The sequence below is a fragment of the Pelobates fuscus genome, chromosome 13 (genome assembly GCF_036172605.1).
Source record: "Pelobates fuscus isolate aPelFus1 chromosome 13, aPelFus1.pri, whole genome shotgun sequence".
In the NCBI taxonomy this organism is placed as follows: Eukaryota; Metazoa; Chordata; class Amphibia; order Anura; family Pelobatidae; genus Pelobates; species Pelobates fuscus.
This window is the reverse complement of record NC_086329.1, coordinates 106711062-106999419: the sequence shown is the minus strand read 5'-3', so window position 1 is coordinate 106999419 and position 288358 is coordinate 106711062. Positions and strand designations below refer to the sequence as shown.

At 42.8% G+C, this 288358-nt stretch overlaps 6 protein-coding genes and 1 pseudogene across 14 annotated transcripts in view; 1 reads left to right on the top strand and 6 right to left on the bottom strand.

Annotated features, from left to right (window-relative positions):
* Window positions 1–355, bottom strand: part of LOC134582685 (putative olfactory receptor 13C6) — a 2128-nt gene extending 1773 nt beyond the window's left edge. The window contains exon 1 of the mRNA XM_063439334.1: window positions 1–355. This exon is cut by the window's left edge and continues 174 nt beyond it. Coding sequence (XP_063295404.1) covers window positions 1–355 — 355 coding nt within the window.
* A 22870-nt stretch (window positions 356–23225) lies between these two features.
* LOC134583368 (olfactory receptor 5V1-like) lies at window positions 23226–25548 on the bottom strand. The gene is made up of 2 exons (XM_063440262.1): window positions 24669–25548; window positions 23226–23251 (listed from the first exon to the last, which is right to left on the bottom strand). The coding sequence occupies exons 1-2, from the start codon at window positions 25546–25548 to the stop codon at window positions 23226–23228; spliced, it is 906 nt and encodes a 301-aa protein (XP_063296332.1).
* Window positions 25549–33568: 8020 nt separating this feature from the next.
* On the bottom strand, window positions 33569–34498 carry LOC134582684 (olfactory receptor 2G6-like). Its single transcript, XM_063439333.1, has one exon. It carries the CDS (start codon window positions 34496–34498, stop codon window positions 33569–33571), a length of 930 nt encoding a protein of 309 aa, XP_063295403.1.
* Window positions 34499–45844: 11346 nt separating this feature from the next.
* On the bottom strand, window positions 45845–46771 carry LOC134583303 (olfactory receptor 5G3-like). Its single transcript, XM_063440182.1, has one exon. It carries the CDS (start codon window positions 46769–46771, stop codon window positions 45845–45847), a length of 927 nt encoding a protein of 308 aa, XP_063296252.1.
* A 14839-nt stretch (window positions 46772–61610) lies between these two features.
* ARHGEF11 (Rho guanine nucleotide exchange factor 11) lies at window positions 61611–204941 on the bottom strand. Of its 9 annotated transcripts, none has more exons than XM_063439680.1 (43): window positions 203643–204941; window positions 137508–137540; window positions 135926–135940; window positions 126363–126454; window positions 125854–125952; window positions 124022–124071; window positions 123240–123297; window positions 120235–120413; window positions 119723–119794; window positions 115928–116047; window positions 115301–115355; window positions 114122–114198; window positions 113390–113527; window positions 112721–112792; window positions 110794–110895; window positions 110000–110098; window positions 109012–109054; window positions 108117–108213; window positions 106601–106723; window positions 106114–106137; window positions 105375–105519; window positions 104642–104744; window positions 97902–97931; window positions 96862–96988; window positions 93050–93229; window positions 92789–92836; window positions 91571–91758; window positions 91189–91335; window positions 90962–91041; window positions 90649–90774; window positions 90182–90299; window positions 89327–89505; window positions 88575–88650; window positions 87864–88031; window positions 87211–87298; window positions 86571–86678; window positions 85459–85541; window positions 84666–84896; window positions 84120–84536; window positions 81546–81641; window positions 78249–78541; window positions 76942–77150; window positions 61611–62377 (listed from the first exon to the last, which is right to left on the bottom strand). In XM_063439680.1, the coding sequence occupies exons 1-42, from the start codon at window positions 203675–203677 to the stop codon at window positions 76944–76946; spliced, it is 4821 nt and encodes a 1606-aa protein (XP_063295750.1). In that variant the 5' UTR covers window positions 203678–204941; the 3' UTR covers window positions 61611–62377; window positions 76942–76943. The 9 variants fall into 9 exon arrangements, with proteins under 9 accessions (XP_063295750.1, XP_063295745.1, XP_063295746.1 ...); XM_063439675.1 differs by having other exon boundaries at window positions 76964–77150; XM_063439676.1 differs by having other exon boundaries at window positions 76964–77150; window positions 84666–84893.
* On the top strand, window positions 101008–101153 carry LOC134584226 (small Cajal body-specific RNA 11; annotated as a pseudogene).
* A 50295-nt stretch (window positions 204942–255236) lies between the features above and the next one.
* Window positions 255237–265721, bottom strand: LOC134582683 (ETS translocation variant 3-like protein). Its single transcript, XM_063439332.1, has 6 exons — window positions 265674–265721; window positions 262488–262536; window positions 260780–261017; window positions 259435–259618; window positions 256506–256626; window positions 255237–255829 (listed from the first exon to the last, which is right to left on the bottom strand). The coding sequence occupies exons 2-6, from the start codon at window positions 262525–262527 to the stop codon at window positions 255237–255239; spliced, it is 1176 nt and encodes a 391-aa protein (XP_063295402.1). The 5' UTR covers window positions 262528–262536; window positions 265674–265721.
* Window positions 265722–288358: the final 22637 nt, after the last annotated feature.

Genomic DNA, 288358 nt, shown 5'->3' with positions numbered 1-288358 from the left:
CAAACGCCATCACAGTCAATAAAAAACATTCTGTTGCTCCAAGACACAATGAGAAGTACATCTGAGCTGCACATCCCAGGAAGGAGATACTTTTATCTTGAGACAAAGTATTTATCAGGATTTTGGGAACTATGGTGGAGGAGAAGCAGATGTCAATGAACGAGAGGTTACTGAGAAAGAAGTACATCGGGGTCTGTAGCCGTAAATTGATTCTCACCACTACGATCAATATAATGTTTCCTGACAGTGTTATTGCATACATCACCAGGAACACGAAGAAGCAGAGAGGCTGCAAATAAGTGACATTGGTGAGCCCCACAAGAATAAATCCACTTGTAGTAGTTTGATTTTCCATAATAATCTCGTGTGTATCTGAGAGTAAATAACAAAAGTTTATTGTTTTTAACCCCTTAAGGACAGAGCTTCAGAAGCTTGTCTTTCACTTAATGACAACAGCATTTTTTGCATTTTTTGCTGTTTGTTTTCATTTTACTAATTTATTGCACCGACGCATAATATATACCGTTTTTTTTAAAGGACAGAAAGGGCTTTAATTTGATGTAACATATATTTACATCAATGCTTATTTATTATTAAAAAATACAGAAAAATGAAAAAAAATGAAAAATGAAAACAAAAATGAAAAATTTTGATTTTGTTTTACAGTTTTTGCAATAATAATGTGTGCACAATTAGTGCAGGTTAAGGAAAGTAATTAAAAATAAATTCATTTAGTTGTTCTGATTTACAGAATATATAATGTGTCTGGGATTTTCAGTTTTTTTTGGTAGTTACAGGTCACAAAGCACAAGGAGTAAAATAAACTTTTAAAGTGGAGCGATTTTAGAATTTGGTATGTTTGTCTTGTAAGCCTAATAGCCATAAAAGAAAACAAAATTGCCACACAAAAGTATATATTTATATAAAGTAGACACCACAGGCTATTTACCTAAGGTTGTTTTGACACTTTCTACGTAGCCATTTTACCGCCAACCTCTGCTAAATATTGGAGTCAAATTTTGTTTTTTGGGGGTTTTCGCACACAAACTTATAACAAAGAACTTCTCATGTGTATTTTGTAAGGTTGGTGTGTGCTATTCCTGTACAAAGTTTTATTATGTGTTCAGTTACTTCTGCTGAGTACAACGGTACTCCCATTGTATGTCTTTGGCACTATTTTGTGAAGCTACAGTGCCATATAGGAGACCTGTCCTTTTCAGTATTCACAGTAGAATTTTGAGAAACGGATTTAATGAGCCTATGCTTCCATTTGGGGTATTATAACAGTTTGACTGTTCAAAAAACCCCCACAAAGGCCTACCATTTGTAAAAGTAGACACTCCAGGGTATATCATAAGGTGCATATTGTGCCTTAGCATGCCCCCATTTTTTCACCAATATATGCCAAAGTATGTGGTAAAAAATAATTTGGGGCATTTTTTTTACATACGGATTGCATTTTTGCTGGGCATTTTGTATATTTAATATGTGCCGCTAAGTTCAAAACCTCCAAATTATGCTCAGCTAAGTCTTCTGAGTAAAAAGACATCCCCAATGAATGTCTTTGGCACTATTTTGTGAAGCTACAGTGCCATATTGGAGACCAAGCCATATCAGTTTTTACAGAACTTTGAATTTTGACGCTGGGCCTATGTGCAATTTCCAAGCATCTTCGCAGGTTTTAAATTTAAACTACCCCACAAAGGCCTACCATTTCTTAAAGTAGACACCCCAGGGTATTTTAAAAGGCATATTTTGAACCTTAGCGTGGGATAATTTTTCCGCTAGCGTGTACCAGGTGTAGTGGTTATAAGCGTTTTTTTCTGCCTTTTTGACACACAAAGTGAGTTTGCACAGTATATTTTGCAAACCATATGTGTACTACCACTGTATAATACTTCATATTTTGCTCAGCTATGTCTGCTGAGTACAAAAATACCCCCGTATGTACCTTTGCCAGGTATATGTGGACATCTGAGGGGCACATTTGGGACACAGCCATTCCATTTTTTTTCAAATTTTGAATTTTTACGCTGTGCCCATGTCCCATTTTAGAGTATTTTACCAGGCTATATAATCCAAATACCCCATAAAGCCATACCATTTCTTAAAGAAGACATCCCAGGGTATTTCAAACGGCATATTTTGAACCTTAGCGTGGGATCATTTTTCCGCTAGCTTGTACCAGGTGTAGTGGTAATAAGCGTTTTTTCAGCCTTTTTGACACACAAAGTGAGTTTGCACAGTATATTTTGCAAACCTCATGTGTACTACCACTGTATAATACTTCATATGTTGCTCAGCTATGTCTGCTGAGTACAAAAATACCCCCGTATGTACCTTTGCCAGGTATATGTGGACATCGGAGGGGCACATTTGGGACACAGCCATTCCATTTTTTTCAAACTTTAAATTTTTACGCTGTGCCCATGTCCCATTTTAGAGTATTTTACCAGGCTATATAATCCAAATACCCCATAAAGCCATACCATTTCTTAAAGAAGACATCCCAGGGTATTTCAAAAGGCATATTTTGAACCTTAGCGTGGGATCATTTTTCCGCTAGCTTGTTCCAGGTGTAGTGGTAATGAGCGTTATTAAATGTATTTTTTAACTTTTTCAAACTTTTTACTTTTTAAAACTATTTTTTAAACTTTTGTTTTGCTTATTAATTTTTTTAAAGTTTCCTAAACTTTCGTAAAACTTTTTTTTACAGATTTAACATTTTTCTAAGCTTTTTTTTTTACCGTTAACCCCTAACTAGCAGTAAGCACAGCAGCACTAACAGTAAATTCCCCATTTTCCCATAACTCCCACCCACCCCAGCTAGCAAAATATTTAATTATACAATATTTAAATTAGATAATTAAATAAATTTAACCCCTGAGGGTTAAAAAATCAATAAAAGTTAATCGTCAGGGGTTAAAAAAAAATTAGATCACAGTATAATACTGTGATCTGTATTTTGATCACTGTAGGCAGTGATCGACTGGCAGGGAAGGGGTTAATTTTTATTTGGACTGGGTAAAGGGTTTATTTTTTTTTATTTTTTACTTAAACGTTATTAAAACGTTTTTTAACTTAATATTTTAACTTTTTAAAGCTTATTTTAAAACGTTTTTTAACGTTAACCCCTAGTTAGCCTAACACTAAATCTCCCAATTCCCCACTAACTTCCACCCTCCCCAGCTAGCTAAATTTATAATTTTAAAATATTTTAATTAATTAATAAAATAAATTTAACCCCTGAGGGTTAAAAAAAAAAAGAATTAAAAAAATCAGATCATATTAAAATGTAATCCCTGCCAATTGATCACTGTAGTCAGTGATCAATTGGCAGGGAAGGGGTTAATTTTTTATTAAAATGGGTAAAGGGGGGGTGGGATTTTAATTTTACTTTATTTTTTTTACACTAGGGGGCAGGATCAGCACTGATCCGTCTCCCTGCACTTCACACTGAACCCGGAAGTGCAGGGAGGCGGAAGGTAAGTATACAGAGCACATGTGCTCGCTCTGACATGCTGTCAGAGCGGGCACATGTGCTGGGGCAGCACTATCGGGTTCTCCCGGTCTGCCTCTAATACAGAGGCAGACCGGAGCACCATTAACCCCACGATCGCCGCGATTGCGGCGATCTGGGGTTAATTTTACCGCGTGACGGACGAGGTCCGTCGCCCGTCGTTAAGGGTATCCCCAGGATGACGGACCTCGTCCGTCACCCGTCCTGAAGGGGTTAAGGAGGAGAAGTAAACAATCTTAATGTATGATATGGTATGTAATGGATAAAACACACTCTGTAAAGGTCTTCCATAACCCTATGCACTCAGTGGCCCCCATGGCCCTCCATCCACTGTAGACTACTTGCGAACAAATAAGAAGAGGGGGTAGCGCTTTTAAATTTTTTGAGATAGTTGTGTTTCCAGAAGTATAAATTATATAAACAAGTGGTGTGAGTACTCCTATTATAAACACACAATATATATATATGAATATAGTAGTAAATATAACTTTAATGTATAAAAACACGAACTCGACACAATTAAACTCCTAAAAGACGATGTATTACTGTATTAATTAAATACAGATCCACATAAAGCCTATAATGCCGTGAATAACAACTAAAGTCACAATGTAACTAATGTAGAGAAATAACAAAAAGGGAAGAGATTTCTTCTAAACACAAATAGCAAACACAGATACAAGCTCCACACTATATTAACGGGATACTGTACAAAGCTGTATTCCTGGCACTACCGATCCCTCGGCTTCCCCCCTCCACCCCCCTCCACCTGTCCCTTGTGGCACCCTCCGCAGAAAATAAAGGGATAAAAATCCTTTATTCAAGTGATCCCAGCGCTGATATCCCTCGGCGCTGGGTCGAAGCTCCGCCCCCTCCTCCGTCCCACGATGAGCAGGGTCTAATGCACATGCGCAGCAAATGAAGCACGCGCATTTGATCTCCCCATAGGAAAGCATTGAATGAAAAAAAAATCTGGGAAAAATCGAATGCAGAGCGTGAGGACATCCATCGTCAGATAACGGAACAAAAGTCTGTTTGGATTCCGGAAGCCGTCTAGTGACAACCACAAAGGGCAGACTTAGAGCAGCAATGTAAACATTGCAGCACTAGGTGCAAAAGGGAAACAGCACCCAGACCACTTCAATTAGCTAAAACTGCTTTTGGTTGAAATCCCTTAAAAAAGGTATCAATCTACTAAATAGTGCATACATGCATAAAATCACAGTAATAAAATGGGATACCAAAGATCTCAGGCTATAAAACAAACCTGTGTAAAAAATGTATATCCGGCATAGACATTGAGAGTACTCATAGTTAGGGGGCCCCCTCCACGCATAGCAGAATGTGATGCAGTCAGTCAGTGGGAATTCCTGAGGTTCAGCTGCCCAGTGAGCTCAACCCCTAATTCAGAGTGCTCATGTAAGAATGCACTCAAACAGCTAGCTTTGCTGTCTACGATACGTAGCCGGGACGGAGGAGCACATCCAGCTGGAGACACGAGGTAAGCCGCAACCCGTAACTTCAAAAAAGGCCACGGCTGCCTTAAAGGTGTAGATCAACTGTCCGGATGTGAAATAGATGGACCAGATCATCTACACATTTTGACTCTATGTGAGACTTTATCATGACTTCTGTGAGACTTTTGTTTCCAGAAGAAGTAGAATATGTGGAGACAGAAAATATAACAAAATATAGTGTATTATATCCTGTAACAATTAAAAATAAGAAAAAAAGGAATTGCACTCACAGTTTGTAGAGCTAAGGTAGCTCTATCTAGATGTGCTTGGGCGGTATAATCCCCGACTAAGGATATGTAGTGTCTTCTTATCTTAAAGGGCCGTAGTGCAAAGGACCTTCAACTGAATACAGTAGGTAAGGCCGATATCAGCCCTTGCCTTATGGGCTCACGGGTTTTGTTGGTAAGTAAGTTGTCATGCCAAAAGCACGAGTTGGTGTTTGATGTGTGTTGTTAAGAGTTGTTGTTTTTTTGTAAACATTGGGGATGACATTTATTGTGGTCTTTGATCTTGCACCAGGCCTAGACCATAAAATATCTAGATAGCCATCACTAGAGCTGGACACAAGGAATCGCATAGAGTGGGCAAAAAACTGCCAGACCAACCCCCTCTGATCCCCCCCAGGGTCTGCCCACTGATAAACAACTAGTTTAGATATATTAAAAACCAAAGAAAAGAAAGTTTCCTGCGCTCTCTCCTTAATCCCTATGTATATTTAGACAAATGGAGGTCATTTAGTTGCTCCAATGGCCAACGTCAAGGCAGACCCCCCTAAGCGGGTTCTAACTGACCCTTCAGCCTGCTTCCTTGAGCTTCTGGCAAAGATATCTCTAATGAGACAGAGAGGGGTATTTTTTATATACACCCCTATACTTATTAACCCTTAACAGGGAACACTTTTTGTATTTGTATTTACTTTGTATCACACAGCCTGGTTATAATGCTGCCACCCATCCCATGTGTTCCCTATTAAGGGGGTCTGCCTTGACGTTGGCAGGCAGGCGGGCATTCCCTCCAATGGCCATTGGAGTAACTAAATGACCTCCATTTGTCTAAATATACATAGGGATTAAGGAGAGAGCGCAGGTAGCTTTTTCTTTTCTTTGGTTTTTACTATCTATTGGGGCTGATGTGTATTGTAGTCCTTGCTGCCGGCCCATTAGTAATGGGAGTGAGCGCAGGACTTCTATTTTTGTATTTGTATTTAGTTTAGGTATATAATGAGGGTGCTGGACTGTCCAGGGAGTTCTTTATTCATTTTTCCTTTGTCAGCAACTTCTAGGAGACCTATACCATCTAAGACTCCCACAAGAATTCTATATGGGGTAAATATATGTAAGGAATTTCTTGTGTTTTCTCCTATTTTATTTTATGCCCTGTTTTGCAATTTGTTATCTGTATGTCATTTATTTCTGTATTTTGTACTCAGCACTGTGAATCTTTTTTGTCAGATTAAATGTTTACTTAATCAGCTTGTGTCTCTGTTCTCTATGAGCTTCATGCTCCAAAGGAAAGCTCAGGTAAACACGTTACCAAAAAGGGTTAATTATATGTGTTTGATCAGTAAAAGTAGAACTGTGATTCTATAATTCTCCTGTGTGTGGGGTAACCGAAGAAGCCCGGGTTTAAAGTCTTGGTGGTGGCAGTAAAGTGTGTACTAGGGGGTTAGTGTAGAAGGGATTTCAGGGGTTAATTGAGTGGTTGCTGGGACTAGCAACAGGTAACCAGGGGTCTGGTGTCATTAACCCGGTCACTTCCACACTCTCCCCACTGTCTCGGCTGGGCCTATAGCCCACGCTCGTGGCATAAGTCGTACATAAGTCGTATATGCAAATGCAGAATAAAATAAATAGTGCTCATTGATGAAAATATAGGTTTGAAAAAAAATAGGAGAGGTTCTAACAAGTATGGAGCAAGTTAGGTTATTGCTCACTACACAGGTGGCATTTTCCCAAATATGTGCTAACAGGCTCCACAAACAATCCAATAAAGTTTAATATATTATCTACTCTGTTAAATCTGCTCTGGTCTGCAGGCTTGATTCCCAGTCCTCTAAATTTGACTGGGAAAATCCTCAAACATTGTGGTGTATTTTGGAATTTTTGATCCCTAAGAACCACTTCCAGTCCCCAACTATGCAACATTTTGCCATGATTAGAATGTGTATTAGTATGATTTTGTACTTTCCTCTATTGTCTGAAGGAACCATGTCTAACCCAGTTCAGCAGAGAGTTGTATTCCAACATCTATCACCCGACTCCTCATATCTTGTATTTGGCTCCAAAATATCTGTAAGGAGGAACATCTGTTGGATGGATAATGGGACAATTAGTTTATTTACTAATTTGAACCAAAGAGGAGTTTTTTAGATGTGTATATTAAAAGACGTTGGGCCAACACAGCTTTATAGTAAAATGTAATGTCTGGAACTCCCAGACCTTCCACAGTGACCAGCAGCAATATCAATCTGTACCCTCCTACTGCTGGGATCCTTAATGCAGACTTCCATTATTGAGGGAGCAAATGTTCAGTGCATAGTGAACAGCCAGCATTTCTCTCTCCAGCTCCTCTCTCCAATTCTTGTGACCCTGGTGTGCCGCACAGAGCCTTGCCATGGTAACCCATCCGAACACTTGGAAGGCCGCCGCCTGCATTTTCAGCAATATAGGCTGATAATGATATTGCTGAAAATGATAATTATCAGCTGATCATATCAGGCAGACTGATAATCAATTGTCCCTAGTGCCCATTAGTACTACGAAACATCCCCCACGGTCTATTAGTTGCTTAAGTTGGGTGAAAGCTCAGTCTTTATGGACTAAAAGCTGTTTTGGTGCATAGATCATGCCTCTGAAGTCTCACTGCTCCATTCTCTGTCATTTAGGATTGAAATCACTTTTGTTTTTGTTTGTGCAGCCTTAGCCACACCTCCCCTGGCTGTGACTGACACAGCCTGCATGAAAACAAAATGGTTTCATTTTCAATCAGATGTAACATTACACGTTTTTCACTCCAGCTCTGTAAACCGAACTTTAATTACGTTGAGGAGCCTCCTGCAGGGTCTAGGAAGCTATTAACAGAGCAGTAGATTGGAAATTCTTAATTAAATAGAGTTTGCAATAAAATAAGTGTAAACATTAGATGACTCTTTACAGGAAGTGTTTATGGAAGGCTGTGCAAGTCACATGCAGGGAGGTGTGCCTAGGGCTGCATAAACAATGTGATTTAACTCTTAAATGGCAGAGAATTGAGCAGTGAGACTGCAGGGGCATGTTCTATATACCAAAACTGCTTCATTAAGATAAAGTTGTTTTGGTGCTTAGAGTGTCCTTTAGGCTCTTTTGCATTTAGGAATAAATCTTTAAATGTGTTGGCGTTGGTCATGTTACTTGTAAGTTGTCTGGTTTTCCTGGGTTCACGATTTCATCATTTTGTTTTCCCTCTTAGAGAGTGACTTGTTCTGGTCTGGAGAGTCATTATGATAATATATGAGCAACGTATGTGCAGGAGCCCTGTATGTATGAGGCCACAACGTAAACCTGTTGGAAATATAGTTGTCCAAATAAAAGAAAAAAACATTTGAAGTGGGTGGGGAAGGAGTAAAATCATGCTGTATATTCTGTGTTGGCCTTCTGCCTAACATTTATGTAAATTAGAAAATAGTAACACTGTTTATGGAACCGTTTATACAATTTATGGAAATGGTCAATTTATTTCCACTCCAGCTCTCTAGCCCTCTCTATACTGTCCTGTCCAGAGTCTGTCCGTGCTGCTGTCATTATAAATCTTTTTTTGAAGGACTTACCTTACTGGAAATGAAGTTTAGAAAATTGGAGAACCGGGTATTATTCTCCTCTGTCCTAGTTCAACACGTTTTAAAGGAGTTAAAACACGTTTCTTATAAGATGAGCAATCAGTCTTGATGGTTCATAATAAGTAATAGAGGGTGTGTGGAAAAAGAGAAAATGCCAACAATAGTGTAATATTGCTTCAAGATGCTGCTTCTTCCCACTCTTCAAATTGCACTGACAGAATATATGTTAATAGAAGATACTTGGCTTTTGTAAAATCTGCTACAGTTTGCTTTGACTTTTCTTTTCTCTGAATTTATAAATGTATGGCTTACAGGCGAAATGAGAGAGAATATTAACTATTAACACCATATAAAACATTTATTACAAGAAAAAAGTTACACACGGGATTCTATGTATTAACAATGAGTTCACCAGTGATGGTCCCGGACTCCTCATTCAGAACGCTTCATGCAGACTAAATGTTAGGTTCCTTGTCTTAATAGCCGGTTCCAGGATCTCTGCAGAGTTTTGGCTTTTCTTTAAGCTAAACGGAACAGATATACTGTATTCACAGCTAACGATTGTAATTGGATCCCAGGAGTGAATGACTTAAGGGAAGCTGGAACTGTTTTACCTTTGGAAGCTCCTTGATCAATTATAAGGTCCTAAACCCCATGGGAAGATCCCAAATGCCAAGGATTTACAGAGTTATTAGTCCTCTGAACGCAGAGCTTTCACTTAGTTCCACAAACTCACACTAATACTATGAGAATGCTAAAAATCGCCATCGCATGGCTACTTTCTATAAATTTCGCAACTCGTGCTCCATCCAGTCTGTATTCTCTTCTCCCTGATGGCATAGGTATATATATTGCCCACTGTCCTTGTGTCTTAATTGAAAATCTAGAACACATATATCCAGAGTGCTAAGCAGCCAAATATTGATAAGGTGTGAACTCAACACAATGGTGATATAATGGCAAAATAAGTCTATACTAATATAATTACTAATACTAAGATATAAAGAAGAAAAAAGGAAAGTAAAAACTGTGTAACTGTGTGTGTGTGTGTGTGTGTGTGTATATATATATATATATATATATATATATATATACAGTTGTGTTTAAAAGTTTGCATACCCTTGGAGAATTGGTAATATATGCACCATTTTTAAAGAAAACATGAGTGAGCAGGCAAAACACATTTTTTTTTTTATTTCTTATGGGATTCATATTCAACTGGCACAATCATAAAACAAAACATGACAACAAATTAAAATCTGAAATGACCCCTGTTCAAAAGTCTGCACACACTTAGTTCTTAATACTGTGTATTGCCCCCTTTAGCATCAATGACAGTCAGGGCCAGATTAAGAGCCCAGTGGGCAGGGCCGGCGCCACCTGTAAGGCGACCTAGGCAGCCGCCTAGGGCGCACCTTAGCAGGGGGCGCCGGATCCCTGTGCCCGGAGTCCCCACTGCGGCTCCTCATGCTGCGCCGCCTGAGCGCTTTTACAAGCATCAGGTGGTGCAGCACTGCTGTGTGGAGGGCGACCAGGTTTGAGTGACCGGCAGGAGGGAAGCACACAGCACTTCCTCCTGCCAGTCTCTCAATGTAGCGTGGCCGGCACTTCCCTTCAGTCCGCCGGTGGCCGGGTACAGGAAACAGAAGTTCCTGTCCCGCGTTCCGCGCCGCCCGGTCATGCTACATAGGCGAGAAGGAAGAGAAGGGTAAGGACCATTAGGGGAGGGGGGGTGTAAAGAACATTAGGGGAGGGGGGGGAAGAGTAAGCACCATGGGGGGGGGAGTAAGGACCATTAGGGGAGGGGAGTAAGGACCATTAGGGGAGGGGGGAGTAAGGACCACTAAGGGAGGGGGGGGGGAGTAAGGACCACTAGGGGAAGGGGGGGGAGTAAGGACCACTAGGGGAAGGGAGGGGGGAGTAAGGACCACTAGGGGAAGGGAGGGGGGAGTAAGGACCACTAGGGGAGGGGAGGGGGGAGAGTAAGGACCATTAGGGGAGGGGAGGGGGGAGTAAGGACCACTAGGGGAAGGGAGGGGGAGTAAGGACCACTAGGGGAGGGAGGAGTAGGGGGGGGAGTAAGGACCACTAGGGGAGTAAGGACCACTAAGGGGGGGAAAGGACCACCAAAGGGGGGTAAGGAGGGAGGACCACTAAGGAGAGGGAAGGAGGGTAAGGACCACTAAGGGGGGGGGGGGAGATTACCACTAAGGGGGTGGGGGAGGAGGGGAAGGTCTACTAAGGGGTTTGGGAGAGGGAGGACCACTAAGGGGAGGGATGGAGGACCACTAAGGGGGGGACGGGGGAGTGAGAAGACCACCAAGGGGGGACTGCAGAGGGACAGGGGGCCAAGGGAGAGCACTTAGAGACAGAACGGGAGAACACGGAGGGACAGGAGGGAAGCGGAAATCAATAATTGACAGGAGGGGAGAGCACTATGAAAATGTTTTAGAAAGAAATAAAGAGCTGCTCCCCTCTCAGTCCCTATCCTACCCCACAAACCCCTTCTTTTACACTACACACATACACAATGCATCCCCCCCCACACACACACAGAAACTTACAATGTATTTCTTCTCAAACACACACCCGAAACACACAATGCATCCCTTACGTTCACACAAACACTCATTCTCTTACACACAGAAACAAAATGCATCTCTTACACAATCAATGCACCCCTTACAGACACACACTGCATTCAATTACATACACAGAAACACACCTTGCACCCCTTACACACACACTCACACACAGAAACATAAAATGCATTCCTTACACGCAAACACACACTGTATCCCCTATAAACACACTACATCCCTTACAAAAATTGGTATCCCTATACACTACATTCTATAAGAACACACACATTGCATCCTCTACAATAACACATAAAACATCCCCTACACACATACACTCCACTTCCTGTGAGAGAACTCATGGGTGGGCCATGTAGGTATTGTAGGCGGGCCCTGGGGGCCCAGACCTTGAGCTGTGTAAGGGGCCCTAAAAGATGGAGCTGCTTCCTGTTCGTTAATAGTTGTGATGTCAGGGTACCTGAAGTCTCTACCTCTGAGAGAGGTAGAGACTTAGAAGTTTATCCGTCCAGAAGGGCTGTTTCCTCCGTCCCTCGCGGTCCTTCCGGTCATTTACACGCCGGCCGCGAGGGATCCACTTCCTTTTGTAACACGACGCCCAGCAGTCGACGTCATGACGCCAACCCGGACCGATCTGTCACTCTGTTGTCTGGAAACTAATCAGGACTCGTCGGAGGCGTGTCTACTCTCCTGAGCCAGGGTATTTAACAGTGCTTCTTCCATTTGCTCATTGCCCTGTCGTGGTTCTAGCCTGTCTAGTCACTCAGTGCTCTTGTATTCCAGTTATCCTTTTGGTTCCGACCCGGCTTGTTTGTATTACTCTGCTTATCTCTGTTACCCTTTGACTCGGCTTGTTCCTCGCTTACCTGTCTTCTCGTTCCCTCGACCTCGGCTTGCCTTTGACCATTCTCTCTATCTCCGTACGTTAGTCCGGCCATTCTAAGGTCCGGTATACGTACCTCTCTACTGTCTGTACTCTGCGTGTTGGATCCCTGTCCCGATCCTGACATGTGAGCACTGTTAAAAACAGTCTCCAGAGAGCCTCTTCTACACCAGACCTGTGGAGCCAGACTGAGCCCATCATCAGCTTCTTGTCCTCATCTGGTGGTAAGTAGGCAATCCAATATATTATTAGTGGCACTAATCTCACGTTAAATGGATACTATAGTCACCAGAAGCACTACAGCTTAATGTAGTGGTTCTGGTGTCTAGAGCCTGTGCCTGTGGGCTTTTTAATGTAAACACACTGTCTTTTCAGCCTTCTGGAAGACCACACTAAGACTCTATCCTGCACACCTTAATTTCTTTTTAACTTAGCCACCTTGTACATTTATTTTATTTTTATTTAATATTTCCTGTGTACATTGTATATTTTCTTGTATTTATATCTTGTCTGTTATGCTAAAGTGTAGTTTTGCTAGCCCTGTATGTAATTGTTTTTTTTTTTTCACCTATATGCATTCCTCTATTTTTTCCCCTCTGATTTGGGACTGACTTCTGACCCCTCCCTTTTCTTATTGATATGTTTGTTTTTATTTGAATATCCATCTCTTCGTCTCTGTACCTAGATACATTTCCCCCTCCCTTACCTTTATTGCAAGCTCTCTGACCCTCACATCTCTTTATTTAACAGCCTGATTCCCCAACTTTGCAAGCCCATTCCTTCAGTGAGCAAGCCTGATACCCACCCACCCCATGCTCATTATTACATTTATAGATTGTCTGTCACACTTACATTTTAGTTAGGTTAAAAAAACAAAAACAAAACCTGCCTCTAATTATTACACTCCTGCACTTTTTTAACCCATAAAACACATTTTCCTACCTTCACCTGCTCTTGATATTCCAATTATCTCCAATTTTTTTTTTCACAGTTTAGCAATGATCTGTTTTCTCCTCCTCTTTATTTCCTCAGTCTCCCTAAGTATATAAATCTCTCCTTACACCCACTTCACTCATCCCCCATCCACATTTACATATGCCCTTCTCTGCTACACTCTCCCCTTCTCTCATCTCATGCCTTGCACTCATTTTTCTACTCTATCACTCCAACCCACAATCGATCTCATCCTAGACCCCATGCATACAAAACCCATTCACACCTCCTGTCACTTTCTCTCCTCCTACTTCTAGCAGCTGGTGATGTCTCTCCCAATCCACGGCCCTTCACCTTCTATACACACACTAAGACAACCAGAAACCCCACCAACCTCATCACAATACCCTGCCCTTTACCCTCACTTACCAAAATTCATTGTGCACTCTGGAATAATTTTAAAATAAATGCTATATGAAGCACAGCAAAATAATTTAATCACTAAAAAAAAAAGTAGATTATCTACACAATCCATTCCCCATCATTCCTATATTCTACTTCTTACCTAAATTACACAAAAACCCAATAACACCACCAGGTAGACCCATTATTAGTGGGATAGATTCTATAACTGCACACCTATCAGAATTTGTGGATCAACACCTACAGAAATATGCACAGGAGGCCCCATCCTATTTACAAGATTTTTCACATATCTTAAAATTATGGAAAATGTAAAGTGGGACAAAGAGTATATCTGGGGTACAATAGACGTAACTTCCTTATATACTGTTATCAAACATGATATGGGAGTTATAGCAGTGGAAAAAATAATTAAGGAGGACACATTGATCTCCCAAGATTTAAGAAACTTTTTACTTGACAGCATAATGTTCATTCTCAATCACAACTATTTTGTTTTTGACAATATTTTTTCTCTACAACAAACAGGCACGGCGATGGGGACCAGGTTTGCACCCAGCTATGCCAACATATACATGAGAGACTGGGAAGACAGCTCCGTGTGGAGGGGGCATGACTGGGTTGCAAACCTGGTCCTATGGAGACATTTTATAGACGACATCCTCCTAATTTGGAGGGGATCGTCAAATGAACTAATTAAATCAACTTCTATCTGGACATAAACTTATTAAAATTATTATACAGCTACATATGTGAATTATCACATAATAAATTGAAAAATACATAAAATCCAGATAGAAATATATGGATACAGATATGAATGCAAATATGGAGATATATATAATATAAGAACAACAAAATGAAAAAAACAATGTATCTGCCTGATTGCAACTGTACTTGATTTTATTTACATTTTTTATGGGTATATGTACACATGAAGAAAAAATAATGCATTTGTCCAATAGCAATTTTATTTTTTAGTATCAATATACATTTTTTTTTATCATCCTTTGATATTTAATCAATTATTTCCCCCTATATCTTCCCTGCATCCTCGTTTACATCATATGATGCATGAATGTTTGAGTATCGAATCGCTATGGTAACATGAAGCTGGAACGCAAATACTTCTATTTACAAACCGGAAGTCCCATACCAACCAAATGGAACGTGTGACGAAGTGCCCTTCGCCACTTTGTCCTGGAGAAGCCTGCTTAACTGCCTCCTCCCCTGCGACTATGGCCCTGGACTGTATTGCCCTGGAAAATGTACATTTGGGCATAATGGATTTGTGTATACTGCTCCTGGCCCTTTAAATACAGTGGGGTCATTTGGTACTTGCCCTGTGTGAGCTGTGGTAACCCAGATAGCTATGCCATGGAGCCTATTCGTGTAATTAAAGACTTTGGCTCTATGGCGATTAAACTGTATTCGGTTGGTCTGAGTGCCATTCACCTAATAATGTGCACTCAGACCAGAGCTATCTGGGGATATGTGAAATGTCTGTGTGTTATGTGTAAAATGTGACTTTATGTATTTTAAAGTGTTTTATGTCGTTTTGCAACCATGTGGTTAATGGAGTCTGCCTCTAGTCCTGGATAATTGGATTACTTCTCCAATTATCTCCAGGGCAGAAGGGAGGAAACCAGGATGCATTGTGGGGATGTTTTTTCTGCCAGCCAGGGGGAACAAAAGATACTTTTACTAACTTTTGAACCCCTGGTCTGATTCATGCCATTTTTTAATATGTTGTTCCCCTGAATGGATTGATTGAGGATATGTATTTTTATGTGAATGTGATGTATGGTTTTAAAGTTACAGAGTATGTGTGGAAACTGTATTTTTACTGTATGTATAATGGGATTATGTGTCACACTAAGGGGAGGGGATGTGTGGCTTGCATCCGTGATACTATTGGTTATTTTATGCCTCCCCCTGGGTGTGGCCTGTATGTGTACTCATGTAATAAAAACCAGGCTGGGTGCCTCAATTCTGAACCTCAATACGTAGCCTTGTCTCGTTATTGGAGGGAACAGCTATATCACACTGGGGATTGCTATGCTCTGCATATTCCCCTGAACTTAATCACTTAGCTCTTTTAAGAACTTGTTCCTGTTACGCTCTCCTGGAGGAGAGGTCTTCCCCACACGGTCCTGGAGGACAGACGCCGATCCAGGGTGGAAGGAAGATGGCACGGCTCCAGTTAAGCTACGGCGGTTGTGGAGCCTGCGGTGGTTGTGGTGTTGTCTGCAGTGCTTGGAGTCCTCTGAGAGCGCTAGGAGCATCCATCAACGGAGGGTACTCGGTCGGAGTACACGGAGCTCCGTTACATTGGTGGCAGCGGTGGGATGGCGTCCTAGTGCGAGGAGAAGCAGCTCAGAGACACTGGTAACGTTTGGAGTTACAATTGAGGGCAACGCTAGCCATTGGGCAGCGCCCCTGGCTACAGCAGGATGGAATCAGCTGGTTTGCGGACAGCGTTCCATGATGATGATGAGGAGGAGGCCGCAGATTACAGGGATGCAGACAGAAAGGAACTCTGGTATGATGCCCTGGAAGAGGCCCAGTGGCGGCGAGGTGAGAGTCTCCCCAGTGATGAGCAGCGGCTACAGAAGCGTGTGGCGATGCGAATGTGTCTATTGGGAGAGCAGCCCCTGGATGAGTGGGTGACCAGGCTAGAGACCCTGGTATGGCGAGAGATCTGGCTAGACAACGCATACCAGGCCCTCTGGTGGCATACCATCCGACTTACTCCCTGGACGGCCGAGCACGACTTACCGGAGGGGGATGATTATGATGGTCCTGGTCTACTTCTGGAGGCCATGGAGGAGGAGCCTGATTTCGGCAGCACGGAGGATTTCCGATTTTGGGACATCCTTGACTACAGGATGGGTATGTACGATTGGCCCGTCGACTGCACGGTGAAACCAGACATGATGCAACTAGCAACCCGAGAGTGGGAACTGGAGCAGGACTACCAATGCCTGCTCTGCGCCATTCAGCCACAGTCTACACTGCAAGCAGAACCAGGCCTCCCTGACTGGTCCGGCGATGCCCTCCAGATGGCAGGTAGAGATGGGACCGAGGTCTCTCTACCGGCCCTACAGAGATGCTGGGCAACCAACCCAGATCTCCAGCGACAGTGTGAGTTACAGGGGGCCGAAGGTGTCGACCTTCCCCCCCAGCAGCAGTGTGTCCTACAGAGAGCAGAGACAGTTGGTCCCTCTCTACAGCAACAGGACAATGTTACGGGAGTGGAGACAGGCGGTCTCCCTCTCCAGCGGCAGCCTGTGTTTCCGGGAAAGGAGCACAGCGCCCCCTTTCCCCAGCGGCAGTGTGTACCCCAGGGGGCCGAAGGTGTCATCCTTCCCCCCCAGCAGCAGTGTGTCCTACAGAGAGCAGAGACAGTTGGTCCCTCTCTACAGCAACAGGACAATGTTACGGGAGTGGAGACAGGCGGTCTCCCTCTCCAGCGGCAGCCCGTGTTTCAGGGAGAGGAGCACAGCACCCCCTCTCCCCAGCGGCAGATTACCCTAACAAGGGGAGACACCAATCCCCCAGACGGCGCAGATGGGACCGTGGTCTCTGTGCCTGACCTACAGGGATGCTGGACAACCTGTCCAGATCCCCAACTGCCTTCACCGGGACAACAGGAGGAGGGGGTAAGTACAAATTCCCCTCCCCAGCTAACTCCTAGAGTGGCACCAGGGTTAACAGAGGCGACATTAACCCTCACTGACTCCTATGTTTCCCTGGCCACTGAGCCAGACTACGTTACCAGCACCCCAGCAGAAGAGCTGGCAGCTGGGCAGAGTGCAGTCGGCCTGTGCCCTACCTTTGTCCCTGGTCCGGAGCCTGATGTCCTGCAGGCTATCCCAGCAGAAGAGCTGGCATCAGGGCAGAGCGCCGCTGGCCTCTGCCCTTCAAGTCCCCTCAGCGTGTTGCCTCATCACCACAGCAAAATACCCAGGTGCAGTAACTGTTTGCTGTGGGTGGGCTGCTCTTGTACTTTGTTGTTGTGGGGGGGCTACTCTGGCACCTATTTATTGTGGGTTGGTGGATCGACTAACGGAGGCACTGACCGACAGAAGGTCAGGTTCCTGGTTAGTCTTTCCCCCAAAGGGGAGATGTGTGACGAAGTGCCCTTCGCCACTTTGTCCTGGAGAAGCCTGCTTGCCTGCCTCCTCCCCTGCGACTATGGCCCTGGACTGTATTGCCCTGGAAAACGTACATTTGGGCATAATGGATTTGTGTATACTGCTCCTGGCCCTTTAAATACAGTGGGATCATTTGGTACTTGCCCTGTGTGAGCTGTGGTAACCCAGATAGCTATGCCATGGAGCCTATTCGTGTGATTAAAGACTTTGGCTCTATGGCGATTAAACTGTATTCGGTTGGTCTGAGTGCCATTCACCTAATAATGTGCACTCAGACCAGAGCTATCTGGGGATATGTGAAATGTCTGTGTGTTATGTGTAAAATGTGACTTTATGTATTTTAAAGTGTTTTATGTCGTTTTGCAACCATGTGGTTAATGGAGTCTGCCTCTAGTCCTGGATAATTGGATTACTTCTCCAATTATCTCCAGGGCAGAAAGGAGGAAACCAGGATGCATTTTGGGGATGTTTTTTCTGCCAGCCAGGGGGAACAAAAGATACTTTTACTAACTTTTGAACCCCTGGTCTGATTCATGCCATTTTTTAATATGTTGTTCCCCTGAATGGATTGATTGAGGATATGTATTTTTATGTGAATGTGATGTATGGTTTTAAAGTTACAGAGTATGTGTGGAAACTGTATTTTTACTGTATGTATAATGGGATTATGTGTCACACTAAGGGGAGGGGATGTGTGGGTTGCACCCGTGATACTATTGGTTATTTTATGCCTCCCCCTGGGTGTGGCCTGTATGTGTACTCATGTAATAAAAACCAGGCTGGGTGCCTCAATTCTGAACCTCAATACGTAGCCTTGTCTCGTTATTGGAGGGAACTGCTATATCACACTGGGGATTGCTATGCTCTGCATATTCCCCTGAACTTAATCACTTAGCTCTTTTAAGAGCTTGTTCCTGTTACGCTCTCCTGGAGGAGAGGTCTTCCCCACACGGTCCTGGAGGACAGACGCCGATCCAGGGTGGAAGGAAGACGGCACGGCTCCAGTTAAACTACGGCGGTTGTGGAGCCTGCGGTGGTTGTGGTGTCGTCTGCAGTGCTTGGAGTCCTCTGAGAGCGCTAGGAGCATCCATCAATGGAGGGTACTCGGTCGGAGTACACGGAGCTCCGTTACAGAACGCAAGCATGGAACGCAAGCGTAGAACGTAAGAAAAGGTCACGAACCCAGAAATATCTATGCGACCAAACGGAGCACGAAAGACCAACTGAAAATGATCTTCAATCAAGAAGGAAGATATATAAGAATTAAAAGGGGGGGGGGTTATTCATATGTATTCTGATTTTGTAACTGCTGTATTGTCCCTGAGGAAGTCCCTAGACGGGATGAAATGCGTAGGACGTTTTTATACTTTTATGTGAGCAAATAAAGACATTTTATACTGCACATGCGAATTGCTTACTAATTGGACCTTTTTACTATTTCATTACACCACTTGGAGAAAAAAAACCTCCAATTCCTGGGCTGAATTGCATCTACATCTATTTTGAAGGCAATTATACATCTTACTTTTGTGAGTGGCCATTTGTCATATATTTTAACACTGCAAACAAATAGTTCTTCACGATGCTATCTTATTTCTTCCCTATATAGGATTCAGCCCATTTATATATATGTTGCATTGTGAAGATTAATAAGAGGAAAATCTTCTGGCCTATATCCTAAGGGAAGTGTATATTATATTTTATTTCAAAACCAAAACACTGGGTGTGAAAGTCACTGTTATATTATTTTTGCAGTAAACACTGTCTTTTCAGAGAAAATAACTCCACTGGCACCTCCTTAGATGGCTGCTAGAGGTGCTTCCTGGGGCAGTACTGCCTAGTGTGCAGCACTGCCATTCAGTGTCTCCACCCTCTGCATGAAGACACTGAACGTTCCTCATAGAGATGCATTGATTCAATTTATCTTTATGATGAGGTGCTGATTGGGCAGGGCTATGTTGGACTTGTGCTGGCTCTGCCCCTGATCTGCCTAGTTGACAGTCTCAGCAAATCCTATGGGGAAGTATTGTAATTTGCTCAGACCACCACTTCTGATGATGTCAGCAGACAGTCAATTCAGAGGCAGAGCCAGCAGCTGCAGACTTGAATACAAGTAATATTTTACTATATTTGGGGAGTCAAGAAGGGGCCAGGGTGGTTGTTTTAACATAATAGGGTCAGTATGTGAAGAGTAGTTAGGGTTGCCACCTTTCTCGGAAAAAAATATCAGCCTTAATCATTTGTATAATTAATTAGTTATGCGTGACATAACATGATGTAAATCACAAGTAGTGACATCAGAGAAAATTCTGTAAAATCACCAACTACTCACAGTTTGATTATGCTGTATAGATGGATTGCTCCCAGTGTCTTCCTGTCTCCCAGTGTCTCAGTCTCGCAAGTCACCCAGTGTTTCAGTGTCCCTATGTATTACAATGTCCGTGCCCCCATGTCCCCATGTCACCCAGTCCCATGGTCTGTGTCCCCATTTTTCCCAGTGTCCCTATGTCTCAGCGTGTCACTAGGATACTGGGGACACAGTGAGACATGGGGACACTGAGAGACCCGGGGACACTGGGAGACATAGGAAAATTAGACATTTATGGAAACTGGGAGAAATGGGGACACTGAAACATTTGGGGACACAGACACAGGGAGACATGGGGACACTGAAACATTTGGGGACACTAAGACACTAGGGACACAGAGACATGGGAACACAGACACTGGGAGACTAGGGGACACTGGGAGACTAGGGGACACTGGCTGGGAGACAGACACTTGGGGACACTGGGAGACATGGGGACAGTTTTGGACATAGACATGGGGACACTAGGACACTGGGACACACACTAGGTACACTGAGAGACATGGGACACAGACACTGGGTGACTTGGGGACACTGAGACACTATGGACACTGGCTGGGGGACATGGGGACACTGGGAGACATGGGGACATAGTGTCTCCGTATCCCAATGTCTCAGTGTCTCCCAATGTCCCTATGTCTTACAGCGTCCCCATGTGTCTCAGCATCCCCATGTGTCTCTGTCCCTAGTTTCTCAGTGTCCTCATGTTTTCCAGTGTCCCCAAGGGTTCCCAGGTCTCCCAGTGTCTGTGTCCCCATGTGTCCTAGTGTCTCAGTGTCCCCTAGTGTATGTTTCCCCATGTGTCCTCTAGTGTCTGTGTTTCCTAGTGTCTCAGTGTCTGGTGCTGGTATTGCAGAGTAATCTCCATTTATTCTGAGAAAAATACCTGCATTTGTATTGCCATTATTACTGCAATACCGGCACGGCCAGGCATCCTCAAATGCCGGCTGTGCCAGTAAAATACCAGTCAGGTGGCAAACCTAAGAGTAGTGTGTAAAAAAAAATATATATTTAGATATATATATATTATTTTTTAAATGGGCCTATTCCATAGGCCTGGGCCTGGGCCTGGAGCTGCAGCTCCATCAGCCCCTTTGTTAATCCGGCCCTGATGACAGTGTGCAGTCTTTTGTAATAGTGGTCTATGAGGCCCCTAATTCTTGCAGGTGGTATAGCTGCCCATTCGTCTTGGAAAAATGCCTCTAGGTCATGAAAAGTCTTTGGTTGTCTTGCATGAACCACATGTTAGAGATCTCCCCAGAGTGGCTAAATGTTCTGCTGTAACCACTGAAGGGTCAACTTGTCCTTGTCCTTAGGGTCATTGACATGCTGGAAAGTCCAAGAGTGTCCCATGTGCAGCCTTTGTGCAGACGAATGCAAACTGTCTGCCAGTATTTTCTGATAACATGCTGCATTCATCTTGCCATCAATTTTCCTAAGATTCCCCATGCCTTTAGAGCTCACATCCCTCCAAAACATCAGTGAGCCACCACCATGCTTCACAGTGGGGATGGTATTCTTTTCGCTATAGACCTGTCTCCAAACATAGCGCTTATGGTTGTGACCATAAAGCTCTAGCTTGGTCTTGTTACTCCACATTACAGTGTGCCAGAAGCTGTGAGGTGTGTCAAGGTGTTGTCGGGCATATTGTAGCCGGGCTTTTTTGGTGGCATTGGTGCAGTAAAGGCTTCTTTCTGGCAACTTGACCATGCAGCTCATTTTTGTTCAAGTATTGTATTGTGCTCCTTAAAACAGCCACACTGTCTTTTTCCAGAGCAGCCTGTATTTCTCCTGAGGTTACCTGTATGTTTTTCTTTGAATCCCTAAAAATTCTTCTGGCAGTTGTGGCTGAAATATTTCTTGGTCTACCTGATCTTGGCTTGGTATCAAGAAATTCCTGAATTTTCCACTTCTTAATAAGTGATTGAACAGTACTGACTGGCATTTTCAAGGCTTTGGATATCTTTTTCCATCTTTATAAAGTTTAATTACCTTGTTACGCAGGTATTTTGACAGTTCTTTTCTGCTTCCCATGGCTCCGTATCTAGCCTGCTCAGTGCATCCATGTGAGAGCTAACAAACTCATTGACTATTTATACACAGACACTAATTACAATTTAAAAAGCCACAGGTGTGGGAAATTAACCTTTAATTGCCATTTAAACCTGTGTGTGTCACCTTGTGTGTCTGCAATAAGGTCAAACATTCAAGGGCATTTGGGTGATTTCTTTTATCATTATGATTTAAAAATGAGCTAAACAACTATGTGATCATATATGGCTTCATATGATCACTATCCTTCAGTAAAAAAAAAATCTTTATTTGCATGATCAGTCATATTTTCAAAATCAATAGCAACATTTCACTATTTACACCAGGGTATGCAAATTTTTGAGCACAGCTGTGTATGCTAATATGTACTAAATAAAAACAATATGTTCACATGCAGAACAAACAGGGTTTATCCACTATACATGTAAATAAATGCAGAGTTTAAACAGTCTATTAGCATGATACAAATCAATTTAGCAAAGGTCAAATAGTATGTGAGCATGATACAAATCAATTTAGCAAAGGTCAAATAGTATGTGAGCATGATACAAATCAATTTTGGCAGAGGAACATATCTACTTCGTGGTGATATATCAGCTAAAATTAATTCCTTAAATAGTTATATTATGATGAGCATAGTGGTACAAGAGCCAAAAGGAGACAGTACGTGGCAACAAAGTGGAGCTTATGGCTTTTGCCGACTTATCTGCTGGGTGCAGATGTTAGAGCCGAGACTGGGCTCTATCACTAGTAAGTGGCTAGTGCCATCAGTTCCTCTACTCCAGAACAGTTCTATTATTGACACTGACATCAAGCAGCAGCTATGACCCTCACTGATTGTCAGTGACCATGTGTCCATCTTTCCTCATCTCTTCTACACTGCAGGGATAAATAAATATGTGAGCAAGTAGCATTTTCAGTTAAACTTGGGGACACCACTTGAAGCATTCATTGTGTTGAGCTATTTCAATAGTTTTTCTTTGATTTGTTCCATGCAAACAGCTGAAAGTCTGTACACATGATTTTCAGTGGGGGTTGAATAATTTTGATTATAACTGTATGTCTTCACTGCCTAAAATGTGGGACTTGTTGTACCAATTTCTGTTGCTTTAAAAGCTCTTACTTTGCTGTGCACAAAATAGTTTTTTTTAATCTTATGTTTACTGAGCTTTCCATCCCATTCCAGTTGAAGAATTTCCTAGGATCAAACATCTCAACTTCTAGATCAGTGTCCAAAATCTCAACTATAAGGTCCACCATAATCTGGTGAGCATACCTTGATTCTTTATTCACGTCCATGTGAAGTCTGCTATTATATTTGTCTTGTTCTTATGAAGCTACACACTTTTTATAGGTCCACGCACCTCAATAAAAGCCAACGTGAAAAGTTATTGACACACTGTTCCAAATCCATGAGCACATTTAAATAACTGGAGGTTTTTTAGTTTCTCTCCAATTGCCATTTAAGTGTAAGCACAGCTGCCACTTCAAGGCAAACCCCCTTAGGTGAGTCCTACACTAAAATCTGAGACAGAGAGATATTTTTCTAAACCCTTAATAAGGGAAGGTTAATCATTTAATAAGGCTTAATAAGTATGTAGGGGTTTAGAAAAATGCCCCTCTCTGTCTGATTAGAGATTTAACCTTTCCGGTTAAAAAAACAAGGTGAATTGATATTGTGTAGGGCTCAGTTAAAAGGTTTTGCCTTTAGGTGGCAGGAATGTGTACACTTTAATGGGCATTGGAGTGATGCTAAAAAACCTCCAGTTTTTTAAATGTGCATAGGGATTTGGAATAGTTCACTACTCAATGCGTGGATCTAACATGACATACTGAGCACCTAGATTTACTTTATCCACATGAGTGCACACTCCTAACACTTGTTTTCCTCTGCCTATTCTATACTCCTAAATCCATATATGTCAGCTTCTGCGTCTACTTTATCCTCCTTCGTTTGCACATCCCAAGTCTTCCTTAATCTGCTTAGCCCACTCATCTCAGCTTTTGAGTCCATCCTACCATCCAGAATCTATACACCCTGGCTACTGTGTCCACTCTGTTCTACTGCAACCACAAACCTCAACAGGACGATTAGTGGAACCTTGAGCCCTTTTGAGTTATCAGTGTTCTTAAATCATGACAGATATCGATAAATCTTTCTAAACTGATATAAAGACTTTTATAGTGAATTGACAATTATAGAAATAACATTTGTGGTAGAACCGATCATTATACACGAGAAACAAATCAAGCAGCAACTTTCAAAGGTACTTAATATTCTCCTCTTTATTGATCACATGTTTGATTACATGTTTGCATCCAGCAGAGCATCATCTACTAGAAAAGTATTCTTTACATCTCTTTTCAAGGTTGTCTACTTCCATTCTTATAGAATGTTTGACATCCTCGTTTCTAATGCTGTAGATAATGGGGTTCAGCATGGGAGTCACTGTCGTATAAAGAATAGATATTGTCTTGTCAGTCTCAGGAATGTAAACAGAATGAGGTCTTAGGTACATGGACATAATGGTGCCATAGAAGAGAGACACTACGGTGAGGTGGGAAGCACATGTGGAGAAAGTTTTATGCCGACCTTGAGAGGAGCTGATCTTCAGTATGGTGGAAATAATATGAATATATGAAATTACAGTGAGGAAAAAGGAGGACATTGCAATAATCCCAGTGGCAATATACATTGATAATTCATTGATCCAAGTGTCTCTGCAAGAGAGATGGAAGAAAGGTGGCATCTCACAGAAGAAGTGGTTGATGTGGTGGGATCTACAATACGGGAGCTGAAAAGTGAGAGGAATCTGGATAAATGCATTTATAAAACTCGCAGCCCATGAACCAGCAGCCAAAGAGAAGCACAGCTTCTTGTTCATGATGACATTGTAGTGCAATGGTTTACAGATGGCTGCGTATCGGTCAAAAGCCATGACGGCCAATATAAAACATTCTGTTGACCCAAGAGCTAATGAGAAGTACATCTGAGCTGCACATCCCAGGAAGGATATACTTGTGTCTTGAGACAAAGTATTTATCAGGATTTTGGGAACTATGGTGGAGGAGAAGCAGATGTCAATGAACGAGAGGTTACTGAGAAAGAAGTACATCGGGGTCTGTAGCCGTGAATTGATTCTCACCACTATGATTAACAGAAGGTTTCCAAATAGTGTGAGTACATACATCATCAGGAACACAGAGAAGCAGAAAGGCTGCAAATATGTGACATTGGTGAGCCCCACAAGAATAAATCCACTTGTAGTAGTTTGGTTTTCCATAATAATGGTATGTACATCTGAGAGGAAAGAAGTTATGGTTTTTAATAAACCTTTGATTTGAAGTGTAAAGGTCTCCCTATGCACTCAGTGACACCCATGGTGTACCCCCTACATTGACCAATGTGCCTCCTAAATTGACAGGTCATCACGTGCACACTGAAAAACACTTTGAATGTAAACATTTATGACCGCACTCACAGATCTAAATCTAAAAATAAAAGATGTTAGTAGTTGAAAACAAATGTTAAATATAATTACCAGCATTGCAGCTGCCCTGAAGCCCACAAGCTTTGGCGGCCCACTGGTTGTCCCTCACACTAAGGCCATCCAATGGGCATCTCTGAGGGGTCAGGTTGGGAGTGTGCACCTTTATGTGTGCACTGGACCTGGTCCCTATCATTTTGGAAGATGCCCTTTGTGGCCATGCAGAGCTGGTCACAGTTTCCTTCCTCTCAGAAGGAGCTGCAGTTATCTTCTTATACTGGTCCCTGATTGTCTCCCTGGCACAAACCCCGATCTTGCTGGCTTAAAGCGGTTGGCTAGTAGTTTAGCGTATAACTTGGTGTCTGCATTCAATAAAGATATAGGGCAAAAGTTGTACTTATGTAGGGAGGTTTCCCTGGTTTTGGCAAGGTTACAATGTGAGCTTCCATCATCTCATTTGGTATTTGTCCCAGGTTTTGAATGTGGCTAAATAGTGAGGTTAAATGGGTAGTGAGAGGTGTGCGTATATTGAATAATAGTAGTTTGAGAAACTGTCTGGGCTTGGAGAGATCAACTTGCCTCTATAATCGCCTCTTCTGAGAAAGGTAGTTCCAAATTCTAAGCATGTTTGTTTGTTATATGTGGGAGAGAAACGTCAGCTAGGAAATTGTTGATAGATTCGTCACAAGGTTGCAATGTTACCGGATCAATGGATAGATAAATACAGTAAAAAAGGCTGCGCACAAATATAAAATCCAATGGTTAAACAAAAAAGGAGAAAATTAGTCCAGCTATTGTGTCCTTACAAGTGTCCTTGGATGTTGAGGTCTTCTACTTGTATAGTGGTATCACTTGTTATGAAAGATAAAAAGGAACAAGGAACAACCAATGGTGTAGTACGTAAAATTCAGGTATAGGTGTGAAAAGTAATAGTATAAAACTCACATTTACCAGAGCTAATGTCCAGCTCTGGAGTGAAGTGCGTACAGCGGTTTAATCCCCGCTTATGGGATATAAGGCAGGTTCCTCTCCGTGAGTGGTTTTCAATTCTCGGGATAAAAAGAAGAAACAGCCAATAGTGCTCACTGTATGGCAATATGAATAAGAATAATAAAAAATGTACTTACAAAATAAGAGCAGACACACTGCTCTTTGATGACAGCTTGGGTGGATTGATCCCCACCTAAGGATTTCTTTGAGTACAGGAAACTTCAAGGAGTATTCAAGGTTTTTTATAAAACCAGTAAAAAATGATAAAAATAACAATAAAAAGCCAGGGTAAAATAGAAGTTATGTGTCTATAAAAAAGATAATTGGCACAAACAAATGACCAAATAATACTTTAATATATAAAACACAATATTTTAAATATCCATAACGCGTTTCGTCACTCAAGGACTTTTTCAAATGGAATAAACATGGTTTCCAGCCAATGGAATAACCATTGGCTGTTTCTTCTTTTTATCCCGAGAATTGAAAACCACTCACGGAGAGGAACCTGCCTTATATCCCATAAGCGGGGATTAAACCGCTGTACGCACTTCACTCCAGAGCTGGACATTAGCTCTGGTAAATGTGAGTTTTATACTATTACTTTTCACACCTATACCTGAATTTTACGTACTACACCATTGGTTGTTCCTTGTTCCTTTTTATCTTTCATACCAAGTGATACCACTATACAAGTAGAAGACCTCAACATCCAAGGACACTTGTAAGGACACAATAGCTGGACTAATTCTCTCCTTTTCTGTTTAACCATTGGATTTTATATTTGTGCGCAGCCTTTTTTACTGTATTTATTTATCTTATTTCAAAGGGTTTGAGGGATTCCCTTTTTTTAAGGTTGCTGCCAAAAGTTATCTAGCGCTGTCTTATTCTTTTTACCCGGATCAATGGATAGGTTGTATAGTGAATTATAAAAAGAGGACATTTCGTTAACTATATGCTTGGGGTTTAATAATTTAGCTCCTTCTTTGGATTGCGGATAAGATATTTTGATTTGTGAGTATTTATGTTTTAGTTTAGCAAATTAAAGTTTATCAGCTCTATTTTCTCTGTTCATAATAACTATGGGTTAATTTTCAGTGGTATCTGTTTCTAAATCAATCAAATTTGCCTCTATATATTCCAAATTAGAAAATAGTAACACTGTTTATGGAACCGTTTATACAATTTATGGAAATGGTCAATTTATTTCCACTCCAGCTCTCTAGCCCTCTCTATACTGTCCTGTCCAGAGTCTGTCCGTGCTGCTGTCATTAGAAATCTTTTTTTGAAGGACTTACCTTACTGGAAATGAAGTTTAGAAAATTGGAGAACCGGGTATTATTCTCCTCTGTCCTAGTTCAACACGTTTCTTATAAGATGAGCAATCAGTCTTGATGGTTCATAATAAGTAATAGAGTTTGTGTGGAAAAAGAGAAAATGCCAACAATAGTGTAATATTGCTTCAAGATGCTGCTTCTTCACACTCTTCAAATTGCACTGACAGAATATATGTTTATAGAAGATACTTAGAATTTGTAAAATCTATTTTGACTTCTCTTTTCTCTGGATTTATAAATGTATGGCTTACAGGCGAAATGAGAGAGAATATTAACTATTAACACACTATAAAACATTTATTACAAGAAAAAAGTTACACACGGGATGTATTAACAATGAGTTCACCAGTGATGGTCCCGGACTCCTCATTCAGAACGCTTCATGCAGACTAAATGTTAGGTTCCGCGTCTTAATAGCCGGTTCTAGGATCTCTGCACAGTGTTGGCTCTTTTTTAAGCTAAACCAAACCTATATATACTGCATTCAGTGTTAAACATTGTGATTAGGTCCCAGGAGTGAACAACTTGATGTGGAGGATGAAATCTATTGCTTCAGAAACTCCCAGATTGTTAATATCTTATAATGTCTGAGGAATGGTCCCAAGCCCCGAGGATTTACACGAGATTAACTCAAATCTTCTCTAAACTGAAAAATATTTCATTGTGATATAAACAAACTGACACCAAATGTAATTTTCTCATAAGATTTAATAGTTTATTCAAAGTTTAAAATGTACTTATTTTTTATTGATATTATAATATCTGCTAGATTAACGCGCGTCTCCGCAGCAGAATTATTTGACGGACTCTTTGCCTCTTTGCCTTTTATCCCATATGACACACGATCCTCCAAAATTGCACTATTTATTGACACTTGCGTCAAGCAGCACTTTTTATTATTATTATTATTGCCATTTATATAGCGCCAACAGATTCCGTAGCGCTTTACAATATCATGAGAGGGGATTTAACTATAAATAGGACAATTACAAATAAACTTACAGGAACGATAGGTTGAAGAGGACCCTGCTCAAATGAGCTTACAGTCTATAGGAGGGGGGGTGTAAAACACATTAGGACCGGACTTTCTGCCCTAACCGGTACAAGCCTCGGTTTGGCGGCAATGCACGCACATTCTGGTTATCCTGCTGACATCAGTTGATAGAATTATCACTTTTGACTATTTAAGACTTCATCTCTCAATTTAGAAGCCCATTAGCACGTTCACATCATCCTTTGTTTTTTTAATGTGGTTTAATACTCTGTTATCCAGTGTTATGTCACCATAATCCAGCTAGCTCTTTTGAATAATTTTGGTATCCCTGACCTTGACTGGGTTTTTAGTTTATCATTTCTCTGCTTCTGGAGATCCTTGTGTTTAATTCGGCCATTCTAAGGATCAGCAAAGGCCTTTTATCTTTATTGTCCTGTGCAAGGTTCGAAGGATTCCTTACATTAGGATCTACTAGTTTAGGACAGCAAATTGTCTTGTGCTAAGCTACACCGGAGTAGTGGAATGGAGCCATTTGCCCAAACCCATCAGAGGGTCTCCTGGTTGTGCATGTTCCCCAGGTTGTAGTTGCAGTATTCACTAGACTCGTGCATGCAGCTTCAAATGAATTGTGTTTGGGCAATCGACAGGCTGTCCAAATCACCAAACAATGAAAATGTGAGTAAGAGTTCATCTTGTGGCACCAAATAAAGTGATAATTGATAGTAAAAGAAAAGGGAATGGTGGATAGGGGACATACACTAAATAATCATGTTATTCACAGATCAAGTGAGAAGTGACCAGTAGAGGGGGGAAAGGGAGAAGCAGTAAATATATATATATAACTGCCTTTCATTGACTGGCAGTAAACATTAACTTTAAAAATAAGACTTTTATTTTTTACAAATTTTCAGGTTTCAGGATTAATTTTTCTGATAACATTCTAGTTGCAGGACCATCTCTAATATTGATGGAGCCATGGGCAAACATATGCACTGGCCCCCGGACTCTACCCTGCCCCCACTTCCTCCCATACAATCACGCCCTCCACCCAAATGGACCAAAGTAGAAAGGGCCTTGGTGCAAGATTTTTGGGGGGGCCCCGTTATAGCAAGAGTGGTAAAATGGAAGATCCTCCCCTCCCCCATCTATTGTGCAACTCCAACAATGCTTTAACAGCTGGGGCTCTACCATTTACCCATGCTTGCAGGGTTGTATCTAGCTTTGAGCAGTGTTTGTGTGTTTGAATGTAAGCATGTTTTTTATGGAGTATGCATGTGTGAATGTAGGGGTGTGTGTGTATGTGGTGTTTGGGTTTGAGAGCAAGCATGCATTTATGTGTAGTGTTGGTTTTCTAATGCAGTGGTGTGTTTATGTATGATTTTGGTGTTTAATACAGAGGTGTGTTTGTATGTAGTGTTGACATTTCAATGCAAGCATGTGTTTGTATGTAGTGTTAAAGTTTGAATACAGGGGTGTATTTGTGTTTAAATTTGGCGTTTCAATGCTGAGATGTATGCACGTATACACAAACACTGCTAAACACACACACACACACACACTGAAACACATGCAGCTACACAGATATACACACTAACACACACAGGACATTTACATTCACTGACACACATACAGATACACAACCTGAAGAACATGCAGATTCACAAACACTGATACACATGCAAATACACAGATATACACATTGACACACAGATACACCCACTGACATGCATAGACACCACCATCAATCAGAGCATTTAAATAAGAAAGAGCCTTACCACCCTCCCTTCCAGAAAAATAATCTTAGATTTTCAAATCTACTGCAAATCAAAATTTTCCACACACAAAAAACTAATAGGGTCCTGCCCCAAGTGCCGCGGTGGACAAGCTTTCACTGGCTACAAAGTTACTTCATTGTACTATGTCTCCTCAAGGGAAGGTATACCCCCTAACACCTGCAAATATACCCAATTTAACAATCTATATAAAAAGCCCTAATGAAAGGTTGTTGTCAGGCTCTTCTTCTCATAGATGGTTAATTTGTTTTTATTTTAAGGTTGTGAATCGAAACCAAAAATGTTACCTAACACCAATAGGATACATGAAAATCCTACTATCTTTACTACTATCCTACTATCTTTACTACACTTGATGTTAGTAATATTTGCAATCTGGACCACATTAAGCAAGGTCACAAATGGAAGGTGATCAGGTGATCTGATTTGGGCAGTACAAATATATGATTATATCACTTGGTCTTTCCAGATTTTCCTGATTGTGTACTTCGATGGTATCTTGATCAATTCACCTGTCATAATACCTCATTGTAATTATATACATCAAGCCTCAAAAACTCCTTAATAATAGTGTATACTCTATTAGAGAAATATCTGTTTGAAAAATATCAGGTATCATTTCTAGATTACACAATTTCTACCAAAAGGTTCCACAAGGACCTGCAAATGTTGTCAGCCACCCAAAATTGTCCACTGTCTGTCCAACTATGACCAACTAAAACTGCCCAACTATGAGGTCTGCCACGATCTCCTGGATACACACATCTTTACTTGTGTTTATCTCTCCCAACGCTCATTCAGTGTCTCCTTTTCTAATGATACCTCCTCCCCTTGCCCTGTCTCAGTTGGAGTTCCCCAAGGCTCCGTCCTTGGTCCCCTTCTATTTTCTCTTTATACTGCCTCTCTTGGCAAACTTATTACCTCTTTTGGATTTCACTACCACCTGTACGCTGATGACACCCAGCTATATCTCTCCTCCCCGGACCTCTCCCCTGCCGTCCTGCAACGTGTCACTGCTTGCCTTTCTTCCATCTCTGACTGGATGTCCTCCCGCTTTCTGAAACTCAATCTCTCAAAAACTGAGCTCCTTGTCTTTCCTCCTCCTAATACTGATCCTCCTCTTTCGCTCTCCCTCCAAGTTTGTGGTACCAACATCAGTCCATCCTTGCAAGCGTGCTGTCTTGGCGTCATACTTGACTCTGGTCTCACCTTTGAGCCTCACATCCAGCATGTTGCCAAATCCTGTAGATTCCATCTTAAAAACATAGCCCGCATCCGCCCCTTTCTTGCACCAGATACTACCAAGGAGCTTGTCCATGCTCTAGTAATTTCCCGCATGGATTATTGTAACCCTCTCCTGATTGGTCTCCCCAATAGCCGTACTGCACCCTTACAGTCCGTAATGAATGCTGCTGCTAGATTGATTTTCCTCTCTAGTCGTTTCTCTCACACCTCACCCCTCTGCCAGTCCTTACATTGGCTTCCTGTATGCTATAGGAGTCAATTCAAGGTACTAACTCACACCTATAAAGCACTTAACAACTTTAGCCCCTCTTATATCTCCTCACAGATCCATAGGTATGTCCCTTCTCGGTCTCTCCGTTGTGCCCGTGACCACCTCCTGTCCGTTGTCCGCACTCGTACGGCCAACTCGCGCTTGCAGGACTTCTCGCGGGCGGCTCCCTTCCTATGGAATAGCCTGCCTACCGCCATCAGACTCTCCCCTAGTCTTGCATCTTTTAAGAAGTGCCTTAAAACCCATCTCTTTAGGAAAGCTTATGGCCTCCAAGACTAACCAATACCTCACATACCTGTCTCTTGCCCTCTCCTAAAGGGCAGCCCACCTTATTTGATTGTAAATTCCTGTCCTAATGTGTTTTACACCCCACCTCCTATAGAATGTAAGCTCGTTTGAGCAGGGTCCTCTTCAACCTATTGTTCCTGTAAGTTTATTTGTAATTGTCCTATTTATAGTTAAATCCCCCTCTCATAATATTGTAAAGCGCTACGGAATCTGTTGGCGCTATATAAATGGCAATAATAAATAAATAAATAAAAATAAACTAATTCCCTTATCTATACACATAAGCTCCTTGGCCTCTCACTTCCTTGTTAACAAAAAAAAAAAAAAACATCTCCTGATCTAGTCTATATATCCTGTTTTATGGGGCCTACATACTTTTTCCAAGTAATCTATTATGTCTAGCTAGGTTTACACACACCAATGTCTGGATCTATCATGACACATGTTTACTTTATTCACACTTTATTCACACAAGTGCACAGTCATCCTGTCGAGCTCAAATATTTCCGGTCCAGACTCTTCCTACTCTTGAAGGAAGTCCACTCATCTTAGCTTTTGAGCATACACTGCCATCCAGAAACTTCACACCTTCACTCTTGAGTACACTGTTTCCTACTGCAACCACAAACCTTTAAATAATAGGAATGGTGGCAATAAGTCTATCATAATGGAACAGTTATTTTCTCAAGTCAAGGCAGATGTTGATATATCTTCCTAAACTAATATAAATACTTTTATATTGCATTGACAATTATAGAAGTAGAACTTGTGGTAGAACTGACCATTATATATTAAAAAAAGACATCAAGCAACATCCTTCAAGGGTACCTAAAATTCTCCTCTTTATCAAAAAATATGTTTGCATCCAGCAGAGAAACAACTAACAGAAACTTTTATCTTATCTCTTTTTAAGGTCTTTCATTTCCATTCTTAGAGAATGTTTGACCTCTTTGTTTCTTATGCTGTAGATAAGTGGGTTCAACATTGGAGTCACTGTCGTATAGAGAATAGATACTGTCTTGTCAGTCTCAGGAGAGTAAGCAGAACGAGGTCGAAGATACATGAACATAATAGTGCCAAAGAAGAGTGTCACCACTACGAGGTGAGAAGCACAGGTGGAAAATGTTTTTTGACGACCTTGGGAGGATTGGATCTTCAGTATAGTGGAAACAATATGAATATATGAAACTAGAGTGAGGCAAAATGAGGATATTACAATAACCACAGTTGCAATATATGTTGATACCTGATTGATCCAAGTGTCCCTGCAAGACAAATGGAATAAAGGCGGCATTTCACAGAAGAAGTGGTTGATGTGGTGGGACCTGCAATAAGGGAGCTGAAAAGTGAGAGGAATTTGGATAGTAGCATTTATAAAGCTCATAGTCCAAGAACCAGCAGCCAAAGAGCAGCACAGCTTCTTGTTCATGATGACATTGTAGTGCAATGGTTTACAGATGGCTGCGTATCGGTCAAAAGCCATCACAGTCAATAAAAAACATTCTGTTGCTCCAAGACCTAGTGAGAAGTACGTCTGAGCTGCACATCCCAGGAAAGAGATACTTTTGTCTTGAGACAAAGTATTTATCAGGATTTTGGGAACAATGGTGGAGGAGAAGCAGATGTCAATGAACGAGAGGTTACTGAGGAAGAAGTACATCGGGGTCTGTAGCCGTGAACTGATTCTCACCACTATGATCAACAAAAGGTTTCCAAATAGTGTGATTACATACATCACCAGGAATGTGGAGAAGTAGAAAGGCTTCAGATAAGGGACATCTGTGAGTCCAAGAAGGGTAAATCCACTAGTAGTAGTTTGATTCTCCATTACAAACATGTGTACATCTTAGAGAAAATAAAATAAGTTATCATTTTTAATAAGTGTTAGAGAAATAAACACATTTAATAAATGACTTGGTATTTTATGGATGAAACTCTGTAGATGTGTCCCATGGCCCTATGCACTCAGTGGCACCCATGGCCCTCCATCGGCTGTAGGCTACTTCTAGTAATTGATCTGGTTGGTTAAACTTCATAGGAAATTGTGGCTATGACAGCTAGTTTGCTCAGGGGAAAAAAAAACACCTTGGACTCTAAGGTGTTTTTTTTTTCTAAACACCTTAGACACACCCAGGTAATCCCTAAACCCTGGACTGGTAGGGGGTCCTTGAGGACAAGGTTGAGAACCCCTGGCTTAGTACAATTGCTGGGGTTTGTTGCAGTTTGTGACTCTCTCTCTATAATGCAGAGAGGTCCAGGACTTGCTGAAGAGTGCTTCAAACTGTGATACCCCCAAACAATATCTAAATTCATCTCCTACCAGGCTATCGCTGGCAAATTACGTTAAGTTAAACATCCACCAACTGAACAGCTGTGGTTTAAAGCTGCGTTTAATGAAAGTGTTGGATCACTGTAGAAACATTGGTGTAATGTGTATATTTTTCTTGTTCTGACTTCACTTTCATTGTGAAAACCAAATCCTGGAGAAATGGTTACAATATGCTGTGAATTTTGTGCTGCTCTACAAAAATGAAATCCTTCTGCCTTAAATCTGAATCATTTAAAATCAGTAAATAATTAGAACTTAAACATTTTATGGAGATAATCAATTTATTTTAACTACCGCTCCATCGGTCTCTGTATATTGACCAGTGTCTGTCTGTGCCGCCATCATCAGAATTCTCATTTTTGGAGGGCTTATTATAGAGTCACATGGAACTCCTACACGATAGGGAGTATTGAGTATTATTTATTGTCTCTTCAATTTCAGCAATGTCTTGTTCGTTAAGAGAAAAATAAAGCAGTGTAACTAGAAAAGAGAAAATAACAATAGTGTAATATTTCTTCAATACGCTACTTCTTCACACTCTGGTAATAGTATTGACAGAATATATTTTGATGGAAGGTCTTACGATTTAGTAAAACCCTCTGCAGCTTGTTTTGACTTATCTCTTCTTCTCAGTGTCCATTTCTGGCTTAGAGACGAGATGAGCGTGAAACCAAACCAACATGATACCTTAAAAACGTTTATCACAAGAAAATAAAAGACTCACACTTTGAAAAGCATTATAAAATAGTCCAGAGACTACATGTAAAAACAGTGATGGTCCTGGTCTCTTCAGTCAGAACGTTTCATAAAGACTAAATGTTTGGTTCCGTGTCTTACTAGCCGGTTCTAGGGTTTCGGCACAGTTTTGGCTCTTTTTTTACACTAAACCGAACAGTTATATTGCATGTAGTGTTAAATATTGTGATTAGATCCCAGGAGTGAATTACTTTAGGGAAAGCTGGAGCTGAAATGTTTACCTTTGGAAACTCCCTGATCAATTAATTACAAGTCATAAATCCCATGGGAAGATCCCAAACGCCAAGGATTTGCAGAGTTATTAATCCTTTGTTGGGAGAGATTTCAGTTAGTTATAGCTCACAATGAATGCAAATTTCTTATAATATTGTATCATTTATTTAAATTATAATGCAATTTGTAAAATCCCCAGTCCAGTAATAGTAAATTCATTTGGTCATAAAGTCTTGATCATCCAATGCCCCAAGCCATAGGACAGACCGGATTTTCTTTGAAATGTCCGAATTCCGTAACTCTGGCGTTCCATAGGGATGTATCGCAAATCTAATGAAACGAACAATGGACAGTCCGTTTCGGTTGTTTCGTGATACAGAGTTCGACCCATGGTGCTAAAAAAGAGATAATTAATGGGAAAATAAAGGATGGCTAGGGGATAGTCTATAAATGTTGATTTTAGTCACAGATCAAGTGAGATCAGTATCCTGTAAAATATACACATAATGCATTATGTATTGCAGCACAATGATCTGAGCCAAAGCACCACCTTGCTACATTTTGAAGCATCCAAAAAAAAATGTAAAAAACTATTTGTCTAGTAGCTAGTTACCTCCTGATGTAAGGACAGACAGATTCCAATACAGATCGTATTAAAACTACAACAGTTATAAACCTTAAAGGTATTGGAAAGACCCTGGTTCTATTTTCTCTCCCCCCTTTTGGGTGATACCTTTGTGGAAGGTGGAACATCGCCCATGTTTGTAAAGATGTACAGTACATTAATGTGCATTATTTATACTGCTTTAATTTCCTACAATTAGGAGGTCTTATTAGAGTCTTGGGAGGTCTATATTAACACATCTTGAGTTTACTAATCCACTGTTCTAAAAAGATTTTTCATCTAAACTAAGTAATTTCAGTTTTATTAGTAGCCTTTTGAATGGGACTGTATCAAATGCCTTCGAAAAACCCCAAGTAGATTCACACCTACTGGAACACTGATCTCTATATCTACTAACTTCTTCATAGAACGTAATTAAGTGAGCTTGGCATGACCTGTCTTACATAACAACATACATAACGAAAATATGCCAGCTCAAAACACATGAAATAAACACCCTAGAATATGGGTAAAACGTGAGTAAAATATACAAACCTATACTTAGTACTCCACAAAAAGTTATACTCTGGTTCAACTGAACAATAATTAATATCTAAAATAGAAAGCAACCACATAGTGTGACAATACAGGAAAAACGGGAGCAGGTTTAACGCTAATTAATCAAAATGAAGGCAGCAAACCAAAAGAAGGGGATCCCTCTAAACCCTTCAGGACATCAACAAGAAGAACAAACCAAAAATGGCTGCGCCACAAAAGCACAGGAATGACAATAACGTGCTATTTGCAATATTTTACAGTAGGTGTAAATAAAATAATCCAAAGCAATCTTACAAATAGTCCAAAATAGTCAACAAATAAGTATGAGTACCCCTTTAAAATTAATTGCAATAGGAAATCTTGGGTAGGTAGTAGATCTTTGTATCCGCGACTATGATGGGTAGAAGATTTCTTAGTGTAATCCATACATATATGCAAGACAAGAAAACGAGAAATCCAATACTGTAATATGTCAACTTAAATGAGTAATAGGTAATAAAACAACGGTAGCTTACTCACATTTGGTGGAGCTATGACCAGCTCCAATTTTGATAGTGTATAGTGGTATAATCCACACTTACAGCATGTGTTGGGAGTGTCTGTAGAAGATGTTGTAGGACCCAAAATGACAAAAATATAAAAAGCAGATAATAGTGCTCTCTATTGCAATAAAATTGGTAAAATATTAAATACTCATGAAGGTGGAGCAGGCAAACTGCTCTATGGATAAGGCGCCGGTGGTATGATCCCCACCTGGGATTTCTTTGGAGTAGACGAGAAACGAGGTAGCCAGGAGGCAAGTATATTTCTAAAAAATAAAATTATTTAAAACAAAAGGTAATTGGCACAGTACGCGGATATAGTGACCAAAAAACCTTTATTCAAATAAACAAAGGTAAATAATACAAAGTAATACTTTCCATAATGCTTTTCTCCACAATAGGGCTTTTTCAAATGGAATAATATACAGCCTGGCTACATGAGGAATATATAGGTACATACATATTTAAAAATGGTGCCAAAAGATGATACGTAGTGTGAACTGTAAAACAAGTGTGATAGGGGAACGGGGCTAAAATTCCACTCACATGACCAAGAGCTGTACCAGGCTCTATCTGAAGGGCTCAAGTGTGCCACTTATGGCTCAAGGTCCTCTTCCAAATTTATTTATTTAAAAAATATTTTACCAGAATGGATACATTGAGATTTCTCTAGTTTTCAAGTCCTGGGTCCACAAATCATTGCATTGATACATATAAATGACAGAATGCAGAACTCCATGATTTCATGGAGGAGTGGAAGAGGACTCCAGTGGCAACCTGTGAACCTCTGGTGAACTCCATGACCATGAGGGTTAAGGTAGTGCTGGCCACACAAAATATTGACACTTTGGGCCCAATTTGACATTTCCACTTAGGGGTGTACTCACTTTTGTTGCCAACGGTTTAGACATTAATGGCTGTGTGTTTGTAGCGTTACTTACCTTATCCGGGGGCCGGCCGCGGTCCTCTCTTCAAGCCGCGCGCGGCTCATCCAACTCTCTTAACAGGAAGACGGGCAGTGACCGCGAGTTGCGGTCACATGTCCCGCCTGCAGCTAAGAGCGCGCCGCGAGTCTCGGGCGCGCTCTTAAAGAGACAGTGGGAGCCTAAATTGCAAAAAGGCTCCCATTGGCTCCTGTCATGCCAATCAACCCATACACTTACCTTTTGGGGGTGTGGAAGTGACAGGAGCCAATCACATTAGTTTTAAGGCTACTTATACTTACCCTTTTCCCTTAGTTCGTTGCCCTATCGTGGTTTCTGCTACAGTTCCCTTTAGTGCTTGTTGTGTTCAGTTGTGTTTCTCCGTATTTGACCTTGGCTTTGTATTCTGACTTCGTTTTCGCTTTCTCCTTGTCTGTACTGTTTGCCGGCTTGCTGATTCCTGTGTACCAGACCCCGGCTAGTTCTCGTTTACGCTGTCTCTTTGTGCCCTTGACCTCGGATCGTTCCTGACTCTGTACTTCTCCTATTACGTCGAGTCCGGCCACTCTAAGGTCCGGTAGACGTATCTCTCCTCTGTGCTGTCTTCTGTTTGGCTGGATCCTGCGTGTAGGGGTATATACTCGTTACAGTGTTGAGTTATTTTGAGGGGACAGCAAATTTACACTGTTACACAGGCTGTACACTTACTACTTTACATTGTAACAGAATGTCATTTCTTCAATGTTGGCACATGAAAAGATATAATAAAATATTTACAAAATGTGAGGGGTGTAATTATTAATACAGACTATATTAAAAAAAAAATAAAGTCACTGGGTACTAAATAGAATGACAGTGGGAATAATAATGTGTAAAGCACTGTTCTGCAACGTGGGAACTAACTTATCTCCAATTCAGTCAGAAGGAAATGTATAGAAATTAAAGGGGTAGGTTTATCCTTAAAAATCCCCTTTTTGTTGCCCATCATGGGTATTATAGTCAAGAAAAGTGTAGTCTATTACAGGGTTTGGCATATACTTTAAAATCCCATTTTTATGGTCCCTCATTATGGGTTTTCTATCCATGTGAGGCTGTGTATTTTGGAGAAGCCTCTAACCTTGTTCATCTGGGAGATGCTCTCTAATTTCTTGGGAAAGATATGGTTATTTTAGGCTGTTTTTTTTTTTTTTTCTCCGGAACTGTTGCACTAAGGGACAGTAGTCCAAGTGCACTTGAAGCTGAGACGGTTTGACAAATGGGGTGTTTTGTGCCACGTCGCCCAGTGGGTGTGCTGATGTCAACCTATGCCGCGCAATGAAGAATATATTATGCTTTGCGTCATAGAATGGCGTCTGCACATGGATTACACCATACTTCGCGTCACAGATGTGCACATGCTCATTAAGCAGAAGGACTTAGAGTCAGCTATGGGCATGCACAGAACGCGAGTGCTTAAAAAGATAGAGTAAGGGAATTATAAAGTCGGTTGGCGTTCTTGTTGGTGAATGCTCCTTCGGTCTTCCTCTATAGAACTGTGCGCTGTCTAATATTTTCTTCTGTACTTTTAAGGTAAGAGAAAAATATTTTCTCTTTATTAGAAATTCTTGCTTTCTGCATATGCAATTGTTTTGATTATTCATTTTGATTCGTATTAGTATGGCTTCTCCCTCTGCCTCCAGACATTCGGAAACTAGAAGACAGAGCTAAGCCAATTATACTTTTATTAGGTGAAATTAAAAGGGTGCCAATGGGCCAGTAACATATATGTATTTGGCCTTACTATTTTGCAGTCCCAGCAAAACTCATGACTCCTCTCCAAGATAGCGCTTCAGACTGGGTTTATTGCCTTCTTTTCGATCAACAGCAAAAACATGCGAGAAAGGCTGAACTTGATGGTCGCGAGTCCCTTCTCAGCTATGTAACTATGTAATAGCATAAAGAAAAATCTAATAGATGTCTGAACTGCAATTTTATTGTTATGGAAAGGAAGAAATTATGCAGATCTTGTCTAGTGGTCTATTGCTGATAAGAGCAGTAGAAGAAATTCCCCTAAGTAAGATTTTTTAAAATTGTTTGCCCAGGCTGTTGCAGACATGTTCAAATCCACTACTGAAAAGTTTAATCCTTCTAATAGTTCCATACATGATACTCCAGCCTCTGAATCAGATGATAATTTGGATGTATTTGATGTGTCTGAGGAAGATGATGATGAATTAGGTCACTCTTTTAGATCACCAGATTCAAGGTCTGATTCAAGGTGACAAATTGATTCTGTTACTAAAGGTAACTTGAAGAGAAATCAGATATCAAATTTATCCCTAATCTCCAGGAAACTGCAAGTCTTTGATCTCCATTCTTAAAATAAACACATCAGCTATTCATTGATGCTATGGCCTATGTAAGGGAACCCATAGATAAACGGCTGGAGACATATTCTGGATCTGAAAATCTTAAATTACAGGTTGAAAATAAAATAATTGAAAATGGAATCTATATAAACAAAAATTACTAACATAAGAAAAAGAAATTTGATGGTCTCCATAAAACCACGCAAAGTTTTTGCACTTTTGGATTTGGAGGAAGCATTATCAGTTAATGGGTCTTTCCTTTGGGTTAAACATGTCTCCAAGGACTTTCTCTAATACCCTTATCACTTTGATGGCCTTCCTATGAACAAAGCATATTGAGATTTTCCATTAGTTAGAAAATGTTCTCATAGTGGGTTGAACTCGTCAGGAGATTTCTCTTTGTACCCAGGTGACTATAAATTGTCTTCTAGAGCATGAATGGATCATGACTCTGGAGAAGAACTTGTTGATTCCTTCCCAATGGATTGTTTTCCTGGTGCAGTTATAGACACCTCAGTATTAAATGACTCTGTCACCAGTACGAATGATCAAGATTCAAAACAAAATTTGAAAGATTCTTGTAAAAACGTGCCTTTCTGTATGAGAATTTATAACCTTTTGGGATCTCTAACCTTCACAATAGGTCTAGTAAGATGGGCCCATTGGGAAAAACACCTTATTCAGATTGAATTCTTAAGGCAATTCAATAAGATCCAATCCAACTGGGATCAGAAATTCTCCTTCTCCAGAGTACAAAGGATCAGCTGATATGGTGGACCAAAAGGAAGAATCTCTGTCATGTTTACCCAATAGAAGAACCAAAATGGCTTGTTATAACAGATGCGAGATTACAAGGATGAGTAGCCTATTATGGGAAGATATGGAAACAGGGAATTTGGTCCAACATAAAAAAGAAATTGCATTTCAAACAGGCGAAAGTGCAGTGCACACACAACAAACTTCTCCTGAGAGAATTGTTTTTTCTCTGACCTATCTCCAGGGTCTGAAAGCAGTGTATCTTCCAGGTTCACAAAATATTTTGGCAGATTATCTAAGCAGGTCAGAAGTTCTACCAGGAGAGTGGTGACTTCACCCAGATGTATTCAGGGAGATAACACAACAATGGGGCATACACAGCGGGAGGGGCTGGATCGCAATGCCAACTGGTCGCATGTCCGACTAGCTCCTGCGCCTTTTCTGAGAAAAGGCAGTTAAGTCACTCATCTGGGGCTCGAAAGCTGATAATTATGGACTAAGCAAAAAATAAATAAACAAAACTGAAAGACAAAAGTAATGGCTATCAGAAAATAAGAGGGAACAAGACAGAGTAATACGTGGAAGCTCGAAAACTGGAGTGAGTGGGGTTTCACCAAATCCCAAGGATTAACGTAGAAAAGATACAATTTATCCAGGAGATTTTACAATAAAAAGAAGAGAATGCCTTATAGTTACACAATAAAATTCTAATTTCTAAAAATGAGGAAATTCTTTTGCATTTTAAGAATTTCCTCATTTTTAGAAATTAGAATTTTATTGTGTAACTATAAGGCATTCTCTTCTTTTTATTGTAAAAGCTCCTGGATAAATTGTATCTTTTCTATGGACTAAGCAAAGACTGAAGTATATGCGGAAACTGAGTCCCAACCACTTATGGGACACCCTGTAGTAGGACACTGTCTCAAACATGGGAGTTTCATCTGGGATATGAGGTCCCTACCCTACTCGTCATTCACCACCTGTTGAGAAAAGTATGGACAGAAGAAAGAAAAGTGATAGCTATTATTCCTGTGTGGCTAAGGAGGACCTGGTTTCCTCTCCTGAGCAAGATGTGTTGGAAGCACACTGGCTGATTCCAAGGAGATAAGACCTGTTGAGCCAGGGACCTGTGGGTTATCCAAATTCAAACAGCTGATCCTGGCGTCCTGATTTTTGAAAGGGAGAGGCTCCTGCATCTAGGTTTGTCAGAGGCAGTGATAAATGCTCTCCTGAAGTAAAAAAAAAAAAAATCGACTTCGAAATGCTATCATCGTATTTGAGAGACATTCAGATCTTGGCAAATGTTATGAATGTAGACTTCTTGCATCATTTACAGTCTCCTATTCTGGAGTTCCTTTAAGCAGGATGGGATAAAGGGTTAAGTTTAAGTACTCTAAATGTACAGTCTTTGGCTTTATCTGCCCTATATAATGTCTTATGGGCCTCTGATCACTTGATTGCAAGATTTTTCAAGGCTGCACTATGAACACAATTATACCCCCCTGTAGTGGACCACGGGTAACCTGACCGGCTACCTCCACTAGTTCCCTTCTTTCAGCCAGTCAGGAACCACTTAAAATGTACAGAGACCCACTTCCTCCCACCAGTAACTGGACGAGTCAGAGTTCTGGAGGTACAACAACACTTTATTGGCCACACACGGCTTTTAAGCAAAACCCCATGTGGCGTTTAAGCAAAACCCCAGGTAGATCACACACACAATCACAGTGTCCCCTCCCCAGGTCCTCCCTCTCCCAGAGGTCTTAGCGTGACACAGGAGGTCTGGTCCCTTTGTCCCCTGTTCCTGCCACCCAAGTACAGGGTTTTTCACTTCCGGTGACAGGGTGTTTTCCTCCCAGGATCCTTCATGCCTGGGAGACAAAGGGACCAGGGGGGTCATTGTCCCTTTGTCTCTCAGGCATAGAAAGCCCGCCATCCAGGGTCTCCTTCCAGTGAGCCTCTCTACCTGGGAGTCACAGCGCAGGAAAACCTCCCGCCTCTCTGACTCCCAGCTACAGGTAGCCCGCCAAACCCCCCACCCCATTGTCCCCAAAGGATGCCCACACCAACTCCAGGGACCCACAGCAGTACTTGTCGCAACCAGTCTCCATTCGCGGGGTCCCTGTGTGAAACCAAACAAGGGAAGCGTCTCCTTTTGGGATACGAATGCTCCCCCTGGCCGGCATTTGTCTCTACAAACACCGGCCAGCCAGGGAAGCACTAATTAATTCCCTTGCGGTTTCACACTTATGTTGTGAGTTGTTCACGTTCTAATTGATTGGTGCGAACTTTCCAATGGGTGCTGGGGAGGTCCCCGTTTGGGAACTAGTTCATGAATGCTCCCTCTGGATGGCGATATAAGAACTGGCGGCCACACAGGGGGCTACATACGTCAAGGCTTCCCTTGCGGTTTTGGCATCAGGTCGAGGTGAGAACGTTCTAATAAGATTATTGGGGTGGTGCCCATTCGGGAGGCAAATGGATTCCCTTTGTGGAAGCACTCCCGAATGGGGAGCAGGAACTTTGCACAAATACACAGGGTAGTACACATAATAAAGACAGGGGGAATACATGAACAACCGGGGTTACGTCACAACACCCATGGGATCTTCCTCTGGAGATGTTGGCTGATATTCCCTTTTATCCTTTGGAAGAGATGGGCACTACTTTTGTGACATAAAAAATCACTCATCTTGGTGGCCATGACGTAAGCTAGAAGAGTGGTATTGAGACCTAACGAGGAATTTCTACCTAAAGTGGTGTCTAGCTTCCATCACCACCGAGCGACCCATAAATGATGCTGCCTTGAGAAATAGCCAAGAAAATACATTTACTGGCTAGTATGAAATTGTTAGTTTTTGTGAAAGCATCTGGAGTTCTGCACCCTGTCATTTGGAAGAGGGCAATAAGTTGCTCTTGGTCATGTGAGTGGAATTTAAGCCCCATTCCCCAATCACACTTGTAAAAGTTAACACTATGTTGCTGCTTTCTATTTTTATTTTAGGTATTAATTAATTACAATTATTATTGTTCAGTTGAACCAGTGTATTCCTTTTTGTGGAGTACGAGGTACATATTTTTATGTTTTATTCACCTTTTCATACATATTCACTAGGTGTTTATTTCATGTGTTTTAAGTATATTTTTTCGAGTTTATTTTTGTTATGTATTATTGAATCTAGAGTGTTTTGGGAGCACTTTATATACCAGTTTTTCCCTTGTGCACAGAAATGTTTCTGAAGCGCCATACACACTTGTGCTTTTCACTGTTTTATAATAATATCTTTCTTTTCAAGTTGTATAATTTCAAAGGTCTGCCCTCAGTTTTGTGTCCAAAATTCCATCTACAATGTCCACCCTGACCTGTAGAGTAACACATCTCTTAAATCTGTCCTAGATTCTGTATTTTATAATCTAAGCTTCTGGGTCACCCATGTTTTCCTGAACCCTCAAATCTTTTCTACCTGGTCAATATTGTTTCCTAAACCCACAGACCTTTTCAGATATATTAATCCCACACATTTAAATGCCTATGTTTTTTAATGACCTTTGGAGCACCTGTGTCTGCTCTGTTTCTAAACTATGTTCTCCTGAATCAATAAACTTCAACAAAAGGGTCTACTCAACCATTCTAATTCCAAACACCTTGCCTCCTGAGGATACTCTGCCTTTCAGAACCTAATTACAGTCCCTTGACCCACCCTTTCTCTTTATAAGATAATCTTTTCTCTTTATACATTCTTAGCCAAAATGTCCAAACACATCCATATTTCCCCCACTGGGTCTAACGTGTCCTAATACACCACAAACTTTAAAATAATAGGAATTGTGTTCCTGATAATATCTTTGCATCTAAAAGTTGTAATGGCACCTTTTGTTTTGTTGTTTTTTTTATAACCATTTATGTTCCCAAGTCATGGCAGATCTTTAAATGTCTTACGTACTTAAGTAATGTAAAAGATTTTTATAGTAAATTCACAATTAAAGAACCATAGTAATATAATATATCAGTGTTGTGTTAAGTAGATTTGTTCATTGTTGAAAAACTACAGAAAAAAAGTAAAGAAGAAGCATTGAATGGGTTTTATTATTTTTTTATTGTACATCACAGGGATTCAGGATTTTATAGAAAAGTTTTCTTTGCATCACTTTTTAAGGATGTCTTTATTCATTCTTAAAGAACGTTTGACATCCTCGTTTCTCATGCTGTAGATAATGGGATTTAGCATTGGAGTCACTGTCGTATAAAGAATAGATACTGTTTTGTCAATCTCAGGAATGTAAACAGAATGAGGTCTCAGATACATGAACATGATGGTACCATAGTAGAGAGCTACCACTGTGAGGTGAGAAGTACAGGTGGAGAAAGCTTTATGCCGACCTTGGGAGGATCGGATCTTCAGTATGGTAGAAATAATGTAAATATATGAAACTAGAGTGAGACAAAAAGAGCACATTGCAATGATCCCAGCGGAGATATACATTAATACCTCATTGAACCATATGTCTCTACAAGACAAATGGAATAAAGGTGGTATCTCACAGAAGAAGTGGTTGATGTGGTGGGACTTGCAATAAGGGAGTTGAAATGTGAGAAAAATATGAATACCAGAATTTGTAAAACTCATAGTCCAAGAACCAGCAGCCAAAGAGAAGCACAGCTTATTGTTCATGATAACATTGTAGTGTAATGGCTTACAAATGGCTGCGTATCGGTCAAAAGCCATGACGGCCAATATAAAACATTCTGTTGACCCAAGAGCTAATGAGAAGTACATCTGAGCTCCACATCCCAGCAAGGAGATACTTGTGTCTTGAGACAGAGTGTTTTTCAGGATTTTGGGAACTATGGTGGAGGAGAAGCAGATGTCTATGAATGAGAGGTTACTGAGGAAGAAGTACATTGGGGTCTGTAGCCGTGAATTGATTCTCACCAGTAGGATCAACAGAAGGTTTCCAGACAATGTGATTACATACATCACCAGGAACACAGAGAAGCAGAGAGGCTTCAGATAAGGGACATCGGTGAGTCCAAGAAGAACAAATCCACTTTTAGTGGTTTGGTTCTCCATTACCAATCTTCAATATGTATCTGAGTGAAAAAAACTAAATTCAAAGAAAAGCCATTGTTTACAAATTATATTTGAATTTATCACATAAGACAATGTGTAAGTAATATTATCTATACCGGTACCTTGCAATAAAGTGAGGGCACAGCATCTCTTAACCCCTTAAGGACACATGACATGTATGACATGTCATGATTCCCTTTTATTCCAGAAGTTTGGTCCTTAAGGGGTTAAGGACTACCATAAGCATGATAACACTAATGCATTAATGAATAGCTTTGGGGCCTAAAATTGTTGTGGGCAACCTAATCTTTCAGTTGGGTAAGCCAAAGGTTTACCATAGCTTCATTGTTCAGCAACCAAAATAGTATATTAAAATGTACTCCCATTTCTACTCTATCAAGACTAAGGAAGGGTACGGTGCAGTTTTTTAGACCGTTCCTGTACTTCACTACATGACCATCACATTTTTATTGATTTTATTTGAACGTAATTCGTTTTTTTTTTTGTCATTTTATCAGCAAAAATCTCCTAAAGTGTTTCAGAATATCCATATACAAACAAATTGTTGGTTCGTTGCTTCATGAATTCCTATACCTTAAAATTCAGATGAATTTGGTTTAATTATTAAGGTACATATAGTTAAACTAAATTACACTAAATTGCAAATACAAATGTGGATTTCCCCCGAACATTGCAATTTATTACATAATTTATTATATATTATTTATATTTGGACCCGTGACTAGCTGTGTGTCCTGTATTCCTCATCAGATCCATAACTTCTTCATAGTATCTCTCTGAGTAGAAAACTCGCTTAATGCTTGTCACAGCTTCTGATAAAACATTTCAGAATTGGTGGAATAAGTAAAGTATCTGCTACACGCTCCCTTCGGCCATGGGAGATCCCCTCTCTATGTCCATCACGGCCCATTGCTTCACACTTCATATGATTTATAATGCGACAAATACTTAGCAGTGAGTTTTCTGTGACCGGTATATTCCTTTTATTATGAACCAGTGCAACCTGTACAATAATAATTAATTTTAACTCACTGGTTGTTCGATAACTGGAGATTTTTCTTTTCTTGTATTTCTTTACAAGTTCTGGTTAAAAAAGAAATTAAAAAATCATTAGTTTAAAAGTTGCATTTAACATTTTAAGTGTGTGTGAAACAGGCAGATTAGACTCCAGGCTCCCACACACGTTAGCTGCACTGTGTAGGTTAGGTTACAGTTATACAGGGTGGGTTTATATTATTAAAGGGACACTCCAGGCTCCCACACACGTTAGGTACACTGTGTAGGTTAGGTTACAGTTAGTTATACTGGGTGGGTTTATATTATTAAAGGGATACTCCAGGCTCCCACACACGTTAGGTGCACTGTGTAGGTTAGGTTACAGTTAGTTATACTGGGTGGGTTTATATTATTAAAGGGACACTCCAGGCTCCCACACACGTTAGGCGCACTGTGTAGGTTAGGTTACAGTTAGTTATACAGGGTGGGTTTATATTATTAAAGGGATAATCCAGGCTCCCACACACATTATATGCGCTGTGTAGGTTAGGTTACAGTTAGTTATACTGGGTGGGTTTATATTATTAAAGGGACACTCCAGGCTCCCACACACGTTAGATGTACTGTGTAGGTTAGGTTACAGTTAGTTATACTGGGTGTGTTTATATTATTAAAGGGACACTCCAGGCTCCCACACACGTTAGATGCACTGTGTAGGTTAGGTTACAGTTAGTTATACTGGGTGGGTTTATATTATTAAAGGGGCACTCCAGGCTCCCACACACGTTAGGTACACTGTGTAGGTTAGGTTACAGTTAGTTATACTGGGTGGGTTTATATTATTAAAGGGATACTCCAGGCTCCCACACACGTTAGGTGCACTGTGTAGGTTAGGTTACAGTTAGTTATACTGGGTGTGTTTATATTATTAAAGGGACACTCCAGGCTCCCACACACGTTAGATGCACTGTGTAGGTTAGGTTACAGTTAGTTATACTGGGTGGGTTTATATTATTAAAGGGGCACTCCAGGCTCCCACACACGTTAGGTACACTGTGTAGGTTAGGTTACAGTTAGTTATACTGGGTGGGTTTATATTATTAAAGGGACACTCCAGGCTCCCACACATGTTAGATGCACTGTGTAGGTTAGGTTAGAGTTAGTTATACTGGGTGGGTTTATATTATTAAACGGACACTCCAGGCTCCCACACATGTTAGATGCACTGTGTAGGTTAGGTAACAGTTAGTTATACTGGGTGGGTTTATATTAATAAAGGGACACTCCAGGTTCCAACACACGATAGATGCACTGTGTAGGTTAGGTTAGAGTTAGTTATACTGGGTGGGTTTATATTATTAAAGGGACACTCCAGGCTCCCACACACGTTAGGTACACTGTGTAGGTTAGGTTACAGTTAGTTATACTGGGTGGGTTTATATTATTAAAGGGATACTCCAGGCTCCCACACACGTTAGGTGCACTGTGTAGGTTAGGTTACAGTTAGTTATACTGGGTGTGTTTATATTATTAAAGGGACACTCCAGGCTCCCACACACGTTAGATGCACTGTGTAGGTTAGGTTACAGTTAGTTATACTGGGTGGGTTTATATTATTAAAGGGGCACTCCAGGCTCCCACACACGTTAGGTACACTGTGTAGGTTAGGTTACAGTTAGTTATACTGGGTGGGTTTATATTATTAAAGGGACACTCCAGGCTCCCACACATGTTAGATGCACTGTGTAGGTTAGGTTAGAGTTAGTTATACTGGGTGGGTTTATATTATTAAACGGACACTCCAGGCTCCCACACATGTTAGATGTACTGTGTAGGTTAGGTAACAGTTAGTTATACTGGGTGGGTTTATATTAATAAAGGGACACTCCAGGTTCCAACACACGATAGATGCACTGTGTAGGTTAGGTTAGAGTTAGTTATACTGGGTGGGTTTATATTATTAAAGGGACACTCCAGGCTCCCACACACGTTAGGTACACTGTGTAGGATAGGTTACAGTTAGTTATACAGGGTGGGTTTATATTATTAAAGGGATAATCCAGGCTCCCACACACGTTAGATGCACTGTGTAGGTTAGGTTACAGTTATACAGGGTGGGTTTATATTATTAAAGGGACACTCCAGGATCCCACACACGTTAGATGCACTGTGTAGGTTAAGTTAGAGTTAGTTATACTGGGTGGGTTTATATTATTAAAGGGACACTCCAGGCTCCCACACACGTTAGATGCACTGTGTAGGTTAGGTTACAGTTAGTTATACTGGGTGGGTTTATATTAATAAAGGGACACTCCAGGCTCCCACACACGTTAGTTGCACTGTGTAGGTTAGGTTACAGTTAGTTATACTGGGTGGGTTTATATTATTAAAGGGACACACCAGGCTCCCACACACGTTAGATGCACTGTGTAGGTTAGGTTACAGTTAGTTATACTGGGTGGGTTTATATTAATAAAGGGACACTCCAGGTTCCAACACACTTTAGATGCACTGTGTAGGTTAGGTTAGAGTTAGTTATACTGGGTGGGTTTATATTATTAAAGGGACACTCCAGGCTCCCACACACGTTAGGTACACTGTGTAGGTTAGGTTACAGTTAGTTATACTGGGTGGGTTTATATTATTAAAGGGATACTCCAGGCTCCCACACACGTTAGGTGCACTGTGTAGGTTAGGTTACAGTTAGTTATACTGGGTGGGTTTATATTATTAAAGGGACACTCCAGGCTCCCACACACGTTAGGCGCACTGTGTAGGTTAGGTTACAGTTAGTTATACAGGGTGGGTTTATATTATTAAAGGGATAATCCAGGCTCCCACACACATTATATGCGCTGTGTAGGTTAGGTTACAGTTAGTTATACTGGGTGGGTTTATATTATTAAAGGGACACTCCAGGCTCCCCAACACGTTAGATGCACTGTGTAGGTTAGGTTACAGTTAGTTATACTGGGTGTGTTTATATTATTAAAGGGACACTCCAGGCTCCCACACACGTTAGATGCACTGTGTAGGTTAGGTTACAGTTAGTTATACTGGGTGGGTTTATATTATTAAACGGACACTCCAGGCTCCCACACATGTTAGATGCACTGTGTAGGTTAGGTAACAGTTAGTTATACTGGGCTGGTTTATATTAATAAAGGGACACTCCAGGTTCCAACACACGTTAGATGCACTGTGTAGGTTAGGTTAGAGTTAGTTATACTGGGTGGGTTTATATTATTAAAGGGATACTCCAGGCTCCCACACACGTTAGATGCACTGTGTAGGTTAGGTTACAGTTATACAGGGTGGGTTTATATTATTAAAGGGACACTCCAGGCTCCCACACACGTTAGATGCACTGTGTAGGTTAGGTTACAGTTAGTTATACTGGGTGGGTTTATATTAATAAAGGGACACTCCAGGCTCCCACACACGTTAGTTGCACTGTGTAGGTTAGGTTACAGTTAGTTATACTGGGTGTGTTTATATTATTAAAGGGACACTCCAGGCTCCCACACACGTTAGATGCACTGTGTAGGTTAGGTTACAGTTAGTTATACTGGGTGGGTTTATATTAATAAAGGGACACTCCAGGCTCCCACACACGTTAGTTGCACTGTGTAGGTTAGGTTACAGTTAGTTATGCTGGGTGGGTTTATATTATTAAAGGGACACTCCAGGCTCCCACACACGTTAGATGCACTGTGTAGGTTAGGTTACAGTTAGTTATACTGGGTGGGTTTATATTATTAAAGGGACACTCCAGGCTCCCACACACGTTAGATGCACTGTGTAGGTTAGGTTATAGTTAGTTATACTGGGTGGGTTTATATTATTAAACGGACACTCCAGGCTTCCACACACGTTAGATGCACTGTGTAGGTTAGGTTAGAGTTAGTTATACTGGGTGGGTTTATATTATTAAAGGGACACTCCAGGCTCCCACACACGTTAGGTACACTGTGTAGGTTAGGTTACAGTTAGTTATACTGGGTGGGTTTATATTATTAAAGGGATACTCCAGGCTCCCACACACGTTAGGTGCACTGGGTAGGTTAGGTTACAGTTAGTTATACTGGGTGGGTTTATATTAATAAAGGACACTCCAGGCTCCCACACACGTTAGTTGCACTGTGTAGGTTAGGTTACAGTTAGTTATACTGGGTGGGTTTATATTATTAAAGGGACACTCCAGGCTCCCACACACGTTAGATGCACTGTGTAGGTTAGGTTACAGTTAGTTATACTGGGTGGGTTTATATTATTAAAGGGACACTCCAGGCTCCCACACACGTTAGTTGCACTGTGTAGGTTAGGTTAGAGTTAGTTATACTGGGTGGGTTTATATTATTAAAGGGACACTCCAGGCTCCCACACACGTTAGTTGCACTGTGTAGGTTAGGTTACAGTTAGTTATACTGGGTGGGTTTATATTATTAAAGGGACACTCCAGGCTCCCACACACGTTAGATGCACTGTGTAGGTTAGGTTACAGTTAGTTATACTGGGTGGGTTTATATTATTAAAGGGATACTCCAGGCTCCCACACACGTTAGGTGCACTGTGTAGGTTAGGTTACAGTTAGTTATACAGGGTGGGTTTATATTATTAAAGGGATAATCCAGGCTCCCACACACGTTAGGTGCACTGTGTAGGTTAGGTTACAGTTATACTGGGTGGGTTTATATTATTAAAGGGACACTCCAGGCTCCCACATACGTTAGATGCACTGTGTAGGTTAGGTTACAGTTAGTTATACCGGGTGGGTTTATATTATTAAAAGGACACTCCAAGCTCCCACACACATTAGATGCACTGTGTAGGTTAGGTTACAGTTGGTTATACTGGGTGGGTTTATATTATTAAAGGGACACTCCAGGCTCCCACACACGTTAGGTGCACTGTGTAGGTTAGGTTACAGTTAGTTATACTGGGTGGGTTTATATTATTAAAGGGACACTCCAGGCTCCCACACACGTTAGATGCACTGTGTAGGTTAGGTTACAGTTAGTAATACTGGGTGGGTTTATATCATTAAAGGGACACTCCAGGTTCCCACACACGTTAAAGTGCTTACCTTTGGAGATATAAGGTTAGAGTATCTGGTTAAAGTGTGTATTATTTTTTTCTCTGTATGTTCAATCGCTGGGAATTTTAGCTTCATGTGAGACGATCGAGTAATAGTTGATTGTTCTTGGTGGATATTCGAAGATGTCGGCACAGTTTGGGCTCTTTGTTTTAAGCTAAAGCCAAATAGTACATTGTTTGATATTTTATATTGTCGTTAAATCCCAGCACTAAATGGCTTCAGGGAAGCTGGGGCTGAATTGTAAAGTATTGGGAACGCTCTGATTAATTATAATTATAATAAAGCTTGTGGGATGTTCCCAAACTCCAGGGCTTTACCCAAGTTATTAATACAAATCCCCCGGTACTGGTAGAGATTATAATGAGTTATATCAACATGTTGTGCGTTATGTTAAATGTAACTGTCTTATACTTCATCGTTTAAAACAATCTTTTAGAAGCGATAATATATCAACAGCCATTAAACGCTGTGTTTCAGCATTTTGTCCTAAACAAAAAATATAGATCAGCTTGTCTTTGAATTAATGTACAATATAGTATGTGTGAATGTTATTAAACCTCCTATATATCCATAACATTCATCAAAGCCATGTTATTTTTTTCCATTAACAGTTTGATATTTTTTCATTTTTTTTTTAAAGTGATTATGAAAAAGTATATAAAAAAAAAAAGAACAGTTTAAAGTATATTAGCAAAGGTGTGTGCTATATCACAGATTTTCACTGCTATGGTTCTATAAGGCACATTTGCCCCCCCTCCCCCTCCCCCCCGCCCCCCCCATACCAATGTTGCCAGGAAGTTAGTGTTTACTTGGCCCAAGAGCTTGCAATATGTTTAAATGATGTTAATCCATTATAATATATTAAAAAATAAAAATATTTTAAGGTGAGCTGTGCCTCTAAGACAAAAATTATTTTATATACAAAACCCTACGTGGGTAGATAGTTCAAAAGGCTTTTAAGTGTGTTCAAAATTCTACCAAATACTGTGAAATCTCACCCTGATCTACAACAAATGACAACAGATCCTGGGGTTCAGGCGTTTCATCAAACCGATCCCATTTATTATCTTTGTACTCTTAAAGCCATATGTTATTATGGTGAATACAATTCAGTAACAGCAGGCTTTATCTGCTCTCTGTTTGTGATTGGTTTCATTCATATAATTTCACTCTCTCTTGTGTTTTAACTATATTACACTATATATTTTTCCTTTCCTTTTTATGTACATTGAATCTCGAATACCATTCTAGAATGTTTTAAGTAAGTGTTTTACTCTGTGTCTGACACAGTGGTTCTTGCACAAAAAATTGCACTTTATACAAAGCTTCTAGCACAGAGTGAAGTGCACTTTCTCTATGAATTAAACACATCGATTTGTGCACTTTAAATATTACACTCACCTAATTACGTGGGTTTTGTATATAAAATTCAAAAAATTATTTCGCATCTTAAAATGTTTATCATCTATTTGGAGTGTTTTTGGGGGCTACGTACGCTTTAGGTGCTCCTATATTTGCACAATTGTATAAACTGTTTTAGATAAACAATCGCTGTTTAGCGCCTGCGTCACTTAAAGAATTGTATTCACCATAATAACATATTGATTTAAGAGTACAAAGATAATAAATGGGATCGGTTTGACGAAACGCCTGAACCCCAGGATCTGTTGTCATTTGTTGTAGATCAGGGTGAGATTTCACACAGTAGATTTTTGAAAACATTTAAAAGCCTTTTGAACGATCTACCAAAATCCATGTGTGTCACTGTATAGACTCTCATGTAACAAAGACTGGATGCACAACTTGGAGTGAGGAGCAAGCAGGTTCTTTTTCAAATACTTCAGAAAACGTCAATAGTGCTTGAACTGTCCACTAAGCTACCAGGAGCTCAAACTAGCAATGGCTTAGGGTTTCCAAAGATCAGCCCATTATTGTTTAGAGAACAACTAATGGAACAGTGATAAAACATTCAGCCAGCATTACATCATCAAACCGTAATTACACTTAGAAGGGTCCATTAAATACTTCAATGCCGCCACTTGGTTCTAAGTCCAATTTGAACGTGATTGGCCAATGACCACATCATCTCTGGATCATATCGGACCAACACACACAGATTTTGTAGTTGTTGTAAAGTATGTCTGTGTGTACAATAGAACATTTGGAAACTGGAATGTCCTTGGTATTAACGTGATATCAGATTGGAATGAAGCATGTTGTATATTAATTAAGAAGATTTCTTTCCAGTTCTGGTCACACATAGTTAGGTTACCTTTTAAGCACCCAGGACTGGCCTTTTCATTGAGATAACTTTTGGTCCAAGTTGAAATGAGGCAATTGGAGGTTGTTCTTGGCTGTAGGATAATTCTGACACGTTAGTCTCCATGTTTCGGTTTGTTCAAACCATAGTCATTTCATGAATAGCGAACCTGTCTCTTTTCCGGAGTACGGCTATAACATACTAACTATAGACAATGCATGAGTTATTTAAGTTATTATTCTAGTTTATAAAGTTCTGATTGTTTCTTAGCACCAAATATTAGATTCCAGATAGTTGTATGTGACGTGGAGGGACATGTTGCTGGAGAGGAATGTGACTATATTGGAAGGTAACTGCAGAGATGTTAGGGAGTGTAGGTAGACACACTGGGAGAGATTGGTGGAGATGAACTTTAGAAACAGTCGTGGGGGCATATAGATGAGGGAATATGGCTTGGGAGCTAATAAGCACATTTCACAAAGATATTCACCCAATTCAAGTCTTAATTAATGGTGGCAGGTGAATTGTGTTGGTGTGACTTCAGGAGGTGGCATTTCAGTTGGCAGGGTGGGGGCAGCACGGGATCCTTCGAACCAGGCAGCATTATAGGAGTTAGTCACTAAAGCTCAAATGCCATCCAGGGTTGCAAAACTTAGAAATAGTGAACAAATTGTTACTTTCAATTAATTTTCAATATACTGATATTATTTTTCAAAAGAATTGCAAAGCATTCCCAGCAAAGTATTGGATTTAGCCGAATCTGCAGCTAATGTAATTTTTTTACATGGTGTTTTACTTGTACAGAAATAGATCACATTACAACAAAGGAAGGGTATTCGAATTTTGTAAGCATGTATAAGTAGAACTGTGTTTTTAGATTTAAAGATCATATTGTTCATAATCAAAATCTGATATAAGCCAAGTCGTCTACAGACAGCTGTAGGTTAGATCCATTCGTCTTCGTTTAATTAGGAAATCTGCTATAATACATTAAAGAACCACTAAATTCATCTGGACCACTTCATCCCAATTCAGTGGTTATTTGTGTTTTGATTTAAACTGCAATGTATACACACCAGGTCCACTCTACTCCTCTGGTTTCTAAGTAAGTAAAAATATTAGAAATAATGTCCTTTTGTACTGCCGGTTAGTGGCTTGGTCTCTTGGATGACCGAGTGCAACCTTGTCTTAAATCTGCTGTTACTCTAAAGTTTGAACCTAAATTACCATTTATTGGTAGTATACAACTGCATCTATGTCCTTTAATCTGTTTATTAGGTTGATGTATTTTTTTTCCTTAGTAAAGAGTCCAAAGTAAATATATAAGCATTTAATGGGTTTAGGGTTCTGTGAATTTGAGTAAATCTAGTTGTGTGCCCATGCTGATGATGTAACTGAGTTTTAAGAGCTGAGCTGGATAATGAGAGAAAACAGTTCCACAAGGAATTAGTTAATGGTAATATTACTGCATGTAGATACATACATCGTAAATGACATTGTATTTCAGATGCGATTTATTATTTGTGGTAAGCAAGTTCAATGGAGTGTCTGCTTAACACAATTGTTTGAAGTAGCAAGATGTTTGGGCTTTAATTCTGTGTGAGTTAAAGAGTTACTGCAACTACCATGACCACTCTTGTTGTTTAAAGTGGTTGTGGTGGTAGGAGCTTGGATGTGGAGTGTTTCTGCTTGAAACCCAGCTCTTTCGGTTATTTTCACTTGTGTGCCAGGGACTAGTTGCAACCGCCAACACACGACAAACTGCCTAGAACTCCAGGCTGACGAACGTCAATTCTGTTTGTAAAATATGTCTGTCACCAAAAGACAAAGCCTGTAAGTGAAAAGCAATGGTTTCCCCTCCTCCCTTCCTCGGCTCAGAGTGCGCACATGCACCCTGAGCCAGTAAAATGGTCCAATGAAAGGTTTCTCTATGAAAAGCCTTTGGTTAGACCACGTTGTGGCTCCTGTGTTTTCAGACAGGGGTGCACCAGGGACTGGATTAAGTTAAATCAATTTTAAAAAGCTCTATGAGCATTTTATGTTGGGGAGATCGATGGAAAATGCATATTACTCTATCTTAAACAAAACAAAAAGGATGGAGAAACACATTAAGATGTATTCAATCAAAATAGTGGCTCACCTCTTTTTGAGACATATTGATTCAACATTTATGAAATGTATCTCTAGACTGTGAATATTGTAATTTGTATCTAAATAATTCCTCTAATAGGAGCAATAAACCGGCCCATTGTGGAGGAGGCCATGTCTTCTCAATGACACAGGGGAGGATGGAGAGGTAATTAGCACCGAGGGAACCTTGTCACTCAAAGGAAAAAAATAAAAATTATATATATAGCAAGACCGATCTAACTAGGGACAGAGACACTAAAGCGTTCGGAATACAGGTTTGTATTCCTTTAATAACAACTGTGTTATTAAAGGAATACAAACCTGGTGAGACCGAGTTAATGCAACAATATAGCTTTGACAATACCCATTTGAAGTAGTCCACCTACAAATGGTAAAATCTCTTATATTCCAAGTGAGATGATATCTGGAACAAATGATAATTAAAGGGACATTACATTCTCCAGAACAACTACAGCTTATTGCATTTGTTTTGTGGAGTACTGCAGAAAGCCTGAAAGGAATGAAAAGACAGTGTTTATATTTAGAGAAAATGCAGTGTTTACATTACAGCCTAGGGATACCTCCATTGGCCACTTCTCCAATGGCTGCTAGCGGTGCTTCCTGGGGTAGTGCTGCACCGTGTGACTGACATTCAGTGTTTCCACCCTCTCCATGCAGACACTGACGTTTTCTTATAGAGATGCATTGATTCCATTTATCTCTATGAGGGGATGCTGATTGGCCAGAGCTTTGTTTGGCTTGTGCTGGCTCTGCCCCTGATTTGCCTCCTTGACAGTCTCAGCCAATTCTATGGGGAAACATTGTGATTGGCTCACAGAATCACTTCTGATGAGGTCAGCCAAGAAGGCAGAGCCAGCAGCTGCAAACTTTAATACAATATATACAAAATATAGGTTGCGCCAATATAAAATCCAATTAGTCTACAATTGCTGGAGTCTGTTCTTAACTGGTAACCAACCAGAATTTGAGAGAGCTAAAAGACCAGCTCTGAGTTTAGCAGCATACAGTGGTACAATCCCCACTGATTGATATGTAGATCTGGGGGCTGGTCCCTCAATGTGCGGTTTGATATAAACAATAAAAAAACAGCAAACAATAGTGCTCACTGTAATCAATATAATGATGGTTGTAAAAGTAAGAATATTCTCCTCATATGTGGTGGAGCAGTAGATCCTGCTCAGATAGTAGCGCGTGGGTGGTATAATGGGTCTTTCAGTAAGGGGTTGAGGATGATTATTAGTGTTTGCTGCCTGCTATTATATCTATACTTCATTGACACTCTAGCACTTATCCTGTATATTTTGTATACTTGAATACATGTAAGATTTTTCTGTAGTTAGGCGGGGCAAGGGGGACCAAGTGCTGGTTTTAACACAGTTTGTGTTCCTGACCCTTTAGTGTTACTTAAATTCACTTACCTGATTTCAGCTCCACGTCCTAGGCCGGCTCCAACTGATGGGGGGACCTAATATGCTGCGATTGCCGTTGCCACACTTGTATTAGGCCTTCCCCGTAGGAATCAATGCTTTCCTACAGGAACACTGCACCCAGACTACTTCAATGAGATGATATGGGTGCCAATAGTGTCCCTTTAATGTTTAATACAACACAACATTTGATATTTTAGTCTTTCCCAGGAAAGGAGTTTTCTAAAAAATGTTGTAAAATACATTATAATAGTGGTTAACTCTTGTGTTTGGCGTTAGCATGGCTGAACATTTTTTAAATGTATTGTGTTTTCAGTCCCCATTTTGTTCCTCTGGAATATGATGAAATTAAACTTTTTTACATAATATGATGTCAGGAGAGGTGACCTAATTGCAGTGGTTATGGTGCCCGGAAGTCACATGTGTTAATATGATTTCTGTCAGCTCGAACTGCTGTGTTAGCACATTATTAGTGTTCACCCTGCAGCCTCCTAACACCAATGACATATCCTGGTTTTCTTTTTATAGATAATGACGGAGACCTGCAAATAAATAGTGTGTGTGTCTCCTGAGAATATCTTCTGGGCACAGGAATCACAATATCAAGAGATCAAGTGGAATTCATAGCACACTAGGTGAGCAACACATAGCAGGGATAGGTCCATTCTAAGGAGTTGTTGGCTTTAAACTCACTCATGAAACCAGATTTCCCATGACTGTCCTTTGACGAGCCCTGCAACGTCTTTATATTTAACCTCTCGCCGGCCAGAAATTGGTGAGGGGCATCGGTGAACCCTGCACTTAGGGTCCCCTTAGATAATGTAACAAAGCACAGGGAATGGGGGAGAAGCTGTAATTAAAATAACCAGCTGTACGGGCTAATTCTGTCAATGATTCAATTTGCTTTTATCATTATATAAGTGATTTGCTCATTTGTCTTTTAGACAAATTAACAAATCTTTAAAAATTCAGAGATCAATATATTTGGGATCCATTCACTGAACACCAAATCAAAAGTAAATTTAGAATTCAGTACAAAACGGCTGATTTGGAAAATTCTCAGCTCGGGTCATCACTTTGCTATTTTAGAATTAATTAACAATTTGGAATTTAGGGAAGATGATCCATTGTGTAATCATATTGTATGTGTGAGCAATTGTTTTTTGTTTGGAATAGTTTACTGGAAATCTGATAGTTTCACTAGAATTTCTCGCTGGGTCCCTTGGCATTGTCCGACACATGGTGATTTGATAAATATTTGCTATTTGGTCTGCAAATCCGTTTCTGTACATTAAATAAGTCAATGTATAACTTTACAATAAAACCTTCCTAAGAGGTTGTCTGTTAGAATTACAAGCCCCCCTCCTTTATTTTATCTAATATTTTACCCTACTACATAACGGTTGTACATTGTGGCAAGTTTAGTTCCTTAATTTCCCATGATATGCAGCTAGCTGCTAAACTGGAAGCGTCTTCAGTAAAACGTGTCCCACAATTGTCCCCATTGAAGATGTTTGAGGACAGCGAGAGAGGGTTGTGAGAAATGCGAGTGGCTAAGAAGTGCAATTGTAGACAAAATTTCTCAAAATGCTTGTGAGAGTAGTCACTGTCTCTGGGGATGGAAGACAGACACTATTTGTGGGTCCCCAGATTCCTGTTGTGTTTTGGTCACCCTGTGCCTAATATTGGTGCATGGTACGTTGAATGTATTGCTTGTCTCTGCCTCTCCCCCTCCTCCTTTTTTCTGTCACATTGTTTCCCCAGCAGTGCGTTGTACCAGGGACACTGCCAGACCAGTTTAAACTGGCTGCTTTGTCCCTCCTCAATCTCCCATCAGCCCTGGCTATTGTCTGACCCCACCCTTCCTTGTCCTATAGTGCTCTATGTAACCTATTGTATGTAAATGAGGCTGTTGGGGGCTTAATATGTGTACTATGTCTGTTAAAAATAGTTGTTGTTTTAACCTTCACTAAGTGTCGTCTGGTGTTTTGTCCAAGGTGGAAAGGCCCTCAGTGATCCTAGTCAAGCCTTGGTGACTGGGTCTGAAGTGCTCCAGGATCCCTGATAGCTACGAGGAAGCAGACTTGGCGGAGGTACTCAGAGTACTGGCGCTCCATCACATTGCTAAACCAAACTTGTGCATAAATCTCCTGTGGCTGCAACAACCAAGCAAATTCCTGTTAATCTACGGCCGAATGACCCGATCCGTCAGACTTCACAAATAAATCTCAGCCAGATGGATTCGTTTGGGTGTGCATTAGCAGTCATTGGTTTTCCTTCAATGCAGCTGCAGTGGTTTTGTGCACAAGTCTAGTCCCCACACGTTACTCAATCAGGCTCATTTCTTCCTCAGATATACCTCGGTTTAATGTTATTGTGGAGGGTACAGCGGGCGTTTTATTATGGTGTCATGTAAACCGTGAGAACTTGCCGTGGACCAGGGGTAGGCAACCTTCGGCTCTACAGATGTTGTGGACTACATCTCCCTTGATGCTTTGCCAGCAATATGGCTGTAAAAGCATTATGGGAGATGTAGTCCAAAACATCTGTAGAGCCGAAGGTTGCCTACCCCTGCCGTGGACTATGAAGATAAAACTGACTCTGAACAGTGGTCTCCCCTAAAGTCCTCATACGTGGTCCGGTAACCTTAAAATGTGCCCCTAATTTATCTAATCTAACGTTCTACCATTTTGTGTGAGATGGCCGCCATAGGTACACTGTTTAGCATACATTTATTATGGTCGGGCATCACGTCAAATGTAATTTTCAGATTGTTAGAGAGCCGAGGGTCTTCTACAGAGGTCACAACGACCGTATCTAGAGCTGGCACGAGGTCACAATCATTAGAAGAGAACACATGAGATAATTTAACGTCACACAGTGAAATACGCCTTCAATCTGCAGAACGCCAGTGGTAAAAAGCCTGTTTTATTACAAGTTGGAAGAGCGGGGAAAAGGACAAAATAACCTATTTACAAAATAAAAAAAATGCACATACATACATATTTATACAAGAATTTTTTTTATAACATGGAGAGAAACCCTCCGTGTGCAGATCTGTGGGCGTCTCTTCATTGGAAATAGTGCATTTTCTACAGAACCGACTTTCTGCCGGGCAGCAGGAACATTACAAGGTAGACCGAGCATCTCCCAAAATGTAAGACTGTCCACAGGAAGCCTCCTTTCCTCAATCCAGCTAGGGCCAAAAGGAACAGCCATAGCAACAGCATGCGTGTTTGAGAAGGGGAACACTTTCGTTTTTTTTTTTTGTTAGAAACAAATCAGCAATAATGTATGATTTTTTTTCTTTTTTAAATAGGTATATAACTATACATATATATATATATATATTTAATTTAATAAGCTAACATGCTTTTTTTTCTTCCAAAAATAATAATTCCAGTTTTTTTTGTATTTTTATTTTTTCTTTCTTTTAAAGAGTCTTCTTGTTTCTCTTAGTCAGTCTGGCCTGGGCGTATATACACACCCTTTACTGATCAAAAAGTGCCTGTGTGTCATGCGTGTAGTCATCCCTCTGCCATGTGTAATGGGTACTCTGGTTCCAAGCCGTAAGGAAATGGTAGGGACACAAAGAACGCCTCGTTATAAACCAATGGTGTAATCTGGAAAATCCTCTCGTGATTCTGCAAGACCTAAAAAGGAAAAAAGTCAAATTAGTATAAACTAATGGGGAGAATTGTCAGCATTGTCATTAAGCTGATAGAAGGTGGAGTCTGTACCCGGGTTGCCTGGTTACATTCTCTTTTGTGGTACAAAGCCAACCACTCGGTCAAGGTTCCCCCCAGTTTGTGTTCATGTGGATTTCCTTGCTCTACAGCAGCATTGGAATATTGCTCCCACTGGTCCAATGTCAGTTGCTAATGACATTAGCGGAGTAGGTGTGAAACTGCCCACAACCTACAAGGTGTCAGCTTACCTGCAAGGCATGCCGGGACACTTGAGAAGCATTTGATTGGGTAATGGAGAGGAAGACTGTGATTGAGGGCAGTGCATGAAATCCAGTGAGAGTAATTTCGTTGAATGTTAGATTCCAGGTACGTTTATACTTTATTTTAGGGAAGGTGACCTAATAATGCCAAATATGACATTCTAAACTTTAAAAAAAAAAACTTTCATTAAAAAGGGTTGGAGTAACCCTTCTAAGTATTAAAGAACTTTAGGGGACAAGATAGTCCCTTTAAAAGTTTTAGTAATACTCCAAGTACTATAACCACCAGAGCAAGCTATAGTGAATATGGTGCCAGAAGTTCCCTGCCGTCCCGCCAATGTAAGAAGTCAAATCATTTTCCAGGGGAGATGGAAGCTCTCTGCTTGAGCTAAACCTGGCAGTGCATGGCTTAGCTCATTGGCTGAGACTGATCAGCTGACGCTCTCATCCAATAACCTGGCCCCCGTACTGGAGAGGACCAACGTAGACTTCTGAGCATGAGCTTCCTGCTCTGTTGGCCATAAGGGAGGCAGACCCCAGCTGACAAGTAAAAACTCTTGGGACGACTTACAGGAGGGAGATGCCAGGGCACTTTTTGTTTTACTGTATATGGTTAGACAATGTACCTGGGTTTATCTGTACACCGGTCACATCTTCCTAGGCAAGCTTTCAAAAGTTTTATGGCAAATGGGTGGGACTTAAAAAAAGAGTAGGGAGAGGGTCACAGATTGGTATTCCCAACGCTATAGTCTTCCTTTAAATGTATACGTTTACAGATTATTATACTGGTTTTATCAGCATGTGGGATCGCCTTGAGCTGTAGATCACATAGATGTAGAGTAAATAGTGGTGAAACTACATGTCCCATGATACCCAGCTGTTATTTATATTATTCATGAACTGGAGCTCTACAAATGGGGCTCTGTGCTGGGTGCCATGTAGACACTATTGGATAATTACAGTAATATTAACATTTTAGTAATTACAGAGCCTTGAAGAACAATCTCACATTCCTTGTTCATTTCACAGTCATGCAGTGTTAAAGGAACATCTATCAGGGTTATTCACTAAACTGTGAATTCAAAGCGAATTTCAAATTAGCCAAACACAAAACATAGCTGATGTAGAGAAGTTTTCAAGGGCCAGGAACTAGACTAGATGGGCCGCATGGTTCTTATCTGACGTCACATTCTATGTTTTTATGATTCCATTCAGCTACTCTGACCTTAAATTTGAAATTCGGGGGGGGGAGGGGGGGTGGGATGGAGTGGAGCCTGATAGCCACACTGTCTGGTTGCACATCTTGTGAGCTGCTATCAGAAAAGCTCTAAAATAGCCATAATTGCAGACTAGAGTTTGGAATTCTACCAGCAGACCTAACCCAGAGACGGGAGGTATGGGCTGCAGTTGATTATTGGTTTTCTGACTGAGATCGGTGGCTCACCCCAGAGGTGGACCAATGGTCTACCTGAGGCCTACTCACAGCTAGTGCAAGGAAGGTGGCCGATCCCTCAGTTTGGCAATGCACCTACAACTTATTAACAGCAGCCGGCTTACAGTGGACAAGTGCAAACCAAGAGCAAGCAAGCTAGCCTCATGGAAAAACTGGATATTTGCCAACTTTTGGTCAATGCTTACCCATTGCTTGTAGGCATCAGACCATGCGGCAATCCATGGTTCCTAATGCTGCACTGGGGATGAAGAGGTGCAGGCTGGTGACTTGGAAAGCGCTTTAGCACTAAAGACTTGGTCCTGCTATGGACCACTATCTTTCTGGGGTGTGGCCCCCACCAGGACTGTACCCGAAGCACTGCTCACTTCCTCGGAAGGTTACTATTCATCCTGTGACGAAGCAACCTCACAGAGGGCCTGGAGACCAAGCCCTGGTTGCAACCCATGCTGGGACTTGTGGGCATAGTGATCTAGGCTGTGTTGGGTCCTGGGGATGGTGGGGTGCACTTACGTGGGACTTGAGTTCTCCTGATTACCGGGGTAGTCCCCATCAAGTACAGGGTGTATGGGCAGTAAAAAGGGAGCATGCGCTTTGGCATAGAATTAATGCGCTCTTTGTAGACATGTATGTCACTCACCTTTTTTTTCTTTATTGCGGCTTGCTTCTACAAGTCTCACAGGGACTACATTGTTATGGTAGTTATTTTAATTTAAGTCTTGATTACTTTTATTCTGCATAACGGTAGTACTAAAAGAACAAAAGAAAAGGGAAGGGCTGCGCCACCTGTAAACACTAATAGTACAACTTATTGGCACAAAAGCAGAAATAGATCTGGTACAAAATTCTCAAAGAAAGTTTTTGTAATCCAAAAAGGTCAATGCTTGATAGGATGTACTGTCCTCAATTCAGCTTGACCATAGATAATATGGAAGACAAAAGACAGGGATAGGTGATAGTGTAGCTTTTGAGTACAGTCTTTTATATAAGGAAAAGGTAACGATGGGACACTCACATTTGGAAGAGCTATAGGCAGCTCTAGCAGTTTAGGCGTACAGCGGTATAATCCCCGCTTTAAAGGATAAACGGCAGCTGTCAACCATGTTCACACCAAGATGATATAAACGACAGGAACAGGTGATAGTGCAGAACGGATAGAGCAGGCTGACTGTTCAATGAATACGGCGTTGGTGGTATTATCCCCACCTTGAGATTACTTGAAGTATAAAACTTAAAATTACCAGGGAAAGTGCATGTAACAGGAGATTGGCACACAAAGGTGACCAAAAAACCTTTAATAAGTTAAAATACACAATATTAAATGTCCATAACGCGTTTCACCTTTACAGGCTTTATCAGTTTATATAGGGATAAAAATGGCGCCAAAATTAGCATTATCCAATTAGAAATATTTAAAAAAAAATGTAAAAGTACATAAAAAGGTATTAAATTGTATTCTTGGTGTAGTACGGTTTATACAAAACTAGGGTTACATTAAGCGAAAATAGCATTGGGAAGTTGGTCACGTGACGTGGGTGTGTAATTGGTCGCAATGCTACATAGCCGATGTGGATGCCGTCGGCCATATTGTGAAGGGCAAGAGGCAAATTGTGAAGGTCAAATAGTGGCCGAAAATAGCGGCGGCCATGTTGGGGAGGTCATTTTGACAAGGTTCCTATTAAAGGGACACTCCAGGCACCCAGATCACTTCTGCCCATAGTGGTCTGGGTGCAAACTCACACTACCCTTAACCCTACAAGTTTAATTATTGCAGTTTTCATAAACTGCAATATTTACCTTGAAGGGTTAAGTCTTACTCTAGTGGCTGTCTACTAGACAGCCACTAGAGGACACTTCCGTGCTCATAGAACACGAAAAGTGTGCTATAACGTCGCTGGACGTCCTCACGCTATGTGAGGACCTCCAGCATCGCTGAAATCCCCATAGGAAAGCAGTGAAAGCATTATTCAATGCTTTCCTATGGGGAGGTCTAATGTGTGTGCGTGGCATTGCCGCGTATGCGCATTAGGTCTCACCCTGCCGCGCATCCTCAATAGGTCCCTCCCTGGTCGCCTATTTTAGATATATAGATTATCTTTTTTTATTTGGGAGGGTCCTGAAGATAATCTTATCTCTTTTATTAACAATCTAAATATTAAATGGACACTATAGTCACCTGTACAACTTCAGCTTAATGAGAAAATACAGTGTTTACATTGAAAGCTAGGAACACCTCCAGTTGCAGTCACTCAGAGTGAACCAGAGGGACTTCGGAGTTGATGGAGGCATAATATGCCTCCATCCACTCAGATCTGCTGTCAGCAGAGCACAGGGCAGCACTGTGCACAGCATCCTGTGATTCAGTATCTCCTCCCTTGGCATGCAGACACTGAACTTTCCTCATAGAGATTCATTGATTAAATTCATCTCTATGAGGAGATGCTGGGGCTGTGTTTGAATCATGCTGGTTCTGCCCCTGATCTGCCTCTTTGTCAGTCTCAGCCAATCCTATGGGGAAGCATTGTGATTGGATCAGGGTATCACATGTCAGCAGACTGCTTGTTTTCCTGAATCTAACAGCATGCAGATTTACAGCTTCAGGCTTGAATACAGTAAGATTTTTACTATATTTATGGAGGCATGAGGGGCTCAAGGTGGCTAGATGGTGGTGTTAACACTATAGGGTCAGGAATACATGTTTGTGTTCCTGACCCTATAGTCATCCTTTAATAACAGAGATATCATCTTAACTCATTAATACAGTAAAGAAACTTAACTTTTTAGATATTAATATTTTTTATTAAAGAAGGGACCCTACACAATAAAAAAAAAAAAAAAAGTCTGTGCAAACACAGCAATAGAACAATCAAGCTGCCACTATAAACCTTGGCTCGAAAGCGCACCAAAAAGTCAATTTCTACGCATACCTAGGAATTGCCCCCAATTAGATTTTAATCAACAAGCTGACTTTTTAAAGCACAAATTACCGTATATACTCGAGTATAAGCCGAGTTTTTCAGCCCATTTTTTGGGCTGAAAAACCCCAACTCGGCTTATACTCGAGTCAATAGTCTGTATTATGGCAATTTGCATTGCCATAATACAGACTGGGGGGAGAGGGGGGCTGGCAGAGCTGTACTTACCTTTCCTGCAGCTCCTGTCAGCTCTCTCCTCCTCCGCGCCGTCCGTTCAGCACCTCGGTCAGCTCCCAGTGTAAGTCTCGCGAGAGCCGCGGCTCTCGCGAGATTTACACTGGGAGCTGACAGAAGAGCAGAACGGACGGCGCAGAGGAGGAGAGAGCTGACAGGAGCTGCAGGAAAGGTAAGTACAGCTCTGCCAGCCCCCCTCTCCCCCCCACTGAACTGCCACTGGACCACCAGGGAAGGAGAGCCCCCCTCCCTGCCATATATCAAGCAGGGAGGGGGGACGAAAAAAAATATATAAATAAAATAAGAAAAAAAATAATAATAAAAAAAAAAGGGGTATAAGGACCACTATGGGAGGTGGGGGGGGGGTATAAGGACCACTATGGGAGGTGGGGGGGGGGTATAAGGACCACTATGGGAGGGGGGGGGGGGTATAAGGACCACAATGGGAGGGAGGGGGTGGGTTAAGGACCACTATGGGAGGGAGGGGGGTATAAGGACCGCTATGGGAGGGAGGGGGGGTATAAGGACCAATATGGGAGGGAGGGGGGGGGGGGGTAAGGACCACTATGGGAGGGAGGGAGGGGGGGATAAGGACCACTATGGGAGGGAGGGGGGGTATAAGGACCACTATGGGAGGGAGGGGGGTATAAGGACCACTATGGGAGGGAGGGGGGGATAAGGACCACTATGGGAGGGAGGGGGGGGGATAAGGACCACTATGGGAGGGAGGGGGGTATAAGGACCACTATGGGAGGGAGGGGGGGATAAGGACCACTATGGGAGGGAGGGGGGGATAAGGACCACTATGGGAGGGAGGGGGGGGGATAAGGACCACTATGGGAGGGAGGGGGGGTATAAGGACCACTATGGGAGGGAGGGGGGTATAAGGACCACTATGGGAGGGGGTGGGATAAGGACCACTATGGGAGGGAGGGGGGTATAAGGACCATTATGGGAGGGAGGGGGGGGGTATATGGACCACTATGGGAGGGATGGGGGGGATAAGGAACACTATGGGAGGGAGAAGGGGGATAAGGACCACTATGAGAGGGGAGGGGGAAGTAAGGACCACTAGGGGAGGGGAGGGTAAGGACCACTAGGGGAGGGGTGAGTCAGGACCACTGGGGGGGGGGGAGTGAAGGAACACGGGGGTGGGGAGGTAAGGACCACTGAGGGAGGAGGAGGGGAAGTCAGGACATATGGGGGGGGGGAGGGGGCGGCAAAAAATGTTTTGCCTACGGCGGCAAATATCCTTGCACCGGCCCTGCACACACTGCATTCACACACTGCATTCATGCACACACACACTGCACTCATACACACGCTGCACTCATACACACACACATACGCACACACATACGCACACACTGCATTCATTATACACACACTGTAAATAAATATTCAATTAATATATTTTTTTTAGGATCTAATTTTATTTAGAAATTTACCAGTAGCTGCTGCATTTCCCACCCTAGTCTTATACTCGAGTCAATAAGTTTTCCCAGTTTTTTGGGATAAAATTAGGGGCCTCGGCTTATATTCGGGTCGGCTTATACTCGAGTATATACGGTAATTGAAAAAACTACTCCTCTTCTGACTTAAACGTTAATTTCTCTTTTCTTAATGGTATCAATTGTTTTGTTTAACATACAAAACCAAATGCACTTCACCCCTTCCAGTCATTTTTAATTTCAATAATAAAAGCGGATATGTCAAAAAAAAAAGAAAAAAAATCACTGGCACCTATTAAGACAAGACGAGACCCTTATGCAAATTATACCAGAAAAAACAAACAGAATATTCAGAGGAGCTCCTAACTTCAAATCTATTTTAACCTCCAATTTCACTAGAGAAATTAAGACAAAAAATGAACTAACTTCTTTTTTACCTGTAGTGTGTAGTGAGTGCAAATAATGTGTGTATAATGGATGCAGTGTATGTAGTTTGTTTGTAGTGAGTGCAGAGTGTGTATAATGAATGCAGAGTGTGTTTGTAATGAGTGCAGAGTGTGTATAATGAATGTAGTGTGTGTAGTGAGTACAGTGTGTATCGTGACTGTAGTATGTTTGCAGTGAGTGCAATGTGTGTATAATGGATGCAGTGTGTGTAGTGAATGTAGTGTGTTTGTAATGAATGCAGAGTGTGTATAATGAATGCAGAGTGTGTATAGTGAATCTAGTGTGTGTAGTGAGTACAGTGTGTATAGTGAATGTAGTGTGTTTGTAGTGAGTGCAGAGTGTGTATAATGAATGCAGAGTGTGTTTGTAATGAGTGCAGAGTGTGTATAATGAATGTAGTGTGTGTAGTGAGTACAGTGTGTATCGTGACTGTAGTATGTTTGCAGTGAGTGCAATGTGTGTATAATGGATGCAGTGTGTGTAGTGAATGTAGTGTGTTTGTAATGAATGCAGAGTGTGTATAATGAATGCAGAGTGTGTATAGTGAATCTAGTGTGTGTAGTGAGTACAGTGTGTATAGTGAATGTAGTGTGTTTGTAGTGAGTGCAGAGTGTGTATAATGAATGCAGAGTGTGTTTGTAATGAGTGCAGAGTGTGTATAATGAATGTAGTGTGTGTAGTGAGTACAGTGTGTATCGTGACTGTAGTATGTTTGCAGTGAGTGCAATGTGTGTATAATGGATGCAGTGTGTGTAGTGAATGTAGTGTGTTTGTAATGAATGCAGAGTGTGTATAATGAATGCAGAGTGTGTATAGTGAATCTAGTGTGTGTAGTGAGTACAGTGTGTATAGTGAATGTAGTGTGTTTAATGAATGCAGAGTGTGTTTGTAATGAGTGCAGAGTGTGTATAATGAATGTAGTGTATATGTAGTAAGTGCAGATTGTGTATAATAAATGCAGTGTGTGTGTGTTTGTGTTGGATGGTTTGTGTGTGTGTTGGATTGTGTGTGTGTGTGTTTGATGATGTGTCTCAACTCTGCCAACCTCTGCAAAGCAGAATGAAAGCAATGCCAAAACACGCATGGGAATGTGTGGCATTTCTCTGCAGATGCCCAAGCAAGCATAAATGTTCATGGGGCAATCAACACAAAAGTGCTGCAGAGGTGTGTACATACTCTATTCTGTACACCCCACTGTAAAGTACTACAGTAACATTTAAAAGAACAAGAAGATATAAAAAGTACTTTCCTTTAATGAACATGTAAGCCACCACTGCAATGGAAAGCAGTATTGCGATGTTATTAACAAACAATCTACAGTAAAAAGTAATCAACCATTTAATAGATATACCCCAACACACTCATTTAATTTTTTTTCGGTGGGGGGGAGGGGGGGGGGGGGGTGTGTTAGATTCCATTTTACAGCTACTGTATGCTCTACACTTTTTATCCAACACAGACATTCCCATCTGTGCTGGACATTGTCCATATAGAGGATTCTGATTTAAAAATCCTTCGGAAAACCATGCATTCACACCTGACCAATCATACATTTCCGAATAAACTGTATTACAAGTGTATGAATGGAAGCACCAAGATCGTCTCAGACCACCACGTCCGATATAAACTATAGTCTAAAGGGAGTGGGGCAGTAAACCTCGGTCAGCTGTCTGACTGACATCTGGGATGGTGTAAAAAAAATGTGTTTTATAAAAGATTTCTCTTTACCTCAACTCTTAAAAAAAAAAAAAAAAATAGTAATAATTTTTAAATCCTCCAAATACAAGGGAAGCAAGCGAGTTGTAGTGCTTTAAGAGCTTGGAGTGTTGGCTCATTTTAGGAGGTTTCTGTAAATCATCAAGTCTGTTCTACCTGTTTATATCTAAATTGCATACTTTGTTCTAATAAGCTATATTTTTACCATGTATTATATGATTGTTAATCAAAATATTTATATAAATTACTTAGCCTACACTGCATACACACATACACTAACATACATACACACACACACACACATACACTAACAGAAATAAACACATACACACAGACATACATATATACAAATTATTAAAATTAACATTTCCCACCCACCCAGCCTCCCTACCTTTTAGGAAAGCTGGCATGGATGGGTCCCTGGGGTCCAGTGGGGCTGCAGTGAAGCGGGCGGCTCTCTCCCTGTCACACGCGGCGAGGGAGCTGTGTCCTCTCTGCTCCCTCTCGCCGCGTGGGTTGTCTACTGATGCAGGGAGCCGGAATATGACGTCATATTCCGGCTCCCTGCATCAGAAAACGGCGCCACGAGAGGGAGCAGAGAGGACACAGCTCCCTCACCGCGTGTGACAGGGAGAGAGCCGCCCGACGGGGGGGGGATCAGGTGGCCCCCCCATGACAGGGGGAACACAGGGAATTTGGGGGCGGCGTTCCTGCAGGACTCTAGCCCTGATCTATCCATTCTAATATCCTAATACTCTTTTATATTGTTTATTGTTTGTATTTATGTAAATTATTTCCTGTACTAATATATTCATTGTCTCTATCTGCACCACTCCCCCAATGGAGCTCCCTTTGCCCTCCCCAATATGGCCACCATCATGTGTGGCTACTTTATCTTCCACCTTATAGGAACCTTGTCAAAAATGACCTCCCCAACAAGGCCGCCGCTATTTTCAGCCACTATTTGACCTTCACAACATGGCCGCCACAATTTGCCTCTTGCCCTTCCCAATATGGCCGATGGCATCCACATTGGCTATGTAATCATTTACTACATATCCAATGTAGCATTGCGACCAACTTCCCAATGCTATTTTTCGCTTAATCTAACCCTCGTTTTGTATAAAATGATATTTAACCTCTGTACTACACTAAGAATACAATTTAATGCCTTTTCTGTACTTTAAAAAGGTTTTTAAATATGTTTAATTCTGGGGGCGGAGCTTGCCAGCACAGCCGAGCGGACGCCATCTACTTGGGCTCCGATAAGATAACCGATTCCCCGCGGGAAAAAAAGGACGTACCGGGGCAATCCAACCCTGTCGACACCACCATCAGCTTGGGGGATTGACCTGTTGCCCACCGATGCCCTTCTTCCAGCCGCCGAAATCGGGCAAATCTAAGCGCCGGTCCGGGGCCTACAAAGCACCGGCCTACATTAGCTGGGACACGCTTCTTGGAGGTGCAGTACTTACCCAGAGCTGACGAGATACCTCCACAACCCCCACAGAGTCCCACAGCAAACCCGGTGGACATGAGGCGCAAACAGCAAAAGCCCTCGCACGGAGATGTCCAGGACTCAAGAGACATAAGCACAATGCTGCAAAAGTCGGCACCATCCAAAATGGCGGCCAGGGAGAGCCTCAGACAGGATGGAACACAAGGGGACACAGGCCACAGTGGTGAGGGATGACACAGACACCACACATCTTGACTCCATAACCAGCAACCTAGCCACTAAACAGGACTTACAAACTCTCTTACTGAACATACAGAAACTACTGGCAGCGGACACAGCGGCAATTAAAAAGGACGTCCAGCAGGTCACAGACCGCGTCAGTGCCACAGAGAATGACATACAAGATGTCCGCACAGAGATATCAACTATGCAAAACACCCTAAGCAAACTTCAGTCCGCTAACCAGGTACTTACCTCACAAATTTCAGCGCTAGAAGACGCCACAGGCGTAATAACGTCAAGATTCGCGGGGTCCCTGACACAGTAACAGCAGAGGAACTGCCCCACTACCTGCGACGCCTAGTGGCCTCTGTGCTACCGGCCCCAGCGGTGAGAAAATTTACTATTGACGGGGCGTACCGCTTACCTGGACCCACCAAGGCACAACCAGCTGCCCCCAGGGATATTGTCCTCCGCTGCATATCATATCAGGACAAAGGACACTTGCCGACAGCCCTGAGGGACAAAACCCCATATACATTCGAAGGCTCCCAGCTCACGGTCTACCAGGACCTCACAAGGGCCACCCTACAATGGCGCAGATCTCTACAACCAATCACATCTCAACTACGCACGGCAGGGATCGCATACAGTTGGGGGACCCCACGATCCCTACTGGTATCACACGAAGGAGCCACACACAAGCTGGGAACTGTCTCCGAAGGACCAACGCTCCTGACTGCACTGGGTCTACACATGCCCACCACTATCCCATCTGGGCCGCCGAACCCTGGAGGCTGGGATCAAGCTAACATTGCGATATTTGAACCAAGAACTGGCCGCGCCCCCACCAACCCGACTATATAACATGCTACAGAAAATCGCACCAAAGCTGTTACCCATGGTGTGCCTGCGTTTCCTTTATGTTTGCTTGTTTTCTTTTTCTTTCATGTTATCTACAAATGTTCTACAGCTCTCTCACACTCTTGACCACCCTGCCAACCATGACATACATGCTGTAACGCAGCACGAGCGATATAGCCTGACACGGCCTAAAAGGGTGTCTTATATACCGCACCTACACGCGGTCACAGACTGACGATCCCCGCTGGCAAAAAATTTGTATATACCCCCCGCTACCCCCATGGTTAGGGGCACCCCACGCAGAGGAGAACCTCAACACCAGAGGTGCTCAGACCTACACTACTAGCATGGAGAAGGGCTACTGCCCCCCTCATAACACAACGGGCACCACCGGTCACAACTCCTTAATTCACCCCTCACTCTTACTCTACTCTCCCAGTTCAATATGCAAAACACAACCCTCATGCAATCTCTAGATCGAGTCCTACATCACCCCCTCAACCTGTCATTTGTAAATGTAATCTTGACTCGTGTTACCTTGTTTAACTACCATATAAAACAGCGCCGATACCCTAACAAGTGATATGATCTTGTACTATCATGTTAACTGTATTGCTGATGTTTTGAAGCGTTAATATGTCTATGCAACGCACCAACAAAATAAAGAATTTAAAAAAAAATATATGTTTAATTCTGATTGGATAATGCTAATTTTGGCAACATTTTTATCCCTATATAAACTCCTAAAGGTGAAACGCGTTATGGACATTTAATATTGTGTATTTTAACTTATTAAAGGTTTTTTGGTCACCTGTGTGTGCCAATCTCCTGTTATATGCACTTTCCCTGGTAATTTTATAGTTCAAGTAATCTCGAGGTGGGGATAATACCACCAACGCCGTATTCATTGAACAGTCAGCCTGCTCTATCCGTTCTGCACTATCACCTGTTCCTGTCGTTTATATCATCTTGGTGTGAACGTGGTTGACAGCTGCCGTTTATCCTTTAAAGCGGGGATTATACCGCTGTACGCCTATACTGCTAGAGCTGCCTATAGCTCTTCCAAATGTGAGTGTCCCATCGTTACCTTTTCCTTATATTAAAGACTGTACTCAACAAGCTACACTATCACCTATCCCTGTCTTTTGTCTTCCATATTATCTATGGTCAAGCTGAATTGAGGACAGTACATCCTATCAAGCATTGACCTTTTCATCTTTGGATTACAAAAACTTTCTTTGTGAGAATTTTGCACCAGATCTATTTCTGCTTTTGTGCCAAATAAGTTGTACTATTAGTGTTTACCTGTGGCGCAGCCCTTCCCTTTTCTTTTGTTCTTCTTGTTCTCTCCAAAGGGTTTTGAGGGATTCCCTTTGCTGGGCCCGCTGCCTACCCAATAATCCTGTGTTAATTAGCGCTGACCTTCTGTTTTGTATTTTGCATTACGGTAGTACTGCTTGGAAACCGATATTGCATCAGAGTGAACACAAGAGAATGATATCAGTGGTTCCCCCTATGGCCTGTTGGCTTGCCATCGATAGTATATATTGTGTGATATGCCCTCTGTTCACTGAGCTGGCACTCCATCCCAACCGAGCCAGTGAGCACACCCGTTCATGCACTACGTCCCAACCGAGCCAGTGAGCACACCCGTTCATGCACTACGTCCCAACCGAGCCAGTGAGCACACCCGATCATGCACTACGTCCCAACCGAGCCAGTGAGCACACCCGTTCATGCACTACGTCCCAACCGAGCCAGTGAGCACACCCGTTCATGCACTACGTCCCAACCGAGCCAGTGAGCACACCCGTTCATGCACTACGTCCCAACCGTCACTTAGCATGTTTTTTTCTTACCAAATACTCTCATGTTTTACTCGTGACAGACCGTTTGCCTTGCGTGACTTTATGGTTTTGTAATTTTAAAATGTGAAGCTGACCTGCTTAGGAGTGTAGTATATTGCACTTTGTTACTCATGATACGAGTGTCATAGCTCCTTATTCATTATCTGTATTGTATTCATCACTTGCCTCAATAGAAGAAAGATTGACCTTTTTTTTTTTAAATTACTTTGAATTTACATTGAATTCTCACTTTAGTAAATTATCGTGAATGAACTTATGGGGACTGGAGCAGTGCTCCGCTCCCCACCCAGTGTCCATCCTGTGTGCCCCCTGCGTCTTCCTTCAGCTGACATACAGCCCAGGAAAGGAGATAGGGAGAGATGATAGGCTGCGAGTTTCTAAGCAAGCCTTCCTAGTCTGTGTGGCAGTCGGAGGAAGGACAAAGCGGTCAGCACCGGTAGACCAACCTCAGGGTTACCAATTTAAAAATGGTAAACCTCTGAAAGGAAGATGGCACCCAGGTACTCCTACCACGATAACAACTTTATTGAGAGTAAGTTATGAGGTGGGAGGAGTCTTTTAAAATTCATATATAAACCATTTGAAGGTGAAAAATATATTTGTTATAAATACTGAACACCAAATAGAATTATTGGTATAAGTATTCAACCACCAAAGCCACTGCTTGGTAAAATCAGAATTATAGCTGTGCCCTAAACTATTTTTTTTCAAATTGTTAATTTATAGAGATTTTCTGAATGGGTTTTGATGGGTCCATTATAAAGACATATCAGATCTTTAAGGGTTCAGTATTATCCTGGTAGGGGAATTAAAGCCTGTGTCGTACAATTTTGCTCTAGGATTATCCAAATATCTTGAGTTTGGTGAAAAGCGTGTGGGACACACATAGCACAGGATGCAATAAGGGATCTGCTTGGCAATTTTTCTTTTTTGCTGCACATCCCGGAAAGCCAACATTGTGGGTCATCTGGGGTTCCAGTTCTTTCAGTAGACGATGTTCTCTTTGTTGCTTGTCAGGAAGACTGCCAATAGAGGTGTGTTTAACCCGGCACTTTCTACAAACACGCAAAATGTGCAGGGTTAAAATGACAGGACCACTTCACTGAGATGAAGAGGTATGGGTGCCTTAAATGGTGCTGTGGCTTGACGTATTTCTTTTTAACCTAACCTTGATTGGAGCTTCTATCGGATTTTATACTGGACCTGTTTTGATATGTCCTTGGTCTTTTGAGACATGGTTTTGTTCAGATGAAACTCTGGGGCTTATCAAAACAGGTTAGTATTTTTTGTTTGTTTTTATTTAGCTTAAATTGACACTTACATTGATCATTTATGGATTAGACTCCAATAAAATAATTGTGACTTCTGAAGGCATCAAGTTGCACAGAGATAATTTTGTGATTTCATTGAGGTAAAATGTAAAGCAGCAATCTTTAGTTCTGCTAATAACAGGATATAAATCTGTAACACTACAAAATGTGGAAGACAAGATCAAGGTTTGATTGAGATGTCTTAGGTGGGTACCAGCTGGCTTACCTAACCTACGTGCTTTGGCACTTGTTCCCAATTTCTATAAGTATTTTCTTCACTTAATCCACGGGTTATTAATCTAATACGAATCAAAGCTGTAAAACCATAAACTCACAATCACACAATAAGCTCCTTACTGTCACGGTGGATTGAGACGGATACGCTGTTCCTCACGAAGAAGAGAGAGTTGCTATTCATGGTGGGTACGTGGTGTAACTGCCTGTGCTTGTCCTCTTCTTCACTGGGCTCTGCCTGGTGGTTCAATTCTTCATTGGCAGTTCGTCCCAAAGACCTTAACAGTTCTTGGTGTGCAGACTCCACTTCCTGAATTGAATGGAAAAATGGACAGGGTTACTCACTTGCCCCATGTCATATCATGCGTCGACTCCCTCTTTCATTTCGGTTAAAAAATATGCCACAGTTAGTTAGGTCTCTCTTCCCATGACCCCGTCGCTCACTGACAGACTGTTTCCAAGCTGGCCATCTATCTGAATGCACTACTCAGCAATGTCTGACTCTCCCCACCCAAAACCATCCTCAAAACAGTCTTAACTATCATTCCATAAACCATCTCTTATACTTTCATGGTCTCCATCATCTACGCTTACCCTTCTTCTGCCAAGGTCTGTGGTATGAGCGGTCTATATACCATTATCTGTCTAGTTTGCTTCACGCTTTAAAATCCCTTTTAAACAAATATTTATTTAATGCATTCAAACCTACCGTATTGGTTAGCCATTGTGTTTGACAAAATATAATTTCCTTTTAATATAAATCGTTCAAGAGGCAGTCTCTTTTCAAATGATACACATGGGCTGCATAAAACGCTGAAGTCTTGTGACACCATTTTTTCCAAAGTTAAAATCTAAATATTTTGGCAAAACATATACATTTGTGGCATATAACCCCTCCTCCTCCTCTCCCCCATAATCTCCAATCTAAAATACTTCTTTCTTGTTGGTTACAATACAGAGTGACGAGATCACCGTTTCCGGTCTTCCCATCTCTTACAACCAGCAGTGTTTCTCTACCAACAAATCTGTTCATGTAAGCAGGAAGCACAGCAAAGCACAGCAAAGATTTCTGGGATTTGTATTTCAGATGCTAACCTTCACAGGTAGAAAAACTATAACGGGACAGCAAGGAATTTAGGAGATATTTGACAGAAGTTTGAAAAGTCCCACAGAAAAGCATTAGTACATCGCAGTTGGCTGATCACCGTTTTGTTTGGGCAATTTCCTACTTCAGTTAGGATAATTTTTTGTTGTTTTCGTATGTATTGTAATTATTATGCAATGCATTAAAAAATATAATGGGTCAACTGCAGCCACAATGCCCTTTTAAAGAGAGCAGCAGTCATGACATTCAATACCTCAACCCAGGCATATAGCAAAGGCGTATAAGCCTTAAAATGTGCTTTACCTTTAACCTTTCAAGCTTGGCCGTCAGCTGCGCTATCGTCCTAAAGATCATATCAACATCCTGAATGATCAGATTCGGTGCCGGTAAATCGGAGTGAGCTGGTTCATTAGAAGTAGGGTCTGAGCTTCTAGTTGGTGGATCTACAATTCCCGAATGTGCATGCTCTCGAAAATCAGAGAAACTAGGACTTGATGCTCGCTCAGAGTCACTTTTCAAGTTACATACTCCTCGTTGTTCCTCTTCAGGTGGGGGCAATACAGAAGAAGTGGGCATTACCACATAAAATAAGTTTCCTAATATAGGGGATGGAAAAAGGTAGTTATAATATTATTTTACAAGCTTTTGCATGTACACAAAAAAGTACAACAAGCTTTTTTGGAGAGATGTACTGTGAAAGACATTCTTGGCTTGCAAATTCAGACCAACTAATGTTGAATGAGTTAAGACAGCCATTGACTAGGTCATGCCAAAACTGGGGTAAGTGCTCAAACAACGGGTTAGCAAATTAGATCTCAGCTACTTCAGCATTCCACAATGAGTGTTAATAAGGGAGATGGTAAGGTTAGGAGGCCCTCCAAATGGACATGGATGATGAAAAGAAGAGGAACTAAACAAAAACAAAACAAAGCGTATGTGTTAGGTTAACAAGGCATCACCCTTAAAAAGTCCATCAATAAAGATGAAGGTCAAACCTCAATATCAAATTCAGGCCTTCACAGGACCCAATTGTATGAACAGTTGACACTACAAGTAATACAAATATCAAAGTATTTTTCATATAACTGGTCACCTGTTCTCAAGTATTTCCTGGGGCTAGATCACACAATTTAGATATTCTCAATTTATTAAACGTGCAATAATAGAACGTGTGACTCAGATACTGAAGTTGAAGTTCTCACCAATATCTGGTCAAGCTAAATCAAAATACACCTTGAATTTAAATAAAAAAAAACAAAAACAAACCTCAGCTGCCAGGCATCCATACAAATATTAAGATACAATATGTACAGATTCTCCAGATTTAATTCCTACCACCTTATAACGAATGCTGGCAACACATCCCATAACGGAATGTACGCACTTAAGGTATCGTTTTTAAAATATATTTTGGCTCAATGTAACAAAGGAGAGTGGAATGGTGCAATCTACTTTAGAGGAACAGTAAAGTTAACGTATTGCTTATATTAAAAGGGACACCCTAGTCACCAGAACTCTAGTTTTGGTGAGTATAAGTATGTCTCTGCAAGCTATTTACTGCAAACACTGGCTTTTAACTAGGCAGTGCCAACGTTAGTCCCTAGGAACACTTCTAGTGGCAGCCACTCAGATGGCCACTAGAGGTGCTTCCTGGGGCAGTGCTTCACAGTGTGCAGTACTTCGGGTCAGTGTCTGTATAGAGGCACTGACTTTTGCACTAAGTCAATGCATCTCTATGAGGAGATGCTGACTGGCCAGCATGTCCTTGTGTTGCACAAATGCACGATAGCGTCCCAATGCTTTCCTATGTGAAAGCATTGGATTGGGTAATATCATCAAGTCTGATTATCTCAGGCAAGGGGCGGAACATGTGCAGAATCAAACCCACGAGGCTCTGAAAAAAGTGGAGTATATCATCTTTTTAAACGGAGGTAAGTGGGGCAGTGAACCCAACAATTATTTAGACCTATAGCGTCAGGAATACATGTTTATATTACTAACACTATAGTGTTCTTTTAAGAATTCCTCAAACTCAACACCCTCTGTTCCTGTGTGTCCAACTCGTCTTGTTGCAAATACGTGTCTTAGTCCAGCTCTTGTATAGCTCGGCGGAATTTGTTGGCACTTTATAAATAACTCCCAAACAGTATTGTGGATTGGACTTCCTTTATTATGGTTTTATTGCAAAAGTGCATGTTTATGTAGGATCATGTTATTAAAAGTGATGAATATTGTACGTAATGTTTCAGAAGGCCAAGCAAATAAGCTTGGTTAAACTCTTAATTTTTTCTGATAAAATATTCATATGTTCGATAAATATTCCATAAAACCTTAATGATTTTATTTAAATAATGAATTCGGCATATTCACGGTTTAACCCCTTAAGGACCAAACTTCTGGAATAAAAGGGAATCATGACATGTCACACGTCATGTGTCCTTACGGGGTTAAAAAGAAATAGAAGAATTGTCTGTGTTTGATAAGCAATACATTATCATATTGTACCAAACATTCCAAATTAAAGCTGTATGCCTCCTAATTCCTTATTTAGGATCAAAACGTTTTTTGGTCTCCTCGAACAATGAGTAGTGAGATTAGAGTTGCACCTTGATGGCGCGTTAACACAGACTCGCTTGTTTTGAACAAGCAGCCCATGATTAACCAATGGCACAAAGTAATCATTTTTGGCAGACATGGCTCCTATAGCAATCACAATATGTATTCCCCAGGTACCATTTAATCTCTCTGAGCCTAATCTACCCTTTCTTATTTGGCAGTCTGTGGCTCCTCGGGTATTATTGTACTTATTTAAGTTGTTGTGGTTTAAGTAATCTGTAACTCATGTTATTCACTAAAGGTTGCTTTTCATTTGCACTGCCTTAGTACACGTCAGGTGTTTTTACGTTTATGGTTCTGTAACTATGAATGGAATATTTAGTTTGTTGCTTCTTTCGAACTTAATGGCACTCAGTCTATCAACCATGGAAGATTAGGCATGGTCGGGAATTAAACCTTTGAGATGTTGCAGTTAATTCAGTATCCACTGAGCTCTCTCTCTCTCATACACTCGCCACCAATACATAGGATTTATGCCTTGCTATTTTGTCAATGGTTTTACTGTGCAATATAAAGTTACGTATAATTAGATTATGTTGAACAAGGTTCAGGGTGGCTTACTGGGAGAGCATCTTGCCATAAGATCTTCCCATGGGTACAGATGCAAGTCTAATAATTGTTTCAAATAAACAACCATCGATATCTAAAACCTGTTAGACTATCAGGTTTACCATTAAACCAACCTAGATATACGGCTTAATTAGCTAAAAGATGCTGTAAAAATATTGAGAGGACGCTTTAATGTAATTAGTAAACGCACAGAGATGGTAAAAACAGGACATTAATGGAGAATGGTTTCCAGAGCTATTAGCACAAACATGTGAAATTTGGATGCTGCAACACGTAAATTTGGTTGATTAAAAGGGTGATGCCATTCAAATGTATAAGATGATGATGATAAGACAGACAGAGATGGATCAATCTTGTTGAAAAAGCCCTCCTTTCTCCTGTCCACCTCTCAACTCAAAGACAGTGCTTCATTACCATCTAAAACCGTTCCACCGCCAACTTCCTGCAACTCTTTTTCTGATTGACTGTTGTCTGGCAATGGAATGACATCAATATTTCCCACCACCTCAGCTGTGCAGAAAACACCAGAAGGGGAGGAAAAAAAAAAAGGAGAAAAATAAAGAGAAAGGAAGGGAGGGGAAAAAGTGGGGGGAAAAAAAGATAAAACAAAAAGAATTTAGAAGATAAAACAGAAATCAGCTAAAAAGATCGTTAGTGTCCAATTTTGATTGATACACTCAGAAATGTACAGCCGTGAGTAACCTAGATTAAAATTAATTAGTTAATCCTAACTGCAGAAGAAAACAGCAAGGAATTAGGAGAACAGAGGAGGTGGACAGATGTGCTCTTATTTTGAACCGATGCCCCACATGCCCACCAACAAAATTATGATGTGTTCCCGGAGTATGTACATATTGTCCATGGCCATGTATGACAAATGAGTGGTCTAGTTTACAATGGTATCAAGTAGGAGGAATAATCCACCTGAACATATAGGAGGAATACTCTATGTCCGTATTCGGTAAAGGCTGCTGGCATGTGTTATGGTGAGACCACACAGGAGAATGAAGTAAGAGACAGAATGTGTAGTGGAGGGAGATCTCGGAGGTTTTGTCCATTGTAGGGTTTAGAACATGGGTAAGCAACTGTGGTTCTCCAGATGATCTACAGCTCTGCCGATGGTTTGCCAGCATTATGGATCTAAGAGCATCACAGTCAATGTAGACTAGAACATCTGGAGGGCCAATAGTTGCCTACTCCTGGCCTATAACATGGATGGAATAATGACAGCTAAGTTATTGTACATAATATAAACATCTGTAAACTCCTTGGCTAGACCAAGTAAGATAATATAAAAGGTGCTTTAAGGAGAAAATATCAGGCTCTCATTTGATTGATGCAATCATGATAACAAGTTTTGTTGTTTCCTGCTCATTGTTTCCTGCTCATTTACAACTAATTCTGCCAAATATTTCAATACAATTCTTAGTCGGATTTTGGAAAGTATAGCCAACTGAATTTTTAGATTAGCTGAGCAGGTCATGTAAATTCAAATAAAACATACTCTATCCATTCACTAATGCTCCTGTTGTATTTATTGAGTAAAATTGGAATTAATCTCACTCATTCACGTTAAACTAAGCAGCTGTGGATTTTATATATAGATTAGGTATATTAATATCAACAATTAATTTGACATGTTGTAGCATATTCATTTTCCAGGGTTGTATCATTCATTTGATAGCAACCACATATGTGGATTCGGTTCCAACATATGGCCATCATGTATTAAGCCCACCACTACTTCACTGTACCCGAATATTGGTGGGTCCTTCACTAATAAAATATGCTTTTATATTTATTTTAAACTTATTTTAATGAAGAATTTCCTACTCTACAATCCGGAGTCTGACTCAGTCATCTTCGGAACAGGAGGAGTGGTATTACTCATATTGTAGAGCTGCAGCTGTATCCTCGTTTTGTTTGTATTCATAGCTACAGCAGAATACTGGTTAAAGGATATGCCCATCTATGACCAATCATCGGATCACTATGCACAAAGCATGGCTCACATACATAATTCTACCACGTTCACTGGGAACAAACTCAAAGGCATTAAGTACGCTTACATCACATTCCACAAAACGAAGGCTCTCTATGCCAAGTACGAGATGTAAGATACAAACCGTACCATCTTTACAAAGCACAACCTCTTGATCATCACAAGTCTTATTTTATTTATTAAGGTAGGTGGAAGACAAAACTTTATCATCTCCCGTTTGTTTGTTTTTCATGCTAAATCAGCTGTTACCTATATCATAAGTGCAAAATTAAATATAAAATAAAATTTATCTTTAGAAAAAAAAAAGAATATCTGAGGAGGCTTGTCAAACCAGTTTCTTACCCAAGGAATGTTATATTATCCACCAAATTAAACTTTCAGTCTGCCACAAAAGACAAATCTATTGGTGTGACAGGAGATAATGAACCGATAAACCCATAAACCCAAACCATGCAGGATAATCTCGTACGGAGAGAAGATGGAGTGCAGAGAGAATGTCTCCAAAACGATTCAGCTAATGTAACTCTCACACATAGTATTACACTCACTATACATTTCACTTTAGGATCAACGCTGTTCCTAAATAAAACTAGCAATTCTCAAGGATTAATTTACAAATTTCTGTTCATAAAGCCAAACCATGTCCTGTTCGGGAAGATTACCAATTTCCCTTTCATTAAACCATTTAATATAGGGATGAAATAAATAGAGGCTCCAGTCTTCCAATTGGTATGACAAATCTCCAACTGGTGGTCAAGAGGAAATCACTAAGCACATCACTGTGCTGGTGAGGTTTGTTTAGGAGTTAGCTTTGCCAAGTAGTTGCACAGATGGTCTAGATCAGCCCATGATGACAAGCTGCCTATAAGGCGGTATTTCTGTATTTGTGTTGTCATTAACCATGAGCAACTGTTCCCAGTTTGTTAATTACAATATAGCCTATGGAATGGATCGTCTGTGACCAAGATTCAAGGTTCTCTCCTTACCTTTCCGGACAACTCTGCACCCTTTGTTGGCATGGTCCTCAGAAACAGTTTCAAGCTGTTCAGACTTTTTGTGATGAAGAGAACTCTCAGGCGGATGTCTCTCAACACGACTCCAAGCATTTTCCTCTCCATCTCTGGAGAACGGCCTCTCCTGATGATCTTTCAAAGAGCTACCATTCTCTGAACTAACGAACGGTCGCGGTGTCAAGCTGTCCTTACCCTCGCTTTGGTGCCCGCTATCTAAAGTCTCTAATACTGTGTCTCCAGTCATTTCCCAGGGATGGCCAGATGCCCCAGTGATTGAAGGAGTGGGTGTTAGGTCATCTTCTGGTTCGGCCACAGGGGCCGTGGCAGAGTCAAACTCTGAAAGTCCCTGGGGAAGTAGACTCCGAAGGATCATTTGCCTCAGATTCTCAACTGGAGTAAAAGGAAGAAGAATAGGAAGGAAAGAATATTCATTGCTACACAGATAGTAAAAAGCATTCATCTTATTTTAGCTATTTTCTAAATTGATACGTACTCCAGGTTCTTCCAACTGAAACTTACCATCTTCCAGTGCGGACTCTGCCAGGCCCTCAGTCACAGGAGGCCACTGGTAGGGATGGAAGACAGAACCAGGTGACCTCTCAGAGCCACCCCCTGCATCCTCCACTTTGGATGGAAGAGGCTGCTGAGTGGGAGTCTGAGCCTCCTCTTCCGCCGAGCCTTCTATTTCGTTCTCTTCCTGTGGCTCCTCATGCTTAGCCTCATCCATTAGCGCAATATGCCTCTCATCTGCTGGGACACAGTAACAAAATTCAAGTGTCAGGTGGTTCAAAGGGCCTATTTAACTTCTATAGATTATCCAAGTGTAAGATTATGGTAATAATCTGTAAAATCAGAAAGTTGAGAAGTCATATGAGGGTTTCTTCTGCTTTCAGTTATCCCCACAGAGCTAATGGAAGTGACAAGAACTCTGGGCTACAGACAACTGAGAACTATTGTAAAAATCTGGGCTTCGGTACGCATACGCGCACAGCTCCAACTTTATTTGATCAATTTAGTCTAAACTGAGGAAAGAGGGGCTTGCAGGTGCAGCAGATAACAAATCTGCAACTTTTGCAAGCTGGGTTTTCATACACCCCCAAAGACAACATGAAGAAATAAATAAATACATGCATGTTTTCTTTGGTGGCATATTGACGAAATAGTTAAATCATTTAATGGAGGACTGTTCGGCATGAAAAGAAAAACAAAAATTGAGAAATTCCTTAAAAAGACAGAAGCATCTATATAATCATGTTACAGCACTACAAAACAAATTGTCATTGTGTTTTAGGCAATATAAAATAACACAAACCTGATGCGAGGTCCTCGCTGTTGGTTCGTAGACCGCGATCTGAGGGTAATAGGGCTGGGATGCCAGCACCCTGTAAAACCACACTGCAAGCAACAGGGATGTCACAAAATAAATACTGAAATTAGCACAGAGAAATCAACAGAAATAGGTAGAAATTTACTAATTACAAAACAGCGTCTTGGGGCGCGATGCTCAAGATCTTCATAAGAATATATTTTCCATTTCAAACTTTGGAAAACCGTCATGTTTTACCCTTCTTTTATAACAAACTATTATTTTATATTGAAGACATGTTCGTTGCATAAGTAAACTAGCATACTCAAAAGGTCTGACTTTTAACTTTGGTTATAGATTGTCAAATAATTGCATTTTTCACAGTAATTCAGTTCAGCTCTTACAATCCCATAAACACAGACCAAACCTCTCTGCATTTTCTGGAATTTTTGTGCCAACAATTGATCTGTAAGACAGTCTGGATCAGGAAGGGACACAAATGGCAAGAGGGACATTACATCAGATAAGTGATAGAATATCACCTGCTACCGATTAGTCTAAATAATACTGGTATGTGATCTAAGGGTTTATAGTACAGTACCAACTGAACGTGTTGGCAAACGTGTCGAACTGACAATTCCAAAGCGGGAACAAAAAAGTAAATCAAGAATGAACTAATGAAATGAATTGTGGACCATATTAACTAAGAAGGTATAGCCCAAACAGTATATGAATTAAAAGGGAATAGCTTGTATTGTAAATGAAGGGAACAATGATTTAAGGAGATTGCCACCAGACTGAATATGAGCCAAGATGGCAAAGCAAACCAGTTCAAGCTGGATAAGATTAGAAAGAAAGAAAAAGTATGGATCACCTATGGAAGAAAAAAATAAATAAATCAGACTTTGAATGCTTAATATCAACTGTCCGAGCAACTACTAGCTATCAGCGTATATCTTCCTGAACCATTTGCACTATATAAATGTACCATGTTGAAATATGTGACTATAGTGAGTGTCAACTTCTGGTTAAAACCGAAAACATTGTGTGGTATATTCCACGCACCGAGTTTATTTTCTAGAACCTCTCTCTCACTGACTACTGTGTGGGCGTCTCACCTGGCAGACGGAGGCCGTGGACTAGTTAGTTCCTGAGTGCTTAGTTTTGTAGCGCTAGAGGGATTCCTCATGGAACCTTTGGTTGCTTCTTCCAGAAGCTCCTTCCACCTGTGTGCAATCAGATAAAATTAGGTGTTTCAAGACATGTGTTCCTGAGGTTTGCATGCATGCTTACAGATTAACAACATTATCTAAAACATCCGTACTCCTCCTAGGGTAAAACATTTATGTATCCATATGACAAAGCCCTTCCAGGCAGTGCTTCCATGTAATACAGACCATGTGGTCTTTATTAAAGATATTTAATACAACACAATTACTAAAACAAATATACATTCTAAACTTAGGAGAATTTTAAGGATCATCTGTGCCACTATTTAAGCCCTGGCCACCTGGTGTGAAAAAATCCTCTTTATTAGGTGCAAATAGATTTTGCAAATGAAGTGTGATCCACCAAATTGGAAGTATCTTCTGGTAAGCTCTCAATCAATTATATACAACTTGTAAAACCACGTTAGGTCAGAGACAGGCAAGTTAGCCAATTCTATAAGTAAATATTTAAACGTGGCAAACCTATTGCACAACTAAATCATACTATAGTTAGAGGAGAACCAGTGTGGTTTCCTGTCACTGGCCTTACGTATTTTTCTCTGAGGATGTGAGTGCCACCAGTTCGTAGATCTGAGGTCCAAGCTCCGACGTGCAGATGATAAATAGGGCTTTCTTATCTGCAAGAGAAGAACCACCAGTTACTCTTTGTTGGTTTGCCAAGTTGCACAGCTTTCCATATGCATCGGTCTAGGCCCCTATTTTACCTTTTTCCCATCTTTATTTTATACCCGAACCTGGGTGCTGCCATCTTTGTGTTGTCAGATGAAGGCCCTATGGGACATGTAATCAGCCCACACTAGATAGCGCTATGAAATTCCCACGCATGGCCAGTTGAACACTTGGGCATTCGCTATTTGGACGGAATTTTGGCTATTCATGCGTCAGAACTCCCCCCATGCCCCCAGTCATTATACGAGGGTCAATATGACCCCCATATTAGCATAAGAGATTAAAGTCTCCAGAATGCCGCTACCCTCAGCATAACTTCTAAACAGTGAGCAGCCATTTGCTTACAATAAATCCATTAGAAAAAATGCAAATTATTGCTATTGATATAGCTTGGTGTCTAGGACTACGGCTATGTCAGTGACAAGTGTCCAAGAATCTCAATGTTACGATGGCACTGACTGGCCATAGAGGATTTAATATTTATCCCATAAAAAAAAAAAAAGCAATTCTTACCAGTTGCCACCGATCGGACTAAAATGGAGTTTAGTTTGATAATGGGGCTGAAGGTCTGTTTGGTGTCTGTGGAAACTACGTTGGTTTTACTGTGACACTTCAGCACCAGTTTCTCATCCTGTTTTTGCAGAAGAACCAAGAGATCTTCCAGAAGGAGAACATGCACGTCTGTCATCGATAAAATAAAAGGAGGACAAAGGAACAGAAAGGACATTGGAAGAAAGAATATATAATTAATGGATGATGACTTAGAAAGAGACTGCAAAAAGACCAAAAAAATGTATCACGACAAATGTCAAATAATCTGAAAAAGCAAGTGAAAGGAATTTCCTAGACAAAACCTCAACCAGTATATTAACCAATATGACCTTATTGGACCCCCAGTGAATTTCCCTAAAACCATAGATTGTTCTTTTCTAGGAGTCCATGGAGGTTCCCTTATCTCTTTGAATCACTCTAGGTCCATGTGGGATAATGATAGACACGTTTTATTTTCTATGTGATCTCTTGTGAGAAGTGTGCTTAAAATAACCGGCAGTAGGTTTCTAGCACACTAAAAATAAAACCTCCGAATGTCTTTCTGGATGAGACGTGATGGCAGATTGGGTTCCTGTAAAAACTCCACAAGGAGGGCTTTAGCTTGTTATATTGCAATCACGTGGTATATTCAGCTTGACCCTTGCACATCTGTGCACTACTGTTAGTACCCACCAATGGTTTTATCTCTTGCTATCCTCCAGGTCAGAGAGCCTTCGTGGATCATGCGCCGCACTGTTAGGTCCAAGTTCTGTGAATAGGAGGAAAGTCAGGATAATGTCAGGAGTAAGGCCGTGCAAAGGAAAGGGAAGTATAATCATGGCCATTGGCTAAATCAATAATGTAACCTTTACAGGCTTGCCAATACCAGGAGAGAATGGCCATCATTGAAACAATCCAGTACGGGAATGTAGGGAATATTCCAAAAAGGAACTTGTACCTCATGGCGTAAATGCACTGACTCGGCTAAACACAGCTGCAAGTGAGTCTGTTTAGAGACATGCTTGTGCTGAATGTTTCAGGGACATTTTTCGGCATTTTAAAAGTTTAAGTTTAGAGAAATAAAAACCTGGGGGGGGAAGCCAGGACATGGGTGTCATGGCAGGACTGTCTTGGTGGATCTGAGAAGGTTGGTAGATACGCAATAACCGAGCGAAGCTTTTATTTAAACAGTGAGCTGATCTGGGTATAGACATGAGCAAACTGCAAGTGGTAAACGTTTCTCCTTTACCATTAAGTTAGCACATTTAGCATAGAAAACTAAACTTGTTTTTGATTTCTATCCAATATGTGACTAACTTGTCAGGTGACAAAAAGCTTCCAAAGCCCAAATAACCCCAGGCATTATCACTGTACCACACAGTGAAGTCTTCATAGCTCTATTTCATCAGTTAAGAGATATGATGTTATGATAAGTTAAAAGTTACCTTAAACTCCGCAGCCAGGGGGTTATTCGACCGCTCAAACGACGTGGCATCCAGGCGTTTTTGGTATTCTGCCAATCTATGCTCGTTCTCTGCCTGCTTGACAGACTCGTTGACGTATTTTAGGATGTCACGACATCGATCCCGGCAGCGATAAAGCTTTTCATAATCTTGTGTGCCGGCTGCATGAAGAAGGAAAAAAAAAAAAAAAAAAAAAACATATAGAGAACATTGCATTAGCTGTGAAAGGAAGACTATCATAGCCGTGTCCATAAAAAAAAAAATATGTTCTGTGAATATCAGAAAATGGTTCTGTAGCCAACTAGAAAACTTGGAAAATGTACAAGCAAATGAGCTTCCCAAAATAAATAAATACATTTTAGAGTGAGCATGGGACGAGCAAACCATTTGTGGGCAAAATCTGTGAAATTCAATCTTCACACCTCAAGAAGCGGATGCCAAGAACTCTCTCCCTATGTGTCTTGGCATAGTCAGAAAGATCTGCTAATCTGCACAAAAAGCCTTGTTCATGCATTCTCAGATATAATAGTTATATTAACCCCTTAAGGACACATGACATGTGTGACATGTCATGATTCCCTTTTATTCCAGAAGTTTGGTCCTTAAGGGGTTAAAGGAACACGCTATGGTTCAAAATAAATATGTCACAATTTAGCGGTGCTTAGAGAATGTCCTTTTAGCCAATATATTATTTATGTTTTTTATATATATATATATATATATATATATATATATATATATATATATAAAATTTATGCGTCAAATTCAGTAAGACTCAGACTTGGCCATTACGATACAATGACCTGTATATTTTCTCCAAGTAGGAACCAGACTCACGCTCTGTGTGTTTGAGGACGTTCTCCAAGAGTAAGGGGTATTTGGTGAGACGCTGCATCTCCGACACAATCAGGTCCTTTAACTGGAGCCGTCGACACTGAGGGTTACTCTCTGCTTCCTACAAAACAAACAACGTACAGGAATTGTGTGAGTAGCAACACAGCAACAAGAAGCTATCCTGAAATAAATATTAAAAGTGCACGGAAACAAATATTTCACAATTTAAAGGTGATTAGGGGGCGACACAACGAGAAAGAAGACCACAGAAAAGTAGGTAAGAGGGCAAAATAGTGAGAAACTAATAGACTGCTTGTAATAGTTGACACTATTGTATCGTAAAAAAAAATGCCCAAGTCAATATATTTGTCGGGAAAAATTATTAAAAATTTTTTGTTTTTTGAACTAAACAAAATGAACAGACACACTTCTTAGACAGTATCCATTTAAATTGAACTGAAATACAATACCTGCATAAATTGATTAAACCGTGTTTCTTTCCGCTTTTTGGTTTTTATGAGCTCCAGAGCGTAGGTTTGGTAAGAACAAAACTTGGCAATTTCCTGCTGAACTTCTTCCCCTGCGCTGCCATCAAACTAGAAAAAAAACAAAGATATGAGCACCACCCAGGTAAGATCCAATAAATAAGATGGTGGGATAAATTGCTATAATAAAATAAACGGAAGGTAACTGATGACATTTGCCGAGGATCCAGTAAGCAAAGCTCAGGCTATTATTTGCATGACACTTGGTTAAATCGATGAACACATGCGCAGTACGTACTCTGGACAGCATGAGGTCACCAATCTCCTTGACAACTGGCCCATCTTCTCGTATGCGTTTCATGGATTCCGCCAGTGAGTCTGAAGGAAGGAGAGGACATGTTGAAGATTGAGAAGGCAATGGGTGTACGGCATAAAGAGCAATTCAAGGGAATCAACATTAATGGAGAAGTTCACTTGGTTTCTATGTTGATTGCTCAATGCAGCCTACTATCTTCTACAACTTACTGTGGATCTCAAGGAGTTCGGGGAGGTTGGGGAAGACCAGCCATAGCTCGTCATTTGACAGCAGATTCTCCTTGCGCATCCTCTGGTAGAAGATGAGATCCAGCACTCTGAGGACGCGAAGGTGGGATGCCTCAGTCACAAACAGCTCTGAGCAGGAAACAAAGTATTTTACAAAACGAAATTTAAGATGCTGTAAAAAGTCCTTAACTGTATATTCACTATCGTATCCAAATCCATGTTTGTGTTTTTCACTATGCTTATCTCTGCTACTTTTTCTGGTCACACAGTTCAGATAAAGAGTCACAAAAAAGTTAGAAATACAAGACATATTTTGGTAATGATCTCTACCACACACAGAATTACATGTTTTTCTTATTCTCACCATGTATCACCTCCTGCCTTGCCCTCTCTCTTGGAGGTAGGTGTTGTGCCACTTCTCGGCCCACGGTGTGCTGCCAGTTTTGAGAATCTGGCTCAGGTTCTAGATCAGAGAGGTGACCTAGATCATCCTCCTGTAAATTGGACAGCAAGGAATCTCCAGAAAACACCATGTTGGGAGACTCCATACTCCTGCAATCACAGACATGGAATTTTAGTTCTGCCCCGAGTTATATATCATGATCCAAAATGGTAATAGACACAAGCTTTTGGATGGTAAAATTTTTCACGGTCAAGGGCTGGCGATCAAAATAAAATATTTTCAAACTAAATACAGGAACTCTTCTACTTAGCATGAGTGACAGTACTTTCTTTACTGTAGAAAATATAATTATTTAAAAAAAGTGTCAAACAGAGGATCAACATACCAGACCAAGGCTCGTCATAATGTGTCTTGTGCGTACAAACTCCCTTTAGGAGTGTTTGCATTGATACACTTGAAATGCATTAAGAGGAACTTTGTTCCTTTATTGTTGACACACTTTCTTGGGATAATTTTTAAAATAATAAAGTGCTGTCACTCATTCTAAGTAGAAGGATAGTTCCTGACTTTGGTTTTTAAATCTATTACGGTTTCCAGGTGATCTTGTGTGGGGAGGAGACTCCGTGGACTCATCGTGGTCCTCTAAAGCAATGGTTGCTGGAGCTGAGTGAGTATTTTCTGCAATAAATTTTGTTCTGACAAAGCTTATTGCAGGATACTCCATTCAAATATAGTTCAGATAGTCTATGCATATTTGTACAAAATCACAACTTGCCTCAGACCTTGTAATGTATCACACAAACTAAGAAGTGCTTGGAAGTCCTATTTGAATTCCTAGATACCCAAGTCCTACACACAACAGGAACCAACAGTGACATTTTAACATGTTTATCAAACTTTTATTCCATATTTTGTTTTCGTTTTCATCCCCCGCGAAAATCTCAAAACGGTAAATTACTCTACACATCCTTAATATTAATATTATTATTATCGCCATTTATATAGCGCCAACAGATTCCATAGTTCTATTAATACAAAGTTCTACAAAACCTTTAAGTGACAAAACCATAAGCCTGGCCATTCATAGTTTCTATATGTTAGATGATCAGTGCTGTCTTCCGACAATTGTTTAACAATATGAAAAACAGTGCCCCCAAATGTCCAAACTGTACAGCTTACCTGCGACATAGTTTGGGTGTGTAAGGAGGGGTTGGGTTATCTAGTGATCTGCAAGAAAAAAAATAAAAAGACTAATTAAGATGACGGGGACATTAATGATTAAACAAAATAATCTTAGGATTTCTATTTGCCTCACCAAGCACCTCAAAAGAAAGGACTCAAAATTTTACTCAACAGAAACATTTTGGAAGGTCGTGGTAAAACAGGAGAAGACCCACTACATCTAAAAATGAAAGTGATGTGAATTGTCTTTATTCCCACCTGGTGGACAGACTGGACGCTGATGAGGATGCCGACTGATGCAGTCTGGTGGCCTCTGCGGCCGCATCCATGTCCACATCGCTTCGTGAACGCGGAACATTGTCCGCCTTGCGGGATTTCTTTAACTCCTCTCGACCTTTTAGGCTTTCGGAACGTCCAAGCTTCACCTCGGACCTGGAGCTACAAGATAGGAAGGAGCAAAAATAACAATTTCAATTTTCATCAATACTCAAGCTTTCAAAATGGCCAAATAGATTCTGAAAATAAATGAAAACTAGATTATATTATTAAAATAAGCTAAATTATTAAAATAAGTGTTGAAATGTTGATAACAAGTACTAGTTTGTCAAGGGGAGATTTAAGCAAAGCATTCTTCTTGTCTCAAGGAACTACATCATTATTTGAACTATTGTCCACGTCCCATTGGGAATCCTGTACTTTGGTAGACTTTAGATAATGCATGCGTGGCGAAGCCAACCTCGCCACTGTGAACTGGAGGAGCCTGGTTGCCCGCCTGCTGCCTTTAGATTATGGACCGGCAGCTAAAGGGTTAATTTTACTGTGCAGAAGGATTTATTTCTCCCTCTCTGCACAGCCGTTCGGTAGATTCTATCTACCGAACAAACAGCCGTTTATCAGCTTCCCCAGAGCCGTGGGAAGCCGTCCGGCGCTGTTAATTGGCCACCCAGAAGCTGGAGTGTGCCCTCCATTTACCTCCCTGAAGCTGCGGTTAACCGCAGCTTAATTGATTGTTACTGGGTGGTCGCGGTTACACTTAGCCGCCACAAGTTGGCGCTGTTCTGGAGCTCCCCGGGCAGCCAACGCTGGTCTGCCCGGCTTTCATGCACCAAACCCGGACACTGTTACGTGCAGGCACCGCTGAACCTCCAGCCCCTGGTTCTAATTCGTATGGATTTGGTGAATGCATGTAAATTCGGTAGTTTGTTTTATGTGAATGCTTTAACCCAGATAGCTATGCCATGGAGCCTGTTCGTATAATTAAAGACTTTAGCTCCATGGCAATTAAACTGTATTCGGGTGGTCTGAGTGCCATTCACCTAATAATGTGCACTCAGACCTGAGCTATCTGGGGATATGTTACATGTCTGTGTTTTATGTATAAAATGTGTCCATATGTATTTTAAAGTGATAGTCTGTTTCTGTGTCCCCACGTGTGTAATGGAGTTTTGCCTTTGTCCTGGGAGATAATTGAATTACTTCTCCAATTATCTCCAGGACAGAGAGGAGGAAGCCAGGATGCATTGTGGGAAAGTATTGTGGCTGTATGTACTAAAGTGATACATGTATGTCTGCTGTTTCAGTCTCCCATTTGGTCCCTTAGGGGAGTGTCCACCAAGTGGGAGACCTGCATAAATACTGGGCAGGTAGCCCTCAGTAAATCAGATTCTGCTTGACCCTCAAACCGATGTGTCGTCTTGTTTTTGGGGGAATTGGATTGTATGCTGACTGCCAGGAGTGTAAGCGGATTGTATGTTTTTCCTGTTCGGCTGATTCCAGGGTTCGTGTGTCTCCAGGTCGGGAGTTGGAAGATTCGTACAGTTTGCAGTTCGGGAGATTGGTGCTTGCAGTAGCTGCTGGTCTAGGACAAAGGGGATTATCGCCTAAACTATTTTTATCCCCTTTTGAGCAAAACGGTCCGTTACAGCATGAGATTCCAAAAATGTAGAAATAAAAACCCATCCTATGATTTTGATACAGCCACGACAATTTGTTGTTTTAGTGTGTACATGACTTACAAATACACTGTACTGACTATTAAACTATGTTGCTCTTTAAGTGAGCGTTTTAATTATCTGTTGACCTTTAAGGAACACAAACCCAACAGCATAGACTATTTTAACATGTGAGGCTGCTCTCCTTTCACATTAGGACTTGAAACAAGAAAAACTACCCAGTTATGTGATTAAGGGGATTAAATGCAATAAAATTTTTTTTTAAAAATTTAATTTTTTTAAAAAAAAAGACATTAAATCTCAGCAGGAAAATGAAAGCAGTCTACTACACAATGGATTTTTTGTTAAAGGCAGGTGAGTTTTCACCGTAAATAAACAAGTTTTAGTTAATGTAAACAACGTAACCAATTAGAGTTTTAAAATTGATTCGAGAACAAATGACGATTTCTGAGTGGGTATCTTAATTCCTTCACTCCTAACCCATTTTGGGGAATCTGCCTCTCCCAAAATAGCAGCAGGTTCTTTACAAATGACCATAAGGAATATTAGGAGACTTTGTTTCACTCTTTAAGTGTAACCTCTGCCTCTGTGCTAGTATTTCAGAAACCGTCTTAAGTAACGATGCTAATCCATTTTCACGAAATGGAATGTTCAATGTTATAAAATCCTTAATGGGCAGCATTTACTTATTTGCTTTCTTCTAAACCGTCTCATGAGTCATATTAAACATGGAAGGTACAGTAATATTAAACTAATTATATCATTACAAATGATGGCCACAGACAGTGCCAATTAGAAGTCCCTGCGTCAGGCTTATATGAAACACCAATTTAATAAAGTGAAATGCTCAAGTAGGTTTGCAAAAGCGCCCCATTTCCCGGGGTGGAAGCCCTACAGGAGTGAATATGTTAACTCTGCCAGTCTGTGCGCAATTCAGATAAACAAGCATCACTAACTCAATTTACAAAAAGAGATGCTGGGTCATCAGAACTCAATCGCATATTCAATTATGCATCACTTACGCTTTGAAATGGAAAGCAATTAATGGTGGGAGAGATAAACGATGCTTTGAGCAAACGCCACATGCATTAGAAACGTATCCCAATCATAGTATCCGTCATATGATTTACAGAACTACGCACACGTTACACGCGGTGCTCCCGAAAAAGCAGCATACAACGCTGTACTGATGTCTCAACGTGTACAAATAGTAGCTCTATCTGCCTAGAGGAAAGGGTTAAATAATTTAGGGCTATTTACTCTTGCTAGTATAACGGAGGCTGAACCCTGCTCTGATGATAAACGATGAAACAGCCAGCTGTAGAAACGTCTAGACCATTCTTACCTCTTCCATAATCTGCGTTCCAGCTTTGTTCTATCCATCCTGGGGGTGGGGGGTTGTTTACATTGCTCTGCTCACTGCCCCCCAGCCCTTTGCCCTTTTCTGCTTGTCCGAGCAGTTAAATCTTCCCCGTACGTTCATTCCCAGGCCTTAACCACACAGGGCCATCTCAGCCTGTCAGCCATTTGTGGCAGCTCCTATGCAGGCGCATTATTGATCCTAGTTCTATTCTAGCACAAGCAAGGAGAATCAATGAAACGCTAGACAGAACAGTGAAGGCATCAGAGCGCGCGATCAGCCCGACCCACGATCCCTGCATGAAGTCTGACACAGAAAGACCAATGACAAATGGGTCTATAAGCCTGCACACGATGATTCCTGGTCCCCAGATCTGACTCACACAGCTAAAAGCAGCCTCAGACTGTCCGCAGCTTTTATTAGCACAGTTTTTGGCCCGTGGGTTGAATTTGACGACTATTTTTCATTTAACCCTCTGTTAGCATGAGTGGACAATGTGGTCACTAAAATGAACCCATCTGTCCTTTTACATAGTAACATGCACTTACAGATGATGGTGAACACTGCTGGTGGCCTAGGAGTTGGTTTTCTGGTGAGAATCTGCACCCACTAAACTAGTATTGAAGTTATTACACATGAGGAGTCCAGGAAAGCATTACACAACCATCAGAAATCCCTGGTTATTGCCAGACCACAATTACCTACTGAATAACATTCTCCCCAGCCAAAGTGAATCCCACCCGCCTACCGCCATTTACCTGTCAGAGTCCAGCAAGTCCTCAGGAAAGCTTCCAGTGGACAATCGCTGTGTCCCAAGATCTTGGATGTCGTATGATTGATTGTTCTCAAAGTGCTGGATAATATTCCTCACGTTTCCTGGTTTTACTAACAAAAGGGAGAGCGAGGGGGGGAAACATAGGAACGAGGAAGGAAAAACAAGCAAAAGAGAGTGGGATCGAAACATGGAGAGAATAGAAGGATGGTGGAAAGAAAGCCAGATAGGGGAAAGAGGAGGAGACGGGGCGAGAATAGGGGAGATAGGATTGGAAAAATAAGATTAAACGCAGAAAATTGAACATTTGATGAGAAGAAAACAACAGGAAAGAGGGAGAGAGAAAAGGAAGTAGGAGAAAAGAAGGAACGTGCAGGAAAGTTAGTGGAGGGGGTAAAAGGTGAGTAAAAAAATGGAGACAGGGCACAAAGAAATAGGTGAAGGAATAGGTAGGAAAGAATAGAGAAAGAGATAAGGATTGAATATAAAGCATTGGGAGATATTCCCTGTACAGCCACTTACAAACAACCACAACCAAACCCAGGAAGGAATATCGTAACACACAAGAATAACAGAGAAAGGACTGAAGTACCAGCAGAGCTAGACCACGTTAGAGCACTAAGACTATCTTCTGAAGAGCTTACAATCTGTCTAGAGGTCACATGAGATGTCAATGTCCCTGCCAGACAAAGATCGGCAATTTCAGTGTGATAAGGACTTGTACACAGATATGACGTGTATCCCCCCCCATGAAGAGGTGAAATCTACAGCTAGATTGGGGTTTGAAGGACAAGTGACAACCGCTGTTTTGACCATAGATAAATTGTCAGCTCTTCAGGTTCATGATCCCTCCCACCACTACCATTTACCGTACAATAGGATGTTAACATTCAAAGATTCATAACACACGGGAAGGGAGAGCACGAAAGGCTTCAAAGATACACAACAGAATTACGTGGGTTAGTGAAGAGATTCTATTATTAATCAAGACAAAGTGGTGAGGAACCAAAGAGCGAGAGGGATTACCTTCACCAGGGGACAAAGGAACATGAAATGCTAAAAATAAATAAAAAAGGCGGGGAAAAAAAAAAGACACACATGAGAAATTAAAATTATTCTTAATTAAAACATGGGTAGCGGAATTATGTGGAAAAAAAGGGTAAAAATCATACATTCATTAAAATGACAATTGCACGCATGCCTTGATCTTCAACATGATCCATATCAGCATGACTTCTCTATGTTGGTGGTTCTCAAACTCTCTGGAAAACTTCATAAAGTGCTGGAGTACCAGCACTCCAAGTACTAGGTTTACGTTTCAAGCTAATTGAGAACTTTCTAACAATCAAACATTCTTTGCGTAAGCTTTGCTTTTTATGATCAAAATGACATTCTTAAAACACATCCACAGTAGACTTTACAACATCGTTAGACCTCATCTATCAGCTTCATGCTTATCTGACAAGTTTGCTTCCATCATACACAGAAATAGAACACGTAGTGTGGCAAACGATATTGTGCACAAAAGAGACTTCACTACGATTCTTTTAATGTATTAACCCAGTTATCCAAAAATTCAATATTACTGCTATTATAGTTACTTTGTCGCAGGAGACTACTCTCCATTTTACATTGGCTGATTAATAAAAAAAAAAAATACAAAAATGAGTAATCGGCCATGTGGGAGCATCTGGGGTTTTCCAGAGTTTACCCAATGACACTTTTGTTGAAACCAAAATTTGTATTTTAGGAGATTTTCATATTTTTTCATTAAAGACCAGTCTAAATGTAGTAATATACTTGCTGCAGAAAATGTTAATTTTATTCCCATAATACACCGGTCCAAAATATATAACATGACATTATCACCATATATGGAGAGGATCGGCTCTAGAGCCATTTCATCTCCAACAACATGAGAAGATAGAACTACACATTTCAAAAAATGATTAAAAGAAACATAATACCACCTATTAACTTTATAATGAATCTCTACCAAATTAAGACAATGATGCTTAATTTACGTAAGTGATTGCCTTATACCATGACGTATTATTTAGATTGCAGATCTTATTCCCACACTTATTGTATTGCGGTTGCTTGCAAATTATTTGTATACATCCATACAATTTTGGTAGCATTATTGATTATCTCAATTTGTTGTTTTTTTTTTAAATTTCATTAAATAGATTAATTGTGTTTTTTTTTTTTTTTTTAACTCTTATGTATGTATAGAATTATTTTACCGGTAACACTTATGCCACCCATTCGATTCTAAAATATTTAGATCTGATTGTTATTAAAAATGTCTGCTATTATATTTCTCTTCTAGATATTTAGCGTTCGATATTCTACATTATACGTTATCACATCTATTGGCAACTCCTCCAGAATCTCATTTGGAAGGTTCAACGTCTTTCTTTGGTTTATCCAGGTTATAGGTCTATATGGCTTATTAAATTCTTGACTTTATTTCAGGTCCTTTTGAACCAATTTCCACAAAATTTCATTATAAATCTTTAATCTCCTGATTTAAAGGGACACTATAGTCACCTGAACAACTTCAGCTTAATGAGGTTGTTCTGGTGAGTGCTACAGCTACCCGGAGCCTTTTTCTTGTAAGCACTGTATTTTCTGAGAAAATGCAGTGTTTACATTAGAAGCTTGGAACACCTCTTGTTGCAGTCAATCAGACGGCCACCAGAGGGACTTCCGAGTTCAGAGGCCCTAAAAAGGCCTCTCGTCCGATGCATTCTGGGTGAATGCATCAGACGGGCTATCAGCACACAAAGCACTGTGAACGCGCTTTGTGTGCTGACAGCCTGTCAGCACTGCTGTGGGCGTGGCTTCAGCTGACAGCTGAAGCCCGAACCCACAGGGATGCTGTCCGGCCACAATAGTGGTTGAAGGGGGGGGGGGGGGACCTACTCTCCTCCTCCCCCCCCCCCTGCCCCCACCCCTGAGCGGTGGGTGGGGGCCCTAAAAATAAGGGGGGCACATACTGCCCCCCCCGGCCCCCACCCCTGTGCGGCGGGTGGGGGCCCTAAAATTATCAATAAGGGGGGACCTATTGTCCCCCCCCGGCCCCCACCCCTGTGCGGCGGGTGGGGGCCCTAAAATTCACAATAGGGAGGGGACCTACTGTCCCCCCCCGGCCCCCACCCCTGTGCGGCGGGTGGGGGCCCTAAAATTCCCAATAAGGGGGGGGGGGCCTACTGTTCCCCCCCCCCCGGCCCCCACCCCTGTGCGGCGGGTGGGGGCCCTAAAATAAAAAATAAGGGGGGGACCTACTGTCCCCCCCCCGGCCCCCACCCCTGAGCGGTGGGTGGGGGCCCTAAAATTCACAATAGGGAGGGGACCTACTGTCCCCCCCCGGCCCCCACCCCTGTGCGGCGGGTGGGGGCCCTAAAATTCACAATAAGGGGGGGGGACCTACTGCCCCCCCGGCCCCCACCCCTGAGCGGTGGGTGGGGGCCCTAAAATTATCAATAGGGGGGGACCTATTGTCCCCCCCCGGCCCCCACCCCTGAGCGGTGGGTGGGGGCCCTAAATACAAAGGGGGTGGGGACCCTAGTTAACCCTCTCCCCCCCACCCCCCCTCCCCCAAAAAAAACTTATCTCCCTACCTACCCCCCTCACCCACCAATCAGAGTGTTCTTAGCATAATTGCAGGGCGGGGCAAGGCTTTATAAGCCTTCCCCCGCCCTGCGGAGCTCAGTCTGCGCGGAGCCCTCCATGGGTGAAGATGGATTGTTTTTTTTTTTTTTTTTTTTAATTGCGTCGGTTATTATGGATTTTTATTTGGCCTTTTTTGGGGCTGAAGAAAGAAGATTTTAGAAGAAAGAAAACATCGAATGGTAAGTTGATTTTATCTCATTTTTTCTTTTTTTACAGGTTTTTAGTTAATGGTCCCCCCTCATTATTTTTAGGGTGAGGGGGGTAGGTAGGGAGATATTTTTGGGGGGGGGGGGGGGGGGGGAGGGTTAACTAGGGTCCCCCCCCTTTGTATTTAGGGCCCCCACCCACCGCTCAGGGGTGGGGGCCGGGGGGGACAATAGGTCCCCCCCTTATTGATAATTTTAGGGCCCCCACCCGCCGCTCAGGGGTGGGGGCCGGGGGGGGGGGCAGTAGGTCCCCCCCCCCTTATTGATAATTTTAGGGCCCCCACCCGCCGCTCAGGGGTGGGGGCCGGGGGGGGGGGACAGTAAGTCCCCCCCCCTCATTGATAATTTTAGGGCCCCCACCCGCCGCACAGGGGTGGGGGCCAGGGGGGACAGTAGGTCCCCCCCTTATTGATAATTGTAGGGCCCCCACCCGCCGCTCAGGGGTGGGGGCCGGGGGGGGGCAGTAAGTCCCCCCCCTCATTGATAATTTTAGGGCCCCCACCCGCCGCACAGGGGTGGGGGCCGGGGGAGACAGTAGGTCCCCCCCTTATTGATAATTTTAGGGCCCCCACCCGCCGCACAGGGGTGGGAGCCGGGGGGGGACAGTAGGTCCCCCCCTTATTGATAATTGTAGGGCCCCCACCCGCCGCTCAGGGGTGGGGGCCGGGGGGGGGGGACAGTAGGTCCCCCCCTTATTGATAATTTTAGGGCCCCAACCCGCCGCACAGGGGTGGGGGCCGGGGGGGGACAGTAGGTCCCCCCCTTATTGATAATTGTAGGGCCCCCACCCGCCGCTCAGGGGTGGGGGCCGGGGGGGGACAGTAGGTCCCCCCCTTATTGATAATTTTAGGGCCCCCACCCGCCGCACAGGGGTGGGGGCCGGGGGGGGACAGTAGGTCCCCCCCCTTATTGATAATTTTAGAAAGCGAGCTGAGCTGTCAGTCAGACAGCTCAGCTCGCGAACGCGCATTCCGCGCACATGCGCGGTAAAGCGCTCAGGTTCTTCATAGGGCGGCATTCAATGCCGCTCTATGAAGAACGCGATTGGTGCAGCGCGAAGCCGTCCCATTGGGCCCCGCGATTTCGTCATTTTGACGAAAAAGGGGGCGCGGCCTAGCGGGGAGCTCGGCGCTGGAACGGAGGTAAGTTTTTAATATAAAAACACCTCGAAATTTATTTTTAATAAATGAAAGTACATATAAAAGCAAGAAGGAAGGCTGGGGGACCTGTCTTTCTTGCTTTTATATGGTGACTATAGAGTCCCTTTAATGTTTCAATTTGATACCAGGGATCTTTGTTAACAGTCGGATGATAAATGCGTCCTGGATATCCATTACATTTGGTAGCCCTAAGCCTCCGTTTTTTGGCTGATTTTTAATCTTCTATTGTGATGATCACGTCATCCGCGTACATGCTTTGTTTGTATTCTCTTTGATAGGTTTTAATTCCCTTTATATTTAAATTATTTCTGATACTCCATGCTAATTATTTGATTGAGATTAGGTATAGTAAGGGGGGCAGGAGGCAACCCGGATGGTGCCATTTGTTTTTTTCAAACAATATGGCAAAAATTCCCCAACCTACCCTTATTGATTGCTGCATCAAGTGTATTAATCATTCTTCTAAGACTATTAACTAATGAACAGCCTTTAAAGAGGGCAAGAACTTTGGCATACATTTTGGTATCTGTCTTTAGTAGAGAGATCTTATGATACCTCTCCACCAAACATGGAGATTTACCTGGATTCAATATTGGAACAATATTTGCATAACGCATCTCCACTGGCGTCGATTTTTGTTCTATTATTTAATTTAATTGAATGTCCTTGTTCTTATAAATCGTCAGATTTTTTTTTTTTATAAAAGATATTGTAAAACAGTCTGGCCCTGGGGTCTTACTGTTGTTTTAATGCATTTTTAGGTAGGTTTTTACCTGGGAGATACCCTTAACCCCGTAAGGACACATGACGTAAATATTCCGTCATGAATCCCTTTTATTTCAAAAGTTGTGTCCTTAAGGTGTTAAAGAATGTTGTTGCCTTAAGCTTCTTCTTGATTGACCAAGGCAGCTTAAATCAGATGCTACTTGGATACTATTTCATATACACACCTTGGCAAATAGAGATACATCTGATTTTATAAACACAATGCTATCTGAATCTGCAGGATGGTCACATAAGTAGATTTCAAGCAAAGCAACCATTCGTCTTCAGGGAATTATTCCTGGTTAAATTTTTTTTCTCATTTCCATTTCCTTCTCCTTTCTTTTTGGCACGTAGATATCGGTTGCTATTCTCTAACCTGCGTCTCTAATGTCTCTGTATGGGATAATCGCAGTGCTTTCGCTTAGCCTTTACTATAACATGCAGTAATCAGGAAAATACACATATTTCCCAATGTTAGATTCTGTTAAACTACGAAACCTGAAGTGACTGTCATACAGTCCTGCAGTGGATCCGACAGACGACCCTGCCTCCACAACTCTGTCCTATCTGACTCCCAGAAGCATGCATAACCTATTATCCATTTAACAGGGAGCATATCCAATAAGATTTAATATAGTTTATAACGCACGGTTTTGTATCCAAAGTAGTCGCCCTGTTTAACAGCTAGTTGTATCATCCATGCATCAGTTGGCATAAGATCAGTTTGTGGACATGCATTTATAAACCTTCATTAATTGCAACGGCTGCTCACACTATTACTTATCTTCTTATTTGACTTCCTTTGGGAGCCGGCTATGCCTCGCTATCTTTCCTCAATAGTGTGTGAAGTAGTAATAGTCTCAGGAACTGCCACTATCAGAATTTAATTCTTCAGCTGGAACCTTAAACAATGTCAACAATGGACTTTAGCCAAGATCCTCAATGTCTACATGGATGCAAATTGTAGCCAGTGGCGATCCATTGGTGTGGTGGCGCTTCACAGCTCACAGGCGCTACTCCTCTTCGGTGTTCTACATCATACCCACAAGAACCATTGTTTGTTTGTTCCACTAAACAAATAACCACCATTTGGTCCCTGGTTGAGAGCAACGGTCATACAATTAAAGGCATCTACACAAAAGAACCACATGGACATGCCACGACAAAGAGTGCCCTTCGCCGGTGCAGCACGCAATTCAATGGATTAGGGAACCTTCTATCAGAAAATATAAAGGCAGGAGAGAATTGGGGTGCTCTGATCTACAGATTAGGGAACTCCGTCTGCTGAATCTAGGGATTTGATATTCAATTCTAATTGAACCCAGTCCCCCTTGTCCAGTGTCTTAAAGCAAATAGTCACCTTTGATTTCTGGGATTACTGTTATTTACCGAAGGGGTACAATATCGATCGCAGAACTAGCACAAAGAGGGGCCAATCACAAACTGTATTGGGTAAAAATCTAAAAAGTTACATCTCACATCTGAGGAATTACAGAATCCTAACTTTAATTCAGATCTTTAGTATTGTTAAAACCCGAGTAATTAAGCCCAAGGCTAGTTTGGCAAATCGCTCTAACTACAAACTTAGGCGAGTCACACACAAAGCTAATAAGAACCCAGGTAAACAAGAGCTTTGACAAACTGGTGGACAGCAAGCATTATGTGTCTGTTAGTCCACCCATTGTACAGCGCAACGGATAATAAATAACAATAACTGCACAGAGTCAAGTCCAACTAAAGACGAAACAATGTTAAAATTATTTGCAGTCATGCTAGACTTGGATTGTTTTTACCCCATAAGTAAATCACTGTAAATGAATCTTCATTTTATTTTATTAACAAATGGAGATAAAATCAGGATACAGTAAAGGGAACATGGATTTAATCTATACACGCATACACACACGCACACGCACACTTCTATATACAAACAAATTCTCTTGTGTTTTGTACTCACTGCTCTGCGATGAGTTTTTGGGTTTTCCGATGTATTTCAGGATGGGATTGCGCTTCTTGTCCTCTGCCGATTCACGCTCTTTGTCCTTTTTTGCAGTGCTGCTCTGTGAGAACAGTACAGACCTGGCATCAGCTTACACAATATGGGCTACAAGTATGACCATCACAAACGGACATTTTTAAATTTTTTGTAATTTTCTTTTTTTTGTAATTTTCTTTTTTTTTTAGATGTGTGCAATATTCTAGATTATAAATAAATTATAAAAATTCAAGGGGCATTACACAACTCTAATACTGGTATAAATCTTTAAAGAGAAAACAACATTAAAACCAAAATATTTTACTACTTATACAGCTTATAAACCCAAAACATACAGCTTGCATATAAAATATCTGTAAAACAGTGATTTGCCAACAATAACCATCGTAGCAATATTACTTTGTATTACATGTTGAAATATACTTAACAAAAGACGCTCTATAATGTACAGCATCCGCAACATCAACTACTGTGATATCATAATAAACATAACATAGATAGGACAGGGATAAATGTTTTTGGAAGATAGATTGTGTCAAGCAAATTCTCTGACTGAACAGAACAGAATTGATTAACTGGGGATGGTTACACTAGTCTAGAACCACGTTACTCCATAATTCTTCTACACGGTGTATTGGTCTAACCAGAGATTATGCAAGATTGTAGAAACCCTGGAAGGGTGGGAGGCACCCACCTTCTTAGTCTTGGGAAAGAATGGAAGCCATTTGTCTTTATCTGGGAAACTTTGGGATTTCTCGGAGATGCTAGCGGGGCGCGCATCTCGCACGCGGATTCCGGCGTAATTCATATACGTGCTGAGAGCGAAAGCCATTGGAGAGCTGAACGACAAATAAAAAAGGACGACACATCAATATTAGTCAGTTCCAGTTCTCAATATTCACGCTACAATAAGCAGAATTCTAGAGCTACTGGACACTAATTATATACACTCAACCTCTTTAAGAATAGATGTTAGAAAAAGCTGCATATTAGCAAATAGTAGTTCGTAACCATGACAACGGGGCAAAACTAAATTGAGAAGTCCAACCCCATGTAACATTTATGGAAAGGAGCTGTCCTAATTCCAACCAGTACCCACCAACTCCTTGTCCAATCAAATCACGGCCAGACCATTTGCACGTCTGAAATGAAAAGAATCCCACCAATCTGGGCCTTTTTATATAATTTGGATTGTTTTAAGGGAGGTCATTACAGAAAAAAAATTTATTCCCCCTTCTAACAGAAGGAGCAGGATAAAGTCGTGTATTGCTACACTGCATTCATACTACTTGTATCTGGAGATTGTCCACAGTTTGTTCTGAGAAGATAAGAGCCAACGGCAAAGAGATAGACATCACACCAACAGGTTGAACCTTTTACTCATTAAAACAAAATCTATAATTAAATATCGTAGTGATAGGAAAGCAACATACCTTCTTTCTTCTTCATACTTTGACCTAACAGAAGAAAGACAATTATCAATCCCAGCAAAAACAATGTATTCTTTATGTGCAAATTGTGACATTTAAATTATTAAGTACGGTCTACTATAATGAATGTAATTATTTATTCCTTAGTGTTATACATTTCCTAGTCAAACTATTAACATGGAAAACAAACAAAAAGCGCAGTAATCGAACACTAGATAACTGGGAAGAGCAGGCATTATGTCAATTGGCTTTGGGCACGAGGTATGCCAAGCGGCTGATGCCACCTTCATGTATAGGTAATCAATTTTATGTCAATCACTTATTTGTAGATAACACAGTATATTGATGGGGTGGAGGAGGCATGTGTATATTAAAATTATATTTTATTCCTGAATCTAACATTCTGTGAGTAAAGAAGAGTTTATAAATATATCCCATAATTCCACATGACCACCCAAGGATCCCCATTGAGCCCACACCCATGACTTACAGGATTTCTTCCAGCTGTAAGATCTGCTTTGCTGCGACCTGTCGTTCCCTCTGGGGGTCGATATCAATGTCGAGCAGATCGTTCTCGCCGTATAGACTGCCCAATCCCATAGTGCGTTTAGTCCTAAAGGAAATATTGTGGCGAAGAGATTAATGTCCAAGCAATGCTTAAGGAGAGCACGGATATATTCAGCAAACCTCGATTGGTCAGATTACGGCAAATATGCCAAGGAAACTTTGTTCATGGTGGCATATTAAATGGCCACTAGAGGGAGCAGTAGTGCTTTCTGATCAATGTACACAGGACAAAGTGACGGCGTGATGTTGAAAATGCTATGGTAATGAGTAATGCCATCAGTGGACATTGGTTGATTTGAGTATTTATCAATATGAGATACATTTAAAGTGCCTACACTACCCTGCAGACCGAGACAGAGGTCGTTCGGGACACTCAGCGGGAAATGAACAAGCTGTGACCGGCCTGCCCTACCATCCACGTACAACCCCACAGCCTCCACTGACTCCCGGCCCACTGCATGGAGCCACAGCGTGGGACTGCGTGTTACCAATGGAGGGCATAGGCTGAGAAACACACAAGACTCTGCTTGATCTCCCCCCTGGGGTTATGGAAAATACAGCCTGAATATTTATCTCACCTGTCTGGTTCCATGTGTATTGCTTACTCCTTGCGTTCAAAGTTTTTTTTTGCTTTTATGAGCATATATTATTTTAAAGTTTTTCTGTGTAGTGCTCTGGACTCCATTTCTGTCTCTCAGAGCCCTCTGTGGTGGAACCATTGTTTATAAGTAAGCATGTTATCTCCTGTTTATTTCTATACCAGACTGTCTTGATTAACCATACTGTTAATTGCACGCTTAGAGGTTTCTAATGCTTTTCTCTGTCTGCACACTACAGTACTTTGCCTATCATTAATAATGCTCTGTCCATTTTAAGCATAGATATTTATGAGCCAACGCATACTTATCAAGCAGTCCATGTAAAGTAACCTAATGTTCCTAGGCTGTTTCCTACTCTTGACGCTCAGTTACATTACCACTACTCTGATGAGTATATTATCCACCACGTCTTGCATGTCTAGATTTTCTTTAACTTCTGCGTCCTACGAATTGACGTGCACACAGTCTATTTCTACACCTTAAAAATGTGCCTGTACTCTAATGCCATATATGTGAAATACGGTGATATTATTGCGCTTACGTATGCTGTTGTGGCATCGTAAGAGGTTTTGTTACCTCATGCACAACAAAAAATAAAGAATTAAAAAAAATAAAATTAGCTGCAAACCAGTGGTTTTGCCTCTATTATACTGAAACATATTATAGATGGATATGGGAGACATTCCAGACTTGTATCCACTTAGTCCAAAATAAATGGGGACATCCACACCCCCAGCATGCTTTTACCTGGAGTCAGGTTATTCTGCCTTATAATAATCTTGTTATTTGAATGACCAGAATATGCCACACAGGCCAACAGAGGACTTTTTGTGCCGTTACCTGTAATCTTGAATCTGTTCTTGTATTTCAGGCAGCATTGCATCTTGCGCTTCACCCAACAGGCCTCGAATATCTTCAGAGCCTCGTAAGCGGGAGTCTACAAGGGTCCAACAACAGAGGCATCAGTGTACAGATAAAAGGCTTGGCTCAACCAGCATTCAACATGCAGACAAAAATGGAAACTTGGACTGCATTCAAATCAGTGTTTTAAACAACCAAAATAAACCACTTATTACGCCTACAGTTATGCCTGTCAAAGAGGAGAGAGGGCGATAATTAACGGGGATGGGATGGATATTTTCTGAGAGCTCTGTATCTGAGTATTTCAGAAGTTCATAAACGCGTTGGTGGTAAAGTGAAACTCCGTATATACCACCGCCTGTAAACCTGTGTGCCGAGAGCTTGTGTGAAGCAAAAGAGAAAGCCCAACTTAGACACAAAGTACAGGCAGTGGGTGTGATCAGAGTGTAGGGCATTTTGCGGAGGTAAAAGGGATCGATACAAAGAAATTTATGGCTAAATGACTCTTTAGGCAGAGACACCGAACTTGCGATTTGCTTTGATTCCGAGGGTTGTGGAGTCATGGTTTATGAATTGCATTTGAATTTGTGCAATATTTAACATGTACGGTGCAACATGAGATTTATTTTAATTTTTTTAAGTGTGTAAGTGTTGTTTACCAAGAACTGTTGTGCATATATGGTTTTCTAAACTGAAATATTCGCTTATAAAAAGCCTTAGCTTAAATCAAACCAGAAGCTGTGGATGGGTGCAATCAGAGGGCAAGCCATAGCGTTAGCCATTTTTATACAGAGCCCTAATGGCTTCCTGTATACATGTTGCTTTAGAACAAACAGCCCTCAAACAGGGGTAAGAAAGGAAAAGCATCATTTACCTATTTCAGTCAGCAGTTGTTCGGGGATTTTGACTTTCAAGGGCTGTAATGCAAAAAAACAAAGATCACTTGCGTGCAGCGTGAACAAATGCATCCGAACAGCTGACACACAGATAGCAGAACAGCCATTCCATTAGCGATGTGTTTGGAGTCATGATCTTAGCGAGACTAATGCGGGAGCACAGATTAACCCCTTCACTACAGAGCGATGTGTCCGTTAAAGATAAATCAGTTATTCAGCTAGTACAACAATCATGTACACACAATTCTAACCAGGGATAACTAAAAGGAATGAAGGAAAGCCACAGAATTTCACATTTTAATTTATTTATTTGATATGTCCTCCCCACAGTTTCAAAATGTATAAAACAATTGCACTGTATCATTACGTAACACAGATTTTAAGAAATGAAGGACATGGACACCATTTTCCAAATTAGATTTGAAGTGTGAAGGATAAAAGTCAAATAACCCGCGATGGTATGTGGATTCTGCATTCCCAGAAACCCCAGTATATTCCTTGCAAACATTATGAATAAACAGATGGAAATATAAATGCATTTAATCTGGCTAAAGCCAAGCATCCGCACGGCACTATAGGATGCTACTTCAGCCTGCACATATACACTAAAGTGTGCTTAGAGCGCTCTTAATATTATCTTCCCCATTAGTTATTTTTTCATCCATGTGAGGACCGGTTGCAGAACAGGTGTGAAGGCTAGAGGAGGTTTGTTGTGATATATTTAATTTCTCATTGCAAAACAAGTGCATCTATAATGAACATAGTCAAGAAGTTAAATACTCTCTGTGAGTATCAGACCGTAATGGGGAAAGGCTTTACAAAATGCTGTGTCTGGGTGTGAATCTACATGAAAAGGAGAACCGCAGATAACATGAGCAGGAAAGCCGTATAGGTATAATCTGATGCAGTGGGTGTCACACTACTGGAGGTAGGAAGAAATTGAAATGTTCATGTTAGACAACTCACAGAACTCTTGTCCAGAAAGATGTTCCAGACCTCTTTGCCCAACATGCAGGCTTCTCGTGGACCCAACTGCTGGCAGACCTCAGCACACAGGTAGAAGAGCTGCAAATATAAACCCAAATTTTAATTTTCTCGAATATGTTCAAGAATCCAGAGATTGCTTTTGTGTAAGTGAAATATCAGATAGACTTAAGTTGACTGAACAGATATTGCATAAAAAAAAAAACCTCTTTAAAAATTGGTCTCCGTTTTTAACCAATTAGAGAGACTGTAACCCATAATTAATAGCTGTTGCTGCCATCAAAATTTAATGGGAACCTCTAAAAAGGATAGGGGGCATAAGGTATAGTATTTCAAATACGTATTGTTTTTACTGCAAAGAAACTCTTTCCTCTTCTGTATGTGAAATCTCCTTTGCTCAAGTCTTAATAGATAATCTCTTCTTTATACTGTCCTCTTAATGAACAGTTTACCAGAGAACTGTATAAACATGTATTTTTTGTGCACAGATATGACAGGCAACATAACCAATCATACCAAACCGCCTTGTTGCATTTAACAAACATAACTGGAATATTATGGAAATGCTGTAGTGTAGTGAAGATATTGCAATTTCATCGAGCACAAGCAAGATAAAAGTCATAACACACACACACACACAAAAAAAGTAGACAAAAAGTGGAAACATTTTAGAAAAAGTTTGAAAATTAGAAAATCTCCAGCTTATTAGAAGGCCAGGCAGCCCAAATCAACAATCAGACTTTAAATGGCGATACATTCAGAATGGGAATTCCTACCAGTGGGTTTGGGTCAGCTTGGGAGAAGATGTAACGTAAAAATACTCCCATGTGTGCCGGCCGAGACTTCAATTTCTCCAAGTCTTGGAAAAGACCATCACACTGCGGGGGGGGGGGAAACAGAGAAAAGGTAATTAACTATAACTTCTCAAAAAATAAATAAATATGGAATAAATCCTCTTCTCCCCCTTTCTTCAATGAATTATGGCCTCCTCAAAGCCAGCATGGGGCTTGCCTCCAATTAGAAAAATCCCAGAGAATATCAGCGGAACTGAAACTTGCGGCCTCTACAGATAGAATTTGTATTCATGTGAGGATTATTAGCCACTTTATTGAATACGTTCAAACAAGGTTTAGCACAGATGGAAGATTGGAAAAGACGCTCCACACTAGAGCGTCTATATAGCGTGGGTCACTTTTAATAATCGGATTACAGCAAGTGTGGCTCTATACACGGATACCATATCACCAGGGGTTTAATATTAATAAGGACTAAGTATACTTTTTGACATTGATGTAATTTTTGAAAATACATACTAATGCTGGAACACAGTGGGGGATTGTGAAGGATTAATAAACATCAGTAAGATATTTTGCAAGAAAAATTTATTTTTTTGGTGTATATGCATTAATACATACTAGTAAAATGGTGCTTATTTATCTAACACAGAAGAAGGAAAGGCTGATATATAAGTGGAATCCTAAGGTTTGAACAGATGCTAAAGTTTGTATACTAACCAAATGAGTCATCGGGTAATGTCTTATTTACAATAAGAACCTAAATATCTCCACCCGTCTTCCCTCTATATTTCGTTACATTAGCTTCCTGTACCCTATAGGTCAACCTCAAAATATTAACTACAAAGCTCTCAATAATTCTACCCCCACTATAGTTCTTCACTAATTCATAGACACATCCCTTCTGGTCTGCTCCACTCTGCTGGTGGCCTCCTCCTGTCTGTTAGCAGTGCCCGTACTGCTAACTCGTGCTTACAGGTCTTTCACGGGCAGCTCCAGTCTTATGGAACAACCAGCCCCAATCAAACGCTCCTTTACTCTTCAATCCTTTTCAAAGTCCCTTAAAGCCCATCACTTCACAATAGCCCCCAGGGATAACGGTCATTCCTTAAACCGAGCTCTTACTATTTCAGCTTAATCGGAAGGTCCACATTTCCCTTTTCTCTCCAAACACCTTCCAATTCAGCTACATTTCGATTCGGTCACTTGGTTACTATCCCCACACTGTCCTTCCTATTGTATTTTATACCCCGCCTCCTCTAGATTGCAAGCTCATCGAGCAGGGTCCTCATCATCCTATAGTTCCTAGCAAAAAACTAATAGTTTGTCTCAATTGCTGTTAAATGCTCCCCTCTATAATATTATAAAGCACTGTGGAATAAGTTGGCGTTAATACCAATAATGATAATCTCTGCCCGAGATGTCATTATTTATCGTCCAGTGAATACAGCCATGGACTATGTCCAAGATCTGGTCAAGAGTGAGAAGAGCCTAATTAACCCAGAATGCAAGCCATGTTCTCGACAGATTTCCCCCCCCCACCCCTGTATATAATTTACTTAATCACATAACAGATCTTCTCATTTTGAGACTGGTGAGTTCTTCCGGTCTAAAGAGTGCCTAACAACTCAAAACAGAACAATACTGACATCTGTTCACACAGGGTTAATTAACGAAACCACGCAGACATTAAATGTCCACGGTAACAAACAATTTCACCTCCTCCGTCACAAAACATTGATAATCTGAGAATTAGATATCGCTATTTAACTGCGTAAGCTCGTATTTTATTCTTTAACTGGACAGTGTTTTAGAAACCAAAATAAAGTGTAGACGATGTCTAAAGGGGGTGGGTGACTGACCAGATTTAGACTTAAAATGATTTGAGAAGAAACTTCCTGTAACCTACCTCTGTTACATAGTACCCATGGTCACATTCATCCTCCGGACATATAATGGAAGATCTTGCATTGTCCGATACCTAGAAAAGGAAATTAACAAAAAAGGTAAAGTTTTCATGGTGCCCCAGCACGGTGTGAAGTCCTCCGTTTGCCATCTTTAAATATCGTTTCATTTACTAGAGGTGTTTCATTGTCTGGTTAGTTTGGTATACACAGTATCTCGCAAAAGTGAGTACACCCCTCACATTTTTGTAAATACTTTATTATATCTTTTCATGTGACAACACTGAAGAAATGACACTCTGCTACAATGTAAAGTAGTAAGTGTACAGCCTGTGTAACAGGGTAAATTTGCCGTCCCTTCAAAATAACAACACACAGCCATTAATGTCTAAACCGTTGGCAACAAAAGTGAGTACTAGTTAGTGAGATACTGTATTCCTCCAACATTACTTTACATCAAGATAAGGACAGAGAATTTCAAAATAAATAATAAAAATCACCACATTCTACGCCCAGATAGGAGTGCTATAGAACTGTTAAATACAAAAAAAAGTGACAGAACCGACCTTTTTAACATCTGGTTATGCGCCTCTTTATAGATGTGTACATGTCTAGAAAACATAACTAGCACAAAAATGCAAATAAGGAAATAAACTGGGGACAAGAACAAGTACCTGCTCTGGACCCGGGATGAACGCAGTGTCAGATCCTTGCCGCCGGTGGTGTTGAAAGATCTTGGTAGAGATGATTGGTGACGTCTGGGAGCTGTCCCCTCCAGGGTCCGACAAGACTGAGTTCCGATTATGGTAGAACTGTTTGGGAAGAAAAATGTGAAGATATGGGGGTTTATGCTTTTGTCCTTCACAGCAATTCTTAAACAGTGCTTTAAGCACAAAAACAATTACAGCTCAGTACAGTGGTTATAATACTATAGTATGTGCAGTCCAGGACTGACCCAAAACATAGCGCTGCTTGGGTTCAGGAACAAAATACTGCGTTATAACAATGTACTCCCCCCCCCAGGCTGGACAGTAGTGGAATTATGAGAGTGCTTTGGGTGGGTTACCCAGTGTCCTCCCTCTATTACCGTCATTCCAAACTAGGACAGAATCCTATATGACAAAGCAGAATTGTAATTTCCACCATATCCCAGCAGCAAAATATAGGCCCAGCTACAGGAGACAAAGTAGTTATTTCTTTCAAACTACTCCAGACTCACACCACCATAACCACTACACAGAGCTGTAATAGTTATGGTGCCTACAGGGTTCCTTTAAATCAGATCATTATTTGCAGCCATCAAGTATACCGACTGTGCTTTCTCTGTGAGGGATGAAATGGATACTTTAATTGCACAAACAAAACGATTAACTAAATATTGTCAATAGAGTTGATGAAGCTTTTACCTCGCTAATAGACGGGAACCGTTCCGTGCCCGAATCCAGACCGCTATCAGCATCCTGGGAATCCATAGACAGACGGCCTGTACGAGGACAGATTTAATGGAGACACGTTTACATCATTATCTACACGCAATGGCTAGACAGAGACAGGCAAACAAATCTGCAACAAAATAAGTAATTGGATAATTTTTCTATGTTTCCACAGCGGACGCACAGGGATAGAAATTTGGCAGCAATATTTTTAGACATAAATTAATTATGTAAAAATTTCACCATTTTCTGTATAAACTAGTCAAGTTAATAAAGTGCAATTCTGGGTCAGAGTTATCTAAGGCAGGAACATTCCAGTTGTTTCCACGGTATGTTTACAACCACACTGTCATTTCGTATGCCAAAACACTATTAACCAGCTTTATCCGAGAAATCTAACTACAGAGCCGAGTTTTCATTATCCGTTAAACCTGCTGTCTGCGATTTACATATCACCCCAAAAGACACCTTTTTAATAAAATTACTGGATCTGCTTAAATGAAAGCATGACGTGAATCCCAATATCTTCTCTTCCCTGCGCCCTCACGGATCCAGGTTTGCCTTGTGCCAGAGCACCAGTATGCAGAGCACGCATTGCAAATTATATTTTATGTCTATACATAAGGCATTATATGCGGTAACAGAATATCCATTTTGGATATGAAATTTTGGATGGGAACTTCTCGGACCCCGTGATGTCAAATGTGGACCCAAAACTTAAAGAACGAAGGGTTCAATCAGGAAAAAAGAGAAACAGTGCGAAATAAGAAACAGAACAAAAAATAAAGTACAGAAAAGTAGGTCAAAATAATCCAGATGGATAGAGCTGGAAAAAATATTATACTCTACTGTTTGAGTGAAATGTTTATTTAGATTATTATTTTACTATTAAGAGCACCAATACCAAACCTTCAGCACTCCAGATGTTGTGGACAACATTTCCCATCACACTTTGCCGCTGTCAGCCTTATGATTACAAGAGTATTATGGGAGATGTAGTCCACAACATATGGAGTTCCAAAGGTTGCCTATCCATTTTTTTTCCAAACAAACAAAACTTTAATGGAACATGGATGCAATTGTAACCCACACAAAGATTTAAATGTGCGGACCAAACGCAACTCAAAAACAATAATCCAACTAATGACCTACCTTCCAAAATTTTATACCCAATGGAGCTGCAGTCACTGTACGAACGGAGCAAATCCTGCCACAAAAACACAAGATGTCAAAACAAGAAACAAAATTGTTCTAAAAATGTATTTACATAATGAAGTGTTTCTGTGCAAGCTGGATGTTAACTGAATATTCAAAGTATTAAAAAGGCGCTCCTCTGCCCAAATACAAAAAGAAAAAATGTACTCTATGTATATCTACGAATATATCTATTAATGTGTCCGTTAATTCTGCTCTATTTTTAGGGCAAAAAAAAAAAGCCTTTAACCCCTTAAGGACCAAACTTCTGGAATAAAGGGGAATCATGACATGTCACACATGTCATGTGTCCTTAAGGGGTTAAGAGCAAAATGGTCACATTGTATACGACTCTTTCTGGTACCTCGTACAGTACAGCTGGTTGGAATGCTGTAGGGCAGCGTTTTTCCAAACCAGTCCCTCAAGACCCACCAACCGTCCAGGCTTTGTCAATCTCTCCACTGGAATAAAACCAGGAAATACATAAATCCTGGATTGTTGGTGGGCCATGAGGACTGGTTTGGGGGCCTCTGCTGTAGGGGGAAGACAATCTGATGACATGGACCGACATAGTTTGACGATTACCCCAGGACCGGAGGTTTCCTGACGAATTTTCAGCTGCAGCTGAACAACCCTCCTCCTAGCTCCCTCGATCTGTTCCTGCAGCATGGGGGTTGGACTTTTGTTGTAAACCTCACAAAGGTTCTGCAGAGGAGGAGAACAAGAGGAGAATCAATCAGAACATTGGAAGCAAAGGAGAAATGCCGGTGGATTGTGTTGCTGCCAATGTTTCGGTGTATATTTTCTTCATTTTTTATGTTCATTTGATTTAAAATGAAGGGAAGGTGTTGCCAGTCCTTTAGCTGTGGGCTGTATTTAGTAGATATACCCTTAATTAAAACATGCATGCATTTAATTATGCATTTCTTATTGGTGGTATATTTAAAAACTGCGGTCTTGTCTGCAGCCATTGCAAGCCCCTCCCGTTCTAACCCCACCCAGACTTTCTGTGGCTGTCCAATCACAGAGTTCCCAATGCAGCTCAATGATAAGTCTTTGCAAGGCAGGTGCTCTGGGCAATTGCTGCCTCTTGAGTTTATCTCCGCTGAGCTAAACAAAGCAGGAAGTTACAGGACCGTGTGTGAGATTGACAGTCAGGGGGTGTTGCTGTATTCCTTTTGGGTGGGAGCAGCCTGAGACGCAAATGGACTAGAGATCTGAGTGGGGACTCACCGAAGGGCAAGTAACTTGAGCTGTTGTCTAATCTCAATATTCTCTTGCATGCCGTTTTTTGTGTTTTGTTTTTTTTGCTTTCCCCAGCATGATTTGTATTATATTTTTTTGTCTGAATTGAAAACTAATTTAAGACATTTTATACCAATATAGTTTGTATGAAAATATATTTTTGTTTTCTGTATCTCCCAAATTATTATTTTTTGCCCCAAATTGATCAAATTAGCATTTTTATTTTGACTCGTTAGTGAAATAAAATAATTCTGTAATTTTCAAATTAGCTCCTTCTTCTACTTCTGCATCTCTCGTAGTGTGAAAGAGGAGCTGTAATATTCCATCCTGACTCCCTAAAGAGAGTGAAAGGTTTATTGAATTCGTGCGGCAGGGCCTACATTCGTGCTAGAGAGTCGGCTGCCTTTCGTTGGCTTTTGATATGTGAATAGTTTTGGCAGGTAAGAAGATTGTAATTTTGTTTTTGTTAATATTGTGTTTCTTTGTGCCGTTCCCATGACACACTTTCTGTAAAATGTAGGTTTTTATGTAGTCGAAAAAAACCAAAACCAACAAGTTCCATAACTCGTTACTTATTTATTTCACCTTTCAATATGTTCTGTTTCATACATAAAGCGTTCCTTTTAAAGTCTAAAGTCTGTAGCATTATCTGTAATCCACAAATAGTTATCTTCATGGGAAATGTTTAAACCCTTATGGACGGAGGCAACTGTACAAGTTCTGACCAAACAAAACAAACAAACCATGGAATCTGAGCTTTAGGTCTGTCCAACCATAATTTAACTTTTTCGTTTAAAGGAACACTATAGGGACATGAGCAAAACCATGTACTTAGGTGACTTGCCCCCTTCCTCCCCCCTTCCCCCCCCACCCCCCCTTAGCGACCTTAAAAGCAATTAAAACTCACTTTATTTCCAGCACCGCGCAGGTCTGCCGGTGCTGGCTCTGCCCCCTTGGTGACATCAGAATTGCCGCTTTTTAGCCAATCCAATGCTTTCTCCGGCCAATCAGCACCTCCTCATAGAGATGCATTGAATCAATGCAGCTCTGAGGAAAATTCAGCGTCTCCATGCCGAGCGTGGAGATGCTGAACGGCAGTTTTTATACACTGAAATTTGCCAGATTGGTTTAGTGAGCCTATGTTGTGTTTGAGACCGTATTGCAACCCAGGAATAAAAACTAGCCCCATCATGGCATACCATTGGCAAAAATAGACAATGCAGGGTGTTTTAAATGGGTATATCCAGTAATTTTTAAAGCCACTTAGTCACAAACCCTGGCCAATGTTGGTGTTCATATTGGGTTTCATTGCATTTTTCACACAAAAACTGGCCTTTTACCGATGATATCTGCGTCACTATAGGTTTTACAGCTAAAATACTCATATTTGAGTTCAGTGAGGTCTAATGAGTACAGCAGTACCCCCAATGTACAGGTTTCATGGTGCTTTGGAAAGTTACAGGGTCAGTTATAGGGCTTGCAAATTAAATTCTCTGGACTTTCTGCCTGGTTTGTCAGACAGGGCCCTCAATATATTATTAATAAAAAAATTAAAAAAAATCACATAATTATGTAAAAGTACTACATACTTAAAGACCTCCTTTTGCGGCCCTAACGTTGTTAAGGGATTAAGCAAATCATTTGTTCATATATCGATGTTACCGGCCCTTGAGGAGGTTAAATGGACACGTCAAAAACATCTAAAGCAGTTTATGCTTTATGTATAAAGAGTGTGTCCTCTTTTATTCATTTTACAAATCATGCAGATTTCAATAGAAATTGGCATTTTTATAAATAAACCTTACTACATCCCCCACTGGCTGTCAGACAATCAGTCCCGTTACTTCCTGGTTCGATTAGCTCAGTGAAGCTAAACACAAGAGACAGCAACTGCCCAGAGCACCTGCCTTGCAAAGACTTCTCATTGAGCTGCATTGGGAAGTCTGTGATTGGACAGACACAAAGTCTGGGTGTGGTTAGAAGGGGAGGGCTTGTAAAGGCTGCAGACTAGGGAAATACAGGTTCTGCAAGTCGTTTTAGACATAAGCCCAATAAAAAAAAAATGCAGAATTAAATGCATGCATGTTTTTAGTATTCTAGTATTATTTTGCGCTCCCCATGTTTAAAGGGTAAACCTTACTCACGGTGCCTAGATGAGTATCTGCAATACCTGACTGACGAGGCCTAACAATCCGAAACGATCGCCAGGGGTTCCTTAGGTTTGTATAAAGCTCTAGTAACAAATATTACATTTTCTAACTGCACTAACATTCACACTATAGGATTGTTTGTTTAATTACATAGTATGTGCAATTATTGCCAGTGATATTTTCAAAGCATATTTATTGTTACAATTATGCACAGATGTGTTATGGTGATTTTTGCTGGTTAAAGCACAAATAAAGTAACGTCTGTACAATTATTACTGCGGTTTATTTTTAAGATTTTTTTTTTTTTTTTTTTTACAGCTTAGAACATGACCCATAAACCCAAAACTATAATGCGAATAGGTTTATTTTATCACTTTTGCTGGCTCTGTAATAACACATTGAATTTAAAAATAAATAAATAAATGAATAAATAAATAAAAAAAGTCAACGAAAAGTGAAAAAAGTAAAATAAACTAACATAGAGCAGAACTTGATGAGGGAGCCGTGCAGTGGCAGAAGTTGTTGTACGTTTGCGGTGTTACATTATCTGACAATATCATTAAATAATTCAGATTATGTTTCTAAATACTGCATAACTTTGTTATTGGGCAGACTAGATGGGCCGAATGGTTCTCATCTGCCGTCACATTCTATGTTTCTATGCAGGGGTCCCTCTATCACCGTTATCTGGTGGTAATTATTTTATTGAAACACAGACACCAATTGTGAGCTGCACGAGGTTTCACTATCAGAACCTGTACTAGCCGAATTAACGTAGCATTTCTAGGTCATTATGAAACGTTTCTTAACATTTGTTAGTTAAAAGTTTATTTCTGGGTTCTGGGCCATTAACAACTATTTTTATTTTTCATATCCACACAAATCAATAAATCTCAGTTTTTTTGTAAATTGCGTACACACACACCACACACAACCCCCCGCCCCATCAAAAAGGTTCCATACTAGGCGAGTTGCACTTGACTACCTGTAAGTCAGTCTCCTCCTGTTTCAGCATGTTCCGAAGAATTTGAGTGGCATGTTTCTGAACCTCTGGATCCTACAAACAAAACAGAAGCCTTTAAATACCTTAGGACGGAGAATCTTTCTAGAATACTATTGTTTAAGGGTTTTCAATAACAGTTTCTAAAGTTTTTATTTTTTATTTATTTCTTTAAATTTGGGCAGTGAAGTGTCCCTTTAAACGGTAAACGGGGAGAAAAAAAAAACTGAACAGAATAAATGAGACAAGAAATCAGACAAAAATGCTGAGGCAGAAAGTAAAATGAAGACGTATAACAGAGAAACAAAAAAGATGTGGTGTTTACAGAGATACATTAAAGCTGTACAGAAACATTTTTACGATGAGCACAAGTGTCCTAAAATAAAGAAGCTGCACATATCTAAGCCAAACACCAGCAGCATGTTCAGAGGGGTCTAGAGCATGAATGCAGAGAATGACTATCCCACTTCTCACACCAACATTACAGCTTCTCTCACCTGCAGTGGTTTGGGTCCTGTAATGCGCTGAGGTGGAGGGAGAGGAGGTGGTGGGGGTGGTGCTGGAGATAGCATTGTATTCCGTGGAGACACCGAACTGCCCAGATCTTGCTGAAGCCCAGACATCCCCATGGAGGGTGGAGGTGAACCCAGAAGAGTTAGTGCCACATAGGTCCCAGCTGGGAAAAGTAAACAAAGCACATGTGAAGAAATCTATATAGGAAGAGTTACATTTAATAGACCATAACAGTGTGGCAACACAATCTGGTAATGAGCTCCTGACACCTGGGTAACTCACATGGAGCTCAGCGCAAACTATTCTAAAAGATCAAACATGACAGCTGCCAAGGAACTATCATCTTCTATGTTCACAGGAGAAACCTATCCTGTGAGCAACATGCAATCATTGAAAGAGAGAACTGCTACAATATTTTTATACTTTGAAGAAAAAAAAAAGATTAGGTTGGCCGGGTTTAACGATAACATAGAATGGGAAATACCAGTGCTAGACTAACCGATCCTACAGGTCAAAAAGGAACAAAATACAAGGAGCTAAGTAAGTAAGTCTAGTAAGCCAGACCACAGGAGCAAGGATGAGACAAACTTGAACTCAAGAAATATCCCATAACTGGAACACAGTACACTAATCAACAGGACTGGATAAAGTGAGAGTCAAACACAGGACGGTTTCAATACGCTGGATACTGGAAGAGGACAACATTCTAAACTAAAGGTCAGGGACAAGCAGAGGTCTGGTACACAGGAAACACAATAGTATCAGTCACGTAAGGGCTACGGAATCACGTAACAGCTAGGGAACCACCACCAAAGGGCTAGGGAACCACCTAAGGGCCCTGCATTAGGGTAGAAACAAGTTTTACATATTGGAAATTAACACGGGAGCCTCAATCTGAAAACAATGGCTAATAAAAGGACAACTTTAAGTTGTGAAGTGTTTATCTTGATGCAAGCGACTAATATTGTATTACTGTGTACTTTTGGTTTAGAGGTATTAAAATCAGGACTTTGCCTTTCAATCAGTTGACAAGTTAAGACGAGGAAAAGGGGTTTACCAGGTATTGCAAAACAGGGAAAGGTGGCTCAGTAGATGAGGCGAGACGGGGAAAGGTGGCTCAGTACATGAGGCGAGACGGGGAAAGGTGGCTCAGTAGAGGAGTGTGACGAACCCTCTGCATAGACCTATATTGTTGGTTCGTCTGCTTTGCCTTGGGTTCGTGGATTTCCCGCCCGTATGCCCTTTTTCGTATGTTTTCCTAAGTACCGATTGAAACTACCGAACCATCGGCCACCCAGGAGAGGAGTGTGCGGCTCATTAACACCTTGACCACAATTAGAACGTTGTGGTTAACCGCAAACACCTCTCCATTCCATTCGTACGGGTGGTCGTCGTTCGTATGCCGACCACGAGGCGGCGGCCATTTTGGACACGAGGCGAATCAGCGGTGTTCGGTGCAAAACCTATGGATCTAAAAACGGACTCTTTATCTACCGAACACCGCTGGAGACGGCCGCCCCCCTTCTATTTCTTTGAGGCGTACGAACACCGGTCAGTTCGGGAGTTTCTCTAATTCGTATGGACTTACCCAGGTAGCCGTCCCATGGAGTCATTCGTATACCGAAGGACTTATGAGAGACTTTGACTCCATGGCGATTGGACTGTGTACATCGGACCTGAGCGCTATTCGGTAGGAATATGCCCTCAGATCCAGGCTATCTGGGGATACGTTGCACGAACACTATACATCCGGTACTTCTGATTTTATGTATTTTATTGTATTTTTCGTATTGTGTTATAAAATGGCGATGGTCCCTATCCTCGGAGTTAATTAGGTTTCTCCCTAATTATCTCCGGGATAGGAAAGAATGACTTATGGGTAAAATGGGAAGGGCTTGTGTTAAAGCCACTGCGATTGGCTACTGTATAATATATTTTACAGTCTTCCACAAGGTCCCCTTGTTGAGGCGAGACGAGGAAAGGTGGCTCAGTAGATGAGGCGAGACGGGGAAAGGTGGCTCAGTAGATGAGGCGAGACGGGGAAAGGTGGCTCAGTAGATGAGGCGAGACGGGGAAAGGTGGCTCAGTGGATGAGGCGAGACGGGGAAAGGTGGCTCAGTGGATGAGGCGAGACGGGGTTAGGTGGCTCAGTGGATGAGGTGAGACGGGGTTAGGTGGCTCAGTGGATGAGGTGAGACGGGGTTTGGTGGTTCAGTAGATTATGTGAGATGGGTTAGGTGGTTTAGCAAAATTAAAAGGTTCATATATGATTACATATAGGTCACTAAGTCCAAAACAAGCTTGTTAACCAGGTAGAATTTTGTTGTGAGCGGTCATTAATGGGCACAGTAAGCCTGGCAGGAAGGGGACCAAATGAAGTCAGCAAAGGGGATTAGCTAAATGAGAAATCTGATGACACAAATAGAATAAGCACATACAAACAACATAATATAAAAGGCACAATAAAGCCTTTGTTTACATCCTGAAAGCTATGGGAAGGTCAATTTTATCTCCGATGTTGACCGAAAGACTGACAATGTAACGGTCCACTTAACTATTCCGCTAACTCTGGCTGACTCAGACTTCCTATACTGGGCAGAACGTATCGTCTGGATTGAGCTTCAATACGACTATGACCTCAATTTAATATTGGTGTATAAGATGTTAAGTTTTTTTTTTCAAAATATTAATTATTTTTTTTTTAAATGTCATAAATAAATAAATAAAAATCTAAATCTTACAATTTTAAAAGAAATTTTTATAATTATTTTAACATTTTATGCAAAAATATTAAATCATTTGAAAATCTTTTTTTTATTTTAACGGAGGTCTGTGTTAGTAAGAAGAACATTGCATTCAATGCACTACAAGTATAACAAAGCAAACATTGCATTAAACAATTAAACCAAATAGGTTTGTTTGCTTTTCTTCTTCAAAACTAAAACAAAACCAAACTCCTATAAATTACAAAGCTTGGCACATGACTTACATTTGATAAGTTTGACAACTTCGATGTGGGAACTGTTTGCGACCAGAGTGCCATTCACCTGCGGACAAATCACACCAAGTTATCGAAGTCGGTTAGAGAACATGGCCAATGTTGCGAGACAAAAAATAAAAATAAAAAAAAGGATTGTCTGGGTTCGCTGCATCGCCATACAGAGGAGATCGGCAGCATTTCAATTCTTCAGGTCATACACTCTGATAAATATATAGGTAGAAAAAGGGACTCAAAGAAAGTCAATGCACACATTATGTGGTCTAAGGATTCTTTAAAGGAACACTCTGCCCTAGCAACCCCCAGTTGACATATTACTTGGAGTTTGCCAGGAGGAGCTCCCCGCCTACACTACTTCTGTCGGAGGGAGAAGAAAGCTCTTAAGCAGGAGCTTTCCATGGCTAGCTCATTGGCTGAAAGCGTCATCTGATTGCTCTCAGCCAATGATCACAGCCTTGCATGGCTGTGCCTAATCATGTCGGAGGTAGTATAGGCAGAGAGCGGTGCCCAGCAGAGCCCAGCTAAAGAGTTAAATTGTCCTAAATGGTTTGATTCCTTCCAATGTTGGTGTGAAAGGACACTCCTGTGCAAGCTAGTGTGTAAGGACATACTGTAGTGGTTATGGTGCTTAGAGTGTTCCTTTAGTGATTAGGGGAGGGGGAAGGGGGGGGGGGAGAGAGGCTCACAAAAATTAGAGCGGTGGATTAAGGTACAGACAGGAAAACAGACATATTAGAGAAACCATAATGTTTACAAACAACTCCACGACTGACCTTCACAATGCGGTCACCCTCCTGCACGCCGGCTCGCATTGCAGCTCCACCTAAAACAAAAAAAGAGAGTGGTGTATGTATGCAAGCACAAAGCGCAGACATCGTACAGCGTTCTGCCCAGCACAAGGCGCAGACATCGTACAGAGTTCTGCCGAGCACAATGCGCAGACATCGTACAGAGTTCTGCCCAGCACAATGCGCAGACATCGTACAGAGTTCTGCCCAGCACAATGCGCAGACATCGTACAGCGTTCTACCAAGCACAATGCGCAGACATCGTACAGAGTTCTGCCGAGCACAATGCGCAGACATCGTACAGCGTTCTACCAAGCACAATGCGCAGACATCGTACAGCATTCTGCCGAGCACAAGGCGCAGACATCATACAGCGTTCTGCCCAGCACAACGCGCAGACATCATACAGCGTTCTGCCCAGCACAAGGCGCAGACATCATACAGCGTTCTGCCCAGCACAAGGCGCAGACATCATACAGCGTTCTGCCCAGCACAATGCGCAGACATCATACAGCGTTCTGCCCAGCACAATGCGCAGACATCGTACAGAATTCTGCCGAGCACAATGCGCAGACATCGTACAGAATTCTGCCGAGCACAATACGTAGAGATCGTACAGAATCCTGCTGAACACAATACGCAGATATCGTAGAGTTCTGCTGAGCACAACGCGCAGACATCGTACAGCGTTCTGCCGAACACAATATGCCAGTTCGGCTATTTCGTCCTTAAATTTGAAATTCAACTTTATTTCCACCTGTACGTTTACATGAAATTTAACATCAAGAATAAAAGAATAGATTTTAGCAGTAAGAGAATTTACATTTCTTCTCATTTAATATACCTCCTTATACGGTGCCCAGAATTGTAATACGTGTGTGTGTGTGTGTGTGTGTGTGTGTGTGTGTGTGTGTGTGTGTGTGTGTGTGTGTATATATATATATGTATATATATATATATATAATATACATATACATATATACATACATACATATATATATATACACACACACACACACTGTATACCTACTGCACCTCCCTCTACTGTAATGTAACCTGTAAAGTGCTGAGTACACCTGTTTGCGCTATATAAATATAATATGCATACACTGTATACCTACTGCACTTACTGTACCTCCCACTACTGTAATGTAACCTGTAAAGTGCTGAGTACACCTGAGCGCTATATAAATAATATATATACACTGTATACCTACTGCACTTACTGTACCTCCCACTACTGTAATGTAACCTGTAAAGTGCTGAGTACACCTGTTAGTGCTATATAAATAAAATATACATACACTGTATACCTACTGCACTTACTGTACCTCCCTCTACTGTAATGTAACCTGTAAAGTGCTGAGTACACCTGTTAGTGCTATATAAATAAAATATACATACACTGTATACCTACTGCACTTACTGTACCTCCCTCTACTGTAATGTAACCTGTAACGGGCTGAGTACACCTGTTAGCGCTATATAAACAAAATATACATACACTGTATACCTACTGCACTTACTGTACCTCCCTCTACTGTAATGTAACCTGTAAAGTGCTGAGTACACCTGTTAGCGTTATATAAATATAATATACATACACTGTATACCTACTGGACTTACTGTACCTCCCCCTACTGTAATGTAACCTGTAAAGTGCTGAGTACACCTGTTAGTGCTATATAAATGTAATATACTGTATGCCTGCTGTACTTTGTGTTCTCCATTTAATGTGGCAGAAATTGTGCGTTCTGTACACACTATGTAGTAACACTAAGTAACTATACAATGGCTCGTAAGATGCCCTTGCTCACCTGGGCGTACAGATTGAACCAGCACGATCCGGTCCCCGCTGACTGTAAAGCCAAATCCATTCTGGTCCCTCTGCACGATGACACAGCGTTGCACCAAACCTACATAAACACACACAGTCAATGCAGTTCTAAATATCACAAGTAGGGGAGCTGTATTAGTATGGTTCGGACATGGTCTTACTAAAGGAATAAAACCAGAATGGGAACTTAATGACCAACAACGCATGTGATTGTATGATCCCACAGCGGCCCACTCCCTGTCCTGTAATGATCTCTCCCTAAATCCTGCCACTGAGATCAGTATAGCACATTGTCCCACAAATTACATTAATATCTGAAAATGGTTTTACTACTAAAAGGATATTCGCAAAAAAACAAGAGCGAATACTTTAACAAACACTGGGTAATTGTAAATCAGGTCAATGCAGCTGCGATTGAAGCATTTCTTGATTTTACTGAAAAAAAGGTTTTAATTTTATTTATTTTCTGCTTAGAATGTATGAAATTACCCGTCGACTCGTTGCAGTCCGATGTCTGCCGCTGATGTCCCGGAGATTTTCGTTCAGCTGCTCCGTCACTAACCGAAGACAAACTGCTTAACCTACAATAAAAAGATAGCAGGTCAGAGTTTTAGGCATTCCACAAGATCCAACGCAAAAAAACAAAACAGAAAACAGCATGCAAAACATACAGCACACTAACGAGGCTAAAACCGAACGAAAATGCTAAATGTCCCCTCTTTCACCCTTTACAAATTCTGATTTCAAGATAAATCACCACTTTTATAAAAGGTGCCAAGTTGCAGCTTAGCGGCCATGAACCAGACAGCCAGGAGGGGGCCCGTTTGGGTTGCTTTGAGCTCAGCTGAATGTAGAAGACTATTATTATTTATATGGCGCCATCAAATTTCGTAGCGCTGTACAATGAATGGCCTAACAGACACACGTAATTGTAACCAGACAAATGGACGCACAGGAACAGAGGGCTTGAGGGCCCTACTCACATTCTAGAGGGAGTGGGGTATAGTGACACAAAGGGTAAAAGTAGGGGTACGAAGGAGGTTGTTAGAAAAATATTCACCGAGGGCTTAGTAGGTAATGACCGTTGCAGGAGAGGAGTCATGGGGGGCTAAGAGGGAGGGGGGATGAAAACCTGCTAACAGTTTGTTGTAATTGATACGCTTTCCTGAAGAAGTGAGTTTTCAAAGAATTTTTTTTGAAGGAGTGGAGACTGGGTGAAAGTCTTACAGAATAGGGAAGGGAGCCCTGGAGAAGTCTTATAGGCAAGCATCAGAGGTGGGCGTACGGACAGAGGATAGACGTGGGTCTTCAGCAGAGCGCAGGGTCCTCTACGGGACATACTTGTGTATTAGGGAGGATAGGTAGGTTGGTGCAAGCGGACAGGAAAATGAGCCTGACGCATTCATTATAGATTGCAATGGTGCAATCTGGGAATGTGGCTATAGAGGTAGAGGGGATAGTAGCGCCGTTGACTTGGATGGAGATGGACATGGGAGTAGCAACACTTGAGGGAGGAAAGACCAGAAGTTCTGTTTGACATTTGAAGCATTGCTGGCACAGCACAGACTGTTGCACATGCACCCAATGCTTCCTCTTTGAGAAGCATTCTATTGAGGTGTGAGATCATTAATGAAGCAGGAGTGAGCAACTACCTTAGATTAGAGGTATGTTATCCCTTTAAAAAAAAAAAAAAAAAAGCTTTTGGAAAGAAAAGGGTGCCCAGGTGACTCTCCAACATGCCAGTGCTATAAATAAGTGTATTTACGAAATGTTAAAGTACACTCCAGCATAATAAAGAGGTATTTAAGACAAAGCAGAAAAGGCAGTTTAAGCAGTCAGCAAATTGCGCGTCTCCCGGTCCAATAAATGGAGAAGTTACACACGGACGTGAAAAGACCCCCCCTTACATCAGCCTTCTCCCAGGATTCCCCATATAAACCCATTTTATAGCACTGCACATGCATGGAAACACAATGGTGATGCAATTCCCGGCAGGGCAGAACGCCAGCACTAGTAAGGAAAACGTGGGGATGGTTAAGACAGTGTTTCTGGCACAACTTCACCGTAAATTCTAATCACCTTCTAGGAAAAATTCACTAAGAATTCCTAACAATTAACACGTTCGTGTTGGTAGATTAAACAAATGAATATCTCCACTTGATAATGATAATTTCACTTTAACTAGAAAATACGAAAAGAATGCTGTGTGGATTTGTAAGGTCAGTCTAGAGTTGAAGCGTGACGTTAATAACCAGTTTATTGTCACTGTCACAGAATGTATCTGGTCTCTTCCTGATCGGATGCTCCGTTTGTGTCCAAATCCAAGTAACATTTTCTAATGTCCGGAAGCACACGGTGGGGGTCTAACATCACGTCTGCACTAGAAGCCAACTAGAAGATTCACAGCAGCCAAATTTAAAGCATCATTTTCTAGTGATCTGGATCGGTGCAGTAAATCCTTTTCACTATCCTAGTTTACCAAATTCTGTAAACAGATTTGCTCTCGGGGCTCATTGTAGAGGATGCAAGGTGAGGTGCAAGCGTGACCCCCCCAATGCAGGGTGTGCCAACATTTCTACTTTTATAATTTCTGATAATCTAGATCACTGCCTGCTGTTCAGCAAGCACAAAATATAGATTCAATCATAAACCAAGTAAAAGTGAAACTTCATGTTAATCAGAGTCCCTCTAAAAATATATCCTTTATTTTTTTTAAACTTTCGCCGTGGAGGTCCTGGGAATCAATCTCACTACGTGAACAGATAATGATATCTCAGAGGGTGGTTATGGGTTATTGACAATTAGCCTACAGTTTGATCCATACTATTTAGAGAAAACTGAACGTTACATTTTTGTTTTTGCACAATCCAAGAGTCTTCAACAAAAGTTAAACATTAATCTAAAATACAGGTGAAAGATTCCTCTTGGAAATCTAGAGACTCTGGATTGGGGGTGAGGAAACTGGATTTGGCACAGTTTGAGGTTTACTCGAGCTACCATGGAGTGGTAAGAGTCAAGAATTAGCAAAAAGGTACAACGTTTTTATTTTAAGAGGGTAAAGTAGACTGTGGGAACTGAAATACAAAAACTTGGGAAAGGCCCAAACACTAATGACCGCTGACATTGTCCTAGTGACTCCTTGGGAAACAAGCAAGATCTGGGATAATAAGATTTTTAGGACGTGAGCTTTGCACCCCTCAGAAGGAGGGACTATACCACAAAATAGATCTGTAATATTTTTAACCCCTTGAGAGCCTGAAAAAGTGATGGAACTAAAACACTAAAAGAGCTGAAGGCTTAAATGGACATTAAAATAAAAAAAATCCCCCAAAATCTGTTTTGTGAGACTGACGCACTCACTACCTACTGCACTAACAAGGCACACAAAAAATATATATATTTTTTTTTAAATCAATGTTTAGTAGATATAGTCCACTGAAAACAGGCATGCATTTAATTGTGCATTTTCTTTTTATTAAAGGGGCACTCCAGTGCCAGGAAAACTGTTGCACTGCAGGTACCCTCTCCCTCCCTGAAAACCCCTTAAGTGACTTACCTGAGATCCCCGCAGATGTCCCTCGGCGGTGGTTTCGGGTCCGCCCACGCTCATCCGAATGCGCATGTGCGGCCGCCTGCGGGGGGATACTGAATGCGCATGTGTGGCCGCCGGCGGGGGAGACCTAATGCGCATTACTTTCTGGTTGGTTAGCTCAGTGGAGATAAAATTTAGAGGCAGCAATTGCCCAGAGCACCTGCCTTGCAAAGACTTCTCATTGAGCTGCATTGGGAAGCCTGTGATTGGACAGCCACAGAAAGTCTGGGCGGGGTTATAAGGGGAGGGCTTACAAAGGCTGCAGATAAGAGAACTGCAGCTTTTACAAGCTATTTTAGATATAACTTCAATGAATGCATAATTAAAAGCATACACATGGTCATTTGGGGTATATCGTCTAAACAGTGATTGTGTTATTTTGTATTTGGGTAGTGGAGTGACCATTTAACCCCTTAATGACACGACATGTGTGACATGTCATGATTCCCTTTTATTCCAGAAGTTTGGTCCTTAAGGGGTGAAACATCTCTAGTGGCAGTCTTCCTGACAGCCACTAGAGGCGCTCCCTCGGGAACGACCAACGCAGTCATGTGATGTTACAGCTCATAGAAAAGGATTTAATTAAATGCGTCTATATGCATGTACAGCACTCTAAGAGGAGCACTGCATTGAGCATCATCAAAAGAGCAAAACGATGTCACGGGAAGAGTGGTCAGGAGCGCAGACTCTGCCGAGGGAGTTTCAATGCTGGAATAAATTAAAAACAGAGGAATGTGCTAAAATACGTCAAACTAGGACACTATAGCGTTAGGAACACAGGTTGGTGCACAGGTTGGTATTCCAATTTTCCATTAATCAGGAAAGCATTAAATAGTAAAAGTCTGTTTTAACCCTTCGTACTGGCTAACCAGTTTATGACATCTATATTTTAATGTATCTGCAACAGACCTCCAAGATCTTTAGCCCTCTGGGACTGAATGAAAATGATTGGGGGTGGGGTTATATCACCTCTAACGTGTGTTAACCCTTTCTCATGTGATGTCCTCTAGCATGTAAACTCATTGAGCTCAATCCCTCTTTTCCTCTGTATCCAATTTGTCTGGTTACAAATACGTGTCTGTTAGTCCACCCATGGTACAGCGCTGCGGAACTTGTTGGCGCTTTAGAAATATAAATAATGCTTTCAGAATGACCCCCTCATTTCTTTATTTTCAGCTGGAGCCCAGCAGGTTAATCCAGGTAACCAAAGTGACACAGCTTAAGACCAGCTACCAAAAATACTCTGTCACCCGGTCATTTAAAGGGATACAGACCCCTTTCATGTATCCAATTGCTCTCCGAATTTGCTTCAACTTTTTTTGGGTTGGGGAAGGGGTCTAGAATCTTTATAAACAGCAAGGAGCTTGTAAAAAAAGCTGAACTTTGAGACATACTTCTGTTTACAACCTCAATTACCATGCCTGTGAATACTTAGAATTTAGTCTTTTGGAGTTAAATTTATTATCCAAACCCTTCCCTACAAAAAAAAATACAACCTCTGCAATCTGTTTAAAAGGAGGGAAACCAGTCTGTCTGCTCAGACAGTTGATTAATGTGCACACGTAGCACCACGGCATAACACACATTGTATAATTTACGGTGCATAGCGCAGCTTAACAAGTATTCATTCATTTTCATACGGATTGAGTTCTTCGCACATAAAAAAATGGTCATAACGCACGGTCACTCACGCTTTCTAGAAATAGGATTCAAATATTCCATGAATCGAAACACACAAAAAAGAAAGCACTATAACCACTACAGCTCACAGAGTAACAAATTTTGAAGCACAAGGACCGTAGAGGTCATATTGGTACTATAAACTTGGTATAAATAAATAAATGTTTTTTGGCAGACATTTAAACAACCAATTCTAGCGCAAGATATTGGACACTTGGGGGGGGGGGCGTGCATCGGTGGAGGGTTTTAGTTTTATATTTAATATTTTAATAAATAGATTAGTTTTACCAACCTTCAGAGTTTTCTCGAATTTTAATGAATGGTGTGTATTATAGACAAGGATTTATATAACCAATGCCATCACTGTGAGCCAGGGAGCTCAAAATCATGTGAGTGCATTTCCAAGAACGAATTTTATCTAAATGTATGATTTACTGTTTTTTTTTTTACCATGTACTGAATGTCTTTTATACTTCATACATCCATGAAATGATCGATCCATACATTCATATCATGCTATTAAAGTGATCACTTTTCCTCCTTTTAAGCACTGATTATCATAATACACTTTACCACTTGTTCGGCCATATTGATTAGACCTTAAACACAGAATGCACCCGGACGTGAGTGCTCATTCCTATTAATCTGAAGCAGATTGAAGTTAACATTTTCTAACAAGATCCATCAATAGCCATGGTGAGATCATGCCCCCTATGCCATGACCTACAGACATATTGCTTATATCTTACATATGGTAGTCCATCATATCCATGTTATTAATCTAGATAAGCCATTATCAGGACACCTAGGAGGGCTCGTCCTCCCCAGTACATCAAGCTGATTATAATGGCATGCTTTGTGGGGACTGTAGCACGAAACACTTCTCAGCAAAAAAATGTAATGCTCCTGTAAATGTGAGTATAAGGACACATGCTTTTATTTTTCAATTTACTACTCCTGCCCTCAACACAATTCTGTTTTGTTTTAAATGAAGTTTTTTTCTTTTTTACATATATCAACATTTCTAGGCCAGTTTTCCTCGTTTCAAACTATCACTGCTGTCCAAAGAGCAGTTTCAGTTTATCCTTGCAGCTAATGAGGGGGCCGTTTCTGTGTGTTGGGGAGATTCCTGGTTTTAATTAAACTGTTCCAAAGCCCAGACTTAAAACTGTGGGACACTATGCATAGGTTTATAGCACAATAACCCCAAACAGTGAGCTGCAGTAGTCATGGTGTTTATAACAAAAAAAATAGTTTTATTAAACTTTTATTTTAGCCTTTGCTTCTCTTTCTTGAATGGCTAAAATAAAATTAAAAATTACACCAATTGCCACACACCCGTGCATGCCAGCCAATCAGGTTGGAGTCATGTAGTGAAAGTGTCATTGAAACACAGAGAAATCAGATTGACAAAACAAACTGGAAAAAGCTCAGTTGAAATTTGGCAATAAATATCCAATAGCATTTTTATCTACAAAATGAAGTTTGCAGGTAAAACGCGCAGGGAGTCAAAACCACACAGGACAAATGCACATCTTAAATAATTATCTGAAAACCGTTGCTGTGGGCTTTACGTTTACAAACACCCTGTAATTGTTTTGAAGGATTATGAAAAGGTCGACTGAAAAACCAAAGAAAAAGGAGGATGTGTAAAAAAAAAAAAAAAATGTTTTACATAAATTAAAAAAAAAAAAAAAAAAAAAGGTATGTGCTCAATCTATCCTACTGCTCGATGCATTCTTTGAATTCTTTTAAAAACACGTGTCACTGCTAGAATTCTGAACTAAACTCAACTGAAACACAGGACAAAGTCCTTTAACCTTGGCAGCAAGCGATTTGACATTTAAAGTAACAGTTTGGTTTCCAGTGCAAATTAAAAAGACCATGCGTTTTCCACTGCTACGGGCTTAACTTGAACTGCTTTAAAATGAACCGGTCATGGCATTTCATCTTATAACAAGCTAGAACAGCTCATAGGACAGTAAAAATTACAGAATGATTTGAAAAGATAAATTATATATTTATTTGCAAGGTTGGGGTTTGCCTTTCTCCTGCTCTCGGCTCCTCCTCCTCCTCAATAACTCCAACATGCTGGTTTCACATCAGCAACACTACAGAAGATGAAGTAAAATTGGAGATGAAAAAAAAAAAAAAGACTGGATCAGCAGAACGGTTCTCCTGCTCATCATTGTCAGTCAAACCTAGGTATAGACTGATTGGCGGGTGGGGAAGGAACAAATAATCATGGGAGCTTTCAGCCAGGTCCATTCTACTTAAACGCCGAGGTACCCGACCCGAATCTTCAAGTGATTCTTGCTGGAGAAGCACAAGGTCACGGCATCCTGGAATCCTGGTCTATACCTTTCAAAATGAAAATAAACTCTGGGCCTTCGATACCTTTAATCTGATACAAAGTGTTCTACTTGGTGGCAACATGTCTTTACAGAATTATTCGCAATAAATTAAATTAGCTTTGACGCCACAGGTGTTCCAAGGATATTGATTTTATAGAATAGCATTGGTCTAGAACGTGCCAAACCACTGGGCAGTAACACTGCACGCTCGAGGTCACTAAAAGCTACTTGTAAAGCAAATGGAGTAAACGTCAGACAGACATCACACACGTACGTGGCTAGAGTTAAAACTGCTAAGACCATCAGAATTAATTTCTACTTCCAATAATCTCTACCTAAAGATTCGCCTGTAAAAATCAATCATTTTAGTTAATCATGTTTACTAAACACAGTAGCCGACTAGATGGGCAGAATGGTTCTTATCTGCCGTCACATTTTATGTTTCTAGCCAAATACTTATTTGATGGGATGGGTTATAGAATACAAACACTTTATCTCGGCTGAATATAGAAGCATTACACCCACAGAGACATTCCACCGGGGAGTATAGGACTCAACAATTCGACAGGAAGAAAGTAAGTTGCAAATAAAAAAAATGACTACAAGAGTCCATAGCCTAAAACTAGTGCGAAAAAGGCATAATGGCATGAAATAAAGGACTTGTACTTACAAAGAATAATCTGAAAATAAAAAGCACCTAGATACGTGAGAAAAACGGCATGGAGGTCTCCTTGTTCCAGAATTTTTTTTATTTTTTTTTAATTTTTTTTTTCGCAACTTACTTTGAAACTCTAGGTTCCATATACCAAACGTAAAGGAACTCTCTAAACCGTGTGATCACTGCAGCTCATTCTAGTGGTTATAGTGTCAGGAGTTAACGGACACCCCACTGCAAGTATTCAAAAGTTTTTTTTATGATTTGACTTCATATCTGGTGTCCGTCGGCGTCAGCGGATTCCAGGTAAAAAGAAAAAAAAAAAAAAAAAACGATTAAAAAACTGTTTGCTTACAATGGGGAAAAGGAGGTAGGGGGCACCAGGGCAATCCTAGCACCATGAACACTATGGCTCACTGCAGTGGTTATAGTGCTTGCAGTGTTCCCTTAAAACACCAGGCTTTATAAAACGCCACCGCCTGCATGTCACCAGCAGCCATTTTTCATTCGGCTGCAGCTAATGGGTTGCAGGGTCACGCACTGTATACAGCGAACAGAACCAACTAACAGCAAAAATGGCCTGTATCGCAGGACTAACGCAACCTTTATATAGATCAGATTATTATAGATCAGAAGCAACACAACAAACTCTACATGTTTTATTTATTTACAGAATAGTAGCTTTAATTTGAAAAGACGTTCGAAAACTCTAAACGCTGAGATTCACGTATCACTATAGCAACTGAAATGATAAGTGGTTTCATTTGGCTAGTCCGCAGTGAGTTCAACGAACGTGTTTTAGTAGTATAACTGCACCCAAGCTGCTCAAACATGAAGGTATCATCGGACACATGGACAGAGAGCGTCAGAAGGCAACAAACGTCTCCTAAAAGTTAGGAATAATGAAAAAATTTAAAACGGTTTCTATACTTTTCAAAACAGCGATCACCAATACAATGTGTAGAATAATAAGGGTGTGCTAGCTAAAATCCGATTGGTGTCTAGAAGGCCACAAATTATTTCATTGGACCTTTGTAGGTCCCCATGTACACACACAACTGCCCAACCGTATATGTTATTCACAGGCATATAGTCCTTCCTCTGACATTAAAGGAACACTACATTAGAAAATAATTTTATAAAAAAATACTACTTGGTATATTGTATAGAAGGTATATGGTAGCTGGGCCACTTGTCTTGGTTAATATTTTATATGTCAATTTGTTGCAATATAAAAGAACTGGGGTGCTTCTGCCTCCAGTGATAAAAAAAGTTCTATTGAAATCTGGATTGATTTATTGGTTTATAAATTATCACAAACTAGACTGAAGTACTCGAGTGGTCCGTTAATAACCAGCTGAAACTCACCAAAAAAGTCATTTGGAAGTCAAGAATATTTTAAAACACACACATTTTATTTTATTAATTTATTATTTTTTACTTTTTAAATTCAACATGAGAATTTTGTCCATTTAAAAAAAAAAAAAAAGTGGTGTTGTGGTCTCCACCACTACTGTAATCAACCCAAAATGCCAATTATCAATTGTCTAGGTGCGGTGCATGACAATGAGATTAGAAAAAACACATTAATCGGTCCACCTATTTCTCGATCGATGTCCCTGAGAAGCCATTCACTGCCAAGTACATGCAAAAACGTTACAGTTTTACAGTGCGAAAGCTATAACACATCTAGTAAAGCTATAACAGAGAGAATAAAAAACACAGAATTGGTTAAAAACACGTGCAAGACAGACGGACAGTCACATCTTACCAGGCTGAGATAGGGCTGGTAGGAACGTAAGACAGCAGCAGGAGGGATGTTTAAGAGAAAGACAGACACAGGTTAGTTGACCAACATATAACACATCGAACAAATGATGACGTCCCACCTATAAAGAACACCCATGGTCCAAGAATCAACAGGACACCACAAGATAAAAAATAATAATCGAAGCAAAGGGTTTGTTCATTTTGGTTTTTTTTATGATCTACTCTGCAGTGACACATTGTGATATTTTCAGCAGGTTTAGGTTGGGATAGGGCTTCTGTTTCCCAGAGACGTTCTCAGATTTGTGTGATTTTGGTAACTTACAAGTAGTTCTGCGTTTTAATTCCAATTCTAAATAAATAACTCTGGGCACTTTTGAGATCAGTCCAAGAGTAATAAAACGGTCATAACATTATAATAAACAGATAATAAAAAGCAAAAACATTACATTTAGGATTGACAAGAATATCATTTTTCTTCTGCAAGTTGGTGGCCAACAAATAATTCTTTGAAGGTGGGACATGAGCAAAGTACCTGTCATGGACAGTCAGTACATTGAGAACACACACACACACAAACACAACACTGAATTAAACATTACGGAAGACCTGGGAAATATTAAAACACCAACCCCAGAGAACAGAAAATCTTTATTTCTACATTTTTGTTCTCCCAAAACAATATAACCTAAACAGGTGCAAAGAAAGCAAAATGCCGTAGGAAATTGTACTATGCATAGGGAGAACTGTAGCTCTCAAGTTATTAAAAACCATAACCTTCCAGGATTGTGGGAATTGTAGTCAAATATGTGCAAAGCACTTCTTCTGTTAGCAGTGGGGCTGAGCGAGCATCTTTTTAGAAGAGTGGTAAAATTAAATTTTTGCTGAAACAAATTGCAAAAGGATTCTGGGGATTGAACACTCTGCAGAAAGCGACAATATGGATATGGGAACTAAGGGTAAGTATTAAAACCATTTGCAAATGTGTTCACAACTTACCGGGGTCTGTCACAGTGTCCGGTAGACCTCAGGTAAGTAATGAAACCCTATTGCAAATGGCCTGTCCACTTACCATGGCCGGGAGACAGAGCACTTTGATACCATAAGCACTACGTTGAGGTGTAGTAGTTATGGCGTTAATGTTGTGTTAGCACATGGTATGGAGCAGAGACTCGATAAAGTTTAATTATTTTTAAATAGCAATAGATAGAGTGCAAGGCGTCTGGCAAACTACGGGTACAAGGACCGTGTAAAATACATCTCCCCATACAATTCATTTGTCACCAGTTCCCGGGAGATTTCTATAATTAAGGGTCAGGAGACAGAGCGCCATGCTTCACAGAGTTCTGAGACAATAACCAGACAGTCCTGATTTTCAACTGCAAACAAACACAGGGTGCTAAGCAAACACACGCCAATATACAGGTATACGTAAAGTTTACCCACTTCACAAACACAAATCACTGAGCACAGAAAAGAGGTAGATTGCAAGCTCTTGGAGCAAGAAATCCTGGAATATCCAGTGTTATTTTGAGAATGTAGCTAGGATCCTGTTAACCTGCGTACAGGTAGCGTTCCATACATACCTGGGTAAGTGGGCATGGCGTTTGGAAGCTGCTCTGTGACACAGAGTGAAGGCAGCAGACCCACAAATGTCCGAGAGGGCACAGCAGACAAAGAGAAAAAGAGAAAGGTGAACGATCACATCTTACAATTCTGCAAAGCACTGAAAGAGAAAGCAGGAAGTCCCAGAAAGAGACGCTATTTAAACTAAATGTGTATATACGGTATATTCTGCTAGACAGGTGTACGAAGGTACAGAAGGGGCGGAGCCGGGAGAGGGGATTGCACAGGTAACAAGGTTTATAGAAAAACAAGAATGAAACCTACAATGGGTTTTACAGGGGAAACAGGGGCTTGGCAGCAGAGCTGACACATTGCGGTTCTAGTATTATCACTGCTTGTTACATTGTGATTATGGTGCTTGGATGCTATAGGACCGGTTTCTATAGTTTTTATCGATTTGCCAATCCCCAGCTTGGGAATCTCTTCTCCTGTATCAATGTGTTAAAAGGAAGGCAAATAGAGAGGATGTTCAAGCGCTCATTTCAAGATTTAAATTCAGGTAAAATGTTCTCTTTGGAAATGTAAAAAAAAAAAAAAAAAAAAAATGATTCAAATAAATCAAAATCAACGTTTCTCCACCGCAGTCCCAGTCTCGTCAGTCTAATGATTTCTGCCAATTCAATGCTTCTCAGAAAAGCAATAAGTACTCGTGGTGCGTGCGCAGCAAGAGCCAATGCTTCTCCATGAGAAGAATAATTAGCGTTTATTCTGACAGACACTCCGACAAATGTAAACATTCCTGTACTCAGAGACTGCAATGTTTACACATGTCAGAGTGCAGGGACACGCTCTATGCACCCGATCCGACACGATAAGACCAAGTAGCTTTGATGCTTAAAATGTCCCCTTAAAAGCAATTGATACCGGGAAAGTCTGCTAACCAGTAGAAATAGTTTGAACGTATAGTAGGGAAATTAGGGCTGTCATAGGAGTGAAGGGGAAACCACGGGTTTTGTCAAATTGCTTCAAAATAGTTTGACGAAAATACTCAGAAACCCTTCACATAACTCACAAAATGTCACAAAGACAGATACTTTAATTTTAGGGTTGTGACCAGGGACAGGGCTGTTCTGAGGTGACTTTCTAATACATTTTATTTGTGCAAATTGTTAGTAATTTAATACAATGTATCTTATTTACACAGACTGATTTCTAAACACATTTATTGCAGTTTAAAGACACATTACTGGGAATATTATTACTGTGGAGCTCTGTTATACACTCAGACACATTACTGGGAGTATTATTGCTGTGGAGCGCTGTTATACACTCAGACACATTACTGGGAGTATTATTACTGTGGGGCTCTGTTATACACTCAGACACATTACTGGGAGTATTATTGCTGTGGAGCTCTGTTATACACTCAGACACATTACTGGGAGTATTATTACTGTGGGGCTCTGTTATACACTCAGATACATTACTGGGAGTATTATTACTGTGGGGCTCTGTTATACACTCAGATACATTACTGGGAGTATTATTGCTGTGGCGCTCTGTTATACACCCAGACACATTACTGGGAGTATTATTGCTGTGGAGCTCTGTTATACAACCAGACACATTACTGGGAGTATTATTGCTGTGGAGCTCTGTTATACACTCAGAGCCCCACAGTAATAATACTCCCAGTAATGTGTCTGAGTGTATAACAGAGCCCCACACAATAATACTCCCAGTAATGTGTCTGAGTGTATAACAGAGCTCCACAGCAATAATACTCCCAGTAATGTGTCTGAGTGTATAGCAGAGCCCCACAGCAATAATACTCCCAGTAATGTGTCTGAGTGTATAACAGAGCTCCACAGCAATAATACTCCCAGTAATGTGTCTGAGTGTATAACAGAACTCCACAGCAATAATACTCCCAGTAATGTCTGAGTGTATAACAGAGCTCCACAGCAATAATACTCCCAGTAACGTGTCTGAGTGTATAACAGAACTCCACGGCAATAATACTCCCAGTAATGTGTCTGAGTGTATAACAGAGCTCCACAGTAATAATACTCCCAGTAATGTGTCTGAGTGTATAACAGAGCCCCACAGCAATAATACTCCCAGTAATGTGTCTGAGTGTATAACAGAGCCCCACAGCAATAATACTCCCAGTAATGTGTCTGAGTGTATAACAGAGCTCCACAGCGATAATACTCCCAGTAATGTGTCTGAGTGTATAACAGAGCTCCACAGCAATAATACTCCCAGTAATGTGTCTGAGTGTATAACAGAACTCCACAGCAATAATACTCCCAGTAATGTCTGAGTGTATAACAGAGCTCCACAGCAATAATACTCCCAGTAACGTGTCTGAGTGTATAACAGAACTCCACGGCAATAATACTCCCAGTAATGTGTCTGAGTGTATAACAGAGCTCCACAGTAATAATACTCCCAGTAATGTGTCTGAGTGTATAACAGAGCCCCACAGCAATAATACTCCCAGTAATGTGTCTGAGTGTATAACAGAGCTCCACAGCGATAATACTCCCAGTAATGTGTCTGAGTGTATAACAGAGCCCCACAGCAATAATACTCCCAGTAATGTGTCTGAGTGTATAACAGAGCCCCACAGTAATAATACTCCCAGTAATGTGTCTGAGTGTATAACAGAGCTCTACATCAATAATACTCCCAGTAACCTGTCTGAGTGTATAACAGAGCTCCACAGCAATAATACTCCCAGTAATGTGTCTGTTATACACCAACAATATGGAGCTCTAAAGAAAGACCGTAAGATAGAAAAGAGGGACAGAGAGGTTTGGGCTCAAAATAGGGACTGTCCCTTCTACATAGGGAAAGTTGGGAGGTATGCTTTACTGAAAAGGGTGCTTGGAGTGTCCCTTTAAATATTGTGTTTCCAGGCAGCAATCAGTACAGCAGTAGCTTTGCATTATTCAAACATGCTGGTCGTTTTTGCCATTGACAGGGGATCAGACAAGGGCAGTCACTCAACACAAATAGCCAATCAGCAAACACCATGGTAGTGGTTGGTGGACTTAAAGAGGTAGTATAAGGATACATCTCATTTTGTATGGAGATCATGGGTAGAACAGATATGTTTGGATAATAAAAAAAAATCACCAATAAGCGACTGGTTCTGAGAAACAAACAGTAACGGTCAGTTATCCGGACAGCCTGCAAACTTGCAAACTATCCAGACATAGGATAACATGACAGGCATCCTATGAAGTACATATTTTCCTTCATCAATGTAGATCTACCTTGGCTTCAATATTAACCCCTTAAGGACCAAACTTCTGGAATAAAAGGGAATCATGACATGTCACACATGTCCTGTGTCCTTAAGGGGTTAAAAAACTGAAAGAAAAAAAAAGGTGGTGATGTCCCTTTAAAACACCAAGTTTGACCGACACATTCTCTCCGGTTAGGGATCCGACTCAGACCCATTGTGCACATTTACAGATAGAAGATTATCCAGAACTTCCCCAAGATTGCTATATTTACCGTTAATATTTATTAAAGCACCAACATTGCCTGCAGCGCTGTAAACTTCCACGTTATAGACGGCACTACAAATGATCTTTAGCGACTTACCTGCACAAACACTGCTCGGATCTACAACCAGCTCTCTAGCGCGGGGATTGGAGGGAATCGCCATTTCAGAGAGTTGGTCTATGTTGGGGGGGACTTGGTTGTCTCTGCATTCCTTGCTCACCAACTTAATTTCTTTTACGAGTGAGTTGTAGGAACAGAATTCTATCGGTAAGCATCATCTGTCTACATATAGATCTATTGGTACAGAACAAATGGGGGACCAGGCCCCTGGACTTAATCTAGTGTTATCAAGTAGGCTCATGAGCTTACAATCTAAAGTGAGTCACCAACAAAGGATTAAACAGCGTTCCCGAGACTAGATAATAAATACCTGTATTCTGGGTCCTGCTACTCGTTTAATCACCACCAGGAGAGGGAGCCTGTACGAGCTGAATGAAAGGAAAAATCGAGATCCTTGCTCAGACGAGTATTTTGTGATGGTGGTAATTACTAGACATGCGGCCCGCACGGCTTTTATCCCCCCTGACTCGACTGAAGTCATCGGCTCATCTTGTTTTTCTGCTAAACGCAGCAGTTATTGTGTATGGGCAGGAGAGGAGGGGGCGCTCTCACACAAACACCCAGAAGCAGGGGGTGGGGGACCAACAAACGCTGGGTTAGTCATTAACCTGCAAGCGGTCACCCTGGGACAAGGGGTCCACGTTGGTTTTAGTCTGCAAATTCTGACTATGGCAGAGAGCGGCCTGTATTTTACTGATGCAGCCTGAGGTTACATTAAAAGGAAATGGTCAGAAATTCAAACTGGAACAATAAAATCTCCTCAGCAGTCGTGTTTCACATCGGCGATAAATTTGAAATTCAGATTCCAGAGAATTGACACTAGCTAATGGTGGCAACTGGCAACCTACAGCATGGGAGGTGCCTTTGCCCTGCATGCGAACAGACTGGGTTAATCTGAGGGCCTCCCCCAGGAAAGCCTTTTCAGATATCCGATAACATCCGACCGTGTGTTGAGGGTCAGCCTTTAATTAACGACATTGTAGGTGTATGTGGCAAAGTGCATTTGTGTGACCATGCTTTGTAAATAGTAGGGATATCACAAATACATCGTTACATAGTTACATAGCTGAAAAGAGACTTGCGTCCATCAAGTTCAGCCTTCTGCACATATGTTTTTGCTGTTGATCCAAAAGGCGGCAAAAAAAACAAACAAAAAAAACACAGTTTGAATACCACAATACTCACACATTATAACAAATACACACACACACAGGCACAAATACAACCAGCAGCTGCAGCATCCATACGTAACACGAACAGGTTACCGCAACATACAGCTTCACTTTAAATAAATGGATAAATAATGGGACGGGCACGAAAACGAACTTCAGCGTCTTACTCTGTTACAATGTATGGATTGCCTCCCCCTGCTTTAATGAATAACCCTGTGGGTGTAATTACTCTCGAACGTGACCTGTTCGTGCTAGGTGTATCGCTGTATCGTAATGTTTATCATTAATGTCTCGTTAACCCATTAACGAGCAGTTTAACCCCAAAGTGTGGCATCTGACAACCAATCGTTCTGCCCACAACCATTCAGCGCAGTCCGAGACTTGAAACAGGAAGTCTCAGACAGTAGCGCCACTGATGGGCTGTCATCAGCTGACACACGTAGCCTATCAGTAGCTTCATACTCACAAAACAGCTTGAGAAAATTACATAGGTTTCCCCAAGCAGTTTTGTGAATGGGGAGCTACTAAAATCTAAAAATGCCTGTTACTGTGTGGAGTGTGTGTCTGTAACTGTGTGTGACTGCCTATAACTGTGTGTGTAGCTGTATGAGGCTGTGTGTGACAGTCTGTAACGGTGTGGGGGTGTGTGCGTGCGCGAGAGAGAGACTGCCTGCAACAATGTGTGTGTAAATGACTGCCTGTAAGGGTGTGTGTGACTGTAACTGTGTGCCTATGACAGTCTGTCCGTGACTGTGTGTGTGGCTGTCTGTGTGTGACGGTCTGCCTTGACTGTCTGCTTGTAAGTGTGTGTGTGAGAATGACTGCCTGTAACGGTGCGAGTGTGTGTGTGTGTGTATGACACGTTCTGTCTATATTGAGTGTGTGTATATGACACTGTGTCTATATTGAGTGTGAGTGTGTGTGTGTGTGTATGACACTGTCTATATTGAGAGAGTGTGTGTGTGTGTGTGTATGACACTGTGTCTATACGGAGTGTGTGCGTGTGCGAGAGAGAGGCTGCCTGTAATTTTGTGTGTAAGAGTCTGTCTGCCTTTGACTGTGTATGTGTCTTTCTTACGGTCTGCTTGTGACTGTGTTCGGCTGTATGTATGCAACTTAAAGACTAATGAGTGGCTATGCGCCTGGGACTATGTACTTGTGGCTATATAAAACAGTATATGTGTATAACTTTGGGCATCTCATTGTATATCTGGCTGCAGGCCTGTGTGCATGTGACACTGCAAAACTACACACTAGCATTCACACAGCCTACATGCATTTTTTTTTTTTAAATCTGAATTAAATACCCCTATACAAGCACTACATGCTTATCCATACACGATACATGGATGAGTGGGTGTGACCAGGGAGACGTCTGCCTGATACCTAAACCAGGAAAGGACCACCTAGACCCAGGACACAACCGCCCAATATCCTTATTAAATTCTGAGATCAAATTGCTCACAAAAGAAAATCACAAACCGACTGAACCCATACCTAGAACGACTCATTCACCCAGACCAAGTAGGGTTTATCCCAAAAAAACAAGAAGCAGACAACACGAGACGAACAATAGACACAGTATGGTACGCCCAACACCATAGCTTACCGACGGCACTGATCTCCGAAAAACCATTTGACCGCCTGTTGTGGCCATTCCTACCCCAGGTCCAGCGACATCTTGAATTCCCATCAGAATTCATGACCATGCTACAAGCACTATATGCTGCACCGACTGGCCGACTATTACTGCCAAACACAAAGGCCACCACCTTTCCAATCTCCCTTCTTTTCTACCTATCCCTCGAGCCTCTTCCACAGGCAATACGCCTTAATCAGCATATTACAGGCTTGCGGGTGCTAGGAACAGAATATAAGGTAGCAGCGTATGCCGATGATCTCCTCTTCACACTTGCAAATCTGACCACCTTCATACCCCAGGTACTATCCCTAATAGACAAATATGCAGACCTCTCAGGATACAATAACAATCAAAATCCGAGCTAGTACCCATCGCATTTGAGACAAATTAACTACGTAACATACAGCGCACCCTACCCTTCTGCACTGTCCAGTCTTCGCTCACCTACCTTTGTATACGTATACTGCCCAACCTAACAAAGCTTTACACACTAAACTACATGCCACTGCTCCAAACGGCCCATGAAGACTTGCTGCTGTAGAACTCAGTGGGCATCTCGTGGCTGGGGAGGGTCACCACCATCAAGAGGAACCTACTGCCATGGTTCCTCTATCTATTCCAGACGCTTCTCATCCCATTCAGACTCCCAGACTTTAAAAGACAATAGACACATTCATATGGAAAGGTGGGAGACCGAGAGTACGGGGGTAACAATGATGTTCCTAAGCACATTGAGGATTGGGATTACCCAACTTCCTGCACTATTATCATGCAGCCCAACTACAGCAATGGCACGCACCACCAGTACAGAAACGCTGGGTGGACTTTGTACATGCTATTTTGGGCTGGGAACACTCCTCCCAATATTTGTGGACCCCTAGGGCCCCTACGGGTTCTCCTCGCCGGCGATGACCCATTCCCTAGACTTGTGGGACAGACTCAAAATTAAATAGGAGTTCACATCATTCCGCTCACCATGAACACCCAAACTGCGCAACAAACTATTCCCGCCAGGCTAGATAGCTTGCCATTTTCGCAACTACGAAAAACGAGATATTACTGTACGGTCTGCATATTTTAATGGTTGTGAGTTGCGGTAGAGATGCATATTATATTTATAATATGCATCTCTACCGCAACTCACAACCATTAAAATACGCAGACCTCCCAGACAAGCACGGACTGCAAACCACAGGCTTTTTTTCGCTTTTTCCAATTGCGAAACTTGGCAAATAACCCAGCAGTAAAACAGGTAGGTACAGGGCTACCCACAACATTCGAACGACAAAGCATGGACTCACTCATATGCAAAGGACAAATTTCCACACTGTACATATCCCTAACACACACACTTCACAACTTAAATTGCCGTACATCCAAGCCTGGGAACAAGACCTTGGTCCACCAGATGACCCAACTGATTGGGGGTATATATGGGAAGCACCTAAATTATCTGTGTGACACATAAAGAACAGGCCTACAAGACACTCTTTCCATTGGTACCTCACACCCCACAGACTACACAAAATGGGACAACTCCCGGCGGCAGACTGTTAGAAATTCTATGGCGAACAGGGCCCATATCTCCATTGCTGGTGGTCCTGTCCCAAACTACAACTATTTTGGCTAGAGATTTAAAAACGAATTGAACTAGAATTAGAGAAACCATTCCCGCTGGACCTCTGGGCCCTACTACTGTCCAGACCGACACAATGACCAGACATGAAAACAAATCAGCAGCACGCATTGCCTTGCAGCGCACAGGTCGATTGGTGAATTATGGGCCAACAAACGCTTTCCGACACTCACCACAGTGAAACATAAAATCAACGAAGCATTGGAAATGGACAGACTGACAGCACAACTCCATGACACAACTAAGATGTTCCACAGAATATGGGACCCATGGGTCAACAGTGGGATGTGATCCACTCAATTGCAAGAACAGACCATTCTCCGACACAAATTCATGCCCACTATGCCACATTGTAGAAACCGGAAACTAAACATCTGCTCCCCTACCCTGCATCCCACAATCCCACGGGACATACTGGGGGGCTCCCTGGGACCGCCTACTCTCCTTACAAACTGCTAAAAAAAATTCTTCACACTCCTCTCCTTGCTCCACATGAACTACACTAACAATTTTGCAACCAAACAGCACACACTCCAAACCCGCAACCTGTAAATCGTTCTGTGCCCTTACACACGTACCCAACCCCAAGAGACCAACAACCCTGTACACTACCCACTCACTGGTTTCTAACCATCAGCTAAACTCCCTTGCTATACGAAGGGTTAATGTTGTAGCTATAATTGCCGTTTGCTTGATATATTGTAACTGTGCCGTAACCTACCCACTCTTTTCTGTATCCCATTTAATTTAGAAAAATATCAATAAATAAAAATAAAAGTTTAAAAAAACAACAACTTTTTTTTAGAAAAAAAAAAAAAGTCTGGTTATTCTACAGGCCATCTGAACCACTGAACAAGCTGGAAAACAGACTGTTCATCAAGAGATCAGAATCTGAAAGGACAATACCCATAGCCTGGATTGGACCAGTCCCATCACCACCAACAGAGGACCAGCTTAAAATCCTGTACGGCCACTGTGTGCTTTAACCCCTTAAGGGCACATGACGTGTGTGACACGTCATGATTCCCTTTTATTCCAGAAGTTTGGTCCTTAAGGGGTTAAGAGTGTTGTTCTGAGCCAATCACAGTGCTTCCCCATAGGATTGGCTGAGACTCAAGGAGGCAGATCAGGGGCAGAGCCAGCACAAGTCAAAACACAGCCCTGGCCAATCAGCATCTCCTCATAAAGATGAATTCAAATCAATGCCTCTCTATGAGGAAAGTTCAGTGTTTGCATGCAGGGGGTGGAGACACTGAATGGCAGTCACACTGTGCAGCACTGCCCCAGGAAGCACCTCTAGCAGCCATCTGAGTAGTGGCCAGTGGAGGTATCCCTAGGCTGTAATGTAAACACTGCATTTTCTCTGAAAAGACAGTGTTTACAGCAAAAGGCCTGAAGGTAATGATTCTACTCACCAGAACAAATTCAATAAGCTGTAGTTGTTCTGGTGACAATAGTGTCCCTTTAAAACATTAGAAGCAATGTTCATATTATGTGACTGTAAGCTTATTTGGACACTACCTGCCGGACTATTATAATTAAATTAAAGGGTCGTCTTGTTTAAAAAACTACAGCCACCAGACGTTTCCTTCCCCCAAACGCATCACCCAGAATCATACAAAATAAATAAATAAATAAAAGACTGGAGTACAGGGGCATGCAAGGCACTATGGATACTGCATGTAGACACTGGGTGCGCATGCACAAATCAGCCATCTAGGAACGTGGGAGGGGGGTTGAATATCTAGCTGTATCTGCCCATATCCTAAGCAGGTTTATGAGTGAATTGGGTTGATTAACATTCCCCAATATATTTAATGGACAGCCAGATGGGTCTGGTAGAGGAGAATTATGGGAAGTTCCAAACAGGTTTACAGTAAATGTGGTGTTTTAGCTAGGACATGCTTTGTTTGACATAACATCCTGCAGATTAACATATCTAAAATAAATAAATAAAAAAGTCCAAACACTACAGAAAAAAAATAAAAATACAAAATGCGTGAAATGCTGAAAACATGACTTGTAATGTTTTTACCAGGACAGGTAGCAAGTTAAAAAGAGGGGCCAGAAAAAAAAAAAAAAAGTCTGACCCTGGGGCTGTGTAAGGGTTAATTATATGCGTATTTGCACAGCACACATGCATGCTAAGCAGGGTCTAACAGGACAATGGTATAAAGCCCGCACAGCGCTTGTGTCATCAGCTGTACCTAGGCAACCGCCTCCGGGCGCTTCTGACACGGGAGTCCAGGAATGAGAGACGATTCCCGGAACTCTGGGATTCCCAGGGGTCATCTGCTATGTATTAGGCATCGAGGGGTCTGGGAGAGCACAGTGCTGTCAATACGCAGATCACCCTGGATCGGAAAATGCGCTGACATGCGTTAATACATAGCTCTCAGAATATGCGTAGGGGGACGAGGCTGCATTTATTTATTCCCAAATAAAAACAGATCTGCTTCCTATAGGAGCTAAACAAATATCAATCATCAAGAATGTTTGTGATAAAAAGATAAATATTATCATAAAGAATTTTCTAGTATATCAATATTTTACTCGCTGTGCGTGCAATAAATAAATAAATCAGCAAACCACGCTACGGTATATCGGAAATTAAAGGTAAACTGGAATTTGTGAATAGAAGATAAACATTACCAAATCAGCCAATACAGAATGGCTCCGCGTTTACGGCTAATTCAAATTCGATTTATTCTTAAATGCAGAGGGTTATTCACCGAGGGGTTAATTTGCAGAAATTCTAAAGGAATGGCATGTTTTAGAGCAAAAGAGCTGAAATTAAAAGCTAGCACCATCCCTAGCAGATGGAGGGAGGCTCTCTATTCAGCTAGTAGCTAACTAACCCGGTCTTCATCAGATAACGCACAGGAAGTACTTTATCTACTTTACACCTTTTATTCCAAAATCACAACTGTGTTTTCCTGGATACACCCGGGATTTTTATTCTAACGCACAGGGCATGAAAAGTGCTGCCCTGCACTATATGGCGTGGTTATTCCGCTGGGTGGATGTCAAATAATCACGGCAGACCTTGGGATTCCTCCTGGAAGGAACACTGTACTCTACTCAATTCAACAATTGACATCTGCTGAACCCCAGTTACATTACAAAATATAATTAAACTGAACATCATTTAACTTTATTCTAGTGCCAGCAGCAGTCCCGTTGTGGCATTTTGCACCGCCCCGATCCATTACTTCTCAGTGAGAGACTGAGGACCTAAGGCATGATACTGCCCACAATCTGCCAAATGCTTTGCATTAAGAAGCAATGAGCACTACACCACGCATGCGCAGTTTATGCATTCCCAAAGGGGCAAGCAAACGGACAACTCAGCAAGCCGCCCAACTCCAGTCTACTTTATATTCACAATCAGCAGCATGCAACGCGCAATGCCCAAGTCCTTAAACCCCAGCAATCTAAGCGTGCCAACATTGTGCGGTATGAGAGCCGGGCAGTAGAATTCCAGGCTCTTTGAATTGGACGGCTTAGGGGCCTAAGGCGAAAAATAAAGAAATGGATGGTAGGCCAAATGTGGCATATTTATGGCGCTATACGTAGTAAGCTGAAGTTGTTATAGTGCCTACGGTGTCCCTTTAACCGTTTTATTACCAATAATCAGACCTGCCAATTTTGGTAAATAGGGCTATCAGGAGAGGGTTTGTAGGGACACGGCCAGCGAGTAGTCAATGTCCACGATGCAGTTTGCATCTCGGAGAACATGTCCCGCATAAAGCAGGTTCATCATTCCAGTGCACGTTCACGCCAGGATAACAGGGTGTCCAGGGTGATGGGGGGGAGGGGGTAAACCAATTCAGGCAGGCCACAAATCGAGCACGGCTGCAAAGCTCCGGTATGGGTTTAAAGGTCCTGATATAGTCAGTCCATACGCACCGTAAACATGTTTTATCCCGCACTGCACTTTCCTTCACTACTCGTGACACCTGGCGTTTGTGGGGAGATCAGGAGAACTGAGGCAAAAATCATGTCAGATGGCTCCACCGTCCGACTTTACAGATCTGCTTATTGCGCATCAATGCTACATGCTGCAGGGGAGCACTTTTCATGCACTGCTCTACAGCATGAAAAGGTTTTGTGAAACACAGGATTGATTTGGTATCCTTACAGGGAGAATCTGCTGTAACCGAGCCACTGTGTAAATCCCCCATCGCCACCCACACCACAGGACTTCTGATCAGCAATGGAATACAAAGATGGGGTGTGCGTGGGAGCTGGGCCCCTCTCGCTGTGCGTGCATCACCCCTATTCTATCTCCCTGGTACATCAGTGGGAGCCACACTACACTACAAAACAAACCGTAAAGCAATATCCATTTCAGCATTCGCAAAATAAAAATAAGGCCCTCACTCTCTTTTATTACCCGCTCAGAGACCGCTGATAAGGTCTGGTTTGCACAGTGCTAATAGTAGGTCTATGGAGCAGAAAACGAGACCAATTATTTGTCTAACATACACATAAAGGGTTAAGACGCCACCGTCTAGATCTCCATTTCTAAAACTACAACCCCCATGAGGCTTAGCCAAAAGTTGGATTTAGGAAATCATCAAAAAGATGTTGAAAAGGCAGTCCCCCAAGTCAATAAATAAAAAGCTATTCACATCTACCCTGGTACCAGCCAGACGTGAATGCTGCTTTAAAAATGACTTTTTCCAGGATTTGCATTATCCCTAAAATCTGAGGAAAACCCAAAAACAACAATGTGTTGGAGTTTCCGAAACCGCAACTCCATGGACCTAAAGAAACCATAATTACAGAGGGCTGTGGCGTGGGTAGGGGAGAAGGATTTTGTTCCATGCATTCAGAACTCTGAATAAGCCCATATTTGCACTCAGCAAGGAAAAGCATCGAGTACGGACTTCAGCAACCACCACCAGCACTCACGTTTTAACGAGCAAGTTAGGCTGCCTTGCCTCGCCTCGCCAGGGGTTATGGGATTTGTTTACGGTTACATACATTGCCTGACAGGTGATGGATCTATCATATAGTCTGGGAAAAGCTCTAAATAGGGTTAAAAATTTAACAAATACCAGGGAAGGGGATGATTACAATAGGACATCCACTGAATATACAATGCATAACAACATGGCCTAGTGAACAGAAATATTCAACATAACAGCCAACCAGCAAAGCAGAACAAACAAGTGTTCATTAGAGAGTTTTAGAAAGGCAAACAGAAAAAAGGGATACAATCACAGGAATCCTAATTATTACTCTCTTGGTATGGTCCTCTTAAAGGACTTATTATAATGAGGAAAACACTGAACATGACACTGTGTAGCATTTACAGCTTCTATAATCAGTGAACAGAATGCACAATGCATGACAATGCAAAAGCCAGCAGGAACAATATTCCTCTGGACTCACATTAAAAGGAGCTTAGTTTAACCCATTTCATGCATAAATGCTCTTTAAAAAAAATGTATCGATTGTGTTTATGTTTAATTTTTATTACGTTATCCTCTCAATGCCCATACATTACGCTCTTACAGTTCGTGTACTGACCGGTAAGGCTAACAATACCTACTCTGCTAAGTCTCCCACCTGGAGGCCACAGTCCCCAAGTTCCAGCAGGACCCTTACACAAGTCAATGTGCTCGGGCCAGTCTAGGAGGGAGAGGGCCATCATATTGGTGGAACATACATATATACATACATAGATAGGTCTAAGACATAATACCGTACACTTGGGGTAGGGAAGAGGATCTAAATTACAATTTGAATTTAGAGATTGCCACTCGGTCACGCACAGGCGAGGAAAGCTATGAATCCAAGCATTCACAAAACGCAAGCCCAGCTGCACGTGTCGGATTTTCACCAGACAATTGTCAACTCTGGATTTAGTCAATAGATCCTTTTGTCCAGGAATACGCAAGACTTTTCAGCAACAAAGCGGTTTGATCCCACAGCGGCCAAAGAGCTTGTATATGTGACATGGCCTCGGTTTGGAGCTCAATCGCTGCAGTGTATTGCACAAAAAATAACGTTGCCTCTCATCAGATATCCATCGTCCTTGGGTATCAGTATCTTTTCCCAAGCTCCGTCTCCCCACCACAGGGACAATGAGGTCACACTGGGCTCCCATGTATATGTCACATGTCGGCGAGCACCATGTCCCAGTGAAGGCAGTCACGTCAACAAAACTGGCAGCATGGCCCCCTGGGTAATACAAACAATATCGAATTCCCGAGAGAGAATGGAAAAACAAGTGGGACGACTGGTGAAAAAATAAAAATAAAAATACATGACCTTAAATTGAGAAAAAAAATTAAAAAACAAAAACCATTAAATTACCAACATATGTGGAAACTTCATTTATCAGTTAAGGACTATAATGATCTATTATGGTGAATGATAATTCAGGAAATGGTTCAATAAATGGTTTCTAGACGATAGGTAAACATTAGATGCACACACATACCGTACTTGGAAGGGTTCCGGAAACTCTGGCGTTATCTCTTTAAACCAGAATGGTCACTGATGAATAAGCTGCATATTCGGAGCCTGCACGTAATGGCAGCCTGTCCAATATATAGTTGCCCCATGATAGGAGAGGTAACACGTGAAATATTACCCTAAATTCTGCTGGAGAACAGCCATATTGTCCTGACATGCCTTGCCGAGGCTCTTCTAGTAATCACACACATTGGAACATTTGAAGGACTCAATGAAAGATTCCACAAGACTAACAGAACCTACGATGGCCTCTGCAATGCAAGTACAGAAATCTGAAGATGCCCTTCCTGTCGGCCATCATAGAGCGCCATATCATCAATGCAAGGAAGTAAACAAATGATGAAGGTATGTTAATTATTAGAGACATTCTCATCATTTCCAGTAGTGAAGAACCATATATTAAGCCAGTCTAAGGTGGCAGAGTGTCGGTGATATTAAATTCCGGTCAGCTGAGGTATTTCTTACAGACTAGTCTGTACACATGCGCACACAGACGTTTTATACACTAGCAACGCAACACGACCATGTGTGAGGCGATGCTTTATTTATAGATTATATATACATTTATTAGATCTTTTCTCCAATGGTATAGAACCAGTCGAAAGCAGTGAGGACACAGCATGACATACAATAACCACGACACTCAACCAGTAATCTAAGGACTGCTTTAATGCTTTGGATATTTACCCTACTTTAAGTGGTTAGAAATTGTGAAGGATCTTAAAAATATTATACAGAGCACTCCAATCACGTCACCGTGGTGGCTATGGTGCCCCAAGTGCAGTGTACTCAGAACGTTATTTTACAGTTTACCAACTTATCTGGGTCCCACTAGGTATCGACCTCCATTTCTTCTGGTTTTATCCTGCCGGATTGCTACCTATTACGAAGTAAGGCCTATGTAAGACTACCCTCGCTGGCTGAGAGTAAATGGGCCAGTACATTTGGGCCATTTCACTATATCCAATCCTGTATTTTGCTTAAGTTATGGTATTTTCAACAATGTAGATTAGCTGAAAAGTCTCGGCGTATTTACACCGCTAATTCTGGAAAACCGTGCCCTCGTCCAGAGGACAAGTTGGTGCGAATATTTGGTATATCTTCTAAATTGAGAAGCGTGAGGCCTGCTTATTTTGATACGTTTAACCCTGTGCAAATGAATAAGAATGTGTTGGCATTGTGAGTTACTGGGACGGATATTGCGCTGATGGTCTATTAGGTGCACTCGTTTGGCTGGCTAGTAACCGTTTATTCCATCATATTGGTTTCTTTTTCTCTATAACACTCAAAAACTCGAAGTGATAAAAAAAAAAAGCCAAGCCCTTTTTTAAAACTTTTTTTTTTTTTTTTGGACAGGACTACATTTTTCTTATATTAATGAAATTAAAAGGAAGGCAGACACCAAGCACTCCCTGATCTCCCAAAACACACGAATCCTGCCCTCGTCATTTAAAGAGAGACAGTTCAGCTCCTCCCAGGGCAGCCACATGCACAGACCAAATATTCCTGGGTTTTCATTTTTGCCAAAGGGTCTAAAGCACAAATAGAGCGTAAAAATATGCACCTTCGTGCCTGCTGTTACATTTACCTCGAGACGAACAGGGGAAAAAAAGGCATTCAAAACTCAAGTTCACTTTTGTTTTTGCAAGTTTAAACAATTCATGGGGGCGCGTTTTATTTGAATATTAGGAACTCGGATTGTGTGAATAACCGCTTGTGATTACTGCTATGAAATACACAAAGTGTCAGCATGCAAAACGTGTTCTCTTCGAAAGCAGAACCGGGCAGATGCAACATCTCTCCCACCGGTCTCAGGACCCACAGACGATCGGTCAGGATTACAGAATGGAATCACAATAAAATGATTTATATTCATAGAAACTGCACAAGGAGTAGTGTACACAAACAAACAAGGTGAACAGATACCAAATGTACAAACGGATTGATATGAAACGGCGTGTGTGATATTCACTATTTTGTAGGGACAAAAAAAACAAAAACATTAAAGTAGAGCTTGCAAGCTCTACTTTAAAGCTCAGTTCAATCTGTTTTATAAGAAACAAACAAAAGACTTCACAAGCAATGTTCTGGCACCATAACCACTTCAATGGGATGAAGTGGTTATGGTGCTTAAATTGTCCCTTTATCCTGATAAACATGCACCGCAGGAAATTTCGCCTAGAGATTCACAGATCAAAAACCTAATTTTAATAACTGTATAATAAGCGCGTATTCAATACAAGTGATAAAAAAAAAAAAAAAACGCGCCTGGCGTTTTTTTCTTCCATGAGGCCGAGGGCAGACATGATTTTCTCCATTTTTAAAGTCACAGTTGGGGATCTAGCTCGTAATGTGTCGTTTCGGATAGCCTACGGCACGCAGCTCAGATTGTTAGTCTACGTTTTGACGTATTGGTAACAGTTTTTGCCTCGTGTGAGTTATACGCTCCCACTGACAGCAAGCACAGCCCGATATTGGCTCCCGTATCGGATACAGAAGATTAAATCTGTACATTATGCAGCTCGGAGAATTGCAAGCAGATGTAGCACATATAAAAAGAATTGAGCAGCCCCGCCCACTCAGTGACATCATCTGCCTGACCTCACATTACCCCAGTGTAGCTGTATGTTTACATTTCAGGTAGAGCTGGGCTCACTTCAAAGGGGGGCGGGGCTTTCAATGCTTAAAGGGAAAGTATCCCTTTTCTTTAGATAATAAATAATTACTTTATATTAAACTCTGGAAGCACGTGCACATTTTACCAGTTACACAATAATGTTCGTTTTCATGCATTTTAAAAAGATTCACTGCTTTGCCTATTTAAATCTGCAGTTGTGAGTTAATAAGGTTATTTTTGAGATCTATATATATTATATATTTTTTTTTTTTTTAAACCTAGAATGTGACGGCAGATAAGAACCGTTCGGCCCATAATAGTCTGCCCAATTTTCTAAATACTCTCATTAGGTCCCTAATCCTTTAGGGAGAGATAGTGAAAATGGAAATTCATGCCTCGGACCCTAAAAGCAGGCCGGTCCACGCTCTGTGGATAACGCAGCAGAGAGAAGGATAAAACATACCTACCATTGTGCATTTTCCATTCTTGGGGTGACCTAATCACACTGCCTCTACAGAAAAAGGCGATACAAACCTTACCAGCACATGGTATTGCAAAGGTTAATGTCGCATGTTATGTCTGAAATGACAGGCAGACCCACAAACGTGAATTTAAAGTGTAAGGTTAACATAGCCGAACTGGAAAAATTCTCTAAGTCAGCCGAGCTTTCAGTTTGACTGCTCTTGCCTAAAAATTGAAACTCACTTTAAATTCTCCCTGTAGTGAATAATCCGGTGTAGAATTTTTTATTTTTTTTTAGTCTCTTTGCAGAGAAATTCAGGTTTCCTTTCAAAGGGAAAAGTCCAAATTAAAGCACATACAGCCCTTACCTCCTTAGGGCGCCTGTGTCTTTAAATATTATCTGGCACGTCTGCCATCGGCAGGCCACATCTGCTTGCCGTGTCGCGGTTTGGTTAATACCATGACAACGGATCTCTGAAAAGGACAGAAAATTGTAGCTACGATCAGAGATGGATGGAACATGACACCGCAACCCCGGGGATTCAATTTACTACAAACTGACAGCACCACTGTTATTTTATATCGATTGGAAAATGTATCGCTGAATAGTGTCCCTGCGTTTGGTCTACGATACGAAATATTCTGCCATGTTGTTATTTAGATTATATCAAATTAAAAAATAGATAGAACCATCTAAATCCAAGACATGTCTTTTCTGGAAACCCTGTAGTCTTACATATCTTCAATATGATTTTAAGATTAAGAATTGCATTTTCTACAACATTTTCAGATATTCTTTGCAAAACGGAATAGTCGGGAATTTCAAATTGTGTACCCCAACATTTCACATGGACAAAAAAAGGGATGCTTTGATTTCACGGGCGTGACAGGGTATAACAGTGTGGGGCTACTCTGCTTTGCGAAATCTTAGGTGACAATTTATAGAACGAAAATGTAATTATAAAACAAGAACAATGCATCTTATTTCCACAGACTGATTTCTAAACACATTTATTGCAGCTTCAAGGCACATTAATATTTAAAAAATTGTATTAACCAGATTCTTTACATACTATATATATATATATATATATATTTTAATCTATTTAAATAGTCTTACAGCAAGCTGTATTCTGACCGCACTGAGTATTATTGCCCTGGGGCTCTGTTATACACTCAGACACATTACTGGGAGTATTATTGCTGTGGAGTTCTGTTATACACTCAGACACACTACTGGGAGTATTATTGCTGTGGAGCTCTGTTATACAGAGACATTACTGGGAGTATTATTACTGTGGAGCTCTGTTATACACTCAGACACATTGCTGGGAGTATTATTGCTGGGTAACTTTGTTATACAATCAGACACATTACTGGGAGTATTATTGCTGTGGGGCTCTGTTATACACTCAGACACATTACTGGGAGTATTATTGCGGTGGAGTTCTGTTATACACTCAGACACATTGCTGGGAGTATTATTGATGTGGAGCTCTGTTATACACAGGCACATTACTGGGAGTATTATTGCTGCAGAGCTCTGTTATACACCCAGACACATTACTGGAAGTGTTATTGCTGTGGAGCTCTGTTATACACTCAGACACAGTACTGGGAGTATTATTGCTGTGGAGCTCTGTTATACACTCAGACACATTACTGGGAGTATTATTGCTGTGGAGCTCTGTTATACAGAGACATTACTGGGAGTATTATTACTGTGGAGCTCTGTTATACACTCAGACACATTGCTGGGAGTATTATTGCTGGGTAACTTTGTTATACAATCAGACACATTACTGGGAGTATTATTGCTGTGGGGCTCTGTTATACACTCAGACACATTACTGGGAGTATTATTGCGGTGGAGTTCTGTTATACACTCAGACACATTGCTGGGAGTATTATTGATGTGGAGCTCTGTTATACACAGGCACATTACTGGGAGTATTATTGCTGCAGAGCTCTGTTATACACTCAGACACAGTACTGGGAGTATTATTGCTGTGGAGCTCTGTTATACACTCAGACACATTACTGGGAGTATTATTGCTGTGGAGCTCTGTTATACAGAGACATTACTGGGAGTATTATTACTGTGGAGCTCTGTTATACACTCAGACACATTGCTGGGAGTATTATTGCTGGGTAACTTTGTTATACAATCAGACACATTACTGGGAGTATTATTGCTGTGGAGCTCTGTTATACACAGGCACATTACTGGGAGTATTATTGCTGCAGAGCTCTGTTATACACCCAGACACATTACTGGAAGTGTTATTGCTGTGGAGCTCTGTTATACACTCAGACACAGTACTGGGAGTATTATTGCTGTGGAGCTCTGTTATACACTCAGACACATTGCTGGGAGTATTATTGCTGGGTAACTTTGTTATACAATCAGACACATTACTGGGAGTATTATTGCTGTGGAGCTCTGTTATATACTCAGACACATTACTGGGAGTATTATTGCTGTGGAGCTCTGTTATACACTCAGACACATTACTGGGAGTATTATTGCTGTGGAGCTCTGTTATACACTCAGACACATTACTGGGAGTATTATTGCTGTGGAGCTCTGTTATACACTCAGACACATTACTGGGAGTATTATTGCTGGGTAACTTTGTTATACAATCAGACACATTACTGGGAGTATTATTGCTGTGGAGCTCTGTTATACACTCAGACACATTACTGGGAGTGTTATTTCTGTGGAGCTCTGTTATACACTCAGACACATTACTGGGAGTATTATTGCTGTGGAGCTCTGTTATATACAGTCACATTACTGGGAGTATTATTGCTGTGGGGCTCTGTTATACACTCATACACATTACTGGGAGTATTATTGCTGTGGAGCTCTGTTATACACTCAGACACATTACTGGGAGTATTATTGCTGTGGAGCTCTGTTATATACAGTCACATTACTGGGAGTATTATTGCTGTGGGGCTCTGTTATACACTCATACACATTACTGGGAGTATTCTTACTGTGGAGCTCTGTTATATACAGTCACATTACTGGGAGTATTATTTCTGGGTAACTCTGTTATACACTCAGACACGCCAACAACATGGAGCTCCAAGAAAATAGGGACATTAGGAGAGAAAAGAGGGACAGAGGGATTTGGGCCCAAATAGGGACTGTCTTTTTAAATAGGGACACTTGGAAGGTATGAAATGGTCGGCCAAAATAGCAGGACTGGAATAAAAATCAAGAGGAGAAATGTAACAATTCAGCTATTGTGGTCTAAATTCACAAGAAAAATAAGAAAATACTTTTCTTAGAGGTTCTTGAATTGATGGGGGATTGTCGGCTTCCTGCAGGGAGCATCCACAGACTAGGATGTGACTGTATCTCTAAGCCGATCCTAGACCTCTCCCTGTTTTCAATGGTCATTTTGACCATTTCCCATAAACAACTGTCCTGCAGAGGTTCCTGGGAAATGAAGCTCAGTACCGCACACAGGTTATATTGAGAGAGAAAAAAAAAGTTAAAGACAAAATGTAATGCAAACAACAAGATTATTTATTTTTCATGAATGAAGCTACTTGTTTTGGTTTGGCTTAAGCTAGGCTCCTTCATGTAAATCAATGAAGGAACTCTCCGAGGAGGAAGGGACAAGCTGTGCCTGTGATCACTCGGAGCAGTATAGCTTGGTACCTGAAGGGTCTAAAAAACATGAGAGATCAGGTCGGCGGCACTGAATAGGGCCAGGACAATGGCAGAGTCTGACATTATAAGGTGTAGGAACATGCACACCTCTCAGAGCAATAGGGATGCTACACGTCATGGTTTGCATCTTTTCATTCTGTGGTCTCCATGTCTGCGGTTTGCAAGTTATTTCACAGTTATTGCTGTTCTGGACACAGGCGTGGGAGATAAAATTCCTCTTAATTAAGCCATTTGTCTGAAAACTGCAAATTAAAACGAATACAAGCTTTCAAAGCCTGGCTACATTAACAAAAACATTTTCAAACGGAGTCTCTGATTAAATCCGCAGCACACAGTGCGGTCAGAATACAGCTCGCTGGAAGACTATTTAAATAGACAAAAATATATATATATAAAAAGTAAAGAATATGGTTAATAAAATTCAAATATACGGTAATAAAGAAGCCATATCAGGACATGCTAGGACTCTTATTATTATTCAAAATTGGCTATATTCAAGAATGGACCTTACTTATACATTTAGATAAAAGATTTAAAAGAAAGAATAATGAGAAATTCTCAGCCAATTTGCGATACAACAGATATTTAACGGCAACCTCCCAACCATTCTGATTTTTTGGGGTCCTGTCCCATCATCCCAAAATGTGTTCCCTTTTGAAAGCACTGAAACCATGCATGCTGCATGGTTAACCCTTGGTGGGGCAGACTACCTGATTTACGTCAGACTGGCCAGTCAATTCTATAGGAAGTCCTGACACCTTTCTAGGCAAGCCCGTCCCTTTGGGCAAAACCAGCGATGTAAATTGCATCATTGGCATGCCCCCTTTTAACCCTCCCACAAGACTCCTAAATTGCAAAGAATGTAAAGGTGTAACAGACATAGAAGGCACTGCGCACACACACACACACACACACACACACACACACACACAACCACATTGGCCGCACTACAAATGAGAACTACTAGCCTTTTCAATTGTAACCTTCCTATCCTTTTCAAGGCTGGGGGTCACTAGTATCACTTTTGACCCAGTACCAACTGCTGGGGCACATTTATCCTCTAGCAGGGCGTGTATAGATTTCACAAACACAGGAGCAGGCATGGAAGTGTCTTTCGTATGCAGTTAGTTACTCAAACGTTTCAAACGCTAATCTTAACCTTTATCAAAGCATTTCAAGTTTCACTCTGTCCACCTTTAAATCGCAAAGGCCTATGGCTTCCTCTAGTCGGACAGCATGGAACATGAGGACTTACATTTTAAGAAGAACCATAGCATTTCTGTTGGTGAATGTTCGGTTTGTCTAATAAAATTAAAACGCCACTGAAATCCATTCATTAAATCCTAAATAATAAAAATTTAAAAAAAAGAATAAGATAACCAATAGCGAACATTGAGTTAGAGATGAAATAGTACAGTTAGCAGAGGGTATAGTTTCTCTACAAACAGCAAGTGCCATAATTTGATTAAACCAATTGTTATGCAATTATTGATAATCGTTATGAAACCATACAACGGAGGGTCTTCCATGATGGGGCATCTCTGGCGACAGTACACAGGATTTTCAGGATTACATGAAGAATGAGATTGAACAGCACAAGAACATCTTAACCCAGACAAGACGCAGGTCACTCGGAGGCCACAGACTGACAGGAGACAAAACTGGCCAGATAACGGCCAATTAAATGTCCACCTGATTCAGGAACCAAGCGATCACCCAGTCGGTAACCACATTATCTGCAGAATGTACAGGAAGGACACCAACTAGCATCTAGAAGACCATTCCATCTTCCATGGCCAATGTCCTTTCACATACGAAACAGGGAGGGACATCCAATATAATAAAACAGTAAAAAGAAAAAACAGTCAATGTTTTGGAAATAAAACCATTCCCCCACCCCTGCCAGGAGTAAAGGACAGAGTTTGTAATAACGAGTGACAGGGAGCCAAGATGGAGGCGCGCAGTTCCATCACATATGTAGGAAGCTCTCTGCAGTGTGCCAAGGCTTACTTAGCTCATTGGCTGGACACGATCCATAGCTCTCAATCAGTGAGCTAGACCCGCACAGTTTAACCGAGGAGAGCAAAGTGAATCTACATGCAGGATCTACTGAATGTGAGTGCAGGAAATGACCAGGGAAAGGTGGATCCCAGGTACATTGTCAAACCATTCCCAAACTGTTTGACTACTTACATTGCGGGGCACCAGGGCACTCCTGCAAGTGTTTCTTTAAGAAGAAGAGTTGTAGGTACAATTCCCCTGATCTTTAGAAGGGAAAGTGGAGCCACCAAACGACAATTCAAATACAGTTTGCTTTGTGAATTAGGTGTGCGAATAGCTGAACCTGCCACGTTGTGCAGAGATTTAACAACAAAAACGGCAGCCGATGTGAATAGCTTAATGGGTTAAAACAACCAAATTCTGACAAGTGAATAGCATTTGGCTGCGATTCCAATTAGGCTTTTATTAATAACCAAGAAAAAGTGGTATAGGCTATATACCAGCGAGTTATTTTATTAATAACCCACTACCCCTCGAATCAAAGTAGATCTAATAAATTTGTATAGTCCTATCGAGAGAGAGCTGAATGCAGAGAGCTGACAATTAACCGGAACGCCAGAGGAAGAGGATACTGAACATCCCCCGAGCTACATTTCTAATCATTATCACCACTAACACCAGTACGGTCAGGCTGTTCCATGGCTCTAGGGCAGTACATGCTTTAAAAGGACCACTATAGGCACCCAGACCACTTCAGCTTAATGAAGTGGTCTGGGTGCCAGGTCCAGCTAGGGTTAACCCTTTTTTCTATAAACATAGCAGTTTCAGAGAAACTGCTTTGTTTATATTTGGGTTAATCCAGCCTCTAGTGGCTCTCATTGACAGCCACAAGAGGCGCTTCCACGCTTCTCACTGTGAAAATCACAGTGAGAAGACGCCAGCGTCCATATGAAAGCATTGATAATGCTTTCCCATGAGACTGGCTGAATACGCGCGCGGCTCTTGCTGCGCATGCGCATTCAGCCGAAGAGATGAAGATGAGGCAGAGAGGAGGAGGAGAGTTCCCCGCCCGGTGCTGGAGAAAGAGGTAAGTTTAACCCCTTCCTCTCCATCCAGTCCGGCGGGAGAGGGACCCTGAGGGTGAGGGCACCCTCAGGGCACTATAGTGACAGGAAAACAAGTGTTTTCCTAGCACTATAGTGGTCCTTTAAGGAATTCTCTACAATAACAAAAATAAAAAAAGGGTTTTCTCCTTTTCTATTGTACCTTAAGCATTTGGCAAAAAGGTCTCCTGTACGGGCTCACAACACTGCCTTTGTGCAGCTCTTTATAGCAGTAATTTCAAAAGCAAAAAAAATAAAAAAATCTCTTTCAACCCGTCTGAGAATTAGCTTTGAATTTACCATCACCACTCCAAAATACTTTCCCATAATCCTCTGCAGCTCTGAGAGATCCAAACATTCGGACTTCACACAAGAAGCCCATTGAGCTCTATCTCAATGCAATGACTGCGGTGACTTCATGCATCGAGTACTCTCCACAAACAGAATGGCCAGCATTGTGCTGGGGACGGCAGATTCGATAAGTGCATGGCAGCCTCACATTGCCTGAGCAGAGTCCCTGACCAGAACTTAACCTGAGCTGCACCTACACTTCACAGCACAGGAAGCGATACCACATGAAACACCAACTTTAAACGATCCCCCTCCCATCGAGATGGAGAGCTTCTGGGCTGGGGGAGGAGAAGGACAATGTGCCTCTTGGCTTTGTTCAAACAGAGAAAGCTTGCAGTAACAGAGAGATTCTGTAATATTTAACTTTAACAGTAAAGTATATAATCGAACGTAAAACAAAATCAAGAACATAGAATATCGAACATCACTGAGCGTCTTAATGAGGCTCATTTCGTGCAATCACTACTGGAGGTCTGACAACATTTTTGGAATCGAAGAGCCAGCTAAAAAAAGCTAGGCGCCAGTTTGTTTTGTTTAATGAGAAAAATGAAATTCTTAAAGGGATACTACATTTGCAAGAACCTCTACAGATGAATGTAGTTGTTCTGGTTTCGATAGCCTGTCCCTGGAGGCTTTTCTATGTAAACACTGCCTTTTCAAAGAATAGGCAGTGTGTACATTACGGTCTAGTAACACCTATAGTGACAGTCACTCAGATGGCCAAAGGAGGGTCCTGAGCCTGTGTTCATCATCCCCTCCCTCTGCATGGAGTCGCTGAATGTTTCCCAGAGATGCATTGATGCAATGTATCTCTACGAGGAGATGCTGATTGGCCAGCGCTGTGTTTTGCTGTGCATGTGCAATATCTTTCCAATGCTTTCCTATGGGAAAGCATTGACTTAGCGGAGATCGTAAAGATTGATGATCTCAGCATAGAGGCAGGACCAGCCGCAGCGAAACCGGAACGGCGTGAGAAGAAAGGGGAGTAAAAACACTCACACTGACATTTTATTTTAATTTAAGTCGCCCCCCAGCCTCCCTACCTTTGGGAGAGCTAAGTGGATCCTTTACCAGTGGGGCTACTCTCTAATCTTCATGCAGTATCTATCTGCTCCCCTGCGCGCTCTCTGCAGCGATGTTGGGGCCGGAGTGACGTCATACTCCAGCTCCCGGTATCATTAAACAGCACGCGAGGAAGCAGAGAGGAACTGCGGAACGATTACTGCTCCCTCGCTTGCCGTCTCCGATACTCCCCAGCCGGCCGCCTTCGCTAAAGGGCTGACATATCCCAGGAAAACATTTCTAGTCACCATGACGACCTGGGATTTGTTGAGCCCTGCACTACAGAATACAGACAAATAAAAGTGTTTTACTTTGTATATATCCAGGGTAGCCCACTCTCCCCCATACACTGACACACACATTTGCTAATGAATTTATTCTCCTTGTCCCTTTCTCGATCGTTCTCCTTTAAACGATGGTTTAGGGCATGTGAGCGGTCTCTGTGTGATGCAATAGCTTTTCTACTGCAGGAGAATCTCAGTTACTGCATCACACAGACTGACCAGAGCCGCCTGCTGATTACTGGTACTTATATTCTGTGCATTTAAAGATTCGAAAAAGTAAAAATTTCTACACAAATCTGGTAATCACTGAGCATGCTGACAGCAATCACACTCCTATCACCGGCAGCCAGCCCCGTACATTACAGTAGATTATTTACGGTCTCACTCACAGGAAATGATTGGTAAATTACAGGCCAATACCGATTATCGGTAAAATGCAGAATATTGTCTCTAATAAAATCGGCAGAATCGATAGGGGTGCCGCTGACTGGTTAGGGAAGTCAGCTGGCACTCTAGGCCAATCAGAAGCTCCCCATTAATATTTAAAAAAAAGAAAAAAAAAAAGGAGTTATGAAAAGGGGAGCTACCGATTGGCTTAGAGTATCAGCAGACTGCTCTAGCCAATTAGGCAACTTTTTGAATTAAAATATTTGAAAGCGGTTAACTGCTTAAAGAGAGTGCCTCTGGGTCTCTTGGCACCATAACAGCTTCATTCATTTGAAGTAGTTATGGTGACAAGAATGTTCCTTTAATTTGCTTAAAGGAACACTATAGTGTCAGGAATACAAACATGTGTAAAAATGCCATGGCTCACTCTGCTTGGTTAGCCTCCTTGGCCAATAGGTGCCCAGTTTTGTTTATCAATGATTTGTAATCTGATAGGAGAGTTTATATTATGCATACGCTAAACAGAGCCATTTACTAATGGGAGAAGTCACGGCGAATGGTCATGCTACCCCATCAGATATTCACACCTTCAATTTGAAGCCCATGGAACAGTGAAACAGGGGAGTGGGCCTTGACAAGGCCAGGAAGTAGGCAGGTGAAAAGTTATGGGGTGTTTAGGGCGGGGCTAAGTAGGGGAGGAGTCAGGCAGTGTAAATAGGCGGCCATCTTAAGTGAGGAGCCAGTTAATCTGAATTGCACTGACCTGTCACTTGTGGCTGGTCGGCGGAGTTCTTTTTCTTTTTCTCCCTCTGCAGGTAATGGCGTCCCTAGAGGAGATTCTGGACGGAGTTCGGGCGGCGGTTCGTGATAGAGGGCTGGCGTGGCTGCATGAACAGATCGGGGCTGCTGCCACCCACGCGGAGGGACCGGGGAGGAGGTCGGCGCGGAGGACCAGGCCGCCACAGAGGTTGAGCCCGGGGGAGGCCCCTGCGGCGGAGGAGCCCTTCAGCGGTCGGCGGGTCGGAGGCCGGACCGAGTACAGCGGCGGAGGTGGGAATGCGGCAGGCGCCTTCGGGCGGACCCGCCGGGCAGGCGACTACGGGCGCAAAACGGAGGCCACGAGGTCAGAAGGCGCCCCGCGTAATGGCGGCCGGCGGGACAGCAGGAAATGGGACTGCTGCGACACCAGCGGACCATGCGGCTGCGGATGGCTTCACCCACGCGGCCAGTGGGCAACGGACTGAGCGTCCCGGTGAGTCAACCTCCAGCGGTATCACTGAGGGGCAAAGTGGGAATGCTAGTCGGGTTACTACAGCACCAGCGGTCCGCCAGGCAGGGCGGGGAGACCAGGCCAGCAAGGGATCCGAAGGGGCGGCCGGAGGGAGGGCCAGGACTGAGATCAGTGGACTAGGAGTAGAGGACAGCGGAGCGGGTCGGGCGGCTCAGAGGGTTTCTGGAGCTAGGAAGGCGACAGGAGGCTTATCCTTAGGGGCTAGGGCAGAGTCAGACGGGGCGGCCGGTGGGGGGCCAGGCGCAGCGGCGGTGGGAGAGCCTGTGGTTCCAGCACGATACAGGGGAGCAAGGGGTGGCAGTATAGAGCGGGGGGGCCCATCCGGCTGCCCTCAGGTACGGCCTAGTGACAGGGACGCGGCAGTAAAGGGCCAGGGCGGCCAGCGGCGCAGCAGCAGCGCCAGGTGCAGCAGTGACAGGAGCTGGTCGGGAGGACGGGACAGGAGCCATTCACGGCTAGGCCGCAGTGAGTCCAGGTTCAGCGTCAGGGAGAGGAGAAGGAGGTCCAGGTCAGAGGAAGGGAGGCGGAGCAGAAGGCACAGTGCATCGAGATCTTCAGAGAGGAGCTTCAGGGAGCAGCGACGGGGAGCACTCAGCAAGGGAGGTCGGAAGGAGCAGTGGAGAGGATCCAGGGCAGTCGGAGAAGAGCGTAGGGAGGAAGGGCGGGTAGGGAGCTACTCGGGCAGACTACCCAGGATGTCTTCTCCTTACAGGTCGCGGAGTAACTCACCAGCGGTTCCGAGGCGGGACCAGGCGGGCAGGAGTCGGCGTCTATTGGGAGCTCCAGTGTCAGAAATGGCGGATGGAGGGACAGCAACCCCGCGGCCTGCGGCGGCCAGGGGCATCAGCGGTGAGTCTTCCTCTACACCACACCCGGGGACATTCATACATTGTTTGAAGTCATTTATAGACTCATGGTCAGAGGATAGGGAGCCGCTTAGGTTCGATAGGGTTTGGTCAGCAGGTGAAGGCAGTGGGTCGGGGTTGGTGGGGGTATCCTCAGGAATGACAGGGGGTACTAGAGAGGAAACGCGGCCCACTGATAAGCCTGACGGATCATCGGTGGGGGACGGGGTACTCGATGTGACGGGGGGGGACATTACGGAAGCGGCACGTCAGAATGTACATGTGTCCTTCGCGGGGCCGTTAGGTTGCCATTTGAAAGGGGAGGTGAAGGAGAAGATTGCGAAAGGGGAATTCGTGGAAATATTTTCCCTTCTTCCCCTGGAGGAATTCTTAGATTTAAAAGAGGAGGACAAGAAGGACGCCAAGAAGGAGGAGGAGGAGAAAAGGCGGAGGTATCGCAAGATACCAAAGACCTTCGGCAACTGGCTGCGAGCTTTTTGCATTTTGGCCAGTGTTATTGGGGAGAAGCGGCCGGAGTGCTGCTCTCAGTTGTTTTGTTACTTGGACGGAATCGGGGACGCATACCGCACCTATGGAGGGTTGGCATGGTGGAGGTATGATGAGCAGTTCCGTCAGCGATTGGCGGCCAACCCTTCCATGCGCTGGGACCAAATGGACCTGCCGCTTTGGATGCGGTTAATGATGGCGCAAAAGAACGCGCCCTTTCCAGGGACTGCCGGCACCGCTCCCGGTGGGGCGGTGGCGGCAGGTCAAAAGAAAAGGTACCTGCTGGGCCTTCAACGAAGGACAGTGTAAGTGGGGATCCGCTTGTAGATTCCGGCATGAATGCTCAGGGTGCGGCGGGAACCACGGGGTCAACAGGTGCTTCAAGAAAGGTAAGTCGGCCGCAGGGGGAGGAGCAACGGGAGCGGCCGCTCCCACAGCTCCCGCTGGGGGTGTCACCAGTGAAGGTAGGCGCGATGTTGCCTTGGCTAAGGCAATACGCTGATCAAGCCGTGGCAGAATTCCTTCGGGCGGGCTTTGCCGAGGGTTTCAAAATTCCCTTCAAAGCCACGGGGCCGGGGGCACCTTGTGAGAACCTCAGGTCGGTTAGGGAACACCCGGGGGTAGTGCGGGAGAAATTGGCCAAGGAGGTGCAAGCGGGGAGGATGGCAGGGCCATTTCCGGCCCCGCCCTTGGCGAATCTGAGGTTGTCACCATTGGGGGTGGTCCCCAAGAAGGAAGAGGGAAAGTTCCGTCTGATTCATCATTTATCGCACCCGAAAGGGACTTCGGTGAATGATGACATCGACGCCGACCTATGCTCGGTCTCCTACACGTCATTCGACAAAGCCGTCGAGCTGGTTAGGAGAGCGGGGCGTGGGGCGCTGATGGCCAAGGTGGACGTGAAAGCGGCCTTTCGGCTGCTGCCCATACACCCGGACTGTCACCACCTGTTGGGGTGCCACTTTGAGGGTGCAATCTTCGTGGACTTGTGTCTGCCTATGGGTTGTTCCATCTCTTGTGCTTACTTCGAGAGGTTTAGTACCTTCTTGGAATGGGTGGTGCGCACGGAATCGGCCGGGGGTGCTGTAGTGCACTACTTGGATGATTTTCTGTGTGTCGGCCCACGGGACTCTGAGCGGTGTGCTCAGGTACTGAGGGTTTTTCAGCGGGTGGCGCATACCTTTGGGGTGCCGTTGGCGGGGGACAAGACGGTGGGCCCCACCACGTGCCTTAGCTTCTTGGGTCTCGAAATTGATTCGGAGCTCGGGGAATGCAGGCTGCCTAGGGATAAGCTGCGGCATCTGCGACAGCTAGTGGACGTGGTGAAGGGGGCGAGGAAGGTGACCTTGCGGGGGCTCCAGTCCCTCGTGGGGAGCCTTAATTTTGCGTGCAGGGTGATCCCCATGGGGAGGATATTTTGCCGGAGGTTGGCGCAGGCAACAAGTGGGGTGCGGCGGCCGTCGCACTACATTCGGGTGTCGGCCGAGATGAAGGACGATTTGGGGGTTTGGGAACGGTGTTTGGGCAACTTTAACGGGACAGTGTTCTTTCGGGAACCGACGGTGTCGTCGGCCGCGATGAAGTTGTTTACAGACGCTTCCGGCAGTATTGGTTTTGGGGCCTACTTGGCAGGTAAGTGGTGCGCGGAGGCGTGGCCGGAACCGTGGAAGGTGAGTCCTCTGATTAAGAACTTGGCGTTCTTGGAGTTGTTTCCCATCGTTGTAGCGGTGGTACTCTGGGGTACGGAGTTGGCTGACAAAAAGGTGGTATTCTACTCCGATAACATGGCGGTAGTGCAAGCGATCAATAGCTTGACCGCCTCGTCGCCCCCGGTGGTACGACTGCTTCGACAATTAGTGCTTAGTTGTATGTCATTCAACATCGTGTTCAGGGCTAGGCACATCCCGGGGCTCCAGAACGTGGTGGCTGACTCACTGTCTCGTTTTCAGTGGGAACGCTTTCGGGAGGCTGCGCCGGACGCGCTGGCCCAGGGTCAGGAGAGCCCGGGTGTGATGTGGCAACTCGGGACAGCCTGCTTGGAGACTGTGTGAGGAGGTCACTGGCGCCGAGCACGTGGGCGTCCTACGTAAAGGTTTGGAAACTATGGGACGAGACGGTGGCCCAGGTGAGTAGCGCCCCTACGGAGGGGCAACGCTTGGATGCACTTTTGTGGTTGCTCTGTCGATTGTTCGCAGCTCAGGCGTCGCCTGCCATGGTGGATAGGCATCTCTCTGCCTTGGCTTTCCTGTTTAAGTTCAATGGCTGGGTTGATGATACCAAACACTTCATGGTCCGGCAGGCAGTGAAGGGGTTCAAGAGGGGGAAGAAAACGGTAGACACGCGTAGGCCAGTGTCCTTTGACTTGTTGCGGGAGCTGGTGGGGGTTCTACCGGGCATTTGCAGCTCCACATTCGAGGTGTCGTTGTTCACGGTGGCATTTGTGTGGGCCTTTTTCGGGGCTTTTCGGATCGGGGAGTTGGTAAGCGCAAACAAGAGGGGCCTTGGGGGTCTTCAGCTCACAGATGTGGAGGTTCGCGAGGACAGGGTGCAAATTCAGTTACGCCGTTCAAAGACGGACATTTTTGGTAAAGGTTGCACAGTCGTGCTGTTCGGGCTGCCTGGGTCAGGGGTGTGCCCAGTTGAAAAAGGGTCGGAGTACCGGGCATTGCGCCCGGGGGGTGAGGGTTGCTTTTTGGTGCACCAGGACGGCTCGGCCCTGTCGCGCTTCCAGTTCGCGAGGGTGTTTCGGATGGGGGTAAGTAAGCTGGGCCTAGAGCCGGGGCAATTTGGGACTCACTCCTTTAGAATTGGGGCGGCAACCGAGGCCGCACGGCTGGGGCTGGGGGATGAGAGGATTAAACGCATAGGGAGGTGGGAATCCTTGCGTTTTCGATCATATGTTAGGCCAGATAGGCTGGTGTGAGCAGGGCAGTGTTATGCTGTGATGGAGGTGTAATCCATCTGTTTGGTATTAACGTGTTTTTCTTTGCAGGATGGAGAGTATGGATCTGGGGCCACTCGTATGTCTATTGGGCTCAGAAGAGGGCTGCTGTTCGGAGAAGTGGAGCACAGCTGGGTTTTACTCAAGGAGAAGTGTCGATTTCGTGGTTTGGCTTTAGGGGGTTTAGCTGGCAAAGCATCAGTAGTACGTTGTTTAGCAGGTTGGCCGGAGGGTCTGCACCAGACAGTTTTATTACACGGGGGAGGGAATGATTTGGGTCTGATTCCGCAAAGGGAGTTGGTTAGACGGATGAAGAGAGACGTTGATCGGCTGTTGGACCTGGTCCCTGGCGTGGTGGTGGTGTGGTCGGAAATGGTCCCCCGTTTCAGGCTGCACGCCAGGGATCCAGCTGCAGTGGCTCGATGCAGGGGTAAGGTTAACAGGGCAATGGCGAGTTTTGTGCGGCGAGTGGGGGGCATTGTAGTTCGGCATAGGGAACTGGAGGACATGCTGCCGGGCTATTTTAGGAGAGACGGGGTACACTTGTCAGACGTGGGTTGTGACTTGCTCAATCTAGGCTTCCAGGAAGGGATTAGCTTGGCCCTGCTTCAGGGTGGTGGGGGGCGCACATGTCCTTAAGAGATCAAGTCATGTGCTATGGCGGAGCAGGGCGTGTTAAAGCCAGGAGTTAGCTGGAATTGAGAATGGACAGGCCAAGGCCTAGGCTGGAGTAGGCCAGATGGATTAGAGTGTTGGTAGGTTCAAGCTCTTCGGTGGCTACGAACCTAGGGGGTAGGGGTGTCTGGGTACACCCCTACAGTTAACAGATGGTTTTGGGGCCTCTCTGGTAGGCCGTGTGTTACTGGTTATATGTTAAGTGAATGTTAATTATTGTTCAAAAGATAGGGTCATTGTCAGGGGTATTGTGCGGGGGGATAGTAATATAATGTTAGCTGGACAATGACCCTAAATTGTTAATTTATTTATTTATATATTTAATAATTAATAAAGCTGTGGACGTTATAATCCAACAGATAAATTCGGTGTCAGTGTCTTATTTAAGGTAAACTAAAATAGCACCTGCCGAATAACGACGGTGCATATGTCATGAATTCTCACTTTATTGAATAACCCTGTAAGTAAAATCTTCAAGGAGCAAAAGTAAAATGTTCCTTTTTTGAATTTGCTTTAAGCCAGGACAAATCTGTAAAACGTGAAGTAATTTGCAGTAGGAGATTGGCAGTCTCTGGTGGCCGAATGACCATTAAGTCACAAATTGTGGACATTATGTGAAAACGAAGACAGATTTATTAAATAGCAGAAAATACAATTTAAATGATCACGTTTTGTCCATTAGCTTCACATTGTGAAATCAGCAGGCTTTTCAAATGGGAATTTCTGTTCTTTTAATCCAAGGTTTTTTTTTGTACAATCCATTAAAACCGCGGTCACTTCCAGCATTAGGGTTGATAAAGCATCGCTAAAACGAAGCACATCGTGCCACTTAACACAAAATGCAGGCAGGGAATTAAAGGACGTGTAGTTATCAATCCACTGCACGGCGAAACACAACGGTCCTAGTAAAATGTCTCAATGACCACTGAAAACACTGGACTAAACACCAAGATGGTACCTAGACTTCTAATGGAGATCAGCAAGCCAGGGCACCAGGGTGGACTCAAGGCTAGTGCCCTCAATATATACACACACACACATATATATATATATATATGCACACACACACACACATATATATATACACACACACGTTTGACAGAGGGTGTGTTTGTGTGTAATTAGAGGCTGCTTGTGGGGTTGCATTTGGGGAATAAGGGATTAAGTGGAGACAGGAGGATATGGGGGGGGGGGGGATTTGTGCTGTAGTGGAGGGACAAGGCCTATAACAGGCAATTGGATCTGTAGTAATAGGTTCGGGACTATTGCAGAAAGGATAGTGGTTATAGTGGGGTGAAAGGGGCTATATGAGGTAGATAGTGGGTGAAGTGTTGTGACTGGCTGTAGAGAAGTATATTTCCCCTCCCTGAGGCTTAACGGTTATGGGGGAATCTGGTTCTCTGGTGGTGCGGTGGGAGATGCAGCATGTCTGTATCCCAACTGGGTGCAGACCGCTCCTTACGGCCGGCACCGGGAAACGTATCAGAGCGGTAACCTGCGGCAATGCTCTGATCTAATAGAGGTGAGGGAGAACATTTCAAGCACCGGCCCTGCAGTGCCAGCCGGGGATATCTCCCTTTTTGGCCTCAGCCACACAGCAGGGGAATGGGCTGGATGGTGATGGAGATCTTCCCACCAGTACCACGCTGCACCAAGGTCATGGTCTCAGCAGCCTTGTGGCAAACCTGGTCCTGGATGGCACGGTCATTCAGGGGGCTAGGACATCGTCCAAAAGAAGGATAAAAAAAACAAAACAGACAATGATAAGCAAATAAAAAAAGTTTATTATTCATAGCTCTAATAACATCCAGCATCATAACTGCTGCTGTCCCGTGTAATGGTTATGATGCCAGGAGTCCCAGTAACGGGGAAAACCTTTCAAGCAGTGGGTCTTGCTGCATTCCCACCAGGATCCAGGGTTCCTTCATCCCATCACTTCCTGCTTCAGAGAAAATCAGAGAACTCCTTCCATTTGGAACAAAATCCATGGAATCCATTTGTAGCTATGCTAAGAAGAGTCTGAAAAAGTGGCTATAGCTCAAGAATTACAACCAAAATGCCCCATCCGGTTTTCTTTTCTATTCTGAAAAAAAATGTTTGTATAATCGTAAAACATTTACCCCTTGCTCTCATGTTCCTTTATAATCACGGATGGCTGGACTAGGATTACGGCTAGTGAAGCATCACGGGAAATTGAGTTTACATCTCCCATGATGCTTTGCTATCACTATTGCTAAAAGTGCATTATGGGAGATGTAGTCCAAAGCATCTGATCCCAAGGATGCCTATCCGTTGTTTAGATCATTCAGAATAAAATCCAAACTTGACTGTGGGCCACGTTCAAAAAACAAATTAATAATAAAATAGTGCAGTGAAGGAAGCATAATAAGCAGAGGATGAATCTCTGTGAGCCATTGTCCCCAACCAACCCTCCACATCCAGAGTGGGGCCCCATCCTCACAGTTAGCAGCCTGCCCAGCCTGAACCTTATACAGAGTGACCTCTAGATCAGAGGACATCAACCCACAGCTCTAGACGTTTTACTGGCAGGAAGTGAGGTCTCTGAAACCAACAGAAGAGGTTCAGCATTGAGAGAGCGTGTGAATGCTCAGCCATAGCTCAATATATGGATCATTAAATGGCTTTTATTCCACCCATCACCGGTCGAGAAGGCCTGCCGCACTACAACTCCCATGATCCTTTGTTGTAGTTCAGCAGCTTCTTGTCTCATGATGGCCACCTGGTATTTACAACCCGACATCCATTTGTATTCTAAAATTAATTCACACGTTTAGTGTCCTTTTCAAATAATAGAAAATGAATATAGTCACCAGAACAGCTACGGCTTATTGAATTTGTTCTGGTGAGTAGAATCATTCCCTTCAGGCTTTTTGCTGTAAACACTGTCTTTTCAGAGAAAATGCAGGGATACATTACAGCCTAGTGATAACTGGCCACTCCTCAGATGGCTGTTAGAGATCCTTCCTGGGTCATGGCTGCCTAAAATGCATCCAAACATTCAGTATCTCCTCCCTCTGCATGCAGACACTGAACTTTCCTCATAGAGATTCATTGATTCAATTCATCTCTATGAGGAGATGCTGATTGGCCAGGGCTGTGTTTGAATCATGCTGGCTCTGCCCCTGATCTGCCTCCTTGACAGTCTCAGCCAATCCTATGGGGAAGCATTGTGATTGGCTTTGATAAACACTTCTGAGGATGTCAGTCAAGCAGGAAGTTCAAGGATAGAGCCAGCAGCAGCAGACTATAATAAAAGTCACATTTTGCTATATTTAGGGGGCTAAGGGGGAGGCCAGATGGTGGTTTTAACACTATAGGGTCAGGAATACATGTTTGTGTACCCGACCCTATAGTGTTCCTTTAAATCAGGAGCTTTCGGCTTTAGAAGAAGCTGTGACTAGTTCTTGGTGCACCCTGGGTAAGTTGCCAAACATACAAAAACACAATAAAAGATGTAAAAAGTGCATTAAACTAGCAAAGGCTTCCCCTGAAGCAAAGTGGACACAAACTTTATTTATTTATTTTTAACACCGCTTTAAGAATTTAAAACTTTGCTGCTACACACTTTAGTGCACCTCACCCCAACACATGCATCAAACAGCTACAGAAATCTATAAGATAAAAAGGAGAGCACATTCAAGTCACAGGCGCAATATACTAGGAGAAGGGTTGAGCTGGTTTATAGGCTCCGCTGAACGTGAGTTGATAATACCATTTATCCCTGTTATATGACCACATTTAACAGATTATACATTTCTATGGACTATCCGCACTATTATTGACATTTTGAAATTCTTTATTATTTACCTGTACAGAATATTAAGAATGTTGGCTTCTGCGAGAAGAAATCCAATGTCAACAAACCCAAGTATTTTAACCATGTTTCAGTTGCCAAACAATTCTCACATCCTTTGACTATTTACACTGGGAAGGCCCGGGACACACCTGGCACAATCACTGGTACAGCAGGACGCAGTAGTGATGGTGCTTGAAATATGCCTCTAAGCGGTGAACCAAATGGCAAAACCTACGGACCCAATCTTTGGTATTACAGTCAGAATAGGAAACTGCACAGCTCACTTATAAATCAGAATTACACCCAAGATCAGCGGTGTACGTACCGCAAGGCTGGCAAGGAGTTTGCCGTGGGCGGAACTTTCAGGGGGTGGCAAAAAAGCCACCCCCCAAAACGCCCTGGCAAATTTCTTGCCAGCCTCTTGCCCTGGAGGACCAGAGAGCTGGCCGGATAGCCACCTCAGCCCCCCACCCCCCCGAGGCTCTGGCACGTACTTATGTAGCAGGCGGGCGGTGAGGGAGCGCGCTCTCCTAAACTCTTCCTGCTCCGCTCCCTCGCGTACACCACAGTGATGCCGGAGCATGACGTCACTCCGGCATCACCAAGAGGCGCGCGAGGGAGCTGAGCAGGAGGATCAGAGATCCCTCACTGCCCGCCTGAACTGCTCACTGCCGCTAAGATCGCTAAGACATATTTATGAATTCATTTTGTATTTGTTTGTGGGAGTGGGATGGATTGAATAGATAGAGAGACGTTATAGCTTTTATTTTATTTTTTCTAGAGGTTATAGATTTCCCTTCTCCTAGGCACTTAACACATTATAGAAAAGATATATAGTGTGTGTCACTGAGAGTGTATATGTATTTGTCAGTGAGTGTTTATGTATGTGTGTCTGACAGTGTATACATGTATGTCAGTGAGTATGCATGCGTGTCTATCAGTTAGTGTACGTGTGTGTCTGTTGGTGAATGTGAGCGTGTGTATGTCTGGGAATGTGTATGTTTCAGGGAAAGAGTGTGTTGGTTAAATAGTGTGTGTGACAATGACGGTGTATCTGTAAGTGAGTGTATGTCAGTACATGTATCAGTGAGGGCGTGTGTCTGTCAGGAAGAGTAATTTGGAAGGGGGGAGAGTTGAGGGGTGCCTGAGATTTGTCATGCCTAGGGCAGCACAAAACCAGAATACACCATTGTCCGAGATATTGCGATAAAGTGATAATAAGCTATTTAGATTGCTATAATAAATGTTCTACGCACTTACAGCTGGAATTCCTGCATATCTCCCCCAGCATTGCAACAATTAAATTAAGTGGAACCCCATAACCCATGATGGGATGGACAGGGGTGGGAGTACATTCTGCCGTATATAAAATTGGCATTTTAGAAGAAAAGAACCTGCAACATATTTGCAAAGACAGAGCCCAGACAGGGACGGACAACACGTGTGTCTGATCACTACACTCAATCATGAGACCGCAAACTGCTGTATACAGGGGACTTTCCGGCAAGATGTTAGACTGGGAGACAGATCCTGGGACAAAAGAATGAGCACGTTTTATCCTGCCTGGAGGCTGCACGCCTCAGTTTATCAATCCAGGGATTGTACAGGATGTATCCAGGCTTTGTTTTACAGAAAGTAAGGAATGAAAAAAACTAAAGCTTATTCACTAAACAGTGAAACGAAAAATCAATTGTAATGATTTAACAAATAAAAAATCCACCTTTGTTTTTTTTAGAGCCAAAATGATCCAACTGGGTTATATTCAGAACTCGGCTGCATTAGGCTGAATTTTGCAATTTGATTTTCAATACACCATATTTTGATACAAAGAGTTGTGAATACAGCTATGCCAAACTGGATTTTAATTATTTTTTTTTTCAAATCACCTATTTTTCCCTAAATTACTCAGTCAACAGACCCTCTAAGGAGTAAGCGCACGGCGATAGAACGCTCGGCAACCTACAGACAGCTGGATAAGGATATTAACTGCAGACACAATGGCTTTCTCCCACAGCCAGTTGTGCATCCAACGTCTGGCATTCAGAGCGAGATTAGGAAAACCTTAAAGGCACACTCACTGTCTGGACTAATAATATTACGCTTACTTATCCTCCATATTTAACCAACATGTATTTGTGAGCTGTGAAAATGTAAATTAAATCTGGAAATAAGCACCTCTCTATGCCGTACCTGTGTGCCTCCATCTTAGCTCCCTATAAACGTCCTTCGCACCGGACAGTCAGCATCGAGAAAACATAGAAAGTAGAATTTAAAAAAAATGAAAATGTTTTGGGTTTTCCACCTCATTTGCATCATGTGCCGGGGTTGTATCAGGACTGAACTGAGGGTGATGTGATCGACCACTCAGTCACCTATGATTTGTACATGACCCCAGCCACCACTTTCTCCCAAAAGGACTATTATAACGCATTAATACCCCCTCCAAACCGAGCCCCCAGCTCAGTGATCCAATCCAGCAGCCAGAGGACTTCAAAGACTGTCTAGAACTCGCAGACATGGCACTTCTGACCAGGAGCAACCCACAAACCTCTTGGACCTCCAGGTTGGAGTGTTGCCACGTTCTGGTCAAGTTCATCAAGGCTGCTCTCAGTCCCAGGACCATCAAAAGGTGGTGAGGCATCTAACGACACCGAGTTCTCTGTGTACCGACGGAGAACCAAAACGTATTCAAACTATTCTGGATAGGCCCTTCCGATTCTGCTTTTTGAACTGATCTATTCTCAAATGGTTTGATTATTACACTGGGAGGGCCCCGGACACTCCTGGCACAATAACCTGTACAGCGGGATGCAGTAGTGATAGTGCTTGGAATGTACCTCTAAGTAGCGAACTATATGGCAAAACCTACGTACCCAATCTTTGACATTTCAGTCAGAATATGAAACTGCACAGCTCACTCAAAAATAAGAGTTACATCCGAGATATCACGATAAAGTGATAATAAGCTCTATAGATTCCTATAATAAATAACGTGTTCTGCGCACTTACAGAGGGAATTCCTGCATCTCCCCCAGTATTGGAGCAATTAAATTAAAGGGAACCCCATAACCCATGATGGGATGGGATGGGATGGGATGGGATGGACAGAAGTGGGAGTTTATTCTGATGTTTATAAATTGGCATTTGAGGAAAAAAGAGAAAGGGAATGGAAGGTGAAAAATAAATAAATAAATAAAAATAAGCAAGAAATGTCAGACAGAGGGAGAGAAATGAAAACACAGCAGAGTGTATTCACTAGACTTCATTCCAGCTGCGTGGAACAAATCGATCTACTCAGGACTTACTTGTGGAGTATTTTAAGAATTCCTGTTAATCTAATGAAATTAATCCAAAAAGGATTTTCTTGTGGAAAAACACTGACGCGGTCATGTAGCCCCATGTAGCTAGAGCGCAGCTAAGCGGAAAAAGGCCTTGACAGGGGTTAGGAGGCGGGCTTAGGAGGAAGTAAGCGAGGGTTGGAATTATGGGTAAGTGGGATTGGCTATTTAAATGAGCAGCCATTTTAGGTGAGTCATTCTAACTTCCTACCTGGTCGAGTTTGTGTTCGCCTCGGTGTGCGCGGACTTTGCTTGGTCGGATTTCTTTGTCTCCTCTGCAGGAACAATGGACGACGTGGAGCGTTTGCTGGAAGGGATCAGGTCGGCAGCACGGCATCAAGGTGTGGACTGGCTACGGGCACAGCTTGGCCCTGCCCTGGCGGAGGCGGCGGATCGGGACGGCGATGGCGGGAGACCGGTTCGGGCCCGGAGGCCCCCGAGGAGGCTAAGCCCGGGCGCGGGGCCCGGTGAAGTGGTACCCGGTAGCAGTGGAGTTCCAGTTACGACCGGCAGCAGGCCCGGGAGCCGCGTGGTCGAGGCCTTGCCTCCCCGTGGGCGGACGGAGCCTCGGATGTGCACTAGGCGGCAAAGGGATATCGTGGACGGGGGCGCGGCTGCTAGCAGGTCGGAGGCGGCCGGGCGGCCCCCTGGTGCTTCGGGACCCACGGAGGGGAGGCCCAGGAGGGCTTCCCCCCCTTCGGACAGCGGAGACGATGAGGAGGCTGGATCCGGGAGACCGCATGGCAGGCATCAGGCAAGTGCAGAGGGCTCAGGTCGGGGCCCTCTTGGCGGGAAGGTTGTTCGGGGGAGCTCTGCCACTGGGGGGGGCGGGAGTAAGCCGGTTGGGGGTACACAGGCCTTAGTGGGAAAGGGGGAGGGCCCTGGGGCCCCGAAGAGAAAATGTGGCTCTAAAGGAGTAAGTTCTACGGGTGGTAGGGGTTCCCGGGAGGGGGTCAGGTCAGACAGAGGGTCTCCCGTAGGGGTGGTGGGTAGTTCGGGGCCATCGGGGTCTGGCAAGCAAGGGGTCAGAGGTAAGGGGGTGGGGGAGGGGGTTTCGGAGGTAGCTAGGCAAGGGCGTAGGGTAGGCCGGGAGTCGGGTCTTTCCGTAGTGGAGGGGCGCAGGGGGGGCCCGGGTTCCAGGAGTAGTAGTGTCAGTCCCTCGCCCGTTAGATCTCTGGGGTCCCGGGATGCTGGGGGGCGGTCGGGTCGGCACTGCTCCCCCTCGGATAGCTCAGCAGGGGAAGGTGCGGCAGCCCCTCGGTATGGACAGCAGGGGCGGCTTGCTGGTAGAGACGGGAGGAGTCGTAGCCCCAGGGGTTCCCGGGTGCCACGTGGTGGTAGAGGTCAGCGGGAGGCTTCGGTGCAGAGCAGGCGCTCCCGGGGTCGGGACGGGAGGGGAGTGGATGTTCGTTACCCCCTACCCAGGACTTCTTCTCCTTGTCCTAGATTTCGGAGCCGTTCTGCTTCCTCACAGGCTGGGCACCGGGTGGGCTCCCCGGTCGGCGAGATGGCGGCGGAAGTTCCTCTTCCCGGACGTCAGGCGATCTGTACTGCAGCCCCCACCGCTCCGGTGTCGGGGGGCTTGGCCGGTGAGTCCAGTGGGTCACTACACTCTAGCGCACTAGTTACCACACTTCAGGCACTACTCCACTCATTGGGGGCGGGGGGTGACACTAGCGGCGTTGGTCAGGTGTGGGCTCCGGGTGCAGTGGCTTTAGGTTCGCGGATCCGGGATTCCGCGGGGCCTAGTTCGGGCGGGGATTTGGTGGTGCCGCAGGACGTAGGGGAGGTTGCGAGCGAAAGGGCTGAGTTGTCCGGGGGTATCCCCGACGCGGCTAGGCAGCACGCGTACATATCTTTTGCGGGCCCACTGGGGGTCCATTTGAAACAGGACGTGAAGGATAAGATTTGGAAGGGCGAGTTCTGTGAGATTTTCTCCCTCCTCCCGTTAGAGGACTTCATTGACCTCAAGGAGGAGGATAAGAAGGATGAGAAAAAAGAGGAGGAGGAGAAGAGGAAGCGGTACCGCAAGATACCGAAGTCCTTCGGTAATTGGTTGCGGGCTTTTTGTGTGCTGGCTAGCGTGCTCGGCGAGAAATCGCCGGGGTTGTGCTCGTCTTTGTTCTGCTATTTGGATGGCATTTGGGAGGCGTACCGGACTTACGGGGGGTTGGCATGGTGGAGGTACGACGAGCAGTTTCGGCAGCGGCTGGCGGCTAACCCGGGTATGCGGTGGGACCAAATGGACCTGCCGCTCTGGATGAAGCTAATGATGGCGCAAAAAGCGCAGCCCTTTCAGAGCTCGGCCGGCGCCAGGGGGCAGTCCGCCTCGTCGGCCACCTTACAAAAGGGCTTATGCTGGCTCTATAACGAGGGCCAATGCAAATGGGGAGCCTCCTGTCGTTTCAAGCATGAGTGCTCCGGCTGCGGGGGAGCTCATGGGCTCAACCGCTGCTTTAAGAAGGGTAAGTCCGGAGGCGCCGGCGCGGCTGTCGCGCCGGGGGGAGGGGGTGCATCCGCTTCCCCTGGGCCTAACCCCAGTGAAGCTAAGCGCGATGGAGCCGTGGCTAGGCCGCTACGGTAACAGGGCGGACGCTGCGGTGCTCCTGGCGGGGTTTGCGGTGGGGTTCGTTATTCCGTTTCAGGAGCGACGAGGGGGTCAAGGGAGGCTGCGCAACCTGAAGTCTGTGGCGGACTTCCCGGATGTGGTTAGGGAAAAGCTGGGCAAAGAAGTCGGACTGGGCCGCATGGCAGGCCCATTTGTAGTGCCTCCGCTGGAGGGCCTGCGGATTTCCCCACTTGGGGTGGTCCCCAAGAAGGAGCCGGGTAAATTTAGACTCATTCACCATCTCTCATACCCGAAAGGGGAGTCGGTGAATGACGGTATTCATAAGGAATTGTGCTCAGTGTCATATGCATCTTTCGACCGGGCGGTCGATTTGGTCCGGCGGGCCGGGCATGGGGCCCTGATGGCTAAGGTGGACATCGAGGCCGCGTTCCGGCTGCTACCGGTCCACCGGGACTGTCATCACCTGCTGGGGTGTTTCTTTGAAGGGGCCTACTTCGTGGACTTGTGTCTGCCCATGGGCTGTTCCATTTCGTGCTCCTATTTTGAGAAATTCAGCACTTTTCTCGAATGGGTGATACGGGTGGAAGCGGGGAGTCGTCTTATTGTACATTATCTAGATGATTTTCTGTGTGTGGGACCGGCCGGTTCCCTGGATTGCCTGCGCCTGCTGCGGACGGTTGAGTGGGTGGCGGGCCAATTCGGGGTTCCGCTGGCGGCGGATAAGACCGAGGGCCCGACCACGTGTCTGAGTTTTCTAGGTCTGGAGATTGACTCTGGGAGGGGAGAATGTCGGCTGCCCCAGGATAAGCTGGCAAGGCTTCGGGGGGCGGTGGCCGCCGTTGCTGGGGCACGCAAGGTGACTCTGGTGCAGCTACAGTCTTTGATTGGGTTGCTCAATTTTGCGTGTCGGGTCATCCCGATGGGAAGGGTGTTTAGTCGCAGCTTGTCGGCCGCTACCGCGGGGGTTAGATCCCCGCACCATTTCGTACGGGTGTCGGCGGCCATGCGAGCGGACTTGGGCATCTGGGATGCCTTCTTGCGGGATTTTAATGGGACGGTGTTGTTCCGGCAGGAGGGCCAGTCGTCGGCCGAGCTGGAGCTTTTTACGGATGCTTCGGGCAGTATAGGCTTTGGGGCATATTTCGGGGGCTCCTGGTGTGCTGAGCGGTGGCCGGACTCTTGGGGTTCGAGCCCTCTTATGCGCAACTTGGCTTTCTTGGAGTTGTTCCCGTTGGTCGTTGCAGTAGCGTTATGGGGTGACAGGCTGCGTGATCGGAAAGTGGTATTTTTCTCGGATAACATGGCGGTGGTTCACGCGGTGAATCGCCAGTCGGCGGCCTCAAAGCCGGTGGTTCAGCTGCTTAGGCGACTGGTATTGCTGTGTATATCCCGAAATGTTGTTTTTCGCGCGCGCCATGTTCCCGGCTATTTGAATGAGGTGGCTGATGCTCTCTCGTTTTCAGTGGTCCCGTTTCTGGCTGGCGGCGCCGGGGGCATCGAAGGAAGGGCTGGCTTGCCCGGACGAGATTTGGCAGCTGGGGGCGTCCTGCTTGGAGGACTCGTGAAGGCTTCTCTGGCACCGGCCACTTGGGCCTCGTACAGTAAGGTTTGGGGCTTGTGGGAACGGTCACTGGAGGGGTTGGCCATGGACAGCGAGGAGGCCCTGCGGGACGCTTTCTTGTGGTACACCTGTCAGTTGCTGACAAAAGGGCCGTCCCCTGCCGTGGTGGACAGATCCATGGCGGCTATGGCGTTTTGGTTTCGGTGGCATGGGAAGGAGGACTTTACCAAGACCTTCGTCATCAGGCAAGCCCTGAAGGGTTATCGCAAGGGGCGCAGGGCGCCGGATACCAGGCGCCCGGTGTCGGTGCGGCTGCTGGGGGACTTGGTGGGTATATTGCATGAGGTTTGTTTTGATGGGTTTGAGGCTTTACTGTTCAAAGTAGCGTTTGTTTTGGCGTTTTTTGGGGCATTCCGAGTAGGGGAATTGGTGAGTGCTAGTAAACTGGCGCAGGGGGGCCTGCAATTGTCGGGGGTCCGTATCCTGGATAGGAAGGTGGTGGTGCACCTTGGCAGGTCCAAAACGGACGTCCGCGGCGTGGGCCGGGACGTGACACTGGGGGCCTTGCCAGGCTCGGCTTTGTGCCCGGTGGCTGCTACGGTGGAGTATCTGGCGCGGAGGCCAGCGGTGGGGGGCTCCTTATTGGTGCATGCTGACGGATCGTCCCTTTCTCGGTTCCAGTTCACGAAAGTTTTTCGGTTGGGCTTGGGCAGGTTGGGGCTTCAAGCTGCACGATTTGGGACGCACTCGTTCCGTATTGGGGCGGCCACGGAGGCCGCACGGTTGGGATTGGGGGACGAGGTGGTAAAGAGGATCGGGAGGTGGGAATCGGTAAGATTCCGCTCCTATGTCCGGTTGGGTCTATTGGATTAATGGCAGGGAACTGTTTCGTATTTCAAAAAAAAAAAAAAAAAAATGTGTAGAACCATCAAATTCGGAAGGTTTTGTGTTATGATGTGAGGGGTAATGGCTATGTTGGGATGTTTCGCTGTGTTGGTTGGGGATGGGGTAGGGGTCTCTGTTGGACTTCCCTCATCATTTGTTTTCTCCCCCCAGGGCGTGTGGCATGGATCGTGGGCCATTCGTTTGTCTTCTGGGCCGAGAGGAGGGCCGCAGCTCGAGCGCAAGGCCAGCAGCTGGGTTTTCCGAGAGGCCAGTTGGCAGTTCGTTGGTTTGGGTATCGGGGTTTTTGCTGGGGGGATGTTTGTGGGAAACTGTTTGGGATGCTGGCAGCAGGGTACTCGCCAGACGTGCTGGTATTACATGTGGGGGGAAATGACCTGGGCCTTACGCCGCAGCGCCGGCTGGTGAAGTGGATGAAGCAGGACATTAATAAGTTAAGGGGCCTGCTTCCGGGGGTAATGTTGGTCTGGTCTGAGATTGTCCCGCGGCGCCGGTGGCGGCACGCTCGGGACCCGGAGGCTATGGAGAGGTGCAGGAAGAAGGTGAATAGCTTGATGGCAAGCTTTGTGCGGAAAGTAGGAGGTGTAGTGGTACGGCACCTGGAGTTGGAGGAAGGGTTGCCAGGATACTACCGCTCGGATGGTGTTCACCTCTCGGATGTGGGTTTGGACCTGCTCAACTTGGGTTGGCAGGATGGTATAAGGATGGCTCTGTTTCTTCGGGGTGGCGGAGCTCAGACAGCTTAAGGGGTCAAGGTCTGAGCTTGTGGCGGGACGGGGAGCTGAAGGAGAGGAAATAGGCTCCCCTGGATGAACGTGAGGTGGAATAAACAGATTGTGGTCATCGGTGGTTGAGAGGTTTCGAGTCCTGGAGGTGGCTCAGAACCTGGTGGGGCAGGGGTATCCGGGTATACCCCTGCCGTGGTTAATGGTGGTTGGCACTTTGATATAAAGTTGGTGTATGTTATAATTATGTATATATGTGTTATTATATGGGGGTCATTGCCTTTTGTATGGTAGCCGAAGGAACAGGATGTGAGGGGGCGGAGTATGGGGGGCAATGACCCATGTTTACCTGTTAATTTATGATCGATATTATTATTATTATTATTATTATAATTATTGGTTAATAAAGCTGTGGACAAATTTCCCCATACTACTTAGTGTCTGTGTATTATTGGGTTAGATTATGGGGGTGGTTTGTCCTGGATTCCGACTGCCCAAATGGCGACTATAGACCTGTCATGTAGCCCCATGTAGCTAGAGCGCAGCTAAGCGGAAAAAGGCCTTGACAGGGGTTAGGAGGCGGGCTTAGGAGGAAGTAAGCGAGGGTCTGAATTATGGGTAAGTGGGATTGGCTATTTAAATGAGCAGCCATTTTAGGTGAGTCATTCTAACTTCCTACCTGGTCGAGTTTGTCCCACCCACCCTCCCTTTGTTTGTTTTGTGTTTATTTAACCCGTTTCTTTCACAGCGGCGGGACGGGGAGCTGAAGGAGAGGAAATAGGCTCCCCTGGATGAACGTGAGGTGGAATAAACAGATTGTGGTCATCGGTGGTTGAGAGGTTTCGAGTCCTGGAGGTGGCTCAGAACCTGGTGGGGCAGGGGTATCCGGGTATACCCCTGCCGTGGTTAATGGTGGTTGGCACTTTGATATAAAGTTGGTGTATGTTATAATTATGTATATATGTGTTATTATATGGGGGTCATTGCCTTTTGTATGGTAGCCGAAGGAACAGGATGTGAGGGGGCGGAGTATGGGGGGCAATGACCCATGTTTACCTGTTAATTTATGATCGATATTATTATTATTATTATTATTATTATAATTATTGGTTAATAAAGCTGTGGACAAATTTCCCCATACTACTTAGTGTCTGTGTATTATTGGGTTAGATTATGGGGGTGGTTTGTCCTGGATTCCGACTGCCCAAATGGCGACTATAGACCTGTCATGGTAATTGGGGTAACCCGGTCTCCCTCAGCGGCGTTCGATATTGGGTTCTGAAGTGGTTATGGTGCTTTGAATTTCCCTTTTAAAGGATCAATATAGTGTCAAACTCGTTTTCCTGGCACTATAGCATCCTTAGCGCCCCCCCCCCCCCCCCCCCCACCCTCAGCATCCCCCTCCTGTGGCTAAAATCCATTCAGCCACTTACCTTTATCCAGCGCTTTATCCATTTCTCTGAAACTGCTATGTTTGCATCTGAAGGGTTAAAACCAGGAGAACTGGCACCCATACCACTTAGTAATTATTTCTTATTGTCAATAAAAAAAAACCAAAAAAAAAAAACACACACCATTCTATTTGGCCTAGGTACTTCCGATCAGAGCGCTTTTTGAACTGAACGTCTGTCTAGGGGAGAGCTACCTGGGGGTGGCACTAGTTTGGGTATACTGGCTCGGGAATGTATATTTGTGGTGTGTTTATTGTTCGACAACGCGGTTTCTGCCCATTAAAGTTAACTTGTTAGATAAAGTCACCAAGCTGGGGCCCCAGGTATAAAAAGGAGACAGTCACACCAATACAGCGTACTTAGTTTACACTTACATAAAGCCTCGGCTAATGTCCAGCAATGGGCTGTGATCACTCAAGAGCTATTCACCAAGGGCAAAGAAAGTCATGGGCGGCAACAGTCTGGTCACCTCGGAGCGGACCGCCACAATTTATTTTCGTTTACGTAAATCCCATTAAACAACAATTCTGCTTAAGAGACAATTACAAAATATATTTGCACAGCTGAAACTGTGACAAAATTGCTTTTCTTTCTTTATTTACACTTTTTTTCTTTATTTACACTTCTGTCCCTGAAGGTTGAATAGCGAGGGGTGTCCGTACCGTTAGCACGCCCGCTGCTACAGACAACTCCCAGGAAGCATCATGTGAAGTTTAGTTTAATAGAGCAGGGGATAAAATTTATATTATATATATAGTGAAACTGTCAATATCACCCCAGCTTTAGATAGCATGAATGGCAGATAAGACTCTCACCAGGGCCGGACTGGCCCACCGGGATACCGGGAAATTTCCCGGTGGGCCGCGGCACCTGGGGGCTGCTCTAGCAATGTATGTGCCACCGGGTGGCCGGTCCGGTGGCACATACTCTGAGGGGGCGGGCCGGCGGCCGCATTGCACGCTGGAGCCGCCGGACTGGGTGGCAGCCTCGCCGGTCCTGGCGGCACTCCTAATGCTGGGGGCTGATGGAGGAGGGAGGAGCATGTATCTGTACCATGCTCCCTCGCGGTTCCCACAATTCACAGCACAGGAACCGCGAGGGAGCATGGTACAGAGACATGCTCCTCCCTCCTCCATCAGCCCCCAGCATTAGGAGTGCCGCCGGACCGGCGAGGCTGCAGCATGGAACGCGGCCGGCCCCCCTGACTCCTCTCAGGTAGGGGGGTGGGGGGGCAAGAAAGACAGAGGGGGAGGGAGAATGGGGGGGGTGCAAGAAAGAGACAGAGGGGGAGGGAGAATGGGGGGGTGCAAGAAAGAGACAGAGGGGAGGGAGAATGGGGGGGGGGGTGCAAGAAAGAGACAGGGGGGAGGGAGAATGGGGGGGTGCAAGAAAGACAGAAGGGGAGGGAGAATGGGTGGGGGGTGCAAGAAAGACAGAAGGGGAGGGAGAATGGGTGGGGGGTGCAAGAAAGAGAATGGGGGGGTGCAAGAATGGGTGGGGAGGTGCAAGAAAGAGACAGAGGGGGAGGGAGGATGGGGGTGCAATAAAAGAGACAGAGGGGGAGGGAGAATGGGTGGGGAGGTGCAAGAAAGAGAATGGGGGGGTGCAAGAATGGGTGGGGAGGTGCAAGAAAGAGACAGAGGGGGAGGGAGGATGGGGGTGCAATAAAAGAGACAGAGGGGGAGGGAGGATGGGGGTGCAATAAAAGAGACAGAGGGGGAGGGAGAATGGGTGGGGGTGCAAGAAAGAGAATGGGGGGGTGCAAGAACGGGTGGGGAGGTGCAAGAAAAGAGAGAGGGGGAGGGAGAATGGGTGGGGGGTGCAAGAAATAGACAGAGGGGGAGGGAGAGTGCCACAGGGAAAGGAGAGAGAAAGAGGCAGAGGGGGGAGAAGAGAGAGACAGGGGAAGAGATATGTGGGGGAGAGAGAGAGAGACACACACACACATGGAAAGGGGAGAGAGAGACACATGGAAAGGGGGGAGAGAGACAGAGGGGAAGAGATATGTGGGGGAGAGAGACAGATGGGAAGAGATATGTGGGGGAGAGAGACAGATGGGAAGAGATGTGTGGGGGAGAGAGACAGATGGGAAGAGAGACAGATGGGAAGAGATGTGTGGGGGAGAGAGAGAGACACATGGAAAGAGGGGAGAGAGACAGATGGGAAGAGATGTGTGGGGGAGAGAGGGAGAGAGACACATGGAAAGGGGGGGAGAGGGGAAGAGAGATGTGGGGGAGAGAGACACAGGGAAAGGGAGGAGAAAGAGACAGAGGGGAAGAGAGATGTGGGGGAGAGAGAGACACAGGGAAAGGGGGGAGGCAGAGGGGAAGAGAGAGACAGGGAGAAAGGAGAGAGACACACACACCCCCCCCCCCCCCCCCCCCCACGAGGCTCTCCCCTGGTGGTCGCAGTGTTGAGAGTGAACTCTAGCCCCATAGACACACTACCCCCCCCCACACACACACACCATACACATGCATACATTGCCCCCCACACGCATTCACAGCCCCCCACACCCTACGCATTCACACACACTACACCCCCCCACACACATACACTGCACCCCTCACACATTGCACTACTGCTCCTATACCCTACTACAGCCCCATATCCCAGCAGACCCCAGGTAAGTTGTCAAACTGTTCTTAACCCCTTAAGGACCAAACTTCTGGAATCAAATGGAATCATGACATGTCACACATCCTTAAGGGGTTTTAAACGGTTTGACTTCTTACTCTGTGAAGGGGTCCCAGCACTCCTTGCACCATAACCAGTACACAGAGCAGTAGTGGTTATTGTGCATGGATTTTTTCTTTAAATAATCTACAAGTGCCCCTCCCGGGATCAGGCTCTGGATCCTCCAATGGTATATGACATGTATATTAGTTATATATATATATATATATATATATATATATATATATATATACACACACACACACACACACATACACATACATACATACATAAAATTATGCCTTTTATATTTACACATATATTAATGTACATTTATATATGCATAATACACAGAGAAATGTCATTGATATGTACCATATGTAATGAGCAGATATTGGCCGAGTCTTGTTGCTAGGTAGGTGCACACTCCAGCACAATAACATATTTAAAGTGAAGCGCGCACCCACAGGACTTCAATATAAATAAGATAACGTCAATTTTTTACAGTTGTGCCCTACATACATTCACCATTTCAGTCCCATTACCAAGCTTTCCTTAATATGTCAAGGTAGTTGGACTGAAACATTGATTACATGCACGTCTGCTTAAAATAAATCAGCACTTTTGTTTATTTTGAAGCCTATGAGTGCTTTTCTTTACGTTGGAGTAATAGTTTTTAATTTTAAGTTATCTTTTCTAACTCTGTATCTGCACACTATGCTGGCGCGACGCATTATGGGGCTGGTAAATATTTTTTTCCAGGGCTGCTTTTAATTCCCAGTCCGGCCCTGACTCTCACAGATATAATTCATTAAAAAAAAAAAAAAAATTTACGGTTGTTTAAACTCTATTACCACTCTGGATATGGTAAAAATGCTATTCTCAGCTAATCATAAGAGTATACATGTGAAGAAGTCTCATCTGATTGGACGAAAGCGGTCAAACAAATTGTATGGGGGCAGGGTGATAAATACCAGACAGAATTAAGGTTAATCAAACTCTGTGCACCCAAAATGATGATTGGTGGCATTTCTGAACAGTTTTGACTACATATGACCTTTCATTCATAATAAGTTAAAAAAAAATAAAAAAAATAAAAAATGTTTTGAATACCATTGAGATGAGTGATACAGTAACCTTTCCAGAAACCGTGTAACTCAATAAGTCTCAGAGAAGCAGAGCTGGGTGCAGACCTGAGTACTAACCGCCATTCACTCACCTCGGTACACTAGGAGACTTGTTACATGAAGAATCGGATAGGGTTTAGGGACATGTAATACAATAGGAGTCTGCGAGGGGACAATGGCTGCAGATTGAGGGGGTTTGTGCCATTAGACCGCTTCTATTTCCTTATAGCCCAGAGCATGACACCCCTCTCTTTAATTAAAGAAGGTGATTGGCATCTACAGCTTCCTCGAATACAGAGCGAGAAAACAGGAGATCTACCAACTGAACGGCGCATATTCTGAATGGTGTTCAAACAAGGGCCATCAACAAAATAAATTAAACAAAAACAAAACAGTGCGACTAAGAGGCTGTACATCAGATTGAGATCTCAAGTTACAATAAAAATGTAGAGCGTAAAGGCAGTATCACAGCAACAGTGTGTTCTAGTGTTCCATAATTTGCCTCTTCCGGTCATTAAAGGGACACTATCTGCACCAAGCCCACTTTATGACAGGGTCTGGGTGTCCCGGTCGTACTAACCCTGCAATGTAAGACACCGCCATACTTCAGGAACTGCAACGTTTACATTGAATGGTTAAAATGCCTCTCATGGTGGCCGTTTTGCCGTGCACTAGCTTCCCAAAGCTTTCCTAACGTTAAGTATTGATTGGTTGAGATCATCTACACGGATGATCTCAGCCAAAAAGGCGGTATAAAAGGGAAGTATAACTCATCCTTCCAACCCTCACATGGTTATGTTTGTAAAACTTGCTCCCCAGGACACACCAGGTTTATTTTGGGGTTGAAGTGTTGCCAAGACAGGGAGTAAGTACTGTCACAGTTGACAGAGGGCTATGGGAGAGAGGTAAGTTTCCCATAAATCCCTGCAAATCTGTACACTTCTTGCCGCGGGTCTCCCTTTTTCTTGGAGGAACAAGGAGAGGGAAGTAACAAAAGGAAGGTTTTTTTACCTTTTCAAACTTATATATAATATCAGATATAGTCTTGCACACAAGGAGCCCTAAGTGTACCTTTTCTAATTAAATTTAAGAAAATAATTCAAAGAAAAAAAAGGTTCCTATCACAATGTATTTCTTATCTCTATAAAGTAAATATTATTGAGCACTACCCATTCCCTAAACACTAGAAAGGTTCGAAGTTAAATTCCTGCGTGAACTTGAACACTTAACACTTAATTCAGTGAGGACCAGAACTCTAAATTACTATAAAAATACCAACTGCATCGATGAACTATAAAAACTGGGGAGGATCTCTAATCCAATTGATCATGTAGATAATACATAAAAAAAAAAAAATATATACAAACAAAATAAACAGGCGACTCTACTTTGAGGTTCCCTGTAAACCCATTTATCATGACTGGGTCAAAGTAAGGAGTATCGCATAAACGTCAAGCCTATTCCCCATTTAGAATTTGGCTTTTACAATACGGGTCAATGACTCAATCGTGGTTAGTTTGGTAGTGCCAGTAGTGGATGCCAACATGAAATGAACAAAAATGGCAAAATTCACAACTCAAGAAAATGATCAGGTGCCAATAGGCAGTTAACACAAAATCAACCCCCCAAAAAAACCACAAAGATAATCAGCATTTATTAGGTTATTAGCAGATACACTCAATGTTAGTTCATGCTACACTGACAATGAGGCTTGCCAGCGTCTGACGAAAACTCAAGAATTGCTCAATGCCTTATCGCTTAATGGGCATGTTCCTGTAGTCCAAGGTGGACATCACTGAAAAGAACCACCATGAGCTGCCGAGATCCATCATACTCCCTTTATAGGGATGATCCATGTCATGGTTCCAAAAGTAGAGGTCATCATCTTCATTCAAATGGAGAGAAGTTCTTCTTTTATTTTTGATTACAACACATTCCCACCGTGGACCCTGGTATTTCAATTTGAAAATAACAATACAGGTAAGTAGAGGGTAGGATGGCACGGCTACAGACAAATTTGGAATTGTGAATCTGCAGATTGTGTAGGTTTACTTCAACATGGCTGAAGAGTTTGTCAAAAGAAAAAGTACCAGATTTAGACAAACCGTTTTAATATTGATGAAAAGCTGAATCCATCACATTCGTGAGATAGAGCCCACGCGCTCTACCTAGGAAATTCCAATGCACGTGTCAAAACCCTCAAACATTCTCCTTTACAGTACGAGACATGCTAGAACATACCCCCTGATACTATATTTAGCCAGAAACCGTAGCTTTGAAGATGAAGTCTGCTTCGATCTCGGGAAGCCACACAGTAAACAGGAAATCTGTTCTAAAATGGGAATCGCTTTAAAAGGTACCAGGAGGAAAAGAATTCAGTGAATATTCAACCCACCCTGCAGCTTAATCATCAGCTTATTCGTGGCCATCCGTCTTCGTGGTACCTACAAGATTTGTTTCTAATTACCGTTTCCTTTAAGGAGTTTTCCTGCAAGAGCTTCCGAATCAGTTAAATTTTTATTTAAAATTCCAGGATTTTAAAATGGCGGAGAGCAGCTTCCTGTCTCTAACAGGATGTGAAGGGCGGATTCCGGTTATTAACGGACTGCAAAGTATGAAGTGTAAAGCTCAACCAGTCTCAATGATATCTGAAAGGGTATCGGCAAGATCTTCAACTCAACTCTCAGCAAGTCTTTGCAACGCCATCTGCCTTTGTAGTCCACTCATGTGTGAAAACACAAAAAACTAAAAAAAACTGTGGCCTATGGCAGATTGGGTGAGAAAACCAACATCTGATGGATCTTGTTAAATCTTTCACATGTAAATAATGATGATATATCCATTGCACGCCATGAGATAAGGTGATGGTGGGATCCACGATCATTGATTGGCAACCTGCACCAATTATTAAATTTTACAGCATATTATTCTACGTAGCTTTCCATATTTTGTTCGTTTTTTCCCCCCCAAATGTTATACAAACACAAAAATTGCAGTAATCTAGGCATTTGAACTGTAATTATTTTCATAATGCAATTCGTGGTTTAGTGAATAAAGCCAACTTAACGGGATAACAGCAGATCAACAACGTGGATTTTGACGTGACAACAGTAAGACTCCGTACCCCACTCTTCAGCTGCTGAAGTGCCCACGTACGATGCGAGTTTCACAGAGAAATGGACACTCCCTTACATTGTATTACTGGATTTTGTTGTCCAGCTCAGCTAGTCTGTTTTACATTTTGTAAGTGGTATTTTAAGTTATGGTTTAGTGCAGGAGTAGGCAAGCGTTGGCACTGCAGATGTTGTGGACTCCAACTCCCCCGATGGTTTACCAGCATTATGGGAGATGTAGTCCACATGTGGAGTGCCCAATGTTTCCTACCCTTAGTGTAGCGAATAAACCACTTAACATTTATCTTGCATTATGCCGAATATTGCAGCCATGCACCCGCTACTAACAATGCACCATCCATTGATCGAATGATGACCAATGATATTATTAACTCAATGGGAATACATGTGGCATAGCTCCCAATATCTCAAATAATAAAAGATGGACACTTTAACTTCAGGCGTGTGAGTGGGGGAGTGGGGCTGTTCTGGCTTACTAATAATTTATACTAAAAAATAAAAAACAAGATGTAATATATAGCAAGAACAATGTTTCTTATTTCCACAGACTGATTTTTAAACATTTATTGTAATTTAAAGACACATTACTGGGAGTATTGTTGCTGTGGAGCTCTGTTATACCCTCAGACACATTACTGGGAGTATTATTACTGTGGAGCTCTGTTATACACTCAGACACATTACTGGGAGTATTATTACTGTGGAGCTCTGTTATACACTCAGACACATTACTGGGAGTATTATTACTGTGGGGCTCTGTTATACACTCAGACACATTACTGGGAGTATTATTGCTGGGGAGCTCTGTTATACACTCAGACACATTACTGGGAGTATTATTACTGTGGAGCTCTGTTATACACTCAGACACATTACTGGGAGTATTATTGCTGTGGAGCTCTGTTATACACTCAGTCACATTACTGGGAGTATTATTACTGTGGAGCTCTGTTATACACTCAGACACATTACTGGGAGTATAATTGCTCGGGAGCTATGTTATACACTCAGACACATTACTGGGAGTATTATTACTGTGGGGCTCTGTTATACCCTCAGACACATTACTGGGAGTATTATTACTGTGGAGCTCTGTTATACACTCAGACACATTACTGGGAGTATTATTACTGTGGAGCTCTGTTATACACTCAGACACATTACTGGGAGTATTATTGCTGTGGGGCTCTGTTATACACTCAGACACATTACTGTGAGTATTATTGCTGTGGAGCTCTTTATACACTCAGACACATTACTGTGAGTATTATTGCTGTGGGGCTCTGTTATACACTCAGACACATTACTGGGAGTATTATTGCTGTGGGGCTCTGTTATACACTCAGACACATTACTGGGAGTATTATTACTGTGGAGCTCTGTTATACACTCAGACATATGACTGGGAGTATTATTGCTGTGGAGCTCTGTTATACACTCAGACATATGACTGGGAGTATTATTGCTGTGGGGCTCTGTTATACACTCAGACACATTACTGGGAGTATTATTACTGTGGAGCTCTGTTATACACTCAGACATATGACTGGGAGTATTATTGCTGTGGAGCTCTGTTATACACTCAGACATATGACTGGGAGTATTATTGCTGTGGGGCTCTGTTATACACTCAGACACATTACTGGGAGTATTATTACTGTGGAGCTCTGTTATACACTCAGACATATGACTGGGAGTATTATTGCTGTGGGGCTCTGTTATACACTCAGACACATTACTGGGAGTATTATTACTGTGGAGCTCTGTTATACACACACATTACTGGGAGTATTATTGCTGTGGGGCTCTGTTATACACTCAGACACATTACTGTGAGTATTATTGCTGTGGGGCTCTGTTATACACTCAGACACATTACTGGGAGTATTATTACTGTGGGGCTCTGTTATACACTCAGACACATTACTGGGAGTATTATTACTGTGGAGCTCTGTTATACACTCAGACATATGACTGGGAGTATTATTGCTGTGGGGCTCTGTTATACACTCAGACATATGACTGGGAGTATTATTGCTGTGGGGCTCTGTTATACACTCAGACACATTACTGGGAGTATTATGGCTGTGGAGCTCTGTTATACACTCAGATACATTACTGGGAGTATTATTGCTGTGGGGCTCTGTTATACACTCAGACACATTACTGGGAGTATTATTACTGTGGAGCTCTGTTATACACTCAGACACATTACTGGGAGTATTATTGCTGTGGGGCTCTGTTATACACTCAGACATATGACTGGGAGTATTATTGCTGTGGGGCTCTGTTATACACTCAGACACATTACTGTGAGTATTATTGCTGTGGGGCTCTGTTATACACTCAGACACATTACTGGGAGTATTATTACTGTGGAGCTCTGTTATACACACAGACACATTACTGGGAGTATTATTACTGTGGAGCTCTGTTATACACACAGACACATTACTGGGAGTATTATTGCTGTGGGGCTCTGTTATACACTCAGACATATGACTGGGAGTATTATTGCTGTGGGGCTCTGTTATACACTCAGACATATGACTGGGAGTATTATTGCTGTGGGGCTCTGTTATACACTCAGACACATTACTGGGAGTATTATTGCTGTGGGGCTCTGTTATACACTCAGACACATTACTGGGAGTATTATTACTGTGGAGCTCTGTTATACACTCAGACATATGACTGGGAGTATTATTGCTGTGGGGCTCTGTTATACACTCAGACATATGACTGGGAGTATTATTGCTGTGGGGCTCTGTTATACACTCAGACACATTACTGGGAGTATTATTGCCGTGGAGCTCTTTTATACACTCAGACACATTACTGGGAGTATTATGGCTGTGGAGCTCTGTTATACACTCAGACACATTACTGGGAGTATTATTGCTGTGGGGCTCTGTTATACACTCAGATACATTACTGGGAGTATTATGGCTGTGGAGCTCTGTTATACACTCAGACACATTACTGGGAGTATTATTGCTGTGGAGCTCTGTTATACACATTACTGTGAGTATTAGTGCTGTGGAGCTCTGTTATACACACAGGCACATTACTGGGAGTATTATTGCTGTGGAGCTCTGTTATACAGTCAGACACATTACTGGGAGTATTATTACTGTGGAGCTCTGTTATACACTCAGACACATTACTGGGAGTATTATTGCTGTGGAGCTCTGTTATACACTCAGACACATTACTGGGAGTATTATTGCTGTGGAGCTCTGTTATACACTCAGACACATTACTGGGAGTATTATTACTGTGGGGCTCTGTTATACACTCAGACACATTACTGGGAGTATTATTGCTGTGGAGCTCTGTTATACACTCAGACACATTACTGGGAGTATTATTGCTGTGGGGCTCTGTTATACACTCAGACACATTACTGGGAGTATTATTACTGTGGGGCTCTGTTATACACTCAGACACATTACTGGGAGTATTATTGCTGTGGAGCTCTGTTATACACTCAGACACATTACTGGGAGTATTATTGCTGTGGAGCTCTGTTATACACTCAGACACATTACTGGGAGTATTATTACTGTGGGGCTCTGTTATACACTCAGACACATTACTGGGAGTATTATTGCTGTGGAGCTCTGTTATACACTCAGACACATTACTGGGAGTATTATTGCTGTGGGGCTCTGTTATACACTCAGACACATTACTGGGAGTATTATTGCTGTGGGGCTCTGTTATACACTCAGACACATTACTGGGAGTATTATTGCTGTGGGGCTCTGTTATACACTCAGACACATTACTGGGAGTATTATTACTGTGGGGCTCTGTTATACACTCAGACACATTACTGGGAGTATTATTGCTGTGGAGCTCTGTTATACACTCAGACACATTACTGGGAGTATTATTGCTGTGGAGCTCTGTTATACACTCAGACAAAAAAACAATATGGAGCTCCTAGAAAAGAGGGATTTGGGCCAGAATAAGGACTTTCCCTCCAAAATAGGGACACTTGGGAGGAATGCATGTGGAATAACCCATCGGGCGGGAAGCAGATTTGCCATCCGTACATTACAGATCAGTTTCACTTGGCTAACCACATTCTCATTTACAAACTCGAGCTGATAAAGTTTCACCCCCGAGCCAGATCGTGGAACATGTCCATTCCCTTCAGCTGCACAATTTTCACTCAGTTATTGTCCCACTAGAAAAAAATTCATTGCTGTATAAACATGACAAGCAGACAAGATACAGGCTACTGTACGTATACCGTGCGAGATTAAACATACTCCGAGTGTGGAAAGCACAGCCTGGGCCCACGGATCCCAGGAGCACTCTCATAACCCCCACAAGTTCACTTCCCAAAGATAATGTTTTGGTTTCAAGTGGACAGATCCAAACATCACCTCCCACTCACGGCCGCCTGATTCACGGAAATGCGACCTGCACAATCACGGGCTCCGTTCGCCATCCAACTGTGAAGACAAAGAAATGTCTTGTTTGTAGTTCTGTGTACGGCTGGACTGGGGTGGGAGCAGTAAAAGGACATGTTTTTAGCGGATAGAGGAGTCAGTGGGCGACATGAACATTTCGTTACAGACAGCTCCTGTTCGGCTGCGCGACCTTTGCCAAGAATGATACAGTAGCCAAGAGACTTGCCATTAAAGTATACGTGATCAATATTACCACATCCCAGACATCCATGTGGTCATAGCTCCCAATACCGGGACATGAAAAGTGCTGGCTTTTATGGTTCAATACAATTGTTATTCTTTTTAATAAAAGATCGTCATGTCAGAGAGGAAAACTACTAAATTGCCATCTTTAACATAGGAGGTCAAAATGCGACTGAGTTCTAAGATTTGGTGAAAACAATTTGAGCCAAAATGGCTATTCAGGGGTTTGCAGAATGGGATTCAAAATGGAAATTTGGAGATTTACCCAGAATCCACATTAACAGGAAGTTAAAAGGCCCCACAATGATTCAAATTTAAAGTAAAGCACAGAAATGTGGACATTTTTTTATTAGTATTTTGGCAGAAAAATACAAAGTTTTGTTTCTGCTGAATTTGTTCTATTTAATTGTGACTCAAACTCAATGTATATTGTTTAGGTTTTCTGAGAAACATTTCACCCAGAACGGAGGGGGCTTATGATAACGAAAACTGCAAACATTAGGCAGATATTCAAATTCTGGGAACACTGCCAAAGGGGAAGGAGATTTCTGACTGCGACATTTTAACCTAATTATTGCATCTCACCGTTTAGTGAATAAACTCCAAGTATAAAAAGGCTCTGACACAGATACTTCACAGATGCATGTGATGCCAAAATCTCCCACATCTCACCACATCTCCCAAACGGCCCTATTTAGGAGGGACAGTCCCTATTGGGGCCCGCATTCCGCTGTCCCTCTTTTCTAGGAGCTCCATACTCCCAGTAATGTGTCTTTAAAACTACAATAAAATGTGTTTAGAAATCAGTCTATGGAAATAAGATACATTATGCTTGTTAGAAATTAATAATTTTTAATTAGGTCACCAGCAATTTCTCAGAGTAGCCCCATCACTGGCCACACCCCAACTCAGAACCTTTAAAATGCACTCTTTGCTTATGTGACATATTGAGAGGCAAGCAATAGCACATCAATGTAGGATAATGACATAATTGATAAATAATGGGGAGAAAAATAAATAAATAACCTTGTCCATAGCATAAAAACAATAAAAAAACATTTTTAGTTTGTCTTATAAACGGATTACATTGGCGTGTCTCCATAATTATACGTTGCAGGTTAAAGAACACATTGCGAGAATGCATGTGCCCTAATTCAGGATGCATGTGAGGTCCAAACTTGCCATCTCCATTTATACTCAATACTCTAAGCAAGGACAGAGTCTAGCATGGAATCTCAAGGAGCTCAACACAGAGTTGCAGATAATCGTCCTGGTGGGACGGTTCATCTTCTAAGGTTAACTTACACAAAAGACTACTTGAAGTGTGAAGGAAACATAAAATAGATCAGAGAATTTTTCCAGTTTGGCTATATATTTTTTTGCCTAAAATGTTAAATTCCATTTTGAATTATTTAAGTTCCCAGCAAGTCACTTTAAGTAATGCCCAGTAGTTATTGGGAATTTAAAGACGCTTCCTATAATGTTTGCATTTGTCGTTCATGCACTCCATCGTTAAGGCCTTTTCGAGTGACTGAGACAGACGCAGGATTAGCTTGAATTTAGCAGCAGGCCAAGGATCAAATAAGGTTCGAGATTTTACTTAAGGTTGGGGATAAACAGGATGTACAAAAGCACTCTGAACACAACGATGAGATCAGAGACGACATGAAGGGATACAGTGCTCGAGATATCCTACCGGAAGCTGCGGGGCCAAATGTCAAGGAGGAACGCTACAAAGAATCACTGATCGGTCTGTGCTGCGGAGAAAAACCAGTGCAGCACCCCAGGACAAGGATACAGTGTCCTTTTAAAATGCATTGTAAATATTACCGATTTAAAGAAGGCTTTTCCAGCCCTTCAAAACAAGCAACAGCTTTCTCCAGGCCAAGTACCTCTGCGATTTCAAACGAGCAGACCAAGCACCATAAGCACTGCATTACACTGTAGTAGTTATGGTGCCTGGAATATTCTTTACTCAATATTACCAGGTTCTCATGGGACCAAGAATCCTCTATTCACCCAAACATAAATATACTTAAACTATGGCTTGCTGCTGACGAGACTGCAACCGGTCACAAAAAATGTTTTTTAAAAATAAAAATAATTCGCTACCCAACCAATAAATATTGTTAATGCACACTGCATCTACAGTCCATAAAAAAAAAAAATATATTAATAAAATGTTAGGTGCCAGCAGAAGGAATGACTCCACAACATAACATTTAAAGGAACACTCCACACAACGCACGTCAGCTTGCTGAAACATTACGTTTAAGGCGCTTTGTTTCTGTGCATACATGTACGTGCGTGTGCGCAGGGATCCTCCAATGGCACTGAATCCTTCCTGCCCAAATCCTGAGCAGACTTCTCATTGAGTTGTACCACTTGCATTGAAAAGCCATGCGCACAGAACATGGCGGCTCAGAATCAGAGGTTAACAAGAGTTCTGCAGCTTTTGCAAGCGGTTTTTAAATAAATATAGCCCCAATGAAAACAATGCATAATTAAATTGGCACGGTCAACGACTAAGGACTTTTCCTGAATTTGGTGCTTGGTGTCCGGGGGAGGGAGGTAAAGGTGAGATTCACTTACCTGAACCTAACCCTCGCAGGCATGGCCATCTTGATCCTGTGGGTCATCTTCGGAGCCAACGTCAGTGTTGTACTCAAACATGCGCAATAGTACAGCATTGAGGTATACGGAGAATCTTGCAAGACCGCAATATCCTCCACAGACACAGCCAATCCCTGCAGCCATCTCTGGTGACAGCTGTCGCGATTGACACTTTGACTCCGCCCCGAGTCCAAAAAGGCAAGCGGAGGAGAAACACCGTGACAAACTAGTCCCTGTATATCTCTTGACTGGGTTGGAATTTCAGTGAAATCCCAATACAGTCAAAATAAGTATTTCATAAACATTCTCTCTTTACAAAATACTCACTTTCAGGGGTGATAGTGTCGCTTTAAATGCAAGCATGTTTCTATTGGGGTATACCTACTAAACAGTGTTTTTTATTTTTTAAATGTACAATGCATTGAGCTTGCAGAATTACACACACAGTGAAAAAGGCTCGAGTCAGGTACGTCTGTCAATGCCCAGGAGAAAGACTAACCAGGGCGTTGGTCTTAGGACAGGTAAACCACTTGTGATAACTATTCTATAACCGCCCCGCGGAGGCTTCATGCCAAGGCACAGTGAAATTCTCAATCATGAAAGGGCTGAGTGAGTTTCAGACTTTGAATATGAAATTTAGCATCATAAATGGAAATTTAAAGGACCAGTAAAAAGTCACCAAGACCACACCGCCTCAATGAATCAGTCTGGGAGCAGGTGTACTGTCCCTTTTAACCCTGTAAAACATTTCACTTGCAGAGTTAAATACAACTCTAGTGTCTGTCAAACTGACTAACGCTACACTAACAGAGCAAAACAGTCATGTGACGTGGAGGTCCCCATGGGAAATCATTGGATTCAATTCTTTCCTACGATAAGCACGCATATCACGGCCCCAGTGCTTCTCTATGAAGAGCATTGATTGGACTATTGCCGTGAAGGCCAGGCCTCCTCGATGATGATGTTGGAGGTGAGCAGCTCCGAGAGAGAAGGGATATAGATATAGCTCTAGAGACATTATATCATTATGAATACAGTATTTCCTTAAGACAAGGGGCTCTGGAATGAACAGGTGTTTAATGAAACAAATATGGACGTATACCGGCATGTTCACCGTCAAAAAAAATATAAACAAAGTAAATCTCTTCAGCCACAAAAAAACCCTCCGAGTGCCAAACATTCCACATAAACTAAAGAAAAAAAACCTTAAGGTTTCACTGGATATGGAAACCAGCTCCCTGGAGTAATTCTGCGAGCTGGTGAATAGTATGGCAGACATCCAGAACACAGGAGAAACATCTTAAGTCAAGTGCAAAGTCCATAAATGCAGATTAGTGAAGACAAACAGAAAGTCAGGTGTAACGATGGCCCCAAAGGTCACCGTTTGGCCCCTAAGGCTGATGGTCTAATAATCCCGGCTGCAAAGGCAGCTGTCAAAGTGATTTATTGCTTTTATTTTTGGCGACTCAACAATAGACTCTAGGCACAAACAGAGCTGGACGAAGACATTCTAACAAAACTAGCTGCCTATGGTATCTGCATGTCACAGTTTAGTAAAAACCCCTATGTGTCCTCCGATGATCACATGGGAACATCCTAAAGGCATCCCCCATTCCCAAAGACCAGGAAGGGGGAAGGGCATGGTTGGCATAACCATGTGCCAGTGACACAAGCAGGGGTGAAAGGGGCACATCATAACAGGCAGTCCTGCATGGCAACTAGCCTAGAACGCTCACCTGCACATGGTAAACACATTTAAAGGGTACCGGTCAGACCAGTTATAACGTGTATAACCTTCTACCTGTACATTGTGCTAGCAGATCTGCAAGAAAATGTATAGACTGGGAGAAAAATCCATTTAAAAACGGGCCTCTCTCACACCCGTCACTCAGTACCCTCCAAAGAATTGAATTACAGGGAGAGCAGGAGAGACCTCCAACAGGCAGCCATTCTGCTCTAAAAGCATAGCAACCACTGTGCATGTACTGTAGTTGCTATGGTAACCACCTGGCACACTGTTAATAAAGTCAGCGTGTCGGTGTCACACAGGAGGTTTGACATGTCCCCAAGCAGGGCAACTCAGGGCGACAGGACCGGGGCGGACGGCACTGGATCTGAGGGACAGGCGAGACATGACAGTGTAACTTTAAAACCATGTTGTGCTGTAAGGGAGATTTATCCATCCCAGCCATCCAGCCCTGGATAACAATGACAGGTTCGTTGCGTGCAGGTAGGTGCACCTGTCCCAGCCTATCGCTGCCGATGTTGGATGGCTTCGGACTGATAATGCAGAAGTGAATCTTCCATGGTTCCAGTGCCTGGATTTCGAGTGGGAGAGGGGAACACAGTAATTTCGTACAGTAATGGCTCCCAATGATATCTCATAGATTTACACATCACTCACTGGGGGCCACGCACCATTTAAAATGTAGCGGACAATATTCTGGAGAGCCACTATTAGCCGTCACACGTATATGGTTGGAGACAAGGTACCTGCGGCGTCCCACCACCTACAGTGGATAATACTGGCACCGCCTGGGGCCCTCCAGCTATTGGCTAACTGCGTTTTCCCAGGATGCCTAGCTGTCTAGGTTGGAGAAGCACATGTGAATCTCAGCTATAAATGTCCTTGGCAAATAATCAATGAGCAAAATTCTTGGAGAAACATACCTAAAAATTAAAAACAAAAATCTTCATGGGGGAGATGCAGCCAAAATAAAACACTCACGTTTCTCAGTTAATCTGTGACGGAGACCTTAATGGACTCTCAGGGTCATGGGAGTAGTAGTCCGTCGGCTGTTAACATTGGTCAGGGAGAAACCTAAATTAGATACTGACCATTCACAGGACAGTGGGAGGGGCTACCGGAATTCCTGGGACAGCTCTAAAAGTGTAGCAATAAGAAGAATCCTTTTATTGGTTTCCATGGTGACTGCTCCACTTTCGAGCACAGTATGATTTTAAAAAAAATTATACTGCGCTTGGATTGTATTTATCGCAGATTCAGAAGAAATAAAAAAATAAAAAAACAGTTAAATGGTCCATTCTGGATTAAAACCGCATGGAACTGAACGTGGGGAGAGATTAGATTTAAAGCCTAAATCAGGCTTCCTCAAACTCCGGCCCTCCAGATGTTACTGAACTACAACTCCCATGATTCTCAGCCTATTTCATTCATAGGGCCAGAGTTTGGGGAAGCCTGGCCTAAATGAACAATAATATCACTGCGTTCCCTTCAATGACAAGTGTCAACAGGCCGCAGTAAAGAGCGGCTGTGTAGACTATGGTGTATCCAGGGTTCTTGGGTTACAGGCAGCGCGACAGGGCACACAACCATCACTTCAGAGACCTGGATTGAGGTCGCCAGTCGCACATTAGGATCTACGTTTTAGACACATCTATCACTTAGTACATGTTGAAGGCACCGGACGCCAACACGAAAGCCATGATTAAGCAGTTTTCAAATGGAGAGAATGGTCTGGAGCGAAACAATTAAAAAGAATTCAATAAAATGGGCTGTACTCCCATGATTCAACAGACATTCATATCACGCAGCCCATTTATCTGGTCCACAGGTACACTGATTAACTAATTAAAAGAGGCCATGAAAACTGGACCCTACAACAGGGAAAAAAATAAAAATAAATAAACAACGAGGGCACAGTATGGTGCGTTAACATGATTGGACAGTTGTCATCTTCGATGATGGCAAATCCACAGGACAAGACGTAGTCAGGCAGCCATATTTTACTTACACATTCACCTTTGACCTGTATTCAAAACAGGGTAGTGCACATTAAAAAAAATAAAATAAAATCTGGTTTTCCATTACATTTATTTTGGCCTCCAACCACCATGCAGTACCCACACAACCGAACTCTAATCAAAGCACAAACTGAATGCAAAATTGCACAAGTAGTTTAAGAAATTGAGATAACTGATAGAATTGGGACACATTCCAGTGTTAACATCAAGACAATAAAAAAATAAAAAATATATTTTTGTTCCTCCCCTCAGACGTTAAGGAATATTAAACACTGGTCATTTTCCTACATCCACTACCGTTAACAAGCAAACCTCCTGTGTCTAATTTAATTTATTGTGACTAAGTAACGGATTTGTCATAATATTTTTAATTTTTGTTCCCCCTACTTGGAAAAATGACAGTAAATAGCACGAGATTGCTTACTCAGCCCTGGAAGCAGTTTACAAATAACAAAATTAAGTAACGTAGTTAATTGCGGCCTTTTCGGGTAGAAATTAAGGATGTACGCAGGAATTGGGGGAAAAAAATAAATCTAGACATTGGGAGGAGACCTCTGCAGCAATAAAAAAAAAAAAAAAAAACAGAGGCCCAGATTAACCTGTCGCCTACAGCAAACCCAATTCCAATTATTCTGGTCACTCTGCAACAATTCCAAGGCGTATCACAGGTTACAAAGTAGATATTTAGACGCCTGTTTACAGACTATGTTTGGGCAAAATCTCTATCCAAACAAAAACAATTGCTGGAAAATTAGACAAAATGTTTTGGGTCATTTTACAATTAGATTGTTACACTTCTACGCAAATATCCTGTAAAAATGATATATTAGTGTCTTGCAGATAAAAACACACAATCATATTTAAATTGTATCTATGCATCCTATAATCTGTAGCAGTAAAATACATATATTTAAAATATTAAATATGTGTTTGCCAGATATTACGCCAATATATTAAGCCGCCCCATTGCAATGACAATAACAGATTGAGATTAAATGACATTTAGATTATTACCTGTCTATAGAGGTCTGGGGTGAACCGATGCTCATTTTGCTGGGTAGAGGATGCAATCCAGCGGTTCTCCAAATTGGGGGAGAATAAGGTAAATAAAATAAAATGCTATAAAATTGATCAGTATTTTTACTGTATAAAAATGCATTGGTAAACTATTAAAGGGACAGAACCCATCTTGTCCTGCAGATTGCCCATGCTTGGATTCTTCCAAGGGGGAATGAATACTGGCCTTTGTATTACTAAGTTCAGGCTTGCAAAAAAGATGAATTTAAAAAAGGAAAAAAAAAATTAAAATAAATTCAAGTCACAGTCCCTAGCAAAGAGAAAACATTTGATTTTGTTGGCTAGACATCATTATGTGAATAGCAAGGCAACAGATTTTAAAAACAAAAAACAGGCAATTAAATGCCCTTGTAACAGCTGTTCTGTTGACAAAGCAAAATAACAAATATTAACTCCAAGTCCTGGAAATATTTTGCATTTTTCCTTATGGTCTTCATAAATATTATTATATTCCTCTGCAAGGGATCTGTCAGCCAGCCAGCCAGTCAGTCACAGGAAACAAAGCACACAAAAACTGCAAATATATATAGAAAATGAAACAAAAACTGCCAAAATATATATCTATATACCCTGGGGAAAAAAAATCCCACCTCTCTGGAGCAAAAACACAAAACAAAATGCTGACTTAAACAAAATATTCAGTAAAAATAAAACAGGCTGGGCGATCAACAGGAATCCTAGTGGTGGACAGAATCCTAAGAACTAAAAATAAAAAGCTTATAAAACAGGACTGGGCAGCAGTAGATTTGAATGAAATTCCCCCCAAGCTGCTGGTTCGTGTCTTGTTAAAAGGTCTTCATTGCAGATCCGGTAATTCCTTTGGTAAATCCAAACAGGCCTGGATATCCCTGATGTTTCCCAAAGCCCTGAGCCCAAATTGCTGCATCCCCTCTCTCCTTACTGCTCTCCCCTCCCCCCCTTCTCCCTCATGCACATGCAAGGGGAAGGCAGATAAAAGGCAGGGGGGGGATCTGGGATTGCCAAAAAAAATTATAATTCCTGCAGCCCCTCAGCTGGGGGGAGTGTGCAGTAATAGCTGAGATTTGCAGGGTGTGTGAATGCAGATAGGGCCTTGGGATAGATAGTGGAGAGGAAAAAAAATCAGTTATTTTCTGGCAAACTGTCTCCTCCCTCAATCCTTTCTTTTCTTTTTTCCTCTTTTTTTTTTCCTTTCTTTTTCCCTCCCCCCTTCTGCATACACACACAGTCAGGAGCTGCAATAAACACAAGCAGGGCTGTTCCCCTCCCCCTCTGCAATGGAGGCAGGGCTGAGTGACTCCTACCCCCTCACTGCTGGCTGTTCCCTGGGAGAAGGCTGGATGTAGCACACACACACACACACACACACTGTATATTCTGTGTATACACTGTATCAGTCTCTGGCAATCACTGAGCTCTCAGAGTATGTGCAGCCAGACCTGGACTACCATAGGCTTTCTGTAACCCTGCTCATGGCAAACAGGCAGATAAAAACCTCATGGCTCTGCCAAATTCACACCCTCACAGCAGTATTAGGATTATTAGGAACTGAGACACCAACGTGTTCTGTAGCGCTGTATTAACATGCAAAAATGTTTTTTTTTTTTTTTTCTTTACCAACAAAATGCAGTGGAATCAAGAAACAAAACAAGGTTATAGTCCAAACCTATTAATATACCCTTTAAATATTTGTATTAATATGGCGCCAACATGTTCTGCAGAGCAGTACAAAACTCAGCATTGACTGTTATGGTAAAAGTATTGCTGCTTTGCAGTAATTTAAAGGGACACTCCAGGCACCCAGACCACGTCTGCCCATTGGAGTGGTCTGGGTCCCAGCTCCCACCACCCTTAACCCTGCAAGGTAATTATTGCAATTTTTATAAATTACCTTGCAGGGTTAAGTACTCCTCTAGTGACTGTCTATTAGAGCCACTAGAGCAGGCATCAGCAACTTTCGGCACGCCAGATGTTTTGGACTACATCTCCCATGATGCTTTACCAGCATTATGGGTGTAAGAGCATTATGGGGGATGTAGTCCAAAACATCTGGAGTGCCGAAGGTTGCTTATCCCTGCACTAGAGGCACATCCCGGTTCTTAGAATATGAAAAGTGTTTTAAACGATGCTGGACGTCCTCACGCTATGTGAGGACCTCCAGCGTCGCCGGAATCCCCATAGGAAAGCATTGAATAATGCGCGCAAGCGGCCATTGCCGCGCACGCGCAATAGGTCTCCCCCGCTGGCTGACTTCGGTGGGGGAGGAGCGTGGGCAGAGCCTGACCCAGCGCCGAAGGACATCGGCGCTGAATTCAGGTAAGTCACTGAAGGGGTTTAACCACTTCAGCAACATGGGATGGGGGGTGGGAGGGATGGGGGGAAAACCGATTTGTTTTCCTGGCACTGGAGAGTCCCTTTAATAAATAAGTACTAACGGCGTTATTCATTAAGGTGAGAATTGTCAAGAATTCAAAGCCAATTTCAAAATTAATGCCAAAATATTAAAAAGTGGAAAAATTCTCCAGGATGCTATAATTACAGTTTGACTACTTTAGCCTTAAATTTGGAATTCACTTTGAATCCGTAATAATTATCCCTAGGGTAATGCTTATGAAAACACAGGCTCTATAGAGTACATTGGATCTGAGGTCCTCCGGTTAGTGGCATGTTTCCATATTTACGTGCCCTTTAATTCTGTCTTATTAGTGACATGTTACAGATACAGAGTATCTTGCGTTAATCGGCGTTACGCTTCCTGCACCGAGCTTTTCATATCGGAGGAAATAGCGTCTCTAGACTGTGAGCTTGTGTGAGCAGGGCCCTCATCTACCTGTGTGTCACTGTGAAAGTGTCTCACTAATTGTAAATTCCCCCCTTTCATAATATTGTAACGCCCTGCAGAATCAGTTGGCGCTGTATAAATCCCAATAATCATAATATTACATATTACATAGCTGCACCGTTGTAGCTTTGGCTATGTGCACGCGCAGCCAAGCAATACATTACCACATTATCAGTGTAAATCTGTAAATAGTATGGGTAGGCTGAGAGTGCTGGGGGTGGGAATAGCCCATAGCTCTCAGGATATCATTAAATCTGATAAATGTCACATTGTTAAGAAGACTGAAGGTGGAGGGGTCAATGGGTGCCGGGGCAAGCCCTGATTATTTACAGGACTACTTAAAGCACCATAACCACTACAGCCAGGTCCCGCCAGGCGCCATGCTTTCCTCAATGGTAGGAGACAGCATCCAGCTGCAGAAACCGGATGTTGATCCTGCCAGTCAGAGTCAAATTAAGCATGCCAGGGCCCTGGGCAGGATGCCAGACTGGGGCCTCTTCCTAGAGCCCTGGGTTGTTTTTCGGTGAGTGATGTGTTGACAAAGTGTTGTGTGTGTAGTGGCTAACTGTTGTGTGTGTAGTGGTGGGTGAGTGTTGTGTGTGTAGTGGCTGAGTGTTTTGCGTGTGGTGGCTAAGTGTTGTGTGTGTAGTGGTGGGTGAGTGTTGTGTGTGTAGTGGCTGAGTGTTGTGTGTGTAGTGGCTGAGTGTTGTGTGTGTAGTGGCTGAGTGTTGTGTGTGTAGTGGTGGGTGAGTGTTTTGCGTGTGGTGGCTAAGTGTTGTGTGTGTAGTGGCTGAGTGTTGTGTGTGTGGTGGGTGAGTGTTGTGTGTGTAGTGGCTGAGTGTTGTGTGTGTGGTGGGTGAGTGTTGTGTGTGTAGTGGCTGAGTGTTGCATGTGTAGTGGCTGAGTGCTGCGTGTGTGGTGGCTGAGTGTTCTGTATGTGGTGGCTGAGTGTTCTGTGTGTGGTGGCTAAGTGTTGTGTGTGTGGTGGGTGAGTGTTGTGTGTGTAGTGGCTGAGTGTTGCATGTGTAGTGGCTGAGTGCTGCGTGTGTGGTGGCTGAGTGTTCTGTGTGTGGTGGCTGAGTGTTCTGTGTGTGGTGGCTAAGTGTTGTGTATGTGGTGGGTGAGTGTTGTGTGTGGTGGCTGAATGTTGTGTGTGTAGTGGCTGAGTGTTGTGTGTGTGGTGGCTGAGTGTTGTGTGTAGTGGCTGAGTGTTGCATGTGTGGTGGCTGAGTGCTGCGTGTGTAGTGGCTGAGTGTTCTGTGTGTGGTGGCTGAGTGTTCTGTGTGTGGTGGCTAAGTGTTGTGTATGTGGTGGCTGAGTGTTGTGTGTGTAGCGGCTAAGTGTCCTGTGTGTGGTGGCTAAGTGTTGTGTGTGTAGTGGCTGAGTGTTGTGTATGTGGTGGCTGAGTGTTGTGTGTGTAGTGGCTGAGTGCTGCGTGTGTGGTGGCTGAGTGTTCTGTATGTGGTGGCTGAGTGTTCTGTGTGTGGTGGCTAAGTGTTGTGTGTGTGGTGGGTGAGTGTTGTGTGTGTAGTGGCTGAGTGTTGCATGTGTAGTGGCTGAGTGCTGCGTGTGTGGTGGCTGAGTGTTCTGTGTGTGGTGGCTGAGTGTTCTGTGTGTGGTGGCTAAGTGTTGTGTATGTGGTGGGTGAGTGTTGTGTGTGTAGTGGCTGAGTATTGTGTGTGTGGTGGCTGAATGTTGTGTGTGTAGTGGCTGAGTGTTGCGTGTGTGGTGGCTGAGTGTTGTGTGTGTAGTGGCTGAGTGTTGCATGTGTGGTGGCTGAGTGCTGCGTGTGTAGTGGCTGAGTGTTCTGTGTGTGGTGGCTGAGTGTTCTGTGTGTGGTGGCTAAGTGTTGTGTATGTGGTGGCTGAGTGTTGTGTGTGTAGCGGCTAAGTGTCCTGTGTGTGGTGGCTAAGTGTTCTATGTGTAGTGCCTGAGTGTTGTGTGTGTGGTGGCTGAGTGTTGTGTGTGTAGTGGCTGAGTGTTGTGTGTGTGGTGGCTGAATGTTGTGTGTGTAGTGGCTGAGTGTTGCGTGTGTGGTGGCTGAGTGTTGTGTGTGTAGTGGCTGAGTGTTGCATGTGTGGTGGCTGAGTGTTGTGTGTGTGGTGGTACAGAACACAACATTCCCTCAGCAAAGTGTCTGAGCCGTGCCTTAGTCACCTAATGGGTAATCCAGCTCAGCTACTGGTCAGTTATTAATGGGAAGCGTATGCTGACCACTCTCAGCCAATGAAAGAGCTCCTGTGCAGAGAAGAATTAACATTAACCCGCCCAAAACGCTCTTTATGTGTTGGTTAATGATGTTGCTGAGGGGGGAGTTACATTTAGTCTCGTATGGTTCAGCATGGCCGTTGGATGTCTGGTTTACTGCCCCTTACACCCTGATAGCAGCCTGGTTTATTGAATATGAAGTTCAGCTGTTTTCAGCCGATCGATGGCTCTATTCACACGTTAATTAATGTAACTATCGCTGAACATGCGCATGTGTACATCCTGCCTATCGCACCATCACAGGAATAGCGTGGCCGCAGCGAGTGCTAACTGTACCGATATTATTATTATTATTTTATTATTTATATAGTGCCAGTAAATTCCGTAGCGCTGTACAATGGGAGAGTGTAGAGGTTTCGTAAGGTGTGTGTGAGGACACATACAGAAAATAAATCACATCCACAGGAGTTGTTGATACCCAGTTATGTGTCCTAGCAGAGATGGTAGAAAATGACGACACAGTCAGACAATTTAAGGATGAGAGTTTTATTTCACGTGAAGGTCAGGTGATCTTTAACTTTCATTCCCACGTTTCATAAATCACCGGTTAGCGTTCACTGATTTTATTTCTGATTCTTTATTTTTGCCAGATTCCCTTCGGACTCCTTATTGTGTGTCCTGGTGTCTGAAGCCGGCTTGTGCTCTCGGCAGGAAGTGGGATTTAGACGGAAAACATTACAGTAGCTGCTAATGAAGTAATGAGTTCTGTGAAGCGGATGTGAAGCTGTCTTGTTTTCTCTGCGAGTTGGACAGATATTCTGTCTCCGTTGAGCCCGGAGGACACAGTTAACTCTCTCGCAGCTGGTAGCCAGGAATATCCTCTTCTCCTAGCTGTTTGATCGCTAAATACCAAATTGCAGAGTTAAGACTATATACAACATTTTACAAAATCATCACTTTGGCCTCAGATTCCAAATTTACTCTGAAATCCGGACAATTCACAGTTTATTAAACAACCTGTTAATCGAGGATAGCGATCCGAAGAGAGATGCCAGGTCCACCATGATTTACTCAGATCGCATGTATGTATTAATGAACAACGTGTGAAAAGGGCTTCTTTGAGTATGCAGCATTACTAAAAATAAACCATGAAGCATATGAATACTGCATATTGTAAAGTAGCACATTTTCAGTATATTGTTCAGGAATTAGTGTTAAGAGCACTAACATTTTTTTTTTCTGCTTTGCGAAAGGCTAGAATTAGACTTGGTAATTTGCTTCAGGCCCAACTGCAATTCGGAACGATATTGACCAGTTGGGTATTCGGCCAAATTCCTGAACTCGGAATCACAAGGTACCCGAATTACAGACCACTCTAAACACACACGTTCAGACTGCCTTGTGATTCTGAATTGTGTCTGTTATTTATGGGAATAAAGCTGATTGAGGCCAGGGGACTGTGCCTGAATGTTGATTTAAATCACAGATCAAGTAAGTGATAAGGTCCGATACCGGGTATTAAAGGAATAAGATAAATAAATATAGATTATTTTTACGGCCCCTCCTATTTTTTCTACGATTGGCTTTTCTTACTTGGCCTATGAACCAAATCACGCAAAAATGTGTACTGAAAAATATACATTTAATATTATATTATCTATATATTTTTAGTACACTGATTGGCCAATATATTATTATATTATGTAAATATTTCCCAGTGTCCGTGAGACAGGGACAGATGACCCCCTTACACCATGACGTTATAGCTGCAGTTATAATACACTGTGTGCGGGGAGACAGGAGACCTCCTTACACCATAACCTTATAGCTGCAGTTATAATACACTGTGTGCGGGAGACAGGGGACCTCCTTACACCATAACCTTATAGCTGCAGTTATAATACACTGTGTGGGGAGACAGGGGACCTCCTTACACCATAACCTTATAGCTGCAGTTATAATACACTGCGTGCGGGAAGACAGGGGACCTCCTTACAGCATAACCTTATAGCTGCAGTTATAATACACTGTGTGCGGGGAGACAGGGGACCTCCTTACACCATAACCTTATAGCTGCAGTTATAATACACTGTGTGCGGGGAGACAGGGGACCTCCTTACACCATAACCTTATAGCTCCAGTTATAATACACTGTGTGCGGGGAGACAGGGGATCTCCTTACACCATAACCTTATAGCTGCAGTTATAATACACTGTGTGCAGGGAGACAGGGGACCTCCTTACACCATAACCTTATAGCTGCAGTTATAATACACTGTGTGCGGGGAGACAGGGGACCTCCTTACACCATAACCTTATAGCTGCAGTTATAATACACTGTGTGCGGGGAGACAGGGGACCTCCTTACACCATAACCTTATAGCTGCAGTTATAATACACTGTGTGCGGGGAGACAGGGGACCTCCTTACACCATAACCTTATAGCTGCAGTTATAATACACTGTGTGCGGGGAGACAGGGGACCTCCTCACACCATAACCTTATAGCTGCAGTTATAATACACTGTGTGCGGGGAGACAGGGGACCTCCTTACACCATAACCTTATAGCTGCAGTTATAATACACTGTGTGGGGAGACAGGGGACCTCCTTACACCATAACCTTATAGCTGCAGTTATAATACACTGTGTGGGGAGACAGGGGACCTCCTTACACCATAACCTTATAGCTGCAGTTATAATACACTGCGTGCGGGGAGACAGGAGACCTCCTTACACCATAACCTTATAGCTGCAGTTATAATACACTGCGTGCGGGAAGACAGGGGACCTCCTTACAGCATAACCTTATAGCTGCAGTTATAATACACTGTGTGCGGGGAGACAGGGGACCTCCTTACACCATAACCTTATAGCTGCAGTTATAATACACTGTGTGCGGGGAGACAGGGGACCTCCTTACAGCATAACCTTATAGCTGAAGTTATAATACACTGCGTGCGGGAAGACAGGGGACCTCCTTACAGCATAACCTTATAGCTGCAGTTATAATACACTGTGTGCGGGGAGACAGGGGACCTCCTTACAGCATAACCTTATAGCTGCAGTTATAATACACTGTGTACGGGGAGACAGGGGACCTCCTTACACCATAACCTTATAGCTGCAGTTATAATACACTGTGTGCAGGGAGACAGGGGACCTCCTTACACCATAACCTTATAGCTGCAGTTATAATACACTGCGTGCGGGAAGACAGGGGACCTCCTTACACCATAACCTTATAGCTGCAGTTATAATACACTGTGTGCGGGGAGACAGGGGACCTCCTTACACCATAACCTTATAGCTGCAGTTATAATACACTGTGTGCAGGGAGACAGGGAACCTCCTTACACCATAACCTTATAGCTGCAGTTATAATACACTGTGTGCGGGGAGATAGGGGACCTCCTTACACCATAACCTTATAGCTGCAGTTATAATACACTGTGTGCGGGGAGACAGGAGACCTCCTTACACCATAACCTTATAGCTGCAGTTATAATACACTGTGTGCGGGGAGATAGGGGACCTCCTTACACCATAACCTTATAGCTGCAGTTATAATACACTGTGTGCTGGGAGACAGGGGGCCTCCTTACACCATAACCTTATAGCTGCAGTTATGATACACTGTGTGCGGGGAGACAGGGGACCTCCTTACACCATAACCTTATAGCTGCAGTTATAATACACTGTGTGCGGGGAGACAGGGGACCTCCTTACACCATAACCTTATAGCTGCAGTTATAATACACTGTGTGCGGGGAGACAGGAGACCTCCTTACACCATAACCTTATAGCTGCAGTTATAATACACTGTGTGCGGGGAGATAGGGGACCTCCTTACACCATAACCTTATAGCTGCAGTTATAATACACTGTGTGCTGGGAGACAGGGGGCCTCCTTACACCATAACCTTATAGCTGCAGTTATGATACACTGTGTGCGGGGAGACAGGGGACCTCCTTACACCATAACCTTATAGCTGCAGTTATAATACACTGTGTGCGGGGAGACAGGGGACCTCCTTACACCATAACCTTATAGCTGCAGTTATAATACACTGTGTGCGGGGAGACAGGGGACCTCCTTACACCATAACCTTATAGCTGCAGTTATAATACACTGTGTGCGGGGAGATAGGGGACCTCCTTACACCATAACCTTATAGCTGCAGTTATAATACACTGTGTGCTGGGAGACAGGGGGCCTCCTTACACCATAACCTTATAGCTGCAGTTATGATACACTGTGTGCGGGGAGACAGGGGACCTCCTTACACCATAACCTTATAGCTGCAGTTATAATACACTGTGTGCGGGGAGACAGGGGACCTCCTTACACCATAACCTTATAGCTGCAGTTATAATACACTGTGTGCGGGGAGACAGGGGACCTCCTTACACCATAACCTTATAGCTGCAGTTATAATACACTGTGTGCGGGGAGATAGGGGACCTCCTTACACCATAACCTTATAGCTGCAGTTATAATACACTGTGTGCTGGGAGACAGGGGGCCTCCTTACACCATAACCTCATAGCTGCAGTTATGATACACTGTGTGCGGGGACACAGGGGGCCTCCTTACACCATAACCTTATAGCTGCAGTTATGATACACTGTGTGCGGGGAGACAGGGGGACTCCTTACACCATAACCTTATAGCTGCAGTTATAATACACTGTATGCGGGGAGATAGGGGACCTCCTTACACCATAACCTTATAGCTGCAGTTATAATACACCGTGTGTTGGGAGACTGGGGACCTCCTTACACCATAACCTTATAGCTGCAGTTATAATACACCGTGTGTTGGGAGACTGGGGACCTCCTTACACCATAACCTTATAGCTGCAGTTATAATACACTGTGTGAAGAGACACAGGACCTCCTTCCACCATAACCTTATAGCTGCAGTTATAATACACTGTGTGCGGAACACAGGGGACCTCCTTACACCATAACCTTATAGCTGCCATTATAATACACTGTGTGCTGTGAGACAGGGTACCTCCTTACACTATAACCTTATAGCTGCAGTTATAATACACTGTGTGCGACAAAGCAGAACCCACAAGCCTGCACGGAGGGCCAGCACTCACACCCTCATGCCCCGGAAGGTGACACACCGACGAGCACGATCTGCTCGCACTTCAGCGGCTCCACCAACTCTCAGCAAGCAGAGCGTTGCTCCACATGCGAGAATCCACAGCGACGGCCACAACACTGACCGGGAGACGGCACAGCACCACACCAGCTGGACACACAGACGGAGGTCCCCCACACAGCCCAAAGAAGAGAAAGCATGGACAATTGGGAGAGAAGTGCCACCAGTGAGACCTTCACAGCGGGACTTTGTGCTGACCTTTTGCAAACTCACCCATGCTGACCGCTTACCATATACCCCACCAGCAAACGCTCCTCCACAGGCACCAGGAACTCAGCGCCCCCTCGCACAGGGGAGACACCACGAGCTGATACAAAAGATGCAGAGCGAACACAACCAGCCCCAACAAGGCATCGGCTGACTCTACCGGGACTGTGGTTTCTTGCAAGGCTAAGTGCCCAATATTACCTGTTTTATCTTTCTATACCTTCTCAACCGAACTCCATATCTGACTGCTGGCAGTTTTTACCTATGCTCAGTTTTTCTTGTGTGCTAGCGCAGGGGATCATAGTCAGCCGTAGACATGCTCAGAATGCCTATGCCCAGACCAGCTCGCATTTAAGCAAGTTAGAAACTGTGTTTATTCTGTTTAATTTAACTGTGCAGACTCCTAGAAGGGCTGGTTAGCAACTACGCTCCTTGCAATGTACTTAATCTTGTTTCCACGAATACTACTAGAAATTTATTAGATCTGCCATGTCATACACTTACAGGAATGCTATTATTTAATGATAAGCGATTGACACACGATTGATTTTTCTATGTTTTAAATCTACGTATAAGGAAACGCACACCACTTAGAACAAGCGTAGTTGTTCAGAGACGCATGCCTCATGACTATACACGTAGGTTATACCAAACCAACCTGTGAAATGTCGTAAATAGCTTGTATAATCTACTATGTATATGTGGTGTAAAAACACGGCAAGCGAATTCTATCTCACTGTTTTTTATCATACGTTAAAAACCTGTTGATTTTACATGACGCCTCAAGCTAGTTATACTTAAAAAAAAAAAAATGTGCAAAATCTTCCAAGCCACTGTTTACTCTATCTATGTTTTATTTTGTATGTACGCTGTTGTGGCGTATAATTGCGCTTTGTACTCTCCTGCACAACAAAAATAAAGAATTTAAAAAAAATAATACACTGTGTGCAGGGAGACAGGGGACCTCCTTACACCATAACCTTATAGCTGCAGTTATAATACACTGTGTGCAGGGAGACAGGGGACCTCCTTACACCATAACCTTAAAGCTGCAGTTATAATACACTGTGTGCAGGGAGACAGGGGACCTCCTTACACCATAACCTTATAGCTGCAGTTATAATACACTGTGTGCGGGGAGACAGAGGACCTCCTTACACCATAACCTTATAGCTGCAGTTATAATACACTGTGTGCGGGGAGACAGGGGACCTCCTTACACCATAACCTTAAAGCTGCAGTTATAATACACTGTGTGCGGGGAGACAGGGGACCTCCTTACACCATAACCTTATAGCTGCAGTTATAATACACTGTGTGCTGTGAGACAGGGTACCTCCTTACACCATAACCTTATAGCTGCCATTATAATACACTGTGTGCGGAAGACAGGGGACCTCCTTACACCATAACCTTATAGCTGCAGTTATAATACACTGTGTGCTGTGAGACAGGGTACCACCTTACACCATAACCTTATAGCTGCAGTTATAATACACTGTGTACAGGGAGACAGGGGCCTCCTTACACCATAACCTTATAGCTGCAGTTAGAATACACAGTGTGCAAGGAGACAGGGGACCTCCTTACACCATAACCTTATAGCTGCAGTTATAATACACTGTGTGCAGGGAGACAGGGGACCTCCTTACACCATAACCTTATAGCTGCAGTTATAATACACTGTCTGTGCGGGGAGACAGGGGACCTCCTTACACCATAACCTTATAGCTGCCGTTATAATACACTGTGTGCGGGGAGACAGGGGACCTCCTTACACCATAATATTATAGCTGCAGTTATAATACACTGTGTGCAGGGAGACAGGGGACCTCCTTACACCGTAACCTTATAGCTGCAGTTATAATACACTGTATGCGGGGAGATAGGGGACCTCCTTACTCCATAACCTTATAGCTGCAGTTATAATACACTGCGTGTGCGGAGACAGGGGACCTCCTTACACCATAACCTTATAGCTGCAGTTATAATACACTTTAGGCGGGGAGACAGGGGACCTCCTTACACCATAACCTTATAGCTGCAGTTATAATACACTGTGTGTAGGAGACAGGGGACCTCCTTACACCATAACCTTATAGCTGCAGTTATAATACACGTTAGGCGGGGAGACAGGGGACCTCCTTACACCATAACCTTATAGCTGCAGTTATAATACACTGTGTGCGGGGAGACAGGGGACTTCCTTACACCATAACCTTATAGCTGCAGTTATAATACACTGTGTGCGGGGAGACAGGGGACCTCCTTACACCATAACCTTATAGCTGCAGTTATGATACACTTTAGGCGGGGAGACAGGGGACCTCCTTACACCATAACCTTATAGCTGCAGTTATACTACACTGTGTGCGGGGAGACGGGGAAGCTCCTTACACCATAACCTTATAGCTGCAGTTATAATACACTTTAGGCGGGGAGACAGGGGACCTCCTTACACCATAACCTTATAGCTGCAGTTATAATACACTGTGTGCGGGGAGACGGGGGAGCTCCTTACACCATAACCTTATAGCTGCAGTTATAATACACTTTAGGCGGGGAGACAGGGGACCTCCTTACACCATAACCTTATAGCTGCAGTTATAATACACTAGGTGCGGGGAGACACGGGACCTCCTTACACCATAACCTTATAGCTCCAGTTATAATACACTGTGTGCGGGGAGACAGGGGACCTCCATACATCATAAATTTATAGCTGCAGTTATAATACATTGTGTGCGGGGAGACAGGGGACCTCCTTACACCATAACCTTATAGCTGCAGTTATAATACACTGTGTGCGGGGAGACAGGGGACCTCCTTACACCATAACCTTATAGCTGCAGTTATAATTCACTGTGTGCGGGGAGACAGGGGACCTCCTTACACCATAACCTTATAGCTGCAGTTATAATACACTGTGTGCAGGGAGACGGGGGACCTCCTTACACCATAGCCTTATAGCTGCAGTTATAATACACTGTGTGCGGGGAGACGGGGGAGCTCCTTACACCATAACCTTATAGCTGCAGTTATAATACACTGCGTGTGCGGAGACAGGGGACCTCCTTACACCATAACCTTATAGCTGCAGTTATAATACACTTTAGGCGGGGAGACAGGGGACCTCCTTACACCATAACCTTATAGCTGCAGTTATAATACACTGTGTGCGGGGAGACACGGGACCTCCTTACACCATAACCTTATAGTTCCAGTTATAATACACTGTGTGCGGGGAGACAGGGGACCTCCATACAACATAAATTTATAGCTGCAGTTATAATACATTGTGTGCGGGGAGACAGGGGACCTCCTTACACCATAACCGTATAGCTGCAGTTATAATACACTGTGTGCGGGGAGACAGGGGACCTCCTTACACCATAACCTTATAGCTGCAGTTATAATTCACTGTGTGCGGGGAGACAGGGGACCTCCTTACACCATAACCTTATAGCTGCAGTTATAATACACTGTGTGGGGAGACAGGGGACCTCCTTACACCATAACCTTATAGCTGCAGTTATAATACACTGTCTGCGGGGAGACGGGGGAGCTCCTTACACCATAACCTTATAGCTGCAGTTATAATACACTGTGTGCGGGGAGACGGGGGATCTCCTTACACCATAACCTTATAGCTGCAGTTATAATACACTGTGTGCAGGGAGACAGGGGACCTCCTTACACCATAACCTTATAGCTGCAGTTATAATACACTGTGTGCGGGGAGACAGGGGACCTCCTTACATCATAACCTTATAGCTGCAGTTGTAATACACTGTGTGCGGGGAGACAGGGGAGCTCCTTACACCTTAACCTTATAGCCGCAGTTATAATACACTGTGTGCGGGGAGACAGGGGACCTTCTTACACCATAACCTTATAGCTGCAGTTATAATACACTGTGTGCGGGGAGACAGGGGACCTCCTTACATCATAACCTTATAGCTGCAGTTATAATACACTGTGTGCGGGGAGACGGGGGAGCTCCTTACACCATAACCTTATAGCCGCAGTTATAATACACTGTGTTTAGGGAGACAGGGGACCTCCTTACAGCATAACCTTATAGCTGCAGTTATAATACACTGTGTGCGGAGAGACGGGGGATCTCCTTACACCATAACCTTATAGCTGCAGTTATAATACACTGTGTGCAGGGAGACAGGGGACCTTCTTACACCATAACCTTATAGCTGCAGTTATAATACACTGTGTGCGGGGAGACGGGGGATCTCCTTACACCATAACCTTATAGCTGCAGTTATAATACACTGTGTTTAGGGAGACAGGGGACCTCCTTACATCATAACCTTATAGCTGCATTATAATACACTGTGTGTAGGGAGACAGGGGACCTCCTTACACCATAACCTTATAGCTGCAGTTATAATACACTGTGTGCGGGGAGACAGGGGACCTCCTTACACCATAACCTTATAGCTGCAGTTATAATACACTGTGTGCGGGGAGACGGGGAACCTCCTTACACCATAACCTTATAGCTGCAGTTATAATCCACTGTGTGCGGGGAGACAGGGGACCTCCTTACACCATAACCTTATAGCTGCAGTTATAATACACTGTGTGCAGGGAGACAGGGGACCTCCTTACACCATAACCTTATAGCTGCAGTTATAATACACTGTGTGCTGGGAGACAGGGCACCTCCTTACACCATGACGTTATAGCTGCAGTTATAATACATTGTGTGCGGGGAGACAGGGGACCTCCTTACACCATAACCTTATAGCTGCAGTTATAATACACTGTGTGCGGGGAGATAGGGGACCTCCTTACATCATAACCTTATAGCTGCATTATAATACACTGTGTGTAGGGAGACAGGGGACCTCCTTACACCATAACCTTATAGCTGCAGTTATAATACACTGTGTGAAGAGACACAGGACCTCCTTACACCATAACCTTATAGCTGCAGTTATAATACACTGTGTGAAGAGACACAGGACCTCCTTACATCATAACCTTATAGCCGCAGTTATAATACACTGTGTGCGGGGAGACAGGGGACCTCCTTCCACCATAACCTTATAGCTGCAGTTATAATACACTGTGTGCGGAACACAGGGGACCTCCTTACACCATAACCTTATAGCTGCCATTATAATACACTGTGTGCTGTGAGACAGGGTACCTCCTTACACTATAACCTTATAGCTGCAGTTATAATACACTGTGTGTAGGGAGACAGAGGACCTCCTTACACCATAACCTTATAGCTGCAGTTATAATACACTGTGTGCTGGGAGACAGGGCACCTCCTTACACCATAACCTTATAGCTGCAGTTATAATACACTGTATGCGGGGAGATAGGGGACCTCCTTACTCCATAACCTTATAGCTGCAGTTATAATACACCGTGTGTTGGGAGACTGGGGACCTCCTTACACCATAACCTTATAGCTGCAGTTATAATACACTGTGTGAAGAGACACAGGACCTCCTTACACCATAACCTTATAGCTGCAGTTATAATACACTGTGTGAAGAGACACAGGACCTCCTTACATCATAACCTTATAGCCGCAGTTATAATACACTGTGTGCGGGGAGACAGGGGACCTCCTTCCACCATAACCTTATAGCTGCAGTTATAATACACTGTGTGCGGAACACAGGGTCCTCCTTACACCATAACCTTATAGCTGCCATTATAATACACTGTGTGCTGTGAGACAGGGTACCTCCTTACACTATAACCTTATAGCTGCAGTTATAATACACTGTGTGCAGGGAGACAGGGGACCTCCTTACACCATAACCTTATAGCTGCAGTTATAATACACTGTGTGCAGGGAGACAGGGGACCTCCTTACACCATAACCTTATAGCTGCAGTTATAATACACTGTGTGCAGGGAGACAGGGGACCTCCTTACACCATAACCTTATAGCTGCAGTTATAATACACTGTGTGCGGGGAGACAGAGGACCTCCTTACACCATAACCTTATAGCTGCAGTTATAATACACTGTGTGCGGGGAGACAGGGGACCTCCTTACACCATAACCTTAAAGCTGCAGTTATAATACACTGTGTGCGGGGAGACAGGGGACCTCCTTACACCATAACCTTATAGCTGCAGTTATAATACACTGTGTGCTGTGAGACAGGGTACCTCCTTACACCATAACCTTATAGCTGCCATTATAATACACTGTGTGCGGAAGACAGGGGACCTCCTTACACCATAACCTTATAGCTGCAGTTATAATACACTGTGTGCTGTGAGACAGGGTACCTCCTTACACCATAACCTTATAGCTGCAGTTATAATACACTGTATGCGGGGAGATAGGGGACCTCCTTACTCCATAACCTTATAGCTGCAGTTATAATACACCGTGTGTTGGGAGACTGGGGACCTCCTTACACCATAACCTTATAGCTGCAGTTATAATACACTGTGTGAAGAGACACAGGACCTCCTTACACCATAACCTTATAGCTGCAGTTATAATACACTGTGTGAAGAGACACAGGACCTCCTTACATCATAACCTTATAGCCGCAGTTATAATACACTGTGTGCGGGGAGACAGGGGACCTCCTTCCACCATAACCTTATAGCTGCAGTTATAATACACTGTGTGCGGAACACAGGGGACCTCCTTACACCATAACCTTATAGCTGCCATTATAATACACTGTGTGCTGTGAGACAGGGTACCTCCTTACACTATAACCTTATAGCTGCAGTTATAATACACTGTGTGCAGGGAGACAGGGGACCTCCTTACACCATAACCTTATAGCTGCAGTTATAATACACTGTGTGCAGGGAGACAGGGGACCTCCTTACACCATAACCTTATAGCTGCAGTTATAATACACTGTGTGCAGGGAGACAGGGGACCTCCTTACACCATAACCTTATAGCTGCAGTTATAATACACTGTGTGCGGGGAGACAGAGGACCTCCTTACACCATAACCTTATAGCTGCAGTTATAATACACTGTGTGCGGGGAGACAGGGGACCTCCTTACACCATAACCTTAAAGCTGCAGTTATAATACACTGTGTGCGGGGAGACAGGGGACCTCCTTACACCATAACCTTATAGCTGCAGTTATAATACACTGTGTGCTGTGAGACAGGGTACCTCCTTACACCATAACCTTATAGCTGCCATTATAATACACTGTGTGCGGAAGACAGGGGACCTCCTTACACCATAACCTTATAGCTGCAGTTATAATACACTGTGTGCTGTGAGACAGGGTACCTCCTTACACCATAACCTTATAGCTGCAGTTATAATACACTGTGTGCAGGGAGACAGGGGACCTCCTTACACCATAACCTTATAGCTGCAGTTAGAATACACAGTGTGCAAGGAGACAGGGGACCTCCTTACACCATAACCTTATAGCTGCAGTTATAATACACTGTGTGCAGGGAGACAGGGGACCTCCTTACACCATAACCTTATAGCTGCAGTTATAATACACTGTCTGTGCGGGGAGACAGGGGACCTCCTTACACCATAACCTTATAGCTGCCGTTATAATACACTGTGTGCGGGGAGACAGGGGACCTCCTTACACCATAATATTATAGCTGCAGTTATAATACACTGTGTGCAGGGAGACAGGGGACCTCCTTACACCGTAACCTTATAGCTGCAGTTATAATACACTGTATGCGGGGAGATAGGGGACCTCCTTACTCCATAACCTTATAGCTGCAGTTATAATACACTGCGTGTGCGGAGACAGGGGACCTCCTTACACCATAACCTTATAGCTGCAGTTATAATACACTTTAGGCGGGGAGACAGGGGACCTCCTTACACCATAACCTTATAGCTGCAGTTATAATACACTGTGTGTAGGAGACAGGGGACCTCCTTACACCATAACCTTATAGCTGCAGTTATAATACACTGTGTGCGGGGAGACAGGGGACTTCCTTACACCATAACCTTATAGCTGCAGTTATAATACACTGTGTGCGGGGAGACAGGGGACCTCCTTACACCATAACCTTATAGCTGCAGTTATGATACACTTTAGGCGGGGAGACAGGGGACCTCCTTACACCATAACCTTATAGCTGCAGTTATACTACACTGTGTGCGGGGAGACGGGGAAGCTCCTTACACCATAACCTTATAGCTGCAGTTATAATACACTTTAGGCGGGGAGACAGGGGACCTCCTTACACCATAACCTTATAGCTGCAGTTATAATACACTGTGTGCGGGGAGACGGGGGAGCTCCTTACACCATAACCTTATAGCTGCAGTTATAATACACTTTAGGCGGGGAGACAGGGGACCTCCTTACATCATAACCTTATAGCTGCAGTTATAATACACTGTGTGCGGGGAGACACGGGACCTCCTTACACCATAACCTTATAGCTCCAGTTATAATACACTGTGTGCGGGGAGACAGGGGACCTCCATACATCATAAATTTATAGCTGCAGTTATAATACATTGTGTGCGGGGAGACAGGGGACCTCCTTACACCATAACCTTATAGCTGCAGTTATAATACACTGTGTGCGGGGAGACAGGGGACCTCCTTACACCATAACCTTATAGCTGCAGTTATAATTCACTGTGTGCGGGGAGACAGGGGACCTCCTTACACCATAACCTTATAGCTGCAGTTATAATACACTGTGTGCAGGGAGACGGGGGACCTCCTTACACCATAGCCTTATAGCTGCAGTTATAATACACTGTGTGCGGGGAGACGGGGGAGCTCCTTACACCATAACCTTATAGCTGCAGTTATAATACACTGCGTGTGCGGAGACAGGGGACCTCCTTACACCATAACCTTATAGCTGCAGTTATAATACACTTTAGGCGGGGAGACAGGGGACCTCCTTACACCATAACCTTATAGCTGCAGTTATAATACACTGTGTGCGGGGAGACACGGGACCTCCTTACACCATAACCTTATAGTTCCAGTTATAATACACTGTGTGCGGGGAGACAGGGGACCTCCATACATCATAAATTTATAGCTGCAGTTATAATACATTGTGTGCGGGGAGACAGGGGACCTCCTTACACCATAACCGTATAGCTGCAGTTATAATACACTGTGTGCGGGGAGACAGGGGACCTCCTTACACCATAACCTTATAGCTGCAGTTATAATTCACTGTGTGCGGGGAGACAGGGGACCTCCTTACACCATAACCTTATAGCTGCAGTTATAATACACTGTGTGGGGAGACAGGGGACCTCCTTACACCATAACCTTATAGCTGCAGTTATAATACACTGTCTGCGGGGAGACGGGGGAGCTCCTTACACCATAACCTTATAGCTGCAGTTATAATACACTGTGTGCGGGGAGACGGGGGATCTCCTTACACCATAACCTTATAGCTGCAGTTATAATACACTGTGTGCAGGGAGACAGGGGACCTCCTTACACCATAACCTTATAGCTGCAGTTATAATACACTGTGTGCGGGGAGACAGGGGACCTCCTTACATCATAACCTTATAGCTGCAGTTGTAATACACTGTGTGCGGGGAGACAGGGGAGCTCCTTACACCTTAACCTTATAGCCGCAGTTATAATACACTGTGTGCGGGGAGACAGGGGACCTTCTTACACCATAACCTTATAGCTGCAGTTATAATACACTGTGTGCGGGGAGACAGGGGACCTCCTTACATCATAACCTTATAGCTGCAGTTATAATACACTGTGTGCGGGGAGACGGGGGAGCTCCTTACACCATAACCTTATAGCCGCAGTTATAATACACTGTGTTTAGGGAGACAGGGGACCTCCTTACAGCATAACCTTATAGCTGCAGTTATAATACACTGTGTGCGGAGAGACGGGGGATCTCCTTACACCATAACCTTATAGCTGCAGTTATAATACACTGTGTGCAGGGAGACAGGGGACCTTCTTACACCATAACCTTATAGCTGCAGTTATAATACACTGTGTGCGGGGAGACGGGGGATCTCCTTACACCATAACCTTATAGCTGCAGTTATAATACACTGTGTTTAGGGAGACAGGGGACCTCCTTACATCATAACCTTATAGCTGCATTATAATACACTGTGTGTAGGGAGACAGGGGACCTCCTTACACCATAACCTTATAGCTGCAGTTATAATACACTGTGTGCGGGGAGACAGGGGACCTCCTTACACCATAACCTTATAGCTGCAGTTATAATACACTGTGTGCGGGGAGACGGGGAACCTCCTTACACCATAACCTTATAGCTGCAGTTATAATCCACTGTGTGCGGGGAGACAGGGGACCTCCTTACACCATAACCTTATAGCTGCAGTTATAATACACTGTGTGCAGGGAGACAGGGGACCTCCTTACACCATAACCTTATAGCTGCAGTTATAATACACTGTGTGCGGGGAGACAGGGGACCTCCTTACACCATAACTTATAGCTGCAGTTATAATACACTGTGTGCGGGGAGACAGGGAACCTCCTTACACCATAACCTTATAGCTGCAGTTATAATACACTGTGTGCGGGGAGACAGGGGACCTCCTTACACCATAACCTTATAGCTGCAGTTATAATACACTGTGTGTGGGGAGACAGGGGACCTCCTTACACCATAACCTTATAGCTGCAGTTATAATACACTGTGTGCGGGGAGACAGGGGACCTCCTTACACCATAACCTTATAGCTGCAGTTATAATACACTGTGTGCGGGGAGACAGGGGACCTCCTTACACCATAACCTTATAGCTGCAGTTACAATACACTGTGTGCGGGGAGACAGGGGACCTCTTTACGATATATTTAATACAAAAAGCACATAACAGACATAAGTTTTGTGAAGATTGTGAAAATGCGGACCTTTTGTTTGAATTCTTATCCAACTGGGACAGTAATTTTGTAACAAGCAGCAAGTCAACTCACAGGTGAATCTCTGCAGGAAAAGTAAATAAGTGTAGATGAGATGTGTAAATTAGATGAGAAAGGTAACACTGTTTAAAATTAGAGTGTAAGCTTTACAGGTAACTCAGTACCTTCTTCACTCATAGTATATAAATAAACTAGAGACATGTTCTGTATTATCTTTTATGTATCTATGGATTCTCTAAAAAAGTATCGCAGGAGGCAGGACCTTCCCCCATAAATTATACATGGCCATAAAGTATCGCAGGAGGCGGGACCTTCCCCATACATTATACATGGCCATAAATTATCACAGGGGGCGGGACCTTCCCCCCATACATGGCCATACAGTATTGCAGGAGGTGGGACCTTCCCCCATAAATTATATATGGCCATAAAGTATCGCAGGAGGTGGGACCCTCTCCCATACAATATACATGGCCATAAAGTGTTGCAGGAGGCGTGACCTTCCCCATACATTATACATGGCCATAAAGTTTTGCAGGAGGCGGGACCTTCCCCATACATTATACATGGCCATAAATTATCACAGGGGGCGGGACCTTCCCCCCATACATGGCCATACAGTATTGCAGGAGGTGGGACCTTCCCCCATAAATTATATATGACCATAATGTATCGCAGGAGGTGGGACCCTCTCCCATACAATATACATGGCCATAAAGTGTTGCAGGAGGCGGGACCTTCCCCATACATTATACATGGCCGTAATGTATCGCAGGAGGCAGGACCTTCCTCCTTACATTATACATGGCGATAAAGTATCGCAGGAGGTGGGACATTCCCTCATACATTATACATGGCCATAAAGTATGGCAGGAGGCGGGAACTGCCGCCTTACATTATAAATGGCCATAAAGTGTGCTAAGAATGGATTGGAGATTAGTCAGTTTAAGAAATAATTTCATTAAAAGTAAATTTATACCCCCATCAATAAACTTAGCTTAATTGCAGAACAACTGTAGGAGACATTTGTGATGTTCTCTAAACGTTGCCCTGGTCATTATATGGGGCTGAGAGCCTGAACGGGAGGCAATGATAGGTGGATTGATGGTAGACAGATACACAGTGACACTAAGATGATCACAGCCCGTGTCCTCTACAAAATGGACAATGAATGGTAGTTTCCAGTAATGTTGGCGATCTTTGCGCTTCGTTGATGATAAACCTGTTTTACTTGCGCTGACGTAGTGCTCGATCCTGCAGAAATAAACCAGAAAAGTGAGCAGCAATATAAACATAATATTCTAAACCCATCGTAAAGGTCGAACATGGAGAATAGATGTATCAAACTGGTTTCTCGAAATCACCAGCACAGTACGGAGAACATGCAGTACGAACAACACGCTGAACGAACAACACACAGTACGAATACAGCACGTGGTACGAACAACGCGTGGTATGAACAACATGCAGTATGAACAACACGCAGTATGAACAACATGCCGAAAGAACAACATGCAGTACAAATAACATGCAGTACGAAGATTACACCGTATGGTGAACACGCAGTATGAAGAACACGCAATACACAGAACCTCCAGTAAGGAGAACACGCATTACAGAGAACACCCAATATGAATAACACGCAGTACAAATAAAACGCAGTATAAATAACACGCAGTACAGGAAGCAGAAACCCCCTCTGGGTCTGGAGACTGGTATTCAATGCATGGAGTTTAGACACCTTGATTTTGTAAAAATTATTAATTTAGAAAGATCTTTTAGTGCTGCCAGTTTGGTAAAATAAAGCACATGTTATAGTACGCTCTGCAAAGACACACATTTGTCACAGTGGACAGTACTTGACAGCACAGGGCAGTACCTGACAGCATGGGGCAGTACCTGAAAGCATGTGGTAGTACCTGATAGCATGGGGCAGTAAATAACAGCAAGGGGCAGTACCTGAAAGCAGAGGGCAGTAAATAATAGCATGGGGCAGTACCTGATAGCATGGGGCAGTAAATGAAAGCAGGGGGCAGTACCTGATAGCAGAGGGCAGTAAATCATGCAGCATATGGTGACAGCATATGGTACTACCTGATAGCATGGAGCAGTACCTGAGAGCATGGGGCAGTACCTGAAAGCAGGAGGCAGTACCTGTTAGCAGGGGGCAGTAAATGAAAGCAGGGGGCAGTACCTGATAGCATGGCACAGTACCCAACGGCAGGAGACAGTAAATGAGAGCAGGGGGCAGTACCTGACAGCAGTGGGGCAGTACCTGACAGCATGGCACAGTACCCCGACGGCAGGGGGCAGTACCTGAAAGAATTGAGCAGTACCTGATAGGATGGCACAGTACCCAACAGCAGGAGACAGTAAATAAGAGCAGGGGCAGTACCTGATAGCAGGTAACAGTATGTGACAGAAGAGGGCAGTACCAGACAGCAGGGGGCTGTACGTGGCAGCAGGGGGCAGTACCTGATAGCAGGTAATAGTATGTGACAGCAGAGGGCAGTACCAGACAGCAGGGGGCTGTACGTGGCAGCAGGGGTCAGTACCTGAAAGAATTGAGCAGTACCTGATAGTATGGCACTGTACCCGACGGCAGGAGACTGTAAATGAGAGCAGGGGGCAGTACCTGACAGTAGGGCACAGTGCCTGATAGCATGGGGCAGTACATGAAAGAATTGAGCAGTACCTGATAGTATGGCACAGTACCTGACGGCACAGGACAGTATATGACAACAGGGGGCAGTACCTGACAGCAGGGGGCAGTACCTGATAGCAGGTAACAGTATGTGACAGCATGGGGCAGTACCAGACAGCAGGGGGCTGTACGTGGCAGCAGGGTGCAGTACCTGACAGCAGGCGGCAGTACCTGATAGCATGGGGCAGTACCTGACAGCAGGGGGCAGTACCTGACAGCCGGGGGCTGTATGTGGCAGCAGGAGGCAGTACCAGATAGCATAGGGCAGTAAATGACCACAGGGGGCAGTACCTGATAGCATGGGGCAGTAAATGACAGCAGGGGGCAGTACCTGATAGCATGGGGCAGTAAATGACCACAGGGGGCAGTACCTGATAGCATGGGGCAGTAAATGACAGCATGGGTCAGTACCAGAAAGAATTGAGCAGTACCTGATAGTATGGCACAGTACCTGACGGCACAGGACAGTATCTGATAGCAGCGGGCAGTATCTGATAGCATGGCACAGTACCCAACGGCAAGAGACTGTAAATGAGAGCAGGGGGCAGTACCTGACAGCAGGGGGCAGTACCTGACAGTAGGGCACAGTGCCTGATAGCATGGGGCAGTACATGAAAGAATTGAGCAGTACCTGATAGTATGGCACAGTACCTGACGGCACAGGGCAGTATCTGACAACAGGGGGCAGTGCATGACAGCAGGGGGCAGTACCTGATAGCAGGTAACAGTATTTTACAGCATGGGGCAGTACCAGTCAGCAGGGGGCTGTACGTGGCAGCAGGGTTCAGTACCTGACAGCAGGGGGCAGTACCTGACAGCATGGGGCAGTACCAGACAGCAGGGGGCTGTACGTGGCAGCAGGGTTCAGTACCTGACAGCAGGGGGCAGTACCTGACAGCAGGGGGCAGTACCTGACAGCCGGGGGTTGTATGTGGCAGCAGGAGTCAGTACCTGATAGCATGGGGCAGTAAATTAACACAGGGGGCAGTACCTGATAGCATGGGGCAGTAAATAATAGCATGGGGCAGTAAATGACAGCAGGGGGCAGTATCTGATAGCATATAACAGGACGTGGCAGCTGCGGTTTCCCTATTAAGGATGTCGCCATGACTAACCGCGCATGTGGCGCTCTCCCTGTTCCCGTACCAGTTCTGTCTGTGTGTGAGCGACCATTGTCCTGTGTTCCACCTCTGTGTGAGCTGCCTTTCTCTTACCGTGGTACCGGGTCGCAGCTTTGATTCTGATTCTTCTGTTACAGATTTTTGTCCTTTTCCTGTTTACATAGTATATATTTCTATTATGTATATATTTGGCAGTACACTGATTGACCCATTTTCGCGCCATTTTGGTTCATCTGAGTTGTTTTTACAAATTTTTTTTGTATATGGAATTCATACAAGCCGTCCAAATTCAGCCGTATTGAAATGTTTTTAGTTTTTCAGTTTAGTTTATATCGCTGTGCGCAAAGCTAATTCTTAGTCTGTTCCTCTCGAAGCTTGTCTGTCACCTGTACTGATCTGCGTCCTGACATCGAGATATCGACAGACAGCAATACTGGCTGGGTTTATATTTTACTACAAACAACTGTAATAAACAAAGGATGAACACATTTAAGAATATAAATACAATTTGTAATTTAAAAATGATATTCCGATTTAGATCAGATCAAATTACAAACAAACAATGATATTTCTAGAATATTGAATCAGAGAGGAGACCATCTCCCGGGGATGGACATGAAGAAAGTGTAATGTTCCCAGTAGAATTATTCTGAGACTGTACCGCGGATCATCTCACTCTATAGAGAATCTGCTCCTAGTTTTTTGTTTTTTTTTACATTTCCGAAATCTTTGATCCTATTGTGTCACGATTCTTCCCAGCAACAGGAAACCGCTGGGATACTTGCTGTGAAAGGCACCAAGTTCCTATGGTGGGTCGATAGGTGGAGGATGGACAATTAACCCCTTGTAGTCCAAAGACAGGACTGGGACACGTTACAAATATTCAGCCCTGTAAAAGTTGAAAGGAAAATTTTCATTAGGCTACAAATTTTGGGCTAAACATCTGTGAGTCTAGCATGAAACTTCAATTCATGATGCAAGCGCTTGGTCACTGCAGTTCAACTATGGCGTTCTTACATTCGAATAGCCAATTAACCAGAGATGAAGCAACAATGTATAAAGGACGAGATAATCTGCATCACTCTATATTTTAGAAGGAGGAATATAGCGAGTTTTTCTCTCCTGAAATAAAGATGCTATGATTTCCCAACTCAATGGAGTTCATTTTATTGATGTTAGAAATATAACAGAAAAAAAAAAAACAGGTAGCAAGAAAGGTGAGAACGGACAACAGCTCAATTAGCCTGTCCTTCGGTGGGCCCCGCTCAGCTCTCAAGCTGGTTTTAGCTCAACTTGTGCCATTACAGAGAGAACATCTCTAAAACATATCAGACTGGTCCCACCCATACGGGCAGTCCAGATCCGAAATGCCAGCAAGTTCACTCTGCACAAGAGACATAGCAACCCCAGACGATCGGTACAGCATTTTTAGGCATCATCAGTGAGGCATAGCCAATATCCCTCTAGGCACCGTGAGCAAGGGGTCCATGTCTGGCTTACCCTTTACACTTAAGGAGAGAAAAAAACAGGTAGCAAGAGAGGTGAGAACGGACAACAGCTCAATTAGCCTGCCCTTCGGTGGGTCCCCGCTCAGATCTCAAGCTGGTTTTAGCTCATCTTGTGCCAGTGCTGTATACACAACCCATGGGGCCCCGGTGCGAAAACTGATCCGTGGGCGCCCCTGCGCGCTTACTCTGCGCAGGCTGGGGCCGCAACACATGGCGGCGGGCACCTGGTCGCAGGGGTCGCAGGGCTGCTATGTTTCACTGAGGGTTAATCCAGCCTCTAATGGCTGTCTCATTGACAGCCGCTAGAGGAGCTTCCGTGATTCTCACTGTGAAAATCACAGTGAGAAGACGCTGAATGTCCATAGGAAAACATTGAGTAATGCTTCTATGGGTGGCTTGAATGCGCGCGCGGCTCTTGCCACGCATGCGCATACGGAGCTGAGAGGCGGATCGGGGCGGAGAGATCCCCAGCGCCAAGGGAGTCCGGCGCTGGAGAAAGGTAAGTGCTTAAGATACACACACACACTCTCACGAACAGACGCATACACACTAACTAACAGACACACACATTTATTGACAGACACACACTCGGTGACAGACATATATACACACTCACTGACAGACAGACACACACTCACTCACTTACAAAACACACACTCACTAACAGACGCACACAAACTAACACACTCAGTAACAGACACACACAGTAACACACTCACTGACACACTAACACTAACACACACACACACACACTCTAACACCCACACACACACTAACACACACACTAACACTAACACATTCTAACACTAACACACACACTAAAACACACACACACTCTAACACACACTAACACACACACTAACACTAACAAACACACACACTAACACACACACACTAACATACACACTCTAACACTAACACACATACACACTCTAACACTAACACACACGCATTCTAACACTAACACACACACTCTAACACACACACACTAACACACACACACTCGAACACTAACACACACACACACACTAACACACACACACACTCTCTAACACTAACACACATTTTTTTTAAAATTTCATTTCCCCCAGCTTCCCTACCTTTGGGAGTGCTGAGGGGATTCCCTGGGGTCCAGTGGTGTTGCTGGGCGAGCGAGGGAGCATTCTCTCCTGAGTGCTTCCTCTTCAGTTCCCTCGCGCGCCGCATACTGATGCCGGAGCATGGGTAGAGTTTGGGTGGCAAGTGAATAATATAACACTTTTTTTTTTTTTTAATTCTTTATTTATTACAAGGTGTCAATATCACAAGCAACAATAACAATATTTAACATAAACCCATGTGAGTACATCCAGGCATGTATATAGATATATAATTTGCGTAAAAGTACAGCAACAAGATATACACGGCAGGGTACATAGGAGTTGACGCTTGCACAACCGCCACGAATGACCACACTGGTTCAAGGTGCTCCACCTATATTTTCGATAAATATAAAATAGAGAAAAAAGAAAGAAGGAGATAGATTCGACTGGTCCCATCGTATGATTCGTGTTGACCGGAACAACCTGGTCACGGCTCATGTTGAGCCACGTTTTACGCAGGTATAACTCCCTATTCTGCCCCTTAGCCGAAGGTAGTCTCGGTGGAGATTTCGTCTAACCATGTTAATTCCCAAGCATTGGGAGCTCCCTGAAAACAGGGTGAATAATGTAGCGACAGATATTGAGGGATAGAGGAACCAGTCAAAGTCCAAGAGGGAAAAAGAATGATAGAGATAGGAAGTAACCTGAGAGACGATAAAATAGGGGAACAATCTAAGGATGAGTCTAGGTGGGGGGGGGGGGAAGTGGTATTGGGAGGAAATGGGGGAGGGGGGAGAGGGGACGTTAGGACCCTTCAAGTCAGTTAAATATCAGTACCCAAGATCCTTGTGATGCATCCTATTTTGACGATAAGAAGGTGCGTGACTTCCATGGAACCATGTACAGCTTGCATATCTCCCGGTGGGAACCTGAAAGTCCCGCCGCTGGAGATAAGCATGGAGTGGGGTAACAGGTGCGGACATTCTAGGAGAGGTGGGGGAATGGGGGAATGAGCCCTCCCCCCCACCCCTAATCGCCCACTCCACTATCTATCCATGGAGCCCAGACCCTTTCAAACTTTGAGAGCGTGCCTCTAACCTTAGCCGTCAATTTGTCCATAAGAAACGTATCCTTAACCTTTTGCAGGACAATATTAATTGGGGGAGTAACACTTTGTAGCCACATTTGCGCCAGGGCTCTTCTAGCAGCCAGATTTACTTTATGGATCAATAACTGTTCCGTTCTGGACCAGCCTTCCAGAGGTCTGGCCAGAAGGAAAACCCATGGGTCTAGTTTGATCTCTCTACCAAAGACATCTTTCAGTAACCCCGCTATTTGTTTCCAGAATTGCTGAACTGTCGGGCATTCCCACCACATATGTATATAGCTTCCCTTATGGCCGCAACCTCTCCAGCATAAGTCCGTGGACATTTTATGCATTCTGCAGAGTTTGACTGGGGTGGTGTACCACCTGAACATGGTCTTATAAGCTTGTTCCTGCATGGAGACACATATAGACGAGGTCGCAGCGGCTTCCCAGATGTCTTGCCAGTCTACTCCCTCAAGTTCCTCTCCTAGGTCAGCTTCCCATTGGGAAGTATAGGTGAGTGCCCCCCACTCCAAGGTGGACGTACTAAGGTGTGCGTACATGGTAGTGATAAGGCCTTTCGGGAACTGCTCCCGAAGGCACATGTTTTCGAAGAACGTGGGCTTTGTCAACGCAGCGGTCCGAACTGCCGGTGTCTGGGCATAATCTCGGAGTTGTAGGTACCTGAAGAAGTCAGACGGGCGCAATGTGGCCCTAGCCTTCAGTTCCTCAAATTGAAGAATCGAACCGTCTTCGTACAAATGACAAAGACGTTGAATTCCAGCGTTCTCTATACCCCTGAAATCTCTGGCTTCCAATCCCGGGCTAAAGGCTGTATTCCTTAGATATGGGGTCAATGGAGAGGGTTGGGTGGTTAAACCGTACTTAAGTGACGCGGCATCCCAGAGTTTCATAGAGTTCGCTATGGCTGGGCACTTAACGTGCGGGAGCGGTCTGTTAGCTTTAGGAACCCACATGAAGAATTGGGGGATATCAGGCCCCATGAGGGAAGACTCCAAATCCACCCACCTCCTCTCATCCGGGGGAGAGTGCCACAGCGCTATTTGCGTGAGCTGGGCTGCCAAGTAATAAAAGTACAAATTCGGTAAGCCCAGACCACCTTTTGATTTTGCTCTGTACAGGATATTTCGAGATATCCTATGTTTCTTGTTTTGCCAAATAAACTTCCCTATGGCCTGCTGGAGCGCACCCAAGTCAGATTTAGTCAGCCTTACCGGCAGAGCCTGAAACAGAAATAGGATCCGAGGGAGCATGTTCATTTTCACCGTGTGGATCCTGCCGATCCACGAGATTGGTTTATCCTGCCATCTCTCCATATCCGTAATCAAAGTGCGGATCAGGGGTACATAATTTTGTTGGTGAAGGTGGTTTGGGCATGCTGTCAGCCGGACCCCTAGGTATTTGATATAGTCTCTGGCCACATGAATCTTATAGGTTTCCCTTATGTGGGCTATGTCCGAGTCTATCATATTGAGAGGGAGTGCGCTCGATTTGGAGAGGTTAACCTTATAACCGGCCAGCCCGCTATAGGAGTCTAATATGGTCATCAATGCTTCCATCGATGCCCCTGGGTCTGTTAGGGTCAGCAAAACGTCGTCGGCGAAGCCGGAGACTACATATCGCTGAGCTCCGATCTGGATTCCCCGAACTTCTTGCGTATCCCGTACTGTTTGCAATAGGGGCTCCAATGATAGAGCGAACAACAGAGGGGATAATGGGCATCCCTGCCTCGTTCCGTTGCCCAAACTAAAGGGTGTTATTTTTGATCCCGCTATCCGGACCCGTGCCTGTACATCGGTGTACATTGCTCTAATTGCGGACAGAAAAGTATCCGGGAGGCCAAAATGTCGGAGGACCTCAAACAGATAGGGCCATTTGACTCTGTCAAAGGCCTTTTCTGCGTCCAATGATAAGAGTAGCGTCGGGATCCCCCTATCTATCTGTCTCCATATGAGATCGATATTACGTCTAGTATTTTCGAACAACTGTCTACCAGGAATAAATCCCACCTGATCAGGATGGATCAAACGCGTGAGGAAAGGGTTCAATCGGGTAGCCAGAATCTTTGCCAGCAATTTGGAGTCGTGGTTAATTAACGAGATCGGGCGAAAGTTTTCCGGGACCGAATCGTCTTTGCCAGGTTTAGGTAATAGTACCATGTCGGCTAGAGACATATCCCTGTCCGGAACGCCACCCTCCATGAGATCATTGAATAAAGTTTCTAATTGGGGCGTGATTTCTTCGCGGAAGGTTTTGTAGTAACTGCCCTCAAAGCCATCCGGGCCCGGTGCTTTGTTACCTTTCAACGAGGTGATTGCAGCGTCAATCTCCTCAGCCGTGATTCGTGCTCCTAGAGCAGCGGAATCCCCCCCTCTCAATCGCGGCAGAGTCAGATGAGATAGAAAATTTCTAGTATCCTCAGTTTCGCGTTGACGGGTCTCGTCATCGCATTTCTAGTGGTTGTATAAGTTGGAAAAGTAGTCTGTGAATACCCTAGCTACGTCGGTGGGATCTGTGCAGTTCCTACCAGCACAATCTTTAATCCTTGTTATATGCGAGTGGCCTTGCCTCGGGCGGAGAGATCGAGCTAACAGTGTATCCATTTTATTGGATTTTTCATAATAGGTCCGTTTAGACCATGTTATAGCTCTAGCCATGTCATCGAGGAGCGCCTCGCGAACCGACGCCCGCAGATCCCGGACGCCCGCTAATGTTGCGGGCGTCGAGGCAGCTTTATGTTTTTCCTCTGCTTTTCCCAATGCTGTTAGAAGAGATAACAACAATTGCGATTTGCGTTTCTTCTTCAATGAGGCTTCGCGTATCAAGATACCTTGTGGCCGGGCCGGAGATCCGACTCCGTTTCCCTAGCAAAATAATCAGTCATTTCCCTCCTGACCACGTCCACCACTGTCGGATCTTGTAACAAAGAAGTATTTAACTTCCAGGTCCATGGGGATGCCACGCATAAATTATCCAAGGTCAGCGTGACCTCGGCATGATCGGACCAGGTGATAGAGCCTACCGTTGTATCCGTTACCTTTGAAGCTGAGTGAGAGTTTACTAGGAACATATCGATTCTGGAGTAGGTATCATGGGGTGCTGAATAGAAGGTGTAGTCGCGTTCAGCTGGATGGTGCGCCCTCCAGATGTCCAAGAGGCCCGTTCGGAGGATGAAGGATCGGAGAATTTTATCTTGTCCCCCTCTCCCATGTGACCGCGGGAGGTCGCCGCCCCGGCTGCGGTCAACGGCCGGACACGGAGCGGCATTGAGATCGCCTCCCACAACCACCATACCGTGCGGTAAATCACGTACCATCTGGGTCATTGTATCCCAGAATTCAGTAGAGGGGTCGTTGGGGGCGTAGATATTTAGAAAGTGAATCGCATGGGAGTATAAGGTCCCTGACACTAGAATAAAGCGGCCCGCTGGGTCTGCCACCGTTTTCCCCATTTTAAAGGGGCATCTACGGTGTATAAGCACCGCTACCCCATTTCGTTTGTTCAAAGCCCTCGCTTCATGTACGGTGCTAAATACGTGATCCTTTAGAGCGAATATTGCCGGTGTTGGTATATGTGTCTCCTGCAGGAACGCAATGTCAGGGTTCAAACGTTTGAGATCTCTGAACAGAAGGCGGCGCTTGCTCGGAGCGTTGAGGCCTTTGACATTTAAAGATAGTAATTTTAACGGCATCCTAACAGGTAAATGCCCACGCTCATTCTATGCACCAGGCCCACCCGGGGCCGACATGTACGTTGCAATGAGATGATTAAATGTATAGAGTAGTGGCCCGGTCCCCGCCCACTATAGCCGTATAGTGTGTAGCATCTATGGGTACCCACGTTCCCTTTCAGAGGACTTGGGAAAAGAAGGAGGGGAAGGGAGGAGGGGGGAGGGGAGAGTACAGGAACAGAGAAGGAGAAGAATAGTGAAAGAAAGAACAACTGTGAAAACTTTCGCCTGGGCTTACCTATAGCCAGGGTAACATGGGGTATATGTTGAGGCGACCCCAGAGCATAGATTATGCCCCAGAGTAGCCCAAACATAGACCAACTGCAATAAGCACCCTAAGGTGCCCGATTAGACCATTATGAGGACAAACATATATCCAAACTATTGAAGCGAGCACTCAGGGGGGAGGGATTGGCAGGGAGAGTGAATACTTCCATGAGGCAGGTCCCTCCCTCCAGAAAACGGGAGCCGAAGTCTGGGAACCCCAGGGGGCGGGAACGGTCTGCAGACTCCCTATACCCTTATAGCATAGGACTTATTTGGAGGGGCTCTGGGGTGACCAAAAACAGTAGAACAGTGGGGACTGTATAAATCAGAGTGTATACGGGCCTGGTTGATTTCTCCGTGCCCGCGAGAAAATATTGGCTTTGATTACATTATATCCTATTAGACTCACAGGCATATCGTCAGTGTATCGGATGGAGAAGGATCGAGGCAAAGGCCTCACCCGCTCCACCAATCCAGCTGAGGGGAGATAAGAGGAGAAAAAAAAAATAAAAGTAAAAATGTCACATGACAAAATATAGTTCGCATAAATCCCACATATCACATCTACTGTATCCCACTCCGGTTAGGCCCTACCAGAGTAATAAGATGGCCGAAGCTTTATACCCCCCGCCCTTAATGCTATCATTCCCAGGTATGCTTTTCGTTACGGTGGGGAAAGTTAAACATATCATAAGGTAAGGTACAATAAAGGCCCCAAGCAAGTTACCAGGAACACTGCCCGCCGCCCGCCGCCCGCCACATGAGAAATAAACACATTGTCACAAAAAGAAAAAATAACGGGTACCGGATCACGGCCTTAAGTCTTGTTGAGTCCGTAAGGGGGAGAACAACGGGTCTCCCCGGCCCCTGGGATTCAATAGATAGTACACCATGTGTGCAAGCCCAGGATGTGAGAGGGACCGGGGCGAGGACAAAGTTAGAGGGAGGGAGAGAACAGGGCAAAAAACGCTCAACCCTAACCCACCCCAGAAAGAAAAACCCACCCGCGGATGGGAGTGGGGCCGACCCGTGAGAGCCCTTACCCTAGGATTCTAAATTTCGGGCCGAAAAACTGAAGGAGGGGAACCGATGCCACCCTCCCAAACAACAGTGACCCTCCCGGATGATCTCACCGTTTGGATCCCCAGACATCGGACCTCATACCGCCAGTGGAGAGCCGACCTCACTCGCCCGCCGATAACCACTCGCGTGGGAGAGCTGCCAGGACCTCCGTCGACGCCATCGGAACCGCAAAGCCGACAGGAACTTGGATCCCTAAGGCAACCAGAAAAGCAGCCGGGTCGCCTTCAGGGGTGAGAGCTTTGGTACGGCCGTCTTTGAATGCAAGTAGACGGAAGGGGTGTCCCCAGGCGTACCGAATGGAGTGCTTCTGTAGGAGTTCAGTTAGCGGGCGCCATTCCCGTCGACGCTGCAGAGTTGAGGGGGTAAGATCCTGATATAGGGCTATTTCCACCCCATCGTGTATGATCGAGCGATCCCTACCGCACCTCATCACCGCCTCTTTAGTTTGGAACGAGAGGAATTTAACAATGACATCCCGAGGCCGTCGGTCATCAGCCCTCTTAGCCCGGAGGGCTCTGTGTGCCCGTTCAATGTGCCACAGGTGATCCGGTATGTTGGGGAGAAGCGGGCGGAAAATAGCCAAGACAGTTTCGGCGAGGGAACCTTCCCCTTCCCGCTCCGGTAGGCCGCGGAGGCGAACATTATTGCGTCGCGATCTATTTCCCAAATCCTCAATAGCTGATGTGGCCGTGAGTAGTTGGGTAGTCAGACTGTTAATTCGTGCTGCCGCTGTGTTGTGGGCGACTACAGTGGTTTCCACCCGTTGCTCCAATGCCGCCGTCCGAACACCCAAGGCCTGGATCTCTGCCTTAACCTCGGCAGTGTTACGGGCCATCTCGGTTGCTAGGTAAGTTCGCACTTCAGCCAGTTTTGTGAGGATTTGGCTGGCATCAGTTTCTGCGCCCCCCATGGCCACGCTACTACCCGGGCTCGAAGGAGATCGAGGTGTACCTTGGCCTTCCCGTCCGCCATCTTGGGAGCTCAGACGCATGGCTCGAGAGGCTGCAAACATCTCAGAGACGGTAGTGGTCGATTCGGTCCCCTTTTTTGTCTGTTTCCTCAGAGCTTTTCTATCCATTTTGCTTCCCCCGCAGGAAAATATAATTTTTCTGTTTGTCAGTGCACTTGTAAGCCGTTGGCACCGTGGTTACAGCGGAGCTCTAGCCGAACACGTCCAGCTCGTCCGGCTGCAAACCACGCCCATAATATAACACTTTTATGTGGTAAATAAAGACCATCATTCTATAGCTGTTATATAGAATCCTATGATTTAATGTCCTGGCGTCTCAGTGCCTCTCAATGTTCTCACCATATCTGCTCCCTTGGCTTTGCAGATCATTGTAAATGCCAGGAAAGCACAGGATAGAGAACTTGTACCCGGGATGGTGGAACAGGACTCTATAATTAAGACTTTCCCACCAAATTTAGGACGGCTGAGAGATCTGAGATATCGACATTGCCAACATCACCAAACCTCAAGGCGGTGACCATGGCAGAAATGGTCTTTATTGTCTTTAATGAGCAAATTACGGGGGGCGGAGCCTGGCAGCCAAGCAGCCAAGACGTGTTCAGCACAAGCTCCCACGTCTGGGGACGAAAACCGGGGTGTTTCACCCAGAAATTGGCACCTATGGGCCGCAGCTTATAAAAATTAAACCTGGGGAGGCTGCTGCACCAGACGGTACCTCTCCCGAACTTCTACGACATCGGACCGACCAAACGAGGCTTGCGGCCTACCAAGGGCTGAGTCCGGGAGAGGCGGCCGCTCTCCGGGATCTCAAGCAGAAGGTGGGCACCCTGAGCAGCACCCTCCCCTCCCCCCCCGAACGGGCGGGTCATCCCGGTCCGCATTAAGCAAAGGCATCCACCTTATGGACAACGGGCAGCCGAGACTGCGAGAGGCTGTCACACGGCATTCCTCCTCAAAAATGGTGGATACACCTTCCACAAGTGACACGAGGCAGGCCACGCCAGACGGCTGCGCCACGCTTGATCGTATGCTGCTACACCTCGACGGGATCTTCACCCGATTCTTGGAGCAGTTGGAACTACGCGCAGCACAGGTGGCTTGGGGCCCCGTCAGGCACAGCCGCACACCCAGCATCCAGCCTGCACACACACGGTCCACCTGGGCAGAAAGCCAACAGGGTAATCATCCCAAAGCACCAACAGATGCACCGAAAGGCACCGCAGCAGCCGACAAAACACTCCCCTCTCAAGCGGATTACAATCCTGCAGCAGCAGCCCATGGCCCCAGCACTGAGGAAGGCCCCAAAATGGCGGCGAGTAAAGCGGCATACTCCGCACCAGCAGCGGGCGCCACACAAGCGAGCATTTTCGACCCTTAGACCAGTCAATGCGCCAGAGGTAGGGGTGGTGGCATCGACCCCGGTGAGTGGCTTTCCCCTACAACCCACTCTGAAGACTGGAAGCGCAAGACATCTTTCCCAAAGACTGGACTATGCTCTGCCCCTCGAGGGCATAGGCTAAGCTGAGCTGACAAGTGAAACGCACTGGGACTAATGACCAAATGTTGTTTTTCTTTTGAGCTCTGATTGTTTCCTATTATCTTTATTTTTTTTTTTCATATGATTATACCAGCAGTCCTGATAGCCGACATACTATTTTTCGGCTCTCAATTAATAATGCCTTTCTCTGCCACCCCAAGGAGGTCTCCTAGGGGGATAATGCTGACAGGCCAGCAATAAGTTTTATCTTTAGTCTCTCTAAGCATACTACTACACATAAATTTACCTAATGTAGCGTTTCCTAAGAATGCATCACTATGCCATGCCTATCTTACGAAAACCTAGTTTGACATACTACGACTCTGACGAGTTAACTCATATATAGGCAATCAATTCCTAACTCAATCTATCAATATGACGAAACACAGAAACTTGTTTTATTCTAAATATGTTACCTGTTCCACTTATACAAAAAAAGTGTGCAATGTTTTTCAATGCCACTCAAATAATACCGTATGTCTACATATTTGCTTGCACCAGATATAGTGGCAGTGCAAACATGGTTGTTCACACTATGCACGCATAAAATAAAGAATTGAAAAAACAAAAAATAATTACCAAATTACCCAGGTCGTAGCTCGAGGAGGTTATTACCCTTACTCTGAGATCCCAGCATTGATGATATGAGAGCTTTATTTTAAAATAATATGCAGACAATCTAAGAAGCTGAGTCCATACTTAATACATCTCCCATCCAGTGCAGTGGCATTTTATTATTATTATTATTATTAATATAGCGCCAACATATTCCGCAGCGCTGTACATTTATGGAACAGGGAGAATGACATATCAATTTGTTTATTTCTCTTTTGTGTTGTGAAGAAGGTTTGATATGTAACTGATTGTTCGACACGGTTACTTACAGATATGAATATTTATGAGTGACGGCAAAGAATCTCGAGTGATCGTTTCCATTAACCCCATAAAGTAAATAGGAGAGGTCACTTTGAGACTGACATCGCAGCACTTCCAACAAGGGGACTCTCCTGACCTCTAATGGTCATGATCAAAATTGCACAGATATTCTTATGGCAGGCCTTCGAAACATCAATGACGAGAAAATAAACAGGGCTCCCAACTGTCCTGTGTTTGAAGGGACAGTCCTGATTTCAGGGTCCTGTTCTGCTGTCTCAGTCTCGTTCCATGGAGTCCTGCATCTAAAGACCTCATGGACCTGTCCCAGGCAGCACAGGAGGAGCACCTCATTAGACGTGCACACGCTGTGCAGTGGACAGTCAGACAGAGAGAGCGCTTCACAGGGCGCTATAGACTGGGGGCCAGCTGCGAGCCTGTCTGTGAACCTGGTGTCCTTAAAGTATGACATTCAGTTTGCATTCTGAGCACCTTAACCACAACAACATACGGCAGCAATTTGACAGAAAGCATGGCTCTCCTGGTGCCTAGATTCTGGCCCCTTGATTATCTGCTGCACCATTCCAACTGTGATTGGCAATGAACCAACAACGCTGGGAGTAATATTGCCGCATAACCTCTACAGTGAGCTACAGTGGTTATGGTGGTTAGTGTGTCCCTTTGTCACCTCAGACCATGCAGAATTTAGTCATGCGCAGTCGGTTGAGATGAGTAAAAAACAAGGTCACATTAAGTTGTTTGATAATAAAGTACTTACCTTGTGCTCGGAAGGATATACATTGTACGCTGTTTAGTTTTATTGAACGTAGAGAATGGCAGTCGTTCCACTCAATATCACGCGCCAATAATAACCATTAATAATTCACTGGGATTATAAAAGTAATGAGGTCTATGACCACAGGGGATTTTTTTATTCCTCTTTTAATGAAAGCTAATTTTACACAATCCGGTGATTTGTTTTTGTTCTGTCACCGTCTCCTGCTTGTCGGCAGGTGACACTCAGCAATCAATACAGACAGAGATATTTTCATTTTAACGGAAATTCGGACGCCCTGATCACAAATCATTGTCCTTTGGAATGGACGATCATGGTTGCTGTAGTTGCTTAGTAGAAGGGAAGCTACATGGTGCCCACTCTGGGCCTATAACCATATCTGCAATCTGACCAGGTTTCACCCAGTGTCTCCATCGATGGAGGTAATTGGACCTTTCTCCGCTTATCTGGTACTTCAAAATTCCTGCCTTTAAAGGCTAGCATTGCTTGCTTACCTGCTATGACCCATGACATATTTTGGGGTGATTTCACCCATTTCCATGATATGCTGTCCCTTTTACATAAGATCTCCCCCCCCCCCCAGTATATCTCTAACCGTAGCAGAGAATTATGAGAAATTCAGCTTGACGGATGTGGTTGGAGGCCCCCTCAATTGCGTTATCTTATTATTATTATATTTCAAGAGACAATATTCCTCTTCCATGAACGGAATACTTTCCTTCCTGACCAAAGAAAGAGTTAAACATTTCCTATTCATTATCTTATTTACCATCCTCTTCCTTTGTACAGCCATGTTCCTCTGGTGGAATTAAATTCCAGTATTGATCTGAGGATCACGTTACCTTGCTCAGACTGCAATGCCTCCACTTGTAATGTTTTCAGATTAGAAAGCTATCAATTATATGAAATGGCTGGGAGCTCCGGGATTTACTAAGACTCAGGCCGGGCGGCAGTGGTGGATCTGTTAAGAGCAACTTGATGTGAGATTCTGATATTTATACGAATTCTCTGTAGAACATCTAAGTAAATACTTAGTGCATCACTTCCCAAATCAGTCCACAAGGTCCAAGTTCTATTGATCTCTGTGCTGGAAAAGGTTCGGGTAATTCCTAAATCAAGAACAACAGGTGGACATGACCAGTCTGAGGTCACAGACTACTGAGGTCACAGACTACAGCAACCGCCCAGACAGCAACCAGCAGATAGAAACCGCGGTCGGTATTTTCAAAAAAGACCGCGGTATTCAGCCAAAGATGAAGACAGGACGTCAAACCCAGGGGAAATGGAAAGAAAGGAACAGCCAGCAGCCTGCTGGTTGCTGTCTGGGCGGTTGCTGTACCACTCTGCACCTACTTTGTCCATCTTCACGGCTTCACCTCCACTGTGGTCTTTTTTGAAGATCCCGACCGCAGTGTGAGAGAGTTGGAGTTCCCATAACGAGGGTTTATCTGGTTGCTCTTTGATCCGCCCAACATCACCTTTATTCTGCCTACCCAGGGAGGACTTCCGGACAATTACTGGTTTTTTTCATTTTATTTTATTTCACTTAGTATTATTGTTTCTTGTCTCTTGTCTTTTATTTTTATATATCTCATTTATTCATCTTCTGGTTATATCTACCTCAGGTGGGGGCCCACACCGAGGACAGATATATATTTTTTCCCATTTATTATTACTATTGTGTTTATTGGTATATAATTTTTTTGCTTTTTTTTTTTTTTTTTGTATCCACCCTACCTTCACTTAGTGATCGGACCTCTATATATATATTCTTTATATTGAGGTTATTCCATCTTTTTGGCCATTCAGTGCAGTTAGTTTGTGGATACATTTGGTGTCATTTAATTTATTTATTTATTTATTTATTTATTTTTGTTATTCTGTTTTATGAGATTTTTGTATTTAATTGTCCGGTTAAGGCAATAGGCGTAATGCCCATTATGTTGTTAGGCTAGCCCATACTGGATAGGTTGCCCTGTTTTCAGGCAAAGGTGTCGTTCTCTGGTTGGCTTAGTTGGTCTGTTCGATGGGACTGGAGGGTAGGGCTAGGAGGTGTTGGCCTGGCCCCATTGTCACGTTGCTTCTGGGGTATTATGGGCTAATTGTGTGGCTCGCTCGCAAGGTCTAGACCCCGGTGTCCATTATGTGTCCTAGTACCCCTGTTTCACAGGGTGGAATGAAGGGGGGGGAGGAGAGTAGGAGCGTATCAGTGTCAGATGGTCCCTTTGTGGTGATTGTGTGTAGTGGCTGAGCAGGTAGTGGGGCCTCTGACGTTGTTCAGACAGTAGCGTCAGGAGCATATGTATGGATCAGTGTGGAAGTCGTTTGTGTATGTAACAAGAAGACATTGAACATGATTAAACAAGAGTGCCTATGGAACTATTAACAGTGCATGTGTGCACGTATTGGCCTAAGGTACATTATTTGAACAGTTGTGTTAACGTTAATCAGAAAACATCATGCGACATTGTCCATGTCCCTTCCGGGGATAAAAGGGGGTATGTTGTCAACATCCCAGACTCTCTGGGGTAGTGTCGCTGGGTCTGGTGCTGGAAGGCCTAAGGCTTTGAAAAATTGAGGGCCCTCGGCGGGGTTGGTTGCTTTAAAGGATTTCCCTTCTTTGGTGCATAGCAGTGTCCTTGAGTTAGTCCATCTATAGGGAATACCAGCGGCTTGCAGAGGCTGCGTGATGGGGCGCATTGTCTTCCGCCACATGAGTGTGGCCTTACTCAGGTCCTGATAGAACGTGAGTGAGTGAGTCTCAAATTGGAATGGGGTTTTCCCCCGTAGTGCCTGCAGCAGTCGTTGTTTGTCTGCGATGGTTCGGCAGCAGAGTATGACATCCCTAGGCTGGGTATTTGGTGTTTGCGAGTATGTTGTGATGCAGTATAGTCCATCATAGGCAAACTGTTTTGCATGCTTGGTTGGGATGATGGCCGCAGTTAGTCGCCTAATAAGATGGGGCAGTTCTTCTGCTGGTACTGTGTCCGCTATTCCTCTTATCTTGATGTTATTTTGTCTGCTTTTATCTTCCAGTGCATCCATTCTGGCTGCTATTTGTGAGTGGTGGGTTTGTAGCTGTTTTATGGTTTCCCCCTGGGTGGCCATGTGTAGCTTTGTTTCAGCAGAGTCCTCCTCAGTGACTCTAAGGCGTTCTGTGATGGCTTGCATTTCTGCTTTAACCAGATTAAGCTCTGCAAAGAACATGTCCTGGAAGTGTGCCAAGAGATCATGTATGTCCCGCTTTGTCGCAGGCGGTTCCGTATCGGGTGTAGTTTGTGTTCCAGTCCCAGGTACCTTATCCCTCACCGGGTCTGTGGTAGACTCTTGCCGGGGGGTTGCGGGCTCCCGCGTGCGGGGTGTCGCGGTCAGCATCTGGCCGATATCGTGAGTCGAGGTGGTTGCGGCCGGAGCCGGTTTTTGCGACTTGCGGCCCATCGAGGGTCCTGGTGTGTCCCAGGGTATGTAGGCTGTTTGTGGATCTGTGTCCCAGAAGTCTTCGTCCCATGAGGTATTGTGCGGCCGCCGCGGGATTCCCGCCCTGTAGGCCCGAGGCACTTTGCGCCGGAGTTTCACGCCCGATGGGCATAAAAAAGGCATCCACCGGACCGGTTCGTGGACCCCAGTGCGAGGGTCGCTATCGCAGCCCTGGATGTTTGACTATGCGGTAGTAGTAGTCGGTTTTTGGGGCTATGGCCGAGGAGCTGAGTGAAATGGCGTCTGCTCCTGAACGCCGTCGGCTCCGCCCCCCAATAGAAACATTTTTAATGTAGGTGGAAGCTAAGAGTATTATAGCCTTGGGTGAATTCATTTAAACTTTGCCTTGAACTGAACATGTCTGGGATGACTAATGAAAATTCCACTCCATATATGAGCTGGGATTCCCCCGATTCCTTGGCCAAATCCAGTCTCATAACACTTAGAGTTGTAAACTTCCCTATTTCAGTTCTTTATGTCCATCTCAAAGTTCTCTCTGTTTTCTGTTACCCTTTGTGCCAAATTCAACAAAATGACTGTGCCTGACAAGTGAGCCGTAACACAGCTCGTAACGTTTATAGCGAGTGCTGTTTTACAGCGGTGAGCAGAATTCACGCAATTTTGGTGCAAACGTCACAGACAAGAACCTGCACAAATTTGGAACATAAATAATGTAGACTTGGTGTCAAAATGTGTCACTAGAAACATAACCTCTATAAGGGAAGTACATTTAATGAAGGGTTAATTACCAACTCTATATCACACATAAATTTGGCAACACATACATGCAGTGTTAAAAAAGCATGGAAACACAAATAACTTGGTTTTTACAACAAACGCTAAATCGGGCTGTCAAGGCCCTGGGGAGATAGCGCAGCTAAGCGGACAAGGGCACATGTATGAGTGTGGGGATAGATGCGTGAGATTGGTCGTGTAGGAATGTGTGGGTTGGATTACGTGGTGCGTGAGTTTGGTGGGGGTGGTCTTACCTCCTTACCTTGTTTTGTCGCAGCTAGTCGGGGGTATGTCCTTGCCAAATAAGTTTGAGGTTAATATGTGGAATGAAGTGATCAAGTGTTAGGTCTCAACCTCCCCTGCTCTAAAGGATTAACATTAGGTTACCTTTTATGACGTGCCCACCGAGCGAGGAAAATGTTGGCTGGTGGTAAGCATTGAAAGGAAAAGGAATTTATGCCGAGGGGGGAAGTGAGAGAAAGTGGTACATAGAAGCATGGTCAGTTTATTGGCAAGGACGGTTGGGTTACACCGTATGACACTATGTGTTAAGTTATATGTTAATTTATGGTTACCGTATATACTCGAGTATAAGCCGACCCGAATATAAGCCGAGGCCCCTAATTTTACCCCAAAAAACTGGGAAAACTTATTGACTCGAGTATAAGACTAGGGTGGGAAATGCAGCAGCTACTGGTAAATTTCTAAATAAAATTAGATCCTAAAAAAATTATATTAATTGAATATTTATTTACAGTGTGTGTGTGTATGAGTGCAGCGTGTGTGTATGAGTGCAGCGTGCGCGTATGAGTGCAGCGTGCGCGTATGAGTGCAGCGTGCGCGTATGAGTGCAGTGTGTGTGTGTTGCCTTGGTGGGGGGTGGGCAATTTTATTATTATTTTTAATTATTTTAATATTTTATTTTATTATTTTTTATTTTATTTTATTATTATTTTTTATTATTTTTTTATTGTTTTTTTATTATTTTATTTTATTTGTAATATTATTATTTTTTTACTTATTTATATTTTATTATTTATATTTTTATTTTTTTTCGTCCCCCCTCCCTGCTTGATACATGGCAGGGAGGGGGGCTCTCCTTCCCTGGTGGTCCAGTGGCATTGGTAGTTCAGTGGGGGGGAGGAGGGGGCTGTCAGAGAGTGTTCTTACCTCTCCTGCAGCTCCTGTCAGCTCTCTTCTCCTCCGCGCCGTCCATTCAGCTCTTCTGTCAGCTCCCAGTGTAAGTCTCGCGAGAGCCGCGGCTCTCGCGAGACTTACAGTGGGAGCTGACCGAGGTGCTGATCGGACGGCGCGGAGGAGGAGGAGGGAGCTGACAGGAGCTGCAGGAGAGGTAAGTAAACTCTCTGACAGCCCCCACAGCCCCAGTCTGTATTATGGCAATGCAAATTGCCATAATACAGACTATTGACTCGAGTATAAGCCGAGTTGGGGTTTTTCAGCACAAAAAATGTGCTGAAAAACTCGGCTTATACTCGAGTATATACGGTATTTATGTTTTGACGTTTTGGTTATAGCAAAGAAAAGAGAATATTAAAATAAATTATGGATGTGTTATACAGTAATTATCATATGTTCTAATAAATGCTGTGGCCTGTTTCATCCATGCTACGTTGTCTGTCATTTTTTGGGGGGTGAATTGGGTTAGTTTATGTTATTATGCTGCATCACGATTCCCCCACTACGTACATACAAGCAGAAGAACATGGAACTTTGAATTCTAAAATTCATGAAAAAGTGAGGTAGGTACAGGGAGGTTAATATGGCCCAGAATTGTACCTTTTAATGAGTCGAAATTAGCTTTTATTAGATTTTCATTAAATGTTGGACTTTTCCAGAGGCCCCTGAATGACTCTGTGTGAGTAATATGCATATGTCTGTTTATTGACTTCTGCATCCCCTTTGAACGATGCTTATAACCGAGCCCTCTTATTTCCTGCTGGTCTCAAGCCTGGAGATCTATCTTAATGTACAGAAAAATTAAATTGTAGGAGGTCAATGCATTCTTAATTTGCTCTGGTAGGTCGTAATAACAAATTGTCCATCAGTGTACATTTCTCCTCTGGTTTCAGTTGTAAGGATATTAAGCCTGAGACATGCTGAGGTTAATTTATTAACTGTGAATTGTAGCACATTAATCCAGGAATTTCAACATTTTAGAACACAGTAGTCAATGTTGACTTATTTGTTCTGATAAGCAACAATGGTCTTATGCGTAAGTAGATGGTAACTGTGTATGGGCATAAATCCGACCCTTGATAAACCCCAACCCCAACCAGACTTTGCTTTGGATTAAAAGAGGTCACAGCTTTATTAAAATATAAATATATACATCTTTAAACTTCAACTTTATAACATAAAACACTATATACATAATTACTCAGTAAATAGATATGTCACTGATTACCACCTTGCCAACTAACCATAACTTAAGGGCAGCTGCCCCCTCCCCACTCGTTCCAACTAGCATAAGGCCTTTTCTTGGGCCTTCCACCCTGGTGAGTTTAAACCAAAACTTAGCCCAGACAACTTTCCAGACACAGCCGAGGAAGAACAGCCCAGAAACAAATTAGGTGTAATAAACCCTGCACTCGCTCACCATCCGACCGAAATCACCAAACTGCCTTTCGAATGCTAGCCACTCGCTCCATGCCTAACTATAACACTGCCAAGTAGACTCCGAGATTGAACCCCGAATCCACAAATTCACTCAGTCAACCCAAAGCCGAACAGATCCGCTGGAAACCCATCTTGTCCACCTCAGGCGCTGCCGCCCGGAATTCCCGCCACTGAAAACAAGAAAGAGCAACATTAGCAACCCCGGAAACATGTATAGCCCTACAATAAGCATCCAGAAGCAAACAGCGCAGCACCAGGCACCGCAGAAGACAAACCATAGGAGGGGATGAAGCAGACAAACTGTTTATGGCCTACACAACCCCCAAATTATCACAGTGGAAGACCACCCTACGATCCCTGAGAAGATCACCCCAGATCTCCACAGACACCACAATAGGAAAGAGCTCCAAGAAAGCCAAGTTCTTAGTAAACCCCACCGAATGCCAAGAATCCAGCCAAGGCTTGGCACACCAGTGAGCCTTAAAGATGGCCACAAAACCCACCACACCTGCGGCGTCAGTGAACAAATGGAGCTCAGCTTTGGACACCTCAGGCGCCTGTCAATACGACCGCCCATTAAATCCATGCATGAAGACAGACCAAACGCCCAAATCCTCGCACAATGGGCGAGTGATCCACACATAATGATAAGGGCAATCCACCCCCGAAGTAGCTGATGCAAAGCAGTGATTAAACATCCTCCCCATAGGAATAATCCGTCACGCAAATTGTAGCTTAACCAAGAGCAACTGCAGGTGTTGTAACTGAATTTTCTTGACGACAGAGTCTAAGCCGCACAGTTCCACAGTCATCCTCTGGCAAGTGACATTCCCCAGCAACAGAATCAATCTAATTTCCCAAGATGCTCAAGCAGGTGGAAGGACCCACCGTCTTGTCAGGGGCGAATGGGACCCCAAAGAACCCGCACTATCCACTCCAGGAATGTACTGAAACATTCAAAATAAAAACAGGAAATCAAACAACCAATGGGCAAACACAGGTCAACATAGTAACTGCCCCGGAAGAAACAACCCAACAGGTGATGGCAGCCCAAGTGGACGGGAAGCAGCTGAAAGGCAGCCTCAATATCAGCTTTCGCCAGCAGAGCTCCAGGGCCTGCCAACCGAACCATCTGAACAGCAGCGTCAAAGAATGGGTACGACACCCTACACAGTTCCTCATCAATATCACTATTCACCGAACCCCCAAACGGGTAGGACAAATGGTGAATCAGCCGAAACTTACCCAGCTCCTTCTTGGGCACCACCCCCAACGAGGAGACATGTAAGTGAGGGATTGGCAGGGCTGTAAACGGGCCCGCCATTCGCCCAAGCGACAGCTCCTTACTAAGCTTGTCAGCTACCACCTCAGGACTAGGACTCGCTGGTACTATCTACCACCTCACTAACATGAAAGATGTGGAAATACCTGCTCATTCTTCTGAATTAGAGGATTAATGGTAAAACGTCCTCGATAGTATAAGAGAGTACCAGAACCTTTATTCCCCCAGTAAAGGAGAGAACCAGAACCTTTATTCCCCCAGTATAGGAGAGTACCGGAACCTTTATTCCCCCAGTATAGGAGAGTACCGGAACCTTTATTCCCCCAGTATAGGAGAGTACCGGAACCTTTATTCCCACAGTTTAGAAGAGTACCGGAACCTTTATTCCCCCAGTATAGGAGAGTACCGGAACCTTTATTCCCCCAGTATAGGAGAGTACCGGAACCTTTATTCCCCCGTATAGAAGAGTACCGGAACCTTTATTCCCCCAGTATAGGAGAGTACCGGAACCTTTATTCACCCAGTACAGGAGAGTACCGGAACCTTTATTCCCCCAGTATAGGCGAGTACAGGAACCTTTATTCCTCCAGTTTAGGAGAGTACTGGAACCTTTATACCCCCAGTATAGGAGAGTCCCAGAACCTTTATTCCCCCAGTATAGGAGAGAACCACAACTCTTGTTCCTTGTGGATAGAGTGTAAGCACTGTTCTAGTATTAGAGAGTACATATACATTAACCCGTTTCCTTGTTTCTTTAGAAAATATTACAGAAATGAACTTAATATAGCTGCACATTATATTGTAAGCAAATGATAAACTTTAAAAAAAGCATTTTTAATAGATATTTTCATGATTAGTTGTGGGCTTTGGATCGCTCCATCTGCCTTTCTCAATTATGTATCAAGTCCGTTGACGTAGGAGTAAAAATGTCTGAAGAAGCAGAGATAACCAGCATGTCCTAATTAGGACAATTTTCTTTTGTTCTCAAAATCTAACCTACTTGGGGTCATTGATCCATGACGGTGCAGAGCTACGTCTTCTCAGTGGTCTTTTGAAGTAGATGAACCTGTCTTCGGTAATTAGCTTCATGAAGCAAACTGTCACATCCCGACAATATCTTTCCCTTTGATATACATTCATTTTGCCCGTTACCTTATCAAATAACCTTCTTCTAATTCCAATTTCCCAGATATCTTGAGTCCTAAATCTTTGCAACAATAAAACACATTTCTTTATATTATCATGGTGGCGCCTCTATTAACGACATGTTTTTTGTTCTTCTTCAACTGTCCTAGCCTTCTGTTCACACGATGACCCAACATTTCTCAGCATTCTACATTCTGAACATTTGTATTTGATTTTTTTAGATGGTTGTTGTGACAGTTTGACATTTTATGTCCTTTCTAAAGTTTGAAAACTAAACTGTAGAAATATTAGATTATTCAGAAAATAAGGGTAAAAAAGAAAACTTGTCTATCATTTTTTTATATTTTTTCTTGTGATATATGGATTTTCTTAATAACCAGGGGCATGGGAAATAATATGCTTTCAATTATATCTAGAATCTCTTTGTAAAAGAACATGAGGAAGATTTAATAAGATGAGGAAGATTTAATAATCTTTTCAAATGATTTTATACTTTAACCATGACTTCTGTAGATAAATCAATTGGAATTTTTTTTCTTACAGTATTAAATCATTTGGATTACTCATCCAACGTTCATGCTCCTTACGAGGACAATATTTTTAAGTTCCATGTGTGACAGACCTCTTCTATTGCTGCCAGGGATTCCCTTTCCCCTCTGTGAAAGCCCCAGAATGATTATAGCTCTCCTTCGTAATCATCAGCCGAGACTTGGTTCCAGGTAAAACAGACACTTTATTGATGACAAGCGGATTTTTATACAACTGTCTCCGACAGGGGTCATCATAAACACAATGCATTGCACAATCCTGGTGCCCTGGTGTCTGGGAGATAACTCAATTAGCGTCAAGACACCAGGGCACCTAACACACAGTTAACCGAAAACATAACTTTCCCGCATAGTATCCCCAAACATTTGCTACTCCAGTGAAGCTCTCCTCCAATAATCACTCAGATCAGAGATGTCTAGCCCAAGTAATTTGAAGAGAAAGTTTTAGCTGGGACGCAACTATCCTCCGATCCAGAGTACAGTTCCAGGCAGCTGGGTGAAAAGTCCTGGTCATAAGAATAGATGAATAGATGCATGGAACTCATTTAAGTCCTTGATATCGTTGACTGCCTTGTCACCTTCTCGATCTCCCTTCTAAATAGCACCCTGCTTAGTGGCCCTGGGGCCAAGAGCTACCTCAATTAAGTTTTACAGGACCGTAGCACACCCGCGATCCGAGCCACAGTTTCATGAAGTTTCTGGGTAGCTCCCGGTCAGGTGTGCTGTACCTTAGAGAGCCTTTTGCTAGTCCCTGAGAAACTTGGAACGGTTGTATTGGCTCTCTAGCTGAGAGGCACAGCAAAGAAGGGGTTGGCACAGTGAAAATAGGTCTTTTCAGGGAAGGTGGTGGTTGTGAGACCTGCACTAGTTCATAGTGACTGGGTGGTCCATCACATTATGATACGGCAATTAATGTAACATTAAAACTCTCTGCAAATAACCAGTGTTGGTCGGTGAATATTATGAATGATGGGGCACTAGTTTATAACTTGTCCTGCTCTGTCCACTCAGTTCCATGTACCACTAACCCAATGAGGCGTCTTGCCCTATTTAGCTTCACAAACCTTGGGAATAAAAAAATGACAACTTTAACTCGCTGATGCTGTTATTCAATGAGAGCCCTGGACAATAAGAAAGCTTGAGCTTTAGGGCATCCAGGTTCTGATTGTGATGTTTTACAGGAAACAGGTGACTTCACAAATCCGGTTGTAGCTGACTAAGCATGGATGAGGGGGGCCATTTTTTTTTTTAATGTCCCAAAATCTTGAAAAGATTCATTTTTCACCCTGTGTACTGCTATCAGGAGAAGATTTATTTAGAACACAACTGCAGATAAAATAATAAATTTGACACCCGAGAGCATTACAATATGATTGAGATCAGGGGCAGCTTCCTTTTAACTCAGGAAGCGATGACATCACAAGCATAGATGGGTCCTGATCGCTAAATGCCGATCTGGCTGGAATCAGATATGGAGGAATTCTCAAACAACGTGGGGGAATTCTGACACCCTGGCAACTGTATCTGCAGCCATTAGTAATGAGGTGTTGGAAACATAAAAACAAATCATGACAGATACAGCCACGGGAGCTATGGGAACATGGAGAGATGTCTGTGAATATGCCATTCATTCTGATGGAGATTGTTGGATATGAAATCACAGTTTACTACTCTTCGCCATTTGTTAAACTTATATAATAAAAGTGACATGTGACTAGGACCATCCACACAGAGATCCACTGATTGATGAGAATAAAAAAAGAACCATTTTGTCAGGTTTTATATGGTGTGGTGCCTTTAAGAGGATATCGCTGGACATAACATTTGGGTATTTAAGTACAAACCACCTGTATGTCATTGCACAATCAATGTCTACACACTGTATGCTGTTCTAATTCTTCTCTCAGGCTCACTCCTCCCTTACCACCGATCTACCCACTTTAAACAAAACCTTCATTTCGGTCTGACATCCCACTTTTTGACCTCGGCAAGTGAAACTCATCTCCTCTTTCTCTAAACTCCCTCACATTGGATGGATTAGTGAGTATACTGGCTTGTCTCACTGACTGCTCCTCTAGTTACTCTCTAATTAGAGGGACATTATAGGCACCCAGACAAATTCAGGTCATTGAAGTGGTCTAGGTGCAGTGTCCCAGGTCCCTTAAACCTGCAACGATAATTCTTGCAGATATTAGTTAACTGCAACAATTACCGTTATGGGTTAACTCCTCCTCTAGTGGCTGTCTACCAGACAGAAACTAGAGGGACTTACGGTTCGTTAATGCGACTTTTGGTCACCTGATGCTGGACGTCCTCAAGCTATGCATGAGGACGTCCAGCATTACCCGAATCCCCCATAGGAAAGCAGTGTATAATGCTTTCCTATCGGAAGCCCTAATGCGAGCGCACACGTGCTTTAGGTCCTCCACCGCCACCAGCTGACATCAGTGGGGGAGGAGCAGAGGTGGGCCCAAGCCAGCACTGATGGACATTGGCATTGGACTAAGGTAAGTGACAGAAGGTTTTTTTTTACCCCTTCTGCACCAAGGTGAGGGGCGGGGGGTGGGGAGGGAAAGGGGCACTATAGTGCCAGGAAAACAACCATCAAAAACTCACTGCTACCAAAGCAAGTTATCGAGCTGCTTACTATTTTCTTTTGTGGAAAGCTTATTTTTGTTATTAATATCAGGAACTTTTCAAATGTAACACATTTATTTGTATTTTCCTGTTTTTTTTTCCAGTTGTCCTTCATCGACATGGAACTATATACATAATCTGTCCCTGTCTATAGACTAGCTTTGTTGGACATAAGAGAAACCAGTGAAGTCCACCGTTCCACCCTAAACACCTGGCTTTGACTGGTTATAGGGCTGATTCATACAACTTCTGTTTTGCCGACTCTACACTGGTTGATTTCCCAGAATTCTCTGCAAGCAGCTGGATCCCAAGGCAGACAATCATTAGAAAAACAGGTTCGTAGAATTAAGCCATTCAGTGCACGGGGAACCCCTAATTCATACAACTACTGTGCAACCGGATCAGCACCAAAAAGGTTCTTTTATAAAGTAATCTACATTCTGTGATGTCTATTGGTCCATGATGGCATGATGGCTGGATATGTGGAGCAGAGTTCCTGGGAACTTTGTAGATGGCCATCTGATAATGGCAGATGAAGTGGCTAAACATGCATCGAGTTCAATGGCCAAATCTATAGATTTTGTTTCTATTTTAAATACCATAATTGATATAAAGTAACAAAATGCTATATTGGCTAAATGCTTGGATAACACAATAGATAGAATACTATATCATCTATAGTGTGAAACCATGTGATTTTTGCAGGAGAGATGCAGTTTTATATATATTATATGGATATTATTATTAATATTTATATAGCGCCACAAAATTCTACAGCGCTGTATTTGACCAGTACCATATATCGTTATGGTGGTGTTAATCATAAGGTATTTTAAAATAATCACACTCATTGCAAATGGCTTTATTGCAGGGTGTCTATTACACCCTATCCGTATCGTGTTCAAGACTTAATTCCCATGCTTAGCACAATATTAGTTATATTAATTTATACACTGAAAACGTTTACATTTAACACAAGGTGGCAATGTTTAATGACTGTGTCTAGGCAGGCTTCAGCAACCAGTTTTTGCCAATGTTGGACAGATTGGCTACGCTATAAAACAGCACAGGTTTACTTTTAATGGCAGAGTTATCAGAAGGACTGAGAGGAGCTTTTTTACTTTCATGAAGATCTAGAAACATGTTCTCAACTGGCAGAGGGCTAAGTTCTGTCTCCCGGTCTGGTTTCACAATGGAAGTCAGGCAGTTTTCTTCTTGCCCCTTGCTGTCAGACAGTGGTGGTGGTGGTGGCAGTGGAAGACCTTCTGTTAGATGGGCTGGTGTTTGTCCAGCAAAATGACTGGAAAACGGGAGTCCTGGAATTCTATAGTGAGCACCTCGCTGAGTTAGGGACTGAATTCTCTCTTCCAAGGACATAAGTGTATGACTGCGTTGGAGTAAGTGACTGGTACACAACTGCCGTTCAGATGACCCTGCCAGAGCAATGTGTGGAGAAGAGTAGACTGGCTGACCATGGTGGGGTGAAAAACCTGGTGGGTTAATTTCTGCAGAGGAAGATGGAATGTGGAAAGGTCTATCATGGCCAAAGTGATAAAAGGAGCTCAGACCACATGGAGGAGATGGTGCACTTAATCCTAGAGAGAGGAATAAAAAACAGTTTGAAACACTGCGAAAAGGCTAACGTATGCTTACAACAAAGTACCTAATCAGTAATTTATTAAACAGACATACAACCTATTAAGGACAATCATGCTCCTTTTATGGACAAATGGTCATGTGGACAAGTTAATGTCAAAGAGAACAGCATGCGTTTGTAGGTGAATCTTCGGAGGGACTGGTTATTTCTTTAAATCTTTGCTGAATTTTGTGTACAAACTATGCTCTCCTCTCTTAACGTAAGTTGATTGAAAGAATCTAGGTTTGTCCTGGTAGAATGTTGACCTCACTCCGTGTAAGTGGACGAGGACAATGTACATTTATAGTGGTTGGGTCTTGTGAAACTGGGTTTTCTCTTATTAATGGTAATCATATAAAATAATAATTGAAGCAACATCGTATTTGTTACAAGGTCACCAAACTTCCTTTTACTATTTATAAATTTATTATGAAGTACAGCCTCCATCTTGTCCATGCTTTAACTGATAAATAAATCTGAAAGGTTGGTATCACATAAAATGATCTTACAGAGTTTATCAAAGTGCTACACATTGTCCTCATAGAATACATTCTGATAGAACAAATGTTGGTATAAAAGCAGAAGATATTCTTTAACCTAGATTCTGATACAATTAGTCAATGAATAGGTATTACCCAAATTTGGAGTTATCTTTTTTTCAGAAGAACTGGTGCCATCTCCTGGATTCTGCATCACTCTGCGACAAGTCAGCTGATCAGACAGTAACTTGCGTGCAAGGATTGTACTTTGTAAAACCTGAAATGATAAAAAGTGGATAAAATCATCTAAACACAACTCATCACCACAATAACATACACACACTACACAACTATCAACCCATCAGACACCCTGCACACAGCATTCACACCCTGCATGCAGCATTCACACCCTGAACAGATTCACCTTGCACCCAGCATTCACACCCTGAACATAGACACCCTGAACGCAGCATTCACACCCTAAACGCAGGCACCATGCACGCAGCATTCACACCCTCAACAGAGACAACCTGCATGCAGCATTTACACCCTGAACAGAGACACCTTGACGCAGCATTCACACCCTTAAAAGAGACACCCTGAATGCAACACTCACACCCTTAACAGAGACACCCTGCATGCAGCATTTCCACCCTGAACAGAGACACCCTGCATTCAGCATTCACACCCTCAACAGAGACGCCTTGCATGCAGCATTAACACACTGAACAAAGACACCCTGCATGCAGCATTCACACCCTCAACAGAGACACCCTGCACGCAGCATTCACACCTTAAACAGAGACACCCTGCATGCAGAATTCACACCCTAAACAGAGACACCCTGCATGCAGCATTTACACCCTGAACACAGACACCATGCACGCAGCATTCACATTATAAACAGAGACACCCTGCATGCAGCATTTACACCCTGAACACAGACACCATGCACGCAGCATTCAAACCCTTAACGCAGACACCATGCACGCAGCATTCACACCCTAAACGCAGACACCATGCACGCAGCATTCACACCCTGAACAGAGACACCCTGCACGCAGCATTCACACCTTAAACAGAGACACCCTGCATGCAGAATTCACACCCTAAACAGAGACACCCTGCATGCAGCATTTACACCCTGAACACAGACACCATGCACGCAGCATTCAAACCCTTAACGCAGACACCATGCACGCAGCATTCACACCCTAAACGCAGACACCATGCACGCAGCATTCACACCCTGAACAGAGACACCCTGCATGCAGCATTCACACCCTGAACAGCGACACCCTGCATGCAGCTTTCACACCCTCAACAGACACCCTACATGCAGCATTCACACCCTCAACTGAGACACCCTGCACGCAGCATTCACACCTTAAACAGAGACACCATGCACACAGCATTCACATTATAAACAGAGACACCCTGCATGCAGCATTTACACCTTGAACACAGACACCATGCATGCAGCATTCAAACCCTTAACGCAGACACCATGCACGCAGCATTCACACCCTGAACAGAGACAACCTGCATGCAGCATTCACACCCTGAACAGAGACACCCTGCACGCAGCATTCACACCCTAAACAGAGACACCCTGCATGCAGCATTCACACCCTCAACAGACACCCTACATGCAGCATTCACACCCTCAACCAAGACACCCTGCACGCAGCATTCACACCCTCAACAGACATCCTACATGCAGCATTCACACCCTCAACAGAGACAGAACCATCAACATACGCCTACAGTTATACAAATTGTGTGGGCATCTCCTACCACTGGGACTTCACAGAGCACAGGGCATGAGCTTGACATATGGAACCCAATTAATCTGATTCATTAAGCTCATTAACCCACTATGATGCTGATCTAGCCCTTTAATAAGAAATGTTCATAAAATAAATAATATATTAGTTTGCTAGAGCAGGTACAGGTGTGAGTTAGAAGTTTGGGAAACAAAGAGCATTTTTAAAAAAAAAATGAAAATTAGTGGGGGGCCAGAACTCATATAATATATATAATTAGTATTTGTAGTAGAGCTGCAATAATAAAATCCAAAATCTCCGCTGGGGTTCTCTGAAGCTGGAAAGGAAGCTCTGTTTAGCAGATATAGCCCAATCCCCAAGGACCCGGACGACACACAGCTCTGGGAGCCAACTGGTTTTCAGGGCCACACGCGGCCTTAGAGGGGTTTCCCGTACAAACTTACAGGGTGATCCCTCCCATGATCCTCTGTGCCTGAGAGATAATTACCTGGGAAAAAACTTCTAAGTATCTCTACTTTAAATCTACAATTTTTACAATACCCCAAAACACACATAAAACAACCATGAACCCCTCAAGTCTTATACCCCGGATAGCCTGGATCTGAGCGCACAAGGACTCAGATCCCACGAACACAGCCGAAACGCCACCGGGGTAAAGGTTTGACCGACCGCACACGAGGCTCCTGCCCAAAATAATTCCGTAGAATCCGGGGTAACAGTCAGTCTCTTTCATGAGCACGAAAACGCACAAAATACCGAACGGATGCTCCAACCCGTATGCTGATGATGTGCTCCTCATTCATGGGAATGATTCCACCGAATAGTGTTCTTCTCAGATGTATAGAAATTAATGCAGGTGGGGATGGAATTTCAGTGGTGTTCGCGAGGTCGAGTGTCTGTTTTTTAGTTCCATGCACTCAACGACCAAACACCGCTGCCTGCATTCGCGGGAACAAGATGGCCGCCACCACGTGTTCATACATACGAACGACGGACACCCAGCTGACTGTTTAGAACACTGAGGTGTGAACCATTATTGGAGTGTTAACAGGGGTGATGGAGGTTAACAAGTATACGGGGGGTAACAAGCATACGGGTGGTCAGGATCTTTTGTGGTTTTGTTCGGTTGTCGAACAAAACAAGGATCAAAATTAGGTGAACGCGGTTTTACAGAACAAACCAGGGAATCATATGGGGAACATATTAATCCAGTGACCTGGTGGTTTGTCACACTCCTAGGAACATGGGTTAATTCCGCCACAGTATTACACTAATAAGTGGATTATTGTGTGCATTACCTCTCTCTGGACACCAGGTGGCACTACAACCGAACAACACATATTGTTTCCCATCAGAACTGGTTGAGGAGGGCATCTCAGATCCCACATCGGATAATTAATGAGGACCAGCTTGTTGAAGTTAAATTTGTAGGTAAATCTCTTCCCTTTAGTCTTGTGCAATATTCTTTTATTGTAGTAATACCTAAAACGAGTAAAGTATAAACTGAAGTTGCACTACAGGAACCAGAAATACACATCTTAAATACCGTACATCACATGTTGACATAACATTGAATAGGGTGTAATATAATATTAGATATCATGTACAGGGAGCACAAGGAGCCAAAATGAAAAGGAAGGTAAAATATGGCATTGTACGGTAACTCTACTTCATTCCACCAGTCCATTCATAATGACATCGATATTTATTAATCTCTTGACCCCAGATTAAAAAATATCAATGGTAGAGTTCAAAGTTCACTACAGAGAGCTGCTGGGTTCAGTTTGCATTCTGTATACTGCTGCTGGGTTCACTGTGCATCCTATATAGATCTGCCGGGTTCAGGGTCCATTCTATACAGATCTCTTTGTACAATAAAGTTGAAAATGAGTTTGTTTCGAGTTCGGCTCAGTGGCTCAATGTTCAAAGGGAAGACTGTCCATTTTAGACCCTCAATGACGCACACCATGCCTCAGGTTAAAATGGATAAATATCGTTATTAAACCAGATATATTTCACTGCAAAACATTGGACCACTCTCCATTCAGGAGAATTATCCACAGCTATATATAATTTTATGTTTGATTTTAAAGATAAAATTCATGTTTCTATTTTAAATATAAAATCAGTTTGTTATATACATGTATTCTCACGTTTCATTTAGTGAAGTCTATGTCAGTTGAGATATCTAGCTGCAATTCTGAAGTCATGAAAGTTTATATTTATTTTTTTTCTATTTTTGGTGCAATGAGAATTAGTTCAAAAAAGTTTCGTTTTTTTTCTCTTGGATCAACAACAGAAAAAAAAATTATATAAAAGGCTGACCATGATGGACTGGGGGCCTTTAGAAGTGGGATAACAGGCATTGCTATAGTTTTCCGATACCCCATTGGTGACAGAGGACCAGCACTAGATACATTAAACATCTCACAGAGGTTAATCTGGCATGGATTGATTTGTGATTTTGACAATTACCATGAAATCTGTCACCAATTGAGTGTGCCTGTTTTAGTCATTTAAACCACTTTTTATACATAACCTCCATTGTGTCTCATTGAACAAACTGTGAAAATTATCTTGAAATCTAGGGTGGCTGTAGCCTTCGAGGGCTGGGATGTAGAACAATGCTCTATAATCACTCACCGGAGGGCCCGACTCAGTTTGTCATAGTTCATCTGAGGTTTGCATTTGCGCTGACCCCAGAGCCTGGCCACCTCATCCGGATCTTTAATGACAAACTCTCCGTATTCGCCCTGCTGCCAGGCGATAACATGGCGGAAATCCTCATTCTGAAGCAACTCCAAGATAAAGTGCCATAGCTGGATCTGGCGAGAGCCAGGACTCGACTCAGGCTTGTACGCCCACTCTGGGAATGCCAGCCCTGAAAACAAAAATAAAATACATTTTACTTGTTTACTATCGAGGTAAATAAATCAATAGACTATACACTGGATCATAGTGTTGCGGGGAGGGGGAATACATGCACAAACATTTTCTGTATCCTCAAAATCTGGTGTTAATATTTCATTTGATGTTGATCGTTTTGTTTTTCTGGCTAGCAAGAGGACAATCTATTTCATGTCTGTGCTCCTTCTTGTGACTCCTCTATGGCTGAGATTTGGGCGCAGAGTGATGACATCATTACTTCATAATTACACACCAGAATGGAGCAAGGAACAATGATCTGTACTATGCATGGCACGGATTTCTTGCTAGCAATGCTTCACCGCAGTTCTCATGGCATTACATGGGATGCAGACTGTGACAAAACTAGGGGCAACTGTGGGTGCAAGTGCCATGTGTGCCAGATGAAGAGGGACTCTGCAACCAGAGCCACATAGCCATAAGCTTAACCTCTGACTGCCCCCACCTCAAGCTGGAAGGGAGAGCAAGAGATCTCCCTGCATGGCCCTTGGTGGTCTGTGGTTCCTCGCAGTTCCGGTACTCTGTAAGGCAGTCAGAGGATGGGTGTCAGGACTCCCAACTTGCGCCTTGATTTCCTCGCAGAGTACTGGACTGGCCTACGAGTGCACCAGCTACCCACTGGAACACCATGGATTTCACTGGTTCACCAGGGAGCCTACTGGACCACCACGGAATGTATTATCCCCACCTTCCTGCCCAGAACGTAGGCAGGAGTCAGAAAATGTTATATATAATTACCGTTTAGCACACTCTCCCCACATAATGTCACTCCCGCCTTGTAACTCACTAGCCTGCCACACTAACCCTGTAACACCGCCCTACACCCTGCCACATACGCACACCCTCACCCAGTCACACTAATCTCCTAACTATCACACACACAGTACAATCTATTTAGAAGCTGCGGTGGCTGCCCAAAAAGCCGGCAGGTGGGTGCATGCTGGGATCTCACCAAGTCTAGCATGTACCGGCTGCCTGAAGGGAGAAATAAGGAGAGCTCAATGGAGTCCCTGCCCTGGGTGACATAATGTCTAGCTTCGCCAATGGATGCAGATCTCACATATCCTCCGGAACTGAATGAAACTGCATGCTGTGCCGAACTAACAGTGAAATGGTTTATACAGCCTGACATTGGAATCAGTTTGAACAAATCCAGAGACAACTATAAATAGTGACGAATGGGGACAGAATGATAAATAAACACGAAAACAGCAGAAGTGGGGGGAAAAAATCATTCGACGTTTCTGAAGTAGATATTATATTCAAAATAGATTTATTTTAAAGAGAATTTTTGTGGATTTTGCCATTTGGTTTCCAACTCACTGCGACGTGCTATTTATTGCACAAACCCCATAGTGAATACTAGCCATACGAATACAGAAATCATAAAATATAAAGTATATCTCATGGTACAATGGATACTTACCTGGTAGCCAGTATGGGCTGGGAATACAGCCGCAGTGCATCCTATACACCTGGAACGAGAAGAGAAGGTGGAATGATTGGGCACCGTGTAGGGATAATACTACAAACCCCTGTCTGATATATCTGGGCTCACATTATTCTCTAATAAACAAACCGTTATCTGAATGCATTTAAATGATTTCATTTATTTATTTTAATGTGTAATTTGGATCATAATTAGACTTGAGCATTTGGTTTCAAACTAATTGCGATTCATCTGAATTATAGGAGATTGGCGATTCTTCTGACATCCCGAACTCCGAAGTGCTATGTGGACGATCCATGAAACTGACAATGGATGGGTTGCTTTGTTTGATTAATGATTCATAGTTCTGTCCAGGGAGCAAAAAAATAAAAATAAAAGTTTAATGGTTAGAGGACAGTCACTAAATGTTTATTACGTTACGAAGTGAGCGATAGAGGTAAATGTAGAGGAGTGAATAAAATAAAATGTATATATTAAATTGCGCCTCCTTTTATTTCTCTTGTAGTGTAGGCGACACATTTGGTTCGTCCAAATAGTTTTTGCCCAAACAATTGCATGGAGGAAATTTGTCCAAACTGAAATGCTAAATAGTTGATTTATTTTTTTCTTTTCATTATATCGATTTGGACAAACACCATTTTTTCCATTGTGCACAACAAGTCTAATCATGGTCTCATCATTTACTTATTTTGTACGGTCTCCTATTAAGATTGTTTTTGGATTGTACTTTTCTACGAGGTGTTATTTTAACAGTCAGATCACACAGGCAATGATCTGTTTGGTAAGTTTGACATGAAAATGACTTTTTTAATATTGTTTGTTGAACGGATGTGCAGTTCTTTAAGCAGTGCAGCTGTAGACCCCCATATTCTCTGCCTCAGGTTCTCCTCTTGGACAGAAACATTCCAAAACATTAAAACTCTTCAGCTTGCCGAAATGCTTTAGATGTTGAGAGTGCCATTTGTTTCCCAATTCATAAAAGTGCCCATTTCAGGAGAAATCTGCACTTTTTATAAAGGTGCCAAGCTGCACCCTTCAGCCATCAGACATCCGGGACAGGGAACTTCCTGACTGCTTTTTGACCTAGTACACAGAGGAAGACAGTACTTCTCACAACCAAGCATTGGAGTCTAATCAAGCATTGCTGGCACAGTGAGGAGATTGCCACTCAAGCACCCTGCCTCTCCATGCTTCTATGAGAAGCACTGAATTGGATGGCAGGTAGTCAGTACTGATGGTATCGCAGGCAAGCAGAGCTGTGGTGAGGGACTGTCTGGATTAAAAACAAGCCAACCCTTTATTTAGGAGTGGGGTGGGGAGGGGGGACAATCTCGAGGACGTTAAAAAGACTCAAATGTTATAAAAAAAGGTATTTTTCTGTAACGCTGTAAGTATTTATTATTCTTAATAATTATTTTTACAATTTCCACATTATTTTTCTATACCTACGGGCATTAACATGTAAAATAGTAAAACTTGAAATATAAATAGTGAATAAGCTACTATACAGTACACTTATTAGTAAAATGTATAAAGGGAACAATACATAACAATATAGTTACAAATAAGAGACACGCATCCATCAAGTTCAGCCTTTCTCATAAAAACACAAAACAAACAAATACAAATAAAATAATATCCAGTGACTAGATGTGTGATTAGTACATAACCCATTAAATATTGCTTACAATTTGATATTAAAATATATATTTCCTAATATCACAACAGCCTCGAGATGGAAAATTCATTTTCAACAACATTCTGCCCCTGGGTTCAAAGAATACAGGAGGTTAATTATCTCCAGCTATTATTAAAATAACTGATTGGTGGAACACTAAAGTTTTGATTGACATGGGACCAATTTTTTGAATGTAATTATTTTTGTCTAAAAAAAAATCTGAATATAATATGACTTCAAGACTAAACTGTTTCATTTTATACCAGATGGTTTTATCTCCAAACCAATCTTCTTTAAACTCTGAATACTGGCAAGTTAAACCTGTAGCAACTACTTTTTTTTTTGTTTTGTTTCAGTTTATTCTGTAAAATGTAAAATGTATTAAATAATCCTATAAGACGTGCAGGTCAAGGCGCAGTGAGAGTCGGAAAGATGACAATATGGTCCGTTTAACAACTTGGTGAGATTTCATTCTCATAAATTCTAAATAAAATTATTAATTAATGCTCTTTCAGAGTCTATAGAAACGAAAATAAGGAATAAAAACAAAGTAAAAATATCTTTACAAATGGCTAAAATGTGCAATGTTTTGGTCAATTCTCAAAAAAATTGTAGTGTTTAATTAAACAATTTCAATAGGTATAGACCGAACGCATCTACTTAGATACACAAAATCACAATATTAGCATTCGGTACGAACTCCGAATTCTAAACTCCGAATCGGAACAAATTGAATTGTGCCAGGGTTATTCACTACAGTGAGAATTCCGAGTGAATTCCAAATTTAAGGCGGAAATCGATAGACTGGAAAAAGTTCAGCTACTTCGAAATGTACTTTGATTTCTTACCTTAATAAATAGGACTGCAAATAAGAAACTGCCTCATTTATATAGTGTTGTAGAAGCTTTTAAAATGATTTCGTATTTTGGGATAAACTTTTAAAATAATGTAATATTTTGATAAATATATTTTATACATCATCAGTTTTGATAGTTTAATACTTGACAAAAGATATTTTTAAAGTTTATCTAAAAAGCTTAAATCATTTGAAAATTGATGCAGAAGTTGGGTCTAAAATAACCAAGTTGTGATCATCATTTCTGTTGCTTAAAATTGATCCTCTAAAAGCAGATTTTGAAAAATGTCTGATGTAAAAAAAAGCAAAAAAAGTTTTTGTTTTTTTTAAACTAGTAGATATAATATATAGAATAAAGCGTTTCAGCCCCGTAAACGAAAGCTCCGTGTAATGAGTAAGTATATGATTTATTTTCAACTGTAGTTATTTACATTTATCCTGAAACATCATCTTTTATAAAAGCTAGTCTTCCGCCAACAGAATAAACAAAAATTTAACCCAAAATATTCTTAATAAATACGTAAGCTATTTACGCAAACACAGGATGTGTGACAATAATAAAATCTATAGTACGTCAGCGCTACAGAATATGTTGGAGCCTGTTAAATAAAGCTTTTACTTGACTTACACAATTCCAATGACAAGACTCCTATTATTTCGGTCCCACATAAGATCATCTGACGACTAACGTGATCAGATTGATAGTCTTTCTAATATATAGGGAGAGGGAGGGGGGAACCTGTCCAAATCTTATCTCCTTACTCCCGAGTCCCAACCCCCTCCCAGCTCAAATGAAGGAGCAACTTACTCCAAGATTTAAGCAGTGATTTATCCTTCTACGGTTGGTTCTAAAAGGATTTGGGATTCCTCTGGATTTTCATCGGCCAAAAGAAAATATATTTTTAGTCCAAGCTCATTTATATAAATCGTGCGTTGCTCATTTCATTAACCCGACTAGTTGTACTGCGAGGGGGAGGTGTTTAATCTCATGTAGTAGCGATAATACCTGTATATTAATGAATGGTTAACTAAACATGCATAAATCAGAAACAAATTAATGAATTAATTAAACAAATAAAAACCCTCAATGCCCCCAAATTTGTTCAAATATGACTACAATTATTTTATATAGCAGTGATGGCTGACCTTGACACCATAAATTGTTTCTGGACAACATTTCCCATGATGCTCAGCTAGCGTTTAGACCAGGCTTCCCCAAACTCCGGCCCTCCAGATGTTGCTAAACGACAACTCCCATGATTCTATGAATGAAATAGATAGGCTGAGAATCATGGGAGTTGTAGTTCAGTAACATCTGGAGGGCCGGAGTTTGGGGAAGCCTGATTTAGACTCTATGGTGTCAAGGTTAGCCATCACTGTTAGATAGAGTGGGGTAGATTAGCAGCTGGACTTTCTGAGTCAGAGGGTGACTGGCTGAAAAGAAGCTTATCAATAAATATAATTGTCGTTGCCCTGTACAAGGTGGGGAAGGGGACATTCTCGTCACCCCGTCCAAAAACTGCCCCTGACATAACTCAGAATTAATCTCTAACCTGCAGAGTTCGGGGGGCAACTTGACTTCTGATTGGCTGAATTCAAGCTCAATGCAAACTCTGAGAGTGCACTGGACCAGTACAATCTTCACAACCTGGTGACCATAGCAACAGGGTAATAGGGTACCGCACTGTTACAATGTTTCACAGATTGATATTCATACATTCCCCTCATTACCCATTATCCCAGTCTCATCTCGGGCAAACTCAACACAGAGATCAGCTTTCTGTGTTTCAACTCCTTCTCAAACTCTCCAAATAAGGCAACTTGATGTGACCGTGTCTGCATCTTCTATGGTGACACGTTAAAGGGGCATTCCGGGTGCAATTCAGCACATTTTGTTAATGAATTATGAAAATAATCCTTTAAAAAAATATGCACAAATTAAAATAAAAACAATCACCCCATACACAACAAACCCTACTTTGTGGCTCCTGAATTTGCTGCAAATCTCCAGGATGTGCAGCTTCTGCTGAGAGCACCTCTCAGATCAAGTAATTACTTCATTTCCAGTATAGCTCCGTAATATTGGATTTATACAAAGCTGGAAAATTTCTCATATAGTGGGTACAGCTCTGCTTCAGCACTGCACGGCTCCGAAACCCAAAACTAATTTTGTGAGTTAAAATAATAGCCTTCAATTTCTAATACCCCTCCACCATAGTGCGATTCCTCTTATCTTGCACAGATTAGCATTGTTTTTATACATTTATATTCTTTGATGTGATATTATCTACTATTTACTGTGAAGAACTTAAAAATAAAGTAAAGAAAAAAAAACTATATATATATTCCAAAAACGGTATTAAATAGCACGTGCTGGTAAAGGGTGGCGTAGTTCAATTTGTTTTAATGTTCGGTTTGTAAGAAGGAGGTCCTCTGATATCAGCGCATGGCAGAGTGATCCTTAGTATACGTCACTTATTTATCACTGAGAACTCTCTCTATTGTTCGAGGTGAAGAACTGGATATTGTAAGATGTTACACGATAATCACTGCATTAGGAAAGTGAAGGTCTCCAGCCTGGCCAACTGCTGTAACTGAATTAGGTCATTATCTGCCAAAACGGAGACATGGTCACACTGGTGGCAGGCTAACCATCTATAAGGCCAGAATTTGAGGCCATCTTTAAGACCATATTTCAACGTACAAAGGTGTACTGTTTAACCTAGATGAATAGTTTGATATATGTGCGTTGTGCTCAACATTGATGTAGTATACATTTTGTGTCATCATGCGGACGTTTCTGAGCTGTGTGTACAGGTTGTGAGGTAGGGATAAGAGGCAATGTGCTTCATAAATAAATATTCTTGAGCAAATTTCTAAAAGTGAAGACGCCACCATGAATACAAATAGAATATTCCTGCATATTCCAGCGCCACTTTTAGAAAATTGCTAAAAGTGCATTTCTGTCTATAAATAACCTAAAGTGAACAGGTCTGAAAGGAACCGTGGTTAATATGAATCAAGAAACGTGTCTTCACTAATACTGGGATTATATAAACAGCCTAGGATGAGAAGTCTAGATGGGAAGAGTATATGAAGACTGGATACTTTGGGGAAGTCTAGATGGGAAGAGTATATGAAGACTGGATACTTTGTGGAAGGGACAGGTTACCATTCCAGATATTTGGTGAGGTTGAACGTCTGCTGAAATTCCTTCTAGAACATCACTTTGTTCCAGGCTATATATCATAGGCCATGAGAATAAGGAAAAAGAGGGGAAAATGGCAGATTTCACACTTGCAGCATTTTTTACAAAAGTAAGACTACAAAGTGAATTAAGAGTACAGTATTTCAAATTTTAGATCAAAATAAGTGAAATGGTATTTAAGCCATCTATGCTTTCAGTACGGCTACTCTGGTCTTAAATCGGAAATTATCTTTGAATTCTCACTTTAGCCAGTGTTTAATCGTGGTCTGCGTTCCTGTCCCCCAACTACTAGAGTGTCCTGGCTAGACAACTCTGTCTATAGCTAGACGCTTTCTTTCTTTGACCGTTTAGACACCTCGATTTATAGCTAGTCGCTTTCTTTCTTTGTCCATTTAGACAACTCTGTCTATAGCTAGACACTTTCTTTCTTTGACCATTTAGACACCTCGATCTATAGCTAGACGCTTTCTTTCTTTGACCGTTTAGACACCTCGATCTATAGCTAGACGCTTTCTTTGAAAATTTAGACACCTCGATCTATAGCTAGACGCTTTCTTTCTTTGTCCATTTAGACACCTCGATCTATAGCTAGACGCTTTCTTTCTTTGACCGTTTAGACACCTCGATCTATAGCTAGACGCTTTCTTTCTTTGACCATTTAGACACCTCGATCTATAGCTAGTCACTTTCTTTCTTTGACCGTTTAGACACCTCGATCTATAGCTAGACGCTTTCTTTCTTTGTCCATTTAGACACCTCGATCTATAGCTAGTCGCTTTCTTTCTTTGGCCGTTTAGACACCTCGATCTATAGCTAGACGCTTTCTTTGACCATTTAGACACCTCGATCTATAGCTAGTCGCTTTCTTTCTTTGGCCGTTTAGACACCTCGATCTATAGCTAGACGCTTTCTTTGACCATTTAGACACCTCGATCTATAGCTAGACGCTTTCTTCCTCAATCTATAGCTAGACGCTTTCTTTCTTTGACCATTAGGCTCTATTAGCTCAGACCTGCCTCCCGTCCTGAATGCTTTTCTATAGAACCGCCACTGGGTTCTATATAGCAGAAGCAATTAATTTATTTGACTCTTAGTATAAGGATGGGAAACACAAAGATCCCCAGACATTGCAGCCATTCTATTCTAGTAAATTCACATCCATTAGTAAGATGAATTTACACAATTTAAATTGATATATACGGAAAATAAAAAGCAACATCAGTTAATCGAAAAAGTAATAAAACAAAACATAAAAACTCATGTGAGATGCTGATTTAAAAGTAGATACAACAATATCACGACTGTATTCACTATTCATTGTACAGCGCTATGGAATCTGATGGCGCTACATACATAATAAAATAATAATAATAAAGCATGAGATCGGTAATTCAAAGAAAATGGCAAATTCCCTTTGAATTCCCAACAAATCACATTCTGAAAATAACCCACTAAATCGGGAATTGTGGAGAAATGAGCATGAAACTCGGAACGTTTCGGCAAAAAGTGCAGAATTGTAAACATGGCCCAGCAGGCAAGTTTCAAAATTGGATGCTTTGATTTTAAATTTGCTGTTCCCTTCCAGGAATAGTGAATACCAGAGACTTTTTTTTCTGTTCCTAGATAAGAATTGAGGCATTTCTAAAGTGATATCAAATCTTAACTAGCCGTGCTCCCTCTAAATTGAGCAGCCAGAACTGAAATAGTTAAAAAGGCGCTCCATGGATAAATTGTATGAGATGGGTTTGACCACCCATTCCAAACGTAGACATTTTATTTATTTACTTCATTTCATAGTGCTGTTAAAATAGATGAAATGCGATTATTAGACTCAAAGTGGAAAGCCTTGTCTCGGAGTGAAAAAGCGAAAATTTCTCACGCTTGTTAGAGGAAAAAGAGACAGTCTGTCATTAATAATTCCCTAGGTCTCCTTCTCTTCATCCCTATAAATCCCCCAGCAAGCTCATTACGGCCCTCTCTGGGATATAGCCCTCCACACAGGCGATTGGACCTTCCCGAGTTAATGTAGCTTTTGTCAGGGGTCAATACCCTTGTTTGTTTAAAGCTGTTTAATGCTATTAGGCCAAGAGGATTATGGGACATCAGAAAAGTGATTGGCTGCGACAGAGAGGATCCTGGGATGTTCATTTAATGGCGGCGAGACCCGATAAGCCGAACGTTTTTGATGATTGTTCCAAATTGAATAACAGTAACTATACAGTACGCTACAGATTTCACCCCACAAACATGAATTTTAAATTCAATTTCCAAACAATTTGGTAAAATGAAAAACAATGCTATTTTTTTTTTTTGGTCAATCTTTCTTTTATTGAGGCAAGCATTAAAAGGGGTACAGAATAAAGAAGGGACATACAGTATGTATACAGGATGGGAACATGCTAACACCTTGTCGGAGCCTGAACGAGCACAGTGAGACATCAGCGCTGATATCAGATAAGTGACAGAAGGGGGGGACCTGGGAGGGGGGCACTATAGGAAGCAATAGTACCAGGAAAACAACTTTGCTGTCATGGCCCTATCGTTTCCCTTTAATTCCCTGGGATAAAATCCACAAATGGCTCCATATCATTTTGGTGAGTCCCCATTAAAAGGAAAAGGCACGATATTCGTCAGGACTTGGACACCTGCTCCCAACAAACCGGTTACTGTAATAGCGTTTCCTCCCCCAATTCAGCAGATATTGGGGAGAGTGTGAGGTATTTAGCAAAATGTATTTTAATGTCACTGGGGATCGGTTACTTCACTGTAAAATACATACAATCAAACAGTGTATTTCACTTATCACTTGGTTAACGTTTTTGTCAATGTGATCCTGAACATTCTTTAAATTTTATATTAAAGATTGAGACAAGACAAAGCCAGGAAAAACATTACAAATAAACAGAAATAGAAACATTGTGCCATTTCTTATCCTCTCTCTGCTGACAGCGAGTGCAAAAGACAGAGTTTACAACAATTATTTTTGTATTTTTTTTTGTATTTAAATCTGTGTTTTTTTTGTGGCCCCCGTATTTGTTTGTTAAGATAGGTGATTTTAAGTAGCTTTGTAAAATGTAATACTGTATGAGGGGCTTTAGTGCCAGGGATAAAGCTTTGTATCACTTTAAATATAGGGGACTAGTAAACATAATATGACAAATCCTGGGATGCACGAAATCCTCTTTATATTTTATAAAATGTAAAAAGGAAGCTGATGTTACAGCGGAGAAGAGTTTCGCCAAGATAACGTCAAAACAAAACCCCAAAACTAAACCTGTTAAGTTCCCCTGTGATTGACAGACAGAATTAAATAGGGAGCAGAGTCAGACTGTGAACGCTCAGGAATGCTTTCTATTCCAATAAGTCTGTGGTATAAGCTCAGCGACGCTATAGAAAGTTAGTTAGTGAGTGTCAGGACTGGCGAATCACTTCCTCGTTTGATAAAAGCAGAATGTAGAAGCTGGAAATTTGCAGCATGAGCAGGCAATTCAAAGAATGGGTCACATCCAGCCTGGAGCGTTTTTAAAAAAATGGTTATTCCAAGCACCATGAGCACGTCAGTAATTTGAAGTGGTTATGGTGCGTTAAGTCTATCTGCAGCATTTCAGGAAGAAACTTTATTGTTGTCGTCATTATGAGCCCGGAATGAGAGTTCTGGGCAGGCCAACATTAAATCTGTGCATAGTATTCGCCTTGTCAGCGATCGTAGCATGCTGGCGACACACGACTAATGGTGCCACAGCCCGCCCCCCGCCCCATAGGGAGGAGTGACATCAACAACGTTAGAGAACATGGCCTCAGCGTAGGACAGCAGGTTAGTGTTTCCTTACATTTAAAATCAGGGATTGAGGGTAGCAGGGGGGACACCATACTGTAATAGCAACCAATACCAGTATTTTATTTAAACCCTGTTTTGGTTGGAGTAACTCTTATTAACCTTCTATTATGGTCTAAAAAAAGTAAGGCCTCATGTCTCTGGTGGCAGAGCTTACTTTTATACACAAGATACATATGAACTGTTTTTTTTTTTTTTTTCATTTCGTTAGTTAAAGGGGCACTAAGCCGAAAAACCACAATAGCCTGGTATTGTGGTTATAGTACCAGCATCCCCATTGTCCCAGCCCTGGTCCTGTGTGTGAGCGGTGTGACAGAAACCGAGGGGCCCCCTGGTTGCACATGGCCTTAAGACTAATTGCCAAGTTATTATATCAGTAATATCAATTGTATCTGCATTTGTATGGAACTTACAGGCTAGGCAAAATATCCCATTACAGTGCACTATAGAGTCTTCCTATAACTTCACGTACACTGGAGGGGTCACTATAGAAAAGTACAAATATTTAACTAGTGCACCATTAAAGGGACACTGCAGCGTTATCATATGGACTATTACTTTAACCCGATCTATACCAGGCGCACCCCCAAATGCATTTGACTTAACTGTTTCTCCAGCAGCGAGTCCTCTCTTGCGGCTGCTCCACTGTAGGGCAACTGAAAATGACAACAGTCTACGTGGATGGACTTTGCATATTTATGGCAATGACATGCTGAAGTGCTTTACGGGTCTGGAGTGTCCCTTTAAGGTACATTGATAAGAATACCACCTGAGGTTCCCTTTTAGGGCATTTTATGGAGAAGAAGCAGAGATGGCTGGGTCTGCCCTATAGTGAGAGAGCAGCAGGAATGAAATATTTATAATCACAATATTAGTTTGGGACGTGTGGAATTTGTATAAATAAAACTTTACTTTGAAACCTTTGTATTTTTATTTAAATGGCGGTTAATCAGATTTTTCACCAATTGACCCATGACATGCCTGACCTTGCTTTGTGTGTGTCTGTTTCTTTAAATACGATGATGGCTGTAGCAGTTCTAAACACTTTGTTAATCAGATAACAAAGATAAATGCTGAAAACAACAAACTTTACTCCAGCCAGATTGTAACAGCAAGTGTGTGCACAGATCAGATGTTAAAGGACCACTATAGGCACCCAGACCACTTCAGCTTAATGACGTGGTCTGGGTGCCAGGTCCCTCTAGGTTTAACTCTGCAGCTGTGAACATAGCGGATTCAGAGAAACGGCTATGTTTACATTGAGGGTTAATCATGAGGGAGGGGGAGGGGGGGTCCTAATAACCCTCGTTTTCCTGGGAGTATAGTGCTCCTTTAATAAGGCTTGGGATTCAGACTGAAATTCTTCTGCACTAAGAGGCAATTTTTATTTAGTTCAGCTTACATAATACATGCCTCCCAAGTGTCCCTCTTTAGGGCCCAATCCCTATTTTGGGCCCAAATCCATAGGAACTCCATATTGTTGGTTTGTGTCAGTGTATAACAGAGCTCCATAGCAATAATCCTCCCAGTAATGTGTCTGAGTGTATAACAGAGCTCCACAGCAATAATACTCCCAGTAATGTGTCTGAGTGTATAACAGAACTCCGCAGTAATAATACTCCCAGTAATGTGTCTGAGTGTATCACAGAGCTCCACAGCAATAATACTCCCAGTAATGTGTCTGAGTGTATCACAGAGCTCCACAGCAATAATACTCCCAGTAATGTGTCTGAGTGTATAACAGAGCCCCACAGCAATAATACTCCCAGTAATGTGTCTGAGTGTATAACAGAGCTCCACAGCAATAATACTCCCAGTAATGTGTCTGAGTGTATAACAGAGCTCCACAGCAATAATACTCCCAGTAATGTGTCTGAGTGTATAACAGAGCTCCACAGCAATAATACTCCCAGTAATGTGTCTGAGTGTATAACAGAGCTCCACAGCAATAATACTCCCAGTAATGTGTCTGAGTGTATAACAGTGCTCCACAGCAATAATACTCCCAGTAATGTGTCTTTAAGCTACAATAAATGTGTTTAGAAATCAGTCTGTGTAAATAAGATACATTGTTCTTGTTATAAATAAAATTTTAGTTGTATAAATTATTAGTAAGTCACCTAAAATTTCTCAGAACAGCCCGGCCCCAGCTAAACCCAACTCACACATTTATTACAGCCACGCTCCTGGTCGCAATACCTCTCACACCCCTAAAATTAAAGTGTCCCTTTTTGTCCATTTGCAATGTTGAAAGGTAAGCATAATCGCACTTATCCTGTCTTATAATTACACATATTGATATTGAGAGTTTCTAACAAGGTTCTACCAGTTTACTGGCGCTGTATCACAATATGTATCCATTAACACAAACAATAACTGATACACGTTTTAAAAATATTATGACCTTAATTTTGCCATTTGATGTCAAGGCAGGATCAGTGAGCAAATCCCAATATTTGAATAGACGTAGAGGTTCATTTAAAGTGATGAGTAAAACAGATTCTATTTTGAACATTTACATCAGTGTGTTTTGATCCAACCTCTTTCCTATTTCCGTAATTCTAAAAAGGCTATAAATAAATGTTATGTTTGCACCCGAGTTTCCTTAAATCTCCTACATTATTTTGGGAATTACCGTTCCAAATCCATTGCATTGACTTCATGCGGCTGGCTTGTTGCCCGTAGTTTAACAAACAACATTGAGAGTAATTCCTGACTCCAGTGCGTCCACACACTCCCTCCTGCTGCTCCTACCGACTCGATTCCCTTGCTTTGTGTCTCTGGGGGAAATGGTATTTAAAAGGCTTTTGTAATACAGTCAAACAAGAAATCCTAAACGGCAAAAAGAAGCAGAGACTCGCAGGAAGGTCACATGAAGTAGGGCCGAGACGGGGAAATCAGTAAAACCTTCAGGCAGACAGTGATCTGATATAAGCTTGGTGCACACTGCTCTAGATCACGGGTAAGCAGCCTTCGACATTCCAGATGCCGTGGACTACATCGCCCTTAACTCCCTTACAATCATAATGCTGGCAAAGCATCTAGGGAGATGTAGTCCACAACATCTGGAGTGCCAAAAATTGCCTACACCTGATCTAAACTGTAAGATTTGAGTCCAAAATTTAGATTTACAACAGCAAACGATCCTCAACAAGCACGGTGCTTTCCCCACCTAAAAGTATCATGGAACCTGTCGATCTCGAGCATCTGGAAATCTCTCGGCCATTAAATTTCAATTTAAAAAAAAAAAAAAGGTCCTCTCCTATATATTTAATTATCGAAGGCGGTCTACGTAATCATAATCTGGTTTAAAGATTCTATTCCAAAAAGAAACAAGCCACTCATTTTATGACCGCAGGGCTTTATGGATCTTACAATGCGAGATAACGAGGGCTATTTAGATTGGGAGACTTCGGTCTTTAAGATGTTACAGGAATGATATTTTTGTATATTATTATTAAACACCCTGCTAATCTTTTAAGATGCTTATTATCAAGGTTTCCAAGGCCCCAAACAAACAGAAAGACCATGGACTCTCTAAATAGATCTAGCACGGTTTACAAATAGCCGATAGCAGTACTGACTGTGACATAAATCTACATGCGTTTCTACGAACAATTTTGGTTAGTAAATAGGAAGCTATATTTATCATTTTTATTGTAAAAATACAAAAAGCAAACTCAGACTTTTTATGTCCAGTTGTTAAATTATTTATTTTAACAGCTTCATTTTATTGGGACACTCCAAGCACCATAACCACTGCAACATACTGTATCATGACAGCTTATTGTACCAATTATAATGGCAGGTATGAAAACATACCTTAACAATCTCTTGTCATTGACTTCCTTTTCTTTCTTGTTTCCATTACCTGTGTCTACCTCCATACTGCCCGGCTTCCCCATTGCTCCATCCAGTCATTCACTCCCCTTCATTTGCAGAAGCTGTGAGCGTGTACTCACAGAGATCAGTTCCTTGCCTGACTCAGTCCGACTAGTGAAGGAGACTGACCTGTATGGTCTATAAGCTGACAGGACAAATACCTGGGAAGCTCATAAGAAGTTGAACTACCCCTTCAATGTCAGTGGGAAGGGAAAAACATGGAAGATGTAAGATGGGAATGTTGAGGGTTTAGAATGGTAAGTAATATCAGCAGACGCTATGATGCGTCGAATGCCACTTTAAACTCTCAAACAGTGTGTTTCACAGGAAACAAAATGTTTTATAAACAAATGTTATCATAGTAAGTTCTTGAACGTACTAAATAAGAAACACAAGACAAGACCATGGCCTAAAGCAGACTGAACAAGACACACTTCAAAAATTACACTTCAAAGTATTTACTAAGATCTGAGTGTTCCTCAAATGTTTTACATGACCATTACTACTTGAATCTTCACTGATGAAAACTTAGTATTAAGGCCCAGTACACCGCAGCCCAAACTTACATGGAGAGCCCACACATAGCCGTGATGGATAGCCATCACAGATGGTCTAAGTGATTTCAGCTACCGAGTTCACAGCCCAATACCTACTGTAATTAGCTGCCCCCTGGGGTGGCCCCACTGAAGTTACTAGTGATTTAAATCACCATGAAAGTCTCCAGGTGATTCTTCCCCAGAACTACAAACTTGAGAAGGGCATCTTTGATGAATAGTTAACCCCTTAAGGACAGATGACGGATATATTCCGTCATGATTCCTTTTTATTCCAGAAGTTGTGTCATTAAGGGGTTAATGGACTTTTGATAGCAAGAATCACATTTATACAATGGAAAAAAAATATTTCAATCAACTTTAAGTTTTGCTGACAAAATGAAAAGAAAAATACTTGAGTCCAAAATAGCAGTCCGATATCTCCTGGATAACGAATATTTTACCCCACGTATTAAATATCATATCTTTGAATATAGTGTTCAAAAAGCACCCAGATGTTTAAAAATCTGTACAGAATCTCTTTAGGCTGAGATTTTCACATCTTTATTGTACTTACCGTAAAGTTCCCACTGTAAGCAAAATTGCCTTTCTTCAACTCTAAACGAGTGACCTCTTGACCTTTTTATGGTCCTGTTAATTAACGGGTTACTGGACAATTGTTTGATGAGGCCTGGTATATTTGTATAGTCTTGTCAGGCCTCTTCTGAGATGCCTTTTTCCAATGTAAACAAGTTTAAGTTTTCTAGCCTCTCTTGACAGCTAAAATCCCCCCCCCCCCCCACCCTCCCAATTAAGATAATCCTCAAAGCTTTCCCTCCCCTTTGAATGATAATGTAAACATTTTTTTAGACTAGGAATGTTTATTTTAACCCTTGAAGTTGCAGATATACTAGATATTTAAGATTCTTAAACACACAGACAATTAACCCCTTAAGGACCAAACTTCTGGAATAAAAGGGAATCATGACATGCCATTAACAGAATTACGGCCCCTTGATGATAACTCAGCATCTCTGAATAAAATAGTTTAGTGAAAACATTACATCTGTGCTACATATATAAATATTAGAAGGTGTGTAGTGTACTAAGTGTAGTAGATACCTAGAACCGTCTTTTAGCAGAGCAGGTATCACAAAACATTTAGGTTTTTTTTGCGATATGTAGATTTGGAGGATCAGAGTCTTAAGATATCATGTTTAATATGATAAAATGTATTCCTACTTACAATGAATACAGAATGCATAGCCCTCTCTCATTATTATTATTTTTTATAGCGCCATCAGAGTCCGTAGCGCTGTACAAACGATATCATTTAATATACACTTATAATATAGGCGACAACATTTTACATTTTTGAGAAATACACCCACCTGTTCAATCATAAAGGCTATAAAGAATTATTACTGAATTAAGGGTGGGAAAAAGTCCATGAAATTCAATCTCTAATTCCACTGCTTGAGATATTCAATGTATACTTTTTCTATGCTACCCTACATTGATGCTGGTAACGCTTCAATGCAGAGCAAGTCTCCTATACTCATATCTTCTCATGATGTTTTTGTCTGTATAATTTCATGTCAAATTCCTTGTAATGCAAAAGTACTATTCGTATGCAACAGCATCTATCTTTGTTAGACCTTATAAATGTTTTTTAAAAAATAAAATAGAATAAGTTTCTATTAATATTTATATTATAATACATTTCTAATGAAGATATAATATATAAAAATATCTAATATTTTAAAAGACTGAAATTGTTAATATCCAACTGTATTTAAAAAAAAAAAAAAAAAAATTCTACCCAATTTCACATATAATGTACCAATTTTTCCCCTGGAGAAAAAAAATTCATACAAATGAAAATAAAGAAATGAAATACATAAATCTGGTTAATTAGAATGACACCATTTAAATTAATCTCCAAATTAGAATATTCTTTACCTAACAAGCTAAGCTTTACTCGAATGGAAATATTTTATCTTTGCAATAAAGATGAATTCTCTTTAATTAAAGCTTGCGTGTGGACTTGAGCATCTAACACAATTTCCTTAAATTTTGGGGTGCAAGCATTAAGCCAGCGAGTAGCTTTTGACAGATATAATGCAGTGGGGTTTTGGGATGCAGACACCTACCTCAAGAGGTATGTGTTCCTGTCCGTCTCTCGCGTTCTGTCTGTGTCGGTCACAAGCGAAAGGCAGTTTTCATCACTGACAGTATTAGAGTTACTTAAAATGATAACCCAGTGTTTTACGGTCCCATGAGAAGAGATGTGATTTGGAAGCAACTCACTTAACTCTTAGGTGTCCAGAGCACACTGAACCAAACCTACTAAGAGCCTAGCTAATGGTGTATCCATGTTGATCAATGGTCTGATTGAAATAATGTAATTAATGCGTGAACTACAGATAGAACACCATTCACTGTGCGTGTCTGTATCAGATAAACAATTGCTATTTTTGAAAGGATTTAACAAACGGCAATAAAAATGGTCAATGAAAATAAAAAAGAAATTCACAGCATTTTATTTTTCAGACGCCTTCACGTAGATGGGGCTTACGATAAGTTATTATTATTGGTATTTATATAGCGCCAACTTATTCCGCAGCGCTTTACAATATTATAAAAGGGAAAAATTTAACAATAAACGAGACAGTTACAAAATAATACAGGAACAAGAGGTAGATGGGGACCCTGTTCAAACGAGCTTACTGTCTAGACGCCAGAGGAATGGGTTTACAGTCTAGAGTTTGTTTCTCGTCTTTTATTTTAAATGATTTACAGAACGGCATGGTGTGAATTTAGATGGCTGTGACTGGATGGATGACACACGGAGGATTTGATGAATGGAAAAATAAAGTGGTATCCCAGATGAAGCATTATGGGCACATGAAGTTATAGAGTTTATGTTGGAGTAGTCTGGTGAAATGGCAGCTATGATAGATTATATGATAGCCCATCACATAATCTATTATAATCTACAAACACAGTGGGGTTTGTTCATTGAACAGTGGGCTATGTCATGTTACGATATACAGTGCAGCAAATAGCAAAACACACAGCATAGCAAACATTCTCACTGGTAGCTAGAGAACGTGACACTGGACACACAAAGATACACACGATAAAGAACTGGGAAAGAAAGAATATAGAATGAATAAGAATGAATAAAGGGAGGGAAAGGAAAACAGACATTGCAACGAGGAGGAAAGAGGAGAGTGATGGATAAGACAGGGGGAGGGACAGAAATGAAAAGATGGAACAAGTGAGAGAAACAAAGCGCTAAAACGAAAGAGTGACGGAGGTGAAACCAGACAGAAAAAGGAAAAACTGAGAAATATGGAAGAGGGCATGAAAGAGAAAAAATGGAAATGATAGAAAGAAAAACAAACAAAAAAAAGAAACAAGAAGGGGAGCAAAGATATTGTACAAAAAGAAATAGTGCAGTGATAGAAACAGAAAGAATCATAGAAGGAAAGGGGGAAGGGAGAGAAAGGAGACATAGGAGTAAAGGGGACATGATGGCAAATAAAATGAAAAAATCACAATGAACAAATAGAACGAAAAAGAAGGTGAAAGAAAAAAAAAAAACCTGAAAGAACTAAGCTTTTCACAGAAAGAGGGAAAGGAAAACAGAACACAAGAAAATAACAGAAAGAGAAGATGAGGCAAAGTAACAAAAAGAAAGTTCATGACGAGTAAAAGAAAATGATGATAAAGAAGAGGAAGAAGGGGTAAACGACGGATGAACATGTAACGTGCTGGTCAGAGATCTGAACAGAACAGACACGTAAATAAGTGTTTGTTAAACAATAGCAGCAAGAATGGCGAATGCGTTGGTAGATAATCAGAGGTCAGAGACTACTATGAACTTCACTTCCAGGAATTGTTCTCTTCTGGTGGTTTGGGACAAGGGACACTAAAATCTGTGTTTTATTTCCATCTGTAGCCGTTTTTCCAAACAATACTCCACCCCACGAGTGGATGAGAAGCTTTCAATACTTGGATGTTGGGAAAGAACAAAAACAGGATAAAACAATCAGGTTCTGCTTAATTGCGGAGGATAATCCAGTTGGTTTAGGTTGTTTCTTACAGAGTAGAGAGATTATTTGGAAGATGGATAGAAGCAGGTTTTTAAGGTACTGTTCAATATTAATGGGTGTTTGGTCGATAAGTATTCGCATGATGGGGTAAGACTAAACACATATACCCCCCACAAAAAATGCAGAGTAATTCCTTAACATTTAAATTAGTGTAAAATATCTTTTCATGTGGTACGGCTTCCTTTAGATATAAGCTCACCCCGGGGGGGGGGGGGGGGGGGGGGAGTTTGTTTAGGAAACTTACTGAACAAACCTGGCTGCTTTGTCTCATTTGCCCTGCTAATGTCAGAGCCTTGATGACCGTGTGGCCAATTCTGAAAGCAGGTCTGGTGTCTGGTGGGATGGCCAATCGACCAAATAGGAGGCGACAATCAATGTAACTTTCCTCTGTCCTTCTTCCCCCATCTTTGAACCAATGAGGGTATTCCTGTCTCAGGAGACTGTTGCGGTTGCTGGCAGATCACTTGTTACCCAATACGGCTGCAAGCCCGGAAAAGGAGGCCACCAGACACCTTCTTAGGGAACCCCAACATTGATTACTCGAAAGAGTGAAAGTTGAAAAGTGTAATCTTACCCTGGATGCAGGTGACCCTTTACAATGCTGGAAACATATACCTTGCAAACAAACATAAAAAATAACCACATGGCAATAAGAGTCCAGTAGAGCTAGTGCGAGGCTGCCAACCCCAGTCTCTCTATCAATTTTTATGAGTACTGTTTGGCCCCATATAACCTATCTGGTAGACTGGTTGGCCCCCATAGTTTCTGTCTGTGACATTGACAGCTCTGGGGAACCCCCTCCAATACCACCATATAAGCTGCCCTGATACTAAATCATTGACAGCCACACTATTCAAGGATACTTGGATTTGGGACTCTTGCTGACTAGATATTCTGTAAAATCTAGAATGTAATGTGTACTTACCTCCAGGTCTCTGTTATAAGTACTCAAATACTTTACGTTTTTTTTTACTTGGTCTCTCACACTTGTTTGATTTCTCATGCCTGAATTTATATCTATGTGACACAAACATGCACCTTGCTTAGTTTGTAAGCCTTTTACTTGTGGACCCTCCAAGGATATTATTTTAGCAAATGATTTCACATAAAAAAAAACACAACACAACACACAACAAAAACTTTTAAAATTATTTTATAAAGCAGCAAAAAAGTTTTTTTTTTTTTTTTTTAAAGTCGAGGGGGCAACTACTGACTTTTTGAGAGGCCTAGCTGAACTGGCATCGGTACTTGATACCCAGAGCGCAGCGCCACTCCAGATTGTATAGCCAAGAGTGACATCGACTCTTTAATGGCACAGATCTCTCTTCTATTCGGTTACCAGGCAGCACTGTTTAAATGATATTTAAGCATATTTTAGGCGAGAGGACACCCACAAAAACGGTCCTCTTCATTGGTCTAAAGAATATCAAACAAAACAAGTGGGAGAAAAGGAATGTCGATAAGCAGAGAAGTTTGGAAGAGAAGTTTGGAAGTTATACATCATTTCTAATGGTCCACTTTTGAGAAAGCCTTCAGCAAAATGCATTAAGTGAGGACTTATTTTATCCACAGTTTGTTTATTTGTTTTTACTTATAGAGCTGTTGTTTCCAGCTTTGTATTGAATAAACCTACTTATACATCAATCACCTGTGGAGTACATCGTTCATACAGCCCTCATCATCCTTCCGGTTACAGCATACATCTCTAGGTGGGGATTGTTCCACCTCACGCTCTTCATACCAGAGCAGGACATTTCTCTAGGTGACGCAAGTAGGATATTTTCCTTCATCAATACCAATTGTATAGTTTACTTTCTAATCCCACAGGTAAGTTCTGTGAATACCTTCAACCCAACAATGCGGGGTATGAGTGGCTAACCCCCTCCTTAAAGAGGGAATGGAGCTTTGGGTTCAGAACATGAACTGGGGGGAAATAGTTTTGGCCTTCTTCTGCATTGCTACAGTCTGTATTTTAGAATAGCTGCACAGTTCCGATAGAAAAGTCTTGTTCTACTCAATGTTGATGGTGACAGGTAAACAAGCCATCCCCAGAATGAAGATCAGTTGGAGAAGGCTAGCTTTGCAGGACTGGAAGAAACAGCTGGCTCTGTCTACTTGAAGGCTTATCAAGTCCCATTAGCCCCAATGAGAAGTGACAGGTAAAAAATCAATAACAATTCTGGGAGACAGACACACTAATAAAACTCATTTAAGCGCCAGTTCACTGGCTTCTTCCCGACCTCCCGTATTTATACGTGAGAAGCGAGTAATCAACCTTTTAGGACAATCCTCAGAAACCTTGGGTAGCAAATTTGTGGAACACAGGCCTGTGTGAGGTCCTTTATTTATTTATTTATAGCTTTCCAAAGGGGTGTGCTCACTAAACCTCGATTTAGAGGGTTTTCTAAACTGTAGCAGTGTAGGAATCTCCACTGATCCAATGTATCCCAGTTCTGGGAAAGCACACTGAGTCTGTTGCTGTGTGTAGTATTTTAAAAACTAGTTTAAAAAAATAAATATATATATAAAAATCTGATGTCTATGTATCTACATTTTAATGACCCCATAGGCAGTGCTAAATGCTGGATAAAATCCACAATCGTATTCTTAATAAGGAGGTTATGAACTAAATGCTGTACAGCATAACAGAATATTCAACTAAAATGCTAAAATTTTTTGTAATTTAAACACATTCATTATAACTAGAACACCTCCGTGTGCACCAACTCATGGTGATAACTTAGGTATTTTATGGTTTAAAGAGATGTTAAGTACTCAGTGCATCTTCAACTCTGCGATCATTGAAATGACAGAGAGTTGATGTTGCACCTGTGAACACCCAACACTCGCTCCCGTTCACTTTACGACCTCTCTGGAGCAATGGGTCGAGTTTGCGAATTGCTCCTCTAGTAATCCAATGTGCTGTGCCGGAGAAGTCATCTCTGTCCATCAATTGTCACAGAGATATGCTCTTGGAAAACACCTTTATATAAACAATTCATATGCGAGGGAGGGATCTTTGCTTATAACGTTATTCTTCTAATATATTACACATATATAATATAATTTACATATGCAGTTTAATGTACTTTTTATTTTTTAACATGCATGTAGCATGAGAGATACTTTAGCTTATTTGATAGACTTCATGGGTACTGAAAACATGTAAAAAAGTACAGTATTACCAGTGGGATACACAGAAAATAAGAGATACTCAAATACACCTTTGTGAGTTACCCTTTACCCTCACATCAAAACAGAAATTACACACAGTATAAGGCGGAGTATCTTCTTATTGTAACAAGTAATAAGGTTAAGATCCTAGAGATAAAACAGAATAAAACACATAGTAGTGCAATATTGTCTGTGCAATATATAGGTGGAATATCACTCACAAAATGAGAGCCTATAAGTAAGGCTCAATGTTCCAGCATTGTGGGATATAGGTTCCCACTACCTTCTTTACACTGCCAGGAGATGGTAAGAAGTCCAATATTCTCTCCAAGGGAAGTATAAATATAAAGTGCTTTATTGAAATAAGTGCACAAATATAATAAATAGAAAATATAAAAAAAACGCAAGACCTTATAATTGAAGGTAAGTAGTAGAGATAGTCTCTGGTGTAGCAAAACGCGTTTTGCCTCGTTTAGAGGCTTCCTCAGTTGCTGTATGTCTCTTTCTGTAGGTGTCAGTTTTTATAATTCATATTTGGCGCCGTTTTTTCCCTGTCTTGGCGAACGGAGCGGTACTTCCGCTTTCGGCATTTGCGTTCCAACAGTGGAACGCATGATTTTGTCCTGGGTGACAAAAAGCATCACTTCCGTTTCTGGTATTCACGTTCCAACAGTGGAACGCATATGTTCTAATTCCGTTTCTCGAGTAGTGGAACACATCTGTGCGTTCCACTTAGATTCATCCAATATAATAGTTCATATGTACTCCAAAACTCATAGGTACAGCCTTTTGCTTGACATATGATATGTAAAATAGGAAGGAATATAAACATGTATTGGGGCTCTGCAGGGTGACAACATTTCATGGAGACTAGACAAATGCTATCGTTTTACATGTAGTGAAGCTACGTGCAAAAATGTGGTCCTTTGCAAACAAACTAAATTTATTTTACTTTGCTTCAAACTAAATTTTCCCATGTCTAGTTGTGACCCATGCAGACTGCTCTGGAATCTCACAGTGGGCAACTAAATTCTACCATGGAATCAATAAAGGGCATCCAAATTATGTCCAATTTGCCCTTTTCATTTAAAACCAATGCTTTCACAGCAGCAGTGGTTGAGAAAACTATTGGTGGCTCATCTTCAACAGCTAGTACTGACGTGGTGGGGCGTCTCCTGATGACGTCTGCTCATGTCCCCATCTTGATCAGCTGCCGTGCTATGGAGAGCAGGCAAGTGGTGCAAACCACCAATTGCAAAATGCACAAGGCTGCTTTGCAAACATGGAAATTAACAGCTGAAAAGGGAGCATGTGATCCCGGCCACCGTATAGCAGAACTATATAGAATGCACGGTATAGGAACACGGACCTGCACAAGATGTCTCTGTGGTATCCTTAGAAGCAACAGCTGTATTACAGGTGGGTTTGCTGTAACAAGGACAGTTGGGAGTTGTGATTGAATGTCCAACTATCATTCCATCATCTAAAATGCGTGCAGGTGACATTTGTGAGAAAGTATTTTCTTTGACCCTAATAATAGCCGATACCACGCACACACTATTAGATGGATAAGATAACATCAGTGAGAGCAGAGAAATATCAAGAGACAGAAATGTGGTTTTAATGTCTGCACAGTTCACAGTAACTTTTCATTTATTACAAAGACAGTCTAATGCTTCTCCTCTCACTCATGTAGAAGGGTATCCTTGACTTTACACTGTGCAGCAGAACATAAACCTTGTCCTGAATTAGGGTATTAAAAAAAGGGTTACTCTGATCATCATAACTACTCCAATCGGCTGTATTGGTTATGATACCCAGAGTACCCTTGTTCTGTTTCCTGATAAGGAAGCAGTCTTTTTGCTACAGATTGTCTTTTACCTGGCTCCTACCAGGCACCGAGCCTCCTTGTGAGCCAGGTGAACTCTCATTCCAGGCTTGGTTAATAATCACAGTAGGTGCTGCCTTTCATACTGTAACACTGCACATACAAGCTCTTTGTACCATGACCACTCCAAAGCATGGATGTGACCACTTCAGTTTGGAGTAACATGGTGTGAAAGTTTGCAGCGGGACTCCACAGCCAGCTTACGGTGGGTGTTAATGGTTTGGGCCCCATGGAGGGAGAGACAGGGTAATTTGACGTGCCACATATTGCACACTTTCTGGAAGAGGTATGTTTCAATGGAATAGTTTGAAATACATGGTCTTACCAGGGGCCTCACAATTTCTCCAGGTAGATACAAAACTAGAACTATTACCCTCAGCCATATGTGCGGTGACTATCCACTCTCTACATCAGTTTCAGAAACATCAATTAACCCCATGACCCGTATACACCTTCCTTAGTTACAGGGTTTGCCTTGTGACCAGTGTAGCATATCAGGCCTTAAAGTGTTCTGATTCTAATCTAGTAACTGAATCAGGAAACCCGAATGAACCCTGCGAAGGCATTACCTGTGAAATCTGGAGATTGACAAAGACCATTAGAGTATTGTCCATAGCATGAGGGCTTGATAAGGTAAAGTACCAGTAGAATGATCCAGAAGAGGGGATTGCCTAAAAAGGTCAAAAGAAGCACAGTAGTGAAACAAAGATTTGTTTAACCCCTTAAGGACCAAACTTCTGGAATAAAAGGCAATCATGACATGTCACACATGTCATGTGTCCTTAAGGGGTTAAAGGAAATCTCCATTCATCACAACAGCTCACTAATAAGAACGCCCTGGCGCTCTCCCTGGGAAATCAGTCAAATAATTTGAAATGGTGCGCTACAGCATGCTGTAAGGGTTATGGTGCTTGGAATGTTCACATATGTAGCAGACCTCTCCTACTCTGCCAGAGTATCGCAGCCAGGGATTTCCTTTCCCTTCTGTAAAAGCCCCACAAGTTATTATAACTCTTCCCCGTAATCATCAGCCAAGGCTTAATGCAGGGTAAGCAGACTTTATTGGTGACAAATGGCTTTTTATACAACCGCCCTTACCTTTGGAGTTCTCAAACTTTGCTTTGTGGTTATTGCAGATTATCTAAAGCTATTACAGGGAATTTAATCAACAGCTTTCCATTAGAACATTTTAATGCATTCTATATTGCGTAAAAATGGGCAAAACATTTTTAGTTACTTTTTCTACTTTTTTTGTTACAAGGGCAAAATTGGTGTTCTGTGGGGGGGGGGGGGGGGGGGGACGACGACTCAAAACAAGTTAATTTCACTTGAGAGAATACTCACACAAAAAAAAATTAATTGGTTACAGAAAGTATAATGACCACTTTAATGATTTGAAGTGGTCATGGGGCCAGACATCAGTATGTGCAGTGTCACGCTACAAAACTCTGCCTGTATACAGTTTAACCTTTCTGATGACAGAAGTGTTGATATCTTACAGCATTTGGAAGGGAATCATTAACAATAGTTCCAGGCTGGCTAATGTCAATTCTGTGCATATTACCATTGGCTGAGTGATCAGCTAACCCTCTAAGCCAATGAATGGCCTGCAGGATCAGCACCTAGCGTCTGCAGAAGTCGGATATTGTAAACCAGCTTGAGTAAGACCAAGCGCCATGTGGATCATTGTAAGAATGTTTCCCTTTATTCAGGGAACTGAAGCAGGGTACTCCTAACATCTTTAACACTACAATGATCTGTAGTGGTCATGGTTTTAGTTTGCAATATTTCCCCAATTTGCCTGTAAATCTCTAGAACAGTAAACATTTCCTGTTAAATTAACCCATTTTCTTCAGCAGCCTAACACCAGGTCAGATAAAATTCTTAAAACTATACAAGTTACATTTTTTTTTTAATTTTAAAATCCAACTGACACTTGGGAAAACAAAAAAAACACAAAGTCCACAACAAACAAAATAACTATTTTAAAGGCTGTGGTTGTAGATACAAGAACCCACCAATATAAATACATGACGGCGATAGAACTTTAGGGTGGAAAAAAAAAAAAACGAAAAAAAAAAAAAATAACAATTTTCTTAAAACATTGAGCTCTGAACTTGATAATTAACCAACCTTTTGATACTGAAGAGACCAAGCAGCTTTTTATTATTATTGAACCGGTCACGGTGTTAGAGCGGCGAAACGAAGCACGAAAGTGAAAAGCAATAGAAGAACGACGCAAGGTCTAAATGAGATCTGAGATCGAGCAATTGCATGATCAATAATGGTGAAATGGAGAAATCTGGCAGATCAATACGGCTGCACGTGACTTGCTTGTTATGCTTTCCCTGTCTGAGTGAGGAAGAAAACCTGAAAAGCCATAGAAAGAGGGGAAAAACAGCCATCGGCAAAGGACCTAGAGAAACAGAAGGTTTTAGGCCAGAGGTAAGAATCTTTCTTGCATAGTCAACAACTGATTAAATAGACTGTACACAATTGTATGCGTGCTTATTGCCTTTTTAAACCAAAGATTGAATGGTTTCGGCTCAAACAAGCTTACAATCCAACTTGCACAACTATTTTTGTATATAACATGAAACATGGTGGAACGTATTTATAGAGTTCTGCCCCAACCAGACAGCATCTGAAAACCTTTCAGCCGAACATAGCAC

Excerpts from the sequence above, each read along its gene's own strand:
- LOC134582684 (XM_063439333.1), bottom strand. The coding sequence starts at position 34,498 with ATGGAGAATCAAACTACTACTAGTGGATTTACCCTTCTTGGACTCACA.
- LOC134583368 (XM_063440262.1), bottom strand. The coding sequence starts at position 25,548 with ATGGAAAACCAAACTACTACAAGTGGATTTATTCTTGTGGGGCTCACC. Across the intron at positions 23,252-24,668 it reads CTACAGCATTAGAAACGAGG|AAATCAAAGAAAAACTATTG; the intron begins ATGTCAAACATT and ends TTTGCATGGAAC.
- LOC134583303 (XM_063440182.1), bottom strand. The coding sequence starts at position 46,771 with ATGGAGAACCAAACCACTAAAAGTGGATTTGTTCTTCTTGGACTCACC.
- LOC134582683 (XM_063439332.1), bottom strand. The coding sequence starts at position 262,527 with ATGCACTGCGGCTGTATTCCCAGCCCATACTGGCTACCAG. Across the intron at positions 261,018-262,487 it reads CAGCCCATACTGGCTACCAG|GGCTGGCATTCCCAGAGTGG; the intron begins GTAAGTATCCAT and ends TTTTGTTTTCAG. Across the intron at positions 259,619-260,779 it reads AAACTGAGTCGGGCCCTCCG|GTATTACTACAATAAAAGAA; the intron begins GTGAGTGATTAT and ends TACTCGTTTTAG.
- ARHGEF11 (XM_063439675.1), bottom strand. The coding sequence starts at position 203,677 with ATGAGCATCGGTTCACCCCAGACCTCTATAGACAG. Across the intron at positions 90,775-90,961 it reads GTGACCTCATGCTGTCCAGA|TTTGATGGCAGCGCAGGGGA; the intron begins GTACGTACTGCG and ends TTTTTTTTCTAG. Across the intron at positions 84,537-84,665 it reads AGAGTCCGCACTGGAAGATG|TTGAGAATCTGAGGCAAATG; the intron begins GTAAGTTTCAGT and ends CTTTTACTCCAG.